At 38.0% G+C, this 260,299-nt stretch overlaps 12 protein-coding genes and 1 long non-coding RNA gene across 15 annotated transcripts in view; 4 read left to right on the forward strand and 9 right to left on the reverse strand.

The window, feature by feature from the left end:
• The window catches only part of LOC139149487 (cytidine and dCMP deaminase domain-containing protein 1-like), a 696,744-nt gene extending 662,323 nt beyond the window's left edge, over positions 1-34,421 (reverse strand). Inside the window, exons 1-2 of the mRNA XM_070721260.1 lie at positions 34,230-34,421; positions 29,861-30,005 (exon numbers count right to left, since the gene is read on the reverse strand). Coding sequence (XP_070577361.1) covers positions 29,861-29,877 — 17 coding nt within the window. The 5' untranslated portion in view covers positions 29,878-30,005; positions 34,230-34,421. The remainder of the gene's footprint in view (positions 1-29,860; positions 30,006-34,229) is intronic.
• Positions 34,422-40,230: 5,809 nt separating this feature from the next.
• Positions 40,231-42,432, forward strand: LOC139149477 (serine/threonine-protein kinase pdik1l-B-like). The gene has a single exon (XM_070721251.1). The coding sequence runs from the start codon at positions 40,344-40,346 to the stop codon at positions 41,460-41,462; it is 1,119 nt and encodes a 372-aa protein (XP_070577352.1). The 5' UTR covers positions 40,231-40,343; the 3' UTR covers positions 41,463-42,432.
• Positions 42,433-44,962: 2,530 nt separating this feature from the next.
• Positions 44,963-54,597, reverse strand: LOC139150598 (CAAX prenyl protease 2-like). The gene is made up of 9 exons (XM_070723033.1): positions 54,440-54,597; positions 53,751-53,850; positions 52,380-52,460; positions 52,076-52,133; positions 51,512-51,570; positions 48,817-48,925; positions 48,439-48,490; positions 47,841-47,953; positions 44,963-46,673 (listed from the first exon to the last, which is right to left on the reverse strand). Exons 1-9 carry the CDS (start codon positions 54,538-54,540, stop codon positions 46,468-46,470), a joined length of 879 nt encoding a protein of 292 aa, XP_070579134.1. The 5' UTR covers positions 54,541-54,597; the 3' UTR covers positions 44,963-46,467.
• An 8,049-nt stretch (positions 54,598-62,646) lies between these two features.
• On the reverse strand, positions 62,647-72,826 carry LOC139149478 (heat shock protein HSP 90-beta-like). Its single transcript, XM_070721252.1, is given in 10 exon segments — positions 62,647-63,501; positions 63,791-64,124; positions 64,393-64,497; positions 64,499-64,810; positions 65,087-65,277; positions 65,466-65,631; positions 65,958-66,400; positions 66,871-67,237; positions 71,566-71,727; positions 72,656-72,826. Coding segments are annotated over 9 exon segments (2,196 nt in total). The 5' UTR covers positions 72,656-72,826; the 3' UTR covers positions 62,647-63,385.
• A 1,160-nt stretch (positions 72,827-73,986) lies between these two features.
• LOC139149479 (protein O-mannosyl-transferase 2-like) lies at positions 73,987-96,878 on the reverse strand. Its single transcript, XM_070721253.1, is given in 19 exon segments — positions 73,987-78,114; positions 78,688-78,799; positions 81,504-81,644; positions 82,407-82,476; positions 82,479-82,571; positions 83,162-83,310; positions 88,441-88,529; positions 89,114-89,265; positions 89,878-89,956; positions 91,051-91,187; positions 91,767-91,876; positions 92,068-92,150; positions 92,590-92,696; positions 93,425-93,518; positions 93,890-94,064; positions 94,512-94,620; positions 95,323-95,427; positions 96,031-96,115; positions 96,457-96,878. Coding segments are annotated over 19 exon segments (2,271 nt in total). The 5' UTR covers positions 96,732-96,878; the 3' UTR covers positions 73,987-78,008.
• On the forward strand, positions 83,612-88,121 carry LOC139149480 (uncharacterized). Its single transcript, XR_011556116.1, has 4 exons — positions 83,612-83,978; positions 85,037-85,102; positions 85,427-85,519; positions 86,097-88,121. It is a non-coding gene; the product is annotated as an uncharacterized lncRNA (long non-coding RNA).
• Positions 96,879-102,402: 5,524 nt separating the features above from the next.
• Positions 102,403-117,571, forward strand: LOC139149492 (maleylacetoacetate isomerase-like). Its single transcript, XM_070721269.1, has 8 exons — positions 102,403-102,538; positions 112,322-112,373; positions 113,265-113,326; positions 114,211-114,291; positions 114,904-114,981; positions 115,102-115,149; positions 116,170-116,351; positions 116,931-117,571. Exons 1-8 carry the CDS (start codon positions 102,530-102,532, stop codon positions 117,055-117,057), a joined length of 639 nt encoding a protein of 212 aa, XP_070577370.1. The 5' UTR covers positions 102,403-102,529; the 3' UTR covers positions 117,058-117,571.
• A 2,609-nt stretch (positions 117,572-120,180) lies between these two features.
• Positions 120,181-123,910, reverse strand: LOC139149491 (left-right determination factor 2-like). Its single transcript, XM_070721268.1, has 4 exons — positions 123,536-123,910; positions 122,316-122,565; positions 121,233-121,460; positions 120,181-120,579 (listed from the first exon to the last, which is right to left on the reverse strand). Exons 1-4 carry the CDS (start codon positions 123,822-123,824, stop codon positions 120,270-120,272), a joined length of 1,077 nt encoding a protein of 358 aa, XP_070577369.1. The 5' UTR covers positions 123,825-123,910; the 3' UTR covers positions 120,181-120,269.
• Positions 123,911-127,547: 3,637 nt separating this feature from the next.
• Positions 127,548-133,697, reverse strand: LOC139149485 (uncharacterized). Its single transcript, XM_070721258.1, has 5 exons — positions 133,600-133,697; positions 133,273-133,410; positions 132,671-132,830; positions 130,779-130,865; positions 127,548-128,344 (listed from the first exon to the last, which is right to left on the reverse strand). The coding sequence occupies exons 3-5, from the start codon at positions 132,816-132,818 to the stop codon at positions 128,085-128,087; spliced, it is 495 nt and encodes a 164-aa protein (XP_070577359.1). The 5' UTR covers positions 132,819-132,830; positions 133,273-133,410; positions 133,600-133,697; the 3' UTR covers positions 127,548-128,084.
• A 458-nt stretch (positions 133,698-134,155) lies between these two features.
• Positions 134,156-150,833, forward strand: LOC139149481 (uncharacterized). 2 transcript variants are annotated; one of them, XM_070721254.1, is made up of 13 exons: positions 134,156-134,327; positions 135,447-135,582; positions 135,726-135,781; positions 136,253-136,311; positions 136,434-136,572; positions 136,916-136,996; positions 137,407-137,559; positions 137,735-137,809; positions 138,211-138,329; positions 141,712-141,810; positions 142,480-142,626; positions 145,800-146,447; positions 147,138-150,833. In XM_070721254.1, the coding sequence occupies exons 1-13, from the start codon at positions 134,207-134,209 to the stop codon at positions 147,282-147,284; spliced, it is 1,980 nt and encodes a 659-aa protein (XP_070577355.1). In that variant the 5' UTR covers positions 134,156-134,206; the 3' UTR covers positions 147,285-150,833. The 2 variants fall into 2 exon arrangements, with proteins under 2 accessions (XP_070577355.1, XP_070577356.1); XM_070721255.1 differs by having other exon boundaries at positions 141,715-141,810.
• Positions 150,834-151,064: 231 nt separating this feature from the next.
• LOC139149482 (splicing regulator SDE2-like) lies at positions 151,065-169,767 on the reverse strand. The gene is made up of 9 exons (XM_070721256.1): positions 169,576-169,767; positions 168,445-168,562; positions 167,809-167,920; positions 165,518-165,687; positions 164,776-164,878; positions 163,761-164,211; positions 155,449-159,676; positions 152,609-152,788; positions 151,065-151,756 (listed from the first exon to the last, which is right to left on the reverse strand). Exons 1-7 carry the CDS (start codon positions 169,678-169,680, stop codon positions 159,461-159,463), a joined length of 1,275 nt encoding a protein of 424 aa, XP_070577357.1. The 5' UTR covers positions 169,681-169,767; the 3' UTR covers positions 151,065-151,756; positions 152,609-152,788; positions 155,449-159,460.
• Positions 169,768-181,818: 12,051 nt separating this feature from the next.
• LOC139149483 (protein SPEC3-like) lies at positions 181,819-186,666 on the reverse strand. Its single transcript, XM_070721257.1, has 3 exons — positions 186,346-186,666; positions 183,802-183,981; positions 181,819-183,425 (listed from the first exon to the last, which is right to left on the reverse strand). Exons 1-3 carry the CDS (start codon positions 186,524-186,526, stop codon positions 183,232-183,234), a joined length of 555 nt encoding a protein of 184 aa, XP_070577358.1. The 5' UTR covers positions 186,527-186,666; the 3' UTR covers positions 181,819-183,231.
• An 8,943-nt stretch (positions 186,667-195,609) lies between these two features.
• Positions 195,610-253,108, reverse strand: LOC139149490 (phospholipase B1, membrane-associated-like). 2 transcript variants are annotated; one of them, XM_070721266.1, is made up of 16 exons: positions 252,992-253,108; positions 231,485-231,563; positions 230,714-230,797; positions 228,502-228,575; positions 221,096-221,168; positions 220,240-220,298; positions 219,261-219,328; positions 218,528-218,571; positions 218,216-218,324; positions 216,727-216,925; positions 216,201-216,289; positions 215,942-216,011; positions 199,265-199,369; positions 198,714-198,809; positions 198,247-198,318; positions 195,610-197,320 (listed from the first exon to the last, which is right to left on the reverse strand). In XM_070721266.1, the coding sequence occupies exons 2-16, from the start codon at positions 231,543-231,545 to the stop codon at positions 197,273-197,275; spliced, it is 1,251 nt and encodes a 416-aa protein (XP_070577367.1). In that variant the 5' UTR covers positions 231,546-231,563; positions 252,992-253,108; the 3' UTR covers positions 195,610-197,272. The 2 variants fall into 2 exon arrangements, with proteins under 2 accessions (XP_070577367.1, XP_070577368.1); XM_070721267.1 differs by lacking the exon at positions 252,992-253,108 and adding an exon at positions 248,170-248,279.
• Between the last annotated feature and the right edge of the window lie 7,191 nt (positions 253,109-260,299).

Consider the following 260,299-nt stretch of genomic DNA (forward strand, 5'->3'; position numbering starts at 1 on the left):
TAGAATATCCCTTTGCGACCTTGTAAATGATTTGATTTTATATGCACGAATTCGTGGCAGTGATAAACTGAAAATGAAATTGTTTTATGTAGAGACGTCGTCAAGTTCACTCTTTAAAGTTATGTCGCTTCAGACTGAGATGAAGGTAAGCTAGTATCGACAAGAAGACCTTGCATTGATGTGTAATAATTGTATTACTCAATATACAACATAAGCACGGCTGGGACTGCGTCTTGAAATTGTCATCCCTCTGGATTATGTAAATTAGGGTATGCTTTTTTTTCTTTTTCTCCCATATTTCGCTCTGTCTTTTTTGTTAAAAATCCCAGATTAGGGATGTTTTGAAATTTTGCTTAACAAGCATGGGTATCCAGCCATCATGTGAATGCCACCGCCGGGATTTAAGAGTCTGTGCCCTGTTCGCCAAGGGTATATCATGCACCCCAAAAAAAACATTTGAACAAAGTAAGACTTCTGCAATTAAACATATTCTTGAAAGTTTTCCTTGTAGATGGACTGAGCCATGATCTCTGAAATAGAGAATTTCGTGTGTCAAATTACTTATATTCCTTCACAGGTGCTTCTGTAGGTAATGTGAATCTATTGACAGGGAAAAAAATTCAAATTACTTTCTAAATTAGAAAAAATCATTTTTGTATTCTCTAATCTAAACAAGTAGGGAACTTACATATCCTATCAGTATTTTTTGTGTTCCTGGGTTATGTATTTAGCCTGAATACCGAACAATTGTTCCACTGTTGCACATCAACGTGTCGAGGCTTATAAGCCCATATGAAATAATCTTTGGGTCATTATTAAATTTTGCTCTAAAAAACGCCGTTTCTTGAATGTAGGTTAAATCAGAAAATGATAAACCGGGCCTATGTAAAGTACTTTGAAATCGTAACCTTCACATCCAGCACTTTGACCAGAGGTTTTTCGTTGGAACGAAGACTCTTAAAATTTGTGAATGCTCCAAATGGATTGAGTCCTTCTAACGTAAAATTTAAGATATAGACCTTTTTTAATACATTTACAAAATGCTGCTCATCGGAATGTTATATTTCCTTTTCTGTTGTCAATTCACTAACTTCTGAGAAGGTCAGAGAACTTGAAAGTATTTTACAGTAGAGCACGGGCATTGATGGTACGATGTACTGCCCGTGCATGTTGGAGATGAATATTGCTCTGTCCCTGGGTGCCTTGAATGTCAACTTTTCAAAGCCATGTTTATGACGGTATTCTACTTCTCACGCGATCTGATCGGATCATGAGATAAAATAGGAACTTGTATATTACTGAACGCAATAAGCAAACAATCCAATGCTCTCATGTAGCTTTCTTAAGGAATGATTAAATCTTAAATTTGGATAGGCTTATCTTCAACTTGAATGCTTCAGTGGATGATGAAATACATGATGGAGGGATTGGGTTAAACCGTTACCCCCTTACATGTCAAAATGGCAAACTTTTAAAAGAGTGAACTGACTTATGATCGATCGAAAACATCGGTAAATATCCAGGTTTGGGGCGAACAAAAAATACTGTGCTGTTTCTATAAGCCGACCCACCCTATTTTTTACCTGCCGACCCTAAACTTTTAGAGCTACATAAATACGGAAGTAAAAAAAGCGAAAAATCGTAAAATCACGCGTTCGTTACTTTGCATTTGATTTTTGCCTGAACGTTTAGTTTTTTTCCTTTTTATATGTATGATACATTTTTCTGGAAATGTTGTGGCCAATGTTTAACCGCCCTGAACCCCTGAAAAATGCACATTTCAAATAAAAATATTTTCGAAAAAAAAATCCCTGCCAACCTACCTACCCTATTTTCAAAAGCATGATATCGGAACAGCACAACTTTTTTTTAACTTTTTGGTCTTAGCCTGTGAATGGTTTCGGAGAATGCATCGTGCTGGAGATTGCAAAATAGCTGCCTAGACATATCAGGAAAAGCGCGTCGCATTGCAAAGTAGACATACCTTAGACTTTCGGACTACAGAGCCGCCATTGGCCATTTTTGTTTACAAGAGACTTGTACAGCCAATCAACCACCTGGCCTAATATATTGTATGCTTTATTTGGCGAGCCCGTGACATCAAAGGCTCATTCAAAGACCGATACTCGTGAGAGGCATCCGTGCCTTGGTAAAGGTCGATCCCGAGACCTCACACACCAAATCGCTCCGTAAACACCGATGCAACCCGGGGTCCCCGCGGATACAACCTTATCAGCCACCAGGCATCCTGATGTCAATATAAAACGACCCCACATCAAAGTCACGTGTAATTGGTATAGCGCTCAGCCACTATGTGCACTGAGAAACTACTTTCTATGTGTACATAGTGGCAAAGTGTTATCACCAGAGTACACGACTATGCCTTCCACTTGCATAATGATATATATATATATATATAATATATATATAATATATATATATATATATATATCGAAGTATTTGCTTATTTATTTATTTATTCATTTATTTATTTATTTATGTATATATTTACATATACATATTTGTATAATTATATATATTCGTCTATAGATACATGTATATGGATATATCGATATACATACATACATAATTATCAATGGAACTTTAGCAGTTGATCTCAAGTGGAGAGTGGAGTGGGAATGTGGGATGATATAGGAAACTTGATTGGAGAACACTACCACACCCGATTGTTTGGTCCGTGTGTACTTAATAAACTTGCACATATATAACCTTTCGCTCCAAAACTGGAGCTTCTTAAGGTGTACTGTATAATTCAAAATACAGAGTGTACTGATAAATAAATGCTTTAAATACAGATCTAAACCAGGATTTTACAGAAACTTTAGCGCTGGAAGTGTTTTAAAAAGTCAATCAATGATGAAGTTATAACCTGCTATTTTGAGACACATGTTCTCACCGTGCAGTCCGACGCTCAAGGTTGGAATCGGGCGTGCGGAGATGCAGGGGAGTGGATATTTATCCTGTCGGGGAATATGGACTGAGAGAGCGCTGCAGAAACTTTATTTGAATATTGGGCCGATGTTTAAGCCAACGGGTGAATTGGCTAAATTACATTACATCTTGCTACTTTGCCCAATTCTGATTGGACGAGAGCTTGTTCCACCGATGATAAAATAATGCTTTAGCAGTGCTAAAACAGGTCCCTGAACCAGCATATTCGAAAATTGCTCTGTCCGTGCATTTGTATAGTCCGCCTTATTTTCAAAGACCGAAGTCAGAATTTTGATACACAGATAAAGTATATATGGTTTTGTTCACCTCTGTTGGACTCGATGATGAAAGAAATCTCCGAAGCAGCGCATTTGGCGCCGTCTCTCTAGAAACAGAAAACCACATATCAAGGGTAATTTTTTATTCAGATTCAGAGGATGTAGCTCCGAATATTGAGAATTTCTAGACGTATCACCTTAATTACGAAAAATCACCAAATATGCAAATTAGCAATTAATTGACATGATAATGCTACATATCTTTGCATACTATTACAGCTCTCAGTATATCAACTTCTGTACCACTTTCCATCAAATTTTAGTCAGTATTTCGTGATGTATCACCTGAATTATAAAAATTCATTAAATATGCAAATTATTATTAATTGACCCAATACAGACATGTCTTTGTGCACTATTGTAGCTCTGTGAGACCAACATCTGTAATAGTTTCATCAAACTTGGCGCCGTCTTTCTAGAAACAGAATACCAGATATCAAGGGTAATTTTTGATTCAGATTCAGAGGATGTAGTTCCGAATATCTAAAAAAAGTGAGTCCTTGGTGGCCGAATATGATTGTTTTGTGAAAGCAAGTGGCATGCACTGAAAGGCCATAGGGTACTGTACTATGCCAAGTTGTTCAAAAATCGTTCTACAAATGCCTCATAAATTGCTGGTGACGGATGGATGGATGGGCTGACGGACACGACCTAATTTATAAGTCCTCCCCCGCGCAGGGACTGATCACGATTCGAGTACCGCTTGCACATCGCTCTGGGCCGTATGTGTCATGATAACGTCATAATTTCGGGATGTCCAAAATCACTTCGGGATTTACTCGTACAGACCTGAAAATTCTAACAACGTCGCATTCACCATGGAAGAATGGCATTTTAGTGAAACAATTTTATTGTCACAATATTATTGTCACATAGACACCAAGATCATCTTTACATCTTTATGCAATGTAAGTAAATTATTGAGACACCACAAACAAAGACGTTTAACGCCATCACATCTAGAAGAATAATTTACACATTCCCAGCTTGTCGATCGTGTGTACTTCATTTTGCGAATGAAGCATGCTATATGTTGAAGAGGAAAAATTCAAGTAACCAGCGGTTAATTTATTTTCGTCGTACAATACGCGATTGATATTACTGCATGGTATGTTTTCCACCTTATTCCAGGTAAAATACGTTGAGATGCTACACCCCTGTTATTTCAATAGGTTTTAAGAGTTGCACAAGTAAATCAAGTTGTATTAGCCAGATGAACTTATCTACCGTCGGTTTGCTCATTTCATGTTTGAATTTTCATAATTGAGGGTTCATAACCTGAATAAAAGACCAATCTCTACATTTCAGTCATCGCATGTGCTAGCTTTCAATAATGGTAGACAAATTTACAAAAAGTTTTGACCATTAAAGTATGCTATAGTTCTGCAATGTAAAATTATGGCTAATTTATATTTCAATAAACTTTGCTTTAGTTTTGTTACATTAGTTTCGTGTATAAATCATTGAGAACTTGCTGTACCGTTGCGTCTTTTAGAGGTGTTACCTAAACACCAAACGCAATAAAAACTTATAGTTCGACATATTGCTATGCGATCATGCATGTATGCATTTTCTAATGTATGCCTGTAATGTCATCAATAACAATATTATATAAATGCCTCGTGATTTATATGCATATTCAAAATTGATTTGCAAGTTTACATTACTTCATTATTTTCACTATATCAGAATAAAAACAGCTTTTACAACACAGTACCTGCAAGAAGCAGGAATATATAAATATAATAACAGGTCAGTTGATCTATGTAATGATATTGGGTTTTTACTGTACTTTAAGTGTGTAGGCACAATCTATCTAAGGGCAAAACTATAGAGTATTTTCATATACTTTCCATCAAACATATAAGCTGTCCTGTGTTGTTGTCAAGATGAATCAAATGACTGTATAGACATTAAATGTTGTCAATACAACTTATGGAGCGCTCCATGCTTGTCTTGTCTTCTTTTTTGCCAATCTAATACCGCGTCGTTTCTTTGGGGGCTCAGAGTCGTCGCATGTCTAATTAGAAAATCAAAAAGGTAACAAAAGACATTCTCAAAAAGGTAACAAAAGACATTCTTAAAGCAACATTTTTACAAAAAAAGGTATTCTTTGGTACGGAAGCAACCCTAAACATCTATAGAGGAATGTTCAAATTGCTCTTTTTGGTGAATTATCTATCACACCAATTTCTTACACCCATTTCGTATCCAGCAAACACATTTTACAAAGATATTTCAATTCAGTCTCATTTTAGACCATCTAAAGATGGAAGGTGGTTTGTTACAGCAATGACTTTTGATCAAGAGTACAGTGGGATGCGATATAATTAATAAATAAAGCACACCCAGCGACGGTATACCACGAAATTTTGACCAGTTCACGACATATATGCACGAGCGATAGCGAGTGCATATATGAAGTGAACTGGTCAAAATCGAGTGGTATACCGTCGCTGGGTGTGATTTATTGCTATTATATCATAACAGTATATTGAAATTCTGGCATGGAACGTCATAAAAGAATTTTCCTCAAGCTGAGAGCTAGCGCGCATGCCAGCCGTGATATATCGCCAATATACCACGGTTCTTTTCGCGTCTCGACCAATCAGATCGCTGTATTTGCACCATCAATATACTGGTATGATATAATACTAATTATATCACAGCTATGTCAATAGCAGTCAATTTTTTGACATTATGCCCAAGATTATTACTGATAACGTATCCATGTAACTAGTTTTGTGGTCCCAGATGTTTTCTATATTTACTAATTCAATTTCATTGCAAAACTACAACACGACAGCAATATTGTAACCCCCCCCCCCGCTCACAATGGGCTTCAGCAAACTTTTGCACACCATAATGTACCCGGTTTCGCCTACGTGATGTTGTGCCTTTTTTCGTCCATGGTAAGAAGGAGAAGGAGGGTTACATTATTGCGTAAATAACTGCATAATGCGCGCCCAGTATGTGATATATTTCATATTAGTAAAAAATTCACACTCGTTTCTATCATTACTTACCTCAAGTTTGAACAGATTGAAGTCCTCCTTTTCGGCGTAATTTGTAAATTTTTCATATGCAATTGCAGCTCTTTTTACGATGGGCGATGTTTTTTTGCCATCTTCATTCTTCCTTTTTTCGCCGTAAACAACAGTTTTCACTCCACTCTCAAAGATATTAAAGGCACAATGGTTGCACGGCTCCTTCGTGGAGAAGAGTACAGTATTTTCTTTTTCGTGGTCTATACCGATTTTGTTGCTACAATTACAAATATAATATAAAATCAGACCTTCGCGGAAACAAATTTGTATAAAACATAATTTTCTGTAAAATCAGTCGTATTTTACGACAATGTGCAGCTGAATGTGTGACAATAACTCCTTGCTTGTTTCACAAATCCTTTTATTATGAGGTCATATGTTAAAGTTTTCTGGACAAGTGCTATCAAATGTTTTTGATATTTAAATTTGTCGGCAGAAATTAGCTAAAGTTTGAAGACCATGTATTGAAAACAAATGTGGTATCTAGATTCTTAATGCCAGGTTAAACTATTTTGTAGCAAGGTTGTCTGCTTAGTAATGTGATCAGAGCCTCATATAACAGAACTACATATCTTATCACATGCACAAGCCAAGTTCGTCGTCTCCGAACAACAAAAAATAAGGGATTTATTCTCTGGTCGTTCTACTTCACGAATACCCCCGTTTGGTGTGTCGGACCTTTTTGCGTCGATCTTCCCTGGATCTTCGGTGTGCTCGTCAATGTAAACGAAACAACATGGCGGCCAGTGTTTCTCCCACGATCAAAATATGTCTGACATAAAAAAATCGTACAAAATTAGTTTTGATTAGAGTCTGACAAAATACATCCACTAGGAAAATTTTTGAGTCCTTGTGTGTCAGTTTTGTCGCCAATATGGGGGTTCGTAGTCGTATAGACCCCGTCGACGCCTGAACTTTCAACACACTGTGTGTACTTTCATGCGGCAGACATACTTTCCACTGCACATAGTTTCCACTGCAATAAGGGGGGGGGGGGGGCAAGTGCGGTGTCCAGACCTCCTAAAGTCATGTAATGAAATCGATTATTTTCATAGACTACGACAATAATAATCCGAACAATGTAACACAAGAGTGTACCGCCTGTATATTCCTAAGGAACTGCGTGAATAATTTACGGAAACAACGAACGCGAAGCTGGTCGCGTTGCCGTGGGTTCTGTAGGCATTGTAACCAGGGTCAGAAGCGACGTTACACAGTGTTCGCGTCGTCGAGATTCAATCGATCCCACCCCCCCCCCCCCGAAAAATGGCTTATCTTCGTCTGAGGTAAATTTCTAGGCCTATGCTATGTTTGAAATAGTGTTATAACTTTGCGGAACGTACGCGTAGACCGAGAGGTCGCCTGGCATTTGCTCCATACACAAACGTGAACGCCGTGTTCTCCGCTCAAGCGACGGTCGACTGGAAATGATTGACAACTTGCCCTCGGCGTATTGATGTTATTCCTAAAGTAGTTCAAAAGTTTAAACGCGGAATCGTCATTGAAAACTTCTTTTACTTTGCAAAATAAACAAACAAACAAATTCTTGGCTTGTGCATGTGATAAGTATATTATTCCCCGATATTTTTCTTCGTTCAGCTCGGACAATGACCGAATGATCGAGTCACCACTAGTCTTCGACTCATGGTGACACGGTCATTACGGCACTCGTATTTTCCTTCGCTTAACGAAGAAAAATATTAGGGAATAATAATATCGAAGGAAAAATATTAGGGAATAATAATATCTAAGTATCATTTCTTATAGTATTTAGAGATTCTTGCCCTATATCCTATCTCTTTGTTGTATCAGCATGCATGATTGTCATTTTTGCAGCTTTTATCTAATGTCTTCTACAGTACAAATGACACTACAGTACAAATGCTGATATAAGACACATGCAACACACGATCAGCGGTACAAGATAATAACCAGTTTATCATATACCTATGCTAGCATTGGACGAATGACGGTAAAATTTAGATGTTAGTCCGTAGTCCGCCACATGTATAAATGTGGAAATATTTATGTAAACGGCCTTCCTTCATTAAAGTCTCACTAGCTGTATCTTTTCGAATTGTTTGTATGATTCTACTTTCAAGCTAAAATCAGTTTGCAATAATATACCAATTTAGATGTGTATATACACTTAATATTAACTACCCGCTTGGACTGTACATGCAATTTTGAACAAGATAAAGATTACTCTGCAATTTATAAATGTTTGCCCAAACATTAGATCGCAGCCCCATGCGGAAAAAACATGGATACTGTGCATATCTGCAATGAAATAATGCGTAGGGTTGAATGCTTCCAACTGAGACATTGCATGTTTTGTTTCCCAAGTAATATTGCTGTGGGGAGTGATGAAGCAGGTTCTTTGATGGCAGTCACGAGTCTCGGACACCGGCAGTAGAAGTAAAGCATATAAAACACTTGAGGTTTTATTGCATAGAAAAACGACAAACAACACTGGTACTCAGAACTCCCCAAAGTTGAGCTCGAATCTCTAAGGGACGGACCATTAGATCTTGGGAGGGGGTGGTCACATTGAAATTGTGAATTTTTTTTACAATTGTAAATTTCTAAATTTTGTTTTCCAAATGAGAAAAGCTGTGCTAATTTTTTTTCTGAGTAAATTTTCAGGATACAATGTAATTCCATATCACTAGCGCAAATAAGATTGTGTGCTGTAACCCCAACATACATACGGCCTAGTGATTTATATTGCTGATAGATTTCGCGAAATGTTGCAGATCATCTTTCGCACTGAATGTCCAACAGTAGTGCCTAATACTGGAACAGAAGGAAATGAAGAAGTGGTGGAATCAGAGACTGATCTTTGCACAACCAATGACAATTCATCCGTCACTCCTGGTTCTACTATTCTGAACACATGATTCATATAAATGAGACAAATCAGAAAAAAAGACAATATTGGCAATGAGTTTCCCTCCGTAGGATTTTTTTTACAAGGGGGCGAAGATGTGGTGCAAATCACCACAAGCGAAATGTTTATGAAGTTCATAGCAAAATTTTGATGGAGGAATATCTACTTTAGCAAAAATGACCTACACAGTCAATGATGCAGTCACTCTAAATGTATACAATAAAATTAAAAATGTGCCTGGAGGATGTACTTAAAATCCAGAAAGCTGCTTCCTGTCGGTAAAATCTTAAAAAAAATTCAAGATTTTAAAGACTTTTGCAGATTTTTTTTACGCATTTGTATTCTTATTTTTTTTTTATTTTGCAAACTAGCTTGAAGATTTTTTTTCTAACTTTCTGCTCTGAAATTTTGAAAACGAAAGTATTTTGACAGCCGTACCGGCAGCTACTTACTAAAGACTGTTAAAAAAGAGTACTGAATATCGTTGTTTTTCAGGTCAATAGGTGATTGAATCAAAACAATGTGTCATGAAACGGTAAAACAACAACTGATAAACAAGTAATTTTTCTCAAGAGTGACTTGAAACGCCTTGCCTGAAAGAAAATTTCATCCCCTTCCACAGAAACTGACTGCGTTTTCGAGCGCCGCAGCTGTGAACGATAGGTCTGGGGAATCCCCGCGAAAATCGCTCACACTCGTCCAAAACATTGATCGTTCGCTTTTGAGCTGCATGATTCAGCTTGTCAAAAATATTTTCATTTTGTAGATAATTAATTAAATTTCTTATTTTTTGCTTTTGTTTGTTAATTAAAAGTCATTTTAATGTTTTCAGATGCTTTAAAATAAATTAAAACCTGCTAAAAAAGCGACTATTTGGCCAAAATTCAAACGAAAAACACGAAAATAAAGCTCGAATCATGGGTTATTTATATATGAATACTTTCAGTCTCTTTACGCTTACGCTCAAAAGCGATAGAACGCTGTGTATGCGCTGTGTATACACAGGCTCAGAGGGCTAAAAATAGTGAGTGGCGGCCACTCGCCGGTGCACGATTTTTGCATCAATATTTTTCACTCATTTTCATTTGTATGACTTTGAAACTCCAGGAAACGATTGAGAAGAAAGGGTTACCATGAAGTATTGAGGTATTTGCTGATAATTTGCCAAATTAAACGAGAAAAAATGCTTCGAAAATTCCCACACGCTTACACACTGAGCGCTTTCAGAAGCCGTAGCATGTTCGTGTGGTATTCTTGCACGATCGATCGCGCCAATGAAATTGGAAGCTGAAATTTTCGCTCGTAATTTTACGAATTGGCTTTAAAAAAATCATAAATCCACTCAAAAATTCGTATTTTTGCCATATTTGAAACCCATGAGGAACGTAATTCATTCTCCCCTGCACAGTAAAAAGAAGATCGGAACGACTGGAATGTACGTCCGACTGAGCACAGTCCCTCTCCACAACAATCGAAAGATCAATAGTTTTCACATGTCCATCAACCACGTAATTTACACTGACAGGACAAAAACGAAATTGCTCGAGCATGGACGTTCTAACGTGTAAATGCATTATTCTCTAATTCATTTTCATGAAAGCCAATACACTCACACGTACGCTCACACTTTCTGATTTTAATGTAATTTCATATACACACAACCACAGAGGGCCGTACCAGATACGTTTACGTAACACTGTAATCACGTGGTGTGACAAAATAGCTTTACGGAAGCTGTTGACGGAAGTGACGTCAATTTTGCCTCTCCCAACTCTATAAGCTTCCTCAGTTAAGTAACTTCGTCGCTAAAAAATCACAATTTCATTGTGACCACCCCCTCCCAAGATCTAGTGGTCCGTCCCTAAATAGCAGTCAAATGTAGTATACAATAAGGCCAGCCTATAACTTTGTTATAATCCAAATTACAAAGACAACCATGCGGTGGAACTTTGCAACAAAGTTTCAATATCTTAACTGATGTACTTGGATGTCAGGTTCACGAAATGATGGCCAATGAAAACGCATTGTTTCTTCGCTTCGATAAAGTGTGTATGTGCGATGTATGATAGTGAGCATGCGTGCGTGAGTGCTTCACGAACTCTACAACGTGTTGAGCGGTCTCAGTCAGAAAAATGTAACAACTTAGCCGGCTATTGAACCACTCTTTCTGGGAGTGGAGATTTAGCCGAGTGGTTCTGTCTGTGGCCTCTCAGCTAGGCGACTGATGCCGTATGTTGTGGGTTCGAATCCGATTGAAAACTATCCGAATTTCATTGCATTTTGATCATAATGTATCAAGCACGGACAATACGCCTCCTCCCTACAGGAAAGCCCATGGTCTATTTTAGCACTGCTACAGTATGTCTAGTCTCGCCGTGCTGAGAAGGTCGTGGTCGTTGTAATGACGACTATCAAAATTTTCATACAACTCTGAGAATGAAATGAGTTGTGAATAGGTCACCAAACCTTTGAGTATCACTGTTGTCCATTAGGCCAAAAAAATAAGATTGTTTCTGGTCACCGTGTGCGTCCTTTCAGTCATGGTATTTTTGGGGGTCACATACTAATCAATACAGCTATCCTTGGTATTCCTGTTTGCATGTCCAAAAATGCTAAACAGAAAACTGAAATATTATGCAGCCAGTGATAAAAGAAAATAACTGTTGCATCAGTAGTGCCAAACCAACACAGTTAAGAATAAACCAGATATGAACTGAATATGCTCACGTGTTTTACAACAGGTTCATTAATAGCAGTGCGCTTCACAGAACAATGAGATATATGTTATCACTATATGTAGCAGGTTTTTTCCAACTTCGCACAGTACTCTCAGAGTTTAATCACTAATTACAAAACTTTATTTAATATGCAAATGAGCTGTTCATTAACTTGACACTGCTCAATGCTTTATGGGACAATTAGATATCCATCAGATCAACATTTGTAGCACGTTTTATTTACTTTAATGCTGTAATTTTAGAGTAAGGTCACGAATTACAAAGTTCATTAAATATGCAAATAAACCCTACATTAACTTGACACTGTTCAATGATTCATAGCACAATTAAATATTTATCAAATCAATATCTGTAGCACGTTTCATAAAATTTTGGTGCCGAAATTTCAGAGTTATATACCTAATTACAAAGTTTATTAAATATGCAAATGAACCCTTAATTAATTTTACACTACTAAATGCTTTACAATACAGTTAGATATCTGTCGTATCAGTATGTGCAGCAGTTTTCATCACATTTGATGCAGTTATTTCGGAGTTATATGACTAATTATAAGACTTCATGAAATATGCAAATGAGCTAATTATTAACTTGACACTGCTCAATGCTTCTCAGTACAATTGGATATTTATCAGATCAACATCTGTAGCAAGTTTCATCAAATTTAACGCTGTAATTTTGGAGTAATATCACTAATTACAAAGTTCATTAAATATGCAAATGAACTCTTAATTAACTTCACACAACTAAATGCTCTACACCACAATTAGATATCTGTCGGATCAGTATCTGCAGCAGATTTCATCACATTTGGTGCAGTCATTTTGGAGTTATATCACTAATTACAAAACTTCATAAAATATGCAAATGACCTATTTGTTAACTTGACACTGCCAAATGCTTCTCAGTACAATTAGATATTTATCAAAACAATATCTGTACCCAATTTCACTGTCTTGGGTGCCGTAATTTCAGAGTTATATACCTAATTACAAAGTTCATTAAATATGCAAATGAACCCTAAATTAATTTCACACTACTAAATGCTTTACACTACAGTTAGATATCAGTCGGATCAGTATCTGCAGCAGATTTCATCACATTTGGTGAAGTTATATCGGAGTTATATGACTAATTACAAACCTTCATAAAATATGCAAATGAGCTATTTATTAACCTGACACTGCCTGATGCTTCTAAGTATAATTAGATATACCGTATATCAGATCAATATTTGTTGCAAGTATCATCAAGTTTGGTGCAGGAATTTCAGAGTTGTCTCACAAATAACAAAAGTTCATTAAATATGCAAATGAGAAGATAATTGACATGATACTCACAGTATCATCATAATGTTCTTAGATTGTCATCTGTGAAAAGTTTTATGAAATTTTGTGCTGTATTTCTTGATATATGTCAACACTGTCATTGCCGTCTCCATAGGGAAACCATTTTATCATGTACCTACATTCCCGATGCTGAAGTTATTTTCGTATTCGTTTTCGTATTCGTTTTCGTATTCGTATTCGTATTCGTATTGGAGTCACTGACAAAATTTTTTATTTTTAGTCCAAATTTCGTACGTATTATATAAAAGTTCTGTCTTTACAGAAGTCAAAGTGCTTTTTATATGACAATATATCAATACTTCAATATTTGAGAATGTAAGTTGAAAAAGATCCAATCTTTTTAGGCCCTAGATTGAAAGATATCGTTGCTATCATTAGAGGAGAGATTTTAAAAACAAACGGCCAGTACACAGGCACTCCTCAGCTGGGTAGTCTGTTGAATAGATCGATTTTCGGCTCGATCTATCGATCCCGTAGTCGATATGCGCGCCATTGTAACCAAAATACTCACTAGGTTACAGTGGCGGGCATACTGACCACGGGATCGTTAGATCGAGCCGAAAATCGATCTATTTAGCAATCTACCAACTATTAGCGCCTGTGGCCAGTAGTCTTTTGAGGAAAGATTTTTTAAACAAACATCATTTTCGTATTCGTATTCGTATTCGTTTTCGTATTAACTTCTATCACAACAACCAACTTCAACATTCTGTTGACATCATTAGTATCGATAATGGAAATTTAGCTGACCCGCCCAATTTGACGAGTTGTAAACTTAAAAGGTAATTTTCTTGTTTTAAACTGATATCTCTGAGAAAGTGATCGTCATAACGACAGTGAATGCAGGGCTCAACGTTATCGCATGCCCGTAAGTCGAAATTTTAGGGCAAACCTTGGACCTTGAAAATATTAGAGGCTTTTGTAGTGTCACGAAAACCTTAAAAATTATATATATATGACATGCTATATTTAGACTGCTGTCGCAAAGGAAAACGAGATGAATAAAATGGCATCATAGGCCTATGTCCCGATCGGTACATTTGTTTCCCTAATAAAGATTAAATTAATGTGTGAGCTGTTGTCAGAGTCTCTGCTTGAGTACGGCCCATCTCTTTTTCTTTCCTTGCGTTTGCGTCAACTGTCATTGCCAGAACATGTTAATCAACTTGCGTTATGATAAGATACACCACAATGCATGGAAATTAATTTGTATCGCGAAATATCGAGAAATACCTGTATTCTATGATAATAGGCTTCAGCTAGTCTAGTAGCTGTGGCAACTGGCTCAATCGGTTTCCGTCATTTGTTACTGTGCGATCCAGTTTTAGTGTTACGCAGTTTGCCCCGCTCTACAACTCCGTTCTGCAGGTCACTCCAAAAACTTTCAGCAGTACTATTTTGGGGGACCAATTAAGCCGCTAGCCGTAGATAGCTACTTTTTTCAACAAAAACTCTGAATAGAAATGCAGCAACTATCAACTTTCGATAGATATTTTGTAGGCAAGAGAACAAAACTCAAACGTATATGCGCATTGAATCCTAACTGTGATATCGCAGCGGTACTTGTGGCGTGTATCGAACTCGCTCGGGTCATTGAGGTCATCGCCACAGTCCCATCCATGGTCTGTTCATGGAAGTTTTTACATCCATGGTCTGTTCTACATAATTGCAGTCGCTACCAGGCAGATTTGCCATGATATTTCAACAAAGTTGCTTGCTATTTAGATCTAGCAGAAAACAAGAACCTTTATGAAACATGCTAATCTAGTCCAAGCTTGATGAAATCGATGCTTTGATCTGCTTTCCAAAGGACGATTTCCGGAAATGGTCTAGCCGGTCACATGCCACTATCGCAAATATTCATTACGCACGTGAACGCATGAAACATGTTGCAGTTACTGGTTGCTTGTTTTCCCTTGTCAGCTATATTTTGATGACATTTTATGCTGGGATTATGATTGGTTCAGTTGAAATGATGTGACAGCACTAAAACTGCTTCTGATACTTGATTGGATTGTAGTAAAATTTACGGGCCTAAAATTTATCATTAAATTCATGGGATATTTTGACAGATCATTCAAGATAACATCAGCAGACACATTGGCAGCGCTGTGCAGTGGAGAGAACGCGTGGAGAGAACGCGCTCAAACCTTTGAGTAACTCCGCTCAACGGCTATGCTTATTCAATGCGTATTTTGGGGTCGCGGCCTTTCGGGACAATGCTCCGTGAACACTGAGCGAATACAATTTGATCACGTATACGGTATGGAGAAATGTCTTGAAAAAAATTGAGTCGCAATCTCATAAAATTTGGTCACCTATGCGACTGAAAATGGTCGCTACTTTGAGCCCTGATTGAATGTAGGCCTAATACATGAATTATCGGTCGGTCCGGTTTTATGTTATTATTGCTCACATCTTTACTCTGAAAGTTAAACTACCTATTGTGATTGATTTCTGTTACTTTCTACCCTGTAGCAGCACGTACAACTTTGTCGTAACTTGCAATTTTGTAATTTTTGCCTTACCGCACTCACTGAGTTTTGTAAAGTATTGTATTGTATTGTTATTATAAATTTATTTCAGGTCTACGTAGAGCCATGTCAAAATGAAGTAAAATACTTGAAATACAAATTGTAAATGGATATGAGTATTCTAAAGTGAGTCCCAAAAGGATGACCGGATATAACAGTTTTCACATTTTTTTGTTTAGATGGTTGTCCTGGACAAGTCCCCCGTTCATCATAGCTTTCAACAGTCACCGTTTTGCAGCGCCTCACAAAAATCTGCCCTCCCCGCAAAACAATGGTACAGTCCAGGGCAGCTCCTTTGCATCCACCTCTCACGAGTCCCATTACTTGGCACTGACCACCTGATTTCGGGGTGCATCCAGCTGCCCGGTTCAAGAACATGGCAAGCGAAGATGCTGCCTTACCAGATCCCAACCGATTTTAAGTATGTTTTTTTCAAATAAAATGAGGTGAACAAAATTCTTTAAAATCTACAAATGCAAATTTATGTAAATTTAACCAAATTTGGCAGATGAAATTACGAATCAAATTATCACAATATTTAAACCTCAGTAAATATCGTATATTGCACGTTTCATACCTGAAACCTGGACTAAAAATAACATTTTCTGTCAGTGACTCCAATACGAATACGAATACGAATACGAAAACGAATACGAAAACGAATACGAAAATAACTTCAGCATCGTCTACATTCCCGTGCCTGTGTAATGCTATGGGAGAAAGCGCCCTCAGATCCGTGCATTTTTTTTACGTATCACGCCACGGCCCGGTGCCCAAATATGGACAATCGCATGCATTTCTGAACTATCTCTATTCTGGTTACTATACGCGTTGCTATCCGCAAACGTTCCATTCGTACACAAAGCCAGCGCAAGATTTGGAAAACGTCTGCTCGCTCAGATCGTAGTTGCGCGTGGCAACAGTGGAGCCGCGCCGGTAACATCGGCTTTTGTTTCTTAATTCTAGTGAAATCTTGTGTATAACGAAGTGCATGCCTGTTCAGTATAAATTGCAAGAAACTGACATCACGCTTTTGGCCTTCTTACACCTCGGTTTCAGCCTCGATCTCTGTTGGTCACGTAATAGTACGATGTTGCTTTGCGCGTTCTAGAATTATGCAGGTAAACAAATGACGTCATTATGAATGTCAATCCGCGACGGGAAGCGGCAATCGTATTTGTGAAAAACTGACACAAATGGCGATGAATTTTTGATATCGCACTTGGTCGCACGCTCGGGCCTTTCCGCCGTACGACCTTGGGCCGCAAAAGCCGTATCAGGGCCGTAAAGATTATTATTACATATGTACCACAGTTTACTTGCATCGAAGCGCACGCGTACTACCGGTATTTGCACTGCAGTGCAAATACCAAAAACATTTTTCCACACCTGCATGCAAATGAATAGAACAGCGCGTGATCCTTGTCTTTCAATGTGTGTCGCGTAAACTATTTAATATGTGTTCGCTTGTGTTTTTAGTTCCTTTGTTTTCTCGATAAAATAAACAGGGGGAAACATATGTAATAATAACAGAACCCCATGGCGAGCGAGCAAGCTTGCCGTACCAGGGATATTTGCACTCGTGTTTGCGTTGAACGACCGCCGGATCCCCCGCAAACACTCGTGCAAATACCGCTGGTACGGCGCGCTTCCACTCTCTCGCCATGGGATTCTGTCATTGTACGGAAAAAAAACGATATTGAATAACTTCATTAATATGCTAGCCACACTAACCAAAATCTAATCAGTTCTTGCAAGTAGCATATGGTACCTGTGTACCAAATCTGACTTGAATCCGTTCAGGCGTTTTTGAGTTATCGTGTAAAAAGACACACACACACACACACACACACACACACACACAGACAGACAGACACACACACACACACACACACACACACACACGGACAGACAGACAGACATCGCTATGACATTAGCCCACGTGTTTATACACGTGAGCTAAAAAGGGGAAAAAGAAAACTGAGTCGCCGCATCACTTTTGCTGAATGTTCAGGACCAGAAACACTGGGGGGGGGGGGGGGGGGGGGGCGCTTATACCTGTTTCCTTTGGGTATTAAGTGTATAAGTATTCACACCAAATGACTAGAAAATTCACTTCATGGGCCATGGGCAGAATCTTGAAAAAATGTTTTTTCTTGTCTGGTTAATGAAAAACAATATCCCTAAAGTAAAATATGCATGGGCTACCAGCCATTGTCAGTGGGCTACCAACTTCAGAAAATGGTAGCCCAATGGGACTACCAGGGAAAAAAAGTTAATTTTGAGTCCTGCGTTATCAATCCAAAATTCTCCTCAGTTTCCAAAATCCCCCGCTGGCGACTGCACCTGATCGTAGTACCGTGAAGGAGCGGAGAGAGAGATGGTCGTTTCGTTTGTTTGCGCCGAATGTTGCCATGTCAAGGTTTCCTGTAAATGCCGGAATCCCCGTAAGTAATTCCGCATAATTTCGTGATATCTTGAAACTCAGGAATCAACTCTGACCTAGGGAATAGTTGAAACTTTATAACTGGTCAAATGTCAATTGCAAACAGTCATCCTTTCAGTGTTATTACTAATCAAGTTCACGACATGACCTTTACTATCGACAGGTATCAATCAAAATGTTACAAAGAAAAGTTTCACTTCAGTAGGCAAGGCTACCGCCCTCCATACTTGACATGACCTGGTATGAAACAAAATATACATGAATTTTATACATAAAACAAATATTACCAAAATGCCGCATTTCGCGCGCGTGCCCTGCGTATGGCGTTGCGTATCTTGACTCTCTGCCCTTCGCTTACTACACACTATCGCGTGACCTGGCCAGCATAAGCCAGCCGAGCCCGGCTAAGCCAGTGTTAGCACTTTTATTTTTAATATTTTTTCTTTGATAGTTTGATTGGTTACTTATTCTCCGCCCTCGACTATTTTACTTCTCACTCTGTATGTCAGATAAGCTACACATTATCAATGCTGAACGCTCTGAGTTGGTTTCAAAATGTCGAATTCTAAACAAATATTATTATCATGTTTTTGCGTCACCTAAAACACAACATAATGCAATCGTACGCCCCAAACATATAAATGAGAGTGTAGAGCTAAGGATCATTTTAGTTCTGACTGTCTGTCTGAAGATTGCAGGATGCATGAAACTACTTATATTACAGATATTATTACTTTGTACTTTAATTAAATATATATATATATATATATATATATATATATATATATATATATATATATAATGTGTGTTTCACATGATCATGTCTCATGATAAAGAACAACAGCACAAAAGATAACACAATGTCATATCAAATATAACTTCGTATGTTCACTTAGGAGACAACTTTAAAGTGAAATCTCAAAGTCCAACGTCCAATATACTCACCAAAATATGAGAGCGTTTGTTTCGGCATGTATCATATATGCGTATTTAAGGTTTGACGCAATCGGGTCTGTTTTGCTCTTAGGAACATCATCATGACTTATTCCCCATGGATAACCATTGTACCCAAATCCGATGTAGTGTCCTTTGCTATCCATCAAGGCAGCCCCAACACCTGTCGTCGGATCACCTTTTTAAACAAGGGATACAGGTAATAAGGTCACAAAGAATTCTATTCGGGGTGCGGTGCCGGGTTTAGGTTGCCATTTTAAATCGATTCACGACAAAAAACGAGTGGATCGAGTAAATAAATAATCATATATTATTTAAGCAATAAAGCAGACCCGGCGACGGTACACCACGAGATTTTGACCAGTTCACGACATACATGCACGAGCGATAGCGAGTGCATATATGAAGTGAACTGGTCAAAATCAAGTGGTATACCGTCGCTGGGTGTGATTAATTGATTGCTATTATATCATAACAGTATATTGAAATTTTGGCGTAAAACGTCATAAACTGATTTTTGCTCAAGCCAAGAGCTCGCGCGTATGGGAGCCGTGGTATATCGTCAATATACCACGGTTCTTTTCGCGTCTCGACCAATCAGATCGCAGTATTTGCACCATCAATATACAGTATGATATAACTCCTATTATATCATACCAGTATATTGATGGTGCAAATACAGCGATCTGATTAGTCGAGACGCGAAAAGAACCGTGGTATATTGGCGATATACCACGGCTGGCATGCGCACTAGCTCTCAGCTTGAGCAAAAGTCCTTTTTATGACGTTCCACGCCAGAATTTCAATATACTGTTATGATATTTTGTTCTTGTCATTGCGTAACAAGTACGTTGAAACCTGAAAAAAAAGAAAAGTATTACGAATAAAATACTTATCACACACACGAACTAAGAATTAACGACTCCTAGCTTGAACTTTTGAACCACTTTTAGAACAATGAATGCGCCGAGGACAAGTTAATCATTTCGATTCGTCGGTCACGTGAGCGAGGCAGCGCGCTCACGTATGTTTACGAGGTAGACAAAGTCGGATAATCGCTGGGCGTTTGGGCTATCTCGCGTGAAGTACATGATTTAACAGACAGCATGCAAGTCTAGATATTTACTCACACGAAGATACGCTGTTTTTCAAGAGCAAAAATGGAACCTACATTGTGACATAGGTCTAGCTTGTCGCTCTCGACATTCGTTACAACGCTTACGGAACCCATTGCGGTTTATCTGTTTTCGAGAAAGATTTACGTATTCTTTTTGGATAACCGGGGGGTGTCATTTTATTGTTCGGATTACTTTCCTCTTAGTCTATGAAAATATTAATGTCATGATGATTTTTGAGGTTATAGTGTAGTCCTGTTCAAGTGGGAACGCCCACGGTATGTACGACACAAAATAAGGCAGTCGAGTCAAGGCATACCATATGAACCGACCGATTCCCGACAATAACCGACCAAAGATGTGCGGAGGGGTGTATTTTCTTTATGTTCTACCTTACTTTACGAAATTTTTACACCAGAAACATTTCGACTTCGGGAGTTGTTTGTTTACGTTGACGAGCTTATCGAAGATCAATGTAAAACAGTTCCGTTGCATCCACGCATGTCATGAGGTGACGAATAGAGGATAAATCCCATTAAATGTATTAAATCTATAACACGATTGGAACTAATTTGGGATGATTGGATTTTCATATTTTTTCAAATTTCTCAAAAGTGTAAGGTGCCATATAGCTGAATGTTGCAATATCGTAAATTACTCATAAGAACAAATGTGTAATATAAAAAGAAAAGCAGATGAGATTACATTTGTAGATTAAATCGACCGTACTTCACCATCCAATTGTCCCAAATTAGTTCCAATCGTGTTCTATCTATGATTTGCTGGTGAGACGTAAATTCAGTGGGATGGCATTGATGCGATTGTACCATCATTCGTTTGCATTCACAAGTGATCTTTTCATTACGTTTAAGATTACTCGTGCTTATATTTCTGTTTTAATGATAATTTTTAAAAATTAAGAAACTTGATTGTAATAAAGTGCAACACAGTAGTAATACCTAAACTGGAAAATCCGTCGCTCGAGCGCTCTTTTCCTCCCCCCCCTCTCCCCACTTAAGAGGAGGGGAGCGTAGGGAGCGGCCTCGAGCGACGGATCTTTCAGTCTACAGTAATACCGTGATCTATAGATTACCTGTAAAAATATATATCGCAGTGACTAGGACACAAGTCGCGAAGACCGGTGAATATGTATTGTACAACAACCGACATATACTAGAACTACATTGATTATTGTTGCCTCAGTTCAATTGTCGTTCTGTTCGCTAATGTACCCGGCGTGTGAGCTAGGCAGCACTACACTAGATTAGATGTTCCTTCCTAGGGCATTCATATATTTCCGACTTTTGTCAAAGTCGACTTTTGAAAGGCGTAGAATGTTTCTGACAAAATACCTGGTCTCTTATCTCATTAAGATTTTGTATTGTCATAAATGCTAGTACGTTGTCATTATAAATTCGATATGTTATTGTACTGAGCTGAAGCCAGAGTACAAATAAATTTAATGTGTTGGAAACAGTCCCCACCTGGGTATAGCTATTACGAAGAATGTTCTTATGTGTTATACTGTATGCAGTGTATAACACATACCACGTGCGCGTGCCAGCAGATCACAGATGATAAAACGTATGACAGATCACTACTCTTTGTTTATGGTTCTTGGTATCAAAATTTACTGTGAATATGGTTATGCGGAATATGAAAGTGTAACATACTTGTTCTGTATGATATAATATTCGCCATGACGAATCCATGGTGAAATAAGTCGTCACGAGTCACCTCTAGGTCTTGGAATGGCAGTGAAGTTCCCGGCGTTATTGCTGTCGGCGGTATTTCAGAACGATGTTGGCCTTCCATTGCATTCAGCTTCCTAATTGCTTCTCTATACTTTTTTCCCATCCTTTTCTTGAGCTCTTTGACCGGCACTTCTTCTGTGTCACTGATATTGATAGCGCATCGGAGAGCTTGGTGAGAAACAACATATTCTGACTCACACTGCAGCTTGCCAAACGGCTTAAGATTAACCCGCGGGGTTGCGTCATCCGTTTGAGTGCTGTCTTCAGTTACCGGTATATCTGACTTGTAACTTGGAATTTTTATTCTCACACTCATGTCAGACAACTTAAAGAGGTAGTCTGATATTTCTAGATCGCCTTCGGGTTCGTTGGATTCCTTTGTCGCCTTTGGATTCGTTGGATTTCCTGCCTCAGGGTCGCAAGGAAAGTAGTAAACGTGTTTTATGCGAACTGAAATGTAAAATAATATAGGCATAGTGTTGATTCGAGAAAGTAGAATAAGGAGAACAACATTTCACAAGAGCGCCATTATTTTGTATTTATAATGACAACAGACTGTGCAAGAAGAACAAATGTTACATTCATGTTGATCTCGAAAATTGCCTTTTCAAATTTGGAATTGAAAGCTCGAAAAGCAGTCCAGGTTGTTTCCAAAATTGGCTACTCATCAACATAATTTTGTTATTATTCCAAATGTCAGCAAATCAGAGGCTTCGGCAGTTCTCCATATATGACCCAACCTCCGATACGTACTAGCTTTTCAGCTCACCAAGAATTCTAGCGCAATATCGGTCATTTTGAGAGTCGAAAACCCATTTCTATAGTTAGGGAGCCGTCATTATTTAGCTGCCTGGTGGTCGGAGGAATGTGAGGGGGTCACTTAAAATATTGGAAACTTTTAGGGGGTTACTCAAACTGTAGAGAGGAAGAAGGGGGATACTCATTTTTTTGTGCGAAAAATATTGAAACGCCTCTCTGATTGCACCATTGCACACATCAATTTCTCAAAAGTTTCGATGCGAGAGGGGGTACCCCCTCTCGTGCTCTCCCCGTTTGGGTGTTCTAACAATTTTACTAGTAAAAGAAAAATTAAAAACACCTCTCAGATTGCACCAGAATGCACCATTGCACACAGCAATTTCTCATTTTTTCACAAGATCTATGACAAAACTGAATCATCACAGAAACATATATATTAAGCTGGCAGCTGGAAAAATCACGAAAGAAGGTCACAGTTTTCCATTCCTGCATATTCTTTGGTCTTCAATCTCTGGCAAACCGAGAACTGTTTTTCACAAAACGTATTGTCATTGTTTGTTTGTTGAATATTTTGACTCAAACACTGATCATGCAAAAAAAACGTAATACAAATATCAGTGTGTAATGTCAGTTTCAAACAATTTTAGGAAGTGCAAAATAAATTGAAACACCTCTCAGATTACACCATTACACACATCGATTTCTCAAAATTTTCAATACGAAAGGGGGCATCCCCCTTTCGTTTTCTCCCCCTTGGGCAGGGTTAAATTAAACAATACTATATATGGTTGAACAATGGTTATAGCGCGTGAACGTTTATATCTGTATTTTGTTGTCACTATGTGCTGTATTTTTGTAAATTTTACAAATACATGTATTGATATTTAATTTTTCTAAGTTGGGGAGCGATCAGTCAAATTTTCTGAGTTAGGGGAGTTACTCAAATTCATCATGGTTGGCAGAGTGGTTAGTCAAAACTCTGGAGTTTCCCCTGAAATTCCTCCGACCCCCCCCCCTCCGGCCGTAAATCATGACGGTTCCTTACATCTCATTTTAGAGATCCACCGCATCGTGTCAGTTTAACTAACAAGAACAGGCCCGATCTGTTTGAAGCTGCTTAGGGTTCGCTCCATAAATACTACTGATGAGGAACTATCTAAAATCACGAATTACATATACAGAATATCTGTTTTGAAGGAAAAGTATCTGGACACGAGTCATCATATAAATGCATGATCATATAAGTGCATGATCGATTCATAATAGCAAGGCTACGACATAGGTTAGGCTGACATTGGCCCTCTGTGCGTGTATGCATGTTGTTTCAATACAGAGAAGCCAGGATAAACCAGAAAAGAAGCAACAAATAAACAAATAAATAAATAAAGAGAAAACAGTAAATTGAATAAGAATTGAAATAATTGACGGAACAACACATGCAACATATTCAATATTATATTTCAATTTTTGTAACATTACTTTAATTTGCGAGATATTTGGAATATGCCACCGAAAGAGAGAGAAATTTGAACCTGGTACAAAATCTTTCAGGGGTTCTGAAGATGGGTTACAGTAATAAAGTAGCTGTAATAGCTACCATGTTTGTCAAAAATAAATTGCTTTTATGACAACGATGCCTACCTTGTATCATATGCTTTGTACAATCGCTACATGGTTTGCGAGACGCATACAGCGTACTACCTTCAAGACGTCTGCCAAACTTAAGTATGAGAGACATCACCGGGTGTGCATATTTACGGCTGAATTCCGCGGCAAACAAATATCCATCAGCATTTTTCACCACAACACCCATCTGTGAACAATCAGCAAAGATGTGCTTATTACACTTTTAGTAAATTAGAAAAAAGTACGCGCACAAGTGGTTTTGAAGTGTGTGTTGATAGTCTGGGTCAGTTGTGTGTTATGAGAAACATAATTGACAGTTTATCTTTTTTCTTCGTGAAATCAACATGTACGTTACTACAACGCCTTCCACTGTCTGTCTGTCTGTCTGTCTGTCTGTCTGTCTGTCTCTGTCTGTCCACAGACAAACATAAACAGATTCGCGACGGGTATTGTTTAAGACGTGAAGCGGTTACGTAACCCATCCATGTTCGCCTCGCCTCAGGTTGCTCTCGCCTCTCTTTTCCGAAGAGTGCCGACCATGCATCCTTCGGTAATTTTTGGACTTTCGCCAATTGTTAAGCGAAAGTATGTTTGGCAAAGTTTGTGTTGTTGTTGTAGTGTGGTGCTGAGCGGAATTGACATGCTGGCGATAACGGGATTGTTTTGAGCTTCAGGAAAGTGAGTTTTACCATTTAAAAATTCCTCTCATATTTTTATGAATATATAATGAGTGTGTTTGAACCAAATTTGAAAGTTTTTTTATCGGTACTGTCTGGTTTTTGTCAATGGTTTACGGTCAGTCATACCGTCTTATACACGTGCATCAAGGAAGGACATGTTTATGAAACTGCTGGCGTGTTATGTTTTGATTGGCGTGAAGCAGTGTTTCTGGCCTGAGTGCTCACAAAGTAACTATGGTTGCTACGCGACTGGCAGTACGATGCCATCTCGTCGTATTTTTCGCATAATCTCGTGCAATTATCAAGCACAAACAAAGCCTCCTAAAAAGTTTAACACCTTTGAAGCTCATTTTGATATGGAAAGCCAATAGTCTAACGAGACGACCATGGAACAAAAGACATGCAGCGTTTCCAGTCTGTCTATACTATTTGTCTGTCTGTCTGTCTCTCTCTCTCTCTCTCTCTCTCTCTCTCTCTCTCTCTCTCTCTCTCTCTCTCTCTCTCTCTCTCTCTCTCTCTCTCTCTCTCTCTCTCTCTCTGAGTTTCACGCACTCCATCGGTCACGAGAATGAAACTACTCTGGAGCAATAACATATGTGCACAGTCAATCCTCCTGCTCAGAAGTTAATGTGTATTCAGCCTGCACGTACACAGTCATACCAATCGATGATCTTCAATCAAAGTGTCATAATGAAATGTTTGACAAGAAATTGACCTTTTTAAGCTAACAAGTCTCTAGTGGTTATTAACCTCAGAACCCCGTAAATTATATATTTTCAGAAAGCCTTGATATCGGGAAACATTTTGGTTACCATAGTGGCACAATTGTTTACGTAACTATCACGTGACTGGTAATTTGCATAACCTTTCAAAAATCGATTTTCCCTATCTTTTGTTTCAATGCTTTGAGATATAAGGCTGAAATTTGTGTTAGAGCAAGCTGTCCTAAGGATCTTCCAAAGGATTTCTCAGAAATTCTTTAAACCTTCTAAAACAATTTTTATGCCAGAAAACTTCTAGAGCGGTGAATTTAACCCCAGTTGATTTCTTTAAAATTGTGCTCCAAAAAAGCTAAGCAATATATAAAAAACAATCCGAGACACACTTTTGAAGAGCGTTGTGACAGCTTGTATTCCAGAAAGTTTGAGTCAGATATTTTGAAGTATTGAGACGAAACATTGGGAAAGCCGATTTTTGAAAGGATATGCAAATTACTTGTCACGTGATAGTTATGTGTAAACAATAGCTATATCTAGGCTTTCAGAAAATATATAACTTACGGGGGGTCTGAGCCTATTAACCATCAGAGAATTGTTAGATTAAAAAGGTCAATTTCTTGTCTTGGAACCTTAAACCGAACACAGCTACACATAGAAGAAACAAACAACAAAGCAAAGTAACCAGACAAAGACATGAAAGAAAATATATTGACTTTTGAAATCAACTAGTAAGTCTTGTGTCTGAAGAAAACGGTGGCACACACGCGTACGAATCTGTGTCTGTGTCGCTGTGTCCCGGGGGGCACTTCCATTACTTGCCCAATATGTATACGTGCCGCCCGATGGGGTCGATTTTTGAGTGCCAATTCACAACATACAACCAGATATGAACTGAAAACGCTCACGTGTTTCATTATATTGCAGTTATGTGTAAATTTGAACTTTTGCCACATGTTTGCAACTTCATTGAAAGTATTATGATCAACATAATGAACAATATTCACAGCCGATTAACTCTAAAAGATCATGAAGTATACAAATATGTAATTAGCTGAAATAAAAAAAATTAAAGTTCTTTGACTGCTGTCATTGTACCACCACTTTATATAGCAAATGTAATTACCTTTAGCCAAGTCCTTCAAGCCATATATGCCGAACTGTGAAAGCTCATTAGATATGCAAATTATAAATTGGCTGACATGAAAATGTGAAATGACTTTCTATATTGTTTTAACCTGGTATAATCATCAATGTACATAGCATGTTTTGCCAACTTTGATCAAGTAAATCCCAGTATAGATCCCTAATTGGAAAAGATCATTGAAAATGCAAATTAGGTATTGGCTGAAGAAAAAATGCTTAATGACTTTCAATAATGTTGTATCATAGTATCTTCAATGTATATAGCAAGTTTTATCAACTTTGGTCAAGTCAATTCAGATATATATCCCTAATTAGGAAAGTTCATTAAATATGCAAATTAGAAATTGGCTGTCATGTAACCCCTTAATGATTCCCACTGCTAATATATGTTAGTGTGATCAACATTTGTAGCAAATCTCATCAAATAGTGTGCAGTTGTTTTAAATGTATATCCGTTTTTTCTAAAATCATTAATTATGCAAATGAGCAAAAAGTATGCAAGCCACACCCACCAAAAACTAATCAGTTCTTGCCGTTTGCTAACTGAATCTATCTACCAGGTTTGATTCTGATCTGATCAGCCGTTGTTTTAGATATTGGACAACAGACAAACAGACAGACAGACACACAGACACACAGACAGACAGACATCGCTGCGACATATGCTCACGTGTGTGAACACGTGAGCAAAAAACGAATTTCAACCGTCCGTTCCGTCTCGCCAGCTAGCCACGACTGGCTCTGGGCTACACTGATAGACATCGATATCTTTTTTGTGGTTTGGGAACCATGAAAGAGACGTACCTCCCTAAAGTAAATCTCAACTTGGTTTTAAACGCCGTCACTGATTGGTCAGAGCTAAACATACGAAAGACTTTTGGCTAATGGCAAACATCGTTACAAAGTGGCTCTACTACTCCTATAGTATTTATTATAAAATGACAGCTCGGCCATGGCCGTATGAGCAATTTCTTTCAACTTATGGACGAACGGCTTGGCTTCTTGTGTTTCGGAATTTAAAAAAAACACCTGTCAGTCTGTAAATAGTGATAAATGATAATTTTCAGAAGCTGGATCAAAATTTGGTTGGAGTGAAAGATATGTATGTTCTTTCACCAAAATTTCCAACATTTCAAGAAATGTTTTGGCAACACCCTTAAGCAGTAGGCTTTGCCCGTAACCTGGTCATGGAAATATGTGGTTTTCACCCTATAGTATTTCGATGTTATGACTTTTGACCAGGGTCAAAGGTCATAGAGATCTAAAAGGGGTCCTAAAATCACGAAACTTTAGGTAAAAAGTTGGCCCTGGGTTTTTATATGCGGCCGCACACCCCTACCACTTCTCTCAGCGAGTGCCCCGGGGGGACTGTGTCCGTGTCTTCAACAAGATAAGCTTAACATGCCCATTTTGATACCGTTACATGAGGTTGCAAACCTTGCAAGAAACATGCTGTCCTATCATTTGGAACACGAACTTCTGCACATAAAATATTCCCCATTCTTCACGTGACGACGTCAACTGCACATGTAGTAACGTTACCTATGTCCTAACGTGTGCAGTAGAAAAAACATTGGTAAAACGACCCAACCACTCGACTCAATGGTCATCTATCCAATGTTAGAGCGAATAGCGCAGATAGATCATTACAGGTTTTTCCACATTTTAGACTTCTTAATCATTGATATTGCTCTCACAGCCACTAGTTTATGTCATGTTTCAAATGCTAACATGTTTAAACAGCTTAAAAATATTGAGCTATTAGTCGAATATAGCTCAATCAATCTCATGGTGTAAGGTCGTTGTACGAGAGTCTCAGAGTGGATATGGACATCACTTTAATTTTACGGTATAACAGTGTTGCTTGGAGGCAGTCATTTTGCCACACTTTCTAATTTCCCGGAGGTCCAAAGCAATACACATGTACAAGCTCACCGCTTTCATTTGAAATTGTTAAAACAGGCGGTGTACCGTCGCAAAAATGTGTGCATCAATATCTTCAAACGTAGCATCTGTGTGGTGACGAATATTTCAAACTTGCTCTTTTTTATTGTGTCACAGTACATTTTAACATATTTTATTCAAATTGATTACGACTCTTCAGTTGAAGTTGAGTACATGTATAAGAGCATTACAGTATTGCTTCTGGTGGCACTGAACAGATCTTTACATAATTTTCACATAATGTTAAAGCCTATTTTATTCAAACATTTGCAAACTTTAAGGGGGTTGTCTTGATAATCAATGGTATACCAAAATTACATAGCAAAAAGATTGAAGCATATAAGCGTTATGTCTTGATTGAAGTCAAGGTGTGAGAAGTTTACCCGGTCAAAATAAAAAAAAAATAATTTACTGATTTGACTCCGTTGAAAGTACTAACAGTCACCTGTTTACTGTGTCATCGATGGTTATAGTCTGTCGGTTGAGGGATTCATGTTATGAACATTAATCGTATAACCAGCCTCCCTCACCCTCAATAACTTCGATTGCAAACACCACGGAAAACGAGGTTTCTGCAGCTGTCTTATTAATTAGGATACTAGAATATTTCATTTTATGCCGTCCTTTATGTCTGCATGCACGCTCGACACAAGTGCACACTTTATCAGGCTTCAACAAGGAAAATTCGACGACAGACAAGTGCTACACGGCGGATAAAGTTATTTTGTGTAACATTATCGAATTTACTATATTTTACCTTATTGTACGTCTTTGGTGTCTTTTTATTTTCAACGGCACGCTCTGGGGCTTCTACTAACGGGTGCTTGTGCATCCACATTGCCATAAACATAGCTGCATCGTCCAATCCAGGCCTTCCTTCTGTTGCCATTATTTTGATGTAGAAGGCTATCAATTGTTATTCATAGATCCATATATGTCCTCTTCTCGTGCAGACTTCAAGATTTTGCTGCTGTGTGTGAATCGAAGTATGTTACCCGTGTGATCGAGTCAAAATTCCTGGAAATAAATTTAAAATTGTGTTCAATTGTAATTTCAAGAGATCCGAGTCGTATACATTCAGCACTATTGATACTGAATTGATGCCTAAACTATGGAAACCTGATATGAATTTCAAAGAAACGTGGACGGTATACACTTACTTGTTTTCATTCGAACACTCCTTTAGGAGGGTCATGTAACTTGGCTACCATCATGGATTGAAATTTTGTACTCGGCCTACTTTGCATAAAACTTGACCAATCATAATACTGTCAGCATAGTGTTTAGGCCACAGTACCAAGGTACCATAGGCCAAATTTCAGGATAAATTGATCCTATGGATATTTAGAAGAATACTTTTAAGGTCACAGTATAGAATGCGCCTCGGGGACAGATATCCGGACTCTCGCTCAAATCTTTACAATTTGTTTCTGACATGTAGGGATACATGTTAAAGCTCTTGGTGTGAGAAAACTTTTCAACGGCTTAGTTTTCCAAAATTCGAAAATGTTATTTTTTCTCCATAGAGTTAACACAGGGAGGGTGGCCATTTTGAATTTTATATATCGATAAATCGTGGGTTATTATTTGTTTCTCTAGTACCAAAATTTGCACGTGACCCGCCGATTCTTAATCTCGAGTTTGAAAGAGAATGGTTGAAAGATTCCTTGGGTAAGTTTGAGCAAAAGTTTAAGTCTTTCACTTTAGAGGTGCTTACTATCTTAAGTGATTAAATTGATATTTTTGAAACTCAAAATTTTCCCGACAATAATTCGATGACCTTCATTGAGCTTTGACTCCAGTTCACTGACTAATCAGGGTAATATCTATTTCTTCAGCACTTCTGAAAGTTGACTGACATGTCCCTTTATAATTACGTCGCGGTTGAAAGCAGTTTTTGTATAGACAGTCGTAACCGTAGGTATTGAAAACATATTTTGGAGCAACGTTCTTTGGTCTCACCAGACGACACAGGTAGTACGCAAAATTTGTGTAACCATGCAGAAAATTATAATTGAATCAATCTATGGCAGAAATCTTCACAAAATGAAAGTTTTGAATCAAGTGATTGTCAGTGTCTTGCTCTAATACATATTGACTGTTTCTTGATCGTCTAATAGTGCTCGATTGTTTGAGAAAAATTCGAGTAGTGTATTATCGACTCGATGATAGTGGCATGTGAAGCAATAGACTGAGGTAACAGAAGCAGTCAAGGACGGCAACAGAAGGCAGGGCTCGAGGCGAGCAACAAAGGGCAAAGTTTTAGGATTATCAATGTTTCGCAGCATAGGATTTCATGTGTGGTTCCAGCAGATGCAAATCTCCTTCGCTATCCTTAAAAATGCACATATTCATCACAACACGCACACTGAGCATGGACGTTCTTAGTATTTTTAGCAAAATACACAATTGTATGAAACCTATTTATTTTGATAAGAACTCCATCGATGAAAAACAGTTTATATCGAAAAGCTATGAACTGCATGAAAAAAGAGAAGTAAAGCAAATGCGGCCTATATTTATGTATGCAGAAGTTGTGGCATATGTAAGCATAACATTTACTCATTGGCCCAACGGGATGCTTGAGTTCCTCATTGAAACAGCAAAAACAAATATTATAAATATAAATGTAAAATACTGTTTTAAAGATTAGCCTTCTCGGCTCAACTTATTTGCCATATTATTTGAGCGAAAAACAACATACTACTGTACAGATTAGCCAGGCATTTCTTATTTTCTTATCGGGTCAATAGAAGTTCTGCAAAAGCACAATCACGTGTCTGAAAGTCGCTGCAGGTGGCGAGGCCTTGCCGAGGGACTGTGGTACAACCAAAGGCCAGCACTCTTCGGTATAATGAACATGTTTTATCGATTCATCTTGTTTATCACATGCGAAAAACAACATTATTTCACATATTTCTGTTGCCGACAAGGTTAATAAAGAATATTAATGATTCTTATTGCAAGAACTTAATTTGTGATACCCAAAAAATGCCTGGACAGAGAGGAACCTTGTACCTTTCAACCAAACTATGTAAATTTAATCTTTAATTTCTTCGTCCTCTTTGAACATTTTAACAGAACAATAAATATTAACTAAATGAAACCAGGCAAAATTGACCAAAGTACGGCATATGTACATTCCATTTCGAAACTTCATTTTTGCTGTTGGTACACTCAAAAGGTGAAAAAGCAGAGTGAATATTTAAACTTTGCTGAACATTGTGAACTTTACTTTCACAGAAATATATATTTTAATTGATTAAGTTCAATAACCGTTTTGACATTTAAAATATGTTTATATTCGATCGATTTCCTACACAGCTGTTGTTTTCATAGAGTGCCTAATATTGATGACATGGGTGCCACGTAGCAAATGTCGGAATAAAACGTTTCGCGGTCACGAATTGTAGGCGAAAAACAACATTACACCACACATTTCTGTTGCTGACAAGGCCAATTATGACTCATCATTGTTTAACTATCATGAAGTGACCTTGGGTTTCCTGAAGACGCTCATTTTGACGGGGAGATGTTTATGAAGATCGCGATTACCTACACAACTGCTTTTTTTCAGTGCGCCTTACATCGATGACATGGTCGCCACGTATAGAACGTCCCAGTAAAACGTGTCACGATCGGAAAATAACACATTATCTAGACCGTATTTTACATCTGCCTTTCAATATGCTGAAATGTAGAAATGAAACCAAGAAGGCGTGCACTTCCAGATTTATTTTGCCTGCGCACTGAAACCTTTGTTCTTCGCCGTTGAGATGTCGGGTCACGTGGATTTAAATACTGCTTCAATACCAGGGTTGTTACGTTTAATCGACAGGTATGACACCGTCGCACGTAATAGGGTAATAACAGGTCACAATTGATGGATGTCCGAGAAAACAATAAATTTTCTGCGACTAAGGGTGAACTATGACTGTTTTCTTGTTCATGGACACGCCTCTCTAGCTCTTTTTGCGAGGGTCCCGCAAAATTACTACCACTCCAAAAATTGCATTATTTTCCTTTCCTGATCAGACGTCCAATACAGAATCCAAAGTCTTGTTTTCAGGAATCACACATCAGATGAGCATCAAATTTCGATTTTAAGTTTTTATTGATCATTTTAAAAGTCAAATGTCTAAATGATAATCAAATTTTGGTAAGTAAAATTGAGCCAATTGGAAGATAAGAGTTTAATATATTTTCACCAGTACAGCTCAGCTACCATCTTTTACGACAATTACATCATGGAAGTATCTGTATGTTGTCTTTACCAAAAGCTTTTGGTTACGGATCTAGTAATTGGTGACATTTTTGCCTGTTTCGGTAAAAAAATGCCAAATGTGATATTCTTATAGTCCCTGATCAATCTTAAGCGTCGCGTTGCAGTTGCGGAAATTATTGACAGTGGCACCGACATTGCATTATTTAGGCTATTGTGTCATTCTAACACTAAAGCTTTATCGGCCAATTTGTTATCGTTCAGTGATTTATGCTTCCTTTTATAGGCGTGTTATTTCCCGTTTTGGTAAACTGTTAACTTTCTTCCCTTGACTGCAACTTACACATTTTCACGAGTCCAGATTTTACAAGCTTAAATTTCCTAAGAATTCCGTCAAATGTAGTGTGGTGGAGTCAAGTGTTGTTGCTGACACTGTCGGTGTATCATAACAACGCTCGGCGAAGTTCAAGACGGAGAATTTAGTGGTTTTTTTTGGACCCAAAGATTTTAAGTGTCACGTGGTGCAGTCCACGGGGTCACCTGACACAAACATGGAGAGCAACAAAAATAGGGCTTGGGGCGAGCAACAAAGGGCAAATTTTAGGCATTGTTTCTTAGCATAGGATTTCATGTGCGGTTCTAGGCTAGAGGGTGCAGGTTCCTCACACACTTTCCTAGAAAACACATATTCATCACAGTATTTATAACACACACTTAGCATGGACCTTGTTAATTTTGAGGAACATACAACATTATATTAAACCTATTTATCTTGATAACAACTTCATGACGGAAATTGAATTTGAAGTATCTACTCCCGTTTTAATATGAAGCATATTGTGGTTTCCAGTGGTACCAATAATTTCGACAAAAGAGACCATTGTTCGATTTCCGTACACACTTACGCAAGGTGGATACAGGAAACTAGTCGACAATTTTCATATGGTATGTTACAAAAACTATATAAAAATCAAAATCAAAATTAAAAATATTATTAAATTGACTGTAATTTTACATACCTGATTAAAAATCCGTTGAAATGAAGAAATGAAATGTACAATATGTATACTACAGTTCTTATCACACTGGCCACCGTATCCGTCGCTCCTTAAAATATGATGTTCGCCGTTGTTCATCGTATACAGGTCAAATAGTATAAAGGGTAATTGCATGATGCATGCCTCTGTTGCGACGATTAATTGACAGGTAAATCATGCACTTATTAAAAACAGTCACAATACACGATTGACGACTATCACAGGACATAATATGTAGTGAACGCCCCTCTACTATATTACTATGAGCAGATACAGATAAGCGATAAGTCGAAATATCAAAATGTATTCAGTTAATCTTATCAGGAGGTTAATAGGATTAGGTGTTATTTATTACTTGTACAATACCAGACATGTTCATAGGGAAGAAAATGATCACTGATTTGCAAATCAACAACAAGGAGACGGTAAACAAACAACCAGCCAAGCTGTTTCCACCCGCACAACATGTCACCGTGATGGTGACAGATTTTACACATACCTATGCCGTTTTGTGGGAGTCTACACATCATGATTGAAGCCTGAATGGTAAATTCAATCAATATTTCAATCGATCAGCTGATTGGTGTGAATAACAGACACAGATAGTAACAAAAATAATTTGATTTCAAAAAGAACAAGTTATTTGAAGAAAAGTTGAGATATGGTGTAGGAATGACAAACGCACTGAAACTGTATCAAAATTTAACAGGTCATTGACAATGACACAGTCCCCGCTTGTAATTGGGAGTTTGTCTGTAGTGTAACTAAATAGAAATCAATGTGATGCACATGAAAAATAAATGAGGGTTCCGTTTGGGGGCGTTCTTGGGCACCACCAACACAAAGAAATTTAGCTGCGAAACAAGAGGGCATCTTTCCTAAATTAATCGGGGTCAAAAACAGCAAAGACATGCGTGCCTAAAACTTCAGTCAACTTGTAAGGTCAGTGACCCTGAGTTACCCATGTGCCAACTTTTTCCTACATCGGTGTAACCTTTGTGGAGATTAGTTAGTTCACTTTTAATGTAGAGTGCTCTGGTTACGCATGGATATAGTCCGTAAAGAATTTGTTTTTCGAGTTTGAGTTTTCTACACCTGAGCGACGCTTGCCTAACTTGAGCTTTAGATTGAAAGACTCCCGAAAAATCAGTTTTAGCTCCCGAGATGTTATTCATTGTCGGTGGAAACTTTGTGGAGGTTACTTAAATTGTCATGCGGAACACCTTGCTTACTACCCGTAGTCCGTGACGGATGCAGTACCTGAGTTCAAGTTTTCCGACATGCAGAACTTCTTGTATAACTTGTGAAAAATAGGTGATCAAAACCTTTAAATACTCCTACGGATGTGCAAAGTGAATGGAGGAGGTAGATTTAGAAAATGTCACATTTCAAGGAAGCAGAGTCGAGTACTCGGCCGTGTAAGGGCTTTGGCAGGCACAAAGCCTTAAAAAGATATTCCGCCGGAGCGCAGAAAGTTTCCACAAATTGCCGAATTTTCCCGTTTTCCCTCTCAAAATTCAAATAGATAAACTTGCTTTAAAAACTTACCGTGACCTGATATTCAAATATATAGTTGACCTTTTCTCAACATACAGCCTCCAAGCAAATGTCTATCTTGGTTTCGTTCGTACCTCGTTGATCGCCAGCAATGCGTCAAAGTTGGATCTGCATCATCCCCATTTTCTCGCATGAAATACGGTGTTCCGCAAGGATCTGTTCTCGGCCCTCTCTTGTTTACACTCTACACTGCACCTCTTGAAGACATCTTCGTACTCCATGGGATTGATTGCATGATATACGCGGACGATACGCAAATTTATGTCATCTGCAATAGACCTGACCATATTCGTAATAACATTGAACTCTGTGTCGACGACGTCCGCTGCTGGATGAAATCTAATATGCTTGTACTGAACGACAACAAAACTGAAGTTATTCACTTCTCATCACGTTTAAAATCTGATGTGATAAAGCTAGACAGTCTGAGAATTGGTCAATGCGACATAATCCCTTCAATTTCAGTCAGAAATCTTGGCATTACTTTAAGTCAGGACGGTAGCATGTCTGACCATATCAATATGTTGTGCAGAAATGGTTTCTTCTCTTTGCATAGAATAAGTGAGATTCGTAAACTTCTTGACAGATCTACAACTGAAAAACTAGTCCATGCATTTGTGACTTCTCACTTAGACTATTGTCACAGTCTTTTGTTTGGTATCCCTAGAGGACAACTTGCTCGACTACAGTCTTTACAGAATGCTGCGGCGAGGTTAGTTTCTCGTACGCGCAAATTCGATCATGTCACACCCGTTCTCAAAGATTTACATCGGTTACCTGTAGAGGCCCGCATCAGATTTAAAATTCTGTTGCTTACATTCAAAATATCCATGGAAATGCACCTATTTATCTGAGAGATTTATTAGATTTATATGTACCTGCCAGAGACCTGCGATCGAGTGACAAATTATGTTTAACCCAGCCCCGTGGCAACTTTAACAAGACATATGGACAGAGAGCATTTTCAGTATGTTCACCCTTACTATGGAATGATTTGCCATTTGAAATTAAGACCGCCAGAAGTGTAGATAGTTTTAAGCGCAGTTTGAAAACCTACCTTTTTACTCAGTTTTATTTGTAATTTTCTGTTTTAATTTTTTAGTGTGGTTGTATTTTTAAATTATTTTATACAGCTATGTACAATGTGCTGAGACGTATGTGTAGTGCATTTAAAACAATTTTTAATAATAATAATAATAAATAATCAATTTTTCGATCGAAGAACTCCATAGGTAGATAAACTTTAATCAATCTAAAAGCTGAGAGTGTTACATTCTTTCTAGAAGATAGCTACCAAACAATCGGGCATCTTCCCTTAATTAAATTGGTATTAAAACAGCAAAGACTTGCATACCTTTAACTCTTTAACAACACGATTGGAACTAATTTGGGAAAATTGGATGAGAGTTATTATTAGGAAAATGTAACGAAATCCAAATTTTTACAGCTGAAATTTTGCAAAATGATAGAATAGTGTAAAATTTAAAAAAATTGTTCTCATCGAACAAAACAACGAAAGCACAACGATTATTGCATACCTCTTTCATCGGATGCATTTTCATGAAAAAAGTTCATTTTTGTGTAAATGTACAAAAGAAACGAGACAAAATGCTTAAAATTTGTCTAATTGACGACTTTTGAGTCAGGGCACTTTTGAAATGCCCCTGACTTTTTCGTGGATTTTAGGCTTCATAAACTTTAAATTGAGTCAGGGCACATTTCAAATGACCCTGACTGACTTAACTGTAAATCAATCGAAAAGTTTCATTTTGGTCGAGGAAAAGTGACAAACTGAGATTATTACTAGTGTTTCAGTAATGGAGAAACTACAGACAAACTCTCATATAAGTTCATTCAAATATGAATATTGTTAATGTATATCGCATTAGACACTATCATGCACTGATTCTTACTCATAACATTTCAACAGCATCGTAAATTTTGAATAAAATTTTAAAGATTGTAAGCAAATATAGTGTAATATTATGAAAATTTCTAAAATTCTTGAGAAATTGTGCCAAATCCAATTATCCCAATCCAAATTTAGTTCCAATCGTGTTTAACGCCAATGAACTTGTAAGGTCAATGACCCTGGGTCACCCATGTGTCAACTTTTCCTATATCGGTGTAACCTTTGTGCAGATTAGTTAAGCTTCATTAACGTTTATGCGAAGTGCTCTGGTTATGCACGAATAAAGTCTGTAAAAATATTGGTATTCGAGTTTGACTTTTCTAACCTGAGCGATGCTTGCCTAACTTGAGCTTTAAACTTTGAAAGACTCCTGAGAATTTATTCTGGGTTCGAACCCACAACATACGGCATCCAGTCACATAGCGGAGAAGCAACAGACAGAACCGCTAATCAGTTTTAGCCTCCGATATGTTATTCATTGTTGGTAGAAATTTTGTGGAGATTAGTTCACTGTCATGCCGAGTACTTTGCTTACAACCCGTAGTCCGTGACGGATGTAGTACCTGAGTTCAAGTTTTCCGACATGCGGCAGACAGTCTTGTATAACTTGAGATTGAGATGTGAAAAATACGTGACCAAAACATGTTCATTTATAAGAGCTCCGTGTGACCAACATCTGAACAAAGTTCCATCAAATTTGGTGCAGTCTCTTTGAAAACAACTTTTTCAAAAATCAATGACTATGCAAATTAGCACAAATTATGCATGCCACATGAAATAAATAGACGTGCATATATATGCCAGAGTGTATTATTTTTGTACCAAGTTTGAAAGGAATTTGCTCAGAGGCTTGCTTTAAATAAAGGCGTCGTCAATATGTTGTTTTAAAGTTTAAAAAGTTGCCTTACAACATGTGATGAAGGTAAGATAGTGTTGACAACAATAGACGACATTGATGTGTAACAATTTTATTACTCGACACAACATTAGCATGCCTGTGACTGTATCTTGAAATTATCTCTCCCTCGTCTGGATTTTGTAAATTCTTTTATCTTTTTCTCCCACATTTAGTTTTTCTTTTTGGGGTTAAAAATCCCGGATAAGGGGTGTTTTGAAATTTTTGCGGAACAAACGAGTACTTGCCTATCCTGTGAGTGCCACTATCGGGATTTAAGAGCCTATTCCCTATTCGCCAAGGGCATATCAAGCACAAAAAATAAATCTGAACAAAGCAATTAAGACGTGCAATTACGTAATACATTAAAAAGTATTCCCTGTGTTATGGAGTGATAACTGAAATAGAGAACTTCGTGCATCAAATTATTTTATATTCTTTCTCAGTTGCTTGTTTGGGTAGCCTACTGTCAAAATGAGAATCTAGTGACATGGAAAAAAGTTCAAAGACGATTAAGCTTATTTACTTTCATAATTAGAAAAAATAGTTTCCCATTTATATTTCCTGATCAGGACACTATTAACATTTTTTTGTGTTTCTGCGTTATAAATTTAGCCGGAAAACCTCCTAGGCCTAATTGTCCGATGTTCCACTGTTAAGAACATCAACGTGACGGGGCTTAGAAGCATTTGTGTAATAATTATTGAGGCTATTATTAAATTTTGCATTATAAAAATGGCGTTTGCTGAATGTAGGTTGAATCATGGTAAGAAACCAGGCCTATGTAAAGCCATTTAAAATCGTAATCTTCAAATCCAGCACTTTGACAAGAGGTTGTATCAATGGAACGGCGGCTCTGAAATTTATGAAAGCTCAAAACGGATGAGTTCTTGCGGTAAAATATAAGAATCATACAGGGTGCTTCTTAAAGACGAGTTTAAGTACGTTTACAAACTGCTGCTTTATGGAAATGTTTTATTTCGTTTCCTGTTGTCAATTCACTGTCACTGGGAACTTGTTTTACTGAACGCTACATCCAGACAATTCAAATGCTCTGATAAATCCATTCTCGCGAGCCAGGGCATAATTTCCGCTCCGCTGACCTACGCAAAAATCAAGCCGCTGTTGCCGTAAAGAGGCAGATGTGTTTACGACGATGTGATAAATCTTGCAAATTTGTATCCACAGGTATTGCAATACTGATCAATAAAAATATTTTTTTGTTTTACCGTGAATTCATCAATACTTCGGTAAAGAAATGAAAAACGGTGACGGAGGTTTTGACCCTTACTGTGGTTGAATTTTTTACCTCTTTCAGTTTCATCTCAAAATGGTAGGTTTTTAAAAGGATCAAATTGTTTATGATCGATTGAAAATATTGGTAAATATCCAGGTTGAGCCTGGGAATGATTTCAGAGAAGGTTGAAGGAAATTCGTGGTGGGGATTGCACAACAGCCGCATAGACAAACCCGGCGTGCACGTAAATAAGGAAAGGTACCACTCATTGTTGACATACCTTAGACTAGGAATGCGGAGCTGCCATTGGCCATTTTTGTTGACAAAAGACTTGTACAGCCAATCAACCAACCGGCCTCACATTTTGTATGCTTTGTTTGGCGGGCCTGTTACGCCAACGGCACATTCAAAAAAACTGATACTGGGGAAGGTGGCCGTGCGGACAGTGAAATTTCCTCTTTCGAGCACTCCAAAGTTCACCTGTGGCTTTGAACTATGGATTACTACACTGTACACGGAGAGATAGCGAAAGGCTACTTCGGGTCATCGTACAGAGTGAGGGAAAAGCACAACAAGAAGCGATTTCGAACGATGCAAATGATAAAATTCTCCAGCGAAGACAAAGCAAAGGCTGCGCTGTCTACGATCCAGTCGCTGTTCTCGGTTCCGAAACATGACCATATCTGTCGATACCGAGACGCATTCTTCCACTATCAACACGGTGCACATTTTGCAAATGCAGTACTAGAGGTATGCATAAGCACGAATCTAAACGACTACGTCCTTCGACGGTACAACGACCTTGACGATGATTGTTTGAAGGGCTTCATGTTGCAGCTTATCGACGCGCTGTCGTTCCTACACCAAAGGAAACTCTTTCACAATGCTCTCACTCCCCACAATGTCCTGGTTGGATACGACAAAAAGAATGAACTGTGCTTAAAACTTGCAAATTTCGGACTAAGCACCGTGTATCAGAACGACCATAAGAGTTTCACCATGTACTGCCCACCTGAGCTGACCCCAGGGACAGAACCCAAGGTGACAGGTAAACATGGGGATAAGTGTGACATTTTCTCCCTCGGGATTTTGTTTTGTGCGATGCTGGAGTTCAGAACGCTCGACGCAGACGACCAAAACGACAAAGTACTAGCTGCCTACGTCCAGTTCCCAGGTTACGGACTCATACCAGTCGGCAAATTCTTGCGCGAAAACCCAAGTGTCGACCTCGACCGTCACCTCTTCTCAAAAACCAGTACTGACGTCCGCCACATCGTCCGCCAAATGTTGACCGCAGCTGCACCACACAGACCATCTGCAAAAAGTGTGCGGAAACACCTTGTGTCCTGTCTGGGCGTGCGATTCGGAAATCACCATGAAAGTTCGACAAGCACTGCGAAACGAACAGTCCGAAGTAAGAGCAGGAAACGAGGACGGGAGGTCTTGGGAGAAGATTTTTCATGTTTAAACACACCGATGAAGAAACCAAGGGCACGGGTACCATCTTCTTCTACGCAAAAACCAAATGGACTGATAGGGTATTTGGGGGCTATGGCGACCGCTGCCGGTGTCTATTGGGGATTAAAGAAAGAAAACAGCTCGTCGGTATCGTAAATGTGAACCTTGGCGTCCAAAAATGGCTTGTACGGGTTTTAAAATTTCTCTAGGTAAAATACCTAATGACGAGCCATATATAAGGCTACCGTCATGTGACTTACTTAGACAATATAGACCATGCGTGTTTGCAATCATAATTTCATATAGGTAAATTTTGACTCTATCAGTCAGTAATCTGAGTAAAACAAAAAATAACAAAAAATATTACCTGCCAGCAACAGAAAGTGTTAGATTATAGATACAGAAAGCTGATTGATATAGAATGCATGATTTTTTCAGAAAAGAAATTTGATTCTTCAGGCTCCACGCATATTTTTCTACAAATTTAAAAAATATGATATGTAGGATATATCAGAACTGATAAGGATACCTTTTTAGCAATTGGCTTTTACATGTCACAAAAACAGTCCATATTTTACTGAATATTTCACACTGTACAAAATGCATATATTTTTATGGATATATTAGGAAAGCTAGGATATACTGTATTATTGAGTGGTAGAAATATTGCTAAGATTTCAGTATCTTATTGTGTTCCAGAAAAGGGCAACATTGTCTAATGAACTGTTCAGACTGTAACTGTTATCAGAAATTGGGTTGTGTATATCGCCTGTCTCCTGTCAGGGAAAGATAGAACTCTATGTATACTTTTATCATGTCTGTGAAGTTAGTACTTTTCATATGGTAGTTCTAGTTGTGGTTGTTCAAGTGAAAAAGTGAGCCAGGTGTTAGCGCATTAGAGGCCAGTTATTCTCAAAATCGGTTGGCTGTATGACGCAGGCTCACTCTGACAAACAAACTTCAGCTTTACACAAGTCAAATTTTAAGCATTGTGCATGGCTATCAGTACTGTAATTCATTATTAATGAGTGGCACACTGTACAGTATATTTTTCAAGCATAAAACAAGACCATCAACTATTTCAGTTTTATGTGGACAATAAACATATAAACAAGATGCAACTTAACTTTGTCTGCTGTGCACTTTTTACTGCATATAGATTTTTTCAGTAAAGAGGATGATCAATCAGATCTCTGAATTTAAAGATCTACAGTTGCCCCTTACCCTTGGTAGAGTCACGGTTACTCTACCCCACGTAGAGTGGCAATTGACCCCTTGGACCAAGCTATGGTGCACAGGCACCGCCATAGTTGACAGCGCTTTCAGTGTAGAAGAAGGGAAGGCCTTCCCTTTCCACTACTACACTAAAAGTGCTGTCAACTATGGCGGTGCACCGATGCCTGTGCAGTTGTACCCACACTAGAGGAGAGTTGCATCACTGTGGGGAAAGGTCATTGACTTGATCTGACCTGCTATAACCTCAAATACCACTATCTGAACCTAGTATATTTTGATACAGATTGGAAGGGGGTACCGGGGTGATTGTTACCCATGTGCCAAACAACTGGGTCAGTTTTTAAGCAACAAATCCCCAAACCTAAAACCTGGGTCCACTGTTCATAAAAAACGATGTGCAGTACACATGGATTGATAAAAAAGTCCCCTTGCATTAGTAAAATTTTCACATGCAATACAGATATTAACCAAATTTTGAGTTAAAATCCTTGACAATTGGTCAAGTTTTGAAGTATACAAGCTTAGATGTTTTCAACTTTGGCCACATATTCCCATGTCAAAATATTGGGAGCAGAGCTCCGGCAACCCTGAGAAGTGTTTTGACCAGTTGCCTAAGCTTGTGAGGGACATATATGGGAAATACACAATAGTTCTGACGAAGCTTTCCTTGCATTTTATTGATAAAACATACAAAAATACAATAACTTTTTACACATTTATCCTCATTCCCTCAAATGGAATTATTGCTCACAAAATAAAATTATGTGTACAACTCTCAGATCTTTTTTCCATTTTAAAATGTGTAGATACAGAAAGTTAAGAAACTTTTTCTATGACATAGTTGAAAAATTTTTACATGGAAACTAAAATGAATAAATTACTCTCGGCATACAGTCTCTCCTCTCCTTTTTCTGGCTTTGTTATGATATTCACAAAGTGAGTTCCTAACTGCCTTGTGCAAAGGTATCTGTTCTACTGGTTCACCGCAGTCCAAAGGAACCAATCCCTATGCCATTCAGTCTGGAAATGCCTGTTTTGTATTGGGAAAACTGTGGACGAGAAATAGGGTAAAACTAACTGCCCGACATCTTCTTTCTTATCGATAGCCATTTGTAATTTTATGTCGTCTGCCTGAATTCACTGATCTGGTTGCCCAGAGATATGGCAAATTCACATGTATGACGTTAATAAAAAATCTGTGGTCATTGACCACTGACTTTGCTCACCCCTTCTTAACTCTTTGAACCAGGCTCGGACATAAATGTCCGATGACATCATAGAGTACCAGGGGGTCAGGGTGCAAGGGTTAAGGTAATACACAATCACAAAAATAGTTTTTAATGTAGGATGATGCGCCACTGGGACAGATATTTGGATGTTCAAAATTTAACAAAACTTTTTGTAGATACAGTTTGTTTGGGCTCATTTTGTGGCTCTTGGAGAAAATAGAGTTCACTTTTTTAGTTCTTGAAAATTAAAAATTAAATTTTCCCCATAGAAATAACAAATGCAAAGGGATGGCGGCCATTTTGAATTTCAATTGTTGGTAGATGTTAGGCAATTTGTTTCTGAAGTACCAAAATTTGCATGGTGACCCCTAATACACAGTTGAAAGTTTCCTGGAGGAAAATTCGAGCAAAATTTAAAGTTCCACTTGCGAGGGGCATACTACCTGAAGGAAACCTTTAGGTGTTGTTATCATAATCACATCAAAAATCAGGAGTCACTCTACCTTCTCTTGCATAAGCACTTTACCTCAAATATACCAACATTATAAATTAAAGAATGCCACTTTTGTTGTGTTATATCGACCTGAAACTTTAGCTTTTTGATTTTAACAAGAGCAAGACAGTTGAAACATAACTTTCTGCATAAGTTTCACGGCGAGTTTATATAAATCAGCTAAAGGCCAGCGAAGGATTGCCTGATTTTGAAATAACGAAAATCTGTCCTTGAAGCACGTTCTGCTCAAAAGTTACTGGCAGCGGTTGTAACACAGTTTCTGGCATCCAGTAGCCTTGTCACTCAAAATACCAGTGGATGTCTTGATCACAAGCTGGCTGAGGACATATTATTCCCAACTAATCACTGGTCATTTTGGGGATACAAAAAATAAGACCTGGTTTTCTATTTTTTCACTGCCTTGATCACTTTGTGTGAGCATCATCATTTGCTGTAGAACATGTTCAAAATTAGGCTTGTCTTCACCTTGCTTCTCTCTTATTCACAGTCTTGTGTACTGTCTTGTTTTGACTTTAAGTAAAGGAAAATTGCGGAAGAGTACTGGCTTTATAAAATTCTAGTGTACATTATAACTTTTCATCAATATAAAAATGACTCCAAGTATTTCAGCTGGTATTGTTATGTTTTGACACTACAGCTGGTATTGTTATATTTTGACACTACATTTAGAGTTAGGAGAAATTGGCTAATCTGATTAATCGATCAACATCTCATATGATTGCACTTGCACTTTTCAAGTTAAGCTACTCAGGTTATCGCTCCACTGGGCACAACAAGAAAGTTCTTTGCGACTTGAAAATTGTAAGTTTGTTGTTGTGTGGAATTTAATTTCAATGATCCATATCCGTTTAAAAATCTTAAAATGTTCATATTCATCATAGGTAAAACAAACTTCATTTACAATTGCACAGAATATCTGGTAGAATCATGTCCCAAAGTAAGTTTATTTTATGTTTTCTTTTATGAATATATGAACCAAAGCTTTCTAAATTTTCAATGTTTCTTCTCTCGTGTAGTATTGCTCTTGACAAGAGTTTCATCTTTGTTTCTATACTTAACCCTTTGAGTGCTGCAATTTTTCCCACAAAATGATAGTGTTACATTTTAAAAATTTTGTGAATTTTTCTGTATTTTTTTGACAATTTTGGACCAAATGGACATCACATTTCATTGCCTTCAGATTTTCATCAAAATTTTTGCAAAAATTAGAAAAAAATTGACATGGGCGACAAAAATTGACTATGAGCCCAAAGGGTTAAATCTGTGGGAAGGACATGGAAGCAATAACATCTGATGGTTGAATTGCCTGTGTGTATATTGGTTAAAATATGTTCAAATGTGTGTGTTGGCACTGCATTGCTGATAACCACGAGGTCAAAAGTAAATGCAGATTTTGACAGCTCAAGTCCACTAACAGATGATATTGAGCTGTTCAAACCTGATTTTATCATGTATGCACTGTCCAAAAGAGACATTGCAAGGAAGCTAATCTGCGGGAGCCTGTTCTCCCTACACTTCTCCATGCAAAGTCATTACATTTTTCCTTATGCTTGATTTGCATTTGAAGCTATGCTGTTTGGCCTCCCTAACTAAGCAACAAAAACCCTCATCCTGCCAGGTTTGTGGAAATTGCATGTATAATAAAAATTCCTCATACTGGTACTAGCCCTCTGGCATCTGCCAAGTCAGTGAAATTCAATAATGCTTCAAATACAATAACCAGCCACATCCAGTGATAAGCAGATGTTTAGGTGAATCATGTCAGGAACTAAAACTGGCCAGCTTAGCACAATAATTCCAACACCAAACACCAAAAGGTCCAAACAGAATCAATCTCCTACAAGTATGTTACATCTGTATGCTGAGAAGGTGAAAGTAGGTTTTGGCTGAATACTGATTGTAACTGACTTGGCAAGATGGCAGATGGCAGGCCCAGTAGCAAGAGGGTTAAAAGGTCTACAAGAAGCTGCATACTATAGAAAGATGAAAATAGAGCTTGCAATAACAGCTTCTCAACACTTTCTGCCCTGTCAAACCCTGTTTTTTTTGCAGCTGATCCATTAACCTATTTCCCGTTTCAGGATGAATATGCCACCTTGATGCAGCAACTTATATGTAAAATAGCTATGGTGGAGTACTGAATTAGAACTCTCCTGTTGTAGCCTCCAGCAGGAAGTCAGCATCAAATAAAACCAGCGTAAACTTTGTTGTTAAAGAAACTAGATGATGTCATGGGAAACAGCAGAAAGATAAAGGCAATAAGACCGGCGACAAAAGCGATACTTATTATGGAAGATCTCGGCTGTCCATACGATGAAATCTCACCGAAGGCGGGAAAGCCCATCAAATTACAAAAGCTATGGCAGATGACCGGTGCTACCAGGTGACCTGTGCAAAGAGAAAACATGAAATTACACTACTGTTTTAACAGTCACCTGTGATCTAAATATGCCCATATATGGTCAAAGGGGTGTTCTTTGGTATTCAAAATGCCCAAATGAGGGCGCTGTTTTTAAAAACTGGCAACCCGCTTGAAATCTGTGATTGGTTAGATTTTCTCTTTCCATGGTAACTGTGGCAAAATTGGAACAGGTGACAGTATACCTTTAACATCACACTGAACAGGACAAGTGAAAAGGTTCTGATAAAATCATTAGTAGCATGCAAAACCGGTGTATATGGCAGATATTGCCGGAGATCTCTGTGATCTTTCATTGGTTAAAGTTCTGTCCCAATCTTTTGTATTTATCTTCATCATTAAGACACAGTCACCTTGCCTTTGATCCTTGCTAGGGTGACTACTAATGGGTTCAGGTACTGTATGCCCAGTCACAGAGTTCTGTGCATTATGACTTTCCTTAATACAGTGCCTAGAATTCACTGCTTACAGATAAGCAAAGTACAACCATCCAAGGTACAATTTGATTTTTAGAGTCTATTTATGAAACATAAATCTCCGTAGGTGTTGATGATATGATCACTTAAAGGGACCAGGTACTGAATTAAATATCCTAAGGAAAAAAATGCTATCTGTTCAGAAAAATTCTCAAAAGAAATACTGGATCTACCCGGTACAAATTTCTTAAATCAGGTGAGAAATAACCAATTATTTCGAATTCCGATGGCTTTCCCAGGTGACAATGGAGAATGGCATGAAAAAAACACAGAATGCTACAAAATGAGTGATACTGAACCTGCTACAGTAAGTTAAAAAAATAATATAAATTTGGTATGTACATTATGGCATATAAGGCATTATGCTATACACAGCAGTGTCCTAGCAGAACTTTTTGGAATGGGAAGCCAAACAGATGTCTTGAGAATCCTGGAAGTGCTTGCTCACCTCTAGAAAATAGCACAGTTGACATTACTTGTATATGCTACACAGGGTATTCACTGTCTCTGCTAAAGTGTTCAGATTGATATAATTTTTGGAAGAGGAGTCATAATTGTAGCAACTATTTCTGTTATTGATATCACCGCACGTTTTATGTGGGATGGTTGGATGGTGACTGATGCTTACTTGGTGTTATAATGGTGATCTCTTTATCTTACCTGTCCTTAAAAACAGAAAAGCTGTATACGCCCCAAATACTGTCGTGTAGCAAAACTGGAACACTGAAATACAGTGGAGAAAGAAAATCCTTTGACACATGTAACTGGGATTGCTTTTGATTCATTCATTGTGGGTCTATCACACCAGGATTAACATCTTCTCAGATGGGATGCGAAGGAGTGCACATGCCTATAAGGTTGCTGTGTTTTCAGCTTGCTCCATATACTTAAATGAGTGACTGCCATTGCTTATTGAAACTGTGCAAGTGCTTTGATTCCATTTATGTTCTCTGCTGTTGTGTATATACCTTTCTGTTGATGTACACCGGGTGAAGTATTACCCTTGTGAAATTTGCCTTGTACAGTTGTACATGGTGAAAGTCATCAATTATACATGCTGATATGCCTGGAGAGATGTATGGTCAAATAGATTGGTTTACTTCCATATACCTTGTGTACAATGTCGGTCTGTCTGTGTTTGTCTGGTTGGAAAGTTTCAATGCGGAAAGACTCAGTTCAGCATGGACTTGTTTAACCGTGCTGACTCCTCAACTTTGTAAAGGCGTATACTCTACTTACAAGTTTCTATCCAGACGACCTTAACACTCTGCCTTGGAATCGAAGTCTTTCTATGACGTGATGGATGTGGGCTGAAAACAGAAATCATACATCAAAGTCTTGTAACACGGGTCACTATATCCATCATTGATTATTGTAAATTGCATTATTTCAATAATTTTAAATTAGGTCCTGTACCCAAGTGCTAACACATACATTTCAAAAAACAGTTTATTCATGCTGACATAAAATCATGAAGAAATGAATAAAATTACACTAAAGTAGTGATTACAAAGACAAGGTATGATTAGTCTATATTCACATGAATTATTCATGAACCAATATCCTGCAATTGTATGACATCTATTCATGGCGGATAGATAGTTCCTGCTTGAATTCAATATGATTGATGACTTACCGACTCCAAAAAACAGTGGACATATAAAAACTGCCTTACTGAATCCAAGACAGGATATAAGAAGAGGCAGCATGCATGCTCTGAACACAAACTCTTCTGTGAACGGCGCCTGTATGAAAAAGAGATTTGTTTTATTGTTACCATATGCTACTACAGGCTTTTCTATTTTTGTAGCAATTTGAGAATATTTCAGCGGACTGAAATATTCAAAGCTTTTCGTTACAAAGTCTTAAGAAAACTATGATGTACTAAAGCATTCTGATAATACAATATAGATCTTGTGGTGGTTTGACTGTGAATAAATACAATAATGATTTCATTTTCTGATTGTTTTAGATGCCAACTCTATATGTTGCTTTAGAAAGAATGATGCTGGATTGCTGAATATTGCTGCAAATGTACAATAGCCGTCAGCTTAAGCTAGGCTGTTGCTATCATTGGCTATTAAGCTGTGAAGCTATTAAGTCCCTTGCCACTATCAGCTTGCAACCTACCGACAGGGAAGGTGTTCCTGAAACAGCCATTTTGAATTGCCTGCTTTGTAAACAGAGGACATGACATTGAAACAAACCCTTCTTTTTTATAATCAGATTGTTGTAACAACAATGTCTTGTTGCGGAGTTTTCTCTGTAAACAAGTATTGATGAAAATGAATGAAAATAAAATATTTGCACTGTCAGCCTATGAAAGTATTACACGTCTGCCTCATTGAAATTTGGCATTCTGACTTAAAAATCTCATTTGAATGTCACATGTAATCTTTGAAAATTCATTAAAACTAAAGAATAGCTCAAATGTTATAAATGCTATTAAGATGTCCTAAAATTGTCTAATTGTGGGTAAAGCTGGTACCACCAGTTTATGCAGTCAAATACCTAGGCACGAATGCATAAGTACTGAAGATTTAGCTGTGTTGGCATTAAATATTTCTGTAACAACTAGCCTAACAATGCAAAAATAAATAAAACTATTTAATAGAAGGCAGTCATTTCTCTAGTCTCTCTCACCGGGGGGACAAGGATGGACATGTCTCCTCTGCTTGAAAGCTTGGGGGTATAGAGGGGGACCATAAATTATGCAAATTTAAGTTATACAAATTAAGTTTTTTCAAGGTATTGGTAAATTAAGGCTATTGTATGGATCATTTATCAAATTAAAGACAGCCTACAGTTTCTTGCTCTTTTTTGAAGACTACACGAATAATTTACACTTCATTCATATAAGGTCAAACACAGGTTTGTAATCTGGAGGCAATTCTATTTCTAAGCAGATTATTAAGTGGATTATGTGTTGTTACATCAAAGGCAGCAATCATGGTGCAGATTGGTCAAAACATTGCCACTAAAATGTCCTTACTTAACCCTTTCACCACCATGGTTTGTCCCAAATCCATTGTTTTCTATGGTAAAGTTGGACCTGTATACAGGGAACTGGGGGTGAAAGGGTTAAACTATTCTAGCAATCCAGCATTCCTTGACTTTACTGTAATTTTGGGGCAAAAGGACAAAAATTTCCTGTAAAATTCACCTCCGTTATTTTCTAAGTTTGAGGTAGAACCAGAGTTCTTGGAGCACCAGAAAATTTGAAAGACACTGCATTTATTACTTTTCATAACAGATAACAGTGAAATTATTTTGTTCATATCAAACTGAAGAAAACCATGTCACAGTCATAGAATGGTTTCTTGACCATCAGGGATATCCACTATCCATATGTAGTGTCAGAATGCACATTTTATTGAATGTATATCAATGATTACACCAGTCGAAAGATATCTTGAAGGCGCAATGCTGAAACTTTTGATAATAATTTTAGTATTTTTGTTCTGTCGAACAATTAAATCATATTGTCTTATCTTCTCCTTACAATGTGTTGAAATACAAAATATTAGCATTGCAAAAACAATGCATTTATTACATTCCTCATATATTGAACGTTGCGCGCTCCATGGGGTTAAATGGTAACTCGTCCATGACATCGCGGGCTGCATATCTATCATTGGACTGAAAGTGAACCAGATCTGTTTTTGACTTGAGGACTTTGAGACGTAAAAATTTTGAAATTAAATGTTTTGCATACAAAATCTGGCTTTTAGAAAATTTTGCATAAAAAAATTGATAAACCGCATAACAGTGGTTGAAATATATCAATGCTCCATTGTATCATGAAAATTGTTCCATTTTTAAACGGATTTTCATTTAAGATAGAAATAAAGCATTTAATTATCATTTGCCAATAAACCTAAATATTTGGAGTGAAAACTCTGTAAGGGAGGCATGTAATAAAAACATTATAGCCCAAACAAGAGACTACCGTATGTACCCTCGAGGCAGGAGGCCATTTGCCCTCCTTATTATGTCAGGCAAATGGTCACCTACCCTAGGGCGCATAGTCTCAATTTTAGGCTATAATATAATATAATATAATAAGCTATGTTATTGTTGACAATAGAATTGTAGTCCAGACAAGACTTAATTTAGTAATCCACAATAATAATGGATATTTCACACACAGAGGTCACTGAACTCTAGGCATCTTGGCACACCTTTGGGAATACAAAATAAATGTGCTTTATAGACAGAACAAATATACTGGAAAACACTACAAAATTTACAATTATTTGGAGCTTTCACTGAATGGAAGTTACAATTGAACTTAACTTTTGATCAAGTCCATGTAAGAACATATAACTTACCACCCAGTAATTCCTCCACCACAACGAACTGCTTACTTCACTTTTTAAGAGATTCAAATCTGTTAAAAAAAATGAAGATTTTTCAAGTATCAGAAAAGCATTCAATTGTTGGAAAAGCTGCTTTCAATCATGTCATGATTAATGCTTATGTATTGTTTCCCCACATAAACCAACTGAAGAACTGTCTAGAAGCTTACAACTTTGCAGAAAAACAATGTAATACTTGAGGCAAGATTCTGATTATAAATGCTTTCATATTGTACAGGTTTATGGTTATTGTCATTTTAGGTTCTAAACTGCGGTGTAAAACTATAATAAAGTATGACAAACTATTTTTACATGAACTAAAATAAGTAAACAGGCATGAAATTTGTCTTCGTGGGACTGTACTTTTTAAAATTACAAACAACTCCTAAAATGTGCCTGTATTCTTGGTCACTGGTTCACATTTGAAGAGTTTTTGTCATTACTGTGTTACTTTGAATCAAACAATCAATCTGCAATCTCACTGAGGTTGAAGCACACCAATAAGCCTATCATATAAATGTGTACAGCAATACCTACCAAAATAAGATGAAATTCCATCATAGAACACCATAACTATTGGCCCTAGAAATAAAATCTGGAAAGAGAAGATAGGTGTGGTAGTCTTTTTGCCCATTTCATATGATTTGGGTGTTTTACAAATTAGAAAGATCACACACAATGATCTCACTTAAAGCTAACTTTTGCATCAACCCATCTTCATGTAAACTTCATGAAAATTTATTGTGTGATTAGAATTCGTAAATAGAGGTGTCGCTATTGAACAGAACATAGAGAGTCTGCATGGAAACTTAAATGCACATTTTGAGAGGAGCTCACTCACCATTGTCAACACAAGAGGCAATACTGCAGCTGCTCCGATGCCTGCTGTACGGATCCCAAGCCATTCCCATAAGGAATACCCCTGTGTAAGGAAGATTACGAAAATTAGATCAAGTCATGTTCATGAGCTTACTAGTTCTACCAACATAAAGGTGAGGTAATGTTTACATACATATGCTAGGTTTTTGATCATACCTTTACAACCTGCAAGGTTTCCAGTATGTATTGTTTCTGTTGAAGAATGGTACATCATATACGGAGATAAAAGGCAGGACAAAGACCTAGTAACTGGCCCTAGATGGAATGATGTTGCCTTGTCACCAATTCAATAAAAGATTGCTGTAATTGTCATGCCAAACATCTAACATCCACGTGTACCACTTAATGTCCTGTAACAATTTGCAGTGTTGTCGTCAATTTCTGTGCTACTCACGTTCATTTCTCCTAAATCCAGTCATCCTTGCTGGATATTGCCTTGGTAATTTTTCAAAAAGTTCTGCTTTCTGCCTGGTCACCCTTCATTACTCATTGAACATGATTAAGTAAAAACAACAATTGTCTTTCTTTTTCATACACAAACCTATGGAAACTGTTGTGAATTGTTACTTTCATACAAACACATTAATACATCATTTTTGTCAAACCCTCAAGGCTGTTTTTTTCCCCAATGCACTCTCAGGCATTCACAGTGATTCTTATGGTTCTGAATGTCAGAGGATAGAATTCTCTATCTTTCACATACATTGCATTATGAAGATAGTATTCCCTATTTATCAAATACTTGTGTGTTGTGTTCTTGTATGGTTACCACAAACACATCATCACAATTCTATTGGAAGCTTGCAGACTGTAAAAGATAGGAAAATTTGTTCTCTGCTTTGAGGAACACCAAGTCCACAAAAAAGACTTGTTGCTTGAGGGCGCTCTCCCCTCCAAAAGGTATCAGTAACTTGTAATTTAGTCTCGATAGTAAATGTTTAAAGGGAGGGGGTTGTATGAACTCTGCTCGAAGGTTGCCAGGGACCCCTATGACAGATGTAAACATCATATCTAGAGTACGCTGGCAATTGATGAAAGTTAAGGATGTTTATTAACAATGAATATTATAAAATTTAAATATTGCAGCTATGTTGACATGATGCATCTAGATACCATGCATAAAATACATTGTTTTTAAACAAGAAAGTCGCACACACAGAGTTCTGATGACCAACCCCCACCCCAACCCCCTGCATGACTCAAATTGTAGGAAAGGATTAAGGAAACAGAAGCCATAGGCAACTTGACCTTTATGAGCTATCTGGTGTAATTCTTCTTTGTTGAGTAATCAAAATGTACTCGTATGACTTAATAATGTTATAAATAATCTTACCTTGTCGGTGTTGTTTGCCCATAGCCAGACGTATGGAGGTGCTGCCAATGTGACCAACAGAACACTAAAAAATCTCCGCTTGATTGTACTTGGGTGATTTCTAAAATTTCATGATAAAATAAACACTTGAAACTTCAGTGCGCATATTATTCAAACTCTCATTTGAACGACACAGGTGCAGAACATAACATTTTCATGATCATCACACATAAATTACCGTGACCATAACGTTTGCAAAGTGAAGGGCTGAAGTTTGAATGTTGGATGAAATTAAGTTGTATCACAAAAAGGAAACGACGCAAGATAATGCAATGGTATGACTGTCAACTACAAATAATAGTTATAGTGTACCTTATATTGAAATTGCAGTATCCTGGGGAAAAATTAGGTACCTGGTGAAGGTAAGAAAATGGGTGTATCCCAACTAAAGGCCCTGAGCTCCCTATGGTTTGGGTTAGGTGGTTCGCCTTTGACTCTCGCGTTAACTTGGCCTGGGTAGTTGGATGTATAGGGAACGAAAGCAGAACAACCCTGAGCGCGTGTGGGCGAAGGGCCCATACGTAATGACAAGTGCGACTGTTTTGATGTTGAAATGAAAGCACAGCCACATCGGGTATGGCTTCTACATTTTCGGTGTTCACCTTCAAACATGGTCTGTACAACAGCTAGAGAGTTTTTTATCGTGTTACCTGCTAAACTTAGAAGTCCACAGGTATAGACTACCAACATACGCCAAGGCTAGGACAAAACATGACAAGACACCGCTCACGCAACTAACAGCGAACTCCATTCTCTAGATCTCACTCAAGCCACCATTTTGCAAAAGCAAACTCCCTAAGTAAATCGTTAAAATCTACAACTCGACCTCAACTGACCTCAGCAAACCCAGATATATCGATATATCCGATGGGTCTGTGGTTTGCAGTTGTGTGACGTTACTTACGGTATTGATTAAGAAAATACCGATCAATGAAATAATTTGAATAATTACTTTTAGCGCGGTGCACAGCTCCAAACAGTTTTGTTTCGAGCACTGCAAGCTTTCGGCGGATCATTGTATATACTGCCACCAACGGTAAAATTGTCAACGTTTAGTACGATGCTGAAGTTAGACTCGGTTTCGGATTCGGTTTCGGATTCAGTTTCGGATTCGGTTTCGGATTCGAGTGACTGAAAGAAATTTTATATTTCAGCCGATTTCGTTAAAATGTGGAATACTTTATTTTTCACTTGGAATTTATTTTCGTTACTTTCGCTGGACCTTTTTTTCAGCTAAAATAAAATAAAATCAGACTAGACAAAATGAAAATAAGATAACAGTGAAACAATGAAAATATTTTCAGCTGAAATAAATTTCAGTGAAAATAAATTGGACCATAGTACTTCCGTATGCAAAGATAAATACTTGTCATCAAGAACAAGTTTTTAATGGATAACCGGTCGGCATATGTAATATATATTTCACAGCATAAATTGTAGCATGTATTTCATGACATAAATATTTCACACATAACCATAACTTCTAAGCTTACAGTTCAAAATTACTAAACACTTTCGGCACTAGAGCAAGAAACTATGGTGCATGTGCATGACTACACAAGTCAAAAGTGTCCACCTCAATTATTAGCATTATGCAGTTAGGACTATTTAAAGACATACAGTCACCTGTAATCTAAATATGCCCATATATGGTCAAAGGCGCGTTCGGTATTCAAAATGCCCATGTGAGGGCGCTGTTTTTAAAAAGCGGCCACCCGCTTAAAATCTGTGATTGGTTAGATTTTCTCTTTCTATTGTAACTGTGGCAAAATTGGAACAGGTGACAGTATACCTTTACGCTAATAGTACTACGCACAATTCAAAGAAATGCATTCAATGCAATCTCTATTACACAACATATTAACTGATAGTTTAGTCCGGGAGTTTAGTATAGTACATGTTGATCAACATCAACCAAAACATCAAAGTAATACAACACATTACACCATGTGACACACATTGTGACAAATAAACAAATTAAAGTATAAATGTTTTGTAAGTGTTGTTTTCCTCCACTTACTTTCAATTTCGAATTAAAGTGCTTTGAAGTTTTCTGTAATTTCTATTTTTTTAACCATTTTATTTATTTTGTAAATAGATGCACACAATTTATGCCGACAGGCAACCCATTAAAAACTTGTTCTTGACGACAAGTATTTATCTTTGCAACATACCGAAGTACTATGGACCATTTTATTTTCACTGTAAAATAATCGCAATCATACCAATCCATAATCCAATAACACTAGTCAGAATTCGTAAGACAATAGTTGTAAACATAGACACAAAACAGCACAGAACAGACAGAAATTTATTTCAGCTAAGAATAGATTTTCATTGTTTCACTGTGATATATTTTCACTTTGTCTAGTCTGATTTGATTTGATTTTAGCTGAAAAAAGGTCCAGGGAAAGTAAAGAAAATAAATTCCAAGTGAAAATAAAGTAATCCACATTTTAACAAAATCGGCTGAAAATATAAAATTTCTTTCAGTCACTCGAATCCGAAACCGAATCCGAAACTGAATCCGAAACCGAATCCGAAACCGAGTCTAACTTCAGCATCGTACGTTTAGGACACATTTCTCAGATGTCGTCGATCGGGATTTAGGGAACCTTCAGTAATTACAGTGGGGTGGCCCGGGGGAAATCAGTGCAGGCCTGTATCGTAAAATCTGACCCCTCCCCATCCTCATGTCTAAAGTGTGACCCTCCCCCTATCCGACATTTTAAAACTTGACCCTCCCCCAAATCACTGCAGCATTATCCCCAGGAATTTATGAAAGATAACAGAAATTACAGGAGGAAGGGCTGGTTTTTTGGGAGAGAGGTCACAATTTATCACGCAAGCATTTTTGAAGGGACATGATATTTCATGCATTTGCGGGAGGGTCACCATATTTTGTCCAACTACCAGTAAGAAGGCAAGATGTGGCTGATATAATGCTTCACCCAAAAATATCAAATCATAATACATGGCCTGGGTCTATCAGGCAAACTATTGACAGTATTTTCCCCCACGAAACAAGCTATATCTGTACATTTACATATGTTTGATAATATATGTAAATGTACTTTGCTTGAAGTGGGAAGTAAAACGTGCATGTGTATACAAGAATTGGCTTTTTGGATTTCATCGCAAATGTTGATTCACCATACATTGCCAGTCTATGAGGAAACTATGAATAATTTTTTTCCAATCCAAACTACTAAATCTGTGTATTTATAGACATTTGATATTCATTTTAATTAACTTGCTTAGACTAGGGTGGTTTACAAGTCCATGTGTGTGCAAGAATTTGATTTTTAAATTCCACAGAAATGTAGATTCACTATACACTGTATGTTTTCTATGAGAAAAATATGATCAATTTTTTCAAATATAAAACTAACACTATCTGTGCATTTATACACATTTGATAATAGACCTAACCCGGAATTCGAATCGACCACGGTACAAACAAAGCCATGTGCGCAAACGCGCATAGACGTACGTGTATTTCCACACGCGTTAGGGACGGACCATTAGATCTTGGGAGGGGGGTGGTCAAAAACAGAAAAAAAAATTTCAGAGCAGAAAGTTAGGAAAAAAAAAATTTCAAACTAGTTTGCAAAATAAAAAAAATAAATAAGAAGACAAAGGCGTAAAAAAAAAATCTGCAAAAGTCTTTAAAATTTTGAATTTTTTTTAGATTTTACCGACAGAAAGCAACTTTCTGTATTTTTAGTACATCCTCCTGGCACATTTTTAATTTAATTTATACATTTAGAGTGACTGTATCCCTTATACTGGAAGTTGTACTTATCTTATCTTTTCAGGACTTTTGTATTCTGATCACTTGAAAATTATGAATTATAGAGCCTGTTTTCTACTTGTTTCCTGCGTACAAACCAAGCAGGTACACTAGGTAAAACATTGAAACTATGGTATGGTTGTCAAGACAGAAAGTTGTATTTGCCTTTTAAGATCAAGGTAACAGATGCAGGCCACATCAGTTTCATTTTTTTCGCAGCATTTTATTGCAATGATGAATGCAAGAATGGGTGAACAAGTAGAAACACGTCAATAATGATAAAACAACATATCAAGTCATTATGTATTATTTTGCTTTTAAAAAGGCATTTTCAATTCTTTTTTCTCAAAAAACAGCCTCAAAAAACAACAGCAACACATGTTAACAATACACTACGCAGAATGCCATCTATCCAACAAATCCCAACACAAAAACACACAAAAGGGTTGAACTTTGAAAGTTTCTCGATAGCAAATACTGAATAAATCTGCATGGTTAATCGTTTTTGTGTAGCAAATTTCAAAGAAATTGGACAACCCCTTTCAGAGAATACAGATTTTTTGACCATGAATGGCATAAATTGCCCTAAAAAGACAAATATTGAAATTTCAACACATCTATACACATCCAATCAATTTGGACATGCTGCTACAGAGAAATAGATGTTTTGATCAAAAAGGGCAACAATTGCTCTAAAAACACAAATATGCAAATTTAACTATATTATTTAGCTCATTTTAGCTTCTCAGCTTGTCAAAATCAATTGTAAATCATGAGATATGCATGATGTTTGGTGGGGTGAATGTAGGCATTTCACCACGCAGTAGGAAGGGAAGCCAGGAAACCAAAATAGTCAATTTTCAAAACTATAGGAAGCTACTGAGGAGCAAGAAGACCATGTTTCAGAGGAAGATGTGTAATCCAAAAAAATGCTCCCAAAGTGCCACCAAATAACACCATTTTTATCTCTATTTTTCAAAAGCTCCAACGGCAGGAGGGGGACACCCCTCCTGACCTCCCCCCGCAAAAATACTCCCAAAGTGCCACCAAATAACACCATTTTAATCTCTATTTTTCAAAAGCTCCAACGGCAGGAGGGGGACACCCCTGCCTGACTATCCCCCCCCCCCGCAAAAATACTCCCCAAGTGCCACCAAATAACAGCATTTTAATCTCTATTTTTCAAAAGCTCCAACAGCAGGAGGGGGGACACCCCCCTCCTGACCTCCCCCCGCTAAAATACTCCCAAAGTGCCACCAAATAACACCATTTTAATCTCTATTTTTCAAAAGCTCCAACGGCAGGAGGGGGACACCCCTCTCCTGACCTCCCCCCCCCCCCCCCGTGACCGCTTGCGTGTCCGCTTGTGGTGCTTGGCACCACATCTTTGCCCTCTTTATCTTCAGACAGCGACGAACTAAAAAAAATATAAATCTGAAAATTTACTCTGAAAAAAAAAATTTGCACAGCTAATCTCAATTGGAAAAAAAAAATTTCAGAAATTTACAGTAGTAAAAAAAAATTTTTCACAATTTCATTGTGACCACCCCCCCCCCTCCCAAGGTCTAATGGTCCATCCCTTAGTACAACATGTGGGCTTGTTTGTACCGGCATCACGTGATTATTTGGGCGTACTGAGTGTGTAGAACGCATCGCGTCCTTTTTATTCCGGAGTAGAACCATTGATCTCTACTTTGCCACCTGTCCCAGTTGTTTTGTCATTTACCTTTCATCACTTTTAACTGTTTAAGGCATTTAATGTAGGATACTGTATACCCCTGGATCTTCTTTGCTTGTAAGCGCGTGGATTAAATGTGTATGTATTTAAAAGAATCAGTGTATTTTGTAGGTTAATTTCCTATTCAGGATAGGCCCTATATCTCATGGACAATCAAGGTTAGGCTGTAAAATCAGCCTCTGTCAAAAATGACCCTCCCCCAACATAGGTTTATAAAACCTGACCATCCCCTTAGGACAGTTTTCTAAAAAGTAACCTTCCCCCACTTCCCCCGGCCCATCCCCACTGTAATTACCGAACTGAAGGCTCCCGTACAGGCTGTCGATAATAAAAGCTGGTGAATGTCCTACGTAATTCTTTCAGTGGGGGGTTCATTTCAGTTTTGCCTAAAAGAATGTGTGTGCTTTTATGTGGCGGTAACAGGCTGAAGTCACTGATTTATCCATTTTGCACAAGAACATGTAGGTTTTTAAGTTGGGGGAAGGCTCTTAACTAAAATGAAGGAAACGCTAATTGTGCATCTGCCTTTTTTTCAATCAAAGCTTAAGAAATAGTAATTTTGTTTTCACCCTGACAGTAAAAATGAAAATGATGGTTTTTGTAAAATATTGCTATACAATTCATTTGGAAACAAGTAATTGACAATGACATAGTCCCCACTTGTAATAGGAGTATTTGTCTTGATAGGGCAGGGAAATGTGGTGAATTAAGAAGTATCACTGGAGTGTATATGTTCAGATCTATGGGCACATAGGTTTATGTCATTTTCCCCAATTTATAACAAGAGGCATGTCTAAGTTATGGTTCTAAATCGGAAAAAAGATCAGACATCTAGCTGTATTGGCCAGCCAAGAAATACATATGTGCATATAAATGAGGTACAAGATGTGACATCTTAAGGTCTAATATCCTATCAAAATTGGAGGGTATAGAACTTGTGGTTACTGAGTTATGCATATATATGTATAATCAAGGTCAAAGGTCATCAAGGTCACGTGACATTTTGAAAAAAAAACATTGTATTGCTAATTAATCCCTATATGCCAAAATTCAGACCTCCAGCTATATTGGCTTGCCCAGAATTAGATATGTGCATAATTAATGAGGTAAAGCGTGTGTTGTCATAAGGTCTCCCATCCTACTAAATATAAAGGACATAGCACTTGTGGTTACTTATTTATTGACATAAACGTATATTTTAGGTTAAAGGTTATCGAGGTCACATGACATTTTGTCAAAAAATTTCTATCCTATAGTTATCCCTATATACCAAAAATCAGACATCCAGCTCTATTGGCTTGCTCAGAATTACATATGCACATAATTAATGAGGTACAGTATGTGGCGTCATAAGGTCTCCCAACATACCAAATACAAAGGGTGTACCACTTTTGGTTACTGAGTTATGGACAAATATGTATATTTGAGGTCAAAGGTCATTGAGGTCACGTGATATTTTGTCAAAAACAATTGTAGTGCTAAGTTATCCCTATATACCAAAAATCAGACCTCTACCTCTATTGGCTCGCTCTAAATAAGATATGTGCATAATTAATGGTACAATATGTGGCGTCATAAGGTGTCCAATCATACCACATATGAAAGGTTTGGCACTTGTGGTTACTGAGTTGTGGACAAATATGTATATTTGAGGTCAAAGGTCACCAAGGTCACATGACATTTTGTCAAAGTGTCTGAGATACATTGTATCTGCGTGAACGGATGGACTCACAGATGGACTCACGGACGGACATGTCCCAATCTATAAGCCCCCTGGACTTTATTTGTTGGGACTAAAAACTGTGTCACTGCATCCTTTTTGCAATATGAATACGATGAGAAACTAAATTTTTATTTTTCTTGGCCTTATACATGGGAGTATATGGAGAGCTGCCTTATACATGGGAGTCTATGGAGGTGTAAACTAAAAAGTCCTCTAACATGGCCAAATGTGATGGCATTGTGAAACAAATCGACGTGCATCTGTATGAGGTAGGGTACTATTCTTTTGCAAAGTTTGAAAGAAATTGACCAGGGCACTCTGAGATATCTGCATGAACGGACGGATGCACGCAAGGACGGACGGACGCACGCACGCACAGACATGACCAAACCTATAAGTCCCCCCGGACGGTGTCCATGGGGACTAAAAATAACCACCACAGTTACTTGTGATTGGTTTGTGTGTACGTGTGTCACACGGGCACTCTGACTGCCCACATTTACAAGCAGCTGTGGGGCTTCCATCTGAGAAACTAACATTAGCAAAGAAATGGTAAGTGGGAATGTGAATTTTAAGTGGAATGCACTTTGCGCAGTTTCCATATCTTGAATAAACTTGTATATTGACACACTACCAGGTGTATATAAGTGTGACCGGATGTGATGTACCCATGTCTACACAATGAGACTTGAACGCACATATAACGGCACAGGGAATCGGTGGATTTCGAGAACTGACGACTATTGTTCTCTCACGTGGTCATATAATTTATTATAATTTATTTTTAGCTACTTTAAGATTTTAAGGGGAGTGTGAAAGCCATTTGTAACTGCCTCTGCTCCCATTTGCAAATCCCTATGAATGGTGTTCGCCTCTCTCTGCATGAGGAAAACTACCGCCAGGCCTCTCAAAGCCACAAAATCCCACAACCCTACCTTTCCACTCAAAAGGATTTTGACCTTTGAAGAAATCCTTGAATATGTTGATTCATTAATGTTTTTCTATAAATGATGCTCTTCTGTACTAGGTAGGTTTGTCATTCTGTACTTCAGACTTTAGGTAGACGAGGAGTTCATACGTCCAGCCTTTCCTTTCGACGTATACATTATTGAAGTTTACTGTTCAGAGAATCTTAAATGCCTTTCACTAGTATGATCTAGTGGCTTGCATGCTATCTTTACTTTCTTCCAATGTAAAACATTACTTGCCCAACAGAGTTCCTGATATGTTTCATTTTTTTTTGGGGGGGGGGGGGGGGGGGGGAAGGAGAGAACCTCTAACAAAGTACATGCAGGATACAGGCATGAATTTCCACTGGCATTCATTCATCATGAAAGCTTTCTTTCTGTACATGAACGTGTCCAGAAATGTAAGGTCAATTTGTTTGATAAACCTTCAGGCCAAAGTACATTTGAGAAATGTGTAATTCTTGCCAAGATTCAGAGGAATGTAGAATTTAACATAAATTCAGTCTTTTACTTCAAATTTGGCTGCAATTCAGTTGAAATCTCTCTTGACATACAATAGCAAAAATACAAAAAAGACCTTGCCTGCTATGCACTGAAAGGAACACTAGTAAGAGCCAAAACCTTTATCACGCAAGTTCAATAATGGTAACAAAACTTTTATTATTCACTGTACATCAACAATGCAAACGTACAAAAAAGTTCTCAAAACAAACTTAATTACTAGCACAGTAAATAACTTTAACATAGTCTTCAAGCTTTTTGTATGGCGAGCATAATGACTTTTGTCACACCTACGTAAGATTTTTCAGTTCACTATAAATCTGTTACACGCTGAGTGTCACATAGCACAGTAAAGTTGGAAGTTGTAATACATAAATTTCCTTTCTCGTTCAAATGTCTTACACACTAGCATATGGAGCCATCATAAATTGACTGTTGAATCTTTGTTCTTTGAAGTGCAGATTGAAGTGTTCATGCTTATGATATGATGACAAGCTTACTGTCTTCAAGCTTCAGACTACTACCAGTCAAGTTTAAAAAACGCCCACAGCTGTACGTTTACAGATACTTTGTAAGCTCGTTATGTCTTAAAGTGTCGACTAAATCTCTGCTATATTCTATTATATAATTAGCAATTTGTTGTGGTAATTGAGAGTGAAAACCTTCATTACGAAAGCTTACTCAAGTTAGACATTGATTCACTTTACAAGACATGTGAGATATAAGTGACGCTGTAAAATTTCCCATTAAATTTAGGTGATCAAAACTTTTTTCATATGCTCATTCCTGTACTTTGCATACTTATTTTGTAGATTGATTGATGGTCCATACAAGATTTGCCAAAAAGCCAAAGGGTTCATCATTCACAAGATCTTAGTCAACTTCTTCCATTCTGGATGCATCTTCATCATCTCCTTCCAATGGTGGCATGTCGTCTGTGGAGGCAGCAGCATCAGCATCAGCCATCGTAGCATCATCTTCATCGATACCTATTAATGAGAGGAAAGAAAATTACAAGAGAATTCAGTTTTGACTTCCTTCATACATGAATGACTGGTTTTCTAAATATCCTACAGGGTTAAAAACAATATCTGCAGGCCTGAAAATAAAAGACACTACATGCATGTTTGAAGAAGTGATATAGAAAAGAGAATGACTACATAATCCTACTGGTATCTACACAATGAAAAACGTTTTTTTAGTCACACAAGGGTATTAATGCACAGACGAATTTGAACCCACTAAATTCTACCATTAATGCAGGTTAAGTTAACCTACCTAAACCAAGCTTGATCATTCTGTGAATTCTGTCAGCATGTGTCCGTGGTTCCTCTAGTGAAAATCCAGACGCTAACAGGGCAGTTTCGAAGAGCAACATTACAAGATCTTTGACAGATTTATCATTCTTATCAGCATCAGCTTTCTGTCTCAAAGTGTCCATGATCGTATGGTCAGGGTTAATTTCTAAATGTTTCTTAGCTGCCATATAGCCCATTGTACTATTGTCCCGAAGTGCCTGAGCTTTCATGATTCTTTCCATGTTGGCTGTCCAACCAAACTGACTGGTCACGATACAACATGGCGAGACTACGAGCCTGTTAGACACGGTCACCTGTAGAATAGGATGAAAAGAAAATTTACATTAATATCATGCTAACAGGGATAATCATGCTGGCTGTTTTTCAGTGTAGCTTTCGAAGTTGGACTGTAGCAAACTTACATCACTTGACAGTAACAGGTAGCAAATTCACTTCTTAAAACTGCCTTCATACACTAATCTTTTTCCTTTGCCTTCTGCTGTTCAAAGTTTGGATTTTTACTGGGTATACTTCTACACTCAGAACTACCATACTACTGCAGTACAACCATATTTCACTTACTTTTTCAACCTTCTTGTCAAGGATATCCTTCATAACTTTGCAGAGGTTCTCATACTTTGCTTTGTCTTCTTCATACTTCTTCTTCTCCTCTTCGTCGTCGGGCAACCTGCAGCCCTTCCTTTGTGACAGAGGTCAGTGTCTTTCCATCGTACTCCTTCAACTGCTGCACACAGTACTCATCAATTGGTTCAATCATGTACAACACTTCATAACCCCTCTTTCTGAGACGTTCAACAAAAGCAGAGTTGGCCACCTGTTCCTTGTTCTCGCCAGTGATGTAATAGATGTGCGTCTGGTTTTCCTTCATGCGGGTAACATAGTCTTTCAATGAGGTCAGCTCATCACCAGACTGAGAACTGTGGTACCTGAGGAACTCTGCAAGCTTGCTCCTGTTTTGACTGTCTTCATGGATGCCAAGCTGTAATTGAAATAAAATTTGATAAAGGTTTAGAAAGTTCTTCAATGCTCATCCACACCAACAATCAGAGGCCTTCAGAATTAAAAATAATGCAATTTTCCATAATCACCTGAAAGACAAACATACAAAAGTGTGCACTGCAAAAATTGATAAAATCTTATCTGATGAAGTCTGTCTGGATTGGACAAGTTACAATTCTCTCTGCTTGTAAAATTGATGCAACTTTTTTTAAGTACTACAAACTCGCAAAAGCACTAACAGGTTGCCTGTACTCACTTTGAGATTCTTGCTGAACTGTTCATAGAATTTCTTAAAGTTGTCTTTGTCTTCACTGATGTCATTGAAGAGCTCCATGCACTTCTTGACAATGTTCTTGCGAATGACCTTCAAAATCTTGCTCTGTTGCAGCATTTCACGGGAGATGTTCAGTGGCAAATCTTCTGAATCTACGACACCCTTGATGAAGTCTGCAGAGGAGAAAAAAATTTCCATTTCCATTGAAAGTTTGCTTGATTAAAAGGACTAGTAGAACAGACACAGTGATCATACAGTAGAGTACCACTATGTGATAAATGCTGTATTTTTATATTACAAATACAATAAGAATACAATGGTGTGTGACACCACTAATATGAGATAGATATATACTACTTACTCAAGTACTCTGGGATGAGATCTTCACAGTTATCCATGATAAACACACGTCTCACATACAGCTTGATATTGTTCTTCTTCTTCTTGTTCTCAAACAGATCAAATGGAGCACGCTTGGGTACGAACAATAATGCACGGAATTCCAACTGGCCTTCCACAGAGAAATGCTGAATGGGAAGAAGAGATGTTTTTAGCTCAAAGCACAGCGAAGTCTCATTTGCACTATATTGCGGCAGTGCTGCAGGGACTTAATATTAAGTACACAAAAACATTGTTTTTTCCCTGAAACCCCACTCTTTGTGAGCACTTTTGTAATGTTGTTATTTTATTGATGCATGATTGGTAACATTAACATCTAAATTGTTTGGGGCAAGCTTTGTAAAGTGACACAAACGTAGATGGTTGCTCGACATGAAGATTTTCATACAGCAATGTTTATGAGAAAAATATAAGTATTGGGAGAAAGGTCCTTCTTATATTTGGTTATTTTTACCTTGACAGCTAAGTGGTCTTCCCAGTCATTGGTGAGACTTTTGTAGAATTCACCATATTCTTCTTGGCTGATATCATCAGGGTTGCGTGTCCAGATTGGTTTAGTCTTGTTCAACTCCTCGTCTTCTGTGTACTTTTCCTTGATTTTCTTGGTTTTCTTTTTTTTCTTGTCACCATCTTCTTCCTCAGTTTCATCAAGATCTTCAATCTTTGGCTTATCTTCATCTTCGCCTTCCTTTTCCTCCTCTTTCTTTTCCTCTTCCTCCTCCTCTTCATCGTCACTGATCTCCTTGTCTCTCTCCTTCTCAACCAGCAGTCTGATTGGATAGCCGATAAACTGGCTGTGTTTCTTCACCACCTCTTTGAGTCTCTTCTCCTCAACATATTCCGTCTGATCTTCTTTCAGATGCAGAACGATCCTGGTACCTCTTCCAACGGGCTCTCCTGGAAAAGAGATACACGACAAATGAAGTTTGATGACATTCATAACACCTATACTGCAAAATTCAAAATTCACCATCAGGTTAAGTTGGTTAGAACTAGTGTTACACAACATGTCCCATATGATACCATTTTAACAAAATAATGAACAACTGAAGTCCCCAGAAAACAGATAGTGTAAGCATGATTTTCATGGACTAAAGTTGCTGTAACAGACAAAGTCAAGCGGGTGAAAATACTTTAGGTTTATGTTCAATACAGCTTTTTATGGACTCGGTAGATGGGGGAGCGATACAGTCTGGCAGGAAAAGGGATGGAATAAAAGTAAGTGAATATCTATCTCATCATCTGGAAAATGCACCACCAACAAATATGATGCATTCAACTAACATTGGAGGATCATAAACTGCATTAAATGCCACTTATAACTACTATTTTTATGAAAAGCTGGGAATAGGGGAGGAAAACCTTACCATTGTCAGGTCGTACTGTGAATGAACCACCTGCTGAAGATTCCCAGATGTACTGTTCGTCATCATTGTGCTTAGAGTACACAGTTACTTTGTCTGCAACCAGATAAGCAGAGTAGAAACCTACACCAAACTGACCAATCATAGAGATGTCAGCACCAGCTTGGAGAGCTTCCATGAAGGCCTTGGTACCAGACTTGGCAATTGTACCCAGGTTGTTGACCATGTCTGCTTTGGTCATACCAATACCACTATCAATGAGTGTCAGGGTTCTCTCGTCCCTGTTGGGGACAATCTTGATGAACAAGTCTTTTCCAGATTCCAACCTACTTGGATCAGTCAAGCTTTCATAACGGATCTTGTCCAATGCCTGGAAACATGACATCATGCATATAATTAGCATAATATAGTCATGTTACATGTGCCATTAGCATAAACATACTCCAAATGTGTCTACACTTAAGGTTCCAAGACAAGAAATTGACCTTTTTTAATCTAGCGATTCCCTGGTGGTTAATAAGCTCAGAACCGCTGTAAAGTATATATTTTCTGAAAGCCTAGATATAGGGGAACATTTGGTAACCACAGTGTCACCATTATTTACATAATTATCAGTGTTGAATCTAGGGCGCGCCATTGCGGGATTGGCGCGTTTCAGCAAAAAATCCCGCACTGAAAACAACCCAGTGCGTCACTATGGGCGCACTCACAGAGAACAACGGGTAGCTGTAAATAGGTCAACAGGAGCACATTCGATCTCTGTTGTGCCCTTTTTTCATTGTTAAATGTCACCACGTTTTGAGTGAATATTTGCTACATTTTGCTAGTATTTTACCAATGATTTTGTGCGTGAATATTTTAACAGCACGCGCCCGTTTTGAGTGACATTTGAGTTTGTTACATTGTGTTTAGCGTCATATGAAAACTTGTATGATTGGATGTTGTCATGTTTTGCGTATTACGTCTCCGAACTGTTATTTTGAAAGTACAAGCTCTAACGAACCAGTCGAAATGAAACGTATCACGTCATATTTTACACGAAAAAATGACAGAGATGCCTGTACTGAAGATGCAGAAAGTACCACTGCCGATAAATTCAGTACAACCGGTAATATCTCGGAAAATTCCTCAGCTAAAAGCGGGGATGATCAGTCAGAAAATGCCGATGTGGATTCGCCACCTTCGAAGTTGAAAAAGACGTCCACTGTTTCAAGGAAATTCAACCGAAAATGGCTGGCCGATCACCAATGGTTGGAATACGATGAAGACGGCGGAATGAAGTGCCGCGTTTGCCGCGAGGCGAAAAAGAAAAACCCCTTCACCGAAGACAAGGGATGTCGCAACTATCGCACGTCGACACTTGCGCGACACGTCGATTCGGCCGACCACCAAAATGCAGTACGCGATACTGTTCTGCGAGAGACTTTCCAAAAATCGGTGACATCAGCTCACGGCCAAGCTGAACAATCCATAATTGCCGGTATGCGCACAGTTTACTGGATGGTTAAGGAAAATATTGCAACACACAAATTTCCATCCCTTCTCCAGCTGCTAGAATTACAGGGTTGCGAAAATGTACAGAAAATGGGAGTCGGAAAAAACGCAACCTATGCTTCGAAGGCAACAGCTGATGAGTATATCGAAGTCATCGCTGAGGTGGTGTCCGCCAGTGTGATGGAGCTGGTAAATAATAGCCGTTTCATTTCAATCTTAATTGATGAAAGTACGGACATTGCCGTCACAAAGAAATTAAATATATATGTACGCGTTATCGGTACTAATTTTCAACCTCGCACACTTTTCTATGGAAACGTACTCATGGAACACGGACACGGATCAGCTGAGGCGGTTACAACACACTTGTCGCTGAACTAAACTCATGTAATGTCGCACTATCTAAGGTCATGTGTATGGGTTCGGACGGTGCCTCCGTCATGACGGGCCAGAAGTCTGGCGTGAGTACGCGACTAAAATCAGACAACCATTATCTTGTGAATATCCATTGTATCGCGCACCGTTTAGCGCTGGTAACAAGTCAGGCAGCCGCGAAAGTGCCGTATCTGCACAACGTCTACCAGAAAACGCTGACCGATCTCTACTATTTCTTCAGTAAATCGGCACTCCGCACGGGTGGTTTGAAGCACATTCAAGAGGTGTTAGAATGCCCCACCTTGAAAATTAAGGAAGTTCATTCCGTACGGTGGTTTTCATTCTATAGTGCCCTGGATGCAGTTTATCGGAGTTGGAACTCGTTAATCACCTATTGTGCCGAACAAGAAACAAATCCGACCGCCAAGGGTTTTGGTAAAAAACTCACCAACTACGAGTTTATCGCCACTATGCACTTGTTAATGGATATCATCCCACCGCTAACGGAGCTAAGTCTCGTGTTTCAAAAGCAGGAAGTTGACATCGCGACAATTCGGCCTGCTCTCACAGCCGTCATTACGCAGTTGGAACATGCAAAGACGGAAGATGGGCACTACATGAAACTGCTGTCCACGTCGCTTACTACCGAAGCCGATGGGAAGCGGTCCTTGCACGGACATGTAATTTCATACGACCAAAGACAACAAGCTACCTTTGACCACGTGAGGCGAGATTTTCTGAGCAATCTGCTTGAGGAGCTCAATAAACGATTTCCGCCCGAATCAACTGCTGTGGTTGACGCGTTTGAAGTTCTTGCCTTGCGAACTCTGTCATTCGTTCCGAGCGACCAGTTACATACATTTGGCAACGATAAACTAGAAAGTCTGATTGCCCACTATGACGGCATTATCGAGAAGGACGCAACGCGACAGGAGTGGTTACTTCTGAAAGAAGTCGTACTCCAGCAACGGTACCCACGAGATAAGATGGCGACACTGTGGGGAATTGTCAACCAGTTTCACAGGGATTCCTTTCCAAACTTGCTGAAACTAGCAGAAATAGGACTGATCCTGCCTATCCACACAGCGGACTGTGAGCGCGGGTTTAGTGTTCAAAATAACATCAAGACATACTCGCGGAATAGACTCGACGCACTGACTCTACATAGGCTAATGATGATAAATATCGAGGGCCCGAGTCTCGCAGAATTCGACTACGACCGAGCTGTTCGCGTGTGGTCAGCTAAAAAAGACAGACGTGTCTTTAAAAAAACTTGAACTTGTATGTTTACGGCATGGAGTCCGTCCGATACCTCCGTCGTTTACAGGAATCGGGACGTAAACACTGCGTACAAGTGATCGACCTCTGTGACCTTTACAACGTAACTAGACAAAACATTTTGGTCAAAGTTTTTCTTTCTCATGAAGCGCGCCGGTGACCTCTGTGAGAGCGATTTGACCCGCGTCGTTATCGATTATGCAAATGCAATACAGTTATTATCACTCAAAACTGGCGTGCAGTTTGATTTAATATTCACATCCAGAATAGTACTGCTGAAACATCAGCAAAACATAACAAATCATCACTCAAAGAGTAGGAACTTTTGAACAGAACTTCAATACAATGTTCAACTTTATTAGCAGTTTTGCATGCATGTTGGATTGCAAATTGAACTCTGCAGTAGTCTGAAAATAAAAACAAATACGTTGTTATAATTGTTATCTTCACAATTACTAGTTTGTTGTGTTCACAAATAGGTATGTGTGGATTTCTCCACAAGGGGATTTGAGTGATGGGGCAAAATTGTGGTTTTTTTGAAATAATAATATTCATATATTACAGTTAATAAACACGCAAAAGAATGCATTTTCACCAAACGGAATATATAGAATATATCATAGATTTGTCCCCTTTGTTTTTTCCCATATTTAGAACACCAGAAAAATAACAGATTACCACAATATAAAGTGTTAAAAAATTGTCCCCTAAATTTTCAAAATGTCCCCCAAAATTTGAGTCTATGGGCCCAAATGTCCCCCAATCCTGAGATCCTAGATTCAACACTGAAATTATCACGTGACAGGTAATTTGCATAACCTTTCAAAAATCGGTTTTCCCTATGTTTTGTCTCAATACTTAAAATATCCGACTCGAACTTGCCGAAATACAAGCTGTCAAAACGCTCTTCCAAAGTGTGTCTCAGATTTTTTATATCTTGCTTAGTTTTTGAGCACAATTTTAAAGAAATCAACTATGGTTAAATTCAGCCCTCTGGAAGTTTTTCTGGCATAAAAATTGTTTAAGAAGGTTTAAAAAAATTCTGAGACACTTTGGAAGATCCTTAAGACAGCTTGCACTCACACAAATTTCAGCCAATTATCTGAAAGCATTGAAACAAAACAGGGAAAACCAATTTTTGAAAGGTTATGCAAATTACCTGTCACTTGATAGTTATGCAAACAATCGTGACACTATAGTAAACAAATGTTTCTCTATATCTAGGCTTTTCGAAAATATATAATTTACGGGGTTCAAGCTTATTAAAGATTACAGAATCGTTAGTTTAAAAAGTCAATTTCTTGTCTTGGAACCTTAATTAAAATTGTAGTTATTAATCGACAAAATCACTTCTCTGTAAACCTTCAATTAATGAGTGATGGCATATTATCATAACATAATCTAATGGAAAATTGAAACATAGTAGCTAGTCAAGATCTGAAATTCACAGGCAGAGTTCTTCACCTGATGTTTCAACTTTACTGAGTACTGAAGTCTGTTCTTGCCCAAGGGAAAAAAACAAGATGTACTACACTGGCATTTAATACTTACATCAGATGAATTGGAAATCAATTCTCTCAAGAAAATTTCCTTGTTGGAGTAGAAAGTGTTGATGATCAAACTCATCAGCTGGGCGATTTCTGCCTGAAAGGCAAAGGTCTCGGCCTCAGCCTCTTCATGTTCCATTGCTTGCTGCTGATTTTCTTCAGACATCTAAAAGGGACGAGAAAGGGCATTTCAGTAACAGGGAGACAGCTTTGAAATCTGAAAATTTGAGCGGTGACATTATCACATAATAATATGCAAACTTGAATGCTATGATATCACCTCATTTTTGCTAGACTTCCTTTTACAGCCCCAGGTTGTAATCACCATAGATCTCGAGGCTTCCCTTGGCGGAAGCACATCAAACGTAACCTGAAGGTATTTAGAATTTATTTTAGGGTTTGCAATAAATATATATATCACATCCAACATAAAAAGGAAAAGGGTTAATCAGGAGGGGCATTGTCTTTCCCTGAAAGTAACAATGTATCAGAGGTGAGCGCAATTCGATCACGAATACACTCTCACGATGTGATACTGGAATGTTCTAGGATCACGATTTTTGAGATTTTGCACCATGAAAGGAGTTGGCGATCGGCAATCTTTTACAAAAAAACACCGAACAACGTTCACAGCCAAGCATTTTTTGAAATCATTGACCTGTAAAATTTAAAATGAAAATGAAAGGGATGAGTGACGGTGCGCGGTAGGTGTAGCTTTTGATATTGTACATGACTTGCTTGAAAATTTAAATCTATTTTATTCATTCTGTCAACCTCGCTAATCGAGAAGTTCCCAACAACGCCAAGAATAGAAATTTGAAGTCTCTACAGACAATTTGTTCAAAAGCAAACTTGAGACAAGACTGCCTTTAGTTCCATCCTTTGATATTCTCAAGGCATGTTCAAGCACATCTTGTCAATGTAGCGTCACCACGCGCTTTGTATTATATGGACCTCATGGCCGGTCGAGTCAGCTCTGCGAGCTACTTTAAAATTTTGTCGAATTTCTCGGAAAGTTAACCAAAAACGGCCGATGAATGATTGTCCAGTTAAACCTTTCTACACTTGCAATGATCGAAGGGCAAATGGCTTACCTTTTGAAACTGAGTTTGAGATCTACAAGACAAGATTACTTGCTCTACGTCTTACGGATGCTCTCCTTTGAAAGCTTGCCGGTCGCACAATTACGCGGCGTGGTCACGCGTGGGGCCTTTTAAATATTTTAAGCGGCACATGGTTGGGCCTGCCGTCATCACTTCCGCCCTGAAATCGTATATTAATACGCCAAACCATAACTACCCTGGAAACATCATCAAATGCTATTGACTGTTTTATTCATAATATTCTAGAGTCAAAACGTTTTTGAAGAATTCGATAAGACCAACCTGAAATTTGAACTAAAAGGAAAAGTAACTGCGAACTATTTACAGGAAGTACAATGATACACAAATGTGATGCGGTTTCTAGAATGTTCTCGAACCGTAGAGAACAGGAAGTTATACTCTTGTAGTCTGCAACTTCCTGTGAATGCCGTGAAGGCTTCTGGCATAAATTTGAAATTCGAGAAATTTCTGGAACTTCGTCTATATATCCCGAATTGCATAGAACAGGAAGTTATACTCTACATGTAGTTGTCTGCAACTGTAGCTGTAGTCACAGTCGTTTGGTGGGCTATTCAGCTCTGGGACTATTCCACCATAGACGAGTGTACAGAAGCGAGAAACACCTCAAGTTGCAACGGTAACTCTACGGCGAGAGTTACTACACAGTGTACACTGTGTAGTAACTCTCGCCGTAGACTGAACCTGGGTAATGGTAACTCTCGCCGTAGACTGAACCTGGGCAATGGTGTCACTTGTATATTTTGGCATAGATTGTGAAACTGTATGAGGGTTTCCAGAGGGTTGTTCACATAATGTGTAAAATATGACTTTATTAATCATAATCATAACTTATTCATAATCATAATTATCAAAACAATGGAGTTTCCAGATGGCATTTACACAAAGTAGACGACATTGTGTGTAAAAAAGTTTTAATATTCTGTAACATTTATATTAATAATTTATTAATATTCATAGGAAAAAATCATCACAAATTATGCCTACTGGACCTGTGCTTAGGACATCTACATTACGTTTGAAACAACAACAACACAATAGCTATGTTCATTGAATTTTATTGTTCAACAACAAGAAGAAGACTAATAAACATCAATAACAATACAACAACAACACAACAACCAGATTTCTAGGTCCCTGTGTTGTTACCCATACCCGTAAGCTTACCCGTCAAGTGATTTTAAGCTCACTACAGTGAAGTAAGTTCATCTCCGCTTTTTACGCATACGGGACATACTATTATTTTATTGTTAAAATTCACATTTCATTATTTACAAGATTTAATAATAATAATAGTAGGCCTAATAATAATAATAGTACTTTATTTGCCGATTCGAACAACGATTTGTAAAGGAATGTGCCTCGCCAATGCATAAAAACATAGAGTGATACACACACAAAAAAGTGACAGTATAAAACCTCCTAAGCCAATAAAAAAAACAGACCAATAGGCCTAACACTAAACAGAAGATAAATTAGATTTTGACATGACAGTTTTGAACTGCTCTATGATAAAAACTGTTTTTAAAACGATTTGTTCTACACTTCAAAAATCTGTAACGTTTCCCAGAAGGAAAGAGCTGGAAAAGGTATTAAATGGCCCCGATGGGAAGCATCAGCGATGATTTTGTGCAATTTACGCACCAGTCGCACATAATATAAGCTTAAAGATGTAATGTACCCGATCCCGGACAATAATCAACGAAAAGAACATTTGCACAAGACGATGTACAAGGCGAAGCTAAGTACAATATGAAGTCCAAAGTTTGCTTCAGTCAATTATGGTCTAAATTGGAAGGGGTTACAGGCATGCGTCATTGCTATTATCTTATAGTTTTGGCAATTTGGAATTCGAAGATGCAGGAAATATCTGGGCCCACACATTACCAGTCACAAGCTAGCGGATGACGTCATAAAATTCACAAGTATTGACAAAGCTATATCATAATATGCTATACACTCCATTAGGGCCTAGGCCTATATCTGTCTGTGCATAGTGTCTGAGCTCATTCACCTCTGGAATGTTCTACAGATCAAACCTAATTAGAACTCAGTGCATACAGGACTGTATTGGATTTGCTGGGGGGGGGGGGTGGTATGTTCTTGATTGTTTTGCCTGAGGTTGGAGTATCCTAAGAATGATTTCCAAATCCTGGACATAAACCCTGCAGAGGTGGGGGTTGGAAGTTGACACTTCTGCATAAATTTCCTACTTAACAGGACAGTTGCTGAAATCTTTAAAGGCACACGTACGAGCTGCAACTTTTGGCATCATTATTTTCATGATTTTACATTTAGATTAAAATTAGTCCATAGAAATGTTCTTACTCAGAAATGCTTACTCAAGTATAATTATCCACTAAGTAGGGCTGCATGAGGAGGTTTCAGTAACACAAATAATAAACGGGTGCTGCATTCACCCAAATATGGCTGCCTCCATGCAACTACATGATAAACAGCGTAAATGGTGCATGTACACATTTGAATCTTTACAAATACAACATGGTGCAACCCACTGAAAGGACGGGAAATGGATTCACTCCACTTTGACAAAAAATTCCCTGTTTTTCACATAACATGGCAACATTTTGAAAACGGCAGGATATTTCAAAATGAACAAAAATGTGTTAAATTTCTTGCCTATTCTGCCACAAGCAAACGTTGTTGAGGCATAGTTAATGACTATATTGTTCAATTTGCAGATTGCAATGAATATAGGAGGAAAATGGAGGTTGGACAAATTTCGCAGCGTTGTAGCTCATGGCCTTTAATGCCTTTTCGCTATCTTTGCCTATATTTGATGTAAATTGCAAGTTCTTGTTCCCCACAGCAAGGTAAAAACCTACTATTTAGCTTCTCAATGCTGCCTCCTGAATACTGTGTATCTAATAATGCATATGGTTTGGAAAGTGGAACAAGTATTGTGAAAAACTTGAATCATCAAAAGTTACAGCTAAAGGCCCTATAACTTCTGTAGAGGTGAAAGGTGCAAAAAAGATTGTTCAGATAAAAAGGTTCTAGAAAACTCTGAGCATGGTCAGTTAACTGTCACAAAAAAAGATTCAACAAAAATATATCTATCAAAACTGCAGAAATGAAGAAGTTGAGGATAAAGAAAGTACACTTAGTCTTTTGAAAAAATATGGGAATAAAATTTAATATTGTAGAATGTCAATTGACAAAAAAGCCTTTGAAAAGTACAATGCATGTCACATACAGTAATTAGACACATGGCAGTAAATATTCTGTCTAAAGAACAGCTTAAAATAAGCATTTTTTCCTTCTTGTAGGTCCCCCAGTCACCATGGTACATTATAGCCTTTAACAATTACACACTGCACAGAACTCTCATTGCGTTAATTCTAGCATCAAGGGCCTGGGGTTTGGAAGGCTAATGGAAGAATTTTGTTTTGAGTGGAATAAAATTTCGTTGGTGTTTTTCATAAACATCATACACATGTACTCTAGATGCACACAGGTTTGTTTGTTTAAAAAACAAAATGAACGCCTAAATGAGGTGATCACTGAAATTCCAAAAAGCTGTGACTTTAGCATTAATTTCTCCATGGTAAAATATTCCAATCTTCTCCATTATATATTAAATAATCCCATTAAGCCATATTACCTGCATTTACACCCATTTGTCTCTTGGCAATCACTTGTCGTGCAATAACTTTCTATAATGATAGCCTGTAAAAGCGATCTCGCTTCTTATTCATGACGAAGTTTTGGGAATTTCATGGTATTTCAAGGCTGATTATACCAAAGTTTGGAAATTTGTGTTGTGATTGGCTTTGCGAAACAGTCAGGAAAAACCAACAGTGGATTGGTAACACAACACTGAAGCAGACAGAATTGATTAGAATGTCTGTTGGATCATAGACCCTCGAGAAAAACGTTTTTAAGGGTCTATGGCTGGATGACGTTTTGACGTGAGAAAAATACATGCTTCCTTTGAAATCACCAAATGTGTGATTATATTAAACGCAGACTTAATTATCAAGTAAACAGGCACATTTATAACATCATGGGTACATCACTTGCACCGAGCTTGTGTTTTGTCATGTGAATGGCACATTAAGGAAAAAAGCTCCATGAATGGGTCATGTTCGATCACAATGGATTCCGTACCTTTGTTATTTATATGATTATCAGACAGTGATTCATGTTTGGGTAGGAATTTCTCAGCATAATTTAGCTCCGTACCAGAAAATTTGTTTGGTGTACACATGCACCCATGGCTTTGATTTAATGAGACTGAAAACATAGCATGGTCTACAAAATTCAATTTTCAAGGGATACATCCAGAGTTTTGCCATTTGAATAATGTAACTTGATTATCACAAATTATCAATGCTCTCAATTAAACGTTCAGTCATCAGCAGGCCTGCACGCCAACAATGAAGGCACAAGGTTATTTTATCCATCAACTCTTTGTCCGATAATAGTTTTGATTTCTGTGAAATATATTCTACAGCAGTACTATCACATCGACTACAGAAGAGTAAAGAGCACCATAATCAAAGGTACTTCCAAACTATAGACGAATTCAGGAAAAGCCATCATGCGGATAGGGAGGAACCTTAGGGAAAGCCACTAAGACAATTAAAGTTTAATGCTGAAACAAACAGGCAAGTTCTCACTCATCTGAGCCAAATCACTGCTGTAGATGACCCTACTTTGTTGACACAGTAGAGGGGTCTTCCCCACCAAACACATCTAAACCGCAATTGTAGCCAGTCATAGGGCTTACTGCACTTGTTTCATCTTAGTTAATTTTGTCTGCTTTTGTGGCGTCACTTTATTGCTTTGAAGTTGGGTTTTATATGCCTGTTTCAAACAGGCAAACGTGAAAGTTCAAAACCAGCAAAGACTGTTTAGGTAAGCACCGTGTGATATGGCGTTTTTGTACAAGCTCTTTGTCTATCAGGCCTATCTCAATCTTGAATACTGATGCTGATAGTAAATATCACTCAAGCATCTAGAGCTTCCTGTTGTCTTGGCTTTCCATACATTCTTTCTCCGGCATTAACTTTGCTATGCAAAGCAATTAATACTTGGATAATAAACATACTTTATCGGAGATTGTACGTGTCCACACAGATAGATCCCTTGGCTGTGTTGTTGGCATGTTCTGAATTGAAACAGCAAATCACGGAATGTTACCCTTGTACACAGAATGCCCCCTCAAGTATAAGAGGAAACATGAATTGTTATTGAGAAAGCAGACCTCAGTATCAATGTATCATGACCTTGGTATAAACGGCATTATCCCATTATCTTGCATGGTTAGTGAATGAACCTCATGTACTCTACAAATACGTGGCTATATTTCCCATGATTCCATCCACTTCAATCCTGACATTGTACTGTTCACATTTTCTGCCAGCTCTCCATGCATCCCGTATGAAAGTGGATAAAAAAGGGCAAAACTGAAAATAAAAAAATATTCCAAGAATAGAGTCAGAATTGTGAATAGAAAATAGCCTCCAAATCTAAAGTAACCAAGACTGAAGATTTTTCCAATAATAACCTTAACATAACTTTAGAATTGAGGATACTGTACTCTCATCTCCATTAAAAATGTACCAGGATAAATTGCCCCTATACTTTGCAGGGACATCCTCATCATATAAAAGTTTAAGCTTTTGACTAGGGCTATAAATTCTCCCGCCAAAATTGGAGTGCAAAGTTTTACCAATTTTTATGGATTTTTTGTAATTGCTTTGACAATTTTAGACCAAATGGACATTACTTTTAATCGCCTACAGTTTTTGATCAAAATTTTAGAAAAAATTGTCAGGGTTATATTTTATAAAGTCGTGTAAAATGGACTTTGGAGCTCAAAGGGTTAAATATCTGGGAATGTATGAAAAGAAGCATACCTTACATAAGAATATCGTGTGCAAAAAAAGACAAACTCTAGTTTGAAGGGATACTTGCACCGCTGTGTTTGATTGATAAATATTGAAAACTTCCATCAGAACATAAGCAAGGATTCTCACCTTTGAATGATCACTGCGACGATAACTGCATTGCCAGCCATGTACATATTGATATTACAGTATGGCAGTTTGTAGCTGTGAAGGCCTGATAACGCATAATCCAATAGGACACCTACAAAATGCCAAGTGGTAAGAGAGAGCGTCACTGAATGGTATCTACAGTTATTACAGTCTTGCTATGCTGTACCACCACAAAACGGCGATGCACTGTTCTCTATTGTGAATTTCTGAAATACCCCTGTGACAATTTCGTGATTGGGTGTACATGTTTTGGCAGTTAAAGATTTACTGGCAATGATAAGGGCATAATATTTTCTGCCAAATGAATCTGGGCATCAGCAGTTTTCACAATTTATTGTATTTTTAGGTTTTGTGTTGAATAAAGCATAGTCCTAAGTCTATTCAAGTGATTACTTACGATGAAGATTCAGGATGCAAATAGTTGTCTATTGTTTTACTGATGTTTATTCATAGCTTTGGTAATGAATATCATGACGGCATTAATGGAAAGCAAAATACAATTACATCAGTCTTGGAGTGGCATTGTCTTTTTGTAATGATTTTTTGATGGTACATCGTATTTTGAAGATGACAATTATATAGTGTATGACCTGGAAGTCAGGAATGAATCATCTGAAGTAGAGATAAAGAAGGACGATTTCAGGACGTGATATATAGGATCAAACATTTCATTTACTGTTTCTAATTTTGTAGCAGACAGCTCTGAAGTGTACTATCGCTCTGATTAACCTATATTGAGCGCTTCAATTTTTTCCCGCCAAAATTTCAGTGCATCATTTTATCAATTTTTGTGAATTTTTCTGAAATTTTTTTTATAATTTTTGACAAAATGGACATCGCATTAATAGGTTAAACCACAGTCCCTCCACCAACACGTTTGGTGGAGGGACTGTGGTTAAACTTTTATATCAAAATTTTAGCAAAAATCTAAAAAAAACTGACCAGGGTACATTTTCTAAAGGCCACAAAAATTGACTTTGGTGCTCAAAGGGTTAATCATATTCTAGGAAGTCAACAAGATGAAAGGTTATCACCTCTGCCACTACAATGTGCAATACTGCACACTGACCAGGTTTAAGACATCTCTGTACAACTTAGCTGAGATTACCAGAGTGCCAGAGAGGAGCAATGACTCTTTGGATATCAAAATCCAGTGGGCAAGCAAATTGCTAACTTCTCAGTTTCTTATCTTCTGAGTTAAAATGTGAATGTAATTGCAAATTGGTATTAAAGATAACTCGTTTGAATGATATTACCAAAAAATGATGCCACTTTAATTAACACAGTAGAGGAGCAGCGTAATATGTGCAATGGTCAGTACACGGCTACAAAGAGGGGTAATAACAAGTCATGTTGACATGTCTACCATATAATCTTAATCTTAATCTTTATTTTTATATAGCGCATTACATTAAAAATAATCTCAATGCGCTTTACACTTAAAATCAACAAAGAGAGGGATGAAACATAAAATTGTTTTAAACTGACAGTAAAAAAGCAAAGTTAAAATTAGCAACATGTTATAAAAATTCATCATAAAAAGTACAAAAAATTATGAATAAAAATACGTAAAAAGGTGAGTTTTCAGTTTACTTTTAAAAACATCGAATGACTGAACAGCTCGAATATGTAATGGCAGAGAATTCCATAAGCAAGGTGCACAAATTGAGAAAGCCCTATCACCGTAATACACTGTGTTTCCTATTGGCTGATATAAATTTACAACACTAGAGTGAGAGCGAAGTGTGCGCTGAGTGTCACGGACTGTAAGCAATTCACCTAAATACTTTGGAGCGTGACCATTGAGTATCTTATAAGTGATGCCAAGAATTTTGAATTCTATCCTTTGCTTAACTGGAAGCCAATGCAATCTGTAAAGACAAGGAGTGATATGATCTGTTTTTCTTGTTCTAGTAATTAAACGAGCTGCAGAGTTCTGAATCGTTTGCAGCTTTTGAATTTCATAAGCTGGCAGGCCAAAAAGCAAACTGTTACAATAATCTAAGCGAGACGTGATGAAAGCGTGAACAAGTTTCTCTGTAGTGCTCTGATCTAAGATGTTACGAATTTTCCCTATCTTCCACAACGCATGGGAGGCTGACCTACAAATATTAACAACATGGGCCGACATACTACCGACTGTATCCATGGTAACACCAAGATTACGAACTGCGTTCGAAGGCTGTATGGTGACATCACCAATCTGTACATCACAGCGAGTTACCGGGCCGACACCTTTGAATTTAGATGAGAAATGTACAATCTCTGTCTTCCCGTCATTGAGAACCAGCATATTTTCTCTCATCCACCCTCGGATATTCTCCATACAAGACTCGATAACATCGATCGGGACTCGCTAACAAGTGATATAAGATTGGGTGTCATCTGCATACATCATACAATTAAGCCATACTTGGTCACGATATCCTCTAATGGTGCAATGTATAAGCTGAAAAGAATTGGTCCAAGGACCGAACCCTGGGGGACGCCGCATTCAAGGAACTGTGCCTCCGACACAATTGACTCAACACAGACCAATTGCGTACGACCCCGCAAATACGATTTGAACCAATCCCATACAGTTCCTGAAATACCAAATCTGTAACGCAATCTGTGAGCATTAGGAACATTATTTCACAGAGCAACCATTGACGTAACAGTAAAAGCTGTGGTAGACTAATAGAAGTGCAACACAACATAACACAATCAGGCAAAACAGTAGATACGTCTAACTGTTACAAGACAAGGTACCGGTAGTATCTCACCAATGCTGCATAATTCATGACAGTACATACCTGTCAACATGTTACTATACACCATGGCAGGAAAATAATGATGAAAGTAGAGAACTCTTCCCATCAGATAAAACGGAAAGTAGTGCAGTGCCCAGCCAATCAGAAACCAGGTACAGCTGTACAGGAATTTCTTCTTCAACTCTAAATTGTAAAGTAAGGAGAACAGCAAATACGACAAATTACAATGTAGAAATGTTTTGAACTTGTGCTTAGCTGATTTAAGTATTTAGGACTGATAAATCTATTTTTCGTTTATGAACAACAATTATGTGTTACAGCCATGATATCAATTAGCCATGATCCTGCTGAACGAAAATGACGTACCACTGACTGAGCAGGAAAATTGACACACTCTATGTACCGTACTAGTACAGTGCTGATGCACAGAATTTTCAAAGTCCTATTAGCTGTATCCTTTTGCATTTCCCTGACCAAAAGAATACATCAAATCTTCTGAGAGATGCTTTGATTCCTGTTATTGAGCTATATAGTGTCTTTGAAAGCGTCACCAGTAAATCCTTGGCATAGATTAGGGCCATTAAATTTTGGTGCATATCCATGTAACACAGGAGTTGCAACTCTAAAATTGAGTTGTAAGTCGAAGTTGTGTGTTTATCACCAATGTACTTCTGAAGTCACACTTTTTACATAAGTTGTATTTCATTTCAAACCATCTTGTTGAAAAAACACATGCTAAAGGGTCTTTAAACTGCAAGTGATAAGAAATGATCTAGATTTTAGAGAGCAGACTGGTAGTTTGTGAAAATTAGATTTTGGAAACTACTCAATGTTGGTGTGTTTTATTTTTGGAACTTCATCAATTCTCTCTTTTGACGTCTTTGCACAAAATGTAGAATGTCATTATCATCCCACTGCCTATGAAAGCATCAGATGATAACTCACCTTCATATTTACCAGTGCCTTCTATCCCTCTTTGTGCCATGACAGCGAATATAAATGCCAGGTGCAGAATACACCAATGGCGGCTAGATTACTCCACCAAATGATGGGATTGCCCAGTAAATAGACACGATAGTCAGTCTCATTCACTCCGGAGAATCTTTGCCCCTGTAAAAATAGCAGCAGCATGTCCTTGAAACAACTGCTTATATTGTTCAATGAGATTTCCTACCAGCTTACAAAATATATTGTGAAAAGTATGTCTCAAATGAGAAAGTTTGATATTGAACAATCAAATGTCTGAACTGAGAATATTTTAAAGATACTGCTGGGTCTACAATATCACTGTGGTATTTTGCTATAGCCATTGCAAGCCATATGAATGGCCAAGACCCTCCCCTCTCTCCAACCAACTATGTTGGTGCAACATCATGTTCTAGGTTTATCTGTGGTTGGAAACTTTCCTGTACATTGCAATATCTGCATGTTCTCACAACTTAATGCTTAAAGGCAGTTGGACTTGCAGTAAAAACCAGTGACAACTCAGAAGCTTTTGTACAGTAATTTTGCTGTATTTACATTTCACACGGTCTACCATAAGCACAAGTAAGCACGGTAAGCACAAGTGCCTGTAATTAACCAAATCTGGCTTTAAACTAGTACTTCTTGAGAGGTCCAACATCGCCATGGTAATCAATAGAGTCTTGTGAAAATTCGGTGGTTTGAAAAATGTGATTGGAAAAAACTAGTACCATTACCTTATAATTAACGGGCCACTGCCAAGGCCTTGAAGTGACTTCACCTTCCTTGGGTTTCAGTCCACTGTTACTCTGAGCCATCACCGCATGTGATTCAAGAAAACTCTCCAATAACGACGGAGCAAATACTTCAAAACTGCTGTTTGGTACTGAAATTGAACCAGGTATCAAAGAGCGAATGACAGATGTAGCATGCCAACATGAGTTTTAAAGCATTTCTCAGTTACCATGGTAGTGTATATCCATCATCTATAATACTAAATAAGGAGACTTCGTTTTGCGTACCAATTTTTCTCCGAATTGAGGCAATGAAGCACCAATCTGATGGCATAGTTATGCTCACCTACCAGCTTTGTCTGACATCTCCCCAAATCATCATCGTTATTGCGTGGATCGACCGCTACACATAGATAAGTTTTCACATTCGCCGTCACCGAACACTGCTCGCTTTTGAAAATGGCGGCTGTGAGTGTAAACAATACGCAAACAATACATACAAACGTACACTCACGGCCGAAACAAAGGCGATGATCGGCCATCGTTCGGCCAACATCCGAAAGTTACCGACATAGTACGCATGCGCAGATTGTATTTCTGAACTATAAAGCCTGCCGCACTGCATTTGACCGGACAGTATTTCAAGACTCCTCGGAGGAATATGCAACGTGTCAAGATAGTGGTCCCGGTACGGCCGTTCATACAGCGAGCAGTTTTCGCGGAACTCATTGACGGGGAATGGGGGGAATTTGCTACGGCGATAAGTTATGTTGTTTAGTGTAATGGAGAAGATTTCGTTTATTGTGAGCAAAACTATCAGGTAAGCCAACCATTGCAACGTGTAATTTCTGCGTGCACCATGGCATGTGACTTCACTGTGTCTGTGGTTTTATTTTTCGTTTTTGACTAAGACTTCACAGTGACTCGGGTGTTGAATTTTTTTTTTGACTAAGTAACGCCTATCCTTATTCTTCTTTTCACAACAACACTCTATGCGATGACTACAATTTTGAGTTTGTTTGATTTGCCGACTTTTGAAATCATTTTAAAGTTTACTTTTGCAGCCATGCAGCATGACATGAGGTCATTCATTTCAACCGTCAACTTGCACACCTGTACAAAAGCGGCCTTGCCAAATTCCATCGACCGCACCTGCTTTGCATTCTCTATTGAATGACATTTTTGAACGGAGACTCAACTTCAAGAAAAGGAAAGTTTCGTTTTTAAATTTAACAGTTTTTGACGCCTCACACATAATTTGTAATATTTATCGTGAAATTTATCGACAAATTCCCTGTCATGTAAGTCATGGTATGCGCAGCAGCGACTGCGAGAACTATGAGAGAACGAGTGACAGAGGGGTTTGATATCGTGTCAGTTCTATGGATTAAAAAGCCGACGACATTAAAACACTACACAGCGTGGTTCCTCTAAAACCATGAGTACAGTAACGTTTACTTTGACTTGAGGCAGTGTTTTTGTGAATGATATTTTTTTATTACTTTCCATGTATCTATGTCAGCCCTATTAGAAATATTTATGATAGGGGCGTATAGCGAACATGTTATATCCATGATGTACCCATGACTTTAACGTCATTTTTATGTCGCGCTGAAGTGAAACTTTCAACGTACTCGAGCTTGAGATATCAGTGGTAAACTATGTAAGCCGAGTGCATATACATGTACCCTCTCCTGAAGTGCTTAACATATGAATTATCAACTTCTTATCTCTACTTTAATTGCCCAACTTTCCTTATAATAAAGAAAGACAAATGTAACTCAAACAATAATTGTGTTATTATTATAGTTGACAGAGTACTGAGTTGTCTTTAATGCAAAATACCTATCATCTTTGTTCACATTCTCCTTTGTGTAGACATGCCAAAACGCAAGAATATTACCACAACCATAGCAGAACTTCAGACCTCGCAATCATCATTTGGTAAGTACATGTACATTACCAATGTAACTGCTTAGTATCCACTTTGGCACAGCAAAGTGTACGGACATATAAATGTGGATGATGGTAATTGAAGTATGCTGAAACAGGACTAATGTAGACATTCATAAGGGATCCTTTTGTTTTCCACTGAACATGCAACGTGCTGTCAAAATTTTTCCTCCTTTGTGAGATAAACAGACGCAGCTTTATTTCACACCACTGTATCAATGAAACGAAGGCATGATAACATGATGGGACAGGAAAGGAAAACAGAACAATTAAGTTATAACTCTGTATTAACTGAACAAATCTTTTTTGTGGCAGTTACAACACAGACACTGGATCAGAAACTGACCAGAAAAGAGTCGCCATTGAAGAGCTTGAAGACTCCAACCGTAACATCAAAAGTCTTTGCAGGTGAGTCTTGCATATCTACAACTTCTACATTTTTGCTTCTGTTTGCCACATGGATATATTGCAGAGGAATCAGTATTGGCAGTATTTATCTGGTGTACATAATCCTTATGTTTCTAAGTCAATCTGTCTATTGCTATAGTAGTCTTGAGGGCAGAACTAATCAGCTGAGGGTCAGGTTTGTGAATGTATGAGGAATGGGTTGATAATTGAATGTCCTCATAGTCACATCACAGTTCCAAAAATAAATATGCTGTTAGCCTTACAATGTAGAAGCAGTCAAAGATCACTATTTTGAACCTGCACTTAATAAATGTAGGAATGACTGTTGCATTCGGTCGCAAGTAGATGGGTTAAAATTATCATGCATGTAAGTAAATTAAGCAAAAAACATGGTCAAAAAGTTAAGAATCTAAAATTTGAAAACTTCTGGCTCTGGGACTATTACATTATATTGAAAATTCTATGATCAGATGATAGCACAAGTTTGTAACAAAAAAGTTGACCTATTTGCAAGTATGCATATGAATGAGCAAGGAATTGCAATAACATCAATTTCCCAATTTACTATTTTCTATAGATACGTGCACAACATGACATAAATTGTACACTTTGTCATATTGAAGATTTACTCAACAAGCATGGGAAATCATTGAAAGACTTTCCAGGGATGCCTGAAGCACAACAGCAACTGAAAGCTACTAGCTGTCTTATCGAAGATGAAACTTGCTATTCTGTTGAAGAACAATCATTAAAAGCAGACAAAAATGAAAAGATGCTTAATCAAGATCAACTTAATGTTTACAATGCTGTCTTACAAGCCATCGAATCCCCTGATGCATCATCTCTGTTCTTTCTTGATGGACCTGGTGGAACAGGGAAAACATTTTTGTATAACACTATATTAGCCCGTGTTCGCTCAAAACAGCGCATTGCATTAGCTGTAGCATCATCAGGTATAGCAGCTGAACTGCTTGACGGTGGAAGAACAGCTCACTCTAGATTTAAAATTCCAATACCAATACTTCAAAACAGCACATGCAACATTTCAAGACAAAGTACTCTTGCTAAGTTAATTTCTAATACATCTATTGTCATCTAGGATGAAGCACCGATGATCCACAAATATGTGATGGAGTGTGTCCACAAAACATTTGTGACATCATGCATTCAGATATGCCATTTGGTGGAAAAGTAGTTCTGGGGGGGGGGGGGGGGGGACTTTAGGCAGGTTCTGCCTGTCGTTCGCAATGGATCCCAAGCAGACATTGTTGATAGTTGTATCCAAAAGTCATTTCTGTGGACCCATTTCCGCATCTTTAATTTGCAAATCAATATGCGTATTCGTAGTCAATCACATGATTCTGAACGAGATTTTGAAGAGTTTCTTCTTCGTGTTGGAGATGGTACTGAGACTGAATATCTTCATGATGACAAACCAAAAATTAAGTTACCCAAAAATATTTGCATAGAGAAAAAACAAGATGTAAATGATACTGTTTGCACTTTGATACATAACGTCTTTCCAAACTTGAGAGATTCAACAGATTTGGGTCATAGTGCCATTAACCGAGCTATTTTAGCACCAACTAATGCAACTGTGGACAGTATAAATTCCAAAGTCATGGATATATTTCCTTCAACTATCTGTAAAACTTATTATAGTGCAGACTCAGTATCTGATACCAATCATGCCAGACTTTACCCAGTAGAATTTCTTAATTCACCTTACACCATCTGGACTCCCCCCTCATAAGTTATGTTTGAAAAAAAACTGTCCCATTATGCTTATAAGAAATTTGAGTCCTTCACAAGGCCTTCTAAATGGAACAAGGCTAAAAATTGCTAATCTTGGTAAACGCATTATTGAAGCCATTATTACCACAGGAAAACATGCAGGACAGTCAGTATTTTTACCTAGAATTACAATTACGCCTTCAGATTCTGGCTTGCCATTTGATTTAAGGAGGCGACAATTTCCGATTCGTCCAGCCTTTGCTATTACAATTAATAAGTCTCAGGGACAAACATTGGACTTTATTGGACTTGACATAAGAGAACCGGTATTCACTCATGGACAACTATATGTTGCACTTTCGAGAGTTCGTTCATTTTCTAATATACGAGTCATGTCTGATAGTTTTGAGGGTGAGGATTGCTTTACTGAGAATGTTGTTTATAAGTAAGTATTATTTTCTATGAAATAATGATTAACTGTCCCATTATGCTTATAAGAAATTTGAGTCCTTCACAAGGCCTTCTAAATGGAACAAGGCTAAAAATTGCTAATCTTGGTAAGCGCATTATTGAAGCCATTATTACCACAGGAAAACATGCGGGACAGTCAGTATTTTTACCTGGAATTACAATTACGCCTTCAGATTCTGGCTTGCCATTTGATTTAAGGAGGCAACAATTTCCGATTCGTCCAGCCTTTGCTATTACAATTAATAAGTCTCGGGGACAAACATTGGACTTTATCACTTTCGAGAGTTTGTCATTTTCTAATATACGAGTCATGTCTGATAGTTTTGAGGGTGAGGATTGCTTTACTGAGAATGTTGTTTATAAGTAAGTATTGTTTTCTATGAAATAAAGTAATGATTAAAAAATTACATAGTCATTCCTGCCATATGGCATTGTTTCTATAGATAAGATATCCCCATGTTGTCTAATGATGATTCGATTCAATATTTGACCCGTGCAAAGCACGGGTATCTGTCTAGTATGGTAAAACCGGAATGACAGCCATGTTTACCAAGGGAACATGCCCCAGCACAATACAGCTTTTGCAGTGCACTTTTTGCAGCGATGTTACTGATTGGCTTCTGTAAATACAGGCTACTACACTCCTTTGAGATGTAACCATTATGCAGAGAAAGAAGAACTTATACGGTAAATGCACAGAGGCATAATTAACTCACGTCTTTCATTTATGTGGTCTTCTACATTCCACAGGTTTTTCTTATCTCTGATATGCGGATTACAGGTGACCTCTAACTGCTCCCAACCCCTGATTTTGAAAAGAAATTCACAGTTCAAGGTTTGTGCAGCCTTAGAAATTGAGCAGTTCATAAAATACAACATTTTCCTTGGTGTTCACAAATGGTTTTTGCACCACTTCAGCTAACAGGTACTATGTTGGAGATTGGGATTGTACAAGTATGTAACAATCTGAAAAAACACTTAACAGGGCATTAACAATCTCAAAATCTGGACATCACTATGATTCAGTCTTTCTAGAAGATAATTGAACAATACTGTCTCATCATGACTTGTATTCTACGTATCCTATTGTTAAATTTGGATGGTAATTACACTGATAAAATTGAATGGTAATCTGACATTTAAAAGAAGATTACACTGATATTCTGAAACAATCGTCCAGTGAAGTAGCACGGATACTATTCAGTGTATACCACCAAAACAGAACAGAAGAATTATACACCGTTACAGCAAGAATTATACTGGCAATAAAGAATGTTTGATGGGAAATTGACAGATGCTGCTGAAACCATCCAATGTTAAAAGGGGTCCCTTTAAAATCAAGAAGACTTGGATGACAAAAATTGAGTAAAAGAGGACATTGGCATTTACCATTTTGGTAAAGTTTTGGAGTGTGAGTGGAGGGCACATCCAGTGACATAATGAATCAGCCTCACTGTGGTACGCACTGTTTTGATGTAGACATTGTCTGGGCCATCAATTATCTCTATCTTCCAAATGTCATTGACATCACCTATGCCATCCTGAAAGTCAAAAACAAGAGACAGTTGGATCAGTTTTGTAAAAAAAAACCAGAAAAAATATCAAGGTTAGGGAAAATGACTTGTTCTCTATACTGTATGTAGACTGGATAACTGAAGCTACCTAGCTGTAACTTGATCTAACATAATGTATGGAAAGTGAACCACAGAGTTGCTGCTCTGCATTTGTGTGTTTATAGTTGGCTTGTCTGAGTATCTTTCATTTCCAATTTAACGATATTGATATTGCTACAGATGATGACATCTGCCTGACCGAGCAAGAACTAAAGGAAAGTGATGTCATCCACATTGCAGCTCTGATGAAAACAACATTTTGTAGCCAGAGCCAGTATGTTGCATCATAGTACTATACTATACATGTATATAACCAGCAAGTCGTTTGTCTTTAACTGTCATTTGCAATTTATGAAAATTGTCTGATTTTGAATTCACATATACATGAAAATTAGAGATTACAAATCAAATTTGCATACTTATAAAACTTGCGTTCATTTGGATATATGAGTTGATTCGGCTATGCATGAGAAATGATTATTATGACTAAACTGTTCATTACGACAATCACTTAAAACAAAGAAAAAAGATAACATATACCTCGCCATAACCTGTGACTTGCTGATGTCTTGGTGTCAGAGGAGCAGGTTCTCTGTGACTGTGAAGATTTCTTCGTGTCCTGAGAAGACGACGTACATGTGGTGTTGGGTTTTTGAAAATTTGATCACTTGAAAGTGTTATCGAAATAAAGTTTCTGGTGCATGTACAATGTACATATGTATTCATTGATATGCTGTTTGATCATGTCAGTACACGTTACAATGTATAAAGCACGCAAAATTTGTTACCAGTATACTGATATTGTGTGGGTAAATTTTCATAGAAAGCATATCATATCATACTCTTTGCATATCACCTTCACAGAAGATACATGGATCTTGTGCATAGCATTCTGTACAGGCTGAACAAAAAGCCTGTACACATAAAAAACTTCAATCACATAAACTATGATATGCCAACCAAGGAATACATACAAATAAGTATAGGATAAAGCCCGAGTACGAGGGCTCTTCTGGTATATAAAGTCCAACCCAACGATAAAATGTCGAGGCCGCAGGCCGAGACATTTTATCGTAGGGTTGGACTTTATACACCAGAAGAGCCCGAGTATGAGGGTTTTATCCGACTTAAAAACTATCGCCCCTAACTGATATATTTTCGTTTTCAATGTATTTACGTCAACCGTCCCCTTTGTCAATGTAACATGTTTAGGATATGAATTAAAACTTTTATTTGTGAAATAGCCTTCCAATGTAATGGAACATCCTATAAAATGCCCTAGGGCACATTATATAAATGCCCTAGGGCACAGCAGATTTTGTGTTGCAGCTGGTTTCCGCTGTATTACCAAATTTGAATATTAAAACGTACCAGATGTCTACAGAATATGACATGTTCACTTTTGATTGGACAGTACTTTACTACGGCGCTGTCATTCGTTTCTGGAATTTGGTGACCAGGGCTTTACGTGTAAATAAAACACCCTGAATTGAGCACTCTGATTGGTCAATCAACAGTGGATAGTTTTTAATGTAAATAACGGTTTTAGAGTGACACAGAACACATTCAGCTATAAGAAAGTGAATTGATAATAGAAGGGAAAATCGAAAGATTATGAATGACAAACTGGATACCTATTTTTATTTTAGCATTGCCAGTAAAGTTTAAACTGATATAAAAGGCATGGTCTGTCAGATTGTTTTCTCTACTTACACCAAATGTTCAAGTCGTATAAAATCTCCATTCTTCACATATTCTACAGGTTTTTGCATGTCTTCTTTCTCTGGATCTCGGTCAAATCTCTTGATTATCCACTTGTTATTTTCATCCTTATGTGTGTAGGCAGTGATCTGAAATCACCCAGGAATATTGAAAAGTTATCAGCCAGAATTCCCATCGTCTTCTCTCACAATCTTTTTATGTCGACATAGTGGGGTCATCTCCTACACTTGACAATTTGTGGTGAGTGTAGCCCAGCTCTGTTACTAAGTTACCAAGATTCTGTGAGAGAGTCTGAGCTCTTTACAGATGTAAATGTTAGTTCCCTCTCTGTTCTCAGCTTTCAACCCCCCCCCCCTTCTGGGGGGGGGGGGGGGTCATGGCCATTCCAATGGCTTGAAATGGCTAAAGCAATCGCATCCCTAATCAGTATTGTCTTTCATATATCACTGGCGTAACATGAAAGACTTTGGTTAACTTTAACAGATAAATGGTTCAAGCCTGCACTCACTTATGAACATTTCACTCAAGTAGTGGTAGGGGTTTAAAGATGTAAAAAATATTGTGGGAGTCTGTAGGAGAATCTACAGTTACAAAATGCAAATATACTTGCTCTTTGACATTATTTAAAGCCTGAAATGCATGGCAACGTTTGATTGGTTGACTGTAACTACAACCAGCCTATGAGTATATACTTTATGAGACATTACCTGCTGTTGCATGGCACCACTGCCTTCTGGGTAGAGGTGCCAATGAGAGTGCAGCAGACCACCTGCTGGTCGTTGGTTTTTCAGTGTAATGATGGAACCATAGACTAAATCTGAAAGAGACGACTCACTGATAATTACTTTTAAATCCACTTCTATCTGGACTAACATGATACCTTGATACTTCAATAACAACTCATGTGATTTTTGAAAAATCTTTGAGGCAAATCTGTTATGTATTGAAATAATGTAACAGGAAAAATGTGTTGAATACTAGCTGTGAAAAACATGGAAAGTAACCAACCTTGTGGCATTGAGGCTTTGTAGAGGCTGTTACCAATCAGGGTAGACTGAAAAGCTGAGCTGAAAAATCCATCACCAGAACCACTGTTGAGGACAAACAATAATTGATTACACATTCACGGCATATACCTTAACACAGTATTAATTAGTATCTCTGAGAAGAAAAGTTTTCACTCAAGAATTGATATAGACTCCTTCTCTGCAAGGTTGTAAACTGATTTTATAGTCAACAGCATCATAAAGTTAGTCTAGCTCTTTATCATTTTGATTGATATTTCCACAGGAGGACAGAATTAATTAACTTAATATTTTGCAACTTGTCAAATCCTACAGAAATTTGAATCGTTGAATTGAATTTGATCAGTAGCTTTTATTATGATACTGATTTAACATGGTGGAATCATGCTCTCATTTGTAAACTGCATGTCGTGGCTACAACATTGCAGCTTCTAGGGACTGAAATAAAATGATAATATCCAAATTGCTGGTAACACTTGGCTGTATTATACTATAGAAATCATACCTGAATGCTAACACTTTGAAATGGACGGCAAAGAATCCCATATAAATCAACGCTGGAGTCATGATTAAACAAAGAGCTCTGGCAAGGAAGTGATGAAGTAGGATCGTCTGGGAAAAAAGGAGGAGAAGTCTTCATTTAATCAAATTGTTTGGTCATGTTACTGGGGCGATAAAGTAAACTCAACAGCTTATTTTGCAGGATGAAATGTCGGGAAATCATTACTAAGATTCTTGCTGGGAATTGACTAATTTTCAATAATTTCCTTTTCATTGATTTTACTTTTTGTGCCAACAACATCTCTGAACATAAGGCAGATTCAAGTTTGAAAAAACTAAATCAGTATAATTTGGATATTTCAAAAATAAATGTGCATATTTCGACTGTTGATGAATATTGAAAAAACTGAGCGATTCAAACGAAATGCAACTTGCGGCCGATAGTTTTGACATAAATGATCAAGTGAACACTATGTAAACTTCACACAGTCTGATGACAGTGAACTGTCAACTTCATACAGTCTGATGACAGTGAACTGTCAACTTCATACAGTCTGATGACAGTGAAACTGTCAACTTATACAGTCTGATGACAGTGAACTGTCAACTTCATACAGTCTAATGACAGTGAACTGTCAGATCTTGGGAGAAAAACAGATTCTTCTTCTCTTTCAAATTCTCTCTCTTTGTTCTTCTATTTCAGTATGACATGTATTTCATGTTACGCTGTATTTTTTGGTGCACAGAAAATTTGCAAAAGGTGGATGGGACATTATCATACTGAGATATGCAGAATTTCTTTCGTGACACTGCAGGTCAAAAATCACGCCTATACCTACCTTACTCAGTGACAAGTCTCCAAGCAACTGCCACAAATCAAAAACTGTTTTCAGCCCCACCAGTAATATTACAAATAATCCAACCCATTTCACGCTGGAAATAAAAAAACCCCAATAAATTAGAAAAGGGGGAGGGGGTGTGTCAAGGTCAAGTAATGGTAAATTTGATCAAGATCAAAATCATTAACCATGAAAACATAACAGAAAGTTTTGGTTTTGTTTGTCTGTGCAACGCAAACTATTTTTATTTGTTCCCCGCATAATACTTTTGTAAAATTTCATATTCAGAAGAAAATTGAGGGTTATGAAAGAACATCATCGGCACATATTTTTGTTATTTACAAGTTCAATAAGAGTACTCAAAACTGTCTCCAGTTTGACATTTTTTGATACACAATAACTCATAGCGTATAGAATGAACAAAGACTAGCGCCCTCAGTGTCCAATGTTGGCAAATACACCTACCTGAAAGCACAGGCAAGGAAGACTCCAGTCATTGCAAGCCAAAACCACCACCATTTTGTGAATGGCTTGTCTTGAATTTTATCAAACTTGGCCAGACAGTATGTTGCAATTGTAATAAAAAAGATCAAAATAGGATCCAGAAGAATGTACTGTGATAAAGTTAAAAATCCAGTATCTGTTGAGAATGAAGCAGGGCAAGTTACGGTGTTACTGCCAATGATCAGAAAACTGGCTGTTAGCTGCAGATTTTGATGAATAAGTGTAACCGTAAGACAGACAGCGTGTTAGGATAATTCAATTTTTGTGTATTGGTATATTTCTATCATGTTATTCAATACTTCGGTTCAAAAAATCTGAACAGAATTTGGAAAGAAAATCATGAATATTCATCCTTTCCCCTTTCAAGAGAAACCGAGAAAACTTGCAACATATTCTTAATTTTAGAAAGGCAGGGAGCAACCTTAAGATAACTAGACCTATCTGACATCAACCATTCAAAATGCAGATTTTCGCTTTCCCGCCGTCCTTCTATTCTAATCTCCATAGACCACTCTCTACTTACTCCCTTTCTACCCCAAGCACATCTCACATGATGAGGCTATGACAGACAAGTTATCCTTACCAAATATTATGAGAAGACTGGTCAAAAATGCGGCAGTGACAGAGTTGTAAAATTCAAACACAGTGAGATAGGACAGAGGTACGATCAATGACCCTAGAATTGCACAAAACTGTGAAGAGAAAAACAAACATTATACTGTCAGTATTCAATTATTTCCAAAAATAGTGCATTTCTTCTTTTGCGACCAAAATTAGAAATGACAGGTTAGGAATAGATTGTGCCATTTAAAGCTCGCTTTTGAAAGATGTTTATCTCATTGCTTTGTAAAGAACACTGACCAAACTCATTTTGCAATCATGAGCAGGGCCTGAAAATTATTCATCCAAAACACCAGTTTTTTAATTGCATTCGGTGAATTTGTATATTGAAGGACTGAAATTACAATTGATTCAATTATAAAATGTACTGTCCCTCCATTTTGATGATCCTTACATTTTTTTACGAAACTGCTATCTCCTGCAATCTGTGAAAGCAGTCCGTGAGCTTGACCTTCTGATATCATCAAAATAAATGCAAATGCTCATGAAGACTTTAAAATTCGGTCAGAGAGTTGTACATCTCACATGACCTTGATATCGCTGGTTAAAAAATGAATTGGCCAGTAATGAAAAAATGTGTTGATCCAAAATACTTCATTCAAATGAATTTTAAGTGAATCCTGAAGCAGACAAAAGGATGGGACTGAAAATATAATCCTGATGTGGCAAGGATCACCTGTGTACAAATGATATCAGTACAACCTTCTCATCTCACAGATGTGCTTTCTGCACAAAATAATGGCAAATATTAAATAATGTGTTACCATACTCACTGTTCGCATGCCGACATAATTGATGTCTCCATACTTGACCCCCGGATTCTCAAATTCAAATGAACCATTGTATCCAGTGAGAAGACCTGATAGACCAATCAGCATCTGTGTAACAATTCCTTCAAAGATTTAGAAATCTCACAAACCCTAATATGATTAATGTTCTATTATTATATAAACAGTATGTCAAATATTTTTCTTTTACATGTACATTTTGTCGGAAACTTACCATAAATAATAGGCTGAACTAAATTGCTTCCGTGGACATTTTCAGGCAATGGTGTAAAATGTGTCTATCTTAATTAGTGTCTGCACCAAGAGCATGGTCATACATTTACTGTGTGTGAATCTGACAACTATGAAGTTAATTGTAACACCATGATAAAATTTTTGATGTTCAAGCTCAAGTTGATATGTGTCAAAGTCTTATTTTATCTTGCACAAACTACTGTCCATTAATGAACTGCAAAGGTTTTCAACCGAAAAGAGTGATGTCATAACCAGTCTTCACTCGCGGTAAATTGTTATGTCTATGCAATACCTTCCATGTGACAAGTTTTGATCATGGCTTAATAGACAAATAAATGACCAAAAAGGATGAAAAACAAGTTTGAAGATTAAAATACATAATGGAGTGGCTTAAAACAGTCGTGGAGTTTATTCATTATTTTGGCTCACCAGTTCTTTGACTGTCAAATCAACACTTACCTTTCCAAGTGGTGGATGAACATCAAAAAAGAATGTTCTGTTTATGTAGTAACTTCCCATCTTTCCAAAATGTGTTTCATCCCAACTGTAATGTGAAGAGATTAATGTAAAACTATTGGAATGCATGCGCATCAGCCAATTACTTAACTTTCAGCTACAACTTTGCTTTATCTTTGATTTTGAGTAAAGTTTGACGAAATATAAACCATCAAAGGGGTCAGTTACGAGTGCAGTGAGTGCAATGCAACTCATCATTGTCCTTATCATCATGATTGTCCTCCAGCTCTCCTCCTCCTCCTCATCATCATCATCATCACCATCAGCATAAAATAGATCTCCATTACATATCAGCATCAGAATAAGTTAATTGTAATCCTATTTTAACAATTGTAATCCTTAACTTTTACCACATGGTCAATTACTTACCAAACGTGGTCTGGTTCTTCTATCTTATACAACCGTGTGGCGAAGGCAAGTCCAGTGACAAGGGCACAGACAGACCATTTGGAACCAGGGCCATTGGTAACTGTACTTAGCAGCTTTTCCGACGTAAGTTTTCCACCGGAAGTAGTCTGCCTTGCTGTTGAACGGCTGCTGCTGCTGGTATCGTTTGCACCAGACGTGGAGACACTGTCCTTTGCTACTGATTTCGTGTTTCGATTTTTCGCTCGATTCATTTCTCTTATAGGTTTATCTGACATACTTACATGAGGTTTTTATGTTGCAGCATCGGTGCACCTCATCAATCCGTCGGAATCGAAGGACATCGAGGGTGCACCATTTCATGCGCTCACGTACTACGGCCGCCAAAGAACTGTAGAACAACAGCTGTGACCCAACTGTGACCCATTTAGCTGTTTTGAATGTCTAGCGCCAGCACCGACAGTTTTATAAAATTCAAAACGATTTTGTTTTCATCGAATGGAGTATTTTTGATACATTGTCAAATGATAACACGTCAACCATCCAACAGAAGACCAAATCTGGCAATTCTGTCAGCTTACCACCTAGCTGCAATAATTGTAGCCCTTGGTTGGTGTGGGATTGGGCTTCTGTCGTGCGGCTCGCGCCTTGCCCCAACCAGGCCCGGTTGGGGCAAGGCGCGAGCCGCACGACAGAAGCCCAATCCCCACACCAACCAAGGGCTACAATTATTGCAGCTACTTACCACCTGGCTTATGGAAGCAACAGAGTTATATATTTTTTGTATTCACTTATAAACGTCTCAAAAAATACGGCGGTATACAAATCCGAATAAAAATAGTGAGTAGAAGTTGTGATGTCTCAACTGTTGTTTGTTCCCATTGTTGTTCTCGTCAGCTAACGGGACAGCTGATGAGAACAACAAAGGACAAGCCAAGGTGGACACGTCACCATCTTGAAATCGTATTAAAATCAGATTAGATTACAACAATCCTCGAAAAGGGGGAAGGATCAAACCAACCCAAGTAACTATGGATTAATATGTATCACCAACTTGCCTTTTATTAACCGAAGTCTTGGGAAAACTAACTCTCGATTTAAACTTCCTTTGTTAAAGTTTGTAAAAGTGTCAGAGTATCAGTTTCAAGGTGCGTATTTCTATAACACATTACAGTAAATGTTTACAGATTTACTGACTTTCACAATTTCATCACAGATATACGAATTATCTTCAAATATATAGCATTGACAAGAAGCTACGGATGAAGTTTACACAAAGTCTAATGAATGATTAGCCCTGCGTACGATGCTGTGTCAGCTTGAGCGGAGATACCCCTATTTGCATATTTATATTAGAATTTCGTTCAAATGGAAGTGATGAGGGCGCTGTTCTACTTGACCGTTAGTGTGATTTTTCCTGTTTTTTGGGGGGCAATTTCAGCCCATTTTTCCCAACAAACGATGTCAGAGACGTTTCTATGGTCATATAAAGCAGTTAAGTTTGTGCCTATGAATTTTTATCAACTTCTACGGCTTACTTTTGGTGCTATGTGTGTATTGTCGATCTATGGCTCGCTAAACATAGGCCTACTTTTGGGCTGCCGCAACTACATGCACAGCTGATTCTTGTGAATATTTTACATAGTTAGACAGTCTAATCATTATTGAAGACCCCTAACTTAATTTTATTCTTGTTCACGCCCTGCAAATCACTGCTTTGGCCTCGTAAAGGTCGTACACCGTCCCGCCATCAGAAGACAAGATGGCCGCTTAGAGTGAGGAACGTGTTGCACTCCGCTGACGCCTTGCTCACGTTTACAAATTGTTTAGGCCCAAAGATTGCACAATATCACATATTTTACTGTTGTCAATCCAACTTATGTTATATTTATATTTGATGCTTGGGTTACAATTTCGCGGTAGTCCTCGTAGGCATTGGCTACCAATATTCCATTGGGTAACCGGAGAAGTCGGGCAGTTGCGAACTCAGCCATCGCCAGCGCCGATGGTGCCGACCAACTCGGCCAGTGCAGTGGGACTCGGCCAGGAGAAGTCTGCCACTCGCAACAAAGCAATATGATTGCATACGCATTCTCTTCACAGTTGAATATGCCAAACAATTTTAACTTTTTACTACCATAGTTTTTGTTATTTTGTCGGTTTAATACTACCGGGTACTACGAACATTCAGAAAACAACTCAAAGTCGAAGAGCTCCCACGTCCACCCTGCAAAACATGTACGGTCTGCCTCCGTGTTTCTGCAGATCGCGCGCGTACCGTATTAAAGTTCAGGCAAACATTATGCCATTTCTTCAGTAAAATTCATGGCTTGATGACTCTTAACTAAGTTGCTTCGCCATCTCCTATGACTTTTTAACGAACTTCAAGTGTAACTATGACGAAGACTGCAAAACTCGCTACCACGATCGCGATACACCGCCATCTTTAATTTTACCCAATGTGTGTATATCATACGTGCGTTGAACTGTGATCTGTGAAGTTTGCAAACATTACGCTCATCTTATGAATGACATTTAGATCGCTTTCGTATATAACTTAAGTGAGACTTCAGAAAAAGAAACACTAATATGGAGCATATATTCTAATAGGGTGCATACTGTACTGGCCGACTTCTCTTGTATTCGGTCATTGTCAACTGTCAGTGTCTGTCTGTTTGGAGTCGATGCAGGATGTGGTGGTCGGACATTCCCACGCCTGATTTTACTGACCCCTCAGCCTTTCAAGATAATAATATCTTTGTAAGAGTGGATTTGAGTGACCGTGATTTGTCACAGTTTTCCTTTTCACTGGTAACGGGTAGTATATCACTGTTCAGTTACCATGTTTCAACTCGTCAATGTTGACTGAAGTCCGATAGCATAAAGGCGAGTTTCAGTGCCATAGCGTTGTACGCTGTACACGCGTACACTGGGCTGTACGATCGGCCTTGTAGGGTAACACTAACAGCGCATACATGGCATCATGAAATCATGCCGCAAATATAGGCGCACTGTCAGAAATTCACGAAACTTGTCACAAGCGTTGTTCAATAGCAAGTGGTTTGACACAACAAGTATTATTTTGTTCAAGACCTGTATCAGTGTGTTTCTGGTCACAGTCTAAAAATAGCACACAGCTGAGAGGTATAAACCATCATTGCAACGTACGAATTCAGTTGTCAATTATCATTAGTATTTATTTCTATCATGCATAGATACGATGAAATTACTCTCAAAAGTGTACATTACCTCATAGCATGTTCAATTTCGCATTAAATAATCATATTTGTGAGCTTTCGAGCCCATTTTCACGACCAAGTCGCTCGAACGACGTGTATTCCGACATATTGCTTGTTTACATTCAGAACGAGGCTCTGCAGCCTATTGAATTATGCAAATTTCTATACGTCCGCTCAAGCTGGTGTGTTCCGCTACAGCTAATCGCCCCGCTCACCACCGCGGGGCGATTAGCTGTAGCGGAACACACAGCATCGTACGCAGGGCTAATGAATGATCACCTGTGTAATGCTTGGGAAAACTCATGACTGTGGATAGAAATTCTTTAAGAAAGCTTTCTGTTCCAAGGGCGCTCCTGAATTTAATATTATTATTTCCTTTCGTCGAAATCGGAGGATGGCACGGAGAACGGACCATTTCATTGGCGGAGGGGGGGGGGGGGGGTTGAACGTATAGACCCCAAAACCATTGCCAATGTGTGATAAGGGATGGACCATTAGACCTTGGGAGGGGGTGGTCACAATGAAATTGTGAAAATTTTCTTTTACTATTGTAAATTTCTGAAATTTTTTTTTTCCAATTGAGATTAGCTGTGAAAATTTTTTTTTTTCAGAGTAAATTTCCAGATTTATAATTTTTTTTTAGTTCGTCGCTGTCTGAAGATAAAGAGGGCAAAGATGTGGTGCCAAGCACACCAAGCGGCCATGCAAGCGGTCACGGGGGGGGGAGGTCAGGAGGGGGGTGTCCCCTGCTGCCGTTGGAGCTTTTGAAAAATAGAGATGAAAATGGTGTTATTTGGTGGCACTCGGGGAGTATTTTTGCGGGGGGTGGTCAGGAGGGGGTGTCCCCCTCCTGCCGTTGGAGCTTTTGAAAAATAGAGATTAAAATGGTGTTATTTGGTGGCACTTGGGGAGTATTTTTGCGGGGGGAGGTCAGGAGGGGGGTGTTCCCCCTCCTGCTGTTGGAGCTTTTGAAAAATAGAGATTAAAATGGTGTTATTTGGTGGCACTTTGGGAGCATTTTTTTCGGATTACACATCTTCCTCTGAAACATGGTCTTCTTGCTCCTCAGTAGCTTCCTATAGTTTTGAAAATTGACTATTTTGGTTTCCTGGCTTCCCTTTCTACTGCGTGGTGAAATGCCTACATTCACCCCACCAAACATCATGCATATCTCATGATTTACAATTGATTTTGACAAGCTGAGAAGCTAAAATAAGCTAAATAATATAGTTAAATTTGCATATTTGTGTTTTTAGAGCAATTGTTGCCCTTTTTTGATCAAAACATCTATGTCTCTGTAGCAGCATGTCCAAATTGATTGGATGTGTATAGATGTGTTGAAATTTCAATATTTGTCTTTTTAGGACAATTTATGCCATTCATGGTCAAAAAATCTGTATTCTCTGAAAGGGCTTGTCCAATTTCTTTGAAATTTGCTACACAAAAACGATTATTCATGCAGATTTATTCAGTATTTGCTATCGAGAAACTTTCAAAGTTCAACCCTTTTGTGTGTTTTTGTGTTGGGATTTGTTGGATAGATGGCATTCTACGTAGTGTATTGTTGAATGTTAAAACATGTGTTGCTGTTGTTTTTTGAGGCTGTTTTTTGAGAAAAAAGAATTGAAAATGCCTTTTTAAAAGCAAAATAATACATAATGACTTGATATGTTGTTTATCATTATTGACGTGTTTCTACTTGTTCACCCATTCTTGCATTCATCATTGCAATAAAATGCTGTGAAAAATATGAAACTGATGTGGCCTGCATCTGTTTACCTTGATCTTAAAAGGCAAATACAACTTTCTGTCTTGACAACCATACCATAGTTTCAATTTTTTACCTAGTGTACCTGCTTGGTTTGTACGCAGGAAACAAGTAGAAAACAGGCTCTATAATTTCATAATTTTCAAGTGATCAGAATACAAAAGTCCTGAAAAGATAAGATAATCACAACTTCCAGTATAAGGGATACAGTCACTCTCAATGTATAAATTAAAATTAAAAATGTGCCGGAGGATGTACTAAAAAATACAGAAAGTTGCTTTCTGTCGGTAAAATCTAAAAAAAATTCAAAATTTTAAAGACTTTTGCAGATTTTTTTTTTACGCCTTTGTCTTCTTATTTATTTTTTTTTTTTTTTTGCAAACTAGTTTGAAGATTTTTTTTTCCAAACTTTCTGCTCTGAAAATTTTTTTTCTGTTTTTGACCACCCCCCTTCCAAGATCTAATGGTCCGTCCCTAAGTAAACGTTCTAGCCTTCTGAGCGGTACACTGCGAAATTTTTTGCAGTATATTAGTCGTCGATGAGTTGTGCTGAGTGTCTAGCGCCCTCAACGACAGCTTCGTAAATTAAAACAATTTTGTCTTCACGGGGTATTTGTGATACGGCGATCATTTACTAAAGGCCAAAGTTAAATAGCAAGAATGACGCAAAATCACTTTCAAGCGACTCATACGCCAACATTCAATGCACCGCGGTTTTTTTCGGAATATGGGTCATTCGGAATATGGGTCATGCGCGTGAGCACTGTTAACAGTGGGTGGACTTGATTGGGACGACCGGTGTAGACCGGTGCACCCAGGCCAAGTAAGTTCGTACTTGATTGGGTCGGGGATTCTGCGCGCGCATCTATTCGGGGATCCCCGAATAGCCCGATCGATTTTGGTCGGGGCAGACGACGAATACAATATGGCGGCCACTTGATTGGAGAATCCACCGGACGACCCCGACCACGTGACGGCAAGAACCGGTCATACTCCGGTCACATGAACCGGGGCGTCCCAATCAAGTCCACCCAGTGTTGTGACCTATGACCCTAACCTGATAGCAAACATGGCCAAGGTAAGTGATGTCCTCCAATAAACCTCTGCTATTCCAAAACAAGAGTTTCCGTCACCGTTTTCTAACATTGGCACATACTGAAGGTGAAAACAGACACGTTTCTCGCAGTAAACCACTGCCAGCAAGATGCACTCGCGGCCGCCACGAGTGCGTATTGTTGGGGCATGACTGATGTTGCACCATCGTTGTGGTGTGGCCTGTGATGGCGTGGCGGGCATGGGGAGATCATGGAGGTAGTAGTACCTCCATGGGGAGATGGAGTGATCGCGGGAACAGACTGACCCGGTATCCAGATCTGCTATGTAAATCACGATGGAGGGTGAACCATGCATGGACTGAACTACTCCGCACGATACATTCAGGCATATCCTTATTTTGGACAAAATACGCATTTAATTGCTCTGGTAGTGTCACTACGTATAGTCCATGAGCCAGACCCCCAAAATTGGTCGATTGGTACCATTTGGGTGGGCAAATTCCCCCATACATTTTCTGAAAGCCCGAAATCTGAACTTTCTGAAAATCTTTGGTGGACATGTCTCAGAAGTAGCTTTCTGTCTCAAAAGTTGTTGTCATGGCAACCATACTAAAAATCTTAAAAGTTAAGAATACTATACAAAACTGACTATTTAGTGAACAGCAAAAGATATTTACATGATTTCATGACACATACTGGTACCTCACATTATGGCCTTTCAGTTGACCCCATGACCTTGAACATTCTGGGTCAAGGTCAATAGGTCATGCCCATAACATCTCAGAATTTCTGTAATATCAAGCATTTTTCACAAATACTTTTCTGCTACGTTTACATAACATATAATAGAAACTCAAAAACTTGCTCAACAATAGCCACAGATGTGTGCTCTTTGAAATTAGTATGTTCTGTATCAGGGATGATGTCGTTAGTGAGTAATTACCAAGGCAACCATATGTGTGTTTTCAGTTATGCATGTAGCCTATGAGCCAGACCCAAAATTTTGTCAATTTGCTTCCATTTGACTCGAGTGGGGAACAAAGCCGCCTTTTAAACCTGAAAATCTGAATTTTGAGAAAATCTTCATTGGACAGTTTGCTGAATACGCTTTCAGTGTAAATATTGTTGTCATGGAATCAGCATTCAAAAGCATTAAAATTAAGCATACTATGTAAAATAGATTATCAAATACACGACAAAAGATATTTGATTGATTTAAGAATGCATATCAATAGTTCGCATTGCTTCTTAATTGACCCCATGACCTTTAGATTTGTAGGTCAAGGTCAATAGGCATTGCCTTCAGCAACTTAGAAATTGTTTAAGGTGGGATTTTTTTGCAAATAGCTTTGCAACATTTTTACCAAACCGAACAGTACAAACATGAAAACCTAGTCAGCTATAAGAGCTAATGCGATCTCTTTAAAATACTATGTCTTTAAATATATGTTTTTTATTATATACCTTGTTGACAGGGCGGCAATCACCATAGCAACCATCAATGCATTTTCAGATACAGAAATAGAGCGACATTGGACATACCTTTGCATGTATATTAATGGTTATAAAATCATAACTTTTGTGTGCTAAGTACACAGCAATGTCAACTAAAGTCATATCGACAGTAAGAGAGGTCAAAAGGCAAATATACGAAAGTGTGTTTGATTGTTTAAAAAACAAAATTGGCAAAGTTTTATGTTTTTGTTTTCATGATTGAAGTAACATGTTCACTATCAAAAATGAGTATCTGTGTCGGACCAACGTAGTTAGTGGGAGATGATTATAAGCTTGTCAACGAGTAGACAAGTAGTCTGATCTCAAGAGATACCGATATACTATAACGTTTTCCGGCTTTCATGTTGAGCTACCCTGTATCTCCAGATAAATGCATTTTATTGTTATTTTCCATTGGGGCAGCGCTTAGGTCACATGGGAAAAGCTTTAACAAGAGGCCTAGCAGCCGATAGACTTCTGCTGTTATGTATTGCTTAAAAATAAAAAAAGGTCAGGTTTTGTTTGTAAATAAACTTGTAATACTGATACATCTGCTTATGTTGATTTTAGGAACACTGAACAAGGACATCCTTGCAAATGCATGTATTACTATTATATAATAATGGGCTCTTGTTTTTCATCTCTACCATAAATATGCAAGTATTAGCAAAATTTGAAGAAACTGAAGTAATACCTAGGAACCTTTAAAGATAATTGTGAGAAAATTGTGTTTTCAAACAAAAACGAAAAAAGGCCCAAAAATTTCAAGTACGAAACTTTTCTTCTCAACTTGAATAAACCTCACTCAGGTTGTCCCTAGGAACCCACATAACACATTTCAAAGTTGATAAAAAGGAAGAAATGCTCCAAAATACAAATATGTAAATTTCACCATGATTTGAACAAATCTAACTGAACTCAGCCAAATGAGTTGCATACCAGTATTGAAAGCAATTAGACCAGCAGTTTCAGAGAATAAAACAATTGTTGATAGATGACGGATGACGACGGACAATCCACCTATCTGATATGCTCCACGTCACTGAAAGCGGAGGTAAAAACTGCGTAACCACCTTAACTCCTGAAAAATGATCGCTGTGTCGTAAATATCTTGGTCCAGTTAGTTGCGCTGATTTAATGACTGTCGGTTTCAATGTTACACATGTTGCTACAGCAAGTAGAATTGCAACTTCAGTTCGCCTTTTTTGAATCTATCCGCCTTTTGTTGAAAGTTTTGAATTTTGTCTAGGCATGCACAATACACATATTATGCGCATATAATATCCGAGTTATTAAGTAACAAAGAAATCGTCAACATATAAAATATTCAGCTTCATGCGATATTTCTTATTAAACTGGAAAAGTGAGTTGTGTAAGTAATAAAATCAAACATCTTGAAATTAAACTTCACTAGTACTCCAAGGGAGTGATCGATTCATTTGTTGTACATCCTATTGGTTTTGTGGTCATATACTCACTAATTTTGTCAGACATGGAAATTCACTTAAACTTTGGTGATTAAAATACAATTAGTCACCTTCTAAATAATTTTTAATTTAATATATGTTTCAATAAAGTAAAAAAGATGAAGTGGCATTTCTTTTTTTACGCAATATCATTGTCTCGATTTAGTTTGTGAAAAAAATTGTTAAATCTAACGTAATGGATGTTTCAGAGGATGTTAATCAATACAAGCGGGCGAAAAATGTGCAAATATTACGTCCACGTATCATTTGAGGTGCTATGGCTCACATCTTAATAAGCTTGGGAAACTCGATTTTTGGAAAGGTTTGTTCAAAGCAACCAAAATTCGCAAATTTGAATCTGTTTTACATATTGTATAATCTAGACCGCGGAGAAAAAGTGTTCCCACAAGAAAACACTTAGTAGACTTGAATGTGAAAATTCAGTTCAATCTACTATTAACTGCAATCTGAGTCTAGGGTGTCACAAAGGGATGCTACAAATGTAAATACTGGAGTCTATCAGAAAAAGATGTATAATTTGTGAAAGAACAAAATATGTAATAAAGGGGCTAAACACGAGAACCCCTACATTAAGCAGTAGACTTGAGGCCAAAGATAAGTCTTTGGGAAAATGCTGTAGAGAGGATGATGGCTATAACGTCTAGGGCCTGGGTATTGTAGCAGCAGAAGCACACTGCCACCGCAGCTGCTATACAGTACCCGGCAGAACTAACGCAACAAAAGGCAAGCCTCGGGCAGGCCACAGGCTTGCCCCAGGCAAGCTCAGGCTCACATAGGCTTGCCTGGGTCTGCTACAAAAACCCTTGATTTTACAGAATGCACAGTCTGAGCTTGTGTTTGATAGCTGGCATACCTGTACCAACATTACCTTGTCGTGATTGGCGACAGCAGCTGGAAAATTTGTCGTAGCTTATGCTTCGTTGTTACAATATTCGACAAATATTCGATATCATGGCTAATATGAACACATCTTGTAAGACTGAAGGACAGCCAGGGGCGTAAACAAGTGACAAGATGGAGTTCAGTTCAGATACAGCGCTGTGATGGAGATACTTGTAGAGTTCAGTAATTTTTCCCCACATAAATGAAAATTGGTCAAGGAAGAAAATTGGTCAAGGAAAGAGCCGATACCGTGCAGCAAAATATTTAGAAAATGGAATTCGATTGTATGGTCGTAAATGTCCAGAGTCGTTCATTGCCGTCCACACGACGTTATCGTTCAGCTGTCGTGAATTTGATTCCGCTAGAGCCATTCACATCATTTCCAAACCCGTCGAATATGTTCCGACGAAGGTTCGCCCAGGAAGAAAATATTTTCTTCCTTCGCTATATATGTCGTTTTACGTTTCTGCCAAGTTTTCTTTTAAAAAGTACGCCGAAGTTTTCTTATTTGTTCTTTAAAATGTATGGACAGGCATTATTTCTCATCTCAAAATAGTATATGTCCCAGGACAATAGTTAAAAAAAACACCCTAGCTGTCTTTTTTTTGGCACATTACTAACGCTAGGGTTTTTTCTAGAATCTGAATAACAGAACTATTATTGTTCAGAGTTTTCCACTGACTTTTGACAGCAGGGCGTGACAATCTGGCCACATTTTAGGTAACAGAAAAAAATTGTGTATAGCCTGTCCATTTACCACTCAGGCTTCCGTTAGGAGATGAAGCCATGCAAGTGGTTCTGAAAGTTTATTTTTAATTTACTAAACAACAGACATCAAAACAGGTCCAATAATATTATCATTCAAGGTAACTCCGAAATTTACCAGGTCCAAGGGATATATCAAAAATGACAAAAGCATGGGTAATCTGACAAAAGCAATGGGGTAATCTTGAACCACGAAATACTTTTGGTACCACTTGTCCGGAATGGATACGCGTACCCTTCCAGCTTGCTGCCCCCATCAAAATTGACCCAAAGCGACAAATCTAATACAACGTTACCGGAAATTTGATAAATATCTGATAAACATTACGTCGATGCGCAGTTAGTTTGTTCAAGCGTTTGGTTGACAGTTGATGTCTTGATATCGATGATATAATGCGTTGATATGCAGTCAGCAACAGGGTTACATTGTCCACTGGTTCCGTAAAATTAGATATTAAATGTCTAAACCTTCGCCAATTTCAAAATTAAGACTTTCTACAGCTGAGTAGCATACACACGCAGATCTAGATCACTTAAATTTGATAATTTTCTCTTGATACATTTTCAGAAGCATTCCCTTGTCTTACTTGTTCGGCATCGATTTTCATGATGAGCGTCCAGTTTTTGCTCACGTGTTTCAGACACGTGAGCATATGTCGCAGCGATGTCTGTCTGTCTGTGTCTGTCTGTCTGTCTGTCTGTCTGTTGGTCCGATATCTCAAAAACGGCTTATCAGATCAGAATCAAATCTGGTACATAGATTCAGTTAGCAAATGGCAAGAACTGATTAGTTTTTGGTGGGTGTGGCTTGCATACTTTTTGCTCATTGCATTTTGCCAGGGAAAACGTAGAGGATCATAGAAAGTCAACATAACATTGGTCGTTGGTCATTTGTAATTAGTAAGTTAACGATGAACGTTAATATGTTTGTTTTATTTAGTGCTATTTACTTTTGATCAAGCGGTTCAAAACAGTAGTTTTATTATTAGCTCTATCAGACACATTTCATTTTGTTATCTATCGTTGATATATTTACAGCTGATGTCCAGCAGCATTAAAAACTTATTTCTGACTGGTCTATTTCTTTGTTAGATCAGGTGCGGGCCACGCATATAAAGGTATAAGTACTGGGGCTCAGTACGTTGTTTAAATTGTCACTTTAAAGTTCAGATGTCATGTCACTAATGATTTTGCATTTACGTAAACGTTCGAAAAAACATTAAAATGACACATGTTTCTTTGCAATAGTATGAAAATTCTGAAGATATACATTATTGGTCAATACGTATAGCTATAGCTAATAGCTGTAGGCTGTTAGCTAAATATAAGCTTGTTGATATTGCTTATCATGATAATTATGATGTTTAATACAAACTGGTACCATAAAATACTCTTTCCGTGTAAAAACATACGTAACACCATAGAAATCACCACATTTATTCTATTTTTAACCTTGTTCTTTCATTGACCTTGACCTTTGTTTGAAAAGAGCATCAGACAATGTGGTCAAATTTAATACCGGTAGAAGCCACATGTATCGTTTATCAAAGACAAGAGTGCATCTTTGCTGACAAGAGTGCACCTTGCTTGAAAATGTCAAAAAGTGCACAACAAAAGAGACACTATTTCTGTGCATAGCCACCTGAAATGTCAACTTTCCATGTTTTGAACTTTGACCTCATTTGGTTGTGTACGCCTGACCTTGACTTTAAGGTCACATCTTGAGTGAAAGTTAGAATGTGTAACATATCCTATTTATGTTATCAATTTTGGTATGGACATTTTCATAAAGCAGGATATTCACTTTGTATACAATTGTACTTTCTAAATAATTCAGATGTTTGTTTCTATGGCAACGGTTTCACCCATTACTAAGCTACCAAACCTTTCAGAAAATTGAGCGTTTCAACTTTCAAAAATATATAAAGTGTGAGATTGCCCTCTGCTTGCCCCAAATAGTACCAATTGACCATAATTGGGGCCTGGCTCATAGAGTACATGTATAACTGAAAACACACTGATGGTTGCCTTGGTAATTACTCACCACCAACAACATCCCTGATACATAACATACTAATTTTCAAAGAGCACATATCTGTGCCTATGTCTGAACAAGTTTTTGAGTTTCTATCATATTTTACAGGGATAGAAATACTTTTTTATTTCTTGTGGCAAAAGTTGCCACCGGATATGAAATCTGGTGGCAATTATGAAAAATCGGTGGCAGTTTAACACATTATGTGATCGGTATAATACAACATTTTGTCATTGCCACATACTCATTCTAATTTATAAATTCTTGAAAATATGGTGAGTACACGTCACAAAAAGTCAACCCATACTGCATGCCTCGAAAAAAAATTTCAAACTTACTAACCGTGGGACACGTGAATTTCATTTTTACTTGCCCGAGAGGAAAAAGTACTTGCCCTAAATTTCTAATAACTGTACCAGTAATTTGTAACAGAGAGCAAGAGTTTGGCCATATGAAGTGAATTCAAAGAGGGAAAAACAGATTCAAACAAGAACTACATCTTGTTAAAATGAAGGACTATTAGTATTACCAAATCTGAAATGTCCCAGAAGAAATGTGAGAATACTTTAGTCTTTTCTGTAGATTTTGGCCATTTAGAAAACATCTTTGAATTTGGAATTTTTCCACAACCTAGTCCAAATTAAAATATTTGCATAAGAGTAATAAGATTGTGTGATTTACAATGTGCATGGCTGGCTGCTGCTCTTTATTATAAAGCTGAGATCACAAACAACTGCTCTGCTAGTGTTTATCTGCCAATGCATACGCACATGTACATCTGCAACTCTTTTACCTGTTTACATGTTTGCTCACTGAGCACAGCAGTCTTTCAAAGTTTACTGATAAATGTATTCGTCAAGAGAGCAGATTCAAGTTTCGTTTTCGTTACTCTTCAGTGCAGATTTGTTTTCTGTAAGTGAGAGCCGATCCCTAAAAACCAAGGTCACATAATATGAAACTGTCTGCATCTCACGCACTACGTAGCTGCAATACGTGGCCTCCTTGGTCGACTGAGCCTGTTTCGACTACGATGTAAACTTGTACTTTTTCATCTGGATGTTGATTTACGTTGAACAGTAAGCATTGGCTTTGAATAAGTTTACATCCATTTACAAAGCACATGGTGCAATTACACTATCGCGTGAAGCCGATCGACTGTCATACAACTCATACGCTTGCACAAAGAGAATGGCAACCACTGTCAAGAGCATACCACTTTACGGCACACATACAAAACAGTGAGTTCACTCCGTGTCGTCGGAGAGAACATGTCGCAAAACTCTATTTTTACGACTTTTTGTGTTTTACAACAGCAAGAACGATTATTTTGCGATGTCGGGCGGATTTTCAAGGGTTTTCAGAAAACACTTCTGAGAGTTGAAGGACTTACAATGATTGTAGACGTGTACAGACCTAATGAAATACGTTTTCAAGCTTGAATTGTCCAGAGCTTAGTTAATTCAACCGCTGGTGGACTTGCCCGTCGGACGGGAAGCATATTGATTTTAATTGCCCGACCGCAAAATTCACTAGCAACGGGCGTCGGGCGATAGGAATTTTTGAGCCTGTACTGGCTAATGAATTGCAAGTATTTATTATTATTTAAATCACGCATGCTGCAGTTTGGCTTAGTTTTAAAAATGTCACAACATGCTTTTATCTTGTGCCCTATGACTGCATTATGCGGCTATCACAGAGAACAACAACATGTCAAGTGTACAAAAGCTGCTGTCATCGATATGGAGATTAGCCAATCACAAGTTTGGATTCACGCTATGTTTTCATTCATGCCAAAATGTCGCAATTAGTTTGGTTTTTTTTTTGCTAATGAGTTTTTTCCGCCGTCCGACAACGCGTGTTCCTTCAGTGTTCCTTCATTCAAGCCGTAGGATCGATGACATGATGACCCAAAATTTAGTGGCAGAAAAATACCACCAGAAAAAAATTTTGGTGGCAGATTGACAGTTTTTGGTGGCAAATGCCACCATTGCCACCGATTATTTCGAACACTGTTTTATGTTAATGTAGCAGAAAAGTATTTATGAAAAATGCTCTATTTTATCGAAATTCTGAGATGTTATGGGCATGACCTATTGACCTTGACCCAGAATGTTCAAGGTCATGGGTCAATTGAAAGGCCATGATGTGAGGTACCAGTGTCTGTCTTGAAATCACGTAAATATCTTTTACCGTTCCCTAGAAAATCAGTTTTATCTAAAATTGTTAGCTTTGAAGATTGTAAGTACTGTGCCATGACAACGACTTTTGAGACAGAAAGCTACTTCTGCGACCTGTCCACCAAAGATTTTCAGAAAGTTCAGATTTTGGGCTTTCAGAAAATGTATGGTGGAATTTGCCCACCCAAATGGTACCAATAACCTATCTGGCTCATGGACTAGTATACACATGGAGGTAGTCTCTCCTTCTACCTCCATGGTAATTGGTATACAGGCTAGTATAGCAAACCACAGGCGCATATGACATCTTACTTCACGAGTCCCCTGTGACTCAAACCAATATGTAATGTGCCTGTGGTACCACAGGAGGTAAAACACTTCCAGTAGCCATGTGACTGCAAGTAATGGCTATGATGGAACCAGTTCAGTATACCCTATATTTATTTACAATGTGTGACAACCCTTCTCCCCCCCCCCTTCCAAAAAAAAAGTAAGAAACAAAGCCACACAAATACCAGGAGGAGGAGGATTGGAGCATGGAGGTAGAAATCTTTATTTTACCTCCATCCATGAGTGGAGACTGTAGTAGTCATTCAAATTATCACAAATCAGAAGTCCAGCAATTGAATATTTTTATGTTGAGCTCGAGCATTATCAGTAATTGGCTGCACAAACACCAATGGAATTCAAGCAGGGAGGAGCTTATATACAGGGATGACATGCAAATTATTTTCAAAGGGTTCAAAGAGAAGAGGAGGGACTTACACACAAGCCCGGCCTCCACACTGTTTAATATTATAAGTGCACCACACATATTGAAAGACATGGTAACCCAGGCCAGAAAATTAAGAGCATTGCTGAATACTTAGACTTGCTTGTATTATTGTTTTGTGTGGTGTGGTGACAGATTTTCAACTCTATTTCTTACCCTGTTTCTGACAATATTGTTGTGATATTCTCTTTCAGCCGGTTTTGTATTCTTACTTCAGGAGCTCCTGTTCATGGCGAGTAAGGATAGGTAATTTCCATGCATAATTAATATTTCCACGCATAATTATAATATTTCTTCAGGAACAAGGAATTAAAGCCCATGATTTTTCAACATCTATGTGTGGTTTTGCCCATTTAGTTTTTGTTTGATTTGAAGAGAAGATAATGTAAATAATATCTTTAAGGTTTGTTTAGTCAACAGCAGATTCATTCATATAGCATTATTTTTTATTTTTCCCCAATTTGATAAAATTTTGACCGTGATGACTTAGCATAAATCGAATAAGCAACACCGAAAATAGATGGTTTGTTCTTTGTAGTGTTTAATCTGTGATTAAGTGTGCTGATCAGTGTCTCCTCTACATATAACCTAAAATGTACCCAATACCCTCTCTGCCACTTGTGAGCCAGCATATGTCTAAATAAGCATTCTGAGATACTTGGCTTCAGCCTGTCTGTGTCAGTTCAAATGAAAGACTTAGACGTCATTACCCTGTGCTCTGTACTTCTAGAAAAAATGACTATTCCTTTCTGTTCAATGATCTCACTTACGAGATGGTTTAATGTACTCCAAAAAACTTCACCAATGATATTTAACCCTTTTCCTGCCAAGTCCATATTTCACCATCAGGTCAAGATGGTTAAAATTAATGAAACACAACATATTCCATATGGTGTATTTTAACATAATACTGTACATTTGAAGGCTGTTGAAAACATAAATACTGTAAACTTGATTTTTTTGACTAAAGATGCTATAACAGACCAAGCCAAGTGGGTGAAAATACGTCATGTTTTGGCTCAATACCGCTTTTGACTGACTTAGCTGGTGGGGAAGTGATACTGTCTAGCAGGAAAAGGGTTAAGTGATTCAGTGAAGATTTACTAAGATTCTGCTACTTCTATGGTTTCTTTACAGCTTTAGCCCTGAAAGGGATTGAGTATGAGACCAGTGCTGTCAACCTTCTGAAGGGAGACCAGGTGAGACCGTGATTTCATTCTTTACCCAGAATAATTTAATCGCCTTCAAAATGATAAACAATGCATGGGAAAAAATGACACAAATTTTGATTGCAACGCTGCAGCTACTGCATTTTACCTGTGAATGAAAAAGTATGAGATGACCTTGTCCCTCTAATCAGATTTGAGTTCCATTAAGCATTCAGAGTTGAGTTGCATTTTGACAGGTAAGTCTTGATTTATGTCATTATTGGTAGAATGTAAACACTCGTGCTCTGAAGCTTCTTTGCAGAGGAGACAAAACATATACCTGGAAAAGTTCACAGAAAATCTGATTCTTGCCATGAACAAAAGCAGAACTTCATCCAAACACTCGGTGTTTTTGAAATTTTGCACTAACAGAGCAAGCCAGTAAGTGATGATAATTCCAAACAAACATGAAAGACAGCTTTTTGATGTAAAATTGTCACTTCCAAATACAGTGCAACTTGGACTGTGACAGATTACTTTGCTTCAGCTTAAAGGGACAAAGTCAGCCATTTTTCATGAATTTTGGTTGATACAAGATACTACTTATATTGTTTGACATGATGAAAGATACTGAATGCATCAGTGACCATGCATTTTACCCGGGTTTTAGACATGATCAATGAAACCATCGCGAAAATGAATTAATGGTTATGACCATTAATTCATTTTCGCGATAGTATCGTTTATCGTGTCTAAAACGGGGGTCAAACATATGCATGGTCACCCATTCATTCAGTATATTTCAACATGTCAAACAATTTAAGAAGTATCTTGTATCAAACAAAATTCATGAAAAATGGCCGACTTTGTCCCTTTAAAGGATGATGTATTAAGAAACTGTGCCCTATGTTTACCTTTTCTTTCCGTGTCTGTAGCTTGGAGATCAATACTCTGGCACAAACCCAATGCAGCAAGTTCCAACACTGGATATTGATGGTGTCCGACTAACACAGTCTGTAAGTCAGTTTTGTGAAAGTAAGAATATTTTAACCTGTACATTGTTGATACTAGTGTGTTCTGTTGGCTAAATTGATGTAAACTGAACTAACGCTTTCACTGTAATGGTTTAGCCAAATCCATTGTTTTTTAGGGTATGTGGAGCATTGTTATTGTACAATTGAATTCAAGTCCAAACATAAATCCAATGAATAAACATAAACATAAATTCAAATGTCAACACACTATGTAGCATACAGATGTACAGGCTGAGTTGACAAACCACATAATGGATGCTTCCATAAGCTGTGTGGAGGAGATCTAACAAAGAACAGAATAGTGTGAGTTGATATACTAGTGTGTTTGTACAGACAGTGAATCAGTAATTATGTTCTCTGGTGCACAGCCATTTCAAAAGATGCATTGATGCAGACATGTTCGATACAGGGCACTGTGCCACAATAACATTGTTACTGAGGTCCGTTCTTAAAGTTGGGTGAAATGCTTCAACTTTTAAGTTTCTCTTCATTAACAACACAGTGTATAACACAATAAATTAATGTTCCTATGAAATTGTTCAAAACTTACTTCAGTTGTGCTGTTTGATATTGTAAACTTTCTCTGTGTTGCAGCTTGCTATTTTGGAATATTTGGAGGAAACTAGACCTGATGCACCAATTCTACCTAAGGATCCAGCCAAGAGAGCTGTGGTAAGTCACAGTGATTTAAACCTTCCACCAGCTTTCTAATCATTACCAACTGTTAATCTTAAATCTGTTTACATTTATCAACGTTAAATATAATCAAGATATTTTCAAACCCGATTTCAGGTTCGACAAGTATCCGAAGTCATAGCTAGTGGAATCCAGCCTATTCAGGTATGTTATTTATCATGTATCTGTGCACACACCAGGCAGTGTGATTTAAACACCGACTGGCTTCACATCATGACCTTTGGAAGTTTGCAGACCCAAAATTGGCCTATTTGTTCTTGAATCAGGGAATTTGCCATCGAGGCCAGTAAAAAATGAATTACTGAATGATTTAGGATGACAGCATGATCACCAGACTTCATTTTGGTACCATTGGTGAAACTTTGTAGATTAACAACTGTCTTGTGGTAAAATTTGTCAGTTGCATAAGTGTTTTTCGGTGTTCTAAATGTTATCATTTGATCAAGTCGGTAGGATGGTACTTGGTTTGCCCAGCTCACCCTGACCAATAACAACATTTGTGATATAAGAACCAAGAGCAGATGAATAATATTAACGGCTCTGATTCCAATACAGAAAGTCGGTGGTTGAAAATGTTTGAATTTGTAAATTCAAACACAGTACCTAAAAAGTTTATCTTCCAAACGATACCAAACCTGTTACACATGCCTCTGATCAAGTCACAACATTTCGGACATCACACACACTAATGTAAATGACAAATTCTACTGCAGTTGAATGGAGAATATGCCACAAAATTATCCTACTCACATACAGAGCTCTCCATGGCACTGCTACCTCTTATAAATCTGACGTTATTCTCATAAAACCAGCATCCCATTTATTGAACTTCACTGCAATGACAAAGTCCCGCTGCTTCGTGCATGTACAACATGAAACCTATGATGAACATTTCTGTACATGTGGAGCTCTTCCAGTATTGATCAAGTTGCTACCAGAACTTCATTGTTTATCAACTTCTTGAACAGTTTGAAAAAGAGCTTGAAATCTACCCTCTTTGGAAGAATTTTTCCTTCACCAGTTCTACAACACTTTGAACAGCAGATCATACAGGATTCTAGCACTGCAAGTTCAATACTTTGATTGATTATTTGCAATCATTTTGGAACACAAAATGTAGTTTCATCTTATTTCTGTGGGGTGAATTTTCATTTTTTTGTCCAGAATTTATCAGTGTTGAAATACGTCGGCGATGAGAAGAAAGCTGAGTGGGGAAACTACTGGATTGACAAAGGATTTCAAAGCCTGGAAAAGATCCTGGAGACCACTGCTGGAAAATACTGTGTCGGTGATGAGGTGTCAATGGCTGATCTGTGTATCGTACCACAGGTATACAACGCAAACAGGTCAGGTTATGTGCTAGTTCTCAGTCACCCTCAGTCAATGTTTTGTGTATCATACCTCACTGTAATATTCACTGTGCCATTTCAAATCTATCGCTAGCCTATCCAGAGTCTTCTTTGCCCTTCCTACAGCTTTCGTAGCAAAGCAAAGGCAGAATTTGCCTCAGAGAGAGATCTTCAAACTCTTGCAATTTGGCAAATTTTTGCTGACCTACAGCTTGAATTTGAGTGCAGAATGTCTCCTTTTACACCCATGACATCTCCAAATACAATAGAAGAGTATTCTTATAGGTCGTAAAATTTCCTAGATAAATATATTCATGTATGCAAAGTGACTTAGTGAGTATTGCTTTAGTATGCAAATCAGTCTATGACGCATCATTATGGATGGAGAATCTTTAGACAAATATCTGTCACTCGAGGGTGCTCTCCATGCCCCCGTCCCTTACTTGGCAGAGTGTAGAGAGCGCCCTCGTGTGACAGATCTTTCAGTCACAGCCTAAAATTGTGCACAATTATACCTGAAGGGTAGAACTCAAAATGACGCCATTTCCATTTATACATATACTATTTTATTGCCAGGTTCAAGGTTGATATGTCCAAGTTCCCGATCATCACAAGAATCAACGATACCTTATCTAAGCTGGATGCATTCGTACAGTCTCACCCATCCAAACAACCTGACTGCCCCGACGATCTCAGACAGTGAAATAGTTTGCCAGTAGGAGTGTAAAGTTGAAAGGTTGTTGGGTCATGAGAATCTTTCATTAAAGAACATTTGATTAAATCTGCAGAGGTTTACTCAAAACGGGCCAATAACAAGGGTATTTTTGTTTTCTTTTAATAGGCTGAAAGCATGATTTTCCAAAAATATTCTGAGAAAAGAAGTAAACTAGTTTCATCTTTTTAAAAGTAGTGTGTCACTCATCTGTGATCAGCTGTGGAAATATTTTTGAGCGGTATGTTGTACTAGTTGTTTTCATGTGTTTACAAATTTTATTGCATAAAGGAAAGGGCATATTTGGAGTTTTGATGATGAGTAACAATTCTGTATCAGCAATCTGTAGTTTCAAACTGAAATACGTTATTGAAATTATTTTGTGTATCTGTGTGCTACAGCAGTGGTGACATCTTATTTCAACATCCATCAGAAGTACCATTCTGATATCAAACAAATATATTAGATATGTAATAAAGTATTTGAGAACACTGTGTCATTCAAATTCATTTCTTTACTTTCTTTTCATCATATGATCTGTAGTTTTCTAGCATTTCCTTTTCTGTAAATAGGAATCATTTGTTGAACAAGACTTCAAAAATGTTTGTATTTGCACACTTATTTCAAATCGCAGTTTATGGTTAATAGTGGCTAAAGTATTTGGAAGTTGGTATTGAGGTAAAATCGTCCATGATAAACCCACTTCATGATACTGTGTGTATTTATCAATGTTATTGTGATCAACGTTGTGAGTCTTGACTGCATACAGGAGCAGCATTTGTGCTCTATATTCATCGTACCTTTTTCATCAGAGACCCCAGCATGGTTTATTTTAAGAAATCGGAAGATATTTTGACAAAACTAAGCCTTTTAGAGAAAATTGACAGTTGTTCGCCACTGTTCTCCGGCTGAGCTTTGAAAAGCTTTCCCTCTCCACTCTACCCACCAGGAAATTTCACTCAGGCCCTGCCGAATGCCTCCCACACTTTCCCCATCGTCAAAGCTCCCCCGCCCGTCTACTGGAATGGAAGGAATTACATTTTCCCCCGGCCCATGATGAAAAAATTATTCGTTCCCGTTCACCACCCGCCCGTTCATACCAGAGGAAAATGCCCACTTGTCTGCCGAGAAACCGCTTGTAAACACCTGATTTTTTCGCGGACAGCTTCATGCTGCCGTTGCCTGCGTGATTGACATTGGCGGATGTACGTTTTCATCACGCCCTCATCGGCGAGTGAAGTTAATCTGTTCCTCAAAGCTTTGTGACTATCCCAATCGAAATGTAATGCCCTCTGATGGGTCTTTTGCATGTGGTAGAGAAGGCTCTACAGATAAATCAGAGTTAAAATGACCCTTTCCTTCTGTCCCATGACCTGATGAAACTATCGAAGACGTGCATTGGCACTGCACCCTGTGATTTGCAGAGGGACATACTAGGTAACCGAGCTTGTTCAGAAAGTTTTTGAAAACATGGTATGACGTTAATAATCAGAAACAGGGTATGTTCTTTGTCAAAAATCGTGGATCGTAACAGTTAACTTACAGGGAGTGCTAGAAATTCAGATCTTTTTTAGACAAATCTAATTTAGCTTACAAACTTTACGCTAAATTTCTAAGCTTAGATTTAGACCAATTCAATAAAATTTAGCTTTCTTAACTTCTAACTACACTTTCTAAAGAAGCTGAATCACAGTTCTACACTATACCGGAGTCTTGGATTCTGATTTCTGCTCCCTGGTCTATTTTGCGTCTGAAAAAAACATTACGTCTGTTCATGAATACTTGTGCAGTCCCGAGTTTACTAATCCGAAGCGTGACTCGGTAGTCTAGTTTTGAAATTTTGTCGTCACGGTGAACTTGAAGTGGCACCGTGCAAACTTTTTGGCGTTTTTTGTTTTTGTTTTTAGAAACAGTTTGTCAGTAACTTTCGTGCAGAAATTAACACGTTATTATTCCACATACCTGGCTTCCTCCAGAGGATATAGTCATTCATGATTACACCGCCAAAATGCTTTTCTATAACCATTTATCGAATATATTGCAATGAGAATAACTTTCAATTTCACCAAAGAAAGTTTCTATGACCTTATCAGTCAAACTATTGCAATCGAATCTTTAAATTTTTTTGTAATACTGTTATCGACAAGCAGGGACTTTCATGTGAAAGGTTGGTCACTTTGTCAGATGTATATTATAACCAAAGCCCAAGACCAACAAGTAAAGTTCTGTCGTTTGTGCAGGAAAGCCACGTTGTGAGGACAGTTCGGTGCTGTGTTCAAGCTTGTGATCCAGCTGTCCTAGCTCTGGTTACGAGTCAAAGGATTTGAAGTTTTATACACGATTCAGTTACTTAAGTTCAACCCAGTCCACAAATACTCTACTTACGACATGTCTGACATGATCTTTGAGGTTTTTTACATCCATCAATATGATGGCATTTTTTTTGCCCGACATAACACAAAAACCAGCAGTCAGGCAGGATCTCAAAGACGTCAACGAGCGAGACAATTACTCTCTTCACACTTCGTAAAATGTGTGAAACTGATAATGAGTCCACAAATAGGAATGAGAGAGGGTGCTAACTAGATCCACTTCCCAGACACGCTACATCGTTTTATCCACAGTGAAACAGCTTTATTTAAAGATCAGTACTTATTTTACATACAGTACAGACGTATTGTTCCTGAGTATAGATGATTAGCTGGCGAGGAAAGTCTTCGAGAAATCAAATCACCGTGTCAGACTTCATTTGAAGAAATGCACCATTCACAAAGGGTGTGGTCAAACCTATTGATAATCTGCCAACCTTGTAGTCAAGTAAGAAGGGCTGGGCTACCCTCAATGACCGTGCAAAAGGATGATGAATCCAGTCACTCAAGCCAATTGTTGTTAATATAGCATGAGACAAGGTAGTTTCTCATATAATCCTAATACTACATTCGCTCGATATAATACTGATACTATATTGGCTCGAAAATTCATTTTGTAAGTTTACATATAATTTTAAATATAGTCACAAATTCGTTAAGTTATATTCGCTTGGAATCGGTACTGTACAATTCTGATAAATAAATGTTCTATTTTACATTAATAAAAATAGGGGGATTTGGTCTCTTTTGAACGTAGAGTTAAAAAATAGACTCAATACTTTGAATGTCAATATGTACAATCAACGAATACATTATATGCAAACGGCGACACATTCAAGCTCTGCATTTGCACTCGTCGATAATCATATTTGGAATTTCGGATACCACGACTTCGGTGACGTCTCCGTTCTTTGTCAGGTACATCATTGGCAACGGGGAACTTTTCTCAACGCCGCACGCCACTAAGTCCGTCGGCTCCGAGTGTTTGGTGATGTGACACGGTCCGACGCACTCAAAGGCGTCGTAACCCGACGGCTCAATTATCCACCTGTTCGTCCACTGGGTATCGCGAAAGTTGACGTACTTAGACTTCCGACAACACGTCTCGTGTTCCTTGCCCTCCTCGCATTCTGACGGTCCAAACCTATGTTAAAAAAATGGAAATACTGTTTATTATTCCGAAAAGTAACAACAGGTATTCCATTTCAAATTTGTAATCGAAAAATCGTCGACCGTGTAAAGGTTGACCAGTATGAAAACAGTCAAAGGTAAAAAGGTGGAGCCACAGTCCCTCCACTTCTGTGGTGGACCAATCTGCAGTTCACTCAGGGGAATTGGAAGATTCCAGCTTTTATGAAAGAATGGATACAGATGTGAACGAAACCACCCTGCGTTTATTCGTGGCATGCATTATGATACGCAACTACTCGAAATTTCACCAGAGACGGCAGAATAGCGATGCAGACTTGGCCTGAGTAATTAAAGGGATACAGTCGTCTGAACTGCGCTCAAAGGTCGTATGGGACCCATACGACCAATGGCAACACTGTATCCAAGGCACAATGGTGATTGATGACAGTTAAAACATGTCTGTCATAATCTATCATCGTATAATTTAAATGTTGCACCTATGATGATGAGGTGCATCTAGATATCGTACACGGAATACATTGTTTGTAAACAAGAAACTTAGCTGCACAGACGCAGTTCCGACGACTGTTTCCCTGTAAACATGGCGAAGCATAAAATACACTGGACGGCACGATAGATAAATGTAAAAATTCTGCCTTTTAATACCTTTGCTCGAAATGTTCGGTGTAAACGTTGACTTGTGGAGTGTTCCCACTATCAAGATGGTTTGTAGAGAAGTCAACCTTTTGGGCAAGTCTAGTGGCATGGACAGTTGGCCGTGCCCCATTGATTCGAACTTCAAGAACGAACGGTTGCTTTATATTCACCATCCATCTTTCAACGGCGCTTGTGATGTCAAAGGTTTTCCATCCCGAATCGTCAATAGCCACTAATCTACAAGCAACAAAACAAGAAACAAATATATTCAATGATGTTATTTGCATGCAATGTGAAAGTTTCATTTTCGATTCATCATCCAATCGCACGGGCTTTTACCTCCATCCATGAAACAGTCTTGATCGCTGTCCAAATTAATTAGTTTTAGCCCCGGCGGTGGCAGTCCCCGGGTTGGTGGGTACCCATGCTTGTTACCCAAGTTTGAAAAGTACCCCCTTTCCTAGAATATTTCTGAGCAAAACACCCCCTATTTGTGGCAAATCTGGGAGAAATTAGCTGTAAAAAACATACCCTTATTTTCGAAATCTAGGAGGTTAGTATGTTGACTTCCAGGGTTGACCCTGGAGGTTGACTTTGTATACATGTACATACATCACAAATGTTTGTCCTCACCTGATACGTCATATGTACATACAAACATACGGTACTGTTTTCATTTTCTTTGTGAGTGAGACTAGACCAGATTTAGTGTCCTAGGGAGATCATGAAAGGACTACCCCTCATCTCGGAGGTTACTCTGAAAAAGTACCCCTTTTTCTCGATTTCACGGACCTAGAATCTCCAAGATGACTGAAGAAAAACACCCCCTTTTCCGTGAATTTGGTAACGCGCATGGGTACCCACCAACCCGGGGACTGCCACCACCGGGGTTTTAGCATAGACAGTAGAAAACTCTACTGTCTATGGTTTTAGGAGCGAAGATGCATTCGTCTTGGTTGATTGAATCCCCTAAGCAATAATGTGTTTAGAGACATCATTTTTTTTAAATCTGATATTCCAAGAAATCAGCAAGCAAAGCATTATGGTCAATTCGGTCCGGGATAAGGAGAAGGAGATGATGGTATGACATACCTTGAATCGATAAGAATCGATGAATTCGCTGTATCGTTGCCATGTGATTGGATGACTTGGTGAATGCTCACTCTAGCATGGCGGACTGGATGGCTGCTGTTGTGCGGCTTGAATATGGTGTGGTTCGGCTTTCTTTTGTACAGCTTGAGCTCCGCCATGGCTATTTTACTGTCTTTGGTAATCCCCGAACTCATTTCAAACTGTAGTCGGTGATATCTTGATCCAGCATAAACCACGTCGGCAAGAAAAGCTGTGAATAGGGCGGTAAAAGAGTTTGAAACCATGGTTTAGATACAATACCGGGAATAAAGGTCGCATAAAAAATGGCTGTTTCGTGTTCTGCCTACTGTACATAAAGTGCGCAGACTCTACCTTATGACCTGTCGGAGTATATTGCTTCAATTTTACTGCTTTGTTATTTGTATGCCAACAGACTTGGGGCAAGTCTCAATGAAACCATTTCAACACAAATGAAACTCCGATTTATCATAAGTGCTGCAAACATTTTTCAAGTTCTATGTCTAGTATACTACAAATCTGTCTGTGCAGGCAGAACTTCAACGCTTTTCTGTGTGTGCAAAATTCTACCACAGACAATCTGTGATTATACTGGAAGGATCGGTCAAGCATTTCGTCAGACGGATTACCAGGGTGTCAGACATATTTTGCATATATTTACATCATCAGGTAAACTTCCTACAAGAGAGGTGTGTGCCCCCTGCTCCTGAGCACTTTACCAACACTTTCTAACGCATGCAACAGTTTGAAAGGTCTTTAAAAATTGATCTGCAAACGAAAGAGAGGCAATTGGCAAACGTCACGGTGCTCAGATTGTCTGTCCGAACCTGATTGCTCAGAATTTTTATCGAAATCGACATGATGAGAGATTCGGTCCAACTCATAATGATTCGAGTGAGATAATCACATAAGGTTTTAGACTTGTAACAGCTGCCCGAAAGTGTTGTGACTGTGTGAGGTTAGGCAATGGGGAATATCTACTAAGGAAAGCAAAAGCGGGAAGCCTTAACTGCATGGTTAAACGAAGCATGGGGTACCCGGGTAAAAAAAGGACGAAGCAAAGGACTTCTCATATGATTCTCAAAATAATCGTTCGATATATTTTGCAAATCTTACACAATTTGCTTGACGTGTTATGAGAGTAAGCTTAGTACAAGTGCAGACTGATGACAAAATGAAACCATTAATTTCGATACACTTACCTTCGTTTTCACGAATAACTCTTGCAAAGGTGGGTAAAGTGAACTTTTCTCGTTTGCTTCTGTGTCGGTGCTTCATCGTCAAGGCCCAATATTTCATCTTGAGATCAGCAGGAATGATGAAATCTTCCTTATTGACATCGGGAAAACTTCCAGAATCAACGTCAAGTTTCTCGGATAAAGTTTGCACGATTTCATTCTGGGTTGAGCTCACTGGCATCGCGTTGGATGGACGGCAATGAAGACTGATGACAGTGATGGCGCATGCCAGATGCAGTAAAGATATAACCATCTTCGGTAGAGAGTTGCACGCGCTGGTAAGCAGTGTTCCGTTGAAGAACTGGTGGCTGTACTGTCATCGGAGAAAATGACGGATTGTCAGGAAGATTCTGACTTTATAGGAGGCTGGCAGGTATAGACAATATCTTTGTCTCAGCCAGTCCCACCTCTTTGTCAACATTTTCCCACCTACAGCTAAATTTCACACCTTTGCTATTTAACTGCAGCAAACAATAGTGTCTGGGATTCACAAGTTTCTCCTGGTCTATAAGCAGATAAACATCCGCCACCGTGATGGAGGGACCATACATTCTTCTTTCTCTCATCATTCTGTACCTTCGAATCATAAAATCAACGAGTTGAAGTAACATTTCTTGCTCGCCCGTTCATTCAATTTGCTTATATTAAGGTAGAATGCGCCTCGGGGACAGATATTCGGACTCTAAAACTTTCATAGTTCCTTTCTGATCTACCACTTGTGGGGGTTCATTTTAAAGCTCTTGGCGAAAGAAAAATTTTATCTGTCTTAGTTTTTCGAAAATCGAAGATTTTATTTTTCTCCATAGAGTTAACACAAGGATGGTGGCCATTATGAATTTCAGATATCGGTAAATCTTTGGTAATTTGTGTCTGTGGAGCCAAACTTCGCACGGTGACGCCCGATTTGTATCCTTGATTTTGAAAGAGAATGGTTGAAAGAATCGTTGAGGAAAGTTTGATCAAAAGTTCAAGTCTTTCACTTTCGAGGCGCATACTACCTTAACAATAAAGAACAACTCATTTGCAGTCAACAATCTGAACCATTTCTCCCGGTAATCTGAACTTGATGTCAATTGTAATACCGCGGACGTACAAACCTGGCGATTGAGAGAGGCCCTGTGAATCGCCAACACCATTCACCACATTGTTCTAACGCGATTGTTTGTACAATTAATTTAGCGACCTCTGATAACATGAGGTAGTCGGTCACCTCCTGTAAGCTATTGACTTAAACATTATTCGTCTGTCGATGTCTCGTTTGTTTTGTCCAGCACTTATTGACGTCGAAGTGTTAATCCGAGGAAGTTTCCAGTCTAATGTTTTTTCAGAGGGGTTGATGATAAACTAACAAATATATGCACATAACACTTTTCAGTCTAGTCGGGCTTTATGATGCAACTAAAACACTAGTGGTACTAAATTATATACTAAAGTTACACTACTGTAAGTGCCAGACAGTTTCCTTGTCTGAATTTGTACAAGGGATAATTTCACTGTCTAGGAATTATTATTCCGTGATAGAAGCCAGGGAAAAGTATACACCACAGTCCCTTCACCCACGGGATTGTGACTTACATCAGCGTCCCTTATGCCATGCAACCGTGGAGCCGCTGCGCAGCACAGAAGAATACCACAAAGAGCGTAGTCGGTAGACATAAATCGTTTGTTGGTACTAGTATTAGAAATCACAGACCCTGGGGTCTACGGTAAATTGGTGAAAGTCCAGTCACTCTAGCAATAACCTGATTGATAATCAAGGGTGTTTATTCGAGAAGATACACCGCGGGAGGACACCGCGACATTGAACTTTTATATGATATCCGATATTTTTACAGATACTAGACTACAATATCGAAGTTAGATTGGCTTGGCTTAGTATATTAAGGGTGGTGAAATCTCCGATAATCGCCGATAAATATAGGCGACTTCACAGACCCGGTGTGCCGTGGCTCAACCGCAATTTATTCTAGTATCGTCAAGTATCGATATAGTCCCGATATCGTCGATATGTCAAACTTCGTTACTAGATGGTAAATATCCGATATTTAAAAATTGTGCATAGTCGCGTCTTCATGGGGGCGGGGGGGGGGGGGGGGGTCAAAACAATATCAGACAATACTACGCTGGCCGATATACAAAACCGTGCGGATGAACAAGTCTTGCATAGGCCATGGGAGCATCTCTTTTGTACCTGCATGGATTAGCTCCATGCTACCTCGGAAAAGATTTTCCTCCATGCTTGGGCATAGAAAGCCCCATTGGTATGTAATGACCTAGACTTGGTTCAAGTCGGTGAATTTTAAACAAATAAAATCATTTATAATAGTTTCTCTTGTGTCTCTCCTATTTCGTACAAACCTATCCGGAATTTGGCAGCTCACGCCAGGTTTTCCCAGCGATTGAATGCGTCACGTTTGAGTCTGCGCAGTAGTGAGTTAGTTTCTGCCGGATTCCGGGTGAAACTCCGCCGTATAGCGTTCACTCATCGCGTTCACCCTACCCATCGCGTCCACTCACGCGTTTCACATAAAGGCAGAATACAAATCATATTCGTTCACTCCAATCAAACATTCACAAATCACAGACTTGAACCAAGTCTAGTAATGACCTAGCTAAATCGCTAACTTCGTCCGCATGGATTTTACTGTGTCAAGCCACGGAGGGAGGGACCGTGGTCAAGCGTAACCCACATGTGTTATATGCAACTTGGGATGGATAAAATTTGCTCGGCTATAGGAATTTTGAAAAGTTCCAGTGACAGATTGTACAGCATAGACAATTTTACACAGACCGGAGTCCTCGAAAGTGTTCATCTTAATTGATGCGGAAATCTATGCCCTGTATGTGGGTGTAAGCATGCGCTGCCATGCTTTATGCTGGGCAATCGAATTCAGTAATTCAAATCTAAATGTCCCCGGCTTTGCTGCAAGCTTTATCACTTTTTTTATCAGACCATTAAAGGCCCAATAGTTGTATCTTTTAGCATTATTTTTGTGATTTTACTTCCAAACTAAAGCAAGTTGGTGGGAATGTACTCATTGAGGGGTGATTATATGAGCATAATAAACTGGGACTGCATGTGCAATTTTGAGCAAGATAAATAATAAAAGTTTGCCCAAACATAAAATGGCACCCTCATGCGAATAAAGCAAAAAACACAGTACGCAGTGCATATGTGCATTGGAATCTTCATAGAAACAACAGAGTAGTCCAATACAATGCATAGTACTGAATGTTTTCCACTGGGACATCATATGCTTTGTTTTCTTTGTAATATTACCAGTTTTAAAAAATGGCGGGAAATCAAAATAACGGTTAAAATTTAAATTTACTCGTCCAATTTTTCAGTAGTAAAAGACTATATCCTTTAAATTTGTAGAATTTAAAGAAAACCAGAGAAAATAGAAAGCCTTTTTCAGGCCAACAAATTTCAAGAGTTACAGCTTTAGGGATTTTAATATGAAGACTGTGATTGAAAAGCCAGTGACATTCTAAACATTTTACTACTGCTAATTAGTGATGAGACCCCGTCGGTGAGAGCTACATCTTATAGCACAATCTGATACAGCACCTTTTTGGTTTGGAGGTGGCAGGGTCTATAGAGCGCCCTCTACAATGTCACTGTCAACTTGCTGAAGGTATAGGGAATTACTGGGCGCGGTGCCGTCAGCAATCCATCTACACTATTAAAACTTCTCCGGAGGATTCGTTTGAAAATTTCAGTTTGCCAGGAAGAGCATTGTGGATGATATATTCTGTATTTGATAGTGCTTTACTACCACAATTTTACAGTGAGTGAACTAAACAAACTGTGAAAACTAATCTCCTTTGATGCTGTTTCAGGCATTGACATAGTTGTTCGAGCTGTATTAGTAGAGAGCCCTTTATACATGTATTAATATAGTATAGTCCCAGGCTTGGCATATCCCATATTTCACGTCACCACATGTAATGTGCAGCAAACAGCAAAACAGTGTCCTTGTGTGTGGCTTTTATTCTTTCAATTATTTGTAATGCATTACAACAGGTCAAGCTGTACTTGAAAAATTGTTGACTATTTTAACAATTGTTTCTTTGATAGTTTTCCAAAAGGATTATCAATGATTGAGATTTTTGTTGTGTTGTTTTTCATAAAGCTGATTTTATTTGGAATTTGTCACTGACAAACTTGACATAATATTCATTTATGCAAAATATTTTGAAATTTCCATTGAATTTTGTCTTGATTTTGTCTACATCATCTGATCGTTTTTTTGATTTCTAAGACCTTTAGCTTGTATCTGACATTGACAGTGTTGGGCTTTTATATATGCCACAGCAATGAGTAAAGGTGTGAGGAAGGTTTTCCCGATTACAAAGTCAGGTGACTTATTGTTGAGTTAATGAGTGCTACTCTTGTTTGAATGATCTCAGTACTTTTGTAGGAGATTTTTCAAAAGAGTCAGGTATCTAGACATTTCAAATGCCGCCTACAATGTTTCCATTTTTAGTTTGGAGTGTTTGTTTGCTTGTTTCAGTCAAAATAATCATCTCCACTGAAGAGATCAAGTGTCTGCATTTGTGATGGACTTGGTCTGGAGGCTATGACTTGATGCTGCCTAGCATGGTGTACTCTGAGTCTTTCAGAATTCGTTTGCTCCTCTAGATGGGATACAGCAGAACCAGCCGCACCAACAATATGATCAGTCTCAGGATAGCGTGGACATCTGGCCGTGGACTCGGAACTGGGTGTGCTTTGTTGATGAACAAGATTCTCAGGTACTTCCTGCTCACCTGAAACAAATGAGTTGAAAGAAACTAAACCAATTTTACTTTAATTATATTCTTCACTTCAGAGCAGCAGATTTTGGGTGTGAAGAACAGTATGGAGGTTACATCCCGACTAATCTCTGAGAACATCATGCTCAGTTTGGTTATCCGCCACTAGGTGGCGCCCTGCCTTAAAATACAGTGTACCAGAAGGCTAGGCGAGGTAGTGAACCGAAGCTTTCCTTCTCAGAACTGACTGTTACCGTTAGAACTTGGGAGGCACGAAGGGAAATACTTGGAATTTCAACGTTTGTAAGAAAACAATTCGTACTTGGATGTTTTGCTAAAATAAGTGACACTTTGGAATGAGGTAAAAAAATTGTACATATTCACTGAAGTCAACTCCCTGTATGAAATAGTCCCATCTCTGGGACCATGATGTTTGTTTGAGCTGATAGAAGGGATTACAGAAGAGCTGCCGTCTTTTTATGTTTAATTGAGACTTGTCATATGGCTTTATACGTTTGCTTACACATTAATTCAATAAATGACACAGGCTTTGCCACAGCCTCTAATTGAAGTCCATATTAAACCCACCAATGTATGGTAAAAGCCTATGGGTTTTATAACATCTATATTTGATATAAGTATCATGAATTGATCATAAATCTTGTGATATGACTCTCACAGCACGTCACTGCCATATGGAATGTCCACTCTGAATGCATGTATCCAGGCAACTGAAAAATGTGACAACACAAGATTATAAGTCGCCCTCGCTATTTACATGACATATCACGGCTACTATAACTTATATACTATTGATTTCTGTGTTTATACAGAATTGCTTCAACTATGGACTAGTATACCCATCAGGTAGTGGAATTACACATACATCTGTATGACCTCTGAATAGAGCGATCTTCATTTTTTAACTTTTGCCCATCCACTTGAAAAAATTGCTCTTTTTTAAGCCTTCTTTGTACGTGCATTCAAGCCAAAGATAGTGCCTTAAATTGTAAATAAATTATATAAGTATAAATATTGGATTCAACTCTTTCATATTGTGCTATTAATCACTGACGTTACTATAGAGTATGAAAAAAGAGAATTGATCAGTTGCTACAATCACCTAAGGGTACCCATTTCCTACAAACTTCATGACATATACCTGAAGGCTATATGCTAATGGGAACAGATCAGTGAGATTGGTACTGTCAAGTAATATATCACTATTATCCACACACTGGGGACAATTTTAACACTGAATTTTTAATGTACTTGGTGATTAATGCAACATAAATTTTGCAGTGTAAACCATTCTAATAGCGTTCACTGCATATAGGGACCATATTGGATAATCCAGAGAAGCATTACAAAATTTCTCACCTTTAATGATGACTATTTAAAGTGTAGTATTTCTCAACCATTTGACAGTATGAGGTATAGGGTACAATGGATGACTTTACTGCCTATTAGATATGGGCTAGGTCATCAGTCAAGTACATTAATTCATTGAACTGTTGTCACAACACATTTGCCACACATCCACTTTTAAGATGATATATTGTATATTGCTGTAGTTCAATTTGATCAGTTTCTTAATATACTGTCAGACTTACATGTTGATTAATGACATTATTTCACAAATGACACTGCTGCCAGCTTATTTCAAATTTGAACAGCATTAATTAAGGGTTTATTTGGTGTCCAAATTTCACTGGATATTTTCAAAGCTGCCTGTCTCACGAATATCTGGAGATCCAAACATTTATTTATTTTCACTCTTTAAAAGTATACAACCACCTGTCATCTAAATATGCCCATATATGGCCAAAGGGGCGTTCCTTGGTATTCAAAATGTCCATATGAGGGCGCTGTTTTTAAAAAGTGGCCACCCGCTTAAAATCTGTGATTTGTTAGATTTTCTCTTTCCATCGTAACTGTGGCAAAATTGGAACAGGTGACAGTATACCTTTAAATGAAATATATCTGCCAAGTCAATGAGGCTCTTTCAGTTACTGAGGTAGCCACTGTTGAGTGTATGTGTACACAAGACGAGCGAGACCATTGATGACTGCGATGATTACCAGCCAACATTTGCCGCAGCTACTTGCTTATTGCAGCTGCTAAAGTTAATATCATGAGGCCCAAAGATTACGGCACTCGCCAGAATTTCTGATTAAATCATTTACAATTTATATTATACTATGAGCTACAACTAGAATACATTTTGGAATTTCAACAGAATTTTGAATCTACCAGGAAGACAAATACATGTTTTCAGTGTTTGTTTAAAATGCTAAAACTGTCTTATAAAATTAAGCTATTTTATTACAGCTTCAATATTTTTTGATACAGCCATAGAGTACTGAGGGTTTCACACAGAATTGTACAATTGTAGGAAACACTTAACCAAATTGAAGCAAACTACATTTTCTAATATTCAGATGCTTACCTAAGTTTCTTGAGGATGCATTTGTCCCCTGCAATGGTAAACTTCTGGTGTTGTTGGGTACTGGCGTCTGTGGCAGTGTTTGATCCACTATTTACAAATAGGAATAGAACATAATGAATGACTACATGATATGTAATGATACATGCGTCTCTGCTTGATTACTACGTGATTAATTTGACACATGGAGATTACAGTCTACTTACTGTATACTGCAACATCCAGGAACAATGCACCTTTACCAGATGCATGGATACAAGTGGATTGATTCAGGGACAGTTCGTCTCCACTCTTTAATAGTTTGGAACTCCTTGATGTATTTAAGTTACACAGGTTTTTGATTGGTATCTTTGTTTATGATTTATTACACAATAATTTACCACATTCGATTACAGATTACTGCATGTTGTTAGATTACAAATACAATACACGACAAAAAGAGCAAGGGAATTTATGTATCCCACCTGTTAAGACATCAATAGGAAAACAATCAATAACATACACAGGTGCAATTACATGGAACAATATCACACTTAATACAAGAAAGGAACTGACAAGACATAGTTTTTCACAGTCACTTAAAAGGGATTTGCTGACTGAATATATGATATAGACACTTTTCTCACCACTTACTTTAAACAATAGAAGCTGGGTTTTAGATGTGATGAATTTTTTGTATATTTTAATTTCTTTAACATCCATGAATGTACTATTAAGCTGAATCGAGGGGTCAGACTTTGATTAGCATTATTGCTATTTTCTGACTCCTATTACCTGTAAGCTTATGAATGATTTGTATACCTTCTTTGTTCTAAACATGATTTGGAAAAATAATTTTTCAGGTAATAAAGTTAATCAATCAATCAATCAATCAAGTATCGTACATGACTGCTAGAGCCAAATATTTCACAACATGCACTCAGCCTCCACATGTGTCTGGAAATTTGAGGTTTATGAATTCATATCACAAAAACTTAATTTTGTCTGAACTTGAGCGATAACAGTCTCCATCTCAAATTGTCCTCAAAGAGTTTTATTACATGCCTCATATATTGAACGTCACATACTCCATAGGATACAATTTCTAACTCGATGACGTCGCAGGCCACATAATTATTATTGGACTGAAAGTGAACCGGAACTATTTTAACTTGACAACTTCAGGATTAAAAAACGATCAAATTACATCTTTTACTTAGGAAATACTTTTTCTACAAAATTATGTGAAAAAAATTCGATAAACCAAATATATCAATGCACCGTTTGATGATAAAAATCGTTCTATTTTTCAACAGATTTTCGTCTAAAATGGAAATAAAGCATATGATTGTCATTTGTACATAAAGTAAAAAATTTGGTGAGAAAATTTATGTCAGAGAGGCATGCAATACAAATATTATAGCCAAATCATGGGGCAGGAGACCATTTGCCCTCCTTATGTCAGGCAAATAATGCATGGTCACCTACCCTCGGACACATAGTCCCATGTTTGGGCTATAATATATAATCTTTGGCATGTGACAGGCAATCATGGTGGTCTAATTATTGTGATATCAACAAGATGATGGTAGATAATCATGAATGTGTTGACAAAAGACCATTCATCTGTGGAAAGATAATTTATATTTGCACTCTGAACAATTTCAAATTTCATCATATCAATATTTACAGGGAATGACATTAAACGGTTGTCTTTGTTATATATTAATAATATTATTAGAGTTCATTGAGTGGTTACACGGAAAGAGATGAACACAATCATACAGTCTTCCTGAAAATCTGAAAACTTGTTTCAAAACAGGCATTTAACAGAAAAAAGTTGTAGGAAAACTAATTTCAGAGACGATGAAAAATACAGAGAAATTTCAGAGAATGATGTTAAGAATAACACCTGCCTGGTGTGTTTCTTTGGAAGGGACTAGGAATGTTAGAAACCCTGGCTTCAAAGTCCACGTCTGGAACTGTGGGGGCTGGTGACTGCATTGGTACAGAGCCGAATAATGATGGTGTGTGTGGCACATGTTGAAATGGTGATGAGTCCATCACATCGAAGCCCTTAGGAGAAATGACAGTCACTGCACATTATATTATTGTCAATACTGGACAGAAAATTAAAAAAAAGTCTTGTGAAGAAATATTTTGTGAAGAAAAACACTTCAATGAAATACTTCAGCAAAACAATGTTCAGTCATTTATGCTGATGCATCGGGGCTTGTTTGCATGCATCAAACAATATTCAGTCACATAATAAATATATTTTACGTCGCGTCTTTTGGTTTGGACAGGTCATTACGAGACCAACCGGAACTCAGTAATGATGTTTACACTTTTACAGGGGTCCTCGCTATGTATCAGACCGACCGACCACAAGAGGCCGTGATTGTTGCATGCACAGCAGTGCCAATAATTTTTTTCGAGATGATACTACAGTTCCAAATTCCCTCACCCCGAAGAAGTCTGACTCTACGCTTAAAGTGACGGTCGCTTAATTTCTCACCTTACTCTAACTGGTGGTGTGCACGACTAAACTTGGCAGTGACAAAGTTTTCAACAGAACAGCGCGCGGCAGCAGACGAAAATCTCTCAATTGGACCGGAAGTTGGCTGGACCAGACCAAGTTGTTGGATCTCCAGGGCTAAACGTGTAGTGACGAAATTACATTCACTCATGTTAAACACATATTCCAAGTAAAACCTCTCTCCTCACTGAATAAAACTTACAGTTAAGCATTAGTCGTTTTATTAATCATCACTTTAAGTTCGTACGAGCATCTTGATAATGATTATGCGAAATAATAAAAAACAATTTTCTTGTACGAGGTTACCTTCGACCGGCGGCGCTTTTATGTCAAACAACCATCAATCAGGTCAAAAAGTTCCAGACATCTGGACCTCTGGCCAGACGAAGATACACGGAATTCACGGCTGCCGACGGCAATTGTCTCGTATCAGCCAGCTTGAATGAGAAATCATATGTCTATCAACAGGTTTCATGAACGTTTTTTGGTTTGTATACAAGGAATGTGTACCTAAGTACCTCGCGACGTACCCCTCGGCCTCCATGCAGATTACGAGCTTGTTCGTGTGGCTTTTTGAGTGCAATGTACAGTTAGTCCATGACTACCTCCATGGTTAGTCCATCTTACTGAGCGATAATTCCCACAAGCTTAGATTTCCGGGCACTGCTGGATGTACGCAAACATAGCGCAGGCCGCCAATGTGCGAACAGTTGTTTGTGAGAGTGTGACCTACTATTAAAAGGTACAAGTTGCAATTCCCAGGCTTATGGGAAGGTGAAAACAAACTTCTGATTTTCATTGATATTTTTTGTTCTTTTTTCTCAGATGGAATGGATGGCTTATTGCAAAGCCAAGTGATCAGATTATGTTATGTTCATTACTTTTTTGAGTGAACAAAGCGACAAAATTCAATATGAGTGTTCACTCTCGACTCAAAGGCCAGTACAGAAAGACATATTCGAAGAAGCGACCTTTGCAGGCGATACAAGAAGATGACAGTGCGTTTGATAGACTTTCTTCAATCAAAAAAGCTGGTCTGTATCATGCAATTCATCATTCTTATATTGATGGCCTTTTTTATCACCATAATATCGGTTTGTGGAGTGTAAATTCGTACTTTGTCATCCTTTATATATCCCTTATATATGACCACCATGATTTGGCTCAAACACATTATCATCAATGGTGAATGTGGACATGTTTACAGGTTACACCACGGCTGTGGACACTGGAGGGACTGTGGTTACACAGAAAATATGGGGGGGGGGGGATGTACAGGTTAAAGGCACTTTGAATGTACTTGGAGGGGTATCATGATGGTTATGTACTTCATGGCATTAGTGTAATTCCTTGTTTTTTCAGTAATAGGTAGTGTGTATCATAATTCCATTTCATCATGGCATGGATTGTACAAAACATTCAAGACAACATCCAATAGTGACTGTGGCACCATTTTACAAGTGGTACACAATAGCCACAAACTGATGACGTCAAATCGCCGTACACAAAGCACAGACGCCTTGTTATTATGGCACTGTGTATTGTGTACGGCGATTTGACCTCATCATTTTGTGGCTATACCGCTTGTAAATTGGCACTGTGACTGTAATTTGATACTTCAAAAATTAACTTTCATAGTATTGATTTGCATCATTATCGGATAAAATTAGATGGAAGGTATGAAAGATAATTTGATCTGCAATGTCAAAATACAGTTATATTTTCAGCTGAATGTATTATGGTACTGGCAATATAGAACTGTAACTTCCTAGCCAGGAGAGAAATTTTTTTTTTTCCTCTGTCACTAAAGCGAGTATTATAGTACATAGCGCTATCCTCTCCCCTCAGACATTCTTAACTTTTCTATCCAATTCAACTTTGCACTGAGAGTTATTAGATGGACATGATGAAAGTGCATGTGTTTGTAATTGATGGAATTACTCTGTATGACTTTCTGTGTCAAGTGATGTTTAGGTACACACTAACAGTAGAAGTTGCAAAGATAATTTGAGTTATGCAGGTTTGCCAACGGTAAACCATAACAGAATGTACACCAATCAATGTTGTCCTGATGTATATATACACACATCATAAAATAAAGATATTGAACTTCACTTCAAGATAGGCGACATCTTTTATGGTTTCTATTCTAGGTCCAAATATACTCGCCAAAAATGATGCCAGACCCATGAACACACCAACAAAACTGACTGTAAAAAGGAAATCAGTGATGCCAAAGTACGATATCACTGTTGGTGTCAACACAGTTGTTAATGCATGCTTACAAAGGTAAGAATTTTACGTCTCATCAAAATTCTGATCGATGGATGACCATGTGAAGATGCAGAGGCAATCAAACTAGAACATTTCACTTAGAATGCAAAAAATGTAATTAAATTTCATGCACTGAGGTTAAGTTAATTTTTTTTCAGATCTTCTCTCATTCAAGAAACTACCAAACAACATAGTTTGAAGGTTTCCCGTAAAAGTAAGTTAATTTTTTGAAACGCACAGTAAAATTGTTTGAGTTGTGTGATTGAGGCTTATAAATGGTGGTTTCTAAATGTCAGGTACAGCCCAAAGTATATGGGGCTGTTGTCAACTTATATGTCATCAATCAACCTTTAATTTGAAGGTGGAAATCGTGTCAATTACTTGTCTTTAAATGTACTATGTTGTATCAAATTTTCTACCAAAACTGTTATGTGTTGATCACCATATGAGTGAATATCTCTTTATGACATTCCAGACCAGAAGGAGCTCTCCACATTGTGATATCAAACTTGCCATCATTTCTAAGCAAAATTACTCGTACTGTTTCTGAGCCATGGCATACATTAAGGAAGTGTGTGTGTGTTGAGAGATAGGCAGAGGGACAAGGGAGAAAAAAGAAGAGAAAGCATACTGATGCTTGCATGCAGTATTTTCCTAAATATTTGTACTTTCATTTTCCAAACAGAGCCTTTCCGTGTCAGTCCATCATCTGATGCAACTTTACAGGACACTGATATGAACTCTGTAAGTACATGTTCACAGATTCTAACATCGTTGATCAGCCAGTTGTGCCTTGTTGAAGCCAGAGTCAATGCAGTATGCAAAATGTTTCATCAAGTAATTAGTGTACTGCTTTCTCTCATCAGAATGTATCCTCCCGAGTTCTTGAAGGAATGCCTGAATGTACACAAGAAATGGGGGAAACGATCAGCTCAAGTGTTGTTCCATCAGGTCTTCAGAGCCACCTCACAGGGACCACAGCAATGGAAGGAGAATCAGTGTCAGGTGGGAAATTTCTCTCTCTGTAAGATATACTGGTACATACCCTCACCAAAGAATGATCACTGTGCTATATCCACTATAGTCTGCAAATTTGCAATGACGTTACATACAGAAGCATTACATGTAACTTTCAACTGTTTAACCAATCACTCAGATCATCACACGCGCTGCCATAATTCATCTATATTCATACAGCAACAAAAGTGTCGGTGATCACTTCAATGCATGCAAGAAATCACATCAACATGATACATTTATCTACTGTGTTGTTTCTTGGCACTACTGTTGAAAGTGCCTCAGGGAACAGCCATTAAGGGAGCATTTTTTGTGTTTTGTTACTTTTTAGATACAGAATTGCAAAGCGGCGAAAATTCTTCTGAAGAATATTCAGACACAGAAATTCCACGAGACAAACCAATGGTGACAGGTAAATACTATTTTCAGTATGAAAGTGGCTGGGTATAAAACTGAAATGCTGAAAGGGGTTACATTTCACTTCAAGTGATGGATTAGATGAGCAATCAGTGCCATCAACAGACTCTTCTGTACTGATACAAACGAATGTATTCCAACAGTTAAATGCAAAAGGAGGTTTTCAATAGAAAGAGAGATGAAACGATGGTGCAATTCACATTAAGAAGTAATCAGTAAAAACATGAAAGAAATTGGGTGAATTTTTACAAATTTTTGTTTCTCACTGATTTTTACCTTTGATCATAATCTTCATCATATTTATGTAATTGGAACTCTAAAGGCAAGTGGTTTCTGGAAACATCACAAAGACCTCTATGTACATTTCTTCATAGGCATGATAATTGGTGTATATTTCCATTTCAGTTCACATACCAGCACAAAGGACAAGCCACAGGCCAAAATTGTTCCACCATCAATACAGGAATTCTTCCCTGATTGAAGGCAAATCTCCATGTGGAAATGAAATGGACAAACTGGATGAAATCTCAGAGGTACCTGGTAATCAAGATCCTTATGGTAAGTTTTGAATAATTCCTGCCGCAATCATATGTCATGCATTTAGCTTAGCAGAAAACAAGTTTTTTAACAAAGAGATTCCTTGAGTGGAATTTTTCATCCTTGCCATAGCTATCAGTCTTGAATTTCCTTCGTCCATTTATGGTGCAAGTCAATTATCATTCATTTGTTTCAGAATTTCTGTCAAGTTCATCCACGCTTCCACCAAGTCCGTCCCTGATAAGTGTTGATCCTAATTGTCAATTTCAAGGTAGGATTTGATTAACTGCACCTCTGTTCTACATTATTATTATACAATTGGTTTATTTTTGTCCATATTTCAGAATAGAAAAAGTGAATAATTATAAATTATCACATGCATGAAAACAAAAACTTACAGCTGCTCAAGGAAATGCATACCATACAATATGTTTTTGTTGATAAGAGGCAATATTATTTAGAGCTACAGCTATTGCCGTTCAAAGAAATTGGAATTGTTATCATTGACCTGATTCTCTTGCCAAGCACAAGCTAGTAATTATGATTACCTCTTACAGTCAACGTAACTGGGAAATTCAGCTTATTCCTCTGAAAAAAACACTCAAACCTTGCTTTGATGCATGATAGTGCAATACTCTGTCTGTTGAATTCATTTTTGTTTATAATTACTAGAGGTGCAAGAACAAAGACATGGACATCTTGGCAAGCCGGCAGGATTCCGGCATCATGATTCCATGGATCATTTTGTAGAATCAGAGGATCCCACACATACGGGTGATAAAATAACTACAGTAAGAAACTGGCTATTTTTCCCCTCAAATAAAGAGTATTTAATCCCCTCAAAACCAATCTGTTATCTTCCTGTGTGATGTTATGTCACTTGCCAGAGGTAAAACTGTACAAAAATCAATTTACAATACTTAGTAGTATAAGAATATGTGATAGGAGATGCACATTCATGCAATATTCAAACTTTGATAAAACTCAGATGTCCACCTGTCTATGATGAAAACAATTTATCATCACTGTTAATATCTTTCAAAAATAATTTCCTCACATCAGTACAGAACAGAATAGTGTCCCCATTTCAACAGTCACCATGAGTACGTGCTTGTATGCCGACTTATACCTGTGTTGTTTTTTTCAAAGTGTGACAATTAAAAGTGAATTTTCAGGGAGCACTATGTTGTACCATAGACCCTTGAGAAAACTTGTGGGTCTATGGTTTGTACACAGCTTGTCCACACCACTGTGTTCATGATCCATTGCACTGTATCACGCTTGTGAAATCATTTTGTGTGCTAAAATTCTACATAGTGAATATTCATACCTTTAAATTGTGAGATATTCCTGATCAGGGTTTATAGTAAATCGTTGGTTAATATAAATGCACATGTAAAATGTACCCAGTATGTTCACATTATTAAGTCCCCGCAAGCGGGGACTTAGTGGGTTAGGTCATGTCCGTCCCGGCGTCCTTCCGTCCGTGCACCTGTCATCAACGATTTCTGTGGCATCTGTGAAGCGATCGTTTTCTAACTGGGCATAAATGTAGTACCATATGGTCTCTTGATGCACAGTCCTTATTATCTCAAAATAATTCAATTTTAGTCACCAAAATTACTCTTGATGTCTTTTATTCAGACTTTTTTTCTCTGAATCCGAATCTGAAGCCAATGTTTGGATCATGTAAATACACTGATGACGTAAATCACCGGACTGTACGATTATTTATGGGGGAGACGCTAGCAAAGGTTGTAGTCGATTCCAAAAGGTATTTCGCAGGACTGGTGACGGTTTCGGTTGGTCAGTTTTAGGAGTTTTAGACGTCAAGCGTTGTCTGTCGTGATGAACGAGAGCCACAGAAAGCTTTAGTAATTTGCAAAAAATGTCATCTCGTCAGTTTTAAACGTCATCGTTGACAAGCACTACGGTTGTTCATGCGGGCTCCCGTAAAATAATGGTATGGTCAGACGATTTGAATCGCTGGTGATCACATGCAGTGAACACGTGCTATGAAATGTGGCTGTTTGACAAAGTTATCTATCTGTTTGGGATCAGACGGTTCGTCATGACGGGACGAAAAAATGAAGGCGGCGTTCGACGTCGACTGCATTGGCCACAAATGATGCCGTCCGCAAAGTAATGCAGTACCGAAAAACCGTCATTAATATTCAACTTTTTTCGCTACTCGGAAGTTGAAAGAACGGCTAGTACGGGATCGAAATAAAATACTCGAGAAAGAACGTCGACTTTCAAAGTCTGAAGGAGCCATGCTCTGCCCGATGGCTATCCCTTGGTGGAGCGTAACGATGCGAAGGCCCGCACTGTTTTGGAGTTTGGTGATGAATGCCGCAAATAACAACGTTGCAGACGGCTTGTTGAAGCAAACAATATTCGTTCGTATATAGCCATGACATGCATGTTGATGATGCCGATCATTGACCAATGTAATTTTGTCTTTCATAGTCAGGATGCAAACCTTTCGATAATACAACCAATGATACAGTCGACCATCGCAGAATTACGGACAGTGTTAGATGTAAAGGAATCATGAATGCAACCTTTCGATAATACAACCAATGATACAGTCGACCATCGCAGAATTACGGACAGTGTTAGATGTAAAGGAATCATGAACGCGAGTTCAGAGAAGAAATCGAAGCCAACCACACGACCTGATATATGCTAATGAGAGCTGCGTCATCCGCTTTGCCTGTGCAAACTCGCGTCGACGCTTCATCGCGCCGAACATTTGATACAGCGAACGGAGGAGCGATTTCCTGCCAACTGTACTACATGTACTAATATCCTATTGTGTCTTGACAAAGTCATAAATGCAAGTAAATACCCAGAGATTGACAATGAACTCCGTGACTACGGTATCGAGGCACTTGAAACTTCATCGATCATCTTGGATCAGACTACGTAAACCGTGAGCACTCACGGCAACGCGTTTAGAAACGACTTCAGACAAGCGAAGTTTACGCTGAGAACTCGGAGTCATGTCGTTTGCTAATTCAAGAATATGCGGAAAGGTTTCCTGCAGTTCGACAATTGACATGTATTGCAGTAGTAATTCCTGTATCCTTGGTTGCATGCGAAAAGGGCTTCAGCTGCTAAAACAGGAGCCCGTAGTAGATTTTCCTACGGCAATGTAGATAATTTGATGTTGCTCTCAATGGAAGGGCCGTGTGTTGCCGATTTCCCGTACGGCAGAGCAAGGGAGATATTTGCCTCGAGGGCTCGCAGAAACCCTAGGAATTCTTAGATGTTGAATGTTATTGACATGATACTCAGAATTCAACATTAACACAATTATCAGTAGTTTACAGCTACTAAACATTCCAAACAATGTAAACAGCGGGGACTGTGTCATCTTTCGATGACTTGTTTTATTCAGGCAACCTCTCCATTGTTTGTTTAACTGGTTGTAATTTTCTTCAATTTATTATGATCATCATTGTAATCAATATGAGCAGGTACATGTATGCATTGATTAAGCAATGAAGCACACCAAGTGATGGTATACCACGAGATTTTGACCAGTTCATGACATATATGCACGAGCGATAGCGAGTGCATATATGGAGTGAACTGGTCAGAATCGAGTGGTATACCGTCGCTGGGTGTGATTTATTGCTATTATATCATAACAGTATGGAACGTGAAAAACGGGTTATTGCTCAAGCTGAGAGCTCGGGCGTATGCCAGCCATGGTGTATCGCCAATATACCGTTGTTCTTTTTGCGTCTCAACCAATCAGATCACTGCATTTTTGCCATCAATATACTGGTATGATATAATATATTTTGTATAATCGTCATCATTGTCAACAACAAAACGATATATGTGCCCCAAAATAGGCATCCATGTGCATTTTATCTGAATGACTGTTGTCATTTACAAAATTGATGAACAGTATGTTTTCATTTAATATCATCAAAAGAGTATTATCTCTTTACATTCTGTTTATATTTTAGTAGCATTACTCAAAGCATTGTTTATGCAGGTTGCTTGTAATTATGGTAATAGCATTTGAATCGGTCTTATACTCTAGACCAATGTTCCCTGCATCAATTCAATACATACTACCATAACTTTAAATTAATTCTTTTTTATTTATTGATAATTTATTTCAACAACTCACAGTGTGTTCTTTCCTCTTCTGAGAAGGCGCCTGATAAACACTATCTGACAAGTACACCACAAGCTGCCAAACATGGAGGTAAACATGGAAAAGTTGACAATGATTGCCAAGGGTTAACAGGTGTAAGTATTCAATATAACCACAGTAAACTGCAAAATGCAGGCTTATCTATCTCTGTGTCAACAATTTATCTAGCTACTGATTTTGCGTAGTCTCTGCAGGTTGCTGTGAATGGCTGAATGTAAGCACAGTTGTTCTATCCAAAAGCTTGTACGCTGATATATTGTAGCAAGAGAATAACTCGGCATTCAATTTCCATGTATGTGAACACCGTATCCTTCCTTTGGGGGGCAATTTTGCTGTTCCAAACAATTCTGATTTTAATATGTCATGATAGATATGTACAGTAAGTCCAAACATTACACATGTGCAACATCATAATTGAATGGTAATACAGACGTGCAGGATTGAGCATGGCTAGTGCATGCGTATATCTAATGCACTTTGAAATACAAATGCTCACAGTACTTGAGTGCTTTTGTGGTGTAGGCATATGTATGTCTGGTGATGTGGTCATTTCTTCAAACGTAAAGTTTGCATCTATTTGATATTGTCAGTGTCACATGGATTAGAAATCATGAGACACTTTGTCTGTTAAACAGGCTGATTGAGTTGCTCTACCACATTTTAGAGATTGGTGATTTTCATATGCTATTGGTTGATGGATTTGTTACTATATGTAGATACTTATCCAATAGTGTTTGATGTTTTGTGTCTCTCTTTATTTCCAGTTGGATTTATCCTGCATTGACATTCCATCAGAAGAAATCTTACTGCAGCCGATGTTGAAAGAACGGACCGTGAACTCAGATGAGATACATGTGAATACATATCATCTTTCCAAAGTAGAAAGTGCCGCATCAAGCAGATTGCCAGGAGTAAGTCACGTACAGATATTTCTTGCATGTGTAGGGTGAATGTCATGCTGAGAGGTCTTTTTGAGTTCCCAGAAATGAAGTGATCAGGGGCATTTAGATTTGGCTTTGTGCAATAAAGCTTTCACCGCTATTTCACTTAAGGTAGTATGTGCTTCAAATCTGAAAGACTTAAACTTTTTTTAAGTGAAATTTAAATGATGCCCTATCAAAATTGAAAATAAAATCAGGGGTCAAAATACAAAATTTGGTACAAGACAGAAATTTCTCAATATGTAATGACTCTCAAAATTCAAAATTGCTGCCATGTTCCCTGTATTAACTTAGTTGGAAAATATTAAAATTTTGATTCTCACAAAATAAGCCTGTGAAAACTGTAGTCACACTATGAATTTCAAAATGAGCCCCCACAAGTGGTAGACCATAAAGGTATTTTAAAAATTTGACAGCTCAAATGTTTGTCTTTTAGGCGTGTTCTACTTTACGGTACATGTATTCATAAACAGATTCTCAGTGGATAGAGTTTGAAACTTTTCTCATGTCAAAGGACACGGGCAGGGAAATGGTGGGCAGACAGCTTGTATCAAGGATTAACTGATGGGAATAGCAAAATCCTTTCAGAGGAAAGAACCATCTGGGTCAAAATAGGGAATGAGAATAGGGGAAAACTAGTGGACAGGAGGAAAATGTTTTCCTTTAATGAAGCTGGAAAGTACATGTGCGGGACCATTCACTTTCCCTTTCTGGTTTCAACTTTGTTCAAAATACCTGTGAATAGCATATTTATAATTCCAAAAGAACAACCGGTGACACTTTCCCTGGAAGCAATCAAGTTGGCTTTGCTGCTGCATTACTTGCTTGTGCTTTACAAATTATGTAGAATTTAAGACAGTGAATTAGGGTGTACATGAATGGCTGCAGAACCTATCACGTTTGAACTTTAGATACAAGAACATAGCTCTAAGACATCCATCTTTTCATCACTTGTGCCGTCTGATCCTACATATCCCATTTCATTATGTGTGCAGGGTCACTGCAGTAATATTCTCAACAAAACCAAGTCACCTGAGCAGTGAGTGAACCATCTTTTGTAAGTGTAGCTGTTTTTTTCGGTACATTAATGCAGTCTCTTCACTGCCCATTCTGGTTCACCTCTGAAATAAACCATTCACTGAAAAGACAGGTACATGTTTCAGGTCAGAGTTGAAGTCCAGGTTGTCAGTAGATTTCCTATTTCAGTGCGCAGTCTGTTGTGCATTTCATGGTATTGTCTCAGAGAAATTATGACAAGCATAGAATTTAATCACTGTGTTGATGACCAGACAGTTACGCACTGAACTCTGTCATGTTAGCATTCATAGTGTAAGTGTTGTATGACCTACATAATATCCAAATAAAACGTGGAGAAAGTACATGTATGTCATGCATGTACAGCAACAGGTATGAAACAACGCTTTAGCCCATGAAGTCTTTTCATTCTCAGACAAAATCATCAGGCAGCAAATTATTGCTCTGCACTGTTGAATGGTATACTGTAATTATATGGATTGTAAACAAAGTTACAAGAACTTGAATAATTTCCAATTTTGTGTGTACTGATTTATGGCAATATAAACAAAGTGACTTGTAGCCAGACTGTATGTGTACGTGGCCAGACAGCCAAAATACTTCACCTCAGAATTAGGGCATATGCAGAGTGAAAGGAAAGCATTCTATGGTTTTGATCTGTGCAAGCAAAGGCAGCTAGCACAGATGTACTCAAAAGTCATTGTGATTGTATGAGTACTTAAAGGACTTCGATCCCTTTGCAAGTGCTGTGTACAAGAGCAACAGAGGTGACAGCCAGGCTTTTGGAATTTCTACCTATTGTAATTATTGAACCTACAGGACTCCCTGCTTTTAAGGAATATGTGACAATGGCAGGGTTTCAAATTTGTGCATCGCAAGTTTTTTCCTGTGAAACATACACACTTTGTGTTCATTGATCCCCATTCTGCAAAAGTATATCTCATTCTATGAATTATAAGCCTCTCTGTTATAAGTATATACATGTCCCTTTGGTGAGTTACAATGAGATCACACAAAAACTAGCTACAACATGGTCACAACAATGGATTATATGTCACAGGCATTGTCTTGTGTCTGTGAATGTCATAAAAATGATACAGCTTGGATTTTCCTCTCTGTTCACTACTCTTATGCGCTTTTTATGTTTCATGGTCCTAGCAGCAATGACTGTGTGAGCATACTCTTGCAGCCACCAGGCTGCTCTTCCATGTCTCAGTCCCAGGCTGAGATATATCAACCCATCACAAGGATCAGTGTTACATATATAGGTCCTAAGGTTAAAAGCTGTATATCAGATATTAGGTAATGTATGATTTCAAAGGGTTAAAGGGAGGTGGTCATTGGAACTCTGCTCAAAGGTTGCCAGGGACCCCTATGACCGATGTAAATACTGTATCTAGGGTACATTAGTGATTGACGAAAGTTGGAACATGCTTGTTAACAACGAATATCATAAAATTTATATGTTGCAGCTATGTTGAAGTGATGCATAGATATGCATGAAATACATTGTTTATAAATAAGAGAGTCGCACACGCGTAGTTCCGACACCCCCCTCCTCCCGTTTAAATTGTTTATTTAGTTATTATTGTGTACCAGCTGGCAAATATTTCTAACCTTATAAATAAATGGGCGTGTGTAATTGTGACACTGAAATTTGCGAAACCTTAATATTGGTAATGTGGTAGTGCCTCGAACATTTGTTACTAAATGAATTTTAAGCAAAAGGGTTGATTTGTTTGTATTTAGGAGATTCAACTGAAAACTACAACCCTGAATTAAGCTACAAAATTGATATTATTTTTAAACAATTCTTAGTCGAAGCTATAGACAAGAGAAGGAATGTTTTGAACTAGCTGTTAGCATTCTAGTTTTTATTATTATTGTTGCTGTGTTTTGTTGTTTTTTTTGTTTTTTGTTTTTGTTTTGTTTTTTATTGTTTTTTGTTTTTCCTTCTTCTTCTCTCTGTAATTGAAATTTATTTTTCATCAGTGTTTTGCAGCTCCTAATGTTTTATTTAGTGAGCCCCTGATCTAAAAGGGATCCAGCAAATAGATAAATAAATAAATAAATAAATACTAATTGATCATTTCTGAATTTCTGTCCAGACTCTGACCATGCTTGGTATGGAAGAAGGCACCAACAGCTGCTTTGTAACTCAGGATGGTGATACAGCGATTGATTCTGACGACTCCGATTCTCAGTGGTGTTCCCTGAAAACACCAAGAATGCCGGAACGCACGGTGAAAAATAAAACCCCTGCAAGAAGACAGACTGTCGTAGTAAGTAAAACCCCAACAAAAGCAACAGAAGTGATTCCAAACACAGGCCACAAGGCTGTCCGAGGAAATTCAGCACAGAAAAAGGGGAGAGCTGACATTTTAGGAAAACCAGGCAAAATTGTCCTGTGTCCAGGCTCTGATACAATGGAATTTGACTTTGAAGAAGATACGTCAGCTGCTCTGTCACATGCAACTAATCAGAGCAACCCAAAAGATTTGACTTTTCCATCCAAAACAAAGGGGATTGGTAGTAGAATTGATCAGAAACACAATTCAACCGTCAAGTCACAAGCGTCCAAATCAATATCAGAACTGGAAAAGCTGCAAGATAATAGTGTATTGTCACATCTCGGTGATACTGTAGGATGCAGTCTCGACAAGGAAAAAGCAGTACAGTGCTTCCTAAAGACTCCAAACTCAGAGGTCAGCGGTATCAAAAAGACAAGGCCAGTCCAACCAAAGAAACCAGTCAAAGTAAGATCTGCTTTTCCTAATTACAATTTTTCACTGTCATTACAAACCTTTGTGCAATTTTCATGAAGACGTGGGCAAATATTACTCTATGTTTTTGGTGGTAAAAGATGTAGGATTCATGTTTGATGCACTTACATAATTGGAACTGAGATTTTCACCAGTCCTTCAATAACTGCAAGAGACACCTTGCCCTCATCCCCTCACTGGATTCCCCCCTCCCTTGAGATATTTCATGGATACCCCTCACACCAGCTTTTCATCAGCCATCATCTCCAAAATGACCTATTGTGACCCATTGCCTCAGGCATGTTGCTTGCTACCTGCACAGTCTTATCTTTTGTTCCCATCATTGTCGAAATAAATTTGCTTCATTCAGCTTTAATGATCAAGAAATATTGCAAATTAAGTTCCCTAATGCAACATTCACAATTGCTGGATTATTTTTATTGTGTACTCCAACAGCTCTAATATGAACTGTGTTGCATGTTTTAATTGTTGATGATCAAGATGGTTTTACCCTTGTGGGTATACCAACCAATGCACATGATAATATCTGTCAGGCTTGCACAATATAGACATCCAAATGTCGTAAAATTAGCCAAAAATAGTAAAATTTTTGCAACTTTTTCACATTTATGCATAATGTGAAATTACTTTATTGAAAAGATTTCATCTACAATTTGTTCCTAGGTGACTTCTGGGACAGCTGTCAAAAGACGAAAACGACTTGAATATCCAAGTCACCTTCCTGAGGATATATTGATACTTGTGCCAGAAACGTACAACAGAGACAAGGTCAAGATAATGGTTTGTAAACCAAAGTCTCGAAGGTTATAGAATTCAAGTATCAAGCAAATTTAGAAGGGACTGTGACATGAATTTTCTTCGAAATTGTTTGCAATATGCCTCACAGTGTACAATTAGATTGCTGTGGTATTGGGGCAAAAGCTGCGACAATTATTTGACCACATTTTGAAATTTTCAAAATGGAAAAGCGTGCTGTAGTGTTGTGTGCTGATTTTTTCATTCACATGAAGTAATCGTACACAGTGGAGCTGGAGTGAAAGACTGCTCAACCGTCCATGGGTAGATAAGTTTACTGTATATGTAGTTTGATATAATTTGGTAAATGAGATGACAAACGTGAAAGCTCATTTCATACGCGTTAGATCCTAACAATTATACATTTACACCCAAAGGAACTGAACCAATTAGCTTTAAGTCAAACTAAAGGTTATCAACATTCTGTGTGGTTGGAGGTAAGGATGATGTAAAACCAGGTTTTACTGTGGTTAGGGGAATTCACCAATATTTCACCATCATCTGAAATATCAAGTGTTGTGGTTGCCAATGCCTGTAACCTTTACCTGCTCATTCCCCCCACCTAAAAACGCCACCGTAGGTGGGAGTTGTAAACTACCAGACTTTAAACAGCTGGGCTATATACACAGCAATCATTGAATTGAGTGCAAGCGATGAGGAGAAAGGGAAAATTTAAACAAATTATCTACCTGTACTTAAGAATGATCAGTATAGTCACAAAAGATCAATATATATACTCTCGATTTTTTGAAGAATTTTAGATGATGTTAAAGTGGTTAGAGTTTGCATTGTTATAGTTGTTAAAAACTTTTTACTGTTTAGGTAATGTTTTATTGGTGTAGACTGTTTACAGTCAGATATAGTACAATTATCTTATTGAGAAATGGAAGTTCCATAGTTAATATATTAAATTTCATGTTACAGTCATAATGATAATATACTGTATTGTGACTTGCATAAAGTTTATTGATTTATAGGTTTATTTATTTATTCATGTATATATTTATTTATGTTTGAGATACTGGTTATTTATTTATTTATTTATTTATGTTGGGTATCTATGATTTTCTTATTTTTCACTATTAAATTTAAAGCTAAAGATGTGTGAAATTCACTGAAATTACTAATTATCCTGCAAATCTCAACTTAACCTTTATATGCTGGACACTTCATGAAAGGTAATTTTGCTTTGTCATGCATTCTAGTAATGTACTTTATACCTTTGCTGTTATTGTTAATGTGAAATAAATGATATTTCACACAAGCACAGCTGATCTCTGGTATTTCATGGTGTAATGCAACGCATCGGGAAACAAGCCAAAAATAAAACACCCCATGAAATTTTCAAAACTTCCTGTTTTATTTCAGCTTGCACGCATCGCTGATCAATAATTGGTTTTAGAAGTCATTTCTGATTTATCTTCATCCAAGTTTGCCAGGAGTTTGTTCCCTGTCAAAGAGGGCTTGTTCAAAATCTATAGGTTGCCTATACTAATATGGCTACATCAAAACATACAGAGAAAAAAATGTTTGATGTATCAATTAGTCATGTCTTAGGGAGTCAAAGTTTACAATCACCTGACTGAATTTTCTAGTTGACTTTTAATATGCTCTATCATATTTTGTATTAAGTCTGAATTATCTTCTACACGGTCCATTTCATTTGAAATGTCATCTGTTTACCCAATGTAATGAATATCATTGTTTTATTTTATTGAAGTATCAAGTTTACATATTAAGCTATCGGAAGTTGTTTTAAAGCAGATCCGGAGATTTCATATTTGCTGAATGACACATTCCACAAAATTCAACTTCTCTATTAACAAAAGAATTAATCTTCAGTAGACGAAATCCCTAAGGCATCGTTATATTTTCATTGATGCACATCCGCGAGTGGGAGGATTCCCATGTGAAATCACTTGATTGAAGTGGTTTTCACTGTGAGCCCTGGGACCTTGACACTAATTAGTTCTTGAATATGCATGTTTTTATGTACAAGTCAACATGATGTAGGATGACCTTACATAGCAAGGTGCCCATACATGTTCAGATTACTGGAAAACTGGCTTTTGCATTTACTAATTACGCGAATAGCCACTAATTATATGATACAGAAGATGAATACAAACCAAATCACATTGATACAAAATGCTAGTTATTACAAAGCCAGAGTCCATACACTCAAAGGAACCAATGACTTTTTAACAATTTTAAGGACTTTCTGAGGTCAAAAATATCATTTTGCAGACGTCATTCTTACAATATATCATCACATTTACCGGTATATGATTTTACTTCTAATTTTTACAATATTATGATTGATCACCTTGTCATTCTTGAAATTGTGTGTGGATTATCTATTTTCCAGGATTTTCAAAGAGGTATATTGACCCTGGACAAAACACTCTGCTAGCCTGATGCGATCCCTGAGAACACTTTAAAATTCATGTGAAGTCCAACATATTTATCAGTGTGTACATCACCATTCTTACTCGAATATACATCATAACAGTTTGGTTCAACTTGAATTGCATTTGTGACTTCAATTTCCATCTTGCATAAGCAACTGTTGGACAATATTGGGCAAAAAAAAACAAACAACACTAACAATTTTACGGTTTTCAAAAGGAAAACACTGGCCACAAAGGCCCTGATGCTGATCTGATTGGAAGGAATGTTGTGCCCCATTTCTGAGGGAACACTGCAAACCAGTTATTGGTTATACACATAAGCTAATACGTATAGACAAGGAAGTGACAGATTTGTGATTTTACCACAGGGCCTCATAAGTGCCTATTTAAGTCAATATTACAGCATTTTTCTTTCTTTTTCAATGTTACAAATAATCCAGCTGAAGAGCACAACACTTGTGTAGCTGTCTTTTGTGTAGCGTGTATTGGCATGTATAGTGAGTCCTCGTAAATGTGACCTTTAGTTCCGTGACCTCTAGCCATGCCTACTTCCTGCCCTGCCCTCGCTATGCTTACTGTACTAATTTAACACAGCGACGTCTGTACACATGGCCAGAAGGCATGGCCAGAGGAATTGGCTAGAGGTCACGGAACTAAAGGTCGTATTTACATATGATCACATTCCCCATTGAGGGCGCACTATACATGCCAATACAAGCTACACAAAAGACAGCTACACAAATGTTGTGCTCTTCAGCTTTATTTGTAACATTGAAAAAGAAAAAAAAACGCTGTAATATTGACTTAAATAGGCACTTATGAGCCCCTGTGATTTTACTTGCCATACTAAGCTATGAAAACTCGGCAACACGTTTTATTAGTCTGGATGCACTCTGCAGTTTTGTCAAAGCAATAAACCAGTACCACTCATTTTAATGTGGACTGCTATGGAGAAAATATACGTCATTTGAATCCCAGTAATTGGCTATATATACTATATGGAGTTACTTTATTCATGTTCATTATGTGCATGGCTTTGGTCTCCTGGATACTTGTTGTAAGCACATAGCTCTGCCTAAATGAGTTGCAGAAGGAAGTGAATGACACAATTTTTTCTCGGTGATGTTCCATTCACAGTCAAATGAGCATATGACTTTAATTTAAAAATCACAACATTAGATGTAAGTTTAAAAGTAGAAAAACTAAGAGAGGTTCTATAATATACACTTCTTGTATGATGTATTGTATATGACAGCCATTGTTCTGAATGGGGGTCACTTAAAGGTCATGATGTTACTATTGTATTATGTACTCAACAGCTCTTTTCTTGCATAAAATTTAAATACCGATGAATATTATATAAATTAAATAAAGAAAATCAGACTTTTTAGAATCACACTCTTTTAATGATTATAATGACAAACTACTGTACATTTGGAAAATATGGATACAAAAAACACATACCTTTCACTTGGTATTGCATACCAAAATATACGATTTTAAAATTCATAAACATTCGGTAATTTCTCATTGAGATGTTTATTCCATGAAGCACTGGATCTGAATATATGTACAAACTATCGGTTATATTCAGTGCAAGAGGAAGAAGGTCATTCACCAAAATATGTTGTTGTAAGTTCTGGAATTGAATGTGTAAATAATATCCAATGGGAAAATCTTGTAATGTACTTCTTTTTCACAAGGCAAACTCATTTCTTGAGTTGAAAAGTTACAATACTGTTTGCTGAGCTACGTTACAAGTGAACCAAAAAAAAATGCAACAGCCTCTAGGAATAAAGGAATCCTGTAGAAATATACAGCCAAGAACATTAACACAACTGGGCTCCCTCCACATTTAAGAGGCCTGGCCGGGCATAGGGTCCTGTGGTGGCACTTTGGCTGGGTCCTGTGGAGGTGGTGCTTGTTGCTGATCATACATTGGTGGCGGCTGTTGCATCGGCATGGGTTGCTGTTGTTGCATTGCTCCCTGGTTCGAAGTAACCACCATGGGTCCAGCAGCAGGGGCACCGCTCTGAATCACCGTTGTTGTTGTGGTGCCAGAGCTGTGGTAATCAGCTGTGAAAATGAAATGAAAAATGAAGTTGAACAATATTCAGCTGATAAAGATTGCAATGAAGAATTCATACATCTAGAAATTTTATAAACAAGTCTGGTACTAGGAAGGTAATAGGAAGGGCACGAAAAGTAAAAATTAAATAATTCTTCTTGAAATGTATTCTTACAAGTTCAACATTTCACCTGTAACAAATCATACCTTATAAATACACATAAAGCCATAAAATAGAGTATAATAATAGGTAAGCTCTAGTTCCCTGTGGACTGCTCATACAGTTGATAACTCTGCAATATAGTGTGGCAGTAAAGCAAACAAACAACTCTAACTTCATGTTAAATCAATGATGAGGATGTAAAAATTGGTTTGCAAATTTATGTATTTCTATGGGAATCTTATTCAGTTTAGGACATTCAAAACAGGCAGTAACAGGTAGATCCTTTGTGATAACAATACGGAAATATAAGAGCCCTCAAGCCCAGTTTATAGTTTTCGGAATACCCAAGTCAATCCAAAAGTCAATCCACCTGCCTGTGGGCACTGGCTATTTAAACAATTTTAGTCTGAATGCTATATTTCACATGTAATATTTTCTTGAAAATATTTGATGTAATATTTGTCATCTTGCAAGGTCATAACAATATTATGATAAAACCTTGCATAGGCTTGATTTATGGTTTTGTGGACCTACATGGTACCTATGGCTTGTAGCCCAGTCCTAGGCCACTCAAGGGACACATAACATCTACGTAGTATCATATAATCGTGGGGGTTTTAAAGATAACTCTGTGATGCATAGCATGCAATAGAAGACAAGCTCCTAATAGGTGTAAATTCACTGCATTCCACTGTACCTGACATTGCAATGAAAGCACAACACCAGATCCAACTCCATATCCAGCCAATAATGATGACGGAAAGTACAAGCTGAAGTGCTCCAATGAAGAAATTCAGGACACAGGTTCCAAATTTGGCTCCTACACTTGAACCCGGATTTCCACAGCAAAACACAAAAAATCCGGCCAAGATTGTACCTGTGAAACAGAAGGAATTTTTTGTAATAGTATGTACGGATCAGTTTAATACCATACCCATTGCACATTTTTCAGTACGGCCTAACTATCATACTAGTCTTTTGTGTTTTTTTCAAAGAAAAGTGGAATTGATACCAATAGTGAATAAACGGTAAAAATACATGTATTGAGTACAACCTTAAAGATCTATGAATACCAAAGTTTAATGTTTGCTTATATCACCCTTTAGCTCATGTCTATATACGTTTCTAGTAGATGTACCAGAACTTAAGTCCCTAATGTTCTTTATTTAAAATTTAAATTCTCTTTGTATACAGCTTTAAAATGTATAATTTATCGTATTTCAGCTTGTTTGAGACATTTACTGGAATAATAGTCAAAATAAAGATGTGAAAAATTAATATAAACCAATGTGTCAGGTAATACAAAACTGACAGATACAATGTCAAAAATATAAAACAGTCAAGGTGACACTGTCGACTTGTAACCACAGCCCCTACATGTGATTTTCTTCTTTATCTGACACTTACGGTAGGTATAAATGTTACTAGTATTTCAGCTCATTTTGTTCATAGATCCTCAAGTTTTCTGGAGGGTCTACGTTTTGTTTCAGTGACTGGGGGACTGTTTTGTGTAATTTATTACAGCAGTGTACTATTGTAATTCAGTTCTGCAAAAGTGTGTATCTGGCAAAACATAAAATGAAAAGTCATGGACTGAAAGAGGCCGGAGTTCAAACTTTCAGGGCATGCAAAGTTTTCGGTCGCCGAAGCAATTTCTTTGCATTACTGTGGTTATGCAAGCAATAGTTGAAGGTTCTATTCGTTTTCTCAGAAATATTCCCTTCAGAATAATGGTTGTCAAAACGTACAGTTTTTCCTGAGTAAATAGGATTGGGACATATTCACATATGGAGCATGATTTTATGTTTTTTCGTTTTTTGTTCTTTTTTTTTATGGGGAGGCAGGAGTTCCCAACCTTTTGATAACTCCATCATTGTTGTTTATTCTTTTCAGAGGAATTAGCAACAAAATCACGTTTGCCCATAGTATCGTATTCTTTTCTTGGTTCTTTGGATGTGGATTCAAAACACCATAAAGGCGATGACAAAGAACGACTCAAGACTTCTGCTTCTTGTTGAAAAGCGTATCCGTAACAACGCGCTCCAGATCAAAACAGAAAAACATTGCGAGGTCGATGCATATATATGACATCGACAATGGCTAAACACTACAGCAAGCCCACTTATATTGGTACTATAGTGTGCAATACAATAGCGCGCTGTTCACTAATGCTGCACATACACGCCCGGGAAGATGCCTTGTACAAACATGATCGAGGGACAACGGTAAAAGACAATGTTTTCATGACACAAAAGATTTCCGAAATGTAAGCAGTGGCACTTTTCTCTGCCTACGACAGTACGGCGTATGCGTATTATTTCATACGGGTGATGTCATATTATTTCATATCGGTTTACGGACTTAGGATTTCTTGGTCAGCATCATTAATTATTTCAGTCTCTTTTTTAATTATTTGATAGATTACGACGGGAGTTCAAAAGCAATACAAAGGTCACAATCATCAACTCTAAATGTGATCATGTTCTTATATTTTACTAAATTTGTAAATAGAAACATGTTGTCCTACGTTCTTTGATAAGATGAGCTTGCATGCATCGACAGCCCCACGTAGCCAGCTAGGTTCTCGACGCCAGAAGTATTGGAAATCTCAGTAACGGTTAGAAAGAGAAAGAGGTCACATCTTTTGGTAGTGAACAATGTTCAAAACACAAACGTTGAATACCTGACTGTTGCGAAATACAAACAGAGCGTCTGTCTCTTGCTATGCGTGGATGCCAACGTCTGGACTCACAAAATTAAATAATTTCTATTGCAGCTAGTACCCGTGTAACAACCTGTCGATATATCATTTTTGTATTTAAAAAAAAACAAAAACAAAAAAAAACACGTCGAAACTGTTTACTTTTAATTCTTATTGGAAATTCGTGCATTTCTCGCATGCAGTGTCGTCGCGAAGGCCTATACCTATAGGCGGAATAGTATTTCAATGCAGACGAACTGATTTGCACTCAACCTCACGGAAGACGAAGTACGACACTTTCAAAACCTGTTGCTGTGACTGTGTGAGGACATTGTAATTTATGTGTGATACTGAGTGCAACATCACACACAACTTTTTGGTTGCTGCACAATCACAGTGCTTTAATTCATGACCCACTGATTAAATGGCGGTAAAAGTCTAAGCACACACAGAGAACTCGAACGCCCTTACCCGTCAGCCTGGCCTTGAAGTTGAGGTTTTTGTCAAGTGCGACGGGGTCGGGCTTCGTTTTGTGTATGCATGGGGGCACGATTCTGTGTGGTGATGTTGTGAGTCAGAGCGATCCGACCCGTTGTTCTTGCAATCTAACACTTACACTAGGTCCACAACATGACATTTGGCAAACGAAATCTTATCACAACTGTCACTGCAATGTTTGGTGTTGACTTACACAGGAACGGCAAGCAGCACAGTGCCTAGCAACACCGACAAACATCAACTGTTCGATGCAAACCCAAAAAATATCGATCCTTCGAAATGATGCAGATTATCTCGATATTTCTCTCGCATGAATAGATAAATTACAGAATACTCACCAAACCCTGGAATGAAGATGTTGAAAATTACACAAACGACTGCTCCAGCAATGTGCAAGGCGGGAATAGCCGCACGGCAGCAATTCGGTTCCTTTTCCGTCACGACAACTGTGGTTGTAGGCCCCGCCTGTGGCGCCATTACAACTGTCGTATTTGTCGACTGCATCGCCATGATGTCGGATTATCCGCACTTGTCAGAAAAAATGAGCAAATTTTGCTTATTTTTAAGTGATGTATGGTGCACCAAGAGAACCGAACCGCGTCGCGTCAGAATCTTGCATGTAAGTTTGTGTCCTTATGCGGTTAATATATTCACAGATATGCAGTGAACCCTTTTTATGCAAATCAGTCATGGTTTCCATGGAGACACCCAGTATTGCGTGAACAGGTGGCGAGTGTTGTTAGCAACTACGTAAACAGTGTGCAAGCATCACCCAGTGCATATATATCGGGTAACAGGCCTGCCTGCAGTGAAAGTCCTAAACATTGCTACTAATCTTTCCGTACAACGAAGCACAAAATCCCTTTAGATAGACAACCCTAAACGGCACGACTTTGTTTAAGATTTTAACAGCTGTAAATTAAGACAATCTGACTTGCAAGAAAATTGCAAGACAAGCTGTTCTCAAGTGCAAGTCTTATGTAGGCCTACAAGGCCAAAGCACAGCAAGGCGAGGTCATTTCAGGACACGTACAAACATGCGTTGAAAGTTGTCTCTAACAGGCATGTATATTGACGCAATCGAACGAGCCACGGGCGTTAGCGCAGCTCTATAATAGATCTGTATTTCAATATTAAAATGTCGTCTACAATAAATGTCTTCTGAATTAGATGACAAGAGCGGATGACAATAACACAGTACAGGGCGAAGCGAGGTACTTCCGACTTCTACGACAAATGTTTGAATTCACGCCTACGTAGTCGACTTTTCAAAATCTTGAACATGGTCTTCCCTGATAGAGTCGTGTCGTTTTGTTTTTTTGGTTTTTTTTTCCCAAAATAATTCAACCCCGCATAAGGCTTATTCACCACGGTTCACTTTTTACCTACTGAAATTTTTACCAAAACTTTAACTACGACTTTACCCTTTTCAACAACGAGAACAACTGTCAAGCTACCGCTTTCAAACTGTGACTCTTATTTTTTACTGCCTCTCCTTAGTCTTTGACCAAGGAGTATACTTGTACAGCACCAGCACCACACATTCGACATGTACGGCCGTTCTGTTGGTGGCCATTGTTCTTGCGTTGTCAATACCCATACACTTCATTCAGACTGTGAGGAATATTGAAATGCAAACATGCATCTGCTGGAATACTACGCAATGAAGACGCGTTGCAGGTGGACAAGAGTGTAAACACGTCATACTGAGCTTTGTTACACCAACTGTTGACACCGTTACCAAGATCTCTTCCAAATACACGTGAGTTCTCTGTTGTGGTGCTTTACATAAGAGCAAAGGAAAAATAAGAGTGAACTGATTTACAGCTGAGGGCGAGAAAGAATTAGAGAACAACAAGCACAATTAATGACAGGGGAGCGGGGATGGAGAAAATCTGAAAGGGGAGGTTGAAAATTCCGTAGTAAAGAGAGACAGGACCTTCTGTTTTTTACAGTATGCAAATACACACACATGTATCATTCTGAGTGATAATGAAATACTTCTTTCATAGACTCATTCTCAAAGGTTGTCACATGAAAAAGGTTCTATTTTAGTGACTATAAAAATATACGATAGTGTAGTGTTGATTCACCTCTTTGGGTTACTATTATAATTGACAACTCTTTGTTCTGGAGATGTTAATTCACTAAACATGTTGTTCTATGAAGAAACTATGAATAATTTTTTTGCAATACAAAACTAGGTAAATCAGTGTATTCATGTACTCTTGATTATGGATATTAGTGTACTTGATCAGACTAGGGTGATTTCAAGTTCATGTGTGTGCAAGAAATTTGATTTGGGAATTTCACCAAAGATGTTGATTCTATACATTGTGGTATGTGAGGGAACTTTGAATATATTTTTCTAGTAGTAAAAACTCTGACTGCAACCGCGTAGTCGCGAGAAACAATAGCAAAAGTTGATAAGTATCACAGTACGAGTACTGGAAAGACACAATCTCAGGCAAATTAATTTTGTTCCATGGTCATGTAGCAACAGTCTTCACCAAAAATTTTGGATTGGCATGTACATACAATAAGTAGACAAGCATTACAAAAGACTTAAAGGTGTGGAGGAACTTTTCATTAAATCATTCGATATTCAATCTTAAAGGTGACTGATATAACATGAAATCTGACCAAAATATGTCCTCCTCCTTGAAATACCAAACGAAAGCAACCAATTCAATATGGGGAGGATGGAACTATAAAAAGTTGCACTTATGCACCTTACATCTGGTTCTGCGTATAGAGCCTGCATTTTTAGGATTACAAGCAACTTTTCAGGGCAACTTTACAAACTTCCAACTTTTTACTTCTTTCAAACTTTGTTGGGGGACTGACACGACTAGGCAAATGACTAAAAAAGTCAGTGTCAAAATTTTTTACATCTTGTTTTATTTTTTTTTTCTGTATCAAAAGAGGTATTCCACTGAAAACATATAGTGAAACATTTAGTTTCTATATTTACTACAATATGATTGGTCAAATTCAAAATTGCTCACTTGGGGTCAACTTTTGTGCTAGAATCGACAAAGGGGTCAAAAATCTACAGTGGGCAAAAAGGGGGAATAATAACTGTGGTACACATGCATATACCCTTCCTATGGCAGTCCCCCCCCCCACCCCCCTTTCAAAAGCAAAGAAATAACTCATAGTCAGACCACACACACTAACATACTCTTTAACTCATTGGGAATAGCACACCAACACTGGATGCAAATTCCTCCCCTGTTGTCCATTTTCTGTATGAAAATGAAGTCAGCTACTTATGTTTGTTTCATGCATTTATTGGTTTCAGAAAGCTAGGACAACAATGGAGATGGGTTCATACTCGGGGACGTTGAGTTTTTTTGTGAAATTTCACTTCCCTGTCTTTTCTAATGAATATACAGCAGTGTCAGCAGTGCCTTCTTGCAAAATGTGGATATCTATCCTCCTCCTCTTTCAACCATTTAAACCCAATTTTCTGTAAAGATATCCGAAGTCACCGTTGAAGACCATGGGTTTGCGCCAAACCGTTGTGGTGACAGGTTGATAGGATACTCATTCAGTCTCTAACTTCAACATGTTTCACACGGTGACTTCATTTCTCTCATATAACAAGTCATCGCTGATGACACAGTCCCCGCTTGCACCATTAATTGTGATGTACATGTACACTACAATACAATGACTGTGTGCCAAGTTTGAATGAAATCTGCTCAGGGATAGTTGAGTTGTGGTTCAAAAACATGAAAAAATTGCGACAAAATGGCCGCCCGGCAACCATATTGGATCATATCACAGAATAAATTGACATGCATATAAATGCTACAGAACTTTATCTGTGTACCAACATTGAACGAAATCGGTTCAGGGATAGTTGAGTTATGGGTCAAAAACATGACAAAATCGCAACAAAATGGCCATCAGGCGGCTATATTGGATTGTATTGTGAAATAAATTTACCTGCATATGTATGACACGATACTTTATCCTTGCACACAGTTTGAAAAAAATCGGCTCAGAGATACCAGAGAAACGACTGCTGATGGACAGACGGACAGAAGGACGGACAGACAGATTGACGGCACCAAATCTATAAGTCCCCGCCGGACTGCATCCGCGGGGACTAACAAACACACACAAACACCAATTATGTTTTATTCAAATGCTTTATTGACAAATAGTTTGAAGTAAACAATTGGCAAAATGTCGATATTGTATATCAAACAAATGCAGTAAAATTGTTGACAGTCCAGGAAATCTCAAGCCATACAAAATTATGACAATTTGCCTTTTTTGTAAAGCCAAATGCTAAAGTAAATAAAAGGATAACAAATTCTTTTTCAGACCTCAGCTCGTCTACTTTTTCCGTTTTCCCTTTGCTGGTTTTGCAAAGAATGATGGATCAATCTGGTGTTTTTCTAGTCCCTTCACAGCAAACAGTCTGCTGGCACGTTCCTGTAGTGTTCCACCACATTTGAGACCTCTGTCCATCAGTGCAGCCTTCAGACTTTCAAGACCCAGTGATTCTAATTCATTTGCACTGCCGTACTCTTCCAAGTCTATTTCACCAGCCTGGGGGACAGAATTGAACAAACCGTCACTGCAAGCTGTGCTCCCATTTTGATTACAAAATATTTGTTTCACACATACATCTAACTTAAGTATATATTAAGCACATTTAAGGGGGCGCTGCACTCAACACAGCGTATTTGCTCAAAATTCACTTTTCACAAATATTCATTCAATTTTAATTAGTTTGTTCACCTAAGACTAAAACATTGGTAGGGTTCACCTTTTAGCTTGTCAAGCCGAAAGTTCATGAGAAAGAAGTGTTAATTTATGCAAATATCTGCAAATCACCTGTTTTCCTGGCTTCTTTTTCTATACATTGTCAAAATTTCCAAATAATTTAACTCCACTCTGGCTGGGTCAAAATTTCTGAAATTTTCACTGTACGTTCTTTAAATGCTATATAAAAAAAAATATTTTGTTTGGCAATAAAGTTCTTACATTTTGAATGAAAGGCAATTTAATTTTCCTAATCATGATTTTAGTCACTTTTTTGAATGTCAGTCTTTCAACCCTTGCCATTTTAGAATGAGGATAGATAATGCGAAATAAAATAGTCATTTTTTCTACATATACTCTTTTTTTTGCGAAATATTACATTCCAGAAAATAGCATCAAGTTTTTGACTCAAATTAATTTTTATCATTAATACCAAAATTGAGGTTTTTTACCCCAAATATACACCCACTGCATCCTTTGAGTAAACTACTGCTACCATACTAAACTTCACAGTCTCTGCTTTTTGCAAATATATATTATGAGGGGGTTTCCTTGTTATCTTTGATGGGAAATATTGCTTTGAAAAAAACTGTGTTGGCAACATGCAGCTCCACCTAATAATGGCTAATTTTTTTTAACAGAACCTAGAGTTCTACTGGTTGTAACACTTTGCATATCTGATGAGGCATAGTCAACATACTAGTGGTTTTGTCACGGCTTAGAAAACAAACTAACTTGGGAAAATCCTAGAGGATGTGCACACTAAATTCAAAAGCCAAAGTTTGATGTGATTTCTCAGTAGTGTATTTCTTATTAAACTGACAGCAATATGGTTAAGAGTAGTGTATCGCTGACTTTGTCCTAATCTGAACAACTTTGAATAGTTCAGACAATAGCTTACCAGTAACTCCACTAAAATTCATTTAGAAAAATTTAAAGAGACAATTGCTGATACTGTCACAAAGTTACTCAACACAGCAAAGGATTGACATGATTTTGGGGCAGTTTGATGACACACTTAGTGTCAACATGATTTGAACCATGATTCCTGACCCTGTTTTAAACATTTAAGTTACCTGAAACACCGGTGAATGTGCGTAACTTTGAACAACTGAACAACCTGATGTTGTCAATGTTGTAGACTGACATCTCAACATTTTGAATGCTTATAACTTGTTATAATGGCCTCTTCATTATTATGCCACTTTTCTATGAACTGTTTGATCCCTCAATAACAAACTGATATTTTAATGTTTCACACCTCTCCATTGTTGTTTAATTGCTGTCCCACACTCATTGCTGATCCCTTGATATTGCTGAAGAATATTATTCAATCAATGGGAGAGAGTGAAGTATGTATGGGTATGAATGATTTGGAATTCCCTCAAAACAAAAGAGTTTACTTGCAGTGGCATAAGTGTGTGATTTACCGTTTACTGACAACAGTCTATTGTTGAGTGTTTTATGAGCTTGCATGAAAAGAATAGTGTATAGAGCTGTAGATAGTCACACAGTTTTGGCATCAACTCCCTGATACTTCCATTGAGTGAGGAAAGACAACTGTTGGATAATATAATTATATTCTTGAATGGTCAACAGAAGAATTACGATAACCCTTTGGCCACTGTTCTCAGTGGTAAAGCAAGACTCCTATATAAACAAATTGGGAGGACAATTGAGCAATAAGTTGCCAGAGTGTACACAAGAGAATCCAGACAGAGACTGGGTGACAAAGGCTGATATACAGTCTTTTTCTGAACACGGTCACTTTTGTGGCGTGACCGTGTTCTGGACATACCATATAAAGGCTTTTGTCATTTGCAATACAATATAAAGGCTTTTGTCATTTGCAAACCAGACAAAGAGTAATGAATAGAATGCAAGAGCAATGCTTTCACAATTTCCACATGACAAAGTCAAGTACATTCTGACCTCAGTCACATCGAGACTATTCATGTACCATGAGACCATATTCCAATTCTATTACCATTCAATACACCTCCACACAAAAACCACACATAAATCTTTACTCTTTATACTAACGTGCAACTACGGTTTTGTTTAAATTGGCCAAAAGAACATGGTTATCTGGTATAGACTGTGTATGCTCCACTAGGATTTCTGCAAGTCTGTGATGCTGTGTCAGGTAGTAACACATACACTGCCTACTGTAAAACTCAACACAAAGGTATTTGTGAAAATTGAGGTGACAGTGATCTCCTTTCAGACGTGAAGCAGTCAAAGGTCAACACATAGCAAGCTGACTGTCAAAGAAAGCTGTCACCCGGACTATGAATGAACTCTTTCCTCAACAGTTGACAATGGTGGATTGTACAGCACACGCACAGCGTACCACCCTTGCTATTGTCACCTACTGATCAATCATCTTGACCAGGAACAATCTTTTTTCTTTGATGACATTTGCCACTGGCAACAGCTATTTGGTGTCAAAACAGTTCACCTCACCAACTTTCAGTGACTGCATTTTTTCATGTTGACTCAAGAAAGGGAAAAACTTTCCTGTGAGTCTACATACAAGAACAAATATCATAGTTGGAGAAAAAAAATGGATATAGCTGGTGGCTCTGAAGACAATTTCTCTCAATATTTAACAAAACTGGACATAATCTGCTCCATTTATCACCACTTCTCTTTGCTTATTTATGCTCTATTTCATATGTACTGTCTTCCTGAAAATGATGGAAAACAGGCTTAGTCTATGCAGTAGAAATTAGCATAGGTCAGATGACTGGCTTTTCATGTTCTTTGACCTCAGAGTGGGCTGATGTTGCGCTTTAGTTGTATGGTGTTATACAGATAAATGTTGAAAATGTACATTCATTCACATATCGCTGCACAAATGAGTTCACTGAAAGGTCTGTAAACTGAATAACCCACACACTGTCCTCCAGTGGGCCACATGGTTGAAAAACTTTCCCTTTCACCACCAACCCCATATCCCTGTGTAGAAGTCCAATTTTTTCATTGAAAACAATGGAACTGGGTCAAACCATGATGGGGAAAGGTTGAAATCACACTGGTGACAGAAGCAACTGAGAGTTTATGTTGATCAAATTTCCAGCTTCCTTGTGTTTGAGAATTTAAAAGGTATAATACACACACTGGCATATGATTTTACATGGTACAAAGTATTGCAAAAAAGATAGATAATTGGAGTGGTGAAGATAATTATTATCATCAATGACATTCCTGTTTATTGCTGCAAATTTCCAGAATCAGACATGAAATAATTTGTTTCTTCGAAACATGATCCGACAAATAACCAGTTGTTTTCAAACCTCTTGACGAAAGCCTTTCAATGTTCATGAAAGATGATGCAATGACTGGTTCAAAAACTGAAGGCAAAAACATATCCGCCGCTTCTTGTTTGCCATGTTGAAATAATTGTTATTTAAGTTTAATGAGGATTTTAATCAGATTATTTTAATTGCTGGTTTGGTTGAAACATCATAGCAAAGCCTAAGACAGTGTATTCATATCAAATCAAATATCATCATTCACAAAAACACACACACACACTCTGACTGCAAGACATCTTTGCTTACTTTACCAAAACTGTGGACGTACAGGTGTCATTAACTCCACTATATCAAATAAGCCAGTATGAAACGGCTGTATTTGAAAAAAGATTTGATTTTGCCTGTCAAATAAAGAACTGAAACCTGACACCTTAACAACACATATCTCTTTTCCCCTCAGCTTGTAATGTCTACATACCATAGAAACAGGACAGCAATACATGTACATTTTATTGTGGTTAAACACATCTTAACCCCAGGGTAAACCTGTCCCAATTAGCATTGTGCTAAAACAAGACACCTATTGCTGAGACCCATAGAAAGCATACCTGATTTTCTTCTGACTGTCCTGTATGTGGGTCAGCCGATCTGTCAGTTTCAGGGTCATTCCGTGGTGGAGGAAGTGAGCTGAGCAGACTGTGTTCACCTTTTCCAGTGGTTCTGTCACTGCCTTCCCTGTTTTCTGTGCCACACTCTGTTGCGTTTGTATCAGTCTTTGCATCGCTGGCTTCCACACAGTCAGCTTCCCCTGTCACTGCACCAGAACTTCCTCTACTGCTGCTAGGAGCTGAATCTGAACTCTGTGATTTATAACTGCAGCTGGCTTGATTGTCCCCATCTCCACCACTGCCCGGCTCCATGGATGCCTCACGCTTCATTTCATCTAGGTATTTCTGACACAACTTTTTCATTTCCTTGTCCTCCTCCGTCTCCTCTTCCTCCTCCTCATCATCATCATCACCGTCGTCAGAGCTACTGTCGACAAAATCAACACCCAACCTGCAAAGATGTGTCAAATTCAAGAAACAAATGTAAGAAAATTTGGAAGAAGGACTGACTTACAAAGACGTCAGAGTTCCATCATTAATATGCAACAACAAACATTTCTTCTAAAAGTTTTTGACGAGATCTTTGGAAATTAAACGGATATTTTGTTTACCACCAATGGTCTTCTGGAATTAATGAAAATCATATGTCAAAAGATAAGACCACAAACTGTAGTGAGGGTGACAAGTGGGTACTCAAAGAAAATATTTGTCCAAATTTTGTAAGCAGCGGAAGCATGCACACATTGTTGCATTCATTTAGTAACAAAACTAAAATTGTAATCAGTGTTTTTTGGGAAGCAAAATGTCGTGGAAAATCATGAGTTGTACCACACACCAAAGAATCCACAAACAAACCTCTACATTACACGTAAAGTGTTTTTGCCTTTTGGAAATACTATTCAGACATTTATCCTGAAAAGTATTAAACCTAGTGGTGTAAGGGTCCCAGTTAAAGAGCAACACTTCATGGGTCAACACACTATCATATTGTCTGCAGGTGCATCTGTACACTCACCAAAGTCGTTGTTTCTTTCCTCCACTGTGACCTTTGCCATTGGATTTTCGCTTCATTGAGGATCCTGATGATGCCGCTGCCTGTGTGGCTGCTGCTTGCATGCCTACAATGTACAGTAGATCAATTTCAGATGAATAGATCAAAATATTTTATGTCTACAAAGGAAAAGGATACATAATTATAGATATGCAGAGATCATATGTGAGTTTTTCTGGACAAAAATTTGGTTCAGCTGCTTAACCCCCATGACTTCAAAAAATCATTGTCATTTTGTAACATTTTCTTTTAACACTAACAGTCCAGATTTGACAATGAAATTATGGATGGATCCTTCATAATCCAAATCTCATAGATTTTTTTCTGATTTTGAACCAACACACTCCAAAGGTATGTTGTCGTTCCAACTGACACTATTCTAGGTATTTCATGAGGAAGTCCATAAAAGGCGATGATTTTTTTTTCTGTGAAGGGTTATCATGCCTTCATGGATCACTGAGGGAGTACTGTACATGTATACAGCAAGACACACCTCAGTCACTCATAGGTATGGCACTCTCAAAAATATTTCAGTCTTGGGTTTAAAAACTCATATCACCGTATCTGACTACAAGATGAACCATCACCCCAACAGTTGATAGCCTACATACAACATTGTGGTACATCTCTTTCAAAATGTAAGACCAATTTACTTCCTCTTAAAAAATTCCACTCAATTCCACCAGTTCCTGTGACCTCAACTGACCTTGTGACAATGCATCGTGCACATTTTCCATGATGGATTCCTTCTGCTGAGAATACTTCTGGTCATTGAATATGTGTTTTGGTTCCGATGCCATCCTTTCCAGTTTTTCCCTCTTCCGGGCTTGCCTCTCTCTTTCCTTGTCGGCTTGCTTCTTTAGCCATTCCGCCAACCTGAGTTACACAAAACAACCAAAAAGAGGCCTTTGAAGGTCTGATTCTATTGTGCACGCATTCCAAGGTGTGTATCATCATCAACTAGGCTGTTTTCCATACTACCTGACATTTCTGTTTGGAAATTTATATCTTTCAGGATGTACCTGACAATAAAAAGGTCTTTTAAATGCCCATACAGTGTCAGAGATGATGCTAGACTATACATGTAGCCTTACAGGTATATCTTATAAGAAAATATAGTCTGGATTTGCAAGTCTTGTGCAGCGGCTCACTGATACACATGCATCAGTACAGCACGATAAGCCACAGGCGGCCCAATCACTATTAATAAGCTCATTATTGAGTTTTTCTCTATCAGTTCTTCTCCTTTTCTTCATGCTCTGACTGTCAACACCTGTGACAGAGAGGAGTACCCAAAAAATATCTACATCCAAACCCATTTACTGCAGACAGTGAACTGTTATTTCACTGAAATTATGTAGCTGCGCGTGAGCTTATGGCCTCAGCCCTGGTGTGACATTTAGTGTGATCTTGGTTGAAGTTTTCACGATTGTAACCTACAAGTTGGGTTCAACTCATTGTGTCCAATGCAATGCCAGTAGCTAGACATGTGCAGAGAGGGATAGGGTGCATGGCTAATTCATGACAGGTATTGTCAGGCATTCCCTGCTTGAGAAAAGAGAGTTCCAAAAGTGTCTAGTTACAATGAACACAGAAGAAAAACAAATACAACAACTGGACAGCTGTGGTCTCCTACCTAATTGCGTTAATAAAACTTTGCGTAGTGTTTCTAATCTTGATGTGACTGCTTATACAACTTCACATTTTATTGTGAATAACTTAGTTGTTTTTATATGATCATCTTGATTTTCAATTTTCCAAGACATGTTAACAAAAGGACCAAGTAGCTCTCTCCAAATAGCTTACATTCTGATTAAACGATTTTCTAAGTAATTACATTTACTGTTTGTTTGCCTCTTACCAAGCTGATACAGTAGGTTCACTCCTTTCCCTTTGTTTAACACCCTTATAGTTTTTTTTACTTAATTTGTCTGAACAACTTCATGCCAAGTAATGTAATATTTCAACCAGGTCAGTGGAGAGCGCCCTCACATGACACTTCTTTTGCATTGAACAACATAGGTGGCAGTATCGTATTGCAATTCTTTTTTTTTCTCAATACCATCCAATGTTGGTGTATATTTATTCTCAGTGACCTATCAGCTATCAGTCAAATAATGTTGTTCAAAAACTCAAATATAAAACTCCACTTTCAGAATATGGTCACATGATACAGCTTCCTGTAAACAATCAACTCTGATGCACTATCAGTTCAGCTTATCGCTTCAGTATTGTTTTTCTGTGCTTATACAATATGCCTTCTTTCTCTTAAGCTGTACATGGATACTTATGTTTTGGCTGGACCCCTGGATGTTTATTAGTCATTACATATAACCTGTTCATCCCTAATTCCATGTGAAGAAGTCTAAACCCCAATATTGATAACAATGGGTTTGGGCCGAACCATAGTACATGTATTTACACGGTTAACACAACACAGGACATGAGCTACAATGAAAAGATGCGTATCTCTCAGTGGGTGGGATAACATAAGTTCCTTTGGTTTGAAACTTAGAATGTAATGAAAAGTGAACAGACAAAACTAGCAAGGCTCAAATTTCATTGGCTAAAGTTTTTTATCAAAATTTTGGCAGAAATCTGAAAAAAATTTACTGGGGTACTCTATATTTTATAAACGTGACAAAAATTGACATTGGTGCTCAAGGGTTAAATCATGATGGTGCAAAGGTTAAGTTCTGTGCTACCCTGTATGTATACAAACAACTGGTTGTTACATTACAACAACATTACCTACACTTCCATGAATTTTTTCTGAAGTTTTATTTGATCTTTTGGTTGTGGTACAGGTATTCTCACTCTATAACTTCATTAAGCAGCAGAATGAACAGCACCTTCGATGTATTTGAACCATACTGACCAGATTTCCAAATGAATGAATATCAAACATCCAAACATTTCCTACAGATGTTGTATCTGCAAGAATAGTGTTTTCTCGTGCAAAGAGTGTTATGTGGCACAGTCTGTTTTACTTCATACCTTTTTTCATCATTAACATCTCGTAGTCTTCTCCCACTGAGATCTCTGCATGCCTCTCGATTGGTTGTCTTCTCAATCTGAGCACCAATCATACGCAGCATTGATCCAAACCCTATCACGAGCAACATCAATACCATCATCATTCAGTTCATTGCTGAGAAGTGTGGCTTGGTCACAAAGTTTGGAAGAACAGCAAGGATATTACATCTGTTCTGAAATGTTTTATTTGTTTCTCTAGATGCAATTTATATTGAGTACATGTTGTAGACACATACAATGAAACGTAAGACTGCTCTCTAGTTGTGTGACACCGTAATGTCTGCATTGCATTTTGGACTGCCATGATTGTAAGTAAAAAAATCAACTGCTGATAGATATACATATAAAACCTCATAGAGCTATAACACAGCCAGCCCTTGTGCCAACCTTTACATATTTTCTTTACGTCTTGTCTGCTGACACAATTTATACACACTGACATCAATGACACTGGTTTACTTTAGGGCAATTGTTGGAAAGTCAGTGAGTGTGTCTACACACAGTCTCAATATTGGTGTGGAACAGAAATGGAATCCTGTGTTTTTGAAACTACTACTGTCAGATCAACAAAGAACAACATGCACAGGAAAGACTCACCTCCCTTGCCTCCAGGTAATCTGTAACAGACATGATAGATGGCATCTGTCCGTAATTTGGCTTCATCCTCGACAATTTTGCCATTCCATACAACATAAAAGTCATCTGCATCTAGACCCTATGATGCCAATAAACAGAACTCTCTTTACATTTTCCTGTCATACAAGAGACTCAACAACTGTGAGCCTGCTTACAATCCACTTTGCTCCAAAATTTTCATGGGCCAGTAGGCTCTAGCTGTAACATCGGATGATTTTTCACTATTTTTGCAATGTATGCCTATAACAAGTTCTTGATATACCCTCCCTAAAGAACTATCTCCAGCGACTTTGACTTTGGCAATTTTCCCCGCCATACAAAAATCACAGGGGAAAGCTGTGGGCTACAGAACTGCAGCAATATACAATCACACTGGCTGGGTTGGCAAGCTCAAAATTGAGTATCTCAAATTGCTTTAGGGAGTACTAACCTTGAAGGACAAAATCAGTGAAAAAATCGAAAGTTACTGTCCCTTTAAGTGACTAAGAATCTTATACGCTGTGTACAATAGTATTTATACGGATAGACGCTCACATTATGCCTCCACTCCCAGTGTCTACCTGTCTACAGACTGAGTTACTCTCAACATGGAGGTGGTACTGATAGCGAATGTCGTGTTTACCTCCATGCTCCCAGTTTAATACATCATGTACAACTTCAACTCTTGGGACTCAACAAGCGGACGATACGGCCTATGATCATACTGTTGCATCACGTAGATCATAGACCCTCCCTCGAGGGTCTATAGTATGAGTAGACCCTGCATTGTTTGATTTACATCTGTTTTGAGAGCGTGTGAGATGCCTCCTCCATCATGCTAAACTTATGTACAGCATGGAGGTAGCTCCTACTACCTCCATGTGTACAGTGACAGCTAGCTGCAGTGCTGTAGCTCGAGGTTTGGCCAGGGTATGTGGGTCGGGTTTGCCTTCCGACCCACATGCCCACGCAAAACCTCGAGCTACAGCACTGCAGCTACAGTAATGAAATCATGCTGAAACACAGATCGCTTGTCAAACCATGGAGATGGTCGAGGTAGCTGGTACACCTCCATAGTCAAACATCCATGTTGAATTCTTTGCAAGTACTCACTTTGTCCTGACATATTTGACTTTTCAGTCTTCTGGCGTTGTATAGCAAACCATCATCTAAATCCACACATCTCAATTGTCCGTTGAAGGTACATAGAGCCGACATTTCTGAATGATTTCCGTGCCTCTGCTGAGTTCGAGAGCCTACGTTAGTGTGACGCGCGCTCTGCTCGATTTTACAAGCGGAAGTAGGGTCGAAAGACACAAACAAAATCAGAGGTGCGCAATTTGATAGAGGGCGCAAGAATAGCCACTCTCGTAATGTTCCTGTACAACGCTATGTCTTCTGATTTTTAAAATTATAGTTGTTATCACTTTTTTCGCAAAAGACGATTTTTACGCATTGTAATAAACATTAGCAAGAAGAAATATTTTCTCAAGTAACGCGCTGGAATAGATTTAAAAAATGCGCATGCTCTCTTCCCAAAATGTCTATCGAAGAAAATCGCGCTAATTCAAATATTGTTTGTCATTCATGTTCACTGCTTCCGTTGTTCGATTCAAGCAAACAATAAAGAAGTAAACAATACATAATACATATACATAAACAGAAGAAAAAATGAACGAAATTACTCCTTATCAACGCACTGAAGACACGCACAGAGCAATATAGCCCCAGTGCAACTACATAAACAATGTCGGGCGTCGCGCCGTCAACAAACTTTTCAAAATATATTTTTTAATCGGAGATAAAAAAAGATATTTTCTATGAAATTTGGAAGTGCCAGTTAATGACACGATAATAGTGAGGATAGTAACTGGATTGCTTCAGCCGCTTTGTGAAATAGCTAATTTTAGCAATGAATGTTCCCATTTTCATTGCTAAAATTAGCTATTTCACAAAGCGACTAAAGCAATCCAATTATCGTGTCATTAACCCGTACTTCAAAATTTCATAGAAAATCTCAATATTACCCCTCACGTCATGTGGGCCATGATTAACGCTTTGAGCGCCAAAGTCAATTTTTGTCACCTTTAGAAAATATACTCCCGTCAATTTTTTCCAGATTTTAGTCAAAATTTTGTTAATAAACTGTAGCTAAGGAAATGCGATGTCCATTTGGTTCAAAATGATCAAAAAATTACAGAAAAATTTATAAAAAATAATAAAAATGCTGCACTAAAATTTTGGTTGAAACAATTACAGTACTCAAAGGCTTAAAGAGTTCTAATATAACCTGGAAGAATATTGCTTGGTTGCTGTCTGTTCCCTGCAACCCAACCAATCAAATCATCTGATGAATGCAGTAATAAAATCATCATCATCATCAGCAGCAGCAGCAGCAGTTGTAGTAGTAGAAGTATATTTCAACGGAATATTTATTGTAAAATCATTCTCGATACATATCCTGCTTTTTATATACATGGTTAGGAAAGGATATTGATCACAAAAGGTATATATATGGCAATGTGCCGGACTAAAAGTTCGAAACAAAGAATACGTAAAAAAAATGAACAAATAAAATAAACAAATAAATCGAGATTTGACACCACTGTCAGTTCCTAAATCTCTTACGATAGAGAACTAGAAATAAATCTATAACGGAAATGCATCAGAAAAAATCTGGTTGTCTATGCTGGGCAAAAAAAATGAAACAGAAATTTGTGGTAAACAAGAGTAACCGCGTAAGGGTGCACTGTTGTGTACAAAACGGTAACAAACGAACAGAATGTCAACAGATATACTCGGCATTTTTCCTGTGAGTTTGAATGCGTCCAGTTAACAATTCAGTTGTGAGTTGTCATTACTGTCATTGCCTTGAGCGAGGTAATTTTACTGGCAATTAATTCATGATTACGTAACACAATTTACATACTGGCTATAGCAATAATTGTATGTTGATACCTTGTGTGTGCAGTTCTTGACAGTGTTAAAGGCTTTCAGGAAAAAATACGCTTTTAAAGTCAAACATTAGATTTATAATAATAAAAAATAAACATATTCAGACGTTAATGCTTTGATGAATGGCATCGCCTACAACACAATTTATAATCATAAAGGTCGTTGACACAGATCTGTCGTGTTTGCTTGATCTGAATGTAGTTGCCCTGAAACAACACCCACCAACAATTGGAAGTCTCCTGTCTGCTTGCATGCCTATAACGAACCTGGCTTATTTCTTGTGTCCTGTTCCGGGATGCACCGGCTGTTTGACGACTTTCCAAGAGCTTTTCACCAGTTGTAAATCTCTGTTCAGTAGCGTGTACGGAGACCAAACTATATAGAGGTTAAACATATGGTTACCTCCGTAGAGTAGTCAGGGAAAGACTGCAGAAAAAAGACCATAATACCAAAGCGTAAAAGACCGAATCATCACTACACCGGATTTTAATCAAAGTGCCCCCATAGAGTTTAGATCATTTCAAGAGTCCGTACACTGATCATGATTGTCCCACATGTGTACAGTTTGCATTGTACATTGAACACTATCCCTTAATTTAACCATATACAGACAGTAGAAAAAAATGGTTGGCAATGGTTTACCGCTAAAAACTTTACTTTCAGTTGAATTTCATTTTCGTTGACACAAATTAGCTTTCTACTTTTAACGTCATCGAGAATTGAAGGAAAGGTTTTATATTCAATCGGAAGATCGCAACGAAACGATTCGTACCTGAAGACGTTCAACTAGCTACGGGCTATTTTACACATACAACCACATATCCTAGAAAGAGATGATACAACTGACAAAATACAAAAAATTGAGAATATCAAAACCAGGATAAAACAACATGCTCAAGTTTGGAACAAAATAAGCGAAAGTTAACAATAAGACAAGTATTAGACTCGTCATTGTAAACATGATAATTTTTTCCAAAGATACGTGGTGAAGGATGCCAGTGCACTATGGTGTTGAAGATCATGTCATAGATGATGCCTTTTACGGCTATAGGCTATATTTAGTCACACATGTATAACTCTGAAATATCAAAGTGAGACTTGAGTGGACACCGTGGGTCATCAGTATGTATTAGGGAGATGGTGCAGTGGCAAAGAATGTGAAATTTTCAGAAGAGTTACTTTCAGAATGTGCTTAGGAATACAATTCAGAATAACATTCAGACACTCACTATGTGAGATAATATTCTGTATATTCCAGAAGAGTCCTTTCAGAATGTGCTTTGGAATACAATTCAGAATAATATTCAGACACTCACTATGTGAGATAATATTCTGTATAGAAGTAACAAGTCATTGACATTGACATAGTCCCCACTTGTAATAGGAATATTAGTCTTGATGGGGCAGGGAAACGAGGTCATTAAGAAGTATCACTGGAGTGTATATGTTCAGATCTATGGACACATAGGTCGATGTCATTGTTCCCATTTTGAAACAAGAGGCATGTCTAAGTTATGGTTCTAAATCGGGAAAAAAGATCAGACCTCTAGCTGTATTGGCCAGCCAAGAAATACATATGTGCATAATAAATGAGGTACAAGATGTGACATCTTAAGGTCTACTATCCTATCAAAATTGAAGCGTAAAGAACTTGTGGTTACTGAGTTATGCATATATATGCATATTTAAGGTCAAAGGTCATCAAGGTCACGTGACATTTTGAAAAAAAAACCCATTGTATTGCTAATTAATCCATATATGCCAAAATTCAGACCTCTAGCTCTATTGGCTTGCCCACAATTATATATGGGCATAATCAACGAGGTAAAGCATGTGTTGTCATAAGGTCTCCCATCCTACTAAATATAAAGGACATAGCACTTGTGGTTACTATTTATTGACATAATCGTGTATTTTAGGTAAAAGGTTATCGAGGTCACATGACATTTTGTCAAAAAATTCTATCCTATAGTCTGTCCCTATATACTAAAAATCATACATTTACCTCTATTGGCTTGCTCAAAATTAGATATGCACATAATTAATGAGGTACAATATGTGGCGTCATAAGGTGTCCCATCATACCAAATATGAAGGGTGTAGCACTTGTGGTTCCTGAGTTATGGACAAATATGTATATTTGAGGTCAAAGGTCATTGAGGTCACGTGACATTTTTGAAAAAAATTGTATTGCTAAGTTATCCCTACATACCAAAAATCAGACCTCTTGCTCTATTAGCTCGCTCAAAATTAGATATGTGCATAATTAATGAGGAACAATATGTGGCGTCATAAGGTGTCCCATCATACCAAATATGAAGGGTGTAGCACTTGTGGTTACTGAGTTTTGGACAAATATGTATATTTGAGGTCAAAGGTCACCGAGGTCACTTGACATTTTGTCAAAATAATTGTATTGCTAAGTTATCCCTATATACCTACCAAAAATCAGACCTCTATTTCTATTTGCTCGCTCAAAATTAGATATGTGCATAATTAATGAGGTACAATATGTGGCGTCATAAGGTGTCCCATCACACAGGGTCCGGCGAGCAATATTCGTCTAGAAATTATGAATATGATCAATAAATGTCTTGTATTAAACTTTTTTTTCATTATACAAGCCTTACCTGTGTCTAGTGTGTGCCTATTACTTTACCCTAGCTATCTGTGTATAGTATTTCAAAGAAAACAGTCTATATCTGTTAATTGCCCTCCCTAATCCCCTTCATTAATTTGTTCTGCCGATCGCCAACGCGGGGGGGGGGGGGGGGGGGGCTTATCGCCCTGACCAAATACCTCGTTAGCAGCTCATAAGGTAGTAGACGGAAAGGGCTGAAACTCTCAGGGTCCGTGGCAAGAGGATGGGAGTAAAGTACCTAGACACTTAATTTATGCACGTATGCATAGATAAACAGGAATAAACAACGTATACTATTAGGTATGCATGTATGCGCGAACGCCATTACGTAATGTTCTACAGTTCAGCAGTGACGGTGTCCGCTTTGAATTTTCATGTAAAGTAATGGATATGCACATATTGGAGTCAGGAAGGAATATTTTATCCCCTGATGTCTTATAAAATGTGAGAGAATATCAATTGAATATGAAGCGTACAGGTCTCTATGTTACCCCCAAGGCGTACGTAGCAAGGCTTTCCAAGTTCCACTGCACGATGTACGCGACATGTCTGCGATGCTTCTATTTCGCGACAACTTCACAACTAACGCGACAGTCTGCTGAAGTTTATTCCTGTAATTCTACTTCTCTGTTTTGATATCTAAATGCCGCAGACATCAGACTTAGGCAAGCGTCGCTACCTCCTTTCTTTACGTCGGTCATTATACAGACCATGGAGGTCCCTCCTTCTTTCTACCTCCAAGCATACAGACCACGGTCCCGCCAGCGGGACCGTGTACAGACCACGTACAGACCAATGACGAACTATCTTATGACGGAGTGTCGCGCAAACGGTAAAGGGAATTTAATTGAATTAAAACGAAATTAAGGCTGATATTCTGTTTTTTAATACCTCCCTTGGTACAATACACCATGGTCGTAAAAATATACCATTCTCCTCGATAGAATTTCGTAACTTTTCAAGAACATTTCCCGAAGTAAACATCAACATCCATCATTCCACGACGAGTCATTGCTGGGTTTACTACTTGACTTTAGAGCCGGATCAATGGGGAAAGTCAAAATGGATCAAAATATTCTCGGTTTTTTTTCAAAGGTTCATTTCTTTGCGTAATTCTTGATTCGAAACGTATCTCCGTTACATTTATCCAAAGAAGGGAACATAATGAACAATGCAAAGATCCAGTAATGTCAATGAATCTGTAACACAAGCAATTAAGCCAGCGAAATTTCAAAGAAAAGCAAAAATCAACAGGCAAAAAAACAAACGAATCTCTCTCTCTCTCTCTCTCTCTCTCTCTCTCTCTCTCTCTCTCTCTCTCTCTCTCTCTCTCTCTCTCTCTCTCTCTCTCGTTGTGTATCACCTGTCAGATAGTTTTTGAATGTGGCAACTATATAACCACGAAATTGTGGTTATTCCATTGCCACAAAGCACGCTGCCGATCATTTATTTCACGATGATGTCACAGCAAAATCTCAGACAAATCAATGTATTTTCACCAAAACATGTCTCCAGCTACAATAATTCTACTTGGGTCACATCAGACAGTTGATATTTTAGAAAGTTCGTGGCTTGCAAAGAGTCAAAAGAAAAAGTATTGTTTTTCATAACATCGACAATGAAAAGAAGTCTTGTCAAATGCGTAATTTGCAGATCCGAGTTGCTTTCATTGACATGAGAGTTTTCCTAGTGATAGTATTTGGTTTCTATTCGTGTTAATTATCACACCCTATGGTTTTCCTTCACGATAAATCTCTACAAATCAATTTACTTTTGGCCAACTTGAGCCTGCTGCTAGAAAATTCAACGCGATCCTTTCTATTCTGTTTTGCTGATCAGACACGAGTAGGCATCACTGTCAAGCCATTGGCAGTGGAACTGGTCTTCCTCACTACACCGTCTTTGGTCAAATCATAAACAGACAGACGAGTTCATTTCGATCCTAGAAACATTCGTGTTTTTTTTTTAGAAATGTTCACTAGATGTATCCCTGATTTAATCATCCCGACTTTACACAATCGGTACAAACACTGCATTTACTTCATACGGTAATTTTAGTCTTTGTGGCTTAGTAGTGTTTAAGTTGTGTCTGCCAAATGAAAGCCTAGGAAATTTGAACGAATTTAACATCCCAACTTTGATGCCGGAGCATTTTAATGTACTAAAACACAGTGGGGAGACTTAAATCGAGTAACTGATAGTATATCAATCGACCTTGACACTCAGCGAAGCTTTTGTGCGAGTATGCAAATTTTGTTTACAACTTGCCCGTTTGCTCGCTACCGTAAACAAGATATGAGCCAGCATAGTGTCAAAGGTCGCAACTTCTGTCTTCCGGCGTTACTCCCATCCTCATGCCATCGACTGGTAGAACCACTCGATCGTTGTTCTCCGTCTTCGACCATTGGAATCCTGAAAATAACTAGTCAGCTTTCTTTCTTGCTGAAGTACAAAGCTGATGCCGACTTTTTTTCGAAAATTTACGCCACCTAACCCTTCAAAAATGAAGATTTTTTGAAATCGGACCCTGAGAGTTTCAGCCCTTTCCGTCTACTACCTTATGAGCTGCTAACGAGGTATTTGGTCAGGGCGATAAGCCCCCGCGTTGGCGATCGGCAGAACAAATTAATGAAGGGGATTAGGGAGGGCAATTAACAGATATAGACTGTTTTCTTTGAAATACTATACACAGATAGCTAGGGTAAAGTAATAGGCACACACTAGACACAGGTAAGGCTTGTATAATGAAAAAAAAGTTTAATACAAGACATTTATTGATCATATTCATAATTTCTAGACGAATATTGCTCGCCTGACCCTGTGACCAAATATGAAGGGTGTAGCACTTGTGGTTACTGAGTTATGGACAAATATGTATATTTGAGGTCAAAGGTCACCAAGGTCACATGACATTTTGTCAAAAAATTGTATTGCTAAGTTATCCCTATATACCAAAAATCAAACCTCTAGCTCTATTGGCTCGCTCAAAATTAGATATGTGCATAATTAATGAGGTACAATATGTGGCGTCATAAGGTGTCCCATCATACCAAATATGAAGGGTGTAACACTTGTGGTTACTGAGTTTTGGACAAATATGTATATTTGAGGTCAACGGTCACCGAGGTCACGTGACATTTTGTCAAAATAATTGTATTGCTAAGTTATCCCTATATACAAAAAACCAGACCTCTAGCTCTATTGGCTCGCTCAAAATTAGATATGTGCATAATTAATGAGGTACAATATGTGGCGTCATTAGGTGTCCCATCATACCAAATATGAAGGGTGTAGCACTTGTGGTTACTGAGTTATGGACAAATATGTATATTTGAGGTCAAAGGTCACCGAGGTCACGTGACATTTTCAGAATAATTGTATTGCTAAGTTATCCCTATATACCAAAAATCAGACCTCTAGCTCTATTGGCTCGCTCAAAATTAGATATGTGCATAATTACTGAGGTACAATATGTGGCGTCATAAGGTGTCCCATCATACCAAATATGAAGAGTGTAGCACTTGTGGTTACTGAGTTATGGACAAATATGTATATTTGAGGTCAAAGGTAATTGAGGTCACGTGACATTTTGTCAAAAAAATAGCATTGCTAAGTTATCCGTACATACCAAAAATCAGACCTCTAGCTCTATTGGCTCGCTCAAAATTAGATATGCACATAATTAATGAGGAACAATATGTGGCGCATAAGGTGTCTTATCATACCAAATATGAAGGGTGTAGCATTAGTGATTACTGAGTTATGGACAAATATGTATATTTGAGGTCAAAGGTCACCAAGGTCACATGACATTTTGTCAAAAAAATTGTATTGCTAAGTTATCCCTATATACCAAAAATCAGACCTCTAGCTCTATTGGCTCGCTCAAAATTAGATATGCACATAATTAATGAGGTACAATATGTGGCATCATAGGGTGTCCCATCATACCATATATGAAAGGTTAGCACTTGTGGTTACTGAGTTATGGACAAATATGTATATTTGAGGTCAAAGGTCACGTGACATTTTGTCAAAGTGTCTGAGATATCTGCGTGAACGGATGGACTCACATGGATGGACTGACGGACTGACATGACCCAATCTATGAGCCCCCTGGACTTTATCTGTGGGGACTAAAAACTGTGTCACTGCATCCTTTTTGCAATATGAATACGATGAGAAACTAAATTTTTATTTTTCTTGGCCTTATACATGGGAGTCTATGGACTGCCTTATACATGGGAGTCTATGGACTGCCTTATACATGGGAGTCTATGGACTTCCTTATACATGGGAGTCTATGGACTGCCTTATACATGGGAGTCTATGGACTGCCTTAAACATGGGAGTCTATGGATTGCCTTATACATGGGAGTCTATGGATTGCCTTATACATGGGAGTCTATGGACTTCCTTATACATGGGAGTCTATGGACTGCCTTATACATGGGAGTCTATGGATTGCCTTATACATGGGAGTCTATGGATTGCCTTATACATTGGAGTCTATGGAGGCGAAAACTAAAAAGTCCTCTAACACGGCCAAATTTGATCACATTGTGAAACAAATCAACGTGCATCTGTATGAGGTAGAGTACTATCCTTTTACCAAGTTTGAACGAAATCGCTCCAGGCGTCTCTGAGATATCTGCGTGAACGAAAAAAGTCATAAAATATGCAAATGAGCAATTAATTAATAAGCCACACCCACCAAAATCTAATCAGATCTAAGTCTCATCATGATAATACCAAATACCAAATTGCATGACATTGGACCTAAGGGTTCTTAAGTTATGAGTGGAACAAAATCTGTCTACGGACGGACGGACGGACAGACGGACAGACGGACGGACAGACGGACACACACACAGACATTGTGGCGACATAGGACACCTTTTGTGCTTCGCACCACGGTGTCCAAAAATGACCATCAATACGAGATTTACACGATCAGAGAAGAACCCAGCCAACGTCGATTGATCTGATTGTCAATGTGTAATTATACGTGGACACAGAGACTGGCCCACTGGCTTTTCTCGGCAGCAGTTACTGTGGGCCAAGGCATTCTCCCAATGATATACGCAACAGCCTACAACTTAGCGCGACGGTCTGCTGCTATCCAGTCCTTCATTTATTATGTAGCTTGATATTTATATTCCCACAGACTTGGAGCAGGTCTATTGGACACTGTATTTCGGGGTGTTCATTCATCACATTATTGAAAGAGGGACCCCGAGCCCGAAAAATGCAAATGTGCTTTGTCGGAATTTTAATTTCGTAAGATGACGTTGTGAATTGACTCTCCAAGTCACACGGATGTCTTTCAAGGAGCGAAATATAATACAAATATTCATTTTCGGGGAAATTATCGCCAAGACAATAATATGTGAGGCAAAATTACCCCTTGTTGTTACAAATAATTATCCTATAAAATCCCCCTGTCCTTGTTAAAGGTGATAAAAAAGTAAATGTATTCTCTAAACGATGGAGTGAATATAATACGTTGTTATGGCGACAGCTCACGTAATAAATTTATCTCAGCGGGGAGGATGACGCACTGACAGCCTATAATAAAAGATGGACTGTATTGAAAATTAGAATTTAGCGGACAACTTGTTGAAGTACCAGTAGAAAGGACAATTATTTTAACTGTGAATGCTTGTAGTTGTCGTTGTAGTTGTGGTCTGATGAGGGCAGTCGTTGGTCACCGACAATGAACTATTGATCTCACTGTACCGGCATGCTCGTCGCTCTGTGAATGTATCTTATGAACGAAGCATTGGTAGCCTAAATGCACTTCATGACGGTATAGGCCTAAACCAGAAACGCTTGCAATGATTCTTTCTTTCGGTGACTAGTAAGAACTTGAGTATTTCAAAATAAATTAAGATAGTATGCGCCTCGAAAGTGAAATACTTAAACTGTTGCTCAAACTAATTCCGGAATGAACCTTTCAGCCATTCCCTTACCAAATCAAGAATAAAAATCAGGGGTCACCGTGCAAATTTTGGAACTAGAGAGACAAATTACCTAAGATTTCTCTATATTTAAAATTCAAAATGGCTGCCATCCCTGTGTTAACTCTATGGAGGGAAAATAAAATTTTTGATTCTCGAAAAAGTAGGATGGTGAAAGTTTTTCTTTCTCCGACAGCTGTAAAATGAGCCCCCATAGTGATAGACCAGGAAGGAAATTTGAGAATCCAACTATCTGTTCCCGAGGCACTTTCTACCTTAAGGCAGTACGCGCCTGGAAACTGAAAGGCGTAAAGTTCCAAGACAAGTAATTGTCCTTTTTTAATCTAACATTTCTCTGGTGGTTAATAAGGTCAAAACCCCCGTGAATTACACATTTTCCGAAAGCCTGGATACAGGGGAACATTTTGGTAACCACAGTGTCACCATTGTTTAAATAACTATCACGTGACGGGTAATTTGCATAATCTTTCAAAAATTGGTTTTACTACGTTTTGTCTCAATACTTCAAAATATCTGACTCTTGCTGGAATGCAAGCTGTTACAACGTGTCTCAGATTTTTTATATCTTGCTTAATTTCTTTGAGCACAACTTAAAAGAAATCAACTAGAGTTCAATTCACCGCCCTGGAAGTTTTTCTGGCATAAAAATTGTTTAAGAAGGTTTTAAAAAATTCTGAAATATGCTTTTGAAGATCCTTAGAACAGCTTGCACTCACACAAATTTCAGCGACATATCTCAAAGCATTGAAGCAAAACATTAGGGAAAACCGACTTTTCAAAGGTCATGCAAATTACCTGTCACGTGATATTTATATAAACAACAGTGACACTAAGGTGACAAAAATGCTTCCTTATATCTAGGCTTTCAGAAAATATATAATTTACGGGGGTTCTGAGCTTATTAATCACTAGAGAATTGTTAGCTTAAGAAGGTCAATTTCTTGTCTTGGAACCTTAAAACTTTTGAAGTTGCTCAAACATTCCCCAAGGAAACTTTCAATTATACGTTACCAAATCAAAAACGATAATCAGGGGTCGCCGTGCAGTTTTGATGCATGAGAAATACATTAATATTTACCGATATTCGAAATTGAAAACGGCCGCAAAATAATTTTCGATTTCCACGATACTGAGACTGTGAAAACTTTACAAACTCCAAGGGCTTCAAAATGAACCCGCACAAGCTAGACCAGAAAGGTGTGTAAAGATTTGAGTCTAATATCCTTTCTCTGAGGTGCATTCTACTTTAAAGGGAAACAGTCGTCAGAACTGCGCCTGTGCGAGATTCTTGTTTACAAAACAATGGAATTCATGCACGATATCTAGATGCAGATCATCATCATAGCTGCAACTTTTAAATTATACGATGTAGATTATGACAGACATGTTTTAACTTTCACCAATCGCCATCGTACCTTTGATACAGTGTCGCCATTGGTCGTTCGGCTCCCATATACGACCTTTGAGCGCAGTTCCGACGAATGTAACTCTTTAAGATGCCGTGTTTTTAAAAATGGGGATTTCCTTTTCTAGTACTATATCATACACCCACATTGATTTTAAATGGTTAGATGAATTAACCCGTGCCTCTTGATCGTTTCTGAGGTCACATTAGTTTCGAAAGGCGGGGGGGAATGAGTTCTACTTTTACCTTAGATTTTCGTTTGAACAATTTCAAAAAATGTCTCTGTAATTTCTTCACATTCATGGAAGTAAGAGCAGTGGCCAACAGGATTTGATAACTTGAATAAATTATTTCGGAGATACACACAAAGGAAATAGATTTCTTAATTTTTTGTCGTTTTTATTTGAAAACTAAACATTTACTTCAAACCAATGTGTGCAAGTTTAACAAGTCAATGTTAAAGTGTGGGGCTAAATTGCTACTGTACACACAAAAAAGACATAATTACCAGAACAAGCGTTATTTACAAAGTAATCATAAAATAATTCTCGCATTTTATTTCACGACGAGGTTTGGCAAGTAATATGTACAAGCGTTAATGGACACAGCCATAGAGGTAACTTCAAAGTATGGTGACATAAAATTACAGTGACAGTAAACTACAAAATCAACTCAATCCAGTTGTAAAATGAAGATTTTGAAACTTCTCGGTCGACAGAATAGTCTTTCTGTGCAAAATGTACTTTTGATACAGCGCGGTGGATTGAACCACTTTGTGTAGATGATTGAGAGAGGTAGGTTTTCTAGTATTGAAGTGGTGACAGCAGATTATCTGCTGCAACATTGAATTTATACTCTCAAGTAACGTTAGTGAAAAACCTCTCGAAATATCCGTCCCTTAAACCTTCCTTTTATTATAAAAAATATTACAAACAAAATATGCACATGTTTTGGAAAAAAAGTTATCTCAAATTGACATAACGAATCAACGTTTGTAATAGATAGTGAAATGATATAATCCTCTCTTCTCTCAAAAGTTGTCCTTTTTTACTCCTCTGGAAAATTGTGCTATTTTTCACATCACATGGGTAATTGAATCTTACAATTTGCATAGGCAATGTAAGGTGCTTTACATTTCATATCGTTATTACACAAAGGAATACAAATTTCATTTTTTTTTCGAGTGCCCCTCCCCTCGGAAAATAGTCTTGACCGCCCCACTATTATATGAATGGCATTTTCGTAAGTGTGATAAAAATATGTCTTGAAACTGGGACCGTTAACACGTCGGGGTCTGCTCTCGTTGGACTTACAGCCTCGTTTTCGATTCTGTCAATTGTTCGAACCCTTTCTCTTCGCCATTCACATCTTGCCCCGTGTCAGACAACTGGCCAGCTTTTATGTACAGCGGATGAAATCGTTAAATACTGACTTGTCTTGGAAGTCACAAATCACCATTAACAAGGAAAAAAATCTGTATGATCACGTACTATACGAATATTATATACAGTGCACAGCAAACGAGTGCTTATCTCAGCTATCGCACCTGCATAAGTAATGCTGTGAACATGGTAAATGTACAAAGATGTATCCTTTTTAGGTAAAATTGGGTGGAAAATGGACGTCTAAAACCCCTTCCATCGCCCATTTCCCTGAATTTGAGTCCAACCTAGCCACTAGAAACACTAAGAAGGCAGACTAACGCGTATATAGGCGATGAATGGGGTAAGCTGCGACCATCTTCGCACGATTTTCCTCTTGGTTATAAGTTTTGTCATGTTTCTGGTTTAGTAAGTTGCTCCAGGGACGGTGGCTGCCGGGGCTGGGGCTGGGGCTGGGGCTGGGGCCGGGGCTGGGGCCGGTGCTGCTGCTGGAGCCTGGCTTGACATCATGTTGGATGTGTTGATGACCATTGGAGCAGCTGGGGCGGGGGCGGCTGTTGTGACGACCGTTGTGGAGTTTCCACCGCTGTGGTACTCGGCTGTTGATCAAAGCAAACAAATATATGTCTCAGAAATATATTCAAGATCGCTAATTTTGATTTTTTTTTTTCCTCGATAGATTGACTCACTTAAATACAACTACTCACAAGCTGGCGGCACAGTTATATTCATGAATCCACGCCGGAAATTTCAACTATATTGCGCCCTTGGCGTATTGAGAATTTCACCTTATCGTTCACAAGTCCTCATCTCGTTTTGAAAATTTCGCATTCTGTTCGTTCCTGTTTTTACCGTTTATGCTTATCGATAAAGTGGGAGTAAATTCGTCAACTTTCATCTATGTAAGACGCCATACTTGAACTGCCGTACAGTTCTCCAATGACGAGTTGAGAAATGCAAACACATCGGACTCACCAGACATTCCAATGATTGCGCATGCCCAGATCCAGCTCCAGATCCAACCAATGAGGATACCGGCAAGAAGAAATTGCAAACAGCCGATGAAAAAGTTCAGGCAGCAGCAGATAAATTTCGCAGCAATTTCATCGCCTGGATTACCACAACAGAACACGAAGAACCCGGCAAAGACTGTACCTGTAATGTTATCATATTGATAATACATCAGTTGTAATGCGTTACTGGTAAAACCCGTCAAGTAATTGTTATTGGTATTTACTGAACCACTGAAAGTGTTACTGGTGCGTTTGCTAAGAAATTGGTCATGTCATTGTGCTATTGAAGCCATTTAAAACTACCTGATAACAATTATTATCAACAGCGCACCAGAGATCTTTTCAGAACGTCCAATCACTATCGATGTCCTGGGGGACGAATACAGTTAGAGAATTCAGTGTTCCTTCATCTGGAAATGAACTATTTTATCACATTGCGTACACGGAAACCATGTCGATTGGTCTAAATAAACCACCGGGTCAACAGTTCTCTGACATAAATCCATTATTATTCTGTTAGAGAGTTTCTTGGGGCTGGGGTTTCTGTGCTGGAACATTGCACGGAGCGAAATATGGTGAAGCAGAGTCCCCTGGGTTGCAAGGCGGACAACTTACACTTTACAGCATAAAATGCCTGCTCAGGTGCAGCCAACGAACAATGCACTTTTAAAGGGGTCTTTACTATGACAAGATATATTGTGCATGACAAGTAATGTGAACTGACTAATTTTAAGTCATGAGGGTAATTAATTAGCTGTTCATAATTTGCCCTCCCACTGAAAACTTTTCGACTTGCCCTCCCGCAATCAAACTTCATTTTTACCCTCTCCCACTTATTTTTGCCTGTTTCCCCTCCCCACTGTCAATTTTTTAAGCTCCCCAGCCCTGTGGCGGAAAAAAAACTTGCCGATTTCCCCTGCCCTGCAAAAAATCCCCCCCCCAATTTTGTCATTCCATTTCCCCTGCAGACATGGAGCTACCCTACCCTGTGATGAAAAAACCTGTCGCTTTTCCCCTGCCCTGAGAAACACCTGAAAACACCATGGCTCAACTTCCCCTGACCCGTTTTAAAAGTAGCTCCCCCTCTCCTTGTTTTTCGCAAAGCTCTGTCCCCGAGACAACCAGCCGATATCTGCCCTGCCCGACAAAAAAAACTAAAATTTGCTCCCCTGCCACCTAAACATATGTCCCCTGCCCAAGCAAAATTATAATTTCCCCTGCCCTCAAATATTGCTCCTGGAATAGCTTTTTCGATGAATAGCTCCGTTGGCTGCACCTGCCTGCTTTCCATTCCGCCACTGACTGTGGAGTTCACAACTAGTTTAAACGTACCTATCGGCCCTAAATGTTTGTTTCTCAGTTAAATATCCGCAAAAAATCGAGGATTCTCTCATTTTGACAAAACGTGACTTACAAAATTCCGTTAATCTTTTAAGATGCACAGAAATCTGAGCTTAAGAGTCGGGAGGTCGAGTCAATGGAAATAATCTATTTCGTCGGGCCGCCCAACGCTGATGTCGTTCGTGGATACATGTATGCACTTATCGCAACATTTCGTTCATTTTGCCAAGGCATAAATTCAGTTTTATAATGAAGGTAAGCTCCATGGTAATACTGTGTTTTGCAATACCCCTGCGGAATTGATCCGCGAACCCATGACAACTATTGTTCAGCCCATGCATTGTTTACCAAAACAAGAAGTTCGGCAACCTTTTCAGTATTTACGTAACCCTTGTAAATCGATCGATGTGACACGGAATAATCTAGCATTGGAATTTAATGGCGTTGAATTTTTAGTCCAATGACACCTACTCGTTTCAGCCCTAAAGGAGAAGGAAATATAGCGGATCTCTCGGTTAGCAAAAGATGTATCGTACTATTTTGCGTTAACAATCAGAACTTGCATAGGTTCCTCTACACCATACACGTAAAATAACAATGCCAAGCCCACACGCTACTTTCTACTGGGATTTCACCTGTCAGGTACACGTAAAAGTAAGCCATGCCCGAAGATATTTTCGTTAACGGGTTTGCCAACAAAAGATGATGACCATCGTGGCCAACGATTTGCTTTACGCAGGTTGTCATTGTGTCAAATGTATCAAAAGTTCAAAAGGGCTACGGCTTTGCTGGCTTTAAGAACTGCTTTGAAGCATTGGCCAGAATATGTTTGTCCACGTCATTGACCTCCATGGTAACATGACATGGCGCACCTGTCCATGGAAAAAAAACGGACAGTGATCAATGTGGAAGATCTCAAACGTGTTCAGTAGCATCGAGTAGCGCCGAGATCGGAAAAAGTTCAGCCACCTGTGCTGTTTGCTGACTCCTGTAAATCAACATGTCTCAAGAGCCCCTCTCAGTCAACACAGTCGGGAATGTGAAGGAAAGTACAGCTTCCCTTATAGGGTTAAAATCAATTTCGGAAGCCCCCTTTTTTCCCGAAATCGACAGACTGACCGCGAGGAACTCTCGATCGCATTGATGGAAATTGTGATGCACTTACCAAAGCCAGGGATGAAGATATTGAAAATGCAACAGACTGCGGCTCCGGCAATGTGCAAGGCGGGAATGGCCTGGCGACAGCAATTATTGCCCTGGTTATTGGTAACGACCACGGTGGTTGTCGGTGGAGGAGCCGGCGGCATGATCACCGTCGTGTTATTAGCCATCATATTATTAGCCATGTTTGCTGGATTCTGATGTGGTCTCCACAGATAACAGTAATCACGTTAAAGGTCGCAGATGCTGTCGCCGGAGCTGTAACGAGCTCGATCCTCAGTTGTCGACTGTGACGGTCACCAATGTACCTCCTACGGTCTTGCTGGTTGCGTATATCCACGCTCGCTTTTCGCATGCAAAACGGACAACTCCGTTGCCCTGGAGACACCGTGTAAACAGTGAAAGTGTTTATAGCAACAATGTTAATTATACTAGCGAAACAGAATGGTATTGACGTAACACCAGTGAGTAAAAATCGATTGTGTCCAAGAGTAACAAATTGTCTTTTCCATCGTTCCCCTTCGACAAAATACTATCATGTTTGGAATTGTTTGTCTTCGTTGACAATTCCTCACAGGTCTCCCTCGATCATTCACTGCCAGATCACGCTTTACTCAAATCTCATAAATGAAATGTGGTACCGTACATTTCGCAATGCCTTACATGGACAAATATGTAGGGAAGGTGTCATCAGGTTCGGCGCGATAGAGGTTAAAGATCCCGAATAAAATAATAACGAGTAGGGTGTCGGTCGATTGCGCGCGTTTTTCTGTCAGTCTTTGTGCCTGCGAACCTGCTGAAGCATCCGAACGCTCCTACCGATTACGTAATCGCGACCAGGATCCACTGAATGCCTTTTACCATATCACCAGCACAAAGTCGAAATAGAAGAGATTTGTGTCTTGAACAATGTGTGCACAGTAGCGGTTCAAGCTCTCAGTCTATTTAAAAATGCTTTACGATGTCAAAGATTCTGAACAGAAAACATACTTTAAGAGTCATTAAAGTAACTTTAAAATAACTTTCCGTCGGATACTTCAGAACCCATTCACAAACACCTTAGTTGCCCAGACATATTCTTTCATTTTCGGAGTTCGACAGAAGAGATTTGTTGCTTATTCGATGAGAGTATTTTTTCATTTTGACAAAGGCTTTATTTTCACTTTTCTAAGCAAAGTATTAGAGACAAACGAGACAAAATGTTTGTTTTAAAAAACTCGAAAAATGGCAATGGCAATGGCAATGACACCAGAAAAGAACCGTAATGATCACATTCATTTCAACTGTCCCTGTCCGAAAACTTGGCAATTTGAAGTGCAACTAGAAGGTCAAGCAACTTCAGAGAACTGGGATGTTGTACAAGCTTATGATAACCACAGACCCCCGAGAAAGGTCTATGGGATAACATGCTTGAAATACACACGCCTGTTCTCTCCAAATCCAGGAACCTGTTCCTCGCCGAAGCTTGCTCAATACAAATATGTCGGAATACTCTAGCGATAGCGCTTGCGAAGACTGAATATTACCGGCGCTGCAAACGGTTGTGGAAACGTAAGGACGCGTGACTGGTTTCTGGGGGGAACTGACAAACTGTACAGCTACTTGATCTGTGTTATTCAGAATCGTTGTAGAGAAAAGATAGGTGCTTTCTGCTTGTCAATTAAAACAAACCAACTATAATTTGCTCAGAAGCACAAAGACGACGAGATTAAGTACAAAATAAATTTGGGAAAGATATTGTAAGACTAGTCTTTTATGTATCGGTAAGATATATTTCTTTCACGTGTCTTTGTCAGAAGTAGACCTAAAATTATTCATAGGACAAGATTAATGCTCTACCATCTAAAATTTGAGACATTTCATGAGTTACCTTGGCCTTGAGACATCACTTGTACAAGGGCAGTAATATTTTGTGGGTAATATTTCCGTCTGAATAGACGAATATACAGTGAAGTGTTACTTCAATCACTTCACTGGCAACTAGTCGGTTAAATTTGGTGATTTTTTTCTGTTGATTCGTAATGCAAAGCGTACCGAGGCGAGCTGCGTCTCGGTTTTTAAAATTATATCGCCCTTTTAAGAACAACTAACAAATACACCATTATTGTTTCTGCTTTGCGTGCAAAAAGATGCCTCCTTCTTCACCTATAAAATGTAGATATACGTGAAGACCGTACGAGGATCTCAAACCCTTGGCGGACTGCTGCCCCATAGAGGAGAGAACACTGCTTGGGGACGCAAGCTAATATCTGAACCAGACATGGGTACCTATGCACCTTTTATAGGTATCTGTCCTGTGTGTCTCTGCTACATAGAGGTATGGAATTGAACAAGTAATATTATGTTTTCTGCACGTCTATACTATTTCGTACAGAGTCTTTATGGTTTTTAACGTCCCCTCCTATTATTTGTTCTGATCACGTCCAGACGGGATCTCTCGTCTCGTCTCGTCTCGTCTCGGCAGCGATGTCAGAACTACACAGAACACAATAAAGGTATCTCCGGCGGGCGATGCCACAAGACGATACGCTTGGAAACAGATTATTTTGGTACTTTACCTACCCTCTTCTCCTCTTATTCGTCGAGCTTTCATATTTGGGAAATTACCTATAGTCATGCGGTCAGTTTGTCGATTTTTCCCTTCAAATTTACACCAAGGTCAAAACTGTTTAGATTTATAATTTTTTACAGGACAGCTATACTCTTCACAAGGACAGTTACCCTCGCTTTGTGGTCTCATGAGTATCAAACCGGAACGTAACCTCATCACAAAACCACAGGTAATTCACGAGAATTACATTTTTTTACAATCTCTCGTGATACGGGTGGTTTGAAAAGGTGTCAATTGTGTTGAGCTGTACAGTATGCGCATCTTTAAATGTCACAACCTACTTCGTTGCGTCTGTAGGACAGTAAGTATATACATAGATACATACATAGATACATAATACATAATACATACATACATACATACATATATACATACATACATACATATATATATATATATATATATATATATATATATATATATATATATATATATATATATATATATATATATATATACTTCAAAAAATCACCAACAGCAAAAGAACGCTTATTAAAATAAGTAATTTCAGGACAGCAGCAGCCATCTGTTTTACTAGATCTTCTTCTGGACGAATGTGATGTGTATGAACAACTGCATATCGCCTCCCTTAGGTTCACCGATACTTAACCTCATTCATGATATCAATGTAAAAAATTAAACTGGTTGAAAATCGAATGTTTCGAAATTTGAAAATTCGGAACTTTCGATTTTCAACGTCACTGTAAAAAAAGACTGTGTTATACGCGTGTTTTCAATCTGCAAACACGTTCAGATAGCACGGCATGCGTGTTTAATAAACACGAATTACAAACACGCGTGTAGATTTAACATACATTCAATTTCACATATATAGACTATAGACAGATATGCAGTTTGACTCAATTGGTAGCAAACCAACTTGTTCGAAGCATGCAAGGTGATTTTCATCAATGGCTTTGATAGTTTCTTGTTTAATGTTCAGTTGAAAGTCAAATTGTGAACAGAAAAGTGACTATAAGATGACAAAATGGCGATAGCTTTTATTCGAATACCTCCTTTGTAGTAGCGGATGAGTTTTTAAGCATTTAAACTCAAATGCACAAGATTGCCTCCCGGAACATGATTCGGGATAGCTCTTGGCGTCGGTCGGTGATTTGTAACTGACGGATGTCACAATTAGTCCCATCGCAGCTAGGTATTGACCTATTTAGGGCGATCCCGTTGTCCTCAAGACGAGACACGCGTTATAAAACCAACAAAGAAGTGTCACGAGAAAAGAAGCCACCAAATTCCTTTCCACGGATAAAACCGGACACGCAACTCGGAAACGGCATTAACATTATGAAATGTTGGCAGCGTTGAACTGAAAGCAGTAAACATTGGCTATAAATAATGTGGTCTCAGGTGGTCGCAGTTTGGTTTGGGTACCGAGGACAGCCATTGCATATGCTTGCTGCAAAGTCAAGTCCAATTAAGGGACGTACCATTTTCTATCTGACCACAGACAAGACTGTCTAGAGAAACGTTTTCAACTGTCTGTGATCTGACAAAACCTTACTATAGTACAGCCGATTGATTTTCTCAATCCTCTTTGTCAACTCATGGATGTAGCCACAATGGTCAACATTTAGAAGATTCGTGCTGCGTTGTATGTTGCATAACACTACCCATGCGCGGAACTTGTTCAGTGGACGACGCTATCAACATTGGCTTTACAATTAGGCACCTCGTATTTAATTAAAAGTCAAGCTAACGACGTTCCTTTATATGTTGGTCTTGTTACCCTTACTATAATGTAACTCTGTATGTCTATAGACCAAATTGTTCCGCTCCTGGCTCAGTATTGACATCAAACTGCGGCGCACTGATTTTCTAGAAATGGCAATAGTATTACATTTTACCTTTAATGGCATGGTAAATCAATTTCTTTCACGCTATGGTTAGTCCTCTATGTCTGTTTGTTTTAATGAAATCAATTGCACTCTGAGAGACCCGATGTACCGCTACAAACAGATAAAACTTGATGTGTGAATGGAGGTAGGTTGCCTCTATGATGCAAGTACGTTAGACAACTTGGTAACCTCAATGACGCAATGCTTTGTTCCAATGTTTTTGTATGGTTTATAACGATACATTTGCTCCTTTAGAAAAAAAATAGTTGCGCGAGCAGGCACATTATTGACCATTGCCTTGCTGGAGTTCAGATTCTGAAAAAAACCAGGACCTGATTGGATATCACATTACGTTTAACTTGTGTTCCTGGGTTTAGGGTCATAAAAGGGCGCACGCCCTTTTGCCTGTCGTTCTAGAATCTTTTAACCTCTATACGGCGGCAACGCATTAAATTGCACCGCTTTGGCGATTTTTGCGAAATGTAAAAGGGAAATTGGATTGGAATGACCTCACCAGCAGCAGAAGTGAAATAATGCAAACCAAAATATATTGATTGGAGCATTAAATTTTTAATCACACTTCCCTGTGCCAATCCGAAATATCAAGGATAAAATTGCAAAATTACATTTCAACCTCCCAGGCAACCACCCAGTTAACATTGGCTCACTGGACGGTGTTAAACAAGAAAATGAGCTCCGTTCCTGCTACTGTGAGCTTATTGTCAACATGGGTTTTCACGAGTCGCGCAGACTGTTCAGTCGCTCACGGAAATACAAAAAAAACCCACCAAAATAATACTAAGCTTCTCCTACTCTAATTTGAAGTTTCTAATTCTACAATATCAGTTCATGGAACTTGGCAAGACATCATTCCATCGCTTTTGCCCCTTCATCCACAGCCTAGTAACAACGGATGTTTAGGTCAATTGTCTATCGTAGCCAAAACAGTAATCCAACGTCGGAGGTCACCCTTTCTCCGAGTGCAGTGTCACCAAACCGAACATGTGTACCACACAACATGCACAAGGTGAAAAGGGTTGATCAAGAGTTTTTCTAAAAGCCGTGTCCCTACCAGTCGACAGCAGTTGACCGTCAAGGATTCACAAAGAATACACAACGGGAATCTCAAACGCACTGAAAATACTGGTGTACTATATTTCAGATTTGAAGATATCATAAGAAAATCATCAACCGACTTCTTCGGTGGAGCTGTTTCGTTGCTGAACCTGGTCAGTACCGGTAACTAAATTAAAGCGATCCGGCATTGTTTGTGCTCATAACCAAGATGGCAATACTTCAATTTAGCCAGTGTTCTAGCTATGTTGCAAGTCCGTTTTCAGCAATGTATAGACATTGCCTTGTTGTTTTAAATCCCCGACAGCAACTGTAATATGCAAAGACTTGCAACATATACTGTATATGTAGTTTCAACATGATATAACTGGACGAATCGGTTCTTGTGCTGCCAGTGCCAAGATTTGTCAATTCTACCGAATAGACTAATTCAATTTTTGGATATCGTTATGTCTGATGAGGTGATGATATTTCATAAATTGCAGTTGTACATCATGCATGCCATGGTGCCCTGAATACTGCTTAGTGTCTCCATGACAGTGCCATCAATTGTATACCACACTGAGATGAGGAACTATGGATCACTTACCATCCTATACACGCGTCATCGATAGCAACATAATATAGATGAGATTTAAACAGTCATCAGTATTTCAAAATTATGCGTGTTTTCTAAACTCGTAAAAAATCTCATCCTAAAATCAGGCTGATCACACAGTTTGGCAGTGATTATTGAAGTTGAGGAAATGACGGAACTATATCGTCTAGGGGAACTTAATATGAATAGAACATGTATTTTTCATCTTCGCCCGATCATTCCATCGACAAATAAAGATAAATAGTACTATATCATAGATATATGATAATGATAGGTATGCCATAGAGATTCGCCATTTTTTTTGTTATACGAAGAGAATGTATATATTGAGCGCCGGCTTCTTCCTATATAATTACAGACACACATGTATACCAAAATAAGCATTCTTTGATGGATGACCACAGTTTGGGAGACCGCTCCGAACGTTTGACCTATGGGCGTAGAAAATGATTTTACGGTCGGAGACGTCAAACGTGACTGAGAGAGTATGTTATGCTTTAATGAGAAAAGTCCGGTGATGTTTATTCTTGGAAACAATTCAAGATACACACATCAATGTTGCGAAGAATGGGCGACAACGTTATAAATGCGATTGCAGGACGGTACTTCATGCAAGACGTGTTTTGCAATTGAGATTAACTTTAACTTTAAGGGAAAACATGGGTAAATCCGTTGGAAGCTAATGTTTGTCCAGTGCCTTCAAGTTCGAGTTGTGTATTGTAAGCAGACTATGACGTCTGGACAAATTGTTCTTCTAATCCAAAAGCCCTACCTCAAAACATATCCAATATCCAATATATCTCCCATCCCTAAACCGCACCACACCACAGACTAATTAGTATAGGCTCGTTTCCTAGAATTCCCCGCTGGCTCACGTTATCTGTCTCGGGCAGGTTCCCTTGGCAACGGTTTCCTACAGCGACTTTCCTATTGGCTTGAAGACAATCAGACCGGCCAAATACCTGCAGCCAGTTTGCTATTATTAGTGGTTTCACTATTCAGACTCAATTTCCACTTCAGTGAGCATGAATAACAGGATTAATGTGGGTAGCCTGTCTAACACAGTTACGTAACCTTGTCGTTTTCTTAAGTTAACAGCGTACACCTGTGATAGACGTCGTGCATTGATTTCAGTCAAGTTAATAATCCGAACATGAACAGTTAAAAGGAAACGGGGCTTCATTCAGCTAGTGGCCCATCAAATACTGACAAATAATGTTGAAATCATGTTTACTTAGTACAAGTGTCCTTACATTGCACAATATATTGTCAGTGTCCGCAATAGTAATTATGGTGCCACTTTATCGTCCCAACCAGAGGCCATGTTGGGTACCACTGGGGAATTTAGAGTACTTCTGATCGAGACTTAGCTCGACGCACAGTTTCCCGAGGAAAAACAACGGCAACGTCTATTCAAAGTCATTAACAAAAAATTCGCAGATCACACAGATCGGTGAGTTAGTTCAAAAAATGGCTCGCAAAAGAACATAAAATCCAATTAGGTAGATCACGACTACTGATCAGTACAGGAATCGATGAATTGTGGGTAATCTCGTTTTATGGTTGAATAAACCCACCCGGGCTTCCCTCTTCCCAAGCCTTGCGCAAAAGTTGCATATACTTGGTTCGTCTCACTGAAGCTACAAAACATCTTAATACTGATCTCCATCTGCCATACCGGTCCGTCAATACCAACAGAGAGTTCAGACGATTGCAAAATCTAAGATGTCCAACACCTATTGTAAGATCTATTCTCGTGCGTGCTCGGCTCGAAAAAGAAGACGGCGATTTTATTTCTGTAGTAGAGTCGAAGTTTTGCCGCCGGGTTCAGGTGTAGTCAAGGTCGAATGCGTATAGGGGACATATACACAGACTCTTAATTTTTTTACAATTTACATTTCTGGTCCCTAACCGCTTGAGTGTTCTCAATTTGGAACTCTTGAAGTAAACAAATTTTTGTATAAATCGAAAATAAAATTTTTTACCCAAAGAGTTACCACAGGGATGGCGGCCATTTTGAATTTAATATATTGATAATTTAAGGTTCTATATGCTTCTATAGTTCCAAACTTGTACGGTTTACTCCCGATTTTATTCCTGATTTTGAAAGAGAGTTGCTGAATGTTTCCTCGTGGCAGGTTTGAGCAGAAGTTTAATCCTTTCAATTTCGAGGTGCGTACTTCCTTAATGAGCAAGCAACACACAAAAGACCAGCCTCAGAGAACTGTGGGTAAACGCAACATGATAAACTGTAGAAACGTCAACACTGTTGCCGAAGATTTCTCTTTCAATTGTCCAGGAAACGTTTTCAATCCATGACTAGCGTTTTGATGACAAAATTGTAACAAATCTAAGTATGCATGATTAACTGTCAAGTGAAAGATGTTTTAATTTAACGTGAATTTTAGTGTCTTAAGTGATGCGTGATGCACTGTGTCGATTGTAAACGGTGCATGTGTAACAATTAAGAGATGACGAGTTTTTATTTATTTCAAAAAACCCATACGGACGCTTAGCGGCATTGTACCGGAAGTAGTGCCAAGCAAATATTGAAAATTAATTAAGTACATGAATAATTTAATTCCCAATAGGCCTTTCAGCTGACATGACCGCGGCTCACACTCTCTCTATCTCGATACCGGCATCAAAATGGACGATTTATATAATGTAATTAAAATGTTACTATTTACATGGGGAGTCTTTCATTTTCGTCTGTCCTGTAACTTGATTACCTGTTTGGTTACCGTTTTTATGGATCTTAAAAGTGAAAGGTAGAAGCTCTAATTTGACAAGGTACCGCAATCGAACGCCCTTAAAGTTTTATGAATAGTAAATCCGTTACCGCCTGCTTTGAACTCTCTTTATACCTTCAAACCCCAACGACACACTCAGATATTTATACGCTGGGCTTTTGCAGTGTCTCCACAGAACTACACGGGCATCAGCTGCCCTCAAGGCCGAAGATGATATGTAATTCCGTCAAGGAAATAGAGAGTCATTCACCCGCGCAATGAAAGGATTGTGTAAATATTATGTAATCGTCGATTGGAAACGTTAATTTTCTTGACCGCGATCACTCAATGTATCCAATCAATTCAAACAACATTGACAAATAACGAAGACAGCAGATATCCATTGCAAAATCTTTATTAAAACCAGCGCTACTAGTTCCCATTGAATAAATCATGACATTATTAGATTAAAGCATAGACTTTAGGGTCTGTGATTAAAGGGTCACCGTGGTAGAAACAAGCTTTACAGTTTCACTCATACTACGTCATCAGTAGTTTCGTTTGCTCTCTATATGGTGCCACGGTGCTGCTTGACTGTGAACATGTTGGGTTTTCCAGCTTACATTGAATGAATTTAGAGTAAAAAAATAGTGTTAAAAACTGAAACCTGTTGCATTCTCAAAATTTGTGACGGTGAAATTGGTATCTCCATAAAAACGTATGTTAATTAAAGTGAGCCCAAACAACTTGAAATAACTCTTAAAGGCGTACACCCCTGTTACAATTTATCAGAAAAAGTGCTCATATGCTATTGTTTTGCAAATAGTTTTTTTCTACTGACTGAAGTACCTTTGATAGTTTTCCTGATCAACTCTTTGTATATGAGATGGCAGATACAGCATTTGAAAAAGAAGTGTTGTATACAGTATTACATTTTTCATCTTTTGGCAACATTACAGACCATTGTAAATACACGTGTCACTGTTTCATTACCACCAGTAAGCTCTTGTGCGTTAAAAATATGTGATCATTCGTGCAATTTTCAAAATGGACGCTTGGCAACCTTCCCAACATTTTTTCTTTCTTTCATATGGTAAAAGCCTAATGATAGTGCGAAGGAATAAGTTAAACACTTGTGGGCTTTTTAAAAATTGACAACAAAAAATCAACTTAACGAAAATACCATACCCATTTTTAGGCCAAGGCATTCGGTTTCAACATCTACCTAACTACAAAAAGATCAGATTGAAACACTGCCCTGACAAAAATTACCATCACAGGGTGGAACTGGTGAAAGTCAGCAGGTTTGTTTCATTTATAGCATGACAAGGCGGTACAATGTGTTTGTACATTTTTTGGTAGTGTGTTAAAATGATGCATTGAACTTGAAGTGAAGGATGAACCCGGTAGGAAAAGGATTGCACAGATATAACCCACCTCTCGAGAACACGCTTCCATCATCTACTTTAAACTTTTCTACCCAATACTTGTGAACTAGGCTAACCTACAAATAAACACACTTGCCCCAAGAGGGCGCACCAAAGGCCAATCATACGCACGCTGTATTGTGATTTTCCCCTCTCTGTGTTAAGTGCACATACCAGAATTAATAAAAAGGAAAGACAAACCGTGCAAATTTGTCGTAAAGTATCGTTTTGATAAAATATATATGGGATGGACCACTGATCATGTGCAATATCCTGTACAATATCTTCCGTAAAATTAAGTTGAATTTTCTACCCGAGAGAAAATTTGAAAACCAGAATATATGTTTCACGATAAAATTACACATCATTCACTGTCTTAGCAAAATTAACACGTGACTGACTACGATCTACAAGGAAATTGCAAAGCGGAATTAATTGATCGAGGAATGTTTTCATAGGACGGAAAGCAGCTTTTTAAGTGTAAAATTTCAAGCAACTTGGCTCTTAGGGTGCATACAGAAGTCCTATATTTCTTGTCTTTCCCAACCGAGAGACAATAAATAAAACATGTCATTTACAATTTCTTTCGTTTTATTTGATGTTACCGTGGACGCTCCTTTTATGTTAAGACACTCTTCAGTTGCAAGCTCTGCCGTTCTTCCTAGTGCATATGTATGGGTTTTCCTGCGGTTGTAACATAAAAAGACAATTCAATGTTAATGTTACAATAGCCGAAACTTTTGATGATATTTTCATTGTGTTGCTCAATAAACTAAGATCACTGTCTTATTCTTCTATAAGGAGCGTATTGAAATACACAGTATTTTGCTTTGCCAAGACAATATATCGAAAACAATAAAGTATGTCATCGCCGACGGAGGCACTCTAGTCAGGACTGATAATTCAGTTATCAGAAAATAGCCGTGGACGCATTGTTCATATCATTGGCAAGTTTAAACGCAAAGCATTCCAACGGGAGTGAGAGAAGAATAAGTACCTGTATCATACATCTACCATTGAGAACAATAGACGTTTGTTTGAGCCAACAAAAATAAGAGAATTAGCCGGAAAAATTACGTCTGCCCATTCAACTCTATTGGAACATTCTGACTGAACTGGTCCGTTACGGACTGTGTATCAAACGAAAGTTTTAAGAAAAGAAGACGTTCAGACAAGTAATGAGAGAGAAAAAATATAAAAAGAATGAAAATTTCATCTTGGCTTTAAAAATTTAGTGAGGTTATCACTAAGTTAGCTACTCATGGAATGTCATCATATTCTTGACGTTACGCGTCAAGGTATCTACAGTCTAAAATCAGTAATTAATATATAAATCAACGTTAACTCTGCGAGCCTCACGAAGCAACCTCTTTCCAGTTCTTTAAACTCGGTAACTACACCTGTAAACCAAATTTCAGTTGAATCTACGAATTATCAGTTTTAGAGATGTCTTCCTTACAGTCAGAAAGGCAGAAATACGCGGACAGACAGGCAGATGTACATCAGCTCCCTATTGTAAACGTCTGAGGTCAAAACAGATCATTGCAGTTGCTCGTATGACCACGTGTTCATGCGTGTTTCAGTGGAAATATGTTGAATGTTTTTCTCACCTCTGTCGGGCATTTCAAAGGTATTCCTCTCTTCGGATCAAAATTGTTCGTCTTCTCTCCAAGAGGCTCGAACTGGAGATAAAAAAACAAAGTACAGCGTGACCGCATTAATATTCAATTATTACTTGAGGAAAATGATTCCTCTGACAACCTTAAGATGACTTGACAATATACCTAAGCGAAAAATAACATGCCACTTTCTTCGTTCGTGAGCTTTCCAATCTACGGTATTGGCTGTAAAATAGAACGGAAGGAGTTCTGAACTCAATTGCCATCAGCATGTCGAGCACAAATCGTATTCGTAAGCCATACTTTAAGTCTCACAAAATGCGAAATGCAGCGACACAAGAAAGCAAAAGTATGGACAAGCGATAATGTTAAATGCCTAAATGGCATTTATGTCAGTAAATTGAACACAAAGGAAATCTTGAGAGCCAACGTCTTGATAGTCTAAATTCGACACGTACCAGATTGTTCCAGAGAGCCTTGGCTGCTGCCTCGTGCCCCTTTCTGCTGAAGTGAAAACAGTCCGGCGCAAAATACGACCCGTCAACTCGATCAGACTATAAACAAAAAAAAAACCCAAAAAACAAAAAAAACTTTACATTCCCATTTAAAAACATTGAGATACTACAAGTTCTGTAACAGTTTTATTTTTTCTGTAGAATATGCAAGGGTCAGATGACACAAAACCTCACTGTGAACTGTGGCGGCACACTATCGAAGCACTATCTCGAAGTTGGTACTGTGACATAAAAATACGATGTGTCTCAAAAGTTTTGAAGTATGGAAATATCTTCAACAGGGGAGGAGAGCGTACGCTTTGGACTAGGAGTATGACTCTGACTGAACGCATGGTTCATGATGGTGCTCGGCCTATATGTTATACTAAATCTGTTACTACCATTTTAGATGACATGGCCTTCAATTAGAGGATATTAATCATAAGCTGCACATATACTAGCCGATTTTACTGTAAAACACACAGGCCAGTTTTGAAATTGGTCAAATTACTCACTCGCTCCAACCTTGGAAGAATAATTTCCTCAAACATGGGCTGCACAACTACAGTAAAAGTATCGCTGTCTTCGTAAAAGTCTTCCACCAAGCTTCTCAATTCTTGCTGCATAAAATAAAGTGAGACATGAAACATACACAGCAAGTTTCCGTAATTGGTTTCGATGTATGTGATGTAAAACGGTTTTTAATACCCCCTTTGCTGTATTTCATTCTTGACTACATTTTTCTGTCAATATTGTCGATCGATGATCAATGATGTTGATCATAATGATGCTGATGATTGTGGGCCAAAGCCAACTGGCATGGGCCCCCTAGTGTTCAACTTGTGAACTCATGTTACGACGCACCTATTTCATCATGCATATTTAATTCAAGGCGAACCAATAGAACCTATGAGACATGGCTTATAAGATGATACCTTGTATATTGCGGGGGGGGGGGGGGTCATATTACTCACCACATATAATGGTTGACGAAGTTCACATTTACTTCATGATGGATGTGTATCAATATGTGATCTATTTAGTATATGCATATTTCCTCTCATGGGCCCAAATGTCTAGTGTATCCTAAGCCATGTCCCATCGGTAAATACTTCAAAAACATTTTTATCAGAAGGCTGTTTCATTGCAACATTCCAGATTTCTCCAATGATATACAACATTCGAGATTGGTCACTAACCCTTCATCTCTGACATCACTTATTAATCAATATGATGAGACACTACGGGACATAATCGATAGACATGCACCAGAAAAGACAGCGAAAGGTAACTGAAAGGCCAAACACCAAATGGTACGTAGAACGATGATATCGCAACAGAGAAACGTAAACGGCGACTTTTCTGAAAGGCAATGGAGAAGAATCAAACTCACAATTGATCGACAAATATACAAATTTCAATGTGACGTAGTCAATCAGCTAATTAGGACAGCCAAGATTAACTACTATCGTAGTACCATTGAGGAAAATTCAACCAACCAGAAGGCAATTTTTAGCATTGTAAACAAGCTGCTTCACAAATCCAAGGAATCGCTCATAACATCACACAGTTCAAACACAGTACAGAAAAGTTCACTTCTCCGGGTACAGAATAATATACTTTCAGCACTTGACAAAGGCAACATTGTTATGCTTGTATTATCGTACCTTTCCGCAGCCTTTGACACTGTTGACCATTCAATTCTCCTGTCTCGACTGAAATATCGCATTGGTATTTCAGGAACTGCACTGTCATGGATTACATCTAATCGCCAACAAACATTACAAATAAATGGAGCTTCATCAAAACCTCACATTCTACAGTGTGGCGTGCCACAGAGATCGGTACTTGGTCCCATTTTATTCACTATCTATACATCTCCCCTTGGTGACATTCTGAGAGAAAACAACATTGAGTTTCATCTCTACACTGACGACTCATGTGCTTCAAGTTTAAAGACATTGACAATATCTCTCACATGGAAAACTGTGTCTCATGTATTCATGTATTCAAAAATGGATGACTATCAATCTCCTGAATTTGAATCCTGATAAAACAGAACTTCTATTCTTTTGTTCAAGTAAAAATATTAAGAAGTTTGACATGCCAACCTTGAACATAGGAGGAATCACAGTTCTATCAGCTACAACAGTCAGAAATCTCGGAACTACATTTGGCACACGGATGTCTATGGAAAATCAAGTAAATCAAGTCTGTAAAGCTACCGATTTCTATATGAGAACTATTAACAATATTGTAAAGTATGTATCCAGGGACACAGTAAAAATACTAATTCATGCTTGGTAACATCACGACTGGACTATTGCAACGCTATTCTATATGGTCACAGACAAATAGAGAAACAGACTAGCAACGCGGCATGCCTTTTGTTCCATGGTCGTCTCGGTAGACTATGGCCTTTTCATATTAAAATGAGCCTTCAAAGGTGTTAAACTTTTTTGAGACTTTGTTTGTGGTTGATAATTGCACGAGATTATGCGAAAAATACGACGAGATGGCATCGTAGTTACTTTGTGAGCTGTCAGGACAGAAACACTGCTTCACGCCAATCAAAACATAACACGCCAGTAGTTTCATAAACATGTCCTTCCTTGACGAACGTGTAAAAGACGGTATGACAGACCGTAAACCATTGAGTAAAACCAGACAGTATCGATAAAAGACTTTCAAATTTGGTTCAAACACACTCATTATATACTCAGAAAAATATGAGAGGAAGTTTTAAAATGGTAAAACTCACTTTCCTGAAGCTCAAAACACTCCCGTTTTTCGCCAGCAAGCCAATTCCGCTCAGCACCACACGACAACAACAACACAAACTTTGCCGAACATACTTTCGCTTAACAATTGGCGAAAATCCGAAAATTACCAAAGGATGCATGGTCGGCACTCTTCGGAAAAGAGAGGCGAGAGCAACCTGAGGCGAGGCGAACATGGATGGGTTACGTAACCGCTTCACGCCTTGAACAATACCCGTTGCTAGTCTGTTTCTCTATTTGTCTGTGATATGGTATACATGTCATATATATCAGGAAACTTCAATGTATTCAAAATACATCTGCTCGACTGATCACCATGTCCAGGAAGTCTCAGCAAATAACTCCAATTCTGTTCAAGCTTCACCGGCTCCCATTACAACAACTTATCAAATTCAAACTGTTGCTGATTACTTTCAAGACACCGAATGGTTCAGCTCCACCATACCTTGCTATCTTACCCATCTGGTATGAGCCACGCTGCAATCTACGATCAAAGGACAAACTTCTTCTTAAAACCAATTCAGTTAAGCTCCGTTATGGAAAACGGGCATTTGTGACCGCAGCAACAGAACTATGGAATGTTCTTCCATTGGAAATTGAGCAATGTCAAACTGAGTCATCTTTAAAACGTAGTGTTAAGACGTACCTTTTCAGGGTAGCTTATTTTTAAACCAGTGTCACGTTTTTAATTTTTGGATTTTTTAACCTTTTTGTCGCACCCTTTTACGGTTGTTTTTTTTTATTTCTTTGTAAACCGCCTTAGAACAAATTGTTTAGGATTCAGGCGCTGTAATAAAGTATACTTTTACTTTTTACTTACTGTTAGGCCTATTATTGAAACAAATTAAAAATCTTGTACTACACGTATTAACCTAATTAGATCTTACGTTGATACAGATCCACAATGCAGTAAAATCAACTTACGTTGTGTCAAGTATCATAAGTCTTGTATTTATATATGCTAAGCCATGTCTCACAGCTTGCACTTAACCTTGCCCTTAGCATGCTAGGAACCTGCCTACCAAGACATTAGTTAATAAGTCGTATTCCTACCATCTTTGTACTAATGAAAGCACACGGAGAATCACCTTTATTTCTGGAATATTTTTGTACGCTGACACAAGGCTAGTTGAAAGGGCGAAAAATTTTGAAAATCAAGTGACCCCTCTCTTTGCTGTTTGAAAAAAAAACATGGACCCCCCCCCCTTGCAGTTTTCCAGTTTCAGGTGACCCCTTAGGATTTTGTCAAGCTACCCTTGTCCATAGTAACTGAACGCTCACTTCAGACATGTCGTTTTACCCATATTAAACACCTATTACCTGGTCATGAGGGCTGTAACCTCTATAAATGTAATAATCTCCATAAATGTAACATCAACCATAATTGTAATAAAGTGCACCCATAAATGTGTACAGAACTGATTGGCCATGGCGAGACACAGCTGCAATGTGAATGTCAGTGCAGCCTCTATTCCAAAGTGGAGGAGACTGTATAACACTACGATCCTTTAACGCCATTTTTTCGAAAATTTGCTGTACTTTCTTAATCAGTCGCCTCAAATTCGTCTTCAGTTGATAAATTGTGTAGAATAATCGATATAGTGTCTGTATTTCTATGTTGTACCACTTGAAGTTTGTTCCTTCCCTGGTGATGCAAGGATGTCTAATTTTGTCTACTGTGTTCAAGGTAGTGTTCGTGTTGTTTATCGTAGATCGAAATATAGATATATGTTCTCGTCAACACGTTTCGTGTCGTAAGTTTGTGCTATAAGGTTGTTTATTACATGCCTCGAGGTGATTGCAAATCAGTGCATTGATTTCAATAGGAAAATCCGGGATGTTAGCGGGCCGGTGAACGATGTACTGACCAGTTTCCATGGTTACCCGGGCCAGTGAAACCTTTCGATGTTTTCGACGTTAAAGTAGACGCTTAACGCTACATGTAATATATCCATGCGCGCACTGCTATTTTGACTTTCGTTAAAATCTGTTTGATGCTGGTCGATAATGGTAAAATTGTTTGAAAATGCTCCTGGCGTCGGGCAAATTGTCACCTGCTCTCGGGCACCTAAACCCATGTATTCAGGCAATAATATATAATATTTCTCTGTTATTTGTTCTGCGTCATCTGTCATAAACTTTGTGTGGTATCACTGGTTGACGAGTAATTTTGTCGCTTCCTTATTATGTAATTATCAGCTAGTGTCTAGAACTGCTGTTCCACTTCCATTAATCGGTACTTTTCTTTTCTAATTGTGTTCTCAAGGTATTCTATTCTGTGTTTCGGAAAGGAAACCTAGTTTAAAGAAAGTATGCAATAACATTACACTAATCTTATTAAAGTTATTATTCACTCAGGGCATTGATAAACATATAATCACAAATACAAGTTCAAGTTTATTACATTTATGGTTGAGTTTTATTACATTTATGGTTAATTTGTTTATTGCATTTGTGGTTGATTTTATTACAATTGTGGTTGATATTACATTTGTGGAGATTATTACATTTATGGAGGTTACAAGGGCTATAGCACTCGTTGATTACCCCGAGGGACCGTCTGTTCACAGAAACACAAAACGATGTCACGCGTTTCTGGTAACACACGGCCACGAGGGGTAATAAACCGGCGCTACAGCCTGAATAAAGACCAGATTATAGGTGTTTTATAACACACCACACGCTCATGTTTTATTATGTTTTGGTATTTTGCACCGCAACAATCCACTGTGACAAGTTTACTTGGCGATATTTCCACAGCGGTTATTGTATGGTACCACTTTTTTCCAAATATATTCTAAGCATACCTAGCAACATCCTTGGTTGCACTTGAATCTTTTTCGCCGATGAGCTGCTCAAGATCCTACGCTGTGTGAAAGGAAAATCTATCTGTTTTAGAGAGAGGCTCGTCTCCCATCCCGGGCGCACATCACGTTACAGTCACCCGCCGTTGTTGCAAAGCTGCAGACGACACTATGGTCACGTGACCAGGCACGTTTCCAAATTTGGTCAAAACTATTTCCCTAGGGAAAAAGCTTTTCAAAAAATACCCTCTCACGTCACTTTTTTTGATTCAGTGGGGACTAAACGCATCTATTTTCTCGTCACATGACGTATTCTGGCGAATCGTGACACGAAATGAGCATGTGGCGTGTTTTAAATAGGTGACGAGAAAATAGATACGTCTTGTCTCCACTTGATTGACCAAAGTGACGTCAGAGGGTTTTTTTTTTTGAAAAGCTATTTTCCTAGGGAAATAGTTCTGACCAAATTTCGAAAAGTGCCCGGTCTCGTGACCGTAGTGTCGTCTTCAGCTTTACAACAATGGCGGGTGACTGGAACGTGATGTGCGTCCGGGATAGGTGACAACACATTCTCTAAAACAGATTTTCCAACATTTTCCAACATCCCAACAGCGTAGGAACTTGAACAGCTCATCGACGGAAAAGATTAAAGTGCAATTAAGGATGTCGCTAGGTATGCTTAGAATATTTTTTTGAAAGAAAGTGGTACCACGTGCAACTGAAACCGCTGTAGGCCTACATCGCCCAGTAAATTTGTCACAATGGATTGTTGCGGTGCAAAATATCAAAACACATTAAAAAACTATTAGTATATAATAATACAACATGAGCATGTGGTGTGTTATAAAACACCTATAGCCTGGTCTTTATTCGGGCTATAGCGCTCATCTATTACCCCTCGTGGCCGTGTGTTACCAGAAACACATTGCTATACCTCTCGGCCTACGGCCTCGGGGAATAGCGATGTGTTTCTGGTAACACACGACCCCTTGGGGTAATAGACGGGCGCTATAGCCCTCATGACCAGGCAATAGGTGTTTAATAAATTTGAGGAGATTGTTTCCCTTCAAAACCGGTAATCATGCATTTGAAATTGAAAACGACTACTGTTTCCCTTATAGGCGAGCGGCAGACACACCCATTTTTCACACTTAATGTACCCACCTTACATACGGCCACATCATACATCATTTGAAAGCTTATTATCTCTACTTCAAGAAAATTGACGATGTGGAGCTGCCAAGTAGGGCCATAACCCCCTAATTTGCATAATTCACATGGATACCCAATTTGCATAAATGTGATATAAAATTAGGAAATTCATTGTTAACTACTCTAAACATACTTTTAAACTATTGAGTGATATATCAAATGAAAGGTATTTGCATGTAGAATACAAAATTGATATCCAAAAAAGATATTTAAAATGGTTTTACTGAAATATTTTCATATTAATACTGAAAAAAATATTTAACCCTTTTGAATAACAATATCTTAAATATTTGAACACATTCAGCCACATCATACAGCCACATTATACATCATTTGAAAGCTTACTATCTCTACTTGAAGAAAATAGACAACATTTAGTTGTCAAGTACGGCCGTAACCCCTAATTTGCATAAGTCCCACGGGTACCCAATTTGCATAAATGCGATTATATTAGATATTTATTATTCACTACTCGAAAAATACTTTAAACTATCGAGTGATATATCAAATGAAAGGTATTTGCATGTAGAATACTAAAAAGACATCCAAAAATATATTTAAAATTAATTTTTACTGAAATATTGTCATATTTATATTGAAAAGATATTTTCCCCTTTTCAATAACAATATTTAAAAAAAATTAATACAAAAAGCCAAATCTTACAGCATCATCATACGTCATTTAAAAGCTTACTATCTCTACTTCAAGAAATTGACAATGTGGAGCTGTCAGGTACGGACGTGGCCCTTAATTTGCATAATTTACATGGGTACCCTATTTGCATAAATGCGATATAAAATTAGAAATTTATTAACTACTATAAACATACTTTAAACTATCGAGTGATATATCAAATGAAAGGTATTTGCATGGAGAATACAAAATGGATATCCAAAGAGATATTAAAATGATTTTACTAAATTTTTCGTACTAATGTAGAACAATATACTTTCCCCTTTTTAATAACGATATTATAATAATTTTAACACGTAGAACCGCATCACACAACCACATCAAACGTTATTTGAAAGCCTATTATCTTTGCCTCATGAAAAAAGACGATATGCAGCTGACAAATAGGGCTGTAATGATTTAATTTGCATAATGCAAACGGGTACCTAATTTTAATGAATACAATATAAATTACAAAAATCAATTGTAAAGTACTCTAAACTTACTTTTCAACTATCAAGTGATATATCAAATGATAGGTATTTGCATGTAGAATAGAATCATGAACTCCAAACGTGTATTCAAAATATTCTTATTGAATATTTTCAATTAAATCGTAAACGTTTTGACTAGTTTATAATATTCAAAATATTGTGTACTAATAACGAATAATGCTAAAGTTTGGGATAAATATTTGAATTTGTTTTGCAATTGATTTTTTGTTTATTAAGGATACGAAAACTGGAACATTTTCCTGTCTAATTCCCATATAGATGAACAACAAGAATACATAAAACCAATTGGAACTATTTTGGGATAATTTGGTCTTCATATTTTGCAAATTTTCTAAAGCGTGTTTTGTGCTCTATAGTTGAGTGTTGAAATATAACAAGTTACTCTTAAAAACATTACAAGTAAAAAGAAAAGCAGATGAGCTTAAATTTGCAAATTAAACCGACATTACTTCACCATCCAATTATCCCAATTAGTTCAAATCTTGTTATAAATAGCTGTGTGTTGAATGACATTTTGTGATTATGATGTCATTTTTGTTTCAATTTCTCTAGAAATCTTGTTTGATGGAGACATCATTGGTTACTACATCTGTGTTACATCTGTATTTTCAGTTCAGTTATGTGGAATATGTAGACGGAAGGCACCATATTTCATTTATCGTATTTATTGTCATATAATGAAGGAAAAGCAACTCAACACACCGTTCATATCTTCCTTGTTTGCATTTTGTGTATGATATTGTGTATATTGTCAGTGTATATTATGTTTGGCTGTTTTATATAAAGTGTTAATTAGCCATGGCGATTATTCTAGTTAAGAGTAAAACACTAGCACCACTTACAAGTTGGTACCTTATGCTAAAAATACAAGTGAACAAAATGACGCCCACGAGGAAAGTTCGTCGGCCGCCCAATTATAAGTGGATGATGCAGTCCAACCTTTCACAGATCAAAATTCATTACTATTTTCTCAAACAAATCGTGAAGAAATAAACAACATACATCAAAGATACGACTGATTTTACACGTAAAATTGAGACAATAAAAGTTCCGGCCAATGCGACATTGGTAACACTAGACATTGTTTCAATGTACACTAATACAACGCACAATGAACCAATGGAATCAGTCGACAGAGCATTAAATCAGGAAAGATCGTCAAATTATTGCATAATTAAACAACCAACAACAAATACATGATAGCTATGCTGAAAATAATCTTGAAAAACAACACTTTCAAGTCGACAGTGAATTTTACCGTCATGTATTTGGGTGCGGTACGAGATCTCCAGTTTTACCAGAAATTCCCGTCATTACATTTCACAAGACAAAATGAGAATAATTCAGCACACACTGAACAAATATCGCTCTGACTGAGATTCAGAAACGATGTATGATTCTCATTGGAACTCAACACGAGCTTAATGAATTCATATCAAACATGAAAAAATGCATCATACTTTCAAATTTTCGAAAGCTCTTCTCAAGAAATCATATCGTTAGACCTCATTATCTATAAAGGTCATCGGTGGAACAAAGAGGACATTCTCGACTGCAAAACACACACAAAACCAACAGATACATTGCGGTTCATGAAACCAAACGGCAACATTCAAGGGCCTTGTTAAACGCGAAACATTACGATACATTAGAACAATCATGCAACAACAAGGCAATAGAGAATACAAGATATTTTCGAGATAAAAGTAATGAAATGCGACCAAACGATTCTAAATCTTGTTAAATTATTACTTACTTTGGACAATCGGATGACATTTAAATGTTGTTAAATTTTCATTAAATTAATTTCAAATTTCCTTGGAATCGTAAATAGTAAAAGGGAACCAAAACATTTTCAGATCCGCTATATGCTGATCAAAATCTCCAAGTACCCCTCTACAATCTCCCAAAATTTCGATTCCAACCCGAATTCCTCTGCCTCTCACCGTTATTTGTGAGCGTAGCCTAATCACATACATAAGAAACGGTAATATAAGCGTTACGATGATGCCAAACTTCACAAAACCTACAACAGTCCGATCTCCGATTCAAATGAGCTTACACAAATACAGCCTGAACGAACAGTAGACATCCTAGCTTCCGTACTTGAACAAACTGAACTTTCAGTGGAAACTCGATTGGTAACACCTACAATCATTCAATCAGTGCACATGTTTCACCAAAAGAAAATGAAGGACTGATGAAGACAACTCAGTACTCTCGAAAGGTAGCATCAAAGGATATCGCAGTGTCACATTAGTCATGCTATCCCATAGGGCAGAACACGTAGATTAGGGTTGCGTCTCGCCATGGCAAATCAACACTATACATAAAACGGCCAAACATAACATAATATACACTTACAATATACACATGTACCGTACACAAAATTCAAACAACTAAGATATGAACGATTTGCGGAGCTGCTTTCTCTTATTACATGTCACCAATTGTGTCTGCTGTCGAATTAATCTTCCCTGCACAGACCTTTGTTCCTGCCAAGGCAGCGATAACTGTGGCAACCCTTTTACCCTTTTACTCATGACAATGCTGGTGAAGAAGAGGATGATGAATTCCTACAATTACTAGATTTACTGGAAATGACATGAATGATTTGGATCATAAATCATGCCATTACTTTGACTGTAGCTTACTCTGACACATTGTTTCAGCTACAAAGCTACATTTCAACAACTACAATAGTGTCTTTCGTGTGGATCTTTTTGTTGCAGTGATACTTAAATTAATTTTTTTAAATACCATTATTAAAAAGAGGAAATATTTATTTCGACAGAAATATGAAAATATTTCCGTAAATTAATTTAAATATCACTTTTGATATAAATTTTGTGTTTTACATGCAAATACCATCACCACAGACCATATATACTCGATAGTGTAAAAGTGTGTTTAGAATAGTTAACAATGAATTTTCTAATTTCATATCTCATTTCTGCAAATTGCTTACCAGTGTAATTTATGGACATAAAGGGGTACGGCCTTCCTTGATAGCTCCACATTGTCAATTTTCTTCAAGTAGAGATAATAAGCTTTCAAATGACTTATGATGTGGCTGTATGATAGGACTCTATGTGTTAACATTTTTAAAATATTGTTATTCTAAAGGGGAAAATATTTTTTCCATATAAATATGAAAATATTTCAGTGAAATCCATTTCAATATCTCTTTGAATATTCATTTTGTATTCTACATGTAACTACCTTTCATTTGATATATCACTCGATAGTTTAAACGTATGTTTAGAAAAGTTAACTATAAATTTATAATACTATATCGCATTTATGCAAATTGGGTCTGCGTGTTTATTATGCAATTTAGAGGGTTATGGCCCGATTTGGTAGCTCCAAATTGTCAATTTTCGTGAAGTAGAGATAATAAGCTTTCAAATGACGTATGGTGTGGCTGTGTGTTGTTGCTGTATGTGTTCAAATTTTTAAAATATTGTTATTCAATACGGGAAAATATTGTTTTCCATATAAACATGAAAATGTTTCAGTATAATCAATTTCAATATCTCTTTGAATATCCATTTTGTATTCTACATGGAAAGAACTTTCATATGATATATCACTCGATAGTTTAAACGTATCGTTAGAGAAGTTAACAATAAATTTCAAATATTATGCAAATTGGATACCCTTGTTAATTATGCAAATTTGGAGGTTATGGCCCCACTTGGCAGCTCCACATCGTCAATTTTCTTAAAGTAGAGATAATAAGCTTTCAAATGATGTATGATGTGGCCGTATGTAAGGTGGGTACATTAAACTCCTAAAATAAGGCCCTTTTTGTGGATTCGCCGCTCGCCTATTACATAAACATAACACATTTAGCACTTTCTTCAGACTAATAACATCTGTGCCAGTAGTTTGTGTAAAGTATACTAACTGTATGCATCATGGGTGTTGCCCTGCATCAATAATGTATCAAATTGGCTTAGTGAGACCATCGACATCAGGTTGGATAGGTACGGTAGGTAATAGTAGTTAGTCATTGTAATACGTATGTACCAGGTATGTCAGTGTAATATCGCCCGACATTTTAGTATTTTAGTCTTTTTAATTTAGTTTTAACGACTGACAATGGCTCTGACTGTCAGTAACCTACAAGCACAGTCCCTCTATCCACCGGTCTGGAAACGCCTATTGTAAAAGGTGTCAATCACCTAGACCGCACAGCCGAACCGCGATACGAGGGCCAGTCACGTGATAATGCGTAGCTTGGGTTTGTCCTGCATGCCACAGTCCCCGATTGTGTGTACGCTTTTCTCGAATTTTCGCTGTTTTTGGCTCTATTAAGTGTTCTCTGCGTCTATCTACGACACGAAGACAGAAATTATCATATCCTGAAACCGGTGTGTGTTTTTCGTGATCCTTATCCCATCGTAAATGATGATAGTGTGCGATAATTTCTGGGGTTGACCGCTGCGAGTGTGTTGACGTACGTAGCACAAGCAACGGCTGGAATCACACCGGAAATTTGTGGTCCCCCTTCTCTTGCAATGCTAGTAGTCAGTGTCTCCAAATATGATCTAAATATGTTTTCTGTGTAATATCTGTGAAATCATGCCTGTTAACTGAACAGAATAGGAAAGACAACTGCAGAAATGCATGTAGATTTTAGTTGTGTGGTCGCACATTTTCCCATGCAGCGTCAATATGGCGAACTCTCGATACGTACGCTCGCTCAGGCACGGCTGGAAACACACCGGAAAATTTGTCGTCCATTTCTCTTGCAATGCTAGTAGTCAGTGCCTCCAAATATGATCTAAATATGTTTTCTGTGTAATATTCTGTGAAATTGTGTCTGTTAACTGAGCAGAATAGGAACGACAACTGCAGAAATGCACGTAGATTTTTTTCGCATATATATTTTCCCATGTAGCGTCAATATGGCCACAGTCCCTCTACCCACTAGAGGGACTGTGATATGGCGAACTCTCGATACGTACGCTCGCGCTCAGGCACAGTAAATACCTTTTACAAAATGCTATCATGTCAACACAATAACAAGTTTGGTAATGAACTACTCAGCTGTCGATGTTAATATTCAGCTGATTTTGCCTGTCTTCTTGATTTCGGGCAATAGTCCATGACACTTGCGAACAGTGCATGGCCATTTTGTTTTTCGATCGTGATCATAATGCAACCATAATGTGTGGCCCCTTTCAAGCTTTATCTAGAGGGGCAACGTTACCCATTTAATGAAAAAATAAATTGTTTAGTGTTTCTAAAGTGAACAAGTTGTAATGTTTTGTGATATTCTGAAATAACAACCCACAAACGTCATGTTTTGAACGATCACATTGCGGCTGTCATAGGATCGTGGGGTAGCGACATCGATATAGCGGCCAGTTGAACATTGTCAGTGTCCTTTGTTTAAGGTGTGAATCGTGTGTTGGTTCATATCACGGAGTGTCACAAAGAAACCAGCCACGTTTCCAGACCGGTGGATAGAGGGACTGTGCTACAAGTGATGGATCGTGAGAATGGTCTCTCCTTGTTTATTTTCCAGACCTTTGAAGTAACTATTATTTTCCTTTGTGAATGTATTGTTTTAATAACCATTCGCAATGACCGGACGTCGAATCTGGACTTCCATGCTCTGTGACAGATCGTTTCATCCTTTTTGACATTGTCCTTAAATCGGAGTAATCCTCCCCCCCTTTGCTTTTGCCGACTCATCTTTAGTTAATTATAAGCGCATATTAAAGACATGACAATATGCAAATTCTCACTTGATGTAAACTGTGCATTTCAATGAGTTAAACGGAGACTGCTTGGAAACGTTACAGAGACCGTTTGGAGATCCGACCTGACTAAGACCACAGACGACCGTGACCCGAAGACTATTGTTAGACTGCCCTAGTTTTAAAAGGTATATCCTGTAACTTGTGTGTTGCCCAGTTAAGAAAGTACGACGACTAAGAGTATTTCTGTGTACGTGTTGATGTCTCTTGTACGGCAACGTTCTGCTCTAGATTGTACGTATCATGATACCCTATAGCCCCCTACTCTGCTATGTGACATAAGTATAGAGGGATGAATGCGCCATTTTTTAAAACCAAAAATGGCTGCCATAGACATGTTATAATACATTAGAGGCACATTTGTTTCCATCAAGTTCATGCAGGATTGGTGATTATGCGTAATTTTGATGGCCTTAATGTTATAAGTAACCATAAAGTAGACACAATTTTTTAATAAAAAATGCAAATATCTTTTAGTGTAAGATTTATGAATATTCACATGATTGTTGTTTTCAGAAAATGTCAACTTTGACGACTAAAGTGGTTGCCATGGAAACATGTGACCGTATAAAAGAAAACAATATTTGTGATCAGCAAGTTCAAATACTTTGTTGTTGTTACTTAAAGACTCAATAGATGCTAATCTTATGCATTATTTTCATGATATTATTTTCAAACCAAAGTTGGTTCATTTGAATGTGCTAACTGAAGGACGTATATAGAAGTATCACTGCTCGGTGATTTGGACCATGCTTACGTGTTTAAATAGGCTGAATAATAAACGAATGCCGCAAAAACAGTATTTCCTGCACATACACATCGTGATCATACCAGAAACAAGCATGGTGCCATTTACTTGAATGCACAACACACGATGGCCAACATTTTGTTGTTGTAATCATTATTTTCTCTGTCATATGATTAGTTTTTGAAAATGGCGGGAAATCTAAAATTATGTTAAAACGTTTGAATTTACATACCACTTTCGACACTCATGACAGCGTTATGCACATTTTCAGTCTCTAATGGGTCTTATTCAAAGAAAACCCTTTGAAAACTCAGGATATTTTGAGATTGGTTTATTGCATATTCGCAGCTATTGGGGCTGTAATGACTGTGCTCAACATTGATAGTGTCAGAGAATTTTAAGTTTGATGGCAGGAACCATTGGTATGGAAACAGGTGAAAATAAAATAGATCCAATATTTGCAATAACAAACATCAAATACCTTTATGCTATTATCCTTTCAAGGATTTTTGTTTTTCAACAATAGGTCATCGTTGACGACACAGTCCCCACTTATAAATGGGTACTTTGATTACAAGTCCTCGGAGAGGAGAGAGTCCTCTTCATTTATTGGATCTGTGATTAAAATACAGCGACACAGATGGGGCTTAATGACCGCGGTCATTAAGCCCCATCCGGGAATGGGTTTTATGGCGGTTAAAATGTAAAACAAATCTCGGCTGCCACCCTAATTACAAAATGTCATTAAATAAGTAAATTAGTAATTAATCGGCAGTATGTTGCCAAACATTTTTGCACCCTATTATAACACGGACAGATTATCAACTGTACCAAATTTCATAAAAATTTATTCGGTGCTTCAGGACATTAACCCGAAAAACAAAAATTCATTATATATGAAAATTAGCAATTAATTTAAAGGATACCGCTAAGTTTCATTGAATTGTATTACAGCACAGTAAGATCAACATTTGTATCAAGTTTCATCAAATGTGATACAGTATTTCCTGACATATTACTCGAATTAGGAAAGTTCATTAAATATGGGTATTAAAAATAAATTATCATGACACTGATAAACGTCTTTATTCACTGTGAAAGCAATGTGAGCTAAACATCTGTACCAAGCTTCATAAAATTTGATGTACTATTTCTTGACATATCAGCCTACTTACAAATTTTATTAAATATGCAAATCAGCAGTTAATCCACATGATACTGCTTCATATCTTTGCACGCCATGAAACTACTGGAAGATCAACGTCTGTACCACGTTTCATCAAATTTGATGCAGCATTGCTGGACATATCACACTAATTATGAAAGTTCATCAAATATGCAAATTAGCAATTAATTGTCATGATACTTTTTAATTTTTTCACACAGTGTTATAGTACTGAGAGATCAACACCTGTACCACTTTTCATCAAATTTGATGCAGTATTTCTGGACATAGCCCACTAATTAGGAAAGTTGATTAGATATGTAAATTAGCAATTAATTCACATTACACTGCTAAGTGCCTTTGTACACTATTATAAGACTGTGTGCTAAAGATCTGTACCAAGTTTCATCAAATTTGCTGCAGTATGTCGATACATAATAATACTAATAACAAAACTTCATCAAATATGCAAATTACCAATTAATAGATACAATACTGGCATATATCATTGTGTGCTATTAGAGCTCTTTGTGACCAACATCTGTACAAAGTTTCATTAAATTTAGCGCAGTCGCTCTAGAAACAAAGCTCTTTTTCAAGTCATTGTCAATGACATAGTCCCACTTGGTTAATAAAACGGCTGTCACGCAGCCACATTGGATTGTATCACAAATCAAATCGACATGCATATGTATGACATAGATAGTAATGCTTGCAAAAAGTTTGAATAAAATCGCTCCAGGCATCTGCGGGAAATTTTGCGTGAACGGACCGATGCACACACGTACATGCTCATGGACTGACCAGACCTAGTCCCTCCAGACATTGTCCGTGGGGACTAACAAAAACAAGGCATATCGCAAACACAAGAATATGATAACATACGACATCACTTAAAAGAAATTATCACAAAATTTTCACAAAATACCTTTAGCGGTAAAAACACACTTTCTAATGGAAACATCTAAAATGTATACACACATAATCGTCTCTGACAATTATGTATGGCTTTTTAATGAGACCATGTAGCTTTTTCATCACTAGATGTCTCTGTATAGTGTTGGAAGCTGACGAATGTTGTGAGATTGCAGGGCTGATACTTTCTATTTCGAAAAACTATTTTGAGGAGGGACATTGCAAAGACTCGGTGGATTTTGTCCTCTCTATGCTTGAAGTAAAACAATTAACATCACAGGTATTAGTTGTGTGGGGATCTTCTCATGGGACAACATGGCTGGAAAATACCCTGAAAAGGGATTAATTGACGGAATCTTTGCATAACGGCATATTAAATTCTACGCGCAGCTAGGCATAAAAAGCTATGCGCTGTTTAGAACAAACCCGATGGAAATATCATCATATGGTATTAAAAGTTACACTTGTTGTTTCCCTTTGTGGTAGCTCATTTAAACCCTCAGTATTTGAAGTTCATGTCATCATTCTTCACGAAAAACATGAAATGGGCAAACAATCGAGAACATATGAACAGTAATATCAACCTGAATAACATTTCCACATACTTACTCTGTATTTCTTGATTATGTCTCCTAGGTTTTTCTTTCTGTCCCCATGAATTACACTTCGACAAACCATGCTGTATTAGATAGACAGGGATATTATTTCCTACTCTGCAGAATAGCCTACTCTTGAACAGCCTATACTGAAATGTAGATCTCCTTTCCTAGATTTGCTGACCACTTCAAAACTTTCAAATAACAGAAAATATATTTCTATCAATAATTAACTGTAATGGAAATCATACATTTTGGAAGATGTAACTTACGAGCGTATGACCCTACATCCCTTTTTTGTATTTTCGGCGAGTTGTGTTACGTTTGGTGCTTGCACTAAATTGACGAAAGTACGCGGCATCTGTTGAGAGAAGAGAACATTTGACAATTATATAGACTGCTGTAACAACCTGTGGTGTGGTATTCAGTAAATTCTGATTTATGTTTTGATAATGCTATTACGACTCTTGACGGGACTGATGCCACCCGGTACCTTGCAACTGTTACAGGTATCTGAAGAGCTAGAGCACGCGATCTATCATGTTGAAGGCCAATGCGCAGAGGACGTGTACCTACACTTGAAATTTTAAATTATTTTGACCTCAGTCATTTTTATATTCAGCTTACGGCGGTTCGCGGGGAGAGTGGTGCTGGCATCCATCCAGGTTTGAAAAAAAGTAAAAACCTTTCAATTAAAACGAGTCCGCTACTGTTTGATGAACCTCATGGAACGTTTGAATGCATGTCACGATGAGACTGTCTTTATATGGGAAAAGATCAAAATTTCAAGTTACCCACCTCTCTCTCTAACAGGTCAAGGGCTTCCTTGATGTTTCCTTTGTATTCTTCGGGTTGTATACCTTTTGTAGCATTAACCCAGTCGCACAGATCGTTTCCACCAACAAACAGAGTGACCATCTTCCAATCATAGACATACTCATTCCCTCGAACTTTCTTCATCTCTTCAATCAACTTCCTGGCTTGCGCAACCATGTCGCTGTTCAGAAATAACTCAGATACATTACACTAGGTAACAGAAGTTGAATTTTAACACAATCGCTAGACTTGGTTCAAGTCTGTGATTTGTTGATGTTTGAGTGGAGTGAACGCAATGATTTGTATTTTGCTTTCATTGAACGCGCGCGTGAGTGGACGCGATGAGTGGGGTGAACGCTATACAGGGGAGTTTCACCCGGAATCACCGACTTGGCTTTCCTGCAGGGTTTGGATTGCTATAAATTATTTATGAGATGACGTTTCTATTTACATATATATTATTCATAAGATGTCGAGTGCGATCACTCCCACAAAAGTCCGCACCACCTCTGTTGTATCACCGAAAAGGAGTGAAAATATCTATGTTGTTTGTGGGGGGGGGGGGGGGCATGTCGCAAAATGCGATAATCGTCGCCGGTTATTCGAAGATGGAAAAAAGACACCGTCCTGTGAAGAAACGTAGTTTGCCGTCGGTACAAGTCTTGACCCCTCTCTGCACACTCATGTGAGTTGCACATCATGCAGCAATCGGGCATCGACTATGCTGAAAAGCCTCCAGCGGTTCCGACGACAGTTCAAATCGACATGATCTTGTCGGGACCGAAAGAAGATGTTGTCAAGCGGCTTGTTCCGTGCGAAAATCAAAGGCCCAGCAAAAGGGTCCTAATAGACACCACTAACACTAAGTTCATGCGTTATTGGCCAGAATAAGTGCTGGAGCTGTCAATCATTTTGTATTTGCTTGACGTCACTGTGTACACAGTCCGTCTCGCGCCGGTACTTTGCAAGAAGTCCAAGTCGGTGAATCCGGCAGAAACTAACTCACTGTACTGCGCACACTCAAAGGTAAAGCATTCAATCGCTGGGAAAACCTGGCCTGGGCTACCAAATTCCGAATAGGATTGTACGAAATAGGAGAGACACAGGAGAAACTATTAAGCTTATAAATGATTTTATTTTTTAAAAATTCACCGACTCGAACCAAGTCTACACAATCGCCTACTTGTATGAAAGTGTTCCATCACTTATAAATTCTGAATGGTATCAAAGCTCTGTGTGTGTGTGTGTTTGTCAGATATAGATAGATAAGTAACTTCTGTCATGTAACATATGACGGAGTACCACCAAGTTGTATATTCTCCTTTGTTGTCTTTATTTGTTTTATTGGGTGCTAGTTACGTTTATTTGAAATTGTGGTGTGGGTTTTTGTTTTGTTTTCTGGGAGCTAAACTTGTCAACGCCGAATTCCCTGTGATTGTTGATTAGATCGTTGGCATAAGGTGACACTCACGTTGACTTGGACCCCCGGACAGCCACATTGAAACGCGCTTTTACCCGTTTGAGCCAACCTGTCCCTGTAGAATATCCAATCAAGTCTTCATTGTATAACTTCAGCATGTCTGAAAACACAATAAATTCAATAATGCGTTTAACAGCTGACAATACAGATAAAGGGGAAATCTAGAGAATCCATTCTTACTTTTGAAAAGAGATTGATCGATCGTAAAATTTCATTTATCCAAAATTTCACCCTTTTGGTTATATACTAATAAACACTTTTTGGACTACATTGAGTTACACGACAATATATGAGTTGACTTACTTGGTAATGTCGTGATTTTGTCCAATTTTTTGTCACCGCCTATGCTGTATAAATAAACGTAAAACGGAAACTTTGCTTGTAGATATCTTAACTGAAAGGTTTAACTTTTGGAAATGTACATACAAAGGTGTGTATCGAATTTGGCAAAACATCGAGAACAGACGAAGAGTAATGTCACTATTTTTCTGCAGATAGGGCATGTGTCCAGAGTCTAATATGAAGGATGGGATAGCAAGAAAAATGCTACCATTTATGATTTGATGAAATTTAAGAGAGCTTTGAGTGCCCGGATGATGAAACATACGGGTACAAAGTTTAACAAAGTGCAACACGGATATGATTACAGTCATCCACAGGGGCTACATATCAAACTTTGATACAAATATCCAAATATCCATGGGTGCTTGTTTTGGGGGCAAAGCCTACTGAACAGTGGAAACATGCATCCCTTCAACTAATGGTGAGCATAGCTTTGAATATGGGAAGTATAGTGCAAAACCATGACTCAACTGGACGACACGGAAGGTAAAGGATGACGGACACCGGGCACAGAAAGCTCTACTATCTGCTTAATAAGGCAGGATACTCGATCCCAGAGATCATGTATGCTCTAGTCTGTAAGAGGATTATGGAGGTGTCATAGCCTTTTGTTTTCCATTAAAAGTGTAAGTTCCTGGGGAGAAAATCTGACTTCTGACACAGGCAGCAACGTTGACCGCCGGCCAGAACTTGCCTCCATGACAGCCCACGGTATTCAAAGAACACCGATAATATCCAAGATGCATCTGCTCCATTGGCTGCCTAAAACAGACAAGGGGTTTGTAAGAGCTGTCGTCAGTATACACTACGCTATAACATAAAGAATAAGAAAGCCACACAAACTCCAAACAACAACAAAAGTGCTCGTATGTCTTTGATGATAAAAACCGGGTTATTGTCCACGATCATCGGTCAAGTGTTAACTTCCAGAAATTGTGTAATAAAGAGTGTTTTAACTTAGCATTGTTATTTATTGTTAATTTTATTTTATTTTTTATCATTTTTTGTATTTTATTTATTTATTTTATTTTGTTTTGTTTTGTTTTATTATATTTTATTTTAAAAAATGAACAAATCAGCAGGCAAAGCCACTAACAGATCTGCGAAAGCAAAATATAACTGCATCACAAGAGAATACATGTATACAAGACAACCACAAAAATTACGTCAAATGAAATTTAAAAAAAAATACAGAAATAAAAAGCAGTACTGTCATTTTAATAGTTTTAAAACTATACAGCATTATCACTGAATACCTTTCCTACTGATTAAGTGATTGCGCTATCAGAGAATTTTTACAAAGAATGTTTGGCCATTGATACAACGCAGCACAGTGAGTCAGTTGTCTAGCTGACTTACTGTGACTAACTGACTTGTATATGTGCAGTTAATTGTTAGCCAGTCGTACTTTCCTTAGAACGTGCATCTTTCGACTTCTTCTCTGTGTGAGCGTCATCAATTGGTGTTGTGTCCGGTTGAGTATATCATACACGCGTACTACCTTCATGGACTATACGCTGTCCCTGTAACTGTGTTAATACTTGCAATGTTGAACCGAACCTATTAGTTTTTATATACATTTGTTTGAAAAGAAACTCGCTGACTTCACTTTTTACCGTCGAAACAGTGTCATAAATTTGCATGCCAGCACGCAGAAACTGGTAAACACCTACTGTCAATGAATCTCCTAGAGCACCGATGACCTTTATGTCACCAGGTCTGAGTTTGTGAACTGAAACAAACAAAAGAGAAGTCGAGGGAATTTATATGGTTAAAGCAGTGTGGTTTACTAACCACATTTTATCATTTTAGTCGCTTTCGGCAATTCATCGTTGCTGTTATTTAAACAATGTTACTAGGGGCGGAGTGAACATCTACTAATATCCGTGTTATCTTTCAACGATCTCACCAGTAATTATGGACATAAAAGTGTGATGCTCAACGGTAGTTTCGGGCATTATGAATACCCACATTGTTATTTTAATCCATTGAAATCTATGGGGTGTAATCCTCAGACTCAGATGTACGCTTATAACGAACAAGAACTGAAAACGTTCCACATTTTTTATTGAAAGTAGACTTTACAAGAATGGGTCATACTTGTCTCAGTACGTTACTTTATTTCTCTGTAATTTGAAATTCACACTTTTTGTGTAGAAAGCTCATACGGGACATATACATGTATTTGGTTCTCAAATTTTTACAATTCTTTCTGATCTACCACTTGTTGGGGCTCATTTTAAAGCTCTTCAAGCAAGAAACATTTTCACTGTCGCTTTTTCGAAATCTAAAATTGCATTTTCCCCATAGAGTTAACATATAGATGGCGGCCATTTTTGAATTTCAAATATCGGTTAAGTAATTTGTTTCTCCAGGAATAAAACTTCGATGACCTGATTTTTATTTTTGATTTGGAAGAGAATTGTAGGAAGTTTCGCAAGACAATTTTGAACGAAAGTTTGTCTTTCACTTTCGAGGCGCATACTACCTTAACTGAATGCAAACAATTTGCGGAAATCATGTAATTACCTGACTCTGGGATGGGACTATTCGACTCGGAAACATCGCATGGGAAGTCCGTCATCCCAAACGACTCGGAAGGCTGTAAAGAAAAAAACACAACACCTTTAGTTATAAACTCTTCTTGTGAAATGAAAAAAGTCATTTTGAAATCTGACTATGGAGGTTAAAAACCTTTGGATAAATAAAAAAGACGTTTGTCAGAATAAATATTCCAAGCTTCAATAAACATGGCTGTTTTATTAACTTTGTTGAAGTCCTTTTGGTTTGGAATTTCATTAAAATGCAAATTATCAATTAGCTGACATGGAAATGCAAAGTATCTGATATCACTGTTGCTAAACTACTTCCAGTCTTATATCACTAATAAGGAAAGTTCGTTAAATATGAAAATTAGTGATAGGCTGATCTCAACATGCTAAAAGACTCAATAATGTTACAACTAATATCATAGTATCATAGCAAGTTTCAACAACTCTGATCGCATCAATCCAGATATATCCCTAATTATGAAAGTTCATCAAAGTGTGTAAATTGGCAGTTAACTTTAATGCCATCCTGAAAATGCTTGATGACTTCAAATAATCTTATATCACAGTATCTTCAATTTGCATGGCAAGTTATACATTGTCTAGTTCGACGTAATGCCAATGCCGCTGTTCCGATCAGACCGACGCTTCTCGATGCTTCGTCCATATACCAACTAGTCCCATATTCCCTCGTGGAAGAACCCGACGTGGCTCAGTCGACCCGGTCGAATTAAATTTGTAAGTTGAAGGAATTTTATTTTCACCGGGTGGTTGATTTCAAGAGGTAAATAAAAATTATTTTCCGAAGATATAAGGGAGGTGAAATGAAAGGGAGAGGATCGTAGGAACTGCTCTCTGAGGTCGTATGTCACCCATGCAACAAATGTAAACACTATATCCAGGGTACGTTGGCGATTGATGAACGTTAAAACATGTTTGTCACAGTGTACACCGTAAAATTGAAATTTGCCGCTATGTTGATGCACTGTCCAGGAGGTATCATCGTTTGTAGACAAGAAAGTCGCGCAGGCGCAGTTCTGACGACGACTCCTTTAAAATAGCGATCGAAGCTTCAGCACGTTTGCTGTATAAAACCGATGATTTATTTCATTTCATTTGTAGCAGTTTATGAGATTTCTATAGCGTTCCTGTTTCTATGGCTTAGGTAAACGATTATATAAATTGCATAAACATAAGCGAGCATGAGAAGAGGTCAAAGTTGTCCCGGGCGTCGCGACTCAGTGTGTGCAGGAATCAACTCGTTCAAACGACAGGCGATTCGTCGCCTGAAAACCTACATGTCTGTTTTCAAGTAACGTCGCCTGATCTCTCATATCATACAAACGAGGCAACGCGGTAGGTGACTCTTGTTGCCTACCACTGGGCTGTACCCAGTACAGGGTATTTTGCTCCAAGATATCTTTTTAGCAAATATTCATTCAATTTCAATTAATATGGTAACCAAAGATTAAAATATTGGTTGGGTTCACCTTTTACTAGCTTGTAAAGCAGTCGTAAGTTACACGATAAAGAGATGTTAATGTATGCAAATGTATGCAAATCAACCGATTTCCCAACTTCTCTTTCCTCCAAATTTCAATATTTCCAAAGAATTTAACTCCAATTTGGCTGGGTAAAATTTTCTGAAATTTTCACATTATATTCTTTAATTGCTATAAAACAAAATGACTAATAAAAAGTCTATTTTTGTTTAGCAATAAAGGTTTTACATTTTTAATATAGTCATTTTAATTCTGCTAATCATGTTTTAAACACTTTTTTGAGTGTCAGTCTTTCAACCCATGCCATTTTAGAATGATGATAAATAAAATAAAATACTCTTTTTTTCTACATACACTCTTCTTTCAAGTGAAGTATTACATTTCAGAAAATATTGTCAAGTTTTTGACTTAAATTAATTTTTATCATTCGTTCTAAAATCGAGGTTTTTTTACCCAATATATACACCCACTTCATCCTCCTAGTAAAATATTGCTACCATACCAAACTTTAAAATTCTGCTTTCTGAAAATATATAGCAAGAGGTGGTTTCCTTCTATCACATGTGTGATTTCACTCATTTTTAATTTAATAGAGAAAAAGTAACTTTCATATGTTGTCAGACTGCTTCTACACGTATGATTGAGTGAATGTGTTTTGTGCACCCAGTACACTTACACAATAATAAAATGATTGTTTGGAAGATGCGCGATGTTATATTGCTGGAGATATAGACTCTATAAATCTTCGTACATTTGGATGGAGATGGTGAATTCAAGAACTTATTGCTGGGCTTGCGGTAGCAAGCAAACATAACACTAGCCTAGAAAGTTTGAGCGGCTAAGCGCCAATGATTGGCGGGCTATGACGTAACTATGTCACATGTCTGGTGACGTAGAAAAGGAAGCAGGAAGACGGCATGGGGCCGCATGGCCGCACGCAGCTGAGTGAAGTCGACTTTCAAACTATCCATTCAGACGTTGCGAACATCTGAACCGACTCAATATCAAACCCTTTAGTGTGGGTGAGACTCAAGCACAGTTGCGAGTGGAGTGATACGTACCGGCCGCCGCGTACTATGCATATTGCGAGTGGAGTGATACGTACCGGCCGCCGCGTACTATGCATATACCAATTATTATATGCATAGTACGCGGCGGCCGGTACGTATCACTCCACTCGCAACTGTGGACTCAAGGACATTTAGTGAACATTCGTATGTGGTAAGGGAGCATTCGTTATTTACGGGGAGGGGGGGGGCGGTGGAATTTGAGCGACAAATGAAACGTAAAAAGCGACCCCCCCTCCAAATCAAATTTCTAAAATTTTACCCCCCTCAATTCATCAATTGTAAAATGTGAACCCCCCCCCCCCATGAAAAAAAATTCAACAGATTTGATTCATTAACCCTTCGCACCCTGTGGCCCCGGGCTGAAAAAGTTTCCTCACATACTAGAGAATCAACATTTTTGGTGAAATGCCAAAATCAAATTTTGCACACACATGAACTTGTAATCGTTGTAGTCTAATCAAGTACACTAATATCAATAATCAAGAGTACATAAATACACAGATTTACCTAGTTTTATATTGGAAAAAAATTATTCATAGTTTCCATATAGACAAGATAGTGAATCAACATTTCGGTGACATTCCAAAATCAAATTTCTTGCACAAACATCCACTTGTTACCACCCTAGTCTAATCAAGTAAATTAATATCAATAACCAAGCGTACATAAATACACAGATTTAACTAGTTATGTTATGGAAAAATTATTCATAGTTTCCTCTGACAAGATAGTGAATTAACAATTCGGTGAAATTCCAAAATCATATTTCTTGCTCACACATGCACTGGTAACTACCCTAGTCTTATCAAGCACATTAATATCAATAATCAAGAATCTATAAATACACAGATTTAGCTAATTTTGTATTTAAAAGAAATTATTCATAGCTTCTCATAGATTATGTATGGAGGACCTGTGTATTTTCTATTTTGCCTGGGAGTTCTTGTGTGTTATCACTGTATACCTAGGGAGTCCAAGACGGGAACTTTCCAGAGAGTGTTTTACGTTGCATGCTGCACTGGCACTGGAAGGTTTGAGTGTCAGCGTGTGCTTTTTAAGTCAGATATTTCTCTATTTTGAGTCTTACTCAAGTCAGCAGATATGTAAAGAAACCGGTGAGTGGCAGAGATCGAATTTTGTGCGGATCGGACAGTTTATTTAAACCCTACGCCATGCTCTACTTTAGTCGATGGAACGAACATTGCTCACACAAGTGAAAGCCGTGCCGTATTTGCAATATACGCACTGCTAAGATGATAATATCACCACAAGTTGAAAGCTGATCTTTCTGCAGCAAATTGTGTGTTAACTGTGAACTTTATTCCGTTTATGAGTTCAGTCAGATGTCTGAGATTGTCATGAGAACATTATTTATGATTGTTCCACTGAACTTTTGTCGATGCGCGGAGTTAGCAGAGTAAGACTTCAGATTAGTTCGGCATGTCCTGACCGGAAGTAAACAAAAGATCTAAGAATATTAGTAAGATGGCTGCTCCCGTGGTAGCTGAACTGGACGCTGCTTAGCAGTGAATTGCGTGTGTTGTCGCCGACTTTCATGTGCAGACATTACACGGGACTTACAATTGTGCTCATCATCGAACATAAGTTAAAGTCGCGTGTGAACTATTTGTGTTTCCCAGCCGCGTGATCAAGTCTGAGGTACCTCTGCGGTACCGTTAAGTTTTCCATAGAAATTGTTAAGCATTTAGAAAGGGTTTGAACAGAGTTTTGTTCTGAAAGTGTGTTCGACTCCTGCCGTCGGGAGGTCGATCAGTACGGTTACTGTTACCATGGAGTAATATTTATAGTTTTGGGTATGGCTTTACTATTTTATATGTAGACCCCGATATTTGACACAATATAGTAATATACAGAAGTTGTTTGTTACATTATATGACTGTGTGTTGGTTCCTCATATCGGCAGATCGTCCATGTAGCCGACACGAACACGAAGTGTGTGTTACCGGCTACCAAAAACTATGAAAAATAGTAAAGAATGAGCTACAAAATCACTATCAGTTTTAAGTTGCAGGTAGAATAAGTCTGTGCCTTTGTAAAAAATACTAAAAAAATAGTAGAAAGTGAAGAACCAGCTGAAAGTTAGTTGAGGAGACCTTGACCGCATATCATTTGCATCTCATTGTCGGCTTCATGGACTGTGTGCCCTCATTTTGGCAATTTTTCATGCCCCATGCTGTGTAGCCCTGCGTACAGGTGTGTGCACGTGTGTTCGTTCCCAGCATTATATGGCCTCTACCACAGCCCTGCAATGGTCTTTGAACAGACTTGAGGTCTCTGCGGCCTGGATCTGGACCGCAATGAAGACTAAACGGTCTTTTTGGCCGAAATTCTGCTCTATTGGGGCAAAATCCTTTCCCTGCCTACCTTTACCTCCTAACCAATCCCAGAAAAGATGCGATTGACTTCTCCTAACGTCCAAAACCGCTCATTTTCTGAAACATAACATACTCGACAAGTTGTTTACCCATGGCGATCCCCATTTTGAATCTCGCTGCAGAGACCCCAGTTATCTCCACAGACCGTTGCAGGGCAGCGTGGTGGAGGCCGTATAAGCCAGGAACACACAGACCTGTACTCAGGGCTACATGCTCTGTTGCTGCTCTAGAGAGGTTAACGCCAGTCTCGGACTTGTTGGCCCTGCTAGAGAAATAAATTTGGCTGAGCTTCGGTCGGTTATTATTCTGCCGTCTCGAAACATCGGTTACACAAGCAACATTTCGGTGAAATTCCAAAGTTAATTTTGTTTTCCATAACTCAACACAAACCTTTGTAAAATTTGACCCCCCCCCCCCTTCAATCATGGATTGTAAAATTTGCCCCCCCCCCCCTGAAAAGCGGTTTTGTAAAAGTCAAACCCCTCCCCGTAAATAGCGAATGCTCCCTAAGAGAGACATTTTCTGACAGAACGATCCATCGAGCCCCGACCACGTGTGGGCGAGTGACGTAGCTACGAGTGAAAGGACAGGCCGGAAGCTTGGGCGCGAATGGGAACTCACCAGCCTATATGGAACTTCTGTGCACCTTCAACGCTACGCCGCGCTACCGGACCGGAGGTCAGGAACAGTAACTCTCAGGTTTAGTAGATAGACACCCTTGTAGGATAACAGGGATCTTGTCCTCGTCCTGCGAACCGCGTAAACTTTACTTACGAATGCGAACTTTCGGCAGAATCGAAATCGTGCTTTAATAATCTCACACACACGAGTGTAAGTCGATTTTGTATGAGTGATTCTTCGCCGCTTGGAGGGACGTTTATAGTTTGGATCGTGGGTGAAATTGGTTCGAAAAGTGGGCGATTGTTATTTCCCTACAAGAAGGCTTAGAATAGCGTGAGTGTTTGTACAAGTTGTCTGACACTGAAATACTGTTGTATTAGTTTGATAGAAGTAACCAATTTCAGATTCACGTTAGAGTTTACTGAATTTTACCAAACTGTTGTATTGTTTAAATATCAGTTTCGAGCCAAGCCTCGCTTTTACAGGCTACTGTTATTTTCTGTACTTCTAAAATTACTACAGTGTGTTCAAACTTTGAGATAACTTTTATTTGCCATGGTGACCGGAAATACATGTACTGTAGAGTTGTCACTATTAGACAACTGAGTCTGTTTTGAGTGCACACCATATGAACAGAGAACTGGTGTATTTCTATGTGTTTTGAGTAAAGCCAGTTTAAAGACATTAAAGGCGTACCAGCACATAGCTACCATATTTTCAGTGTTATTCAAGCAAATTGTGACGTCACAGAAACAATTTTTTGGTGTGTTACTGTTAGTCTTTGCTATACATGTAGTTGTTAGCGAGTTGTCAATCATTGTACAATACAGGGGTATCTGCGAATACTCACTGTTGTTGTTGATTTATTCTTTAGTAATAAATATTGTTGTTGGCGGAATTGTTATGCCAACTGATATAATTGTGAGATAGCTTTCTATTGTACATTTAGAAGTAAATACCACCTGACTGAGCGAACTATCGCGACCAGGTTAAGAGGTCTCAGTGGAACGAAAGTGAGGAACATTTTAATTGTTAAACTAGGCACAGACTTTCATGCCGTTTGACAATACATTTTCTTATGATGCCTGGCACAACTTAAACAAATTTTTGTCAACTCTCAGGTGTGACACTTGTTATCTAAGATGAGAAATATTCCTTTAAAAAAAATTGTGTTGGCAACATGTAGCTTCACCTTAACCACAGGCGGCCCAGACGCTAATAATTAGCTTATTATTGAGTTCTTCTCGGTTTTCTCTATCAGTTCCTCTCGTTTTCTTCATGCTCAGACTGATCAGAGTAAATAGAATAAATGAATAAATTACCTAACCTAGCCTCTTGACTCTTTATTCATTTCACACCCCATTACAAGGACGTTTATCTCTCCTATGCACATCTTGTAATTATTAGTCAACACAACTAATTATTGTAATCCGTGGACTTATCAGGGATTTTATGGGTTGGTCAACATTGCGAAAGATAGGAAAAGTTACATCTCTATCTTTCCAATGTTGACCAACCCTTGACAAGTCCACCGATTACAAGATGTGTGTATGAGAGATAAACGTCCTTGTAATGGGGTGTAAAATAAATAAAGAGTCGCCGAGGCTAGGTTAGGTTATATAACCATTTATTTTATTTACTCAAATCAGTCAGAGCATGAAGAAAAGGAGAGGAACTGATAGAGAAAACAGTGAGAATAACTAAATAATTTTAATAGCGTCTGGGCCGCCTATGTCTTAACTCTGTCTTTAGTCTCCAACAAGCTTTGCAAATCAGACACAGGTAGTTTGTACTTACCGGCTGCGAGCTCCTTTCGTCCGTGGGTGGATTTCCCAGGGGTGGATTTGACACTTTAGTGTATTTGTCTGGCTCTGGGAAAAACAGAAATTGAGTTGAATTGTTCTGGTATAATTTGCCACCAAGGCTCATGTAAACTGAATATCTATTATATCACGCGTCACGTACTCAATTCAGGTTTTATTTCCTTTCGGTTTTGCTATAGTTCCTACCAATTTAGTACTGTAGCCCTTAACCTGTTACCTGCTATATCAAGGCGTGATGTCTAAATAGAGCGATAAATGCTTTCGTTTCCTGTGTCGTTTCGTTTCACCCATATTCAGTTTGGCCAAGCAGTTGCGACTCCATTGCCTGCGAACTGGCACAATTAATGACAGGAAGCGGAAGATAAAATACATGTATTTCGTCCAGTTCTAAATTTACATCCCCACAGTTAGTCAAAATGTTAAGAGCCCCTCCCTCTGTTTGCATGGATTGCAAATATAAAAATGAAGAGCCAACCGGAACCAACATATCAATCAATCTCTCTCTCTCTCTCTCTCTCTCTCTCTCTCTCTCTCTATCTATCTATCTATCTATCCAGCTATCTATCTATCTATCTATCTATCTATCCAGCTATCTATCTATCTATCTATCTATCTATCTATCTATCTATCTATCTATGTGTTTATGTATGTATGTATGTACTGCACAAACACAAATCGGGAGCTAATTAACGTATAGGAACACTTAAAATTAGCCACAATGTATTTTAAATAGATTTAAAGCGTATGTGTGCTAGAACTTGAATTTTAAAATTTTACCCTGTAGTGTTGTGTCATTATATACGGTTGTCTATGGGGAAACTTTTTTGCGATACAAAATTAGCTCTATTTGTACATTTATATATAATTGACAATTGATATTGATGTACTTCACTAGAATATGAAAGTTAGAAGTGAAAATATGTACTTGAAATTGGATTTTTGAATTTTACTCAGAAGTCATTTCACTATTCATAGTTGTCTATTGGGCAACTTGAGCTTGATAAATGAGACAATGGATAAGCATTTATTGCGATACCAATGTTTTGACCATACAGGTCTTCTTCAGAACAGATAAAGAGAATTTGAGATATGAAAACCAAAACAAATACACCACAATGAAGTGAAAAAGGGGTAAAATGAATCGGAAAAAGGGGTAAAATGGAAGCTGCACTCTATGCTGCTCTGCGGAAATATTAAAACACGTAAAAAAATGTGAAACTTGGTAAAATCCGAAACGAAGTTGAGACATATGTTACCATAAATGAAGGTAATATATGAAGTATTTAAAAATAAATAAACATGGGTGAACCATATGCAATTTGTCCAATACAAACTAGTCGTATCTGAGCATTTATATATATTATATTTGACTTTTGATAAGAATATACTTCACTAGAATATGGTAATTTGAAGTGCATTTGTCTACAAGAAAGTTGATTTGGAAATTCGCCTAAAATGTTGACTCACTGTACCTGCTTGTCTATGGGAAAAAGTATGAAGAATTTGTTTCCAATACAAAACATGCTATGTATGTGAATTTACATATGTTTGACAATTTATATGCATGTACTTCATTGGAATGTTGTGAGTAGAAGTGCAGTTGCGCACAAGATATTTGATTTTAGAATTTCATCGAAAATGTTAATTCACTGTAGATTGTAGTCTAGTTGGTAAGCTATGAACAATTTGTTTCTCATACAAAACTATTTACAAACATATTTGTAGATGTGTGGCAATTAATGTAAATTTAATCCACTAGAAAAGGGTGATAAGAAGCGCATGCTTACGTGTACAACTAATATTATATTGAAAATTCATCCAAAATATAAATGTGTTATAAATAGGCACCTACGGCGCAAACTATTAAAGCAACCACCAATACAAAACTAGCTATATTCGAAGTCTAAAGCTGTTAGAATATAATCCAGTTATTTTGTCCAGCTGTCAGCTGGACAGAATAACGGGAGGGCCGGTGTTTTTCTAAAAGGCACTGCTTAATACAGTGACCCTCTCCTTGCATATCACAGTGAGTGTAAGCAATATATCACTTAACATTGGCACATAACTTGTTTATTTGACCTTTGTTTCAGTAGTCGCACGGGGAGTATCTAGATGATTTCACAACGTATTTCTGAAGAACACCACAGCAACCTTAGTAATCAACTTGCTTTCTTTTTTCACCTCACCGTAAATGGATGTTCCAAAGCTGGTCTCGCAGGAGCCATCACTGGAGTTATCAATACTGTTGTCGTCATCACAGTGTGAATTGCCTGAGGATGTAAAAGTTGGAAACACTGGCTTCTTCGCAATGTAGAATACAGTTTATTCAATGCTTTTCTATCTTCTAAAATGAGTAGGCATGGACATCGTGTGCAATTTACTTGCAAATAACATTCTAGTTCCACAAACGCCACAAAAATATTTAATCAGGCAAGGCAATTTAGTAACTCTACCTTGTGTTACCAAAGAAAATTGATTACAATTTATAAGTAATTCAGGCTGAGATATTTCATGGAGAAAAATTCGGAAAAACTAATTTTAAGTGTGAGTCCCTGACCACAAAAACATAACCAGGCATAATTTCAGATTTAACATTTAGCTGTTTTAAACACTTTTCAATTTTGAGAAATGGGGAAATATACTGATGTCGCGTACTTGCTGTGAACGTAGGCGAGTTGAGAATGCCATACCCATCAAGAAATGGTCCCTACTATGGTACGTGACGAAAGCGCCAAAGTGGCGCTTTTTCCTATGATTCAACTATGTTATTAATATGTACTTAAGTGACCTTAAATAGAACAATTGTGGAAAAGGGTCTTTCTTGAGAGAACAGTGCTTTTATGTAAATAAGAATTCCAGACAAATTAGTTTATATAGTTATCATGGATACCAAGAGAAGTATAAAGCGTGATGATTGACACCCTAGCTTATTGGAAATAAATCGATGGTTTTCTTACCTTGTGACAGTGTCAGCGACTGAGACACAAACAACGAAAGCATCAGCAGTGTCCCTTTCATCTTTCTTCTACCAAATTACTGAAAAAATACAATGTTATAAATAAACAAAATTACATTAAGAAATTTGTGTTAATTCTCACCCGTAAGATGCTGAAATCGTTTCGTTTGTACATTTGAAAATTGATATACACTTTTCCACCTGTTGCATATGTTTTTGTCGCTTGTCTTTTGTCAGTTTTAACTGTTCAAGGTGTTTAATGTAGGATACCACTGCATCTGCTTTGCTTCTGAAACTTGTGGATAATGTGTACATATTTTGTTGGTGATTTCCTATTCAGGAAATATCACACAGACAATCAAAGTTTGGCCATAAAATCAGCTTCTGTCAAAAGTGACCCTCCCCAAAGATAGGTTTACAAAACGTGACCCCCCCCCTTGTGTTGTTTTCTAAAAAGTGACCCTCCCCCAAATTCCCCCGGCCCACCCCCCTGTAATTACTGAAGGCTCCCTAACATTGATATGACACATGTACTCAAGGAGTTACAGTGGCGTCCAGTAGAAGAACGAATCCGTTTTTTATTTATTTATTTATTTATTTATTCGTCACATTTCTTGTAAAGTTCCATTGTCTTTACTACTTGTTGATGTAATTCTTTATCCTATGAAGCTAAAAATACTGATCTTGATCTACTAAAATACATAAGCTTAGAACAGGAAAAAAAAGGCAAGAATCGTAACCATATTTTACATGCCCGTAGAGCAGAGATGTGGCGGGGAGCTAGAAATAGCTTATGTGAAGCTAATGTAAATCTGGCTCCCAAAAGATCAATAACATAGTTTTAAATACAAATGATAAAGTATAGTGGGCAAAACTTACACAAGGAAATCACGATTTATTGATAATGAAAGATATTAGGGCATGCTTGAACTGTTTTCGATGTGAAATGTTCCTGATGGAAAGTGGAAGCCTATTCCAGATTTTAGCATCGTGATGACTGAAAGAGAATTGACCAAGGCGAAGTTTGCATTTTGGTAATAGAAAGGACGAGTTAGAAACTGATCTAGTGGTATATTTGTGAGTAGGAAAGGAAAAATAGTCATTGACGCTATGGGGTAGATTACTGGACAAAAGGTCATAAATAAAAATCCCAATCTGATATTCACAATCATCGTGTGTGTTCAAAATATTTAATTCCTTAAAGATCTGTTCACTGGGAGTAGTGGGTGACTTAAAGGTAACAATTCTAACAATTTTTTTCATAAGTTTGTGGATTGGGAGTAAAGCGGAATGGTATGTGCTTCCCCATATCTCCAAACAGTATGAAATATGAGGAAGAATAAATACATTATAGAGCATAATACGGAACTAAGTGTCTAAGTTTTGTTAGTAAACCAATTTTGGGACTGATTTTTGTACAGACTTTATGATAGTGATGTTTCCAGGACAAGTGGCTGTCAATCTCTACTCCAAAATGTGAAACATGCTCAACGTTACTTATCTCATTTTAATCGATACACATCTGTCCGTTTCTAACGTAAGAACGATGATAAGTAGAGAAAATAACATAATTTGTTTTGTCCTGGTTGATGGTCAAACTATTTTCTTAGCACCAGTTCACAATGTCGTTAAATTGAACGTTGGTATCGTTGATATCAAGCGTATTACTTGTGAAGGAGTGGAAAAAATTAGAGTCGTCAGCGAAGAGGTTGGAAGTGAAGTAAGACGTACAATCTGGGAGATCATTAATGTAAATAAGGAAAAGAATGGGCCCCAGAATTGATCCCTGAGGAACACCGTAGCCAATGGGACTAAGAGTTGAAACATAATTGCATGCAATGACATATTGTTTTCTATTAGTCAAGTAGCTCTTGAACCAATCACAAGCTGTTCCTCGAATGCCGTACAGATGGAGTTTGTCAATAAGAATCTTGTGATCAATAGTGTCAAAAGCTTTCTTTAGGTCTAAGTAGATTCCAAGCACAATGTTGCCGTCATCAAGATTGCTTAACATATCATTAACAACATTGATAAGAGCGAGTTTGCAACTGTGGTTTTTCCTAAAACCATATTGATGGGGATGAATAAGTTTATGCTTATCTAAAAATGAAACCAGTTGCTTGTTGATGATTGTTTCAAAAATTTCGGTAAGTTGAGGGAGAATTGAAATTAGTTTAAAAATTCTTTGTCTGTTATTTGAAATTGTCCATCAAGGTGAATCTGTCCCAAATAGTTGATCGTCCAGTACACAATACAAGGAGGAGCGTCGGTGTAAGATTTAATCCTTTTTTCTGTCAAAGATCATGGGAAAGAATTTTCTATAACATATGAAGACAGAGCCTTTAGCGTGTATGCCCTAAGCTGTGGAATAGTTTGCCGCCCGGGCTTCGGATGATTAAGAAATTTGTTCTTTTTTAAGAAGTCTCTGAAAACCGGTTTTTTTCGTCAATGATACTGCTGACTTGGATATAATTTAACCTGCATTGTGTTTACTTTATCATATTAGTGAGTTTTTAAAAATACTTTCTTTGCCGTTTTTAGGTTGATCTCTTTTTTAAGCTTTTAGCTTTGTTTTTATCGATTTGATTTAATCACACTCTTTTCACTAAGTTATTTTTTATTATTTTGGAACTCTTTTATTTTACCTTGTTGTTGTTGTTGTTGTTGTTGTTATACATTGTGTACATTTCGTATTTTTAAATTGTTTTGTCTGTTGCTATGCAAATATTTCGAAGTCATTTTTACGTTATTGGGCCTTTCAGCCTGTTGACCCGTAAAATAAATAAATAAATAAATAAATAAATAAATAAATAAATAAATAAATAAATAAGCAAATAAATAAATCAGTCAATCAATAAATCAATAAATAAATAAATATCAAGAAATATAGCGTAATGAGTGGAGACCGGCAGTGTTTACATACAGAATAATGTTATACTCATAATGTCATCGTAAAGAATAAATCGTTTATTTTAAGTATGAAAGAAACAACACCAGTACTAATGTGCGGGGACATGTGTTGAAAGAAATAAGTTATTGTGGTTTAATAAACTTTTAAGTATAAAATATACCTGTCTCAAAAGCTAGAGCTCTGCACTCTGTCAAAAAAATCTATGATCTCAGTTTTGTCTATCAGTGATTGCCATATTCTACAGAATTCAAAAAAGTCAATATTAAGCTACGAAAAAATACAAAATTTTAAATAAGAGAATGAAAAGTGATATTCTTGAAGAGACTTCAAATGATGTATGGATATGTAAGAGAATGAACTGAAAATGCTTAGCTGTCGGGGAACAAGTCACATCCTGCCTCAATATGGGAAATAACTAATCCGAAGGTCAAATTGCTAAAGATAAATACAGAATATGAAAAGGAAACGAAAACCATTGGGGTCACACCGATCTTTATACGCTTCAGTATCCACTGCCTGTTCCTCACCTGTAGATGGATAAAAAAATCATATTTACTAACAGTGTGTAACTGTGTAGCCAGATCAGTTTAACATCAAGCACATATATATTCAAACTGCAACACCACTTGCAAGACCCCCCCCCCCCGTTGCCCCAAGAGAAATGAGAACACATCTGTAGGAACATATCTGTCGAGAGGAGAGCCATGCCAAGAAGAAGCAACGTTCCACCCTTGACCTACGAAGAGATACAAACAGGCAAGCTGGGATTCCGACAGGCTAGGAGGAGCTATGGGATCGGACACGCACGATACAAAAAGATCCAGCACGGAGACGAGGCTCCCGTTTTATCTCCCCCACCTCGCATGCTCCCAAATGCTTCTCACACACCAAGAGCTTGTATTCTTCGTGCGATAGGAATAGGTCCAGGCAAGCCTGTGGTAAAGCTCAGAAATCATCGAAAATCTCGCCACTGGTGTCCTGCTTGAGCCTCAGGAAGAAAATGAGAGGGGGAAGATAGAAGGGAGCCTCGTCTCCTTGCTGGATCTTTTTGTGTCGTGCGTGTCCAGCCCAATAGATCCTCCTAGCCTCGGAATCCCAGCTCCTCGCAGGCCGAGGATGGAATCACAGACAAATAGAAGACAGACTAGCAACGGGTATTGTTCAAGGTGTGAAGCGGTTACGTAGCCCCTCCATGCACGCCTCGCCTCAGGTAGCTCTCGACTCTCTTTTCCGAAGAGTGCTGACCATGCACCATTCGGTAGATTCCAGATTTTCCCCAATTTTTAAGCGAACGTATGTTCAGCAAAGTTCATATTGTTGTTGTTGAAGTGTGGTGCTGAGCGAAATTGGTGTGCTGGCAAAAACGGGAAAGTTTTAAGCTTCGGGAAGGTGAGTTTTACCATTGTAAAAATTCCTCTAACATTTTTATGAAAGTCTTTTATCGATACTGTCAGATTTTACTCAATGGTTTACGGTCTGTCATATCGTCTCTTACAAGTTCGTCATGGGAGGAAGTGTTTATGAAACTGCCGACGCGTTATGTTTTTATTGGTGTGAAGCAGTGTTTCTACCCTGAGAGCACGCAAAGTAAATATCTGAAACATGGTTGCTACGCGACAGGCAGCATGACGCCATCGACTTGTCATCTTGTAAAAACCAAAGACAAGGAGAAAAAATGTGGTCAAAATATCAAGCACAGGCAATTTTGCAATTTTTTTTAAATATATACAAACTGTCGATTGCTTCGTTATTAGTTGATATATCCATCATCATATACCATATGTACCGAGTATGTGTGTTGTATATAACTGTGGGACAGATAGCCATTGTAAACTTTCATCTTTTTTGTTTGTGCGTCAGGTACTTTACAAATCGATGCATGTCGCATTGTCTGGAAAGTAAAATCACAATCGACACTTAACTCGGAATAACACCAATGACGTGTGGCAAACCTTCACGTGGGAGGGATGATGTCCAACCATGTCCACTATCATGCTGGCAAATTGCATGTGAACAATTTCTTTTATAGCCTTATAATATTTTTCTTTAATAATGTGTATTGTAGCGTATCTGACACAGAAGTATCATGGCCATAGGTGTAAGGTATCTTACATAGATGTACCATGGCCATAGGTGCAGGGTATCTGACACAGACGTACCATGGCCATGGGTGCAGGGTATTTGACACAGAAGTACCATGGCCATAGGTGTAGGGTATCTGACACAGAAGTACCATGGCCATAGGTGCAGGGTATTTGACACAGAAGTACCATGGCCATAGATGTAGGGTATCTGACACAGAATTACCATAGCCATAGGTGTAGGGTATCTGACACAGAAGTACCATGGCCATAAGTCATCATAAGAAGCTGAAAACTCTTTGTAGAGTGTGTGGTTACCGATCAAAAAATCGAAAAAATTAAAGAGGAGAGGTGGTTATGCCAATATGTGCGATTTCAGTGAAGAACTTTTGGATTTGTTTGAGATTGATGTAAAATATTATGTCGACCCACACATCCATCCACCATATATATGTGGGATAGATGAGACCGCCTTGAGAAAGAGTCGACGAGTGAAGAACAAGCGAAGATAGACACCAGCAAGACCATAGTTTATCGAGACGTCCATGAATCAAACGGCGTGCCGCATTGCTAGTCTGTCCTCTCTATTTGTCTGTGGTGCAATCTTGCTTCTTCTTGGCATGGCTCTCCTCTCGACAGATGTGTTCCTATCGATGTGTTCTCATTTCTCTAACTGAGCGTTTCTACCTATTCGTATGTGTGCCAAGGGCCTTAATATTTAAAATTAAGGGTTACAAAATAAGTGAGCCATCATATAAAGTATATATCACCTAAAGGTATACACAATATATGTCAGCCATCCTATAAAATATATATTTCCTAAAGATATACGCAATAGGTATGGTAGAGGAAGGGTGTGGACATTACGCAATGGTGTGGGGGGCTTAATATTTTAAATTAAGGATTACAATGGGATAAGCGAGCCATCTTATTTAGTATATATAACCTATAAGAATAGTCACCAACCCTCGGGCACATCGTTCCGTGTTTGGGCTATAATATATAATCTGAAACGGATACACAGTTACTGGCACATCATTGCCCTCCAATTGGTGGATCAATTGTTGACAGTAAATATAGACTGGGATACTCTCCATCAGTCAAAGTGACTCATCAGAACCGAGCAGTACGAAAGATGCAGTTTACCTCAGTGAACTTGACAGTCACGTGACTCGTCCGAATAACTAATTAAAAAACACTTCTCCCATTGGTGTCCGTATATTTATATTTGTTAATACTGGTCGTTTAAATGTATGTAAAAAAGTCTAAGACACTTGGCGAACACTCAATAAAACACCATATTTTCAAAAATTGGTGCTTTTTCCTCTTTTCTTTTAGTGTTATAAAAATGCATCGTGAATATTGTCATGACACTCATTCCTCTTGGTCAACTTGAAAATTTTATTTTGTGAACAGACCTGTTCAGACAAAATAAGCCAAAAAACCTATGTTTGTATTCTGTTTTTCCATTAATGGCTTCGCATTTAACACAACAGTCTGATGATTTGCTGCGAAACATAACCAGGTACTATTAGTCACTAATATGCTAGAATTCATCCTCTTAGTGTGAACAAATTTATAATGTCATTTATGACCTTCAAGAATCAGGTGAGATCAATATGGCCATAAGCCCTAGGAGTATCAAGGCCGGGAATTGCGTAACCACTTAATGTAATTTGCGAGCTTACATGGCCATTACAATAGCAGTACGTAACTTGCGTCTATTGTCTCGTCTGTAACACTCTGTAAAATATGGTAATTTACATCTTGTACCAAACGACTATTACCTTCATGGTGAGGGTACGGAGCGGTATTGCTGAATATCACCCTTAATAGCTAGGAGGCTAATACCTATGTTAGCTATATGAATAGCTTGCTTTAAGCTCTTCTTGGCTATTCAAGCTATTCTAAATTTCCGCAGGACGTTTTAAGCCGTTATCAGCCGTTTTAGCTAGCTATTAGCCGGCAACCTGCTATCCAGTAGTGACTTTCGAGAAGGACTGGCTATTCAGCTATTCGAGCTAATAGCCGCTTTTGGCCGCTATTGGCCATGTTATAAACCTATTAGCTGGCTACCATCTAACCAGTGGCGACTTCTATTGAGCTTTTGAAGCTATTAGCTGTTTTTAGTCGCTAATAGCTGTTATTACCCAGCTGTTATGCTGGGTATCAGCTAGCTAGTGGGCACGTCTGAGAAGGAAGCTACGAATTTTACCTTTGTGTCCATAAAAGAGGTCTCATATATAAACTGAATAAATATTGTAGAACCAAAAAGTAGTATGAAGTTGATGTGAAATATTTGTTGCTTTGTCGATAGAAAGTTACTGTAATGTTTTGGCTAATTTTTGAGTGGTTTTGTTTTGTGTCTCCACTGTAGTGTCTTGGTCTACTACCTGAAGCATGATGAAAAGTCCAGCACAGCCGTATGTGTACAGTCATTGTTATTGTTAAAAAATGAATTCAAGTCAAATTAAGTTTGTGAGAATGTATTAATTTAGGTATATGTATACACTAATTATTACCTACCAGCTGAGACTGTATATAGGTGCAATTTAGAGAAAGATAACGATTACACTGCGATTAAATGTTTGCCCAAACATGAAATCGCAGGCCCACGCGGAAAAGCAAACACTATTTTGATACCGTGTATTTCTGCACTGAAATCGCACAGAGTAGTCCAATGTAATGCAGAAGGGTGAATGTTTTCAAGTTTGACATCGCATGTTCTGTTTCCTTTGTAATAATTACAACTTTTGAAAATGGCGAGAAATAAAAATTATTGTTAAAGTTTGGAATTACTTGTCAAATGTCTCAAAAAGGAATGGTTTCCTAATGCAGTAAAAGCCTATATCCTTTCAGGGGGTAGAATTCAGAGAAAACGAGAAGAGAATAGGAAGATATTTTGAGGTCAACAAATTTTAAGAGTTACAGCTGGTGGGGTTTTAACAAATGAATTGGACCTGAAAACTAGAGGTCGACACCAAATGCAAATGGTTTTCGGGCCATGTAGTTGCACTCACTAATCACACGTTGATCATGTCATTTTTCATGTACTCGACCGTCTACACCATTTTGAAAACAAATTTAGGCTAAAACAAATACTAAACACTTGTCCAAATTGATGTCTCACATAAATAAACAGAATGAAATGATCTATACATTGTGAGAGATAATATTGCCATTAAAATACACCTACCTGTTTATCAGTCACACTATGGGTAGAATGTCATGCATCCAATGTACAGATAACAGAATGATTCGAGTGTCTTCACACATTCACGCTTGGGGGTAGTAGGAATAATGACAAAAGTAGTGCGGTAACTTTCTCCTCCAACAAACGCTCGCGTTGACCTAATTAATCAATGGCTGCGCGTATATGTGACAGCTGATAATAGACCGACTAAAAGTAATGGCCGGATGTGACACAACTTTTACATTTTTCAAACTATTTGTATATTCACAAATTCATGAGCCGAGTGTACCAGATTTCAATAAAATCAGACGAGTTTAATGACATGACGCCAGTTCCTTACATTTTTGCGTTTGATACAAGGGCCCGTGAGTGACTCTAGTTGGGCAGATCATAATGACTTTTACAAACCTTGGAGAATATAGATCTTAAGAGCGAAACAGTACGCTATAACTAACAGCCACGTCTATGGTACCTCATACCTGAAAGACACGTACAGGGTACCTCCATCGTTTAAACACTAAGATACTCTATACCTGAAAGACACGTCAGGGGCAGCCAACCGCTTAATTTCAAGATATTGTAACTAAAGGTGTTTCACAAGTAAATATGCCATTGCAAAGTATTTTTAACTTAATAATTTTTTTAGGAGAAAGTGAAAGCTATTCGCAAATGCCCTCCCGCTCTCCGCCGAATAATTTCCCCACTGCCTGCTCCCTATCACAAAGGTCCCCACTCGCCTCTCCCCGCCACAAGAGCTCCCCACTCCCTTCTCCCAACAACGAAATTTTGCCAGTTTTCCCTCTTTTTTACCGAAAAAATTGCTTATACGATCAGATATTATCACAAATGTAAATCTGCTCATATTAAAGTTTTGTATTGTAAAATTTAATGTTCTTTTTATCGCATGTTCTTTATCATTGATTACCTGCTTGCTATTATAATGATAACACATTTTTGTGAGCTGCATTACTCTGTTTTTGATCATGTAATACCACTGGCGTTTTACAATGCCCTATATAGGTTCTGTGATTGGTCGAAAATAATGAATAGAAAGACAATGTTTAAAGCCTGTGGCTTGGTATAAAGGACATAAAACTTGTACTTACACGCGTTTTCAAATGAGGATATAACGTTACAGGAACACTCTCTGTTCAAGTTATCTCTGCATGGCAGGGCTGTGTGTTACCAGCGTTATACGGCCTCCATAACGCCGGTAACACACAGCCCTGCCATGCAGAGCTATGTTCAAGTGTACTGTCAATTTCGCTAGCCAAGGGTTGTCCTCGGGAAAAACGTTGGCGCAACGGGCTATAAATCATCTAAATGACGCGCCATTGCACAGCTCAAATGACCTGTAGGCAGTCAATAATCTAACTCGTTCCTACAGAACTTTAAAACTTCCACATATAAATCGATTTTTTTTTTGATTTTTTTAATTTGGCTTTATTTAATGAGGGTAGCCTGGTAAACTCTAGAGAGAGTTTATCTCCCCCAGGGCCCTCGACATTACAACAAAATATATACAAAACCACAAAAACAATTTTAAAAAGTGAAAATACAAATAACCACATATAACAACTGCCACATTAAACAGGAAAAACAAGAAAAAATTAAAATTCTGCCAAATATTGTTTTAAATAATTGCTTTTAAAAGAGACAAGTGTCTCAGAAGATTTGACTTCTGTTTTCAACTTATTCCATTCCATAGCTCCCCGTACTGACCATGTGTTTTTAAAAACATTCAGTTTGGCTCTAGGGATATCAAGCTTATTTTGGGAGCTAGCTCTGGTCACACGGCTATGACACTGATTGACATATTGAAACATTTCCGTCATATACAATGGGGCTATACCTTTCAAGGATTTAAAAACTAAACACATATTTTTGTATAAAATTCTATCAGGTAATGGCATAATATGTAATGATCTAAAAAGTCCATTGGTCGGATAATTATACTTAGTGCCCATCATAACACGCACAGCGCGTTTCTGTAATTTGAATAACTTATTTATATTTACACTAGTTCCCCATGCACTACAACAATAGTCCAAATGGGGAAGTATATATGCATTATAATATGTTCGTCTAGTACTTAATGGTAAATACCATATTATACGTCTAAGTAGAGCTATACGTGAATTGACCTTTTTATAAATTGAATCAGTATTTGACTTCCAGTTCAAGTGTTGATCTACCACTATTCCCAGAAGTCTTTCTTCATTTACAAACTCTAAAATATTCTGACCAAGTTTACAATGAAGAACATTTCTTGGTAGACGTGACAATCTCTGATGTGTAGTCATAACCATGGTCTTTGTTTTACTTGTATTTATAACCATTTTATTTTGCATACACCAATGTCTTACTGATTCAAGTTCATCATTGAGTGTTTTTTCAATTTCTGCCAGGTTCTTTCCTTTTTCCATGATTGTAGAATCATCGGCATACATTTCAATGGTGTCGTTGACAGTTAAAGGTAAATCATTAATAAACAATATGAACCAGATATGAACTGAAAATGCTCACGTGTTTCATTATATATTGCATTTATGTGCAAGTTTGAACCTTTGCTACATGCTTTGCTACATTTAAAGTGTTATGATCAACACAATGAATTTCACCACATCAATTCTAAAGGTCATTAAGTATTCAAATATGTAATTAGCTGAAATAAAAATAATTAATTTCTTTGAGTACTGTCATTGTATCACAATATAGCATGTGTAATTACCTTTGGTCAAGTCCTTCAAGCTCTATATGCCAAACCGTGAAAGCTTGTTAGCTATTTATGCAAATTATGAATCAGCTGACATGAAAATGCAAAATGACTTTCAATACTGTTATAACCTGGTATAATGATCAATGTACACAGCATGTTTCGCCAAATTTTATCAAGTAAATGCCAGTATATATCCCTAATTTGGAAGGTTCATTAAATATGCATATTGGGAATTGGCTGAAAAAATGTCAAATGACTTTCAATAATCTTGTATCATAGTATCTTTAATGTACATAGCAAGTTTTGCCAACTTTGGTCAAGTCAAAACAGATAAATATCGCTAATAAATGCGGGATATCGGACCGCAGGCGGGCGAAGATTGCATTATAAGCGCGCCAACCCAAACTCACTGCATGGACATCACATTTACGAAATCGAAGTCCAAAGTCAACTACGTCATTGTTAGAATAAGAGAGGTTTTCCATAACACGGGAGCATACCACCACAAATTTTGCACAGATGGCGTTGCACTTGCATTGAAAAAGGGTGCATGGGAGCATGGGAACGCGGGCAGTTTCCCTCGCTATGGGTAGGAAATGCATTGAGCAAGACACACTTCCGGGTTCGCAAAAAAAACGAGGATCCCATTTACGGGCGCTCAAATATAACTATTTGCTGTGATACATAGCAGAGGCGTATATGTTTGTGATGCTGAGAATAACATCAGTAAATAAATGACGGGTTTTAAAAGTTGACGTTTTTTGCGATGAAACAGACTTCTGAAGGTAGCTCGCTTGGGGAACACGTCATCCCGGCCGCTGTCCGCTTTGACCCCAGTAATTCACACTGGTTTTGGTCGGCCCCAGGTACCCAAGTCACTTCGACCCCGTCACACTTTTGCCTACATGTCCACGGAGACGATTCAACATGTTCCACAACAAAGCCAAGACAAAAATTGAAAATATCAATAAAATGGTTTCACAAAGGCTGAAATACACGATACTCGATGAAGTATGAAGTTTATGAAATGAAATCAAAATTGACAACACAAGTGTTTGTCTCGGGTAATACCACTTGAACTATGAACTATTCTACAGACTGTTTTTTCCATACAGTGCAGTATTTGTCAGTGACAAATTAATCTTTGCAATACATTTTTTTGCGATGAGCTGGAAATTTGATTAATATCGAGTTAATGTACATAAATATTCCGTTATTTACTGGGACACGTTTATTTTCTCGATCCGCTATCTGCGGACTACGTGCTGAAGTACATTGACTGTTCATGTCAACGATCGTTTCTCCCTCTGCAGAGTTTCTGTATCCCGTTCAACAACGCTGTACCTCGATCACACGATAGTGACGCTATGTAGCTGTGCAGTATTGAAACTTATCATAAAATGGCCACCTCGCCTAACAGTAACACGTATTGTCGGGATTATCGTACGGAAAAAAGACTGCAAAAGTAAGACATGAATCTTCATCAGAATTGAACACATCATGATTGTACACGAGTATCAACCGTAAATGCACGTTGAGCTCGGCAGTTACACAAGCATGGTACGCTACATGCATAGCCCTACGAGTATGGCGACAGTGTCCGGCTTTGGCTACGCCGGGGCTACGCCGCCTACCGGAGGTGGGAGGCGGCGTAGCCAAAGCCGGACACTCTCGCCATACTCGTAGGGCTAGCTACATGCACTGCCGCGATGCCGATCGTATGCATTCCAAGGCCTATCCCGGAATTTGTTTCACAAACAACCTCAAAGGAGAGCAAACATACTTCTATGGACAATGACGAATACGTTTCATGGCGAAGCAAAATCAAAACAGTGCAGAAGTACATGAAGTAGGTCATGGCCTTGGACTCTGTGCACGAACCTGATTGGACACTTCAATACCTTTGACCCAAAGTTATTATTCATCAGCACTTCCATGCCATGAGGCTAGGTAGAGAACGTATTAGCCCTGCGTACGATGCTGTGTGTTCCGCTACAGCTAATAGCCCCGCTCACCACAGCCCTGCAAAGACCCGTACGTAGAGTTGGTGACTTCAAATCCATTTTTGGACTTGACGTAAAAAGCCAAATTACTGCCGAAATTCAGCGTTCTTGGGCCCAAGTCGTATCCCTGCCTACCTCAGCTACTCGATCGCTTCCAAAAATGCCAGTCTTTTATTCTTTTTTTCGTAAATAACTGTCGATGTCGGCAACTCTCTTGCTAGCCCTGCGTACGTACGCAGTGTACGCTGTGTGTTAGGAACGCACACAGGGAATGCACAGCGTACACTGCGTACGTACGCAGGGCTAGCGAGAACGTATGTACTCATTTCTGGCGATCGAGCAGCGAGGGAAACAATCAATTACCAGGATAAAGCTAATTTGCTAAACGATATTTTATCTTGAATAGTGAGTTGAATGAGTAATAAAATATCATATTTTTAATGTTCAATACGAGGTTGAAACACGGAGGGACCGTGGTTGAAACCAGAGCTATCCAGCTGTAGCCAACCTGGACAAGCACTTTTCACAGCGCCCTCAAACAGTCGATTGTTTTCACTTGTCATACGCGGCGTAACAGAAAAATTAAAACTTTCATAACTTCATTAATATCCAAGCCACGCCCACCAAAACCTTTTCAGTTCTAGCCATTTGAATTCTGAAGATGTCTACCAAATTTGACTGAAATACGTTCAGCCGTTTTTGAGAAAATGGACCCACAGACAGACAGACACACAGACAGACAGACACACAGACAGACAGACATCGCTGCGACATATGCTCACGTGTTCACACGTGAGCAAAAAAGGGGTCCAAGTATGCTACCTTGAGGAACCCCAGTAGATATCGGTAAAGCATCAGAAATTTGAGCTTGAAAACACACAACTTGTTTCCTATTTGAGAGATATGAATGAAACCAGTTTATGGATGTTATATCACAATTATAGATTTCAAGCTTTTTAAGAAGCACATCATGGTTCACCAGGTCAAAAGCTTTGCGTAAATCTATAAAAATTACACCATTTAGATCACCATTATCCATAGCCTTAGACCAGGTTTGAAACATTTTACATAAAACTCTCTCACATGAAATTGCCATATTGTAAAAAAATCAGCACAGTGACCCACCAAAAATTTGTTTCAAAAGTATAAGACATATATGAATTAGATGCTACTCAAAATTGACAATATTGTAAGGTTAAAATATTCCATCAAAAATGTTTTAATCTCTGAAATTTTGTGTGTAATGATGGCAAATTTGGTTAAGTAATAAAAAATTCAATTTAGTCGGATATTTTTTCATTTAGTCTTTACTGTTCAAAGTTTTACTTTTGTATTATTTTATGAAGTGACTATGAAAATTTAGAAAGTTGAACATGGTGACCCCATCTTTTTTCTTAAATATTATTCTCATATGCCAGAAAGTCTCCTGGTCTTCCATGTGTTGCTTTCTGGCCTAATCATGTGTACAAGTATGTTTCACTGTTATGAGCGTCATTTGACACAAAGCTCTTCTTCAACAACCATGTACATCAGAGTTAGAGGTATCTCTTTCACTGCTCAGGTATGCAGTGACAGTGAAACTGCAGTAGCAGGGCATTATCTGATAGTGACACTGCCCGTAGGCAGTAGCTGTATTAACTTTGATAATTGATTTCGACAAAATTATTGTTCAGTTTATACAACTGTGTTCTTGTTCTACTCCCTGCAGCATGTTGACCTGTCCAGTATTCAGCTTGCTATCACAGCCTGTGTACCATGCATTTGTATCACTGACAACTGACTGTCACTGATTACATTATCACCTAATACATATTTATTTACACTGGCTTTGTCGACAAATTAATATTGTGTGTTTGATTATGCTGTAGGGATACAGCAAGAAACTGAAGTTTATATGGTACATAGAAATATCACAAATATCATCAACAGTTGCAGCTTCTGTTCTGTTACTAGGCTCGTTTGTTTTTTTGACAAATCACACGTTTAGATTTTTTCGAAATAAAAGTCATGAAATGAGACAAAAAGGTTCTAGATTTTGTTAAATGATTACTAACATTACAACAATTGGATGACATAAAGATGGTATTCATTTTCATTGAATTACCTACAAAAACTTGGAATTGGAAAATGTAAAACATTAAAGCGAACCAAAAAATTTTCAAGTCCCCCCCTTACAGGCAGAGCAAAATTTTCAAGTCCCCCCTCTACTACCCCAAAAATTTTCGAATCCCCCTGAATTCCTCCAGCACCCCCCCCCCTAATCATTTTTGTGAACGCAGCCTAACTATGCACTTTTGCACGTTTGGGTCATTTCGAACCCCATAATTGCAATTCATTCAAAGTTCGTACAGGTCGCTGACTTGATCGGTTGATTGAGAACGAACTTCATGAACCGCCATCCATCATCAGGACGTAGCTTATGACAGCGAGGGAATGAACTAATAACAGCATCCGGTAGACATACGCGTACGCGGACCAATCACACGATCAAATAAATAGAGGCCACAACTCTTGAATGGACAATCGCATACAAGGCCAGCGACTTTAGGGACGGACCAATAGATCTTGGGAGGGGGTGGTTAAAAACAGAAAAAAAGAAATTTCAAAGCAAAAAATGAGAAAAACAATCTCCAGACTAGTTTACAAAATGAGAAAAAATAAAATCAGTACGCAAATGTGTACAAAAATCTGCAAAAATTCTTTAAAATCCTGAATTTTTTGAGATTTGACCAGCAGGAAGCAGGTATCTGTATCTCATATACCCCGTAAACTGGAAGTTGCGATCGTTTCATCTTTTCATGACTTTTGTGTCTCTGATCACTTGAAAAATATAAAATTATAAAGTCAGTTTTCTATTCGTTTCCTACATACAAAATTTAAAAACGTACCAGGTAAGCTAGATAAACCACTGAAACTATAGGTATGGTTGTCAAGACAGAAAGTTATAATTTGCACTTTTTTGCACAGGCCAATTAAGCAGTTCATTCACTTTTCACAGTATTTTCTTGCAACAGTGAAGGCAAGCATGGGTGAACAAGTAGTAGAAATATGCCCATAATAACGAAAGAACAAATCAAAGGGCATTTCAGTTCGTTTCTTTCTCAAAAACAGTCTTAGTATAACAGCAACAAACTTTTTTATCATCATCTGAACAATACAACGTTAAATGCCGTCTATCCAGCATAACACAACATAATAACACATGAAAGGGTTGGACTTCAGGTTTGTGTATAGCAGATACTGAATGAATCTGCGAGACTAATCAAAGTAGTTGGAGAAAACAAAACGATCAACCATATGTCTGTGAGCAGCAAATACTGACCGACAATTTTCTGAAATAGCAATCAAAACATTCAGTGTCAGTTTTGACAGAGCCAGTTACCTGAAAACTTCATAAGATAGAACATTGCATAGACACTATCTACACTACTACATGAAGACACCTTTGACCTAAGGAACTCTTTGGGAATATTTCAAATTTGCTGAGAAAAGCGTGTATTCGATCGATTAGTTTCATCGGTAACAAATGAATTAGACCTGAAAACTAGGGGACAACACCAGATGCAAATGTATTTCGGGCCATGTAGTTGCATAAAGTCTCACTCATCACACATTGATCATGTCATTTTTCATGTACTCGGTCACCTATGCCATTTTGAAAATAAATTTGGGCCAAGAAAATATCAAACACTTCGCCCCAATTCATGTCTCCCATTAAATAAACAATGAAATGATCTATATATAAAAATGGGAAATACTGCCAATAAAAATACACCCACCTTTTGATCCGTCACAGTATGGGTAGAATGTCGCGCGTCCAATGTACAACCCGAGCGTCTTTACACGTTCACGCTGGGACGGTAGTGGAGCCGCGGTACCTTTCTCTTCCCAGAAACGCTTGTGTTGACCTAGCTAAGTAACCAATGGCTGCGCGTATATGTGACAGCCAATAATAGACTCAAAGAGGTGGCTGGATATGTGACACACCTTTTTGCATCTTTTCAAACAGATTTTTGTAAGTTCACAAATTCATTAAGCCGAGTGTACCAGATTTCTGGCAATAAAATCAGACTATGACGCCAGTTTCTTACATTTTCCTTGTTTGATACAAGGTTTGATAACGACGTTTACAAACTTCGGAGATTATAGATCTTAGAGCCGGACGGTACGCTATACCTAACAGCCACGTCTAGTGATAGGGTACTTCAATTATTTAAACACTACGGTACTGTACACCTGAAAGACACGAACCACGGTGCCGTGTCGAACCTACAAAACCAGTGATGCGTACAAGTTTTGCACAAAGTCTTCAACTTTGTAGGGGACCTGGAATTGGTCGAAAATAATGATTGGAAAGCAATGTTTAAATTCTGTGGCTCGGCATAAACAGCAGAAAACTTGTACTTACCCGCGTTTTCTGCAAGGATATGACATTACAGGAACACTGTACTGTCAACTTCGCGAATGTTTTTCCTCGGGAAAGCTAAGGACCCCCCCCCCCCCTCGGAAATACCATTGACCCAACGGGCTATAAATCATGTAAATGACGCGTTATTGCACAGCTTCAAATGACCTGTAGGCAGTCAATAATCTAACTCGTTCCTACTGGACTTTACAAACTTAAGTGACTTCGGGGAACATACCACTGGCGGTTATCTCCACCAACAAATTGATCAACAATCAAAGAAAGGAGCAAGCTCGATTTTACATTTAAAGAGGAATGATGTCAATATTACAAGCTTAACTGGTGGTTGAGAATTGAGCGAGTGCTATCAAGCCTTTTGGCTTTGCTTTGCCCACCATCCCTTCAAACACCGTGGTGCCGTGTTGAACCTACCAAATCAGTGATGCGTACAAATTTTGCACTAAGTCTTCAACTTTGTAGTAAATGAAGCAGCACCATAGATCACAATCATAGCCACTTTGATAGAGTCAATCAAGATATATATATTCCCTAATTAGACAAGGACACAAATATGCAAATGAGCAATTAACTTTCATGTCATCCTTTAAGATGTTTTACTGCGGCTAGTGTGATCAAGTTTGCATGAAATCTCATCAAATTTTATGCAGCCCCGTAGAGCAGGCAGGGTAACTGAAACTAAGTTGTGTATGGCAGACGAGGTCAACACGAGGTCACACACTGAAAGCTCCGGCTAGCTGGCAAGATGATTTCATCCCACGTAACCGACACTTGGTGGTTTGTGGCTTTTCCCAACAGTTCTAAATTTTAGTCAAATCTACCTAAATTCATGTTTCAAATTTATTGTGACGAAATAAAACGTGATGTATCGCTAGCTACCGAACAGTGTCAGCCACCTACTCTCTTACTACTACAAGTCAATATACCTGTATGCAAAAGTAATGATCCACATCATTGAAATTCCACAAATTCTTGGAATCATCTATTTTTACATAATTTTGAAACTTCGAGGTCAAAATAACATAAGACGAGTATTTGCTGAAATTGAACTGTGATCTTGTCGTACTTAACCAGTGTACGTAGATTTAATGTATCCTATAGCGCTTAGAAGTTAGAACGCAAGCCCAGGTTTTCATGTACAGCAGTATTTGCCAATTAGGTATAGTTAAAATGCAAGATGACTTTAACAAATGTGATGTTATAGTATCTCCAATAAACAGAGAAGGTTTCGTCAACTTCAATCAAGTCAATTCAGATTTATATCCCTTATTTGGGAAAGTCATTAATCTGCAAATTAGTAATTAGCTGAAGTAAAAATGCTGATGACTTTCAATAATATTATATGATATTATCTCTAATGTGCATAGCAAGTTTCGTCATTTCCAATATGTATTCCTAATAAGGAAAACTCATTAAATATGCAAATTAGCAATTAACCTACATGTCATCTCTCAGTGTCTTTCACCGTTTATATACCATAGTGGTCGTAATTCTTTAGCAGCTGGTTCATTATCTGCAAAGTCATACTGTCTTACATCACTTAGTTTGAGCTTAAGGGACTGGTCAGTTTTTACGGCCGGGGCGGCGCTGGGTTATTTTTTTTCGGACGGCAAAAAGTGGCTGACCTCCCCCCCCCCCCCGCCATTCTAACTTTCAGAAACAGGGTGATCCCCATTCCAACTTTCGTAAAAAGGGTGACCTCCTGAGACAAAGGTAAAACAAAAGGTGAAATATAAATTATATATATATATATATATAATATATATATATATATATATATATATATATATATATATACACATATATATATATATATATATATATATATATATATATATATATATATAATTTGTGTATATTCTAAACATTCAATCATTCTATCTTTTGGTTTAATTGTTGACATTTCAGTTGTAAAATTTCAAAAGTTTCAATTGTAAGGTTTGAATACAGTATTTTTAATGAGCTGTGAATGTATCTCACACTTTCTGTGCACAACCAAGTGGTGTACACAAATGGATGTCAATCACTAATATCAAAGAGAGAACATCAGTAAATCATAAACTTCATTTGGTAATTAGACTGTTGCCAGTCATCCAATTACTTCGCCTGAGAAGCCATAGAGAGCCATTGTTATAGGTTGTAGCCAAATTTGATGTTTACGATAATCACGCAAAAGTTCAATTTGAAAGAAAATGTATGTACAAAGTCTAAATTAATGCAAAAAAATGTAGTCGACCGATTCAATCTGACTTTGACTAGACACGCGTTACGGAGGGCGTTTTCCTATATGGCAAGATCACTTAAATTCAGACTGTACTGAGACACTAATACGTGGACACACGTAACAGAGGGAGGGCGTCTTTCTGCCAGTAGGATCGCTGAATTTCGGGCGGTAAGTTGATATATTAAGTCCAAGGATTTTTGATAAGATCAAAATTTCTGCACGTGATTCTGCGGTTTTGCATCATGTTACCTGTCCGAAATTCAGTGATCTTGCCATGCAGAGAAAACACTTGTTAGGACCGTAGTTACTGACCCAACACTTAGTACCAAGTTAGGCATGACCCAGTTCATCTGGTAACTCGGAGCTCCGTAGATACTTATATTTAATTTACTTCTATAAAAAAGGCTGCGACAACACTTTTCCATATCTTACGCGATAGACACTGGACTTTGGCTACGTCTAGGTAATATTTTATAATTTTGTGCGTATATTCACAGTTTGGAATTTCAAGACCACGTTTTAGTAATTATTGTCGAAATTACAACTTTAAAACAATAAACCTCACTGATTTCATTCCTTGTTCACAGGGGCCTGAAGATCTGTTGATCTAAGCTAAGCAGCGGTAAAAAGATTTTTTTCTGGTCAACAAGCGCATCACTTGACCAGCCTCCGCGTTAACCTTTCACCTGTTTCTGTGCAACAGTGATTGATGATGGAGAAATTGAAATACGGAAGTCGTTAGGTGACGTGCCTTCTTTATTCCTCAGAGGAACTCTGATCATGTAAACTTACAAAGTAAATACTACTGTACACATAAAACAAAAACCTCAAGATATAAATGATGTATGAAGTTGTTTTCACTTCATTACATTGCCAACAGCACACGCATGTAAAATGCTAGTTTGGTCATGGGGCTTGAATGGCAATTTTTAGTGTATCAACAGGTCACCTTAATAAAAGGATTTGTTGAACTTTTGAATTCGCTTAGAGTGTTATGAATTGATTGAATTGATTTCGGAAATGAATCTCACACTGCTTTAAGTGTGATTCTTTATGTTTTCATTCTTAGCTTCTTGATTCTCTAATTAGGCTTACCAGTAACACCCCTCTCCCCAAATGTTTGGTGTACAGTTACCGAATTCTTTAACGTACATCAAAGATTATACACGGCTGGAACCAATTTGTATATACAGCGCTAAAGCAAATGTGTAATACTTAAATTTACCCGTGTTTCATGAGGCGAAGTAGACAATATTCCGAAAACCGGTAATCCTGGACAGCCACTTTAGCAAATAAGTACAAGTCTTAACAAATCACAACCTAAACATTCAAACAACACTGTTAGAAGAGCAAAGGAATCAATCATGGACCTAAAGCACATAAATTCAAGCGACTGATGAAGGAATACCTAAGACTCCTAAACGAAAGTGAAAGGGTCACAGTGCCTCAGACATATTCGACTCGGCTTCGTCTCGCAATGGATAATTTCTAACACCAAATAATCGACACGTAACTAATGCACAATCAAACAGTAATGAACTAATGCACAATCAGACCGTACCACAATATGAAAAACAACATACAACTCCTAACCGATGTGTGAACCCACGTTAATTTATTTTACTCTGCAAGCATGATCTACGAAAGAAGTCCTGCTACTGAAAAGAGTTTTTTTTTCTAGGAACTCAATAAGTATTCGCTGTAATTTTTTTTTTTTTGGGGGGGGGGAGTCGTAATTTGTTTATGGCAAACGTTCTTTGTCATTGATTACTTGGTTACTCCCATGATGATAAACATTTTTGTGAGCTGCCTTGCTCTGTTTTTGAACAACTCACACCACCAGCAATTTACAATGCCCTATATACAGGATCTGTGATTGGTCGAAAATAATGAATGGAAAAAGCAATGTTTCAAGCCTGCGGCTCGGTATAAAGGTCCGAAAACTTTTACTTACCCACGTTTTCAGCTGAGGATACAGGAACACTCTCTCTTCAAGTGTTCTGTCAACTTCGATGGCCAAGGGTTTTATCCTCGGGAAGGGACGTCGACCCTCCCTCGGAATAAAACCATTGGCCCAACGGGCTATAAATCATCTAAAATACTCGCTATTGCACAGCTTCAAATGACCTGTAGGCGGTCAATAATCCAAATCGTTCCTACTGAACTTTACACCTTTAAGTGACCTCAAGGGACATATCACTAGCGGTTATTTCCATCAATAAGTGCACCAATAATCAAAGACAGGAGCAAGCTCGATTTTACATTTAAATACTTTAGGAATGATGTCAATATTACTAGCATAACTGGTGGTTGAAAATTGTGCGAGTGCTATCAAGTGTTTTTGGCTTTGCCGTGTCCATCATCCCTTCAAATACCACAGTGCCGTGTTGAACCTACCAAACCAGTGATGCGTACAATAGACATCAAATCAGGTCCAACAATCATTATCATTCAACGTAACTATAAAATTTACAAGGTCCAAGGAATATATATATAGAGAAAATGACAAAGGCAATGGGGTCATCTTGAACCACGAAATAGTGGTGGTACAAGTTTTGCACTAAATCTTCAACTTTGTAGCAAATCAAAAAGTATCATAGATAACAATCATTGCCACTTTGGTAGAGTCAATCAAGAAATGTATTCCGAATTAGGAAAGGAAAGCAAATATGCAAATGAGCAATTAACTTTCAGGTCATCTTTTAATATGTTTCACGGCGGATATATGCATCAAATTTCATGCAGGCAGGGTAACCGAAACCAAGTTGTGAATGGCAGATGAGGTCAACAAGAGGTCACGCCTACACACTGAAAGCTACAGCTAGCTAGCAAGATGGAGTACAGCATTTCATCCACGTTGTAGACGCTCGACGGTTTATGGTTTTTTAACAGCTGTAAAAATTTGGTCAAAACTACCTAAATTTCATGTTTCAAATTCATCGTGACGAAACAAAACGAGATGTATCGCTTAGTTACGAACAGTGTCGGCGACTACCAACTTAATACTACAAGTTAATATATATCGCTTGCTTCTAAAACACAAAATTATAGGTTTCCATACAATTTGACAAAATTATTTGTTTTAGACTGTCCCTAGGCAAATGTATACCAAATTCAAAAGCTATTAGGTAGGAAGTCTTTGAGAAGAACATTGATCACCAAAATAAACAAAAATTGCCTAAAAGATACAGAAATTGCGTATTTCCCCACTGTATGAAAATATCTGGCTTAGGTAGCAGTTTTGGAGATTTTAAAGATTTTTCGACCACAAAAAAGATGACAATTGCCTTGAAAATAAACTTTGACAACTTTGATATTTAATATACAGCAATGACCTTACTCATATTTGTTCAGACTTGTCTGACCAGCGGTTGTAAAGAAGAAGATTTTTGACCCAAAATAATGTCAATCCAGATATATTTCTTTGGTTAGGAAAGATCGTTAATATCCACAAACGTAATTATCTGCAACACAAATGCTAATTGACTTTCAATAATGTTATATGTTAGATCATTCAATGTACATTGGAAGTTTTGTCAACTTTGATCAAATGAATTCTGATGTACACACTTAATGAAGTCAGTTGAGTAAATATGCAAATTAGCACTTAGCCGATCTCGAAATGCTAAGACAACGTTAATGAATGTTATATCATAGCATCTCCAATCAGATATACATGGCAGTTTCGTCAACTCTGCTCAGGTCAATCAGATATACATTCCTAATTATGAAAGTTCATCAAATATGCAAATGATCAATAATTTTCATGTCATCCTTTAATATGTTTCACGGCGGATATATGCTTGCGTGATCAAAGTTTGCATGAAATTTCATCAAATTTTATGCAGCCCCGTACATCAGGCAGGGTAACCGTTGTGGATGGCGGGCGAGGTCAACACGAGGTCACACCCATATACCGAAAGCTTCAGCTTGCTGGCAAGATGGACTACAGCATTCATCCACATCGCCGTCGCTCGATGATTTTTAACAGCTGTAAAATTTGGTCAAAACTACCTTAATTCTAATCTGATTAAAATCTGAGAGGCGACAGCAAGAGAATACCTTTTAAATATAGAAGTCGCCGAACTCTACATCTGATTTTAATCAGATTGTCTTAATTCATGTTTCCAATTTTTGCGACGAAATAAAACGCGACAGTGTCAGTGACCTACCCACTCACTCCCACACGTCAATATACGGTATGCGAAAGTAATGATCCCCTTCCGCATCGTTCAAATATCCCAAAGTCATAGAAATATGGACCCAGGTATATTTTTATCCACTTCCGCATCGCTCGAATTTCAGAAATTCTCGGATCTATCATCTATTTTTATTTAATTTGGAAACTTCGAAGTCAAAATAACATGAAAAGAGTATGTTATGAAGATAGAAAACAAGCTCAGGTGCTCGTATATTGCAGTATTTGCCAGTTCGTGTTCTGAGATTTAGTTTAAACAAACAACGTAGAAAAGTCAGATGCATTTTTATTACCCGGACAGGAAATCACGTAAAGTTTTCAAACGTAGGCGTGAATTCACTTTCAAACGTGTGAGCCGTGACGTTATGCATAAAGGAATTCCATCGGTTGCCGACGGGGCAGAGAATCAGAAAATTATTGGGCTTTTTTGGTGTTTCAATATTGTGTCTGTCGTCGGCACTGGATCATTAACAATATCTTACTTTCAAATATTACTAGGCGATACAGACGTTTTGTCTTAATAACTAAATCGCGTGCAATGTCTGTTGTATAAAAGTGCTTTCTCGATGATGATTCTCATGCTACTGTACTTTTTTTTGGGTGTGATTCTTTATATTTTGCTTCTTTGCTTCTTGATTCTCCCACTAGGCTTACCGGTAACTCCCCCAAACGTTTGGTTTTAATACAAAATACAAAATACATTTAAGGTGTTAAAGGGCTTGACCAAATTTGTGTAGACAGCGCTAAAGCAAATGTGTAACATTAAAATTGACCCGTGTTCCATGAGGCAATGTAGACACTGTTCCGAAAACTGGTGTTCCTGGATAGCCACTTTGGCAAATAAGTACAAACCTCAACAAATAACAACATAAACATTCAAACAACACTGTTAGAAGAGCAAAGCAATCAAACATGGACTAAAAACACATTAAACCAAGCGACTGATGAAGATCTACTTAAGGTTCCGAAACGACAGTAATATGGTCACAGTGCCCCAGGCATATCCGGATTCGGTTTCGTCTGGCAATGGCTAATTTCTTACACCAAAGAACCGACATATAACACAGTAGACAACATGAATGTACAGTACAAACCTATCATTGAACCAATACACAAAGAAAGGAGCAAGGTCGATGTTACATTTGAAGAGGAGTGATGTCATTATTTGAAGAATTGAAGATCTGGTGGTGGAAAATCGAGCGTGTGCTATCAAGCCTTTTTGGCTTTGCAGTGTCCACCATCCCTCCAAACACCACGGTGCCGTGTTGAACCTACCTAACCAGTGATGCGTACAAGTTTTACACTTGGTCTTCAACTTTGTAGTAACACCACGGTGCCGTGTTGAATCTACCTAACCAGTGATGCGTACAAGTTTTACACTTAGTCTTCAACTTTGTCAATATTGTCAATCAAGATATATATTCCTAATTAGATAAGGTATATGAGCAATTGACTTTCATGTCACCCTTTAATCCTTTGAGTGCTGTAATTTTTCCCAACAAAATTTTATTGCAACATTTTACCAGTTTTTATGAATTTTTCACGAATTTTTTTGATAACTTTGGACCAAACGGGTTTCACATTTCACTGACTACAGTTTTTCATCAAAGTTTTGGAAAAAAATCTGAAAAAAAATTTGATTGGAGTACATTTTATAAAGGCGACAAAAATTGACTTTGGCGCTCAGAGGGTTAATATGTTTCACGGCGGATGTATGCTAGTGAGATCAAAGTTTGCATGAAATCTCATCAAATGTTATGCAGCCAAGTAGAGCAGGCAGGGTAACCCAAACAAAGTTGTGGGTGGCAGACGTGCCAACTCGAGGTCACACCCACACACTGCAAGCTACATCAAGCTGGCAAGATGATCTACGGTATTTATATCCATGTAACCGACACTCGATACTTTGTGGGTTTTTTCGCAGTTGTAATTTTTAGTCAAATGTACCTAAATTAATGTTTCCAATTTTTTTTGTGATGACATAAAACGTAATGTATCGCTTGGTGCCGAACAATGTCAGCGACTTACCCTCTTACAAGTCACCTAAACTCATGTTTCCAATTTTTCGTGACGAAATAAAACGTGATGTATCCCTTGGTGCCGAATACTCTCTTGAATACTCATGCTTGAAGGGATAGACATATTGTCAAAGTTTGCTGTGGCTTTTGCATTGAAAATCAAACGTTGTAAGGATATGACTGAAACATTTCAAAAGATATTAATTGGAAGGAAACGAGGGAGGGTGACATTTGTTGATGGTAAATAATTTTACGATAATCACGCAAAAGTCCAATGTGAGAGAAAAAGGAATTGAATGATTTTCTACAAAATCAAATTCAAAAAATGTAGTCGACCGATTCAATCGGACTTTGACTAGACACACGTTACGGAGGGCGTTTTTCTGCATGGCAACATCACTGAAATTCAGACTTACTGAGACACTAAGTACAAAACGTGGACACACGTCACAGAGGGATCGCTGAATTTCGGGCGGTAAGTTAATATACAGACTGAAAGATGCGTGGCGCGAGAGTCGAGGGCACTCGAGGGCGTGGAGAGCGCCCTCGAACGACGGATCTTTCACCGGGATCTTTCAGTCTAGTTGATATATTAAGTCCACGGATTTTGGATAGGATCAATATTTCTGCACGTGATCCTGCGGTATTTCATCATGTTACCTGTCCGAAATTTACTGATCTTGCCATGCTGAGAAAACACTTGTTGGGACCTTACTTACTGACCCAACACTTATAACCAAGTTAGGCATGACCAACCGTAGATAATTATATTTAGTTTACTTCTATAAAAAAGGCTGCGACAGCACTTTCCTATATATGTTACGTGATAGAGTCTGGACTCTGGCTACGTCTAAGTAATATTTTATTATTTTGTGTTTACATTTACAGTTTGGAATTTCAAGAGCGTATTTTAGTAATTATTGTCAATATTACAAATTTAAAACGATAAACCACGTTAATTTCATTCCTTGTTCATGGGGGCCTGGAAATTGGCTTATCTAAGCTAGGCCTCGGTAAAAATATTTTTATAGTCAGCACGCGCAACACTTTTCAGCCTCTGCGTTAACCTTTTACCTGTTTCTGTGCGACAGAGATTGATGATGGAGAAATTGAAATACAGAAGTCGACAGATGGCGTGCTTCATTCCTCAGGATTTAAGTAACTAGAATCCAATAAGTCACATGAAAAATTAACCGTTAAATGTATGTTTGAAAAACAGACTGACTGCCCGGAACTAAAAAAATTGAAAATGTTCGCCGTCGTCCGGTTTTTGGAGGAAAGACATAACCAGAATTTTTTTTTGGTTTTCGTCGTATAGGCAAGGGATTTGTCGTAAAACTTGCATTTGTTCTCTGTTTAAATTGTTATCTTCGGTTGTGACGTAGACAAAATACTTTTTAAACTTCATAAGAACAGCCTAACAGATTGCTACATTTATTTAGAGTCAGACTCTAAGATCATTTGATTTTCTTATTGTCCCATTGAATTTATACATTTACAACAACTACAATAACTAACTTATAATCTTTCTGATGTAGTTGGTTTCCACAGTACATGTGGTAGCCTACATTACTAGCATTCACCAAGTGCAAGATACAAGCTGGAAGTTATTTATGCAGAATAAATTTATGAGCATTTATATTAATATTTAGGTATAAATGTGGGATATTTATGTATTCATGTACCTTGCATCTTGCATCGTATATCGTCATTACGTTCTCCGTCTCCTCCTTGCAATGTTGATTTTCATCATCATCATCATCATCATCATCATCATCATCGTCGTCGTCGTCGTCACCATCGTCATATTCAGTATTATGTTCAATAAAGATAGTTCTACAAAACGATATTACTATCCGCTCCAAAATGCAATACGCGGCTTCGTTTTCACAAGTTGCGGGACGTCAGAATATGGTCACAAGTCAGCGCCACCTACGTCTTTACCTGTACATGTTCCCCTTGGAACATATTCCTGTTCGGGGTCATTATTATTCAGTCGACGCATGACTCATGCGGCGAGATATCCCAGATAAATGACAAACGGGGCACTTGTAGCCCTCAGCAACACGGGAGCTGTTATTCAATATTGCCGGTTCACAGAATTCAAAACTGCACAGAATTCGAATGCTGTTATTTTTCCATTACAGGTTATTAATTGCCGATGGTGCCGGAGGGAGTTGGTCCCATTACCAGCACCTATCATGCATGCAACGTATACAACAGTGGGAATCATCGCTCGACTACTCCTGATAAAATGTCATGTTGTATAGCGGTGGCCACAGAATTTACAGTACCCACTGTCAACAACTAAGTCTACCTCATCAAGCCTTTGAGGACGGATGTCTTGTCTCACACTTCCGGCGACACACTGTGCAGACTTTGATATCCATTTAGTCAGTGGTGAAATCCACGGCGTCAACGTTTTCTATGTAAGGCCGCGTTCAAAAAAAACGGTGAGGGGGGCTGGAGGGAATTCAGGGGGATTCGAAAATTCTTGGGGCGGTCGACTTGAAAGTTTTGCTCTGCCTATGGGGAGGACCTGAAAATATTTTGGCGCCCAACATTTTGATGTCGTTCAATGGTTCTAATGTTAGTAATAATTAAACAAAATTTAGAACCGTTATGTCGCATTTTATAATTTTAATCTCGAAAAAGTCTAAAAATGTATGAATGCCAATAAATTTTCGTAAAAAACAACAAGTTGGCATTGAAATGGGGCAGGAGCTGCAACTCTTGATAATTTTTTTAATGTTTCTATGGAATGTATCAAATACAGTTTCTTGGTGTCTCTCTACAGCATACTGAAAAACACAATATTCAGTTTGTCAACAAAGCCCGTTTGTCTAAATATTGGTGATAATTGAATATGAGTTCAGACTGAAAGTTATTATCAATGATACAAATGCACGGTACACGTAGGCTGTGTTGGCAAGCTGAATACTGGACAGCTCAACATGCTGTAGGGAGTAGAACAAGAACGCAGTTGTATAAACTGAACAAAAATATTGTCAAAATACAAAGTTAAACAGCTACTGCCCTGCTACTG

This window comes from Ptychodera flava, chromosome 14 (genome assembly GCF_041260155.1).
Source record: "Ptychodera flava strain L36383 chromosome 14, AS_Pfla_20210202, whole genome shotgun sequence".
Taxonomy (NCBI): domain Eukaryota; kingdom Metazoa; phylum Hemichordata; class Enteropneusta; family Ptychoderidae; genus Ptychodera; species Ptychodera flava.

What these genes read in the sequence shown, in the direction of transcription:
- LOC139149477 (XM_070721251.1), top strand. Translation starts at nt 40,344, where the DNA reads ATGGATTACTACACTGTACACGGAGAGATAGCGAAAGGCTACTTCGGG.
- LOC139150598 (XM_070723033.1), bottom strand. Translation starts at nt 54,540, where the DNA reads ATGGAGTTCGCTGTTAGTTGCGTGAGCGGTGTCTTGTCATGTTTTGTC. An exon ending in GGGCAAACAACACCGACAAG is followed by an intron (nt 52,461 to 53,750) that starts GTAAGATTATTT and finishes TTCCTTACACAG; the next exon opens with GGGTATTCCTTATGGGAATG. An exon ending in TGCCTCTTGTGTTGACAATG is followed by an intron (nt 52,134 to 52,379) that starts GTGAGTGAGCTC and finishes TTCTCTTTCCAG; the next exon opens with ATTTTATTTCTAGGGCCAAT.
- LOC139149492 (XM_070721269.1), top strand. An exon ending in ACCTTCTGAAGGGAGACCAG is followed by an intron (nt 113,327 to 114,210) that starts GTGAGACCGTGA and finishes CCGTGTCTGTAG; the next exon opens with CTTGGAGATCAATACTCTGG. An exon ending in GTGTCCGACTAACACAGTCT is followed by an intron (nt 114,292 to 114,903) that starts GTAAGTCAGTTT and finishes TCTGTGTTGCAG; the next exon opens with CTTGCTATTTTGGAATATTT.
- LOC139149491 (XM_070721268.1), bottom strand. Translation starts at nt 123,824, where the DNA reads ATGGTTATATCTTTACTGCATCTGGCATGCGCCATCACTGTCATCAGT. An exon ending in AGTTATTCGTGAAAACGAAG is followed by an intron (nt 122,566 to 123,535) that starts GTAAGTGTATCG and finishes CCCTATTCACAG; the next exon opens with CTTTTCTTGCCGACGTGGTT. An exon ending in ACCGAACATTTCGAGCAAAG is followed by an intron (nt 120,580 to 121,232) that starts GTATTAAAAGGC and finishes TTTTTAACATAG; the next exon opens with GTTTGGACCGTCAGAATGCG.
- LOC139149485 (XM_070721258.1), bottom strand. Translation starts at nt 132,818, where the DNA reads ATGGACTCATCACCATTTCAACATGTGCCACACACACCATCATTATTC. An exon ending in CTTCCAAAGAAACACACCAG is followed by an intron (nt 130,866 to 132,670) that starts GCAGGTGTTATT and finishes ATTTGTAAATAG; the next exon opens with TGGATCAAACACTGCCACAG. An exon ending in TGCATCCTCAAGAAACTTAG is followed by an intron (nt 128,345 to 130,778) that starts GTAAGCATCTGA and finishes CATTTGTTTCAG; the next exon opens with GTGAGCAGGAAGTACCTGAG.
- LOC139149481 (XM_070721254.1), top strand. Translation starts at nt 134,207, where the DNA reads ATGAGTGTTCACTCTCGACTCAAAGGCCAGTACAGAAAGACATATTCG. An exon ending in AGGACACTGATATGAACTCT is followed by an intron (nt 136,312 to 136,433) that starts GTAAGTACATGT and finishes TTCTCTCATCAG; the next exon opens with AATGTATCCTCCCGAGTTCT. An exon ending in TCCTAATTGTCAATTTCAAG is followed by an intron (nt 137,810 to 138,210) that starts GTAGGATTTGAT and finishes TATAATTACTAG; the next exon opens with AGGTGCAAGAACAAAGACAT.
- LOC139149482 (XM_070721256.1), bottom strand. Translation starts at nt 169,680, where the DNA reads ATGTCGGCTCTATGTACCTTCAACGGACAATTGAGATGTGTGGATTTA. An exon ending in GTCAAATATGTCAGGACAAA is followed by an intron (nt 168,563 to 169,575) that starts GTGAGTACTTGC and finishes TTGGCATCATAG; the next exon opens with GGTCTAGATGCAGATGACTT. An exon ending in GATGTTAATGATGAAAAAAG is followed by an intron (nt 165,688 to 167,808) that starts GTATGAAGTAAA and finishes TGTGTAACTCAG; the next exon opens with GTTGGCGGAATGGCTAAAGA.
- LOC139149483 (XM_070721257.1), bottom strand. Translation starts at nt 186,526, where the DNA reads ATGGCTAATAATATGATGGCTAATAACACGACGGTGATCATGCCGCCG. An exon ending in TATCTTCATCCCTGGCTTTG is followed by an intron (nt 183,982 to 186,345) that starts GTAAGTGCATCA and finishes ATAACATTACAG; the next exon opens with GTACAGTCTTTGCCGGGTTC. An exon ending in CGCAATCATTGGAATGTCTG is followed by an intron (nt 183,426 to 183,801) that starts GTGAGTCCGATG and finishes TTTGATCAACAG; the next exon opens with CCGAGTACCACAGCGGTGGA.
- LOC139149490 (XM_070721266.1), bottom strand. Translation starts at nt 231,545, where the DNA reads ATGAAAGGGACACTGCTGATGCTTTCGTTGTTTGTGTCTCAGTCGCTG. An exon ending in ACGAAAGGAGCTCGCAGCCG is followed by an intron (nt 221,169 to 228,501) that starts GTAAGTACAAAC and finishes TTTTCTTTACAG; the next exon opens with CCTTCCGAGTCGTTTGGGAT. An exon ending in CTCTAGGAGATTCATTGACA is followed by an intron (nt 219,329 to 220,239) that starts GTAGGTGTTTAC and finishes TGTCTGTTTTAG; the next exon opens with GCAGCCAATGGAGCAGATGC.